At 43.9% G+C, this 238,718-nt stretch overlaps 1 protein-coding gene across 2 annotated transcripts; it reads left to right on the top strand.

Annotated features, from left to right (window-relative positions):
- The first annotated feature begins 2,482 nt into the window (after nucleotides 1-2,482).
- Nucleotides 2,483-116,187, top strand: SUSD3 (sushi domain containing 3). 2 transcript variants are annotated; one of them, XM_066594592.1, is made up of 5 exons: nucleotides 2,483-2,809; nucleotides 80,019-80,207; nucleotides 89,786-89,936; nucleotides 109,713-109,870; nucleotides 115,673-116,187. In XM_066594592.1, the coding sequence occupies exons 1-5, from the start codon at nucleotides 2,725-2,727 to the stop codon at nucleotides 115,894-115,896; spliced, it is 807 nt and encodes a 268-aa protein (XP_066450689.1). In that variant the 5' UTR covers nucleotides 2,483-2,724; the 3' UTR covers nucleotides 115,897-116,187. The 2 variants fall into 2 exon arrangements, with proteins under 2 accessions (XP_066450689.1, XP_066450690.1); XM_066594593.1 differs by having other exon boundaries at nucleotides 2,485-2,809; nucleotides 109,713-109,874.
- The last annotated feature ends 122,531 nt before the right edge of the window (nucleotides 116,188-238,718 follow it).

The following is a 238,718-nucleotide window of genomic DNA, read 5'->3' as shown; positions in this document are numbered from 1 at the left end:
GGAAACAAAAAGATTACCAGTAGTGTTGAGTGAATTGAAACAATCGAACCCTGTGTTCAGGTTGAACATTGATAAACGTTTGGTGCAAACCCAAACCTTGGGCAGTTCATCTCAGTCAAACACACTAGAATTTGTCCTCTTCTCCTTCAGAGATGGAGAAAGATGGAAGAACAAGCATGGTGGCCCAGTGGTTAGCACTGTTGCCTTGCAGCACTGACGTCTTGGATTCAAATCTGACCAAGGACAACATCTGCATTGCATTTACATGTTCTACCTGTGTATATAAGGGGATTAATATGAAGGACATACCCACACAAACACAGGGAGAACAAACAAACTCTATGCGGATGTTGTCCTTGGTCAGATGTGAACCTAGGACTCCAGCGCTGCAAGGCAACAGTGCTAACCAGTAAGCTCGTTCCTTCCCTCCCTCATATTTATTTTCTTCCTTCTCCCTCTCCTCCACCTCCTCCAGGTTTAATTTGCTCTGCTGGATCATGCAATACATAAGTTTTCAATTGGAGTCTTTTGAAAAAATGCTCCTGTGATGGTTTATGCTTTTATTTAGCATCTCTTTGCTATTATTCATGAAGAGGGTTGCAAGTGGGGGACTACTTTCTATGAAGTCCATATGCCCCGTGGTCTCATCATATTGTGACATCTACCCATTTGCAGATACCCTATTTCCACATACAGGGGGTATTAGTGTCCTCTCTGTGGCCCCATAAATTATTAGTGTGCCCTCTTTGTGTCTCCCCTTCCCTGAATGTCCAGCCAGCAGCACGGCACGAGTCTCTCTTATAACTTACAGTGTAGCTGGTCCAGATGTAGTATGCTAGAGTTGGGGTGATGTTTACAGTGGCCTTTATGGTATATGCCCCTCTCCCGCCCAGCTACACTGCAGTGAAAGGTTGTAGGGTTGATCGTAAGAGCTAGTCTCTGCTCCCTGATGTGATGTGTTGTGTAGTGCGATATCCCCAGTTGGAGAGAGTCCAGGGAGACAAGAAAGGTAACAGTGAAGTCCTTTTTATTCAGTATCCAGATGATGAAGGCAAAAGTCCTTTACAATCCAAGCTTCCATATCCCGTCCTGAAAGTAGTGGCTATAAGTGCTGCTGCCTCTCTATTTGATACGTACTACTGATGTAGGTTTTTTTCACCATGGCCTCGGAATATTCTGCCTGCAGTATGCACTTTTTCTCCCCCAGAATTCAAATCTAGAAATGTCTGTTAGGAACTGTGAGGATCTGTCCTATTAACCAGCTATCTTTCTCACTTTGCACTAGACCACTGTCTGCTCTTTTCTTCTGAACTTAAGCATCTAGAACATTACAAGAAATTATATAACTTTTACTCCTTGCATCATCCCAATACTGATTGGCTGATGAGTAGGAATCTGTTTTACTAGACTGTTCTATCATTTGCGAAACTAAATTATTTGCTAGCCACCACTTTCAGGATGAGGCATTTCACAAGATATTAAAAGCTCATTTGAAGTCCCATTTACACAATTTTCCATAACCATCAGTAAAATTATTTGGTGACACTTCTGGGTCACTGCACAGACGCTGCTCTTTTAGTTAATGCAGTCTATACTGACTGCGTCAACAGCATCTGGACTAACAGCTCTGTAGGTTACTGAGATACTTGTGCTACTGACCAGACATTCAGGAGAAGGGGAAGGCCAGTCAGCCCTGAGACAGGGGGTAGGGCCATTTGGCCCTGGGCCCCCCTGTCCTACAGGCCCTGTGGCAGTTGCCTATATTGGTGGCACACCACTGGATAAACCACCAAAATGGAAGCTTAAAGCAAGATATGCTGTGAAAGCAGGATGGTGTAGCCCTATAGACAAATACAATGACATGGCAAGAGAGAAAATATACAAGTTCATAAAGTGCAAACTATTACCCTACAGTATTGATTAGAAGAAGGCAAAAAAAAGCCTATGAGGTAGTTGCTAAAATTCCAGTATCACTGAACCATTGGCTGCTTTGCCCATTCCGTGATGCTGCAATAAGAAGGGTAGACCATGTGGCAGCTACATACATTGATATATTTCCCTATTATCCATCCAGCAGGGCTCAGTTGCAAATTTGCTTATTTATCATGAGGGCATGAAACTCACAGCAGCTCGTCTCTCCTGCCCATCATCATTTAACCTGTAAGAACAGACTGGCTGGTGATAAACTGAATGCTTATTACCATCCAAGCAAAAACTGAGACTGAAACTGACAGCTTAACCTTTTATTGTTCAGGCTGCCTGCTGCCTATGCAGTTTGATAAATGATGCCCTTTCCTCATGTGCAATGAGAGAAGAAGAAAAAGTGTCATCTCCATCTGTAAACTCAACCTCCTTGCTTAGATGAGGAATGTTTGATTTCCACACTCGAGTCCCTGAGGAGATGTGTAATTTACTACAGTGGCCTGCAGTGGGCGCCTGTGAGCATTGTCTTCCTGCAGCACATATAATACAGTGCACACTCAGTGCTGCTTACAGAAGCACAGACTTAAGCAAATATTTCACTCCTCAACTGTTTCTGTCCATTTCAGATTAGAGATTAATGAGATAGCAGGACGTGATCTGGGCCAGCCTGTCCCTGCAGTCATTATGTGTGCAGCAAGATTGATGCCTCATTAAACCTCTTACAGGGATCTCCAGTATTCTCACCTGCTACAGAGGGTTCCTTCCTAGCTGCTCCTGCTATTGAATGAGGACAGAGAAAGCATGCAGTCAGCCACAGCCTCAATATTGGATCTCTCAAGGACTGTCCTGGTCTCAGAGGAGAAGAATAACTTGTATAACAGCACAGGTAAGCATCATGTGTCTGTCTACTCAATGTCACTGATCCATATGCTGTAGTAACTGTACATGTGTATGCAGCAACATATAGTAGAGTACACCCCTAGTATGGAGAATATATAATGTAATAATATGCACTGCTGTTAACAATGAAATGGACATAGGTAACATTGTTTCTATGTTGATCATAAAACCTTGAAATTGTTATGAAAATGTATCAGAATTGTTTCTGAAATGTAGCAGTTTTACAAAAGTGGTTGCTTGGGCTACACAACCTTTCATCCTCACTACTACAACAGGTTAAACTATTAAAGGGAACCCCAGATAAGGAGCACTAAATTACTTTATATGTAGTCACATCCATGTAGTTCTTTCCAGGTATCCACTAAAATCAATGACAGATTTTAATGGGTGACCTGGAATGATAAGTTTTCCCTAAAGTAGGGCTCTGTTATCTGTTTGACTCTACTAAACCTGCAGGTTGGGGATGATCCATAATGGACAACCTCTTTAATTGTAGCCATGACATGTTTTTGGTGATCTGACAATTTATGTTTGGGCTCATTGAACCAAGATTGGGAGAGGAGGATTTAATATTAATCCTGAAAATCGTCATGAAACGCTGTCATTATACACATCTGTCAAGAACAGCTATTTCTTGTCATACATGTCTATTGCATGGACATTATAAATATAACTCTTGATATATGAAAGTTAATGCAAGCAAAACTGCTGCAGGTGCCAGAATTAATGCAAAGAAATTTTGTGGGGTTTTTTTTCTTTTTTTTCAAATTTGCCACAATTCTCCAGGGTGCTGATTTGCAGTTCTGACTTGTTTTTCATACTTGACTCTTATTGCCTGTGAGCTTTCATTAGAGAATTACTGTATATCTGAATGCATTAGTAATGTTTAGGCTTATGAGACACTAGGTGCATGAACCTTTTGTCAGATTATTGATTAGTTTAGTGTTCTTGACCATTTTTATGTCCACAGATGGTGTCATATTGTATCTGTAATGTCTTAATAACAGCATTAAATGCACTGAAGGTGTTAATAATATAATTAGTCCATAAGCTTTTAATGCTGCACCAGTCTCTCTGCTACTCGTACAGAACACATTTACTTGGTGAGGTTAAAGTCTAAAACAGTTCAGGAATTCCCATTCTTCTGAGTAATTAAATCCTCTTTTTCTGTGGAAAATAGCAGTGCAGTCCCAGACGTCGACACTCCAGAAGCCTTGTTAGAGAAGAGTTTGCCTCAGAAATAGGGAAAGTGATCTATTTCCCCCGAGGGTTTGATATGATCTATTTCATGGGCCATTCTGACAGCTCAGCTCCAGTCTTTTAAATAACAATACAATGAGGACAAGTAACAGATATACTCCGCCAGTAATTAAGCCATGCTTTTCAGAGCCGAGGTTAATCCGCTGCTGTATGATTTGTATAGAACAATTTGGACCAGTCATTTAATCTGGATAAAATGTTTGCGACGAGAAGTCTGCTATTGATAAATTGACCTATTGTCTTTCCATGACACATACAGTAATGAACTATGAAAAGGTGGTCCATCTCCAGCTTCAGTAAAAATAGAATAAACTTTTATTAGAGTACAAATGCAGCAAAGTTTAATATGACTTTTAATGCGCTGTGATAACTTTCTGTGCCACAGTTTGTTTATGCTTTCAATTGTTTTACAATGTGTTTTGTTGTGTTAAGATAACAGATGAATAGCATCTTTATACAATGCATTTGGAAAGTCTTCAGACCCTTTCACTTTTTTTTACAATTTGTTATGTTGGTGCCTTGTGCAATTTTTTTTTAAATTTTTCTCATCATTCTGCACTTAGTACCTCATAATGTTAAAGTGAAAACAAAATGTTAGAAATCGAAATATTTCTCAAAATAATTAAAATTAACATTTAGCATTGACATAAGTATTCACACCCTATACTCAGTACTTAGTTGAAGCACCTTTGGCAGCTATTACAGCCTCCACTCTTCTTGGGTATGATGCCACAAGGCTTGCACACTTGGATTTGGGTATTTTCTGCCATTCTTCTCTGCAGATCCTCTCAAACTTTCTCAGGTTGAATGGGGATCGTCTGTGGATAGCCGTTTCAGGTCTATCCAGAGATGTTCGATTGGGCTCCAGTCTGCACTCTTGATGTCCAACAAACTGAATTTACCCCAGGTGACTCCAATCAAAATGTAGAAACATCTCAAAGGGGTTATAGAGAAATGTGAAGCCTCCAGAGCTAATTTTCAAGTGAGCCACCTCTACAAAGAAGCATGCCAACTCTCCTGATTTAGTCCCCGCCCACAAATTACACCCACTATGTACACTCCCTGCCCCCATACCTCCTGTACCACCCCACCCCATCCTGATTCAGCTCCCTGTGCATCAAAAGCACTGCGGAATAAGTTGGCACTATACAAATGATGATTATTATTATCATACCAAAGGATCTACATAGTTTTGTCAATGCATAATGTTACATTTCGCAGTTTCTTTAATTACAAAGATTTCTGTTTCGACTTTGTCATTATGGAGTATTATGTGCAGAATGGTGAGGAAAATCTTGTTTGATTGTTTTTATTTGGATATAACAAAATGTAAAAAAGAGTGAAATGACTGAAGACTTTCTAAATACATTATAGCTTAAGATGAAGTTACTTTCTGCAACACATTATTGTAGACAGGTTAAAATCTGCTTCATCTGTATCATTAAAAAGCTTGGGGTACACAACCCAGATAAAACTGTTTACCTACACGTTTTGAGCTATACTTTGCTCTTAGGACAGGTTCACATCTGTGCTGGAACCACTTCTCAATGGTTCCACCGCAGATCTGACACAAACTACCAGAAGAAATAGAGCTGCATGCTGGACAGCTGAGCTGAAAACCCATTGTAGTCAAGTAGGGTCCATTTGGTGCTGTTCGGTTTCATCATAAGATGGATTGATTTAGCCAGGGGATTCTACTTTCCTGTTCCCCGAACAGAGCAGGAAAACAGAACCTCCAACGCCGATTTGAAATCAGGCTTACTCGTACTGTTGTATGCTATGAATAAGAGCAAAGTATAGCTCGAAACATGTAGGAAAACAGTTTTATCTGGGTTGTGCACCCTAGGATTTTTAATTATACTATAAAAAGGCTTATGAATTTTTAATGAAGCTGGAGATATACAACTTTTTCAAGTTAACTGCGTGGGTTTGGTTTGGGGTTGTTTCTTTCTCCATGCTTTGGGTGGATTTCTAGGGCTAAATGCTTCTACTACAGTCTTATTTTTAGGGAAACAGGAGATGGTGAGCTCATGCTTTGCTTTCTTGGGCTCCTATTTGCTTTAATTTGGTATTGAACTATGCTTATCTAGCTATAGACTGGCCCTGCAAATACAGTGGCATACACAAGTGTGAGAATACATAGGTATAGAATACCCTGAGATGTCTGGGGTCTTTTAACATTTCATGTTTGTTTTTATAAATGGAAGAGGTTGTGTATTGCAAAGTAGGGTTGTCATCCAAATTTGCTAGACCCTGAATGGCATAAAATCTATGTTGTTTTGTAATGTTACACTCATACCAGCATCACTTCTGTTGATTACTACCCAGTGGCATAACTACAGTATAGTGGGTGCAGAGGGTGCAGTTGCAATTGGGTCCTGAAACTTTAGGGGGCAGATAAGATGTCACTTCCTGTGAGGAGACCAATATTATAAATGAACTACTATAGTTGGGGCCCCCTGTTACAGATTTTGCATTGGAGCCAAGCAGCTTCAAGTTGCATCACTGCTTCTACTTTAAAGTTGCATGGTAAAACTTTCTTTCATCATTGAACAGACAGGCTTAAGAGCTAAAAACTGATGAACTCCACCAGCAACTAATCCACTTCTCAGCTTCCTATTGATTCATATCCATGAGTCAGTCTGGTTCTATCCCCATCGGCTCTGGATATGAGTTTCAGTTTTCACTTTAGTTCTGAAATTCTAGTAATGACCCAGTAAGCACAATATGAACTCCAAGTCCCTCCTGGAGTAGAATTGTACAATGGAATTCTGTATGTGATTGTGTAGTTGGAGCATCACCCTCTGAACATTAGCTTTTATTAATGACTGGATATATCCACACAAGACAGTAATGATGTAGCAAAGTGTTGCAATATTAGTGCGCCACAGCAAAACACCACAGTAGACATATGCCGTACCTCTAATATTTGCAATCCTATAAGCAGAATACTGAAGCCCCTGCAATTCACCTGAGAGTGCCCTGAAAAATACTAGAGAAACTACTTTCATGCATAAACTTCACCCACTTTGCTCTCCATTTTGCCGGACAATCCTATGAAAAACCAAATGGTTCAGATGTATGAGACCCCGTGTTATTTTACTGCTATTTTACCACCACCTTGATTTGATCAGTAGAATTTAAGGACATGCTAATACTGTTTATTCCATGCACTTCATAATCTTTCTCTACTTGGGTCCTACTGATTGCTAATATTCCACACCGAAAGTTTTAAAAACAACTTTAATTTACCTTAAAACATTTCTCAGTTGGTTCAGATTTGCCATAAATCCATCATGGAATTTTCAGAGAGAACCCACAGCAGCAATCCAGAACTGGATCTCGGATTTATGCTGCAAATCGCTAGCAGATCCATTGATTTTCTGCATGGATTCTGCAATAATGAGCATGCTGTGGATTTTAAAATCTGCTGTGCACTCAATATTCAATGCAGATGTATTCTGGAGCACGTGAATGGGGTTTAGAATACAATTTTTTGTGTATTGCTGGTGGAAGCTCAGCAGATTCTGTCAGCCCCTAGTTGCCAACAGACTCCTGAACATGCGAATACGACCTTAGAAAACAACATTTAGGAGGAGCAGTGGACTTGCACTTGCATACACAAGCCTTTTTAATGACTTATGTACCATATTTAATAGTTAATCTGACTAAAAGTGTATAAATTGTTGAACCTTGAGTTGTGTAACTATGAAAGATTTGTGTCCAGTTATGTGTTACCCAGCTTATCACCCTGTTCCAGCCTATTGTAACTTTTTGCAACTCATTGCGATTATATGCATTTTCATTACTGCTACTGAGGCAAAAATACTTTTAATTACATTATATGTTCTGTTCTTTTACCTACCTACTGTACTTTTCACATGAGATCATATAAATCATCATGTGAAATGTAAATGTTTTACACGGTGTTGGACTTTACATATAAAAGTGTTTTAGACAATAAGTGACTAATCCCTCATTACAATACTCACATGTTTCTAAAATATTTCCCAACTGCTTACTATGGGCATCTGCTCTATGTTTTTTCAGTACAGGTTTTTATGCATGAGATCTATCTTATTTGTAAGAACACTAATTAGCCTGTTTTTGTCCAGTTCTACTTTTAAATTGTTACTTCCCTAATTATTGCTAATGAGTGAGGTGTGTAGCTAATACAGTATTATCTGGATGATCTTCTGCATTATTCAGGGCTGCCCATTGCTATTACTGCAGACTATGTCATGCTTTTTTGAACTTTATGATTTTGTTTGAGGACATAAGCAGCTGCAGTTATATATCAGCTGATCCTAGGGGCTTCCAGTCACAGCCCACTTAACTATCCAAGATCTATACTCAGTGAGAATCTTAATTTGACTTAGTTCTCCACACCAGTCAACTCTTGCAAAGAAAGTAAGTAGGATGCTCGGTTCTATAGCTAGAGGTATTACCAGTAGAAAGAGAGTGATTGTGATCTCCTCATTTAGAGCTTTGGTAAGACCACATGGTAATACTATGTTCAGTTCTGGTGACCTCATCTATAGAAAAACATTGATAAAATAGAACAAGCCCAAAGATGGGCTACAAAAACGGTGGAAGGTCTCAAGCACAAAACTTGTCAGGAAAGACTTAAAGGGAATCTGTCACCTACATTTAGCCCTATAAGCTAAGCTTATTGGCTGGAAGTAGGTGACCTGTGAAGTCCAAGGATGTAAGTTTCATACCTACCTTCCCTGTCATTTCCCAAGTGTCAGTGCTGGGAGCCACGGTTCAATGCTTTGAGTGCTGCTGCTAAGTAGTTTGCCCATTCTTATTTTTTAGAATGAGCGGACTACTTAGCAATGCTGCTCATTGCATTGAGTGATGGCTTCCAGCGCTTACACTGGGGAAACTACAGGAAAGGTAAGTATAATACTTACATCCCTGGACTCCACGGGTCACCTACTTTCAGCCCATAAATATAGCTTACAGGGCTAAAATAGGTGATATATTTCCTTTAAAGAACTTAAAGGGGTTGTCTCGCGAAAGCAAGTGGGGTTAAGCACTTCTGTATGGCCATATTAATGCACTTTGTAATATACATCGTGCATTAAATATGAGCCATACAGAAGTTATTCACTTACCTTCCCTGCGCTGGTGTCCCCGTCTCCATGGCTCCGTCTAACTTCAGCGTCTAATCGCCCGATTAGACGCGCTTGCGCAGAAGGGTCTTCTGCCTTCGGGTCTGTCCGGCAGCAGCGGCGTTCTGGCTCTGCCCCCTTCTACGCGTCATCGCGTAGCTCCGCCCCGTCACGTGTGCCGATTCCAGCCTCCTGATTGGCTGGAATCGGCACACGTGATGGAGCGGAGCTACGCAATGACGCGTAGAAGGGGCGGAGCCAGAATGCCGCTCGTGCCAGACTGACCCGAAGGCAGAAGACCCTTTTGCGCAAGCGCGTCTAATCGGGTGATTAGACGCTGAAGTTAGACGGAGCCATGGAGACGGGGACGCCAGCGCAGGGAAGGTAAGTGAATAACTTCTGTATGGCTCATATTTAATGCACGATGTATATTACAAAGTGCATTAATATGGCCATATAGAAGTGTATAACCCCACTTGCTTTCGCGGGACAACCCCTTTAATTTGTGTACCCTAAAGAAAAGAAGGAAGAGGGGGAGGCATGATGGAAACTTTTAAACATATTAAATGTATAAATACTTGTAATGTTCAGGAGGATCAAGAGTTTTTATTAGGACGCTAAACACAAAAAAGCACAAATCAGTTGGGATGAAAATCAGAAGCAATGTCAGGAGATATTTTTTACTGAAAGAATAGTAGATGCTTGGAACAAACTTCCAGCAGACGATGTGGGAAAATTAACAAGAAAGGAATTTAGGCTGCCTGAGATAAGCATAGAGCTATTCTAATAAATAAATAAATGGGAATTATATAAGGGGGGAATAGATGGTCTTTTTCTGCCATCAATTTTCTATGTTTCTATGACACAGGATTCAGAATATGACGCAGCAGACAGAGTTACAAAAAGTACAATATTTATTTGTGAACAAAGGAACAAATATGAGCAAGGTTATAAAAACATGAAAACTATTTACTTTTCACAGCATATTTTCCTACTGTTAACTATAGCTAGCTAAATCCTAGGATTATTAGTACTCTATTCACAGTATGAAATAAGAATAATGTAGTAAATAGTATCAATAATGCTGTAAAGAGATCAATCTGGTTAAACAGAAATATACATCACACAGCCCATACTTTAGGGGGTTAATGCTCTACTATTACCAATAAATTGCACTTTAAGTACAACGTTCAAACCCAGCCAATTTGTGACTAGTGTGTTGTTTGTGTTCCTGTGGCCCTATCTCAGTTCATACTGCGAGCTAAAAAAACAGTTCCAGTCCTAAGCAATGATCCTTTTAGTCAGTTGTCTGCATCCCTAATGGTGTGCACACCTACAATCAATTTGAGGCTGATCTCACTTCTAGTACGTTGCATGAGGAGTAGAGATGAGCGAACGTACTCTGTTCGGGTGTTTTTGGACTCGAGCACTGCTTTTTCCGAGCAACTGACTACTCGGACGAAAAGATTCGGGGGGGGGGGGGGGGGCGATGGGCGGCGTGGTGGAGCGGGGATAGCAGTGGGGAACAGGGGGGAGCTCTCTCTACCCCTCACTCCCCTCTGCAACCCCCCGCGCACCCCCGGCGCCCCCCAAATCTTTTCGTCTGAGTAGTCAGTTACTTGGAAAAAGCAGTGCTCGACTCCAAAAACACCCGAACCGAGTACGTTCGCTCATCTCTAATGAGTACTCACTTCAACTGGCCCGAGTTAGTCCAGGGTCAGGAGCATCCATCAACCATGGTTTCCAGAACCCTTATTGCCATCCTAATACCCCTCCAGGTTGGGACATAGTATGGTTTCTCTCTCTTTCAGGTTGCTCGAAGCAGCAGGCAGTCTCCATTCTCTTCAGTCCTCTGCAGATTATTTCACCTTTTCCAGCAGCAGCTTTCCAGCTCTAGCCACCACACTCTGGCCACCATAGCAGCACTTCCAGCCTTCTGCACATCACACTGGGCTCTCTCCTCCCACAGTCGCAGCGGTATCTCTTTTATGATGCAGCTCCAACACCTTTTATAGTGCTGACATCTTCAAAGATCCCAGTGAGCATGCTCAATTTCATAGTGCCAAAATTTTGACTCATGCCATAATTGTCACACAAGTCACAGTCCATCTCCATGGCAATATTTTAACCCTTTTGGGTAGCCCTGTAGCATTCAGCTGTCAACATTGGATTCCCTACCAATATGGCATCTGGGGCCATTATTCCCAATCTCTATATTGGTTTTGTGCAAACTCATAGCCCACGGACCAAACAGCATTTCTTTTCTTTTACCTGTACATGATACGTCTGCTCTGTGAGTCATGAACAGAGGTTATTGCTATATTTCAGACTCTATATTATAACAATAACCTCTGTTCATGACTCAAGCAGCAGGTGGAAGAAAAGAAATGATATTCGGTTGAGTTTGACACATGTGCTCTAACTAATCTCCTGAGAGCCAGTGCAGTTAGCATTACCAAAGCACAGGTCCCTATTGTACAACATGTGCAATAGGAGGAATATATGATTTGAAACCTGACATTTTTTATCTAACTCCTGCAAAACAAAAGCACAATGCAAGCGATAAAATGTTTCAGCATTTCTGGAGTACTACTATGAAAAAGGGATTGGCAAATGTAGTTTTGTAAAATCTATGGTGGCTGAAGGGGCTTAGAGGCTAATCTACCACATAAGAAGAAACAGTACCATAAATGGTCATGACAGATGGGAAGCCCTGTTGTACATTTGGCACTGGGGCCCCCGAAGATTCAAGTTACAGCAAAAAGTTGTGTTGTTGAGAACATCCTGCAAAATAAGGAGGGTGATATCCAGGATTTTAATTTTGGCACAGCCCACCTCAGCCATCACTTATTTCCTATTTCCGTGTTGTCATTTTACTGCAAGTTTCTGCTTTAGTTTTGTGTGGATCGATCGGTGTTGGCACCAGACCAGAGGAAATAGTATGAAATGAGTTAAGCCTGACAATAAACTGAGCGCGTGAAATAGCTGCGGCGCCGGGTGGCCTTATGATGTCTGTTAAATTTTTTACCAGCAGAAGATGCTTTTGTCACTCTTGTGCTTGAGGTTTTAATCTAATATTCATTAAGTGCCTCTGTCTTATCACATCAGGCTATTTATGCCGATATTATGTTATCTCAGAAATGTTCATTGTCGGAGTTAGGTCAGCGAGGGAATGAGCTGGTGAGACATTACATTGGTAATTTTATTATGCTAAAATTGACCTTTTTAGGTGGCGTGCATGAACGGTTTTATTCCAATTTATTGCTTCAGTTATGGCTTCTTCTTGGGATCAAACTCAAGGATGCTATAATAAAATCTGGAAAGTCCTTTGTCAGCATTTAAAGGGTTAGCAGAGTCACTTGCCGTTGAATTGCTGTTAATCGGTCGTGAAATTGTTTTGTGATTTCTGTCTCCTCTTCAACTACCTGTCTGCACGTTGCTGCTCTTCCGACTATTTCCTTTTTAAATGTTCCTCGTATCCCGGTGCTATTATTTCAGAGATGGTGAAGACACCCCATATGGGTCTTAACTATATTATGACTGAATCCAGCTTTTCTAGAATTTATGGTCAGATTTTGTTGTAAATGTTAAACCTACTGCTCCATATTCTTGTAATATTGTAATGAGTAGACGGTGGGGGTCAATAGGCAGCTCTGGAACAACTACCTGATGATAAAACTGAGACAAACTTCCAAGTTTGCAGTGAGGTGTTGGACGAAAATGCACTCTAAGGAAGACTTCATACAACATACAAACAAGCGCTCTCAACTTCAAGTCTGCACTTACTTCTACCAAACAGGACTATTTTGCATTGTTTCTATCCTCCCTTTCTCAAAACCTCAGACAACTATTTAATACTTTTAACTTCCTTTTCCATCCCCTGATGCCCCTTCCCACATCTCAGCTGAGGACTTTGCCAAACATTTCAAACAACATCATAGAAAGCTTCAGCCTACAGTTCCCGCAATCCCTCTACACAGCTGCTCAGTCCACTTTCCTCATAATCTGCTTCTCCACCATTACTAAAGAAGAACTTTCCATCGTACTCTCCAAATCATACCTCACCAATTGTGTACTTGATCTAATCCCATCTCACCTTATCCCCAAACTTACAACTCTGTTTATATCAGCCCTGACCCTACTTTTTCCACCTTTCACTGAACACTGGCATCTTCCCTTCATCCTTTAAACATGCAAGCATCACACCAATACGTTTGAAGCCATTCATTGATCCATCCTCTTTATCTAGCTATCACCCAGTCTCACTGCTCCTATTTGGGTCAAAGCTCCTGGAATGGCAAATCCACCTTGAACAGTCCTCCCATTTTTCGTCTAACTCACTATTCGACCAGATACAATCTGGCTTCCGACCACACCACTCTACTGAAACAAGCTTAAACAGAGTTACCAACAATCTGCTAACTGCAAAAGCATCAAAAAGGACTCTGTGCCCTTCCTTGTAGACCTGTTCTCTGCCTTCAACACATCAACCTGTGCCAATCTCTTCATTGGCTTTCCTTTGCAGAGCAAATTCAGTTCAAAATATCATCAGTGAAATTCGAGGCTGTCTGCAAACTCTCCCTTCCAAACATGTCTGAGCTACTATGCCTTTGAGTACCTCTTAATATCCAAGAGTTACTTACAACTTGAAATATAAGGAAGATCCGCAGCAGACAAGGAGATGATGTAAAAGAATGATCCTTTATTCCAATTCCATAAAAGTAGATGGTACAGGCAGCTAAATGACGTTTCGACCATTGCTGGTCTTTATCAAGCATGCATCTGACCCCTATCCCCCACCTTATATACTAAAAACACATATCAGTCAGCCAATACAATACAATCCACCCTTAATTACCACTCCCCTCTTGCAACAAGTAAATACCCAACAGCTGCTGGTTCCGGTCTCCGCCCCACAGAGTCCTCCACATCAAGTACTTCAGTTTCATCTGGCCAATAGTCGAACTCCGGCATCGAGGGCAGGTGACACGACGTCATCAAGGTGTGCAGCGCCGCATCATTCACAAGCGTCCTTCTAACATCCCGAGCAAGTATCATCACTATGCACAGTGTCATCACTATGCGCGGTGCTGTGTAATCTAAGAGCACCTCACCTATCCGTGACGTCCTCACGTTCTATCCCGGCGCCCCACCTGTCCGCGACGTCATCAAGTTCTATCCCGGCGCCCCGCCTTTCCGCGACGTCATCACGTTCCATCCTGATGTAACATGCTCTTCCAGCAGCAAATGGAAATAAACCACTGGTGGCTATAGCAACATGAACGGGGTCAGGAGGTACACCCCTCCACAGCCAATAAATGTTCTGCGTCCTGTCTCCATGGTAATAAAGAAATCAATGTATACTTGCACTCTGTCTGTGTATATCTACACTAGCATCACACCGTATACTACACTATGGACGCACAAAACTTAATAAACTTATCTCAACCCGAGATTCTATACCCCTATCAATTGTTTTTAACACCTAAATCCCCAGTAAGAATTTCATTCTACATGTATACAGATATCATAGGAGATTCTGAATGTGTTATTGTTGCCATAAACACCAGTGCCAGATATACTTATATCCCATACTTGACAAAAGCATCAAATCCCCCAAAAATGTTAACTTCTCACATAAAAAGGGGCTCTCATAATCTGTATATACTACTGTTCAAACTACAGTCACTAATCACTACCCACAAAAGGCATACAACAAGACCAAATTGAACATTATATATCTTTATTATGCCAAATATCATATCCAGTATTAAATATTAAATTGCTGCCACTGATGCCGAAGAAACAACATTGTATGGCTTACAAAATCTTTAATATATATCTAAAGAACACAACACTAGAAATAGATTGTGCATATGAAGATATGACTCCGTGTTCGGGGACCGGACCATCCAGGCAGCTGAAAAAAGGGGAGAAAACAACAATTAATACTGATATCAGTGCAATAAAAAACGTGTTAAAAAAATATAATGGCTCAAATATGCGGTAAATAACAATATTTCAAGTTCAACCCTTTGGGATGCATAGTATCCAACATATGTATCCACATTAACTCTTTGCGTTTCAACATCATAGATCTGTCACCACCCCTCTTTAATTCAGGGACACTATCCATAACTCTAAATCGGAGCTGATTGACTGAGTGCCGACATTCCATGAAATGTCTAGAAACTGGTAAGTCCTTTTGTTGATTGCGTATAGTACTTTTATGTTGTATAATACGCTTTTTGACTTCCTGTATGGTCTCGCCCACATACCCGATACCACAGGGACAAGTCAGCAAGTAGATCACATAGCTACTGTTACATGTATATCTTTCTTTTATCTTGAAAGTACGACCTGTTAAGGGGTGCCTAAAGGAGTCTCCCTTCACCATGTTATTACAACAAACACATGACAGGCAGGGGAAATTGCCACCACGAATTGGTGCCAACATCCCCTGTCTGCTACCTCCACTCTCATGAGTCATTGTATTCACCAGATTATCCTTTAAGTTTTTGCCCCGTCTGTATGCCAACATAGGCATTGTCTCAAATTCCTTAATACCCTTGCAGCCTCTCTGGACTATGGGCCAATGCTTCTTCACAATTGATGCAATTTTGTGACTCGTCACTATATGTCATCACAACGGGAACCCTTTGGTTCTCTCTCCTTGCTTTGGGTGCAAAAAGTTGTTCTCTATTGACATCTCTGATCTTTCTTTTAACACTATCACGCAAAGGTGTCGGGTAACCTCTTGATCTAAATTTGCAATACATCTGTTCTAATCGGTCCTCAAAATATCCATCATCGGTTATACGTTTCACCCTTAAGACCTGGCTCCAAGGAAGGGACGCCAACATAGGTCTTGGGTGAAAACTCTCATAACGGAGAATGTTATTCCGATCTGTGGGCTTGGTATATAAATCAGTAATCAGCATGCCCTGAGTTTTCAACACACGTACATCAAGGAATTGGATGTCTGTTAGAGAGTGTGTTAGAGGGAATTTTAACTCCGTGTAAACCGTGTTTATGGAACTCTGGAATCGCAGCAAATCCTCAACGGAGCCCTCCCAAATTACAAAGATGTGATCTATAAAGCGCCACCACGCTTTTATAGATGTCCAAAATGGTGAGGTAAGTATGAAATCTTCCTCAAAAGCCCTCATGTAAATATTAGCGTAACTGGGGGCTACGTGTGACCCCATAGCGGTACCCTGTCGCTGCCGGTAGTACACCCCACCAAAGACAAAATAGTTATTGGTGAGGATATACTCCAGCAGCGACAGGGTAAGGGCCACACATCCATCCATGATGTCAGATTGTTCCCGATACCGTTTCACAGCACAAATTCCTTTTTGATGTTCTATGGACGTATACAATGCGACCACATCAAAAGTCGCAAGTACTGTTGTATCAGTTACCTCAATCACTTTGAGCTTTTCAAGAAAGTGGCTGGTGTCTCTGATATAGGACTCTGCGCCAAAAGCGAACTGACGTAGTATTCTATCTAGAAATTAAGAAATATTCGAGAATACTGAGTTGCACCCCGATACTATGGGGCGACCTGGAGGATGCTGAAGATTTTTATGGATTTTAGGGAGGGTGTATATTGTGGGGACCCTTGGATGTTTCACCTCCAAAAAATCCACTAATGACTGGTCAACAATACCATTCACAAGGGCCTCATTCAACATGATCCTCAGTTCTTTCTGGAAGGTTAATGTGGGATTCCTATCAAGCTTCTCATACACTTGTGTATCAGCAAGTTGATTCATTAATTCCTGTGTGTAATACTCTGTATCAAGAATCACTATTGCGCCCCCTTTATCAGCTGACCGTATAGTAATTGTTTTGTCTCCAGATAACGATTTAACCGCTTCCCTCTCTATCTTAGGGATGTTACTATCATGCCTCCTTTTTCTTACAAAACTTCTAGACCTCAATTTTTGTACATCCTCCTCTACTAAGTTGGCATACGTCTCAACAGCATGGTTATTGGCTGGCGGCTGGAAACGACTCTTGCTGCGCAGTCCAACACCACTGAGGGAAAAAACCCTCACGGGTGTTGGACTGCGCAGCAACCGCCGCTCCCTCCTGACCAGCAGAAAAATGCACTTTTAAACACAAATTCCTAAAGAACCTTTTCAAGTCCAAATCTGTCTGGAACCAGTCTACTCGATTCGTTGGGCAAAACATTAAGCCTTTACTCAATACCTTATTCTCAACATCTGACAGTTCTCTTGATGAGATGTTCACCACTAGGTTCTCCTGGGCGTCCTCACACCTTTCTCCCCCATCTGCGGTGGCCGTCCATTGGACCTGGTCCACATGCCGCCTGCCATTCTTACATGACCTCTGGTGCATCCGCCCTGTCTCCTCCTGAGTTTGGATTTTCTTTCCTCTTCCTTCGAGGGGGCCCACCAGTCGCCAAAAAAGGCTCATCCCTCTGGCCATCATCATTCAGGTCCTCAGCTGAGCTTGAACCCATTGATGAAAAGCCAAAGTCTTTTCGTGGACGAAATCTTCTCCTTTGCCTCCGCCTTCTATCTCCCATGTGTTGTGAGGTTGCATTCCTCAGACCATGCCAACTATGCACCTGATTCTGATTGTAGTCTTCTAAATCTCGGAACCACTTCCTTCTCTTTGTGAGTTCCAAGTCCTCTTTGTACTTTTTTAGAAGATCATCTTTTTTCTTATAACGCACGTCCCAATTTTGAGAGGGAACAGATTCCCTAAGTTGCCTTTCTGTCACCATAGCCCTTTCTTTACAGGCTGCCACTTCATCTCGTAAAAATTCGATATTAAGCAACATGATGTCAAGAGCAAATTTATTACAAATTGCCTCAAATTTGTTGCAAAAAGGAACATTTCCTGGTAGCAAAGTGGGTTTAATATGTGTCCTTAACCCTCTGGGTATTCTACCCACTTTGCAATATTCCACCAAAGTCAACAAATGCAGTTCCAGGGAGACTGCTCGTTTTAATTCGCCTTCCCATTTTCTCTGAAGCATATCAATGGTAGGAGAGCCCAAAAAGACGCAATTCGTAGTGGAGGGAGCCAAAATTCTTTCCACGTCCGCCGTCGTATAAAAAAAGGTGGAAATATCTCTCACACTTCGTTCTGGATTCAGATCCATCTCCATTCTTCTATTCAGTGCGCGCTGGGAACAGTCCAAAGAATCAACCGTATGAATAAAGAGATCCCGCAGCACCGCTCTTCAATACCCAAACATGGGGAGGAACTCTCTGCACAGCCGATCAATAAAGGTGGACCAACCTTTGCATACTGTAGACTTGAAATATAAGGAAGATCCGCAGCAGACAAGGAGATGTTGTAAAAGAATGATCCTCTATTCCAATTCCATAAAAGTAGATGGTACAGGCAGCAGTACCATCTACTTTTATGGAATTGGAATAAAGGATCATTCTTTTACATCATCTCCTTGTCTGCTGCGGATCTTCCTTATATTTCAAGTCTACAGTATGCAAAGGTTGGTCCACCTTTATTGATCGGCTGTGCAGAGAGTTCTTCCCCATGTTTGGGTATTGAAGAGCGGTGCTGCGGGATCTCTTTATTCAAGAGTTACTTACAGGTATGAGCCTTGAAGTTTTAGGCAATGTTCACACTGTCATTTGGAGCCTCCGTTGGAAACACCAGAAGATTTTACATAGAAATTAGTGCTGCATTCAGCAAAATGACAGAAGCCAACAGACCTACAAGAGTTTTAATTATTAGGCCAAATAGGCATGTGCCTAGGGCCCAGAAATATGCACGGCCTGGGAAGATGTAAAACCGTATATAAAAAATGTGAACATAGATTAATACAGTTTCACAAAATTATAACAAAAAGCATTAAATCTTTGGAAATTAAGATTGCTAGAAAAAGAGCGGTCACATGATTCGCCACTATTTCAGGTTCATACTTTGCGCCTTCCAACTTATATCACACATGCATCGACTGCTGAGTTGTGATGTGTGCAGGTATGTCTGTGTATAAGTCTATAAAAACAGAAAACAAAAAAAGTAAAGCTGTATCGGATGGTTATTTATTTTACTCATTTATATAGATTCTTTGATGCTTTTCACTCCCTTCTCAGCCCTAAACCGCAGCCCCCTGTGACAAATCTCAGTGCTGTAGAGTTGGCTGCCTACTTCAAAAAAGAAATTGATGACATCCGTCAGAAAAAAAATAACTTCCCAATACCAGACTAGCCCTGACCCTAGTCTTGTCAGTACTGCATCTAGCTCCTGCTCACTGTCTGTACTCAGACCAACGACAGAGGAAGAAGTCTCCAAATTGCTCTTCTCTGCTCGCCCCACCACCTGCGCTAGTGACCCTCTCCCGTCACACCTCCCCCGATCCCTCTCCTCAATGGTCATCTCCCATCTCACCACTATATTCAACCTCTTTCTGACCTCTGGCATCTTTCCCTCTCCTTTCAAGCACGCCATCATATCCCCACTGCTAAAGAAGCCGACTCTTGACGCGAATGATGCTGCCAACTACCGACCCATCTCTAATCTCCCCCTTCATCTCCAAACTACTAAAATGCCTAGTTTACTCCCACCTTGTAAGCTATCTATCAGAGAACACTCTTCTCGACCCCCAACAGTCTGGCTTCCGACCCAACACTTGACAGAAACTGCCCTTACAAGGGTATCCAATGATTTACTGACAGCCAAATCGAGAGGCAATTACTCACTCCTTGACCTGTCCGCAGCATTTGACACTGTTGACCACAAACTCCTCCTCAGTATGCTTCGCTCCACCGGCTTGAAGGACACTGCTCTCTCCTGGTTCTCCTGCTACCTGTCTGACCGCTTTTTCAGCGTCTCCTTTGCTGGCTCTACCTCTCCTCCTCTTCCCCTTGCTGTTGGGGTCCCCCAGGGCTTGGTCCTCAGCCCCCTCCTTTTCTCTATCTACACAGCCCCTATGGGACAAACCATCAAGAGATTTGGCCCCCAATACCACCTCTACGCTGACGGCACCCAGCTATACACCTCTTCCCGTGACATTTCTGCACCTTTCCTCCAAAACATCACCGACTGTCTGTCCGCTGTCTCAAACACTATGTCCTCTCTCTTCCTAAAACTTAACCTCTCTAAAACGGACTTATTGGTATTTCCACCCTCCATTAACCGACCTCATCCTGACATCTCCATCTCGGTGTGTGGTGCCACCATAACTCCCAGACAGCATGCCCGCTGCCTTGGAGTCATATTCGACTCTGATCTATCATTTACCCCCTACATCCAATTTCTTGCCCGAACATGTCAGCTGCACCTCAAGAACATCGCAAGAATCCACTGTTTTCTCACTGTAGACAAGCTAAAAACACTTATTGTTGCCCTCATCCACTCACGGCTCGATTATTGCAACTCGTTGCTGATCGGCCTCCCCTGCACCAGACTCTACCCTCTCCAATCCATCCTGAATGCGGCAGCCAGGCTCATATTTCTGTCTAGCTGGTACTTGGACGCCTCTGCCCTGTGCCAGTCACTGCACTGGCTGCCTGTTAAATGCAGAATTCAATTTAAACTTACTACCTTCATCCACAAATCCTTCCACAGCGCAGTGCCCCCCTATATCGCCTCCCTCATCTCAATCCATCACCCAGCCCTGGCTCTGTGCTCTGCTAACGAAACTAGACTGCGCACCCCTCTAATTCGAACTTCTCATTCCCGCCTCCAAGACTTCTGCAGAGCAGCACCGGTCCTCTGGAACGCACTATCAAAGGCTACCCGGGCAATCCAGGACTCGCAGAACTTCAGGCATGCTCTAAAAACGCACCTCTTCAGGGAGGCATACCGCATACTTAAACAAACCCCTCTGTACTCCGCCTGATACCATGCTCCCTGACCAATTGACTGCAATCTCTGGTAGCCACCAACCGCTCCTGCAGTCATAATGATTCTGCCGTCACATGGCTAAATGTCTGACCATTGTCTATGTGTATAGCATCCCTCACTCTCCACCTCACCATACGGTGCACATCTCCAGCCCCTTTACCTTCTGTATCACCCCAATACTTGTAGTATGTAAGCTCGTTGGAGCAGGACCCTCAACCCTACTGTTTCCATCAACTGATTACTATGTAGTCGTGGTTCTGTAATTTTTGTAGTTTTGTCTTTCTGTATTCCCCCTGTCTATGTAAGCGCTGCGGGATATGTTGGCGCTATACAAATAAAGATTATTATTATTATTATATAGTGTATACATATTCTGCAGTACTGTACAGAATAGGGTTTTGCCCCATTGGGACTCACAGTTCTGTAACAAATAAGTATAGGGTTAAAACATATTTGTACTTTCAGGTGACTTTTCAGAATAAGCTGTCATGTATGTACATGAGGTATAACACCATATCTGGCTATTATATGACTTGTATCCTGAATTTATCACCAGTTTTCACCTCTTCGGGCTCCACTTTTAAATCTCAGTTCTCTCTGAGCTGGTGAGAGAATAATAATAATCTTTATTTATATAGCACCAACATATTCTGCAGCGCTTACAAGACAGGGGAAATAAAAACAAGACTACGGTTACATGAAGTAATCAATTGAGGGAAACAGTAGAGGTGAGGGTCCTACTCCCATGAGCTTACATACTACAAATAATGGGATGATACAGAAGGTAAAGGGATTGGAAATGTGCACAGTATGGTGAGGTGGAGAGTGAGGGTCAGACTGTATAGTGGCGGAATCGGTATGACTGCAGCGGATGGTTGATTGCGGCTAGCAGGGATTGCAGTCGGTAGGACAGGGAGCATGTTATCAGGTGGTGTACAGAGAGGTTTGGTTTAGGGGATACGGTATGCCATCCTGAAGAGGTGCGTTTTTAGAGCACGCCTGAAATTTAGTGTGTCAGTGAATGCCCAGATAGCTTTTAGTAGCGCGTTCCAAAGGACTGGTGCTGCTCTGGAGAAGTCTTGGAGGCGAGAATGAGAAGTTCGAATTAGAGGGGCACTTAGTCTGATTTCGTTAGGGCGCGGTTTGCGATGAGGGAAGCAATGTAGGCTGGCGCTGCGCTATGGAGGGCTTTGTGGATGAGGGTAGTGAGTTTAAATTGTATTCTATATTTGACAGACAGCCAGTGTAGTGACTGACACAGGGCAGAGGCGTCTGAGTAGCAGCTGGACAGGAAGACGAGCCTGGCTGCCACATACAGGATGGATTGGAGAGGGTAGAGTCTGGCGCAGGGGAGGCGGATCAGCAACGAGTTGCAATAATCGAGTTGAGAGTGGATGAGGGCGAAAGTGAGCGTTTTTAGCATGTCCACGGTGAGAAAAGGGCGGATTCTTGCAATCTTCTTGAAGTACAGCTGACATTTTCGGGGCAAGAGATTGGATATAGGGGGTGAAGAAGAGATCAGAGTCGAACATAGCCCCAGGCAGCGGACATGCTGTCTGGGAATTATGGTGCTGCCTTTCTTTCCACCCCCAGTCATCCTGTTGTGTTTAATCCAGCTGAACTGACGAAGATGCTTGACCCCAAAAAGTGTTTTCTCTTGCTGGTTCTTTATGCTGTTAAATAAAAAAGAAGTGCTTTCACTATCTCATCTTAGACCTTAACTTTCAACTAGCTTAGAGTGTTGCACCTTTACCACCTGTATTTTACCACATTCTCTTTCACTTTACTCACGCCCACCTTGGTGGAGCGTTATCTGGTTGGCAGCACCTCCATCATTTGAAACACTTTTTACTCCAGAACTATTTCAGCACTCTCACTGGGTCTTACTCCACCCTTTTTTTTTTAATCTTTGTTACTCACAAATTTCCTGATGGTCTGTCCAATGGGGGCTGTGTAGATGGAAAAAAAGAGAGGGCTGAGGACCGAGCCCTGGGGGACCCCATAGCAAGGGGAAGAGGAGGGGAGGTAGAGCCAGCAAGGCAGACACTGAAGGAGCGGTCACATAGGTAGGAGGAGAAGCAGGAGAGGGCAATGTCCTTTAATCCAATGGAGCGAAGCATACTGAAGAGGAGATTGTGGTCAACAATGTCAAATGCTGTGGAGAGATCGAAGAGGATTAGTAGGGAGTAGTCACCTCTCGATTTGGCTGTCAGAAGATCGTTTGACACTTTAGTCAGGGCGGTTTCTGTCAAGTGTAAGAGACAGAAGTCAGACTGTAGGGGGTCAAGAAAAGAGTTTTCTGAGAAATAGCTTATAAGGCGGCAGTAAACAAGGTGTTCTAGTAGTTTGGAGATGAAGGGGAGGTTGGAAATGGGTCGGTAGTTGGCAGCAATGGTCGAGTCAAGAGTTGGTTTCTTTAGCAGTGGGGATATGAAAGCGTGTTTGAATGAGGAGGGGAAGATGCCAGAGGTCAGAGAAAGATTAAATATAGTGGTGAGGTGGGAGATGACCACTGGGGAGAAGAACCGGAGAAGGTGTGAAGGAAGAGGGTCACTAGCGCAGGTGGTGGGGCGAGCAGAGGAAAGTAATCTGGAGACTTCTTCCTCTGTCATTGGTCTGAGTACAGAGAGTGAGTAGGAGCTAGATGCAGTACTGACGAGACTAGGGTCAGGGATAGTCTGGGATTGGGAGATTATTTCCTGCCGGATGTCATCAATTTTCTTTTTGAAGTAAGCAGCCAGCTCTTCAGCATTGAGATCCATCACTGGGGGCTACAATTTTGGGCTGAGAAGGGAGTGGAAAGTGTCAAAGACTCATTTAGGGTTTTGAGATAGGGAGACGACGAGAGAGGTGAAGTAGACTTGTTTGGCATGGTGGAGGGCTAGGTTGTAGGTTCTGAGCATGGATTTAAAGTGGAGAAATTCTGCAGACTTTTGAGACTTTCTCCACAGCCATTCAGCACACCTAGAGCACCGCCGGGCGAAGCACGTTTGAAGCGTGAACCAGGGTTGCCGCGGTGTGCATCAGATGGCTTGGGTCATGAAGGGCGCCGCTTCATCCAGGGCATGTTGGAGGAGAGGAAATAGGGGACAGAGAGGGACTCGGCAAAGTTTTGGGTGTGAACAGCCTGAAGGTTCCTGTACATACGGTAGGAGGGACCAGGGAGATACTAGGAAGCTTGACAGAGAAAGAGAGGAGGTACAAGAGCAGGAGAGGGGAGTTAGTGCAGTTGGAAGTGGAGCAGAGACGGAGGAAGGCCAGATTAAGAGTATTGCCATCCCTGTAAGTGGGAGAGGCTGTGAGTTGTGAGAGACCAAGGGAGGAGGTGAGCTAGAGAGGCTGAGAGGCAGATGGGGTAGTTTGTGGGGATGTTAAAGTCTCCTAGGATGAGTATTGGTATTTCGCAGGAGAGGAAGTGGGGGAGACAGGTGGCAAAGTGAGGAGCACCTGGGAGGCGGTAGATAACTGCTACTTGCATAGACAGTGGACAGAAAAGTTGTAGGGCATGTACCTCAAAAGACTTCTGTTATGCTGTCTTCTATACACTGTGCACAGAATTTCTTCTCTAACTCTCTATAGCACACACAGACCTAACATCAGCACGGAAGACAGTGTACAGCAATACTAAGCAGTAAGGATGTGATTTCAGTATCTGTCAGACTCAGTAATTCACTTAGTAATACAATTGCACTTCTGCCTATCGAGGAGGAATTAACAGTTTATTTTTTAATGCAGAGTTTGCCCATAGTAGAACTTGAAAATGCGTTTTCTAAATGATGAATTTCTGATCTGATTCTGTCCTGCTCATGCTGTTGTTTAGTATTGAGTGAACCATGAAGCAAGTGGTGATGTTGTGTATTGTGCAGTGGTGACAGATGGACGCAGGTGTGACATATATAAAAACTGAGCTTTACTAAACGAGGGCTAGGTTTGTTAATCCATAGGAGGGTAATGGCACTTTAAACTCTAAACTTAACTGGTTTCACATTACAAGCGATCTCGGACTGACAAGGCACTTGGAATTCTCTCTTATAACTGTACGTCTTCATCATAATACGGCATACGTTGTTTACAAAAGTCTGAAGCTTACTTTATCTTTGCAGCCTCAGTGGACTGTAGATGCCATGGTAAATACTAATCTCAGAGTCCTGCCTCAATGCAGACTAAATGCACTGTAAGTGCAACACATCTCCATTTCGGCATCATTGTTTCACATACACTATAATATGCGCATAGTGCTGCTACTTAGAACTGCATCATCTTCGGTAAATCCCTGCATATACCTTAGGTATACAGCATTACTTCACACTTGTTAAATTAACCACAATTGGCACGTTCCATAAACTTTCCAAAACTCTAACAGATAACAAGCAAAACTCAGTTTGATGCATCCCAGTCCCCATTTCTCTTATTGCAGGTCTGTGAACCATAATAAAGTCTCTAAAGTGTGCACACCTTTAGATTGGGCTGCCATTTACTCCTTGTTGGTGGGAGGTAGCCTTTTCCACATGTGGATCTCCTTGGTGCAGCTTCTTAAGTCCAGCTGCCCTGTCAGTCCTCCATAGTCAATTATCTGGCATGATTTAGTGAATCCTGCATAGAGCAGGGGGTTGGACCCGATGACCCTGGAGGTCCCTTCCAATTCTACCATTAAAAGCTTCTAATATCAAGTGGTGTAAAGCATTGCTTAATATGCATATATTATATAAATAAAGATGAATATTTTGAAATACAGGGAGAACATACAAATTCCATGCAGATGTTGTCAAATGTGCACCTAGGACCACAGTGCTGCAAGCCAACAGCGATAACTACTGAGCCATAGGAAAAATCACCACCTATTGGCCAAGATTATTAGTTTAGGGGTATTGGTGAAGTTTGGCCTCAGTTCGAAGTAATTATAATTTTTTTCCGAACTGAATTTTTCAAAACTTCACACATCTTTTACTGTAGTTGTTTTGTACATGGACAATATTTTGGTAATGTAACCCCCAAAAAGTTATATTTGTAAGTACTACTGCTGTACCTGTAACCCAATAAAGGAACATTCTGGACAAAATTAATACTATACCATATGTTTAGTGCAAGGCCTATAGAAGTGATGCATGGCCCAAATATCCTCTCCTTGGTGATCTTTGAGTCCTGCAGTTCCCCCCTCTGGCCCTGCACTAGACATAACACAGTATTCAGTTGAAAGAAAACTTTAATACGCAAGTATTTCCTTAGCGGTATAAATAGTATACTATAAGATAATGTAACTAATGATTAACTGTACTGAGAAAATGACAATCCAGCAAAGAGAACATGATAAAGTGTCCTAGAAGAAGCCTCGGCTCAGCTGATTGAAGAAAATCATCTAGAAAACGTGTTTATGCAGTTCGAAGAGACGCCATAGTATCCATGATTAGTTAAAAGCCTTAAATAATTTATATTTGTCAGGCCGTGGCAGAAAAAAAAAATCATAAGTCGGCTTGGAGAACACTTCTGTAGGATGGATAATTGTAACATTTATCAGTTCCCAACAGTGCTTTCATTTGCTTAGTCATGTCTTGTTTTGAATGTTGGTGATGTATCTTGTATGACAGGCATTCTTGCTTTAACTCCTACATGAACGGGAAGAATGAGAACAGATCATACTGTGTAGTAAGGATAAAAACAACATTTATGTACAATTCCCTACCCGGCATGACTGTACTAACTTGGGTCCAACAACACTGAAACGCATGCACTGGACAGAGTGGAGAATGATACACTCTAGGTTGGCTCTAAAGATGTGAAGTTTACTAGTCAAGACCATACAGGTATGGAATTGACCTTCAAAAAGCCCACAAATGTCCTACCAAAAATATTTGGACACCCCTATCAGAAGAATGGATTGTGTTTAATTAGCATGTCACACGTCCTAAATCATGCTAGATAAGATGCCGACCGTTGGAGGTGTCAACGATAGTTTGTGACGGGAACTGTATGCTTTTGGTTATACGGGTTACTATGCTCACAGAAGCCGTCCATCATAAAGTATAATGCTTCAGCCCGTCTACAATGGTGCAAGGAGCGTTGTCACTGGACAGTTGAGCCAAGAAAGAATGTTCTATATAGTGATGAATCATGCTACTACATGTTCTAATCAGATGGAGGTACCTTTTGTTGAGTATGCCTGGGGAACACATTTTTGCTGGGTGTGTTGTGCCAATGATATATATACAGCAAAGGTTCTATTATGTTCAGGGAATGTTTTATGTGACATGGTCTCGGTTCATTGGTTGTATGGCAAAAACTATGAACCCAGGGGTGTACTTAATACTGTAATAATATTGCTGGCAATTATGGCGAAATACTCTGAAAATAATCAGCAATACTTCTTATGCGCCTTGTCACAAAGTCACATGTTTTACGTTGATTTGAGTATATGGATGTTCCATGATTGGACTGACCTACTCAGAGTCTCAACTTGAACCCTACTGAATATCTTTGAGATGAACTGGAACGTCGAGTCAGGAAATATGAACAATGTCCGTTTTCTCTGGGAAAACTTGCAAGATATTTACAGAATGAATGGAGGGAAATACCAGCTGAAGTGTATCAGACGTAGAAAGTATGCCAGAGAGAGTGTTATTGTAACCCAAAAAGGCCCATTTTGTAGTAAAAGCCAGTTCAGGAAAGATCCAGCTTTCTGTTCTGATAGCAAAGAAACTATAGACAGGCGGGCAGGAGCTCATAGTGGGTTAACTGCAATTTTATTGTGACTACATTGAGCACAGTTGACTGCAGCCCATATTGCAACCTGCAAGATCATGCTTAGTAGCTATTATACTCTGCTACAGTATATTGCAATCTTAACTAGAACCTGTCTCTACAGACAAAGCTAGTCATACGTGTCTTTGCAAAATGAGCTATAATATGGACAGGTAGTGGATTCTCTAAAACAACTCCATAGATTGGTGCGGTGGGGAGTCTAAGGGAATCCTTGCCAACCTGGGACTTAGATGTTGATAACCCATCCTTAGGATAGGGCATCAATATCAGATTTCTGGGGATCTGAGTTCCAGTATAGCCACAATCAGCTGTCTGGAGGTGCTGCGTTGCTCAAGCACTGTGGCTTCTTCATTGTATAACTGTTATGGTCGCTGCCCACAGACGACATCTTTGGCCCCTTCTGTATGACACATGCTGCACTGCTCTTTCTGTAGCCAGTATCTCTTGAGTAACACCCAGGCATGGCCGATCCACCTTTTAAAGGGCCAGCGCACATACCCAGCTTTCCCATCCACAAATGGTCCTGGTGGTTCCTGGGTTATTTGAAGGTACCCCCCCCCCCCCCCCTTCCCCACACACACACACACCTACTGGAGGGTGCTTAAGTAATAGATTCTGTTAAAAGTGCTTCTTTTTTTGTTTGACTCCTAGTTTTGACCCTTTCCTACATACCCAGCTTTCCCAGATTCTGCCTGTCCTGACCTTAGCATGTTCTTTGACTACAATTTGCCTGATTGCTGCTTGCCATTAACTTCTGCCTGTCTCTCCATTTTGCATGAAATATGCCTGTCCAACCTCAGCTTCTGTATCAACTACATCTCTGCCTATCCCTCCTGGACCTTACTGCAGTGTCTCTGACCTGTCTGAGCTGTCACTGCACTGAGGTTATCACTGGGGTAACAGCCTAGAGACCCCTGCAGCAAAGACCAGATCCCTTAAAAAGGGGTTTAAGGGTGGATACCAGGGGATTCCTAGTTGCAACTCTTGGGAGCAGCCAAAAAGTCAAACCTGCTGTGTGATAATATCAGGCACAGCGCCATACATTTTGTAACGCTGATGCCTGGAATTGCAGCTTATTCTCATGCATTTAAATGAAACTGGGTTGCAGAAAGACCACATGACTCATGTACGTTACTTCACTGGTTAATGAAGAGCCCACAGTGCTCATTTGAGTGCTGCTCCCCTTTTAAACTGCTGATTGCCAATGTGCTGATCCACTGATCTAATAATGATCACCTAAGTCTTGGATAACCCCTTTAACCCCCTCACTGAAGTATGGTCCTTGCTGTAGGATACTTTTTAGGTCGCAGTTCCCAATCTGATCTCTAATTTGTAGCAACTGTGAAATAGGTACAAGCAGGCAAAGACAAGGATGATACAGAGCCAGTAATCAGAGACAAAGGTCAGTATTACCAGAAAGTAGACAAGAGACAAAGCCACTAAATGGATGGATCTATGTTTTTATCGGTGTATGAAACTAAACTTAACTAATAGTTAGGATCAGAAATAGGCAGCCAACTATTACTGCAGGTTGGACGTTCATCTTAAAGCGGTTGTCCCAATCAGGAGGCTGGAATCGGCACAGGTGACGGGGGTGGAGCTACGCGATGACGCGTACAAGGGGGCGGAGCCAGAACGCCGCTGCTGCCGAACCGAGCCGAAGAGAAAAGACCCATCTGCGCAAGCGCGTCTAATCGGGCGATTAGACGCTGAAGTTAGACGGCACCATGGCGACGGGGACGCTAGCAACGGAGCAGGTAAGTGAATAACTTCTGTATGGCTCATATTTAATGCACGATGTATATTACAAAGTGCATTAATATGGCCATACAGAAGTGCATAACCCCACTTGCTTCCGCGGGACAACCCCTTTAAAGGTTATATGTGTGTCCAGAATTTTACAGGTTCCATAGACATAACTCATTGAGGGGTTACCTAAATATACTAGGTACATAGTACACCCATGTGACATGGTCCTTACAAATGTAGCAAATGTTAACTTAATGTTTAATGCATTATGATAACTTCAAAGGATTGTCCAGTTGCCGGACAACATTATCTGTACAGGTGCCATTGTGCTAAAATAATAATAGGAGCCGCACTTTCCTGTCCTGAGCCCCTGCATTCCAGCACTGTGGTCCCAACAATTTCCTGGCATTTCTTATGGATGATGACATCGCCCGTTGTCACCTGACTGTTACAGCCAATAAGAGGCTGCTGTATCATCGTTCTGAACTCCTGGCATCAGCGCTCACATCCTAGGCGCCAAGATGCAAGGAGTTCAGAATGATGACGTTGTAGCCTCTGACTGCCTGCAAGTGACATCATTCTCCACAACAAACATCGGAAGATTGGCGGAGCCGCAGTGCTGGATCACAGGGGCTGAAGATAGGTAAGTATAGCTCCTTTTATTATTTTATCACCGTTAGACCTGTACAGAGAATATTATCTGTAACCAGACAATCCCTTTAACTACAATGTACTATAATATTGTAAATCCAGTTATCACAATGCGATGGTGATGTTAGGGATTGCTACATCTCTCCATTATTGTTACCATGGGAGCACTAAAGATAGTTATTATATAGGAGAATTGGAAACCTATATTGGAAGGATTAAGAATATTGGTAATAGATGTATGTTGGGCAATTAAAGCTATGTTTGTATCAGAGTCATTTAATAGCCCTACATTTTGTTGTGCAGAACGTATTTAGACAAGTCAGCTCTTCGCCATCCTGCGTGTGCCATCTAATTGTCCTGTAACCAGTTGCAACAAAACAGGGAGCAGATGTCACCTCCGTAAGTATGTACGTCTATGGATCGTCAGCTGCTGCAGTCTTGTTGGATTTCATTATTGACACAATCAGCTCGAGCAGACAGAGGAATTGCTCTGGGCAATAAAGTCATTAGTCAAATCCCTTTCCGATTTCACAGAATTTGTGGGTTTCCAAGGAGTAATTGCAAGAATTAGTGGGAATCATTTCAATTCTACCAAACTTGCCAAGCATGGCTTCGAAAACTCTGATGAGATGCAATTATTCCCTGCAGGAAGTGACATTATGTCATCGTGTCACTATAAACTAAAAGCAATTGTATGCTTTACTTTAACAAGAAAGCCGAACATAAGATTAAATTGATATTCTAGGAGATTTCTTACTGGTTACATTGTTACACTGAATTAATTAGTATAATTTTGTCCATATTGCAAGATATACTTACAGAATCTACATATGTAATGGATCTGAGCTCGTAAATGCAGCAGAGCTGAGTCTGTCATCAGGCACAAATTAATAGTCACATTTCTACTATGTTACATTAAGAGTTTTGCGAAGAAGCAGAGGCATGACTTGAAGCTCCTGGGCCCCAATGCAAATCTGTAACAGAACCCCCAAACTATAATGCTTCATTTCTAGTACTGGTCTTCTTATATGCGGAACAAAGATCTTAAGGGCCCCGTAAATTCTGTAAGAGGCAGACGTAGTGTAATCTTTGTTGTACAGGATGGCCATTATTGTGAATGACTGTCCTGTAATACTATATTTTCCCTGCAGCGGTCTCTGCAGGGAAAAAGTCTGCCTTAGGCCTCATGTCCACGGGGAAAATCAAATCTGCTCCGGATTTGTAACGCAGATTTGGGCCGCGGATGCAGTGCGGATGAGCTTAAAATAGTATTTTATTGTATTTTATTGCATGCGGATGACACGCGGATGCGTTTTTTTTCACGCGTGTATGCACGCGGATGGCATTTTTGCATCTGCGCGTGAAAAAAAACGCAAGGCCACTGAAAAAGAAGTTTTTATGATAACAGGGAGAGAAAACGCATCAATTCTGCCATAGATTTCTTTTTCTTTTTCTTACAGCGTTAATCATGCAGCATAAATGACACACTAAATTTTTTCTGGGGGTCGGTACGGTTACAACGATACCATAATTGTTATATTTTTTTTAGGTTTTTACACTTTTTTGCAATAAAACCCCCTTTTTATTGGAAATCATTTTGTTTCTCTATAGCTGCATTCAAAGTCCTGTAACTTTTTTATTTTTCCGTGGACGCGGCCGTATAAGGGCTTGTTTTTTGCGCGGCGAGCCGTAGTTTTCATCAGTGCCACTTTTGGGTACATAGACTATATCGTAATTTTTTATTTTTTTTTTTATGATAACAGGGAGAGAAAACGCATCAATTCTGCCATAGATTTCTTTTTATTTTTCTTACAGCGTTAATCATGCAGCATAAATGACACACTAAATTTTTTCTGCGGGTCGGTACGGTTACAACGATACCATAATTGTTATATTTTTTTTAGGTTTTTACACTTTTTTGCAATAAAACCCCCTTTTTATTGGAAATCATTTTGTTTCTCTATAGCTGCATTCAAAGTCCTGTAACTTTTTTATTTTTCTAAATACGGAGCTCTATGTGAGCTTATTTTTTGCGAAATGAGCTGTAGTTTTTATTGGTACCATTTTGGGGAATGTACGGCTTTTTTGATCACTTTTATAGCATTTTTTGGGAGGCAAAATGCTAAAAATTAGCATTTTGCCTCTGTTTTTTAGCGTGTTTTTTTACGCTTTTTGTCGTACAAAATAAAAAGCGTGTTCAACTTTTTGTACACGTCGTTACGGACGTGTCAATACCCAATATGTGGGGTTTTAATTATTTTTTCCCTTTTTTTATGCTAATATTAGAAAAAGCATAAAAAAAGGTGTTTTTTTACATTTTTCTTTTCTTTTCTTTTACACTATTCTAGTCCCTCTGAGGGACTTGCAGTACTGTGCCTATGATCGCTGTCATAAGGCATGGCAGAGCTACTGCTCCCCCATGCCTTATCGCCTATACAGCGATTATAGGCACAGGCAATACAGGACGCCAGTGTCTGGCGTCCTGTTGCCATGGCGACAGGCCGGGCTCTCGCCGGCCGGAGACACCGAGGGAGCGCGATCTCTCTGTCAACTCTTTCCCTGTCGCGATCTACTTATCGCGGCAGGGAAGGGGTTAACAGCGGGGGGGGGGGGCATGCGGGTGGGGGGGGGGGGCCATGCCCCCCCCGCTGTTGCAGCGGGACGCCGGCCGTGACTGACAGCCGGCTCCCGCTGCAGGATAGCGCGGGATCTTATGTGATCTCGCACTATCCCCAGGACGTACCGGTATGTCCTGTTGCGGTAAGTACCATGCTCCGAGGACGTACCGGTACGTCCTGGAGCGGGTAGGGGTTAAATCCGCAGCGGATCTCATGCACCCGATAAACTAGTATTTACAATCCGCAGCGGATCTCCCACACCCATAGAGGTCTATGGGGGCCATCCGGAGCGTGATCCGCACTAAAATGGAGCATGGCACGTTTTTTTTCATGCTCCAGATTTTTTAAATTCCTTTTTATTGACCATCCGCGGGTATTTATCTACCCGCGGGTGGTCAATGCATCCCTATGGGGTGCGGATCCGCGCGCGGGAGATCCGCTGCGGATTTTAAATGTCATTTTGCCCGTGGACATGAGCCCTTAGGCCGCCTGCACACGAGCGTTCCGGATTCCGCTAGCGGATTTTCACGCGCGTATGGTACCTAAATGTGCTTGCGGATAGGTGCGGATGCGTGAAAAATCACGCGCGGATGTGTTGCGGAAAAAAACGCGCCGAAAAACCAGCAGACACCCCTTATCGTAAACCCAACCCCCAGATAACTGCCCATTCCTTGGAAAACAGCTTTAAAACCAACACCCAGACTCCGTTTTGTCCCTCTTGCTTGTGCGAGCACCGTTAAATTATTCTGGCAACATGCTTTCACCCGGTGAGCAGATGTCTTTGTGGGCATGGTTGATCCATGTAACTTTTTTCAGGCGCTTCTCCAGCGTGACTTTATTTCAGTCACTGCAAAAAAATTCACAAGAGGAATTCATTACTACAGATTTTGCATTCTTACATCCTGCATTGGCAAGAAATACTACCTATCTCCCTCTACAAATTTGCCTGTGAAGCTCTGTGCTGTGTGTTGGGACGCCTCCTACCATGCCTACTTCCTGTAGTCATAGCAACCAGTGACTCCATCTGCAGCTGCACTGCGGATGTACTGCGTGAAAAAACGCACCCATTCACTTGTATTGGAGGCTTCACGCGCAGAATCCGACCCAAATTAGGCCTCATGTCCACGGGGAAAATCAGATCCGCTGCAGATTCTACATGGAGAATCTGCAGCGGGTCCCTCCTGCCCCGCGGACATGAGCGCTGAAAATAGAAATTTAAAAGCATTTACCTTTCCGTAGCGGGCGGCGAAGGTCAGCTGTTCCTCACGGCCGGATCTTCATTTTCGGCCGGCGGATGAATTCCTGACGCCGGCGGCACGTCGCCGGCACGTCGTCGACGTGCCGCGCGCATGCGCCGGGCACATCCGCCGAGCCGAAGCAAGGGAGATGCGGCCGTGAGGAAGAGCAGAGCTTCGCGGTCCGCTGCGGGTGAGTAAATGCTTTTAATTCCTATTTTAGGTCTCCCGCGGATCCGGACGGCTTCCATAGGCTTCAATAGAAGCCCGCGGGAGCCGTCCCCGCGGGAGACCCGCATGAAAATGGAGCATGGTCCAGATTTTTTCATGCTCCATTTTTTTTTAAATGCCTTTTATTGACGATCCGCGGGTATTTATCTACCCGCGGGTGGTCAATGCATCCCTATGGGGTGCGGATCCGCGCGCGGGAGATCCACTGCGGATTTTAAATCACATTTTGCCCGTGGACATGAGCCCTTAGAACAGGTCGCAGATTTTTTCACGCGCGTGAAAAAACGCGATACAAATCCGTCCGTCTGGGGACAACTGCGGATCCTCATAGGAGTATATTGGCTGCGGTCTGGGGCAGATAATGTGCCTAAAATAACGCGCTGGAAATTCCGTTCGTGTGCAGGCACCCTAACCACAGTTTTTGTTGGTAAACTATTTGCCAGGGGTGCGAAGGAAGTGACTTGGGGCGATCAACTCTTCACTATGGGTCTCGCATTCTGAAATGGGCTATGAAAGTCGGCACAACCCCCTAACTCAAAACACTGAGGAACTACAAAAAGAAATTTTCTTGGTGCCTGGAGCTTTAGACCTTATTCTGGTAATTTTGTGCTGCTGATTCCGAAAATACCATGCACTTCGCTCTAGGAGCTCCAGTTTTTGAGCTATTCCTGATGTCTTTATCTATTTTTGTTATATTTCTATTATTTTGCCACCAGCATTTGCTGACTATTAGTACATCATATAGTACATATTGCCAGCACCGCACATCAAACTTGATTTAATGAAAAACTTGTAAAGACATTGAAGAGAAATGGAACGTGTTTCGGCTACAAACGTAAAAAATTCAATGAACCACAAATCCAGGAACGAGCGTTTCGAAGAGTCAATGGCAACTTTGAGGCGCGTGCGCGTTCGTTGTTTTCTATGCTTGTAAAGTATTTCCTTGGGAACTATAAGGCCACTAACTCCGGTGAACTTGAGAAGAGTATGCTCACTTCTGGTTCTAAACACTTGGTTGTAACATGAGCATCAGATTGGAGTACCTGCAGTCATTTTGGATCGAATTCCAGATCGTCTTGGTCATGTAAGTGATGAACAGGGTGAAGGATTTCCCCAGGAAATATGAAATGTGGAAGAACAGTACCGTTGATGATGGGAGATGCATATGATAATGGACTACTGTTGAGATGTTTCTTGACATTTGCGCTGGACGTTTCATCGCAGGAAATCATAGAAATGTAGTTTCATTGGCATCTCAAGGAAGAAACTTTTGTATTATTCTTGTTCTAGGCTTCTTGGGATTTATCTTTGTACCTTCAGCTTTTGATTGACAGTCATTACATGTATAATACAATATATGTACATTTATATGGACATATACGTCATATCTTGATAAGCAGACCTGATGGTGAAAAACGAATTCATTTTTAGAATCTCTGACCCCAAATTACCCCCAAACAGTTCTAACATCACCATATTTATGTTCACCAGTGTAATCAATGTAACATATGGTATATTCAGCTCTTCTACAATCTACCTACCATATATGAATGTGCCCGCCTTTAACCTTTTTTAAATTTCGTTAAGCACACCAACGTCTTACCATACAAAATTGATACATTCATGCAACATCCAATCAGAAAGTATTTTAATACGAGAGCCTATAGGACGGCTGACAGATGGCATACAGTACACCACAGGTATACATTTTTTAACAAGGGAAGCCTGTCATCTCACGCCACAAATCTCAGATTATGTTGAGCCAAGAGAAAAGGAAAAGTTAAGGGAGGACACATCTGTAGATATATATACAGTATGCTGCTGGGCATTGCCAAATGAAGACACCAAGAAGCTAATAGTGTGTAGCAGCTGATGCAGAACTTTTTTAAGAGTGGCAGGTTTTACATGCAGTTCTGTTTATTTTATTAGATGCCCCCATTGCGGTTTTGACGGGTATTTTAGGTGGTAACTGTACCTTGAAATGCAATGCAAGCTGAATGAGTACACCAGCTGTGTGCTATAGTCTATAGTCAGTGTGGAAGGAGACATTTGTTACACATTACTGCAGCTCTATTGAGTTTACATTTTACTTTCTGGCTAGTTCATACAGTAAACAGCAGAATAAAGTCAAACTTCTACTGCCTCATTTATTATGTATTATGTGCTGGCACATTCTCACTGGTGTACAGAGGCCACATGCCAGCCCAGAGGGCTTTACAGTCTAGTATTTCCTATCTCAAACACATTCTAGAGACTATTTCATAGACAACCAAACAGCCAATACAAGAAGCCGGGGAATAATGCCTCTATAGCGCCACCTATTACAAGGTAGCATTCCTGCAAGCCAGTGTCTGATCTTTTAACAAGCCTTGTAACAATGACTAGGAATATAAGCCAAAGCCAGAGTCTTCTCCCTGGATGCACAGCTGAGCAGAATGTACTTTTCTAGCTATAGAAAAAATGTAATTGGGGTTTCCTCCAGGAACAACTTTTGATGACAGCATCCCCATTCCAGGACAGTAAAGTTAATGTTGGACCCTACAGGATAGGGGATAACTTGCTGATCGTTGTGTTGCTCATGCATGTGAACAGGCTCTGGTTGCGCAAAAGTACAGTACTATGTGCCGATATGTGCACAGATCTACTTCATCAAACCTCATGCACTGTTACGTTGCGCTGAGGCATGCGCAATTGCACATATGCTTGTGTGAAACCAGCCTTAGGCCGCCTGCAGACGTCCGGGTCGGCCAGCCGGCGCATGCGCAGGGCGGAGCCGGTGGCCCGGGAGTGACATTTCTGTGCGGATCTCGCAGAGACCCGCACAGAAATAGAGCATGTCGCGATTTGATTTCCGCGTGGGATTTCACGCGGTCAAATCATGGCTGTCTGCCTAGGATTGCGTATTGTAATGCAATCTTATGCAGGCGTGCAATTCTGCGGGAAATCTTGCTGCGGAATTTCTGCCCATGTGCAGGGGACCTTAGGTAGAGGAAAAGTAGTATTTGAGAACTTTGATATAGTCATCCTAATTTGTTGTTTCTGTTTGTGTGGAGATAACTGTTAGATATCCGTGATACTTGTTGCTATGTGTAAATAAAGCTGTACGATATGTAGTTTACTGGTTGATGCTGTATATACAGGGTCATAACTCACAGAAAAGGAAGCCAAATATGCATCCCCTGATACTTTGTAGGAAAGGCTCAATCACCATGTTCCTTGATAGCATGCAGAGTGCCAGACTGCAATAAGAGGCAGCAATTGTTCAGTGCAGACTAAAATATTTATATACAGAAGTAAAAAAAAGTAAAAAACCCTCAAAAAGAAAGGTGCAGAAGTAAAGCACATTTCATCATACCTGAATTGACATACAACAGCCAGAATGGCATGAGAAGATAGAAGAACTCATCACCAACATAGAAGGGGGTTCTTTACTGTAAGAGCAGTGAGACCATGGAATTCTGCCTGAGGATGTGGTGATGGCAAAATCCATAGAGGAGTTTAAGAGGGGACTAGATGCCTTTCTAGAGCATTACGATATTACAGGATACAGACATTAGGTGACCCGTGGGTTGTGGATCCTAAATGTAGATCCAGGGATTACTCTGGCTGCCATTAAGGAGTCAGGAAGGATTTTTTTCCCTCTAAATGAGCTAAATGGCTACTTGGGTTTTTTTTTTTCCTTCCTCTGGACCAACAAGGGGAGGGAGGGTGAAACAGGATGAACTAGATGGACATTGTCTTCATTCAGCCTAACATACTATGTAACTCTTCAAGTTCTTAATGCACAATACAGACAGGGGCGTTCCAGCCATGTGGCAGATTGAGCCCCTGTTTCAGGCGGCACCTCCTAGAGGGAAGGGGAGCAGCACAGAAGACAGAAGAAGAGGAGAGGATCTGAATGCTATGTAACTGATTAATCAGGGCTTATGTCACAAGGGGGTGAAGTTCGGCAGTGTAAATAGATGTGTGTAGGCTATGGACCTGAAGAACCTGTGATGATGTAATGAGGGGTGCAGTAGTGCAGACTAAGGCCTCCGTTATACGTGCGTTGCAGTAAGCGCCGCAATTTTACTTTCGCTTTTGGTCGCAGGGAGCTGTGACCGACAGTGAAGTTTATAATACCTCATCATTGATAACGTGCGATAAATGGGAAAAAAAGAACAGACACCGCACAAAATCATGGTGCTGCGATCGAGCGTCTGTCTGAGTGGTCCCATTGCAAACAATGGGAGCGTTATACTGCAATTAGCGCAGTGCTGTAAACGTCTTGGTAAACGTCTGTGTGAGGGAGGCCTTAGGGCTTCTTCACACTGGCTATCACGATATCACCACAAGAAAATCATGGCAAGGTCTCAAATTAGCTCATGAGATGTTTGAGCGTCGGCGATGCTTCTTCTTGTAAAAACATTGCTGCCGCTTGCGATTCTCTCTAGTGTTTTTTTCACGCAATAGTTCTATACTCTTCTATCATCTGACATCCCATAATAGCAGCCTAGATGTAAGTTGTACTTTTGTTACAACTCCTACCATTAATGTCTTCTAATATCATATAGCGGCAATATGAGCGTGCTGAGACTTGTAGTTCCCCTTTTATTTTTATCTTGTTTGTAATTACATGTGTTAACCCATAATGTTCTAGACATGCTGGTACGCTTTTCTCAGTTAATGTTCACACATGTTAGTGACCAGCCTATTTTTTGGTTTAAGTGATTTAAAACGGCTTTTTGTGGTAGAAAATGCATATTTTTTTTAAATTGGATTTTTGTTCTTTAAATTAAACTTTCTTGAATTTATTTTAACGCTATTTTTTGTTCCTCAAAGGGACTTGAATATGAGATAGCTTGATCGCTGGAATAGTACACTGCATTACTTACGTAGCGCATTCTAATAAGCCTATGACATAAGCCTATTAGACTGATGGACGTGGGGTCTAATAGTTTAAGTTATATGGCAGACATAGAGACGATGGCTGAAAGAAAGAGCTATCTTCCCCTGTCATTTGCTTACATGCTGCACTTGTTATTGATTGTGGCATACAGGGTTTTAAACTGCCAGGATCTGAGGTTTCTCCACTGCTGGTTGTTAGAGCAGGAGCCTGGCTGTCAGTATTTAACCAAGCCATCGCCTTAAAAAGATGTATGTGTAAAATAGAAGCTCATCAGTGAGGTCAGTTAAAAAGGTATATTGACCATCACTAAGGGAGTAAATATGCTATGGATTTTCTGCATTGGAGTATGACAGCAGCAAAGTGCATGGGATTTTGAGAAATCCTTTTCACATGTCGCTAAAAAAATCTGCAGTGTAAAGTTACCTGCAGTGCGGATTTTAAATCCTCAGCGTGACAATTTTGGCTGTGGATCTCACTTTTTTAAATGTTGGCAAAGAAATCCACATCAAATCCCGTGTTGAAATCCATGTTACATGTGGATTTTGGTGCAGATTTTGACGTAGATCTGCACCAGAATCCACCAGGTAGTCTTACAGAGGTTGTTCAGGAGTTTACGATAAACTGAGAATGTCTTAAGTTAAAAAAAAAATAACAGTTATATCTTGTCGCCACCAGAATAATGGGTAGAGACATGCTTTGGCAGTCCTCAGTTGAAGGACTTGACCCCAGCGGCTGATTGGCTGGAGCAGACATGCCCTCCAGAGCTGGACCTCCTGCCTGATCCTCCCAGGACGTACACACATGGTGCTGGAAGTGGGGCCGGCCCTTAAAGGAGATGTCTCGAGGAAGCAGTTAATTTTTTTTTTTGCCCAGTCCCCCCCATTAAACACACATTACTAAGCCCCCCTGTAAATGACATTTCTAGCTGGTTCGTACTTACCGTTCCAGCGTTTCAGCAAGTTATAAAAGTTTCCTCAAGATGGCCGCCGGCTCTTTCCCAGTCGCTCGCTGCAGCCCGACGTGCGCGCTCCCGAGACGCTACCAGCTGTGTCTCCATGGCAACCGGACGCATCGCAGCCGCCGACCAGACGCCCCGCAGCCGCCGACCAGACAGCAGGTAACCGGCGCTAGCCCCCGGCTCCCCAGCGCTAGCTCCCCCGGCGCAGCGACAGCCCCCCCCATCGCAGCGACAGCCCCCCCGGCCTAGCGCTAGCTCCCCCGGCGCAGCGACAGCCCCCCCGGCCTAGCGCTAGCTCCCCCGGCCTAGCGACAGCCCCCCCGGCCTAGCGACAGCCCCCCCGGCCTAGCGCTAGCTCCCCCGGCGCAGCGACAGCCCCCCCGGCCTAGCGACAGCCCCCCCGGCCTAGCGCTAGCTCCCCCGGCGCAGCGACAGCCCCCCCGGCCTAGCGCTAGCTCCCCCGGCGCAGCGACAGCCCCCCCGGCCTAGCGACAGCCCCCCCCATCGCAGCGACAGCCCCCCCGGCCTAGCGCTAGCTCCCCCCCATCGCAGCGACAGCCCCCCCGGCCTAGCGCTAGCTCCCCCGGCGCAGCGACAGCCCCCCCGGCCTAGCGACAGCCCCCCCGGCCTAGCGCTAGCTCCCCCGGCGCAGCGACAGCCCCCCCGGCCTAGCGCTAGCTCCCCCGGCCTAGCGACAGCCCCCCCGGCCTAGCGACAGCCCCCCCGGCCTAGCGCTAGCTCCCCCGGCGCAGCGGCAGCCCCCCCGGCGCAGCGGCAGCCCCCCCGGCGCAGCGGCAGCCCCCCCCCCCCCCCCCGGCGCAGCCCGGCGCAGCCCCCCCCCGGCGCAGCCCGGCGCAGCGGCAGCCCCCCCCGACCCATCACTTACCTGGGAGGCTTCTCGGGGCTGCTGGGCTGGGCTGGGCTGGGCTGGGCTGGTCTTCTCCGCTGGGCAGCTCCAGTTTCTGCACCTTCCTCTAACAGAGGATGGTGCAGAATGGCCGCTTCAGCGCGCTCCCGAGCAGTGACAGCTCGTCTGCGCATGCGCAGAAGAGCTGTAGCGGGGAGCACACTGAAGCGGCTCGTGCTGAATGGAGAAGACCGGACTGCGCAAGCGTGTCTAAAAAAGCAAGCTGCCAGCGAATTTAGACGGAACCATGGAGACGAGGACGCTAGCAACGGAGCAGGTAAGTGGAATAACTTCTGTATGGCTCATATTTAATGCACAATGTACATTACAAAGTGCATTAATATGGCCATACGGAAGTGTATAACCCCACTTGGTTTCGCGAGACCACCCCTTTAAGCTGCGGCCACTACTGCTGCATAACTGACAGAGGTCCCCTTGTGCAGCAGCCGCAGGGAGAGTGACAGTGTTGCCGGTGGCAGTGGCAGCGTCGACAAGCCAGCACAGCAGGACCCTGAATAGCGCCGTTTGGAGGCAGTTCACCTCGGTGCTCATGCGCTGTTAGTCTGTCCGCCGCTGTGCTGTAGTGCTGCAGTGAAGGCCGGCTGACAGCGGTCACTCACCCCAGCGCTGTGTGTTGTCCCGTCAGCACTCCTGGGCTGTCAGTGTGACCGCCGCTGTATGCTGAAGTGCCACCAGTCAGTGTCTTTGCCAATGCAGCCGGCGGCGGCTCACGTCTCTGTCGCTGTGTACTGCTGCAACGTCCGTTCAGCATACTGCTCTGTGGCCAGGTCAATCGCCGCTGTTTGTCAGGTGTCAGGCAGCGCAAAGTCTCAGGCCCCACGCAACCTTGCCATAGGGATGGGAAGAAATCAATAGACTACAATAGACAGACCATCAGCCAATCGGAAGCTAGGGGCGTGACAGGGGGTGTCAACTTCAGCTAAGGCTGGTCAGCCCCTAGCTTTTGGTGGAGTCAAGATACAACAGTACCAAAAAAACCTCAAAAAAAACTAACGCTCACCTTCTCAGTCTCCCTCTGATCCAGCACAGATGCTCCGTCAGTGGCTGTCCACTGGTCTTTGCCTGTAGGCTGCCAGCAATGATGTGCTCTAATGACACATGACGACTGCAGCCAATCACTGGTTTCAGAAGTCACATGTCATTCTTACTGCCATCATCGTGTAGTAGGGAGCAGTTTTGTATTTCATTTCAAGACTATTTCTCTGCTGTTCTCTTGAACTACTGGACAACAACTTTACCGGCCAGCACTAGAGCTTCACAGTCTATGCCCCAGATACTAAACCACATTTTATAGTCAGAATACAGGCTATCGATCGTCTCCTATTGTTCTGGGAGCACACCCTTCGCTCCCTTACTTCCTTGTGCACAAAGCCTTCAGCAAGGACACAGCAGGAGGTGCATCTGTAAGGTGCATTAGAAACTTGAAGAGTTTTTCTAGCTTTTCATGTCATTCTGTCTGTTGTATGTCAGTTCATGTATGAAGTAATCAGCTTTACTTTTGCACCATTTTTTTAAAATCACCCTTAACATACATTTACCTGTGCAAAGGAGTAGCTCGGTTTCCCATCACTAAGTGCAAAGGTTCAGTTGGCAGCCCTAGTGCATTATGTAAATATGGTGGTCAAGGCAGAGTAACTAATTGGCATGACCCATCTTGGCCCCTAGCACCCAGGGCACATGCCCCACCACAGCCTATAGAAGTATAACTTGAAGTTACTGCTTTCTAGTGCAAAATTTGTAACAGATCCCCTGCTTACCATTTAGAACACTTTAGTCTGTCCCAATAAGAGACAGTAAGACAATTATACAAATATCGACAGCACGATAATATAGAGACATCTTATGTGGCTCCAGGAGCTTGGAGTGACTGCTATCTCTGCATTCCCTCCAGCCACCCTCCGCCTGCCTATATGTTATTCCTGAACCAGATCTCATCAATTTCACTCTGCATAAAAAGAATTGAGTATTGTCGTTATTTTCTTCCCTCTAAACCATTCAGCTTCAGCTTTTTCGTCAGATTTTTCAATTGCAAACTGTCAGCGTCGCAAATCAACTGTATTTTTTCTGTATCTTATTTTTATTTCATTTATGCTTCAATTGTCACGTCGAGTGCTTCTGATTAGTTTCCAGAGCACTCTATTTACTTAAAAATGCTGTTCTTTTATATTCAGTGCCGCTGGTATATTCACTGTAATTATTTTCAGAAAAGCATCACATATTTCATCCTGCTTTACATTTCACACTCAGAAGGATTGCTCTGTATCTGCAGAGTTTCGGAAAGCAAAATCTTATTGTTCTTCATGCTTTTTTTCTACCTATTCATAGTATTATGTAGGACGATATGTTCTTTTGGTCAGTGTATCAGCTATTGTTTCAGACGTGTAATGAATCAACTGACAAAAATATGTCACTGCATTCTACCTGAGAGAGTTCCCTGATTGTTACCATAGGAACCACGGCCGGGCTTCATACCCCAAAGTGACTTTACTGTAGTTAGTACTGACAGGGGAACAAGTTCTTGGAAAATCTCATACAACTATTCTAGAGAGCTTTGCAACAGATGAGTCCTGATCCCATTTGGAGGCATACAATCAGTTTAAGGGTTCTCACTGTGAAAGTATTGAATTATATTTTCTGCAGTAGTGTCGTGTGCATATTATTTGGGCCGTGTGCATAGCAAGAAGTATATGTACAAAAGACAGGAATTGTAGGTGACGTTTTACTAACAGGGTCTCAGGCACTGTGCATGCAGCTTTGTCATAATTAACCTTTGTAATGTTTTACTAAGAAAGAAGTATCACACATGCTGCAGACTGAATTGTTGAGCTTGTTTTGGATACCACACTATATAACCTCTTGCATTGGAACAATAAAACAAAAGAGCTTGGAAACATCACTTAAGTATTTCTCATCGTTTTCTTCTATGATGCATCAAATAATAATTAGGTATACCTGATTGATAAAGCTACAATACCCCTTGAGTATCACCTAAATTAAGTGATTACTTCAACATCACTTTTTAGACATTTAGGCTATGGTTACATAGCAAATTTGTTCAAGACATACATCGCGCCACCAAAAATTGGCCGTGCTACATCACATCCTCCTGTAAGTAAATGCAGTCACATTGTGACTCACAAATTGCTTCCACCCCGACAATTCCAAGAAATACATCAGGTTTGGATTTCTTCTGATTATTGTGTTCCGGCAACTTGCTAGTCCCCACATAATTGGGCCATAGTGTGATCTCTGACCATACAATGAGTAGTTCAATAGAATTACTTCACCAGCACAATGTCACATCAATATCGGGCTCCTAGAAGGTAAAAAAAAATCACTGATACAGTATCTGGATTTTTTGAGAACTGCATGTGGATACTCAGCATTTTAGAGCATTGGTACAAATGCGGCCTCAGCATATCTAGGTTCCAAAAATAATGATATATTGATATTTGAGGTGTCTTGAACAATAATGTAATTTGGTCTTTACTAGAGATGAGCGAACGTACTCGTCCGAGCTTGATATTCGTGCGAATATTAGGGTGTTCGGGATGCTCGTTACTCGTAACGAGTACCACGCGGTGTTCCGGTTACTTTCAGTTTCCTCTCTGAGACGTTAGCGCGCTTTTCTGGCCAATTGAAAGACAGGGAAGGCATTACAACTTCCCCCTGTGACGTTCAAGCCCTATACCACCCCCCTGCTGTGAGTGGCTGGGGAGGTCTGATGTCACCCGAGTATAAAAATCGGCCCCTCCCGCGGCTCGGCTCAGATGCCTTGTAAGTTAGCTGAGGGACAGTGGTATCGTGCTGGAGCTGCTGTAGGGAGAGCGTTAGGAGTTAGTGTAGGCTTCAAGAACCCCAACGGTCCTTCTCAGGGCCACATCTAATAGTGTGCAGTACTGTGTTAGCACTGTATTTTTTTTTTTTTTCAAAATTGGATCTGCAGAGCATTGCGCCCTGCAATAGGGACAGAAGTGGTGGTTAGGCAGGGAGAGTGTTAGCAGTGAGTGTAGGCTTCAAGAACCCCAACGGTCCTTTCTAGGGCCACATCTATCCGTGTGCAGTACTGTCCAGGCTGCTGTTAGCAGTGTTGCATATTTTTTTTTTTTCTCAAAACCGGCTGTGCATACCATTGCACCCGGCATTAATACTACAGGGATAGAATTGTGTAGGCAGGGCCAGAAGACATACATTATTCATTGAATAGACGCAGTGTGGCTTGTCCTTTGAAAAACAAGGGAAAAAATTCTATTTCGCCTGCCTCTGACAGTCCTCGGGGCTCTGGGTACGTGTGTGCTGCGTGCAGAACGTTAAAAAAAAATCAGACGCAGCCAGCTACGTTTTACTGCAGGCTTGCGCCAATTTTTTTCCTGCATGGGAAATCCCTGATCTGCTGTAGCGAATAACTTTGCATCACTGCAGTTCTCTGACACATTTGCAGGGCCACAACACAGTTATTAAACTTAGTAGTATTCATTGAATACACGCAGTGTGGCTTGTCCTTTGAAAAACAAGGGAAAAAATTCTATTTTGGCTGCAGGCTTGCGCCAATTTTTTCCTGCATGGGAAATCCCTGATCTGCTGTAGCGAATAACTTTGCATCACTGCAGTTCTCTGACACATTTGCAGGGCCACAACACAGTTATTAAACTTAGTAGTATTCATTGAATACACGCAGTGTGGCTTGTCCTTTGAAAAACAAGGGAAAAAATTCTATTTCGCCTGCCTCTGACAGTCCTCAGGGCTCTGGGTACGTGTGTGCTGCGTGTAGAACGTTAAAAAAAATCAGACGCAGCCAGCTACGTTTTACTGCAGGCTTGCGCCAATTTTTTTCCTGCATGGGAAATCCCTGATCTGCTGTAGCGAATAACATTGCATCACTGCAGTTCTCTGACACATTTGCAGGGCCACAACACAGTTATTAAACGTAGTAGTATTCATTGAATACACGCAGTGTGGCTTGTCCTTTGAAAAACAAGGGAAAAAATTCTATTTTGGCTGCAGGCTTGCGCCAATTTCTTTCCTGGCTTGGAAATCACTGGTAATACAGCATGCTGAGGGGTAGGGGTAGGCCTAGAGGACGTGGACGTGGCCGAGGACGAGTAGGCCCAAGTGAGGGTGTGGGCACAGGCCGAGCTCCTGATCCAGGTGTGTCGCAGCCGACTGCTGCGCGATTAGGAGAGAGGCACGTTTCTGGCGTCCCCACATTCATCGCCCAATTAATGGGTCCACGCGGGAGACCTTTATTAGAAAATGAGCAGTGTGAGCAGGTCCTGTCGTGGATGGCAGAAAGTGCTTCGAGCAAGCTATCATCCACCCACAGTTCTGCGCCGTCCAGTGCTGCAAATCCGAATCCTCTGTCTGCTGCTCCTCCTTCCTCCCAGCCTCCTCACTCCACTACAATGACACATGGTCAGGAGCGGGAAGACTCCCAGGAACTGTTCCCGGGCCCCTGCTCAGATTGGGCAGCAGTGGTTCCTCTCCCACCAGAGGAGTTTATCGTCACTGATGCACAACCATTGGAAAGTTCCCGGGGTTCGGGGGATGAGGCTGGGGACTTCCGGCAACTGTCTCAAGACCTTTCAGTGGGTGAGGGGGACGATGACGATGAGACACAGTTGTCTTGCAGTGAGGTAGTAGGTTTCCCAAAGCGCACCCTCGCGCCATGCCACCCTGCAGAGGCCGAGGTGTTCTAAGGTCTGGCAGTTTTTCACAGAGACGCCTGACGACCGACGAACAGTGGTGTGCAACCTTTGTCGCGCCAAGATCAGCCGGGGAATCACCACCAACAGCCTCACCACCACCAGCATGCGCAGACATATGATGGCCAAGCACCCCACAAGGTGGGACGAAGGCCGTTCACCGCCTCCGGTTTGCACCGCTGCCTCTCCCCCTGTGCCCCAAACTGCCACTGAGATCCAACCCCCCTCTCAGGACACAGGCACTACCGTCTCCTGGCCTGCACCCACACCCTCACCTCCGCTGTCCTCGGCCCCATCCACCAATGTCTCGCACCGCACAGTCCAGCCGTCGCTAGCGCAAGTGTTGGAGCGCAAGCGCAAGTACGCCGCCACGCACCCGCACGCTCAATCGTTAACCGTCCACATAGCCAAATTTATCAGCCTTGAGATGCTGCCGTATAGGGTTGTGGAAACGGAGGCTTTCAAAGCTATGATGGCGGCGGCGGCCCCGCGCTACTCAGTTCCCAGTCGCCACTACTTTTCCCGATGTGCCGTCCCAGCCCTGCACGACCACGTCTCCCGCAACATTGTACGCGCCCTCACCAACGCGGTTACTGCCACGGTCCACTTAACAACGGACACGTGGACAAGCACAGGCGGGCAGGGCCACTACATCTCCCTGACGGCACATTGGGTGAATTTAGTGGAGGCTGGGACAGAGTCAGAGCCTGGGACCGCTCACGTCCTACCCACCCCCAGAATTGCGGGCCCCAGCTCGGTGGTGGTATGTTCGGCGGTGTATGCTTCCTCCACTAAAGCACCCTCCTCCTCCTCCTCCTCCTCAACCTCTGTCTCGCAATCTAGATGTGTCAGCAGCAGCAGGACGTCGCCAGCAGTCGGTATCGCGCGGCGTGGCAGCACAGCGGTGGGCAAGCGTCAGCAGGCCGTGCTGAAACTACTCAGCTTAGGAGATAGGAGGCACACGGCCCACGAACTGCTGCAGGGTCTGACAGAGCAGACCGACCGTTGGCTTGCGCCGCTGAGCCTCCAACCGGGCATGGTCGTGTGTGACAACGGCCGTAACCTGGTGGCGGCTCTGCAGCTCGGCAGCCTCACGCACGTGCCATGCCTGGCCCACGTCTTTAATTTGGTGGTTCAGCGCTTTCTGAAAAGCTACCCACGCTTGTCAGACCTGCTCGTAAAGGTGCGCCGGCTCTGCGCACATTTCCGCAAGTCCCACACGGACGCTGCCACCCTGCGCACCCTGCAACATCGCTTTAATCTGCCAGTGCACCGACTGCTGTGTGACGTGCCCACATGGTGGAGCTCTACGCTCCACATGTTGGCTAGGCTCTATGAGCAGCGTAGAGCTATAGTGGAATACCAACTCCAACATGGGCGGCGCAGTGGGAGTCAGCCTCCTCAATTATTTTCAGAAGAGTGGGCCTGGTTGGCAGACATCTGCCAGGTCCTTCGAAACTTTGAGCAGTCTACCCAGGTGGTGAGCGGCGATGCTGCAATCATTAGCGTCACCATTCCTCTGCTATGCATCTTGAGAAGTTCCCTGCAAACCATAAAGGCAGCCGCTTTGCGCTCGGAAACAGAGCCGGGGGAAGACAGTATGTCGCTGGATAGTCAGAGCACCCTCCTGTCTATATCTCAGCGCGTTCAGGAGGAGGAGGAGGAGCATGAGGAGGATGAGGAGGAGGGGGAAGAGACAGCTTGGCCCACTGCTGACGGTACCCATGCTGCTTGCCTGTCATTATTTCAGCGTGTATGGCCTGAGGAGGAGGAGGAGGATCCTGAAAGTGATCTTCCTAGTGCGGACAGCCATGTGATGCGTACAGGTACCCTGGCACACATGGCTGACTTCATGTTAGGATGCCTTTCTCGTGACCCTCGCGTTACACGCATTCTGGCCACTACGGATTACTGGGTGTACACACTGCTCGACCCACGCTATAAGGAGAACCTTCCCACTCTCATTCCCGAAGAGGAAAGGGGTTCGAGAGTGTTGCTATACCACAGGACCCTGGCGGACAAGCTGATGGTAAAATTCCCATCCGACAGCGCTAGTGGCAGAAGGCGCAGTTCCGAGGGCCAGGTAGCAGGGGAGGTGCGGAGATCGAGCAGCATGTACAGCCCAGGCAGTGCAACAGTCTTTAAGGGCCTGGACAGCTTTATGGCTCCCCAGCAAGACTGTGTCACTGCTCCCCAGTCAAGGCTGAGTCGGCAGGAGCACTGTAAAAGGATGGTGAGGGAGTACGTAGCCGATCGCACGACCATCCTCCGTGACGCCTCTGCCACCTACAACTACTGGGTGTCGAAGCTGGACACGTGGCCTGAACTAGCGCTGTATGCCCTGGAGGTGCTTGCTTGTCCTGCGGCTAGCGTCTTGTCGGAAAGGGTGTTTAGTGCGGCTGGGGGAATCATCACAGATAAGCGTACCCGCCTGTCAACCGACAGTGCCGACAGGCTAACACTCATCAAGATGAACAAAGCCTGGATTTCCCCAGACTTCTCTTCTCCACCAGCGGACAGCAGCGATACGTAAGCAATACGTAGGCTGCACCCGCGGATGGAAGCTACGTTCTCTCTCACCATCCAAAACGGGGACATTTCTGCTTCATCAATCTGTGTCTAATATTCCTCCTCCTGCTCCTCCTCCTGAAACCTCACGTAATCACGCTGAACGGGCAATTTTTCTTAGGGCCACAAGGCTCACTCATCTAATTTTTCTAAACAATTTTTATATGTTTCAATGCTCTTAAAAGCGTTGAAACTTTAACTTGAACCAATTTTTAGCTAAACTGGGCTGCCTCCAGGCCTAGTTACCACTTAAGCCACATTAACCAAAGCGATTAATGGGTTTCACCTGCCATCTTGGTTGGGCATGGCCAATTTTTACTGAGGTACATTAGTACTGTTGGCACACCAATGTTTTGGGGCCCTCACCTACAGTGTAATCATAGCAATTTGTATGTTCTTCGCCTGCACTCATGGTACAGAAGTGTGTGTGGGGTTGGCCTACACTTTAGCTACATAAATGTAACTTGGGCCTTGGCTATACTGCAGCTACTGAAATGGAACTAAGACTGTGCTCCCCCTATAATGCTGCGAGTGATATGTTAGTGGGGCCTGTCGCTAATGCTACGGCTGAAATGTTACTAATTCTGGGCTCTGCCTATACCGCTGCTAATGGTATGTCTCTGGGGTGTGGAAACAGAGGCTTCCCAAAGACATGATGGCGGCGAGGCCATTTCCCACCAACGCTGTTACTGTTAAGGTGCATATAACCACGGACACGTGGAGAGGACACGTAGTGCCTCCAAAACATCCCCCGCCACGGCCCACTTAATCCTGGCCACATTCCGAAAACCAACAAAATAAAACCGTGCTACTAGGTCCGCAGTCACCACCACATTACCACCAACGCGGTTACTGTTAAGGTACATATTACCAGTCTGACTGGGGCATGCAGTGTTGGCCGGAGCCCACCTGCATTAAGCATGACATTACTACCTCAGCTGTGTTGGGCAATGCAATGGGATATTTTTGTGTATCGCCGGTGGGTTCCAGGGAGCCACCCATGCTGTAGGTGCACACGGAGTTTAACCTTCATGTGTCCACTTGTAAAGAACCCCAGTCTGACTGGGGCATGCAGTGTGGGCCGAAGCCCACCTGCATTAAGCACGACATTACTACCTCAGCTGTGTTGGGCAATGCAATGGGATATTTCTATGTACCGCCGGTGGCTTCCTGGCACCCACCCATTCTGTGGGTCCACAGGGAATTATAAATGCATCCGTTTCCACTTGTAAAGAACCCCAGTCTGACTGGGGCATGCAGTGTGGGCCGAAGCCCACCTGCATTAAGCACGACATTACTACCTCAGCTGTGTTGGGCAATGCAATGGGATATTTTTGTGTATCGCCGGTGGGTTCCAGGGAGCCACCCATGCTGTCGGTCGACAGGGACTTCACAATAGGGAGTTGTACCTGCCTGTGTCTATGAATTTAAAAGCCCGGTCTGACTGGGGCATGCAGAGACACCTTGACAGAATGAATAGTGTGTGGCACATAGGTTCCCCATTGCTATGCCCACGTGTGCAGCTCCTGATGGCGGTGGCACAGGATTCTATTTCTCATTGCTTCTGTACAGCATTGTGGGCTATCGCCCCGCCACTTTTAAAGAGGGTCGCTGCCTAGCCGTGCCAACCCTCTGCAGTGTGTGCCTGCGGTTCCTCCTCATGGCAGACGCACTTCTAAATAGACATGAGGGTGGTGTGGCATGAGGGCAGCTGAAGGCTGCGCAGGGACACTTTGGTGTGCGCTGTGGGGGGGGGGAGGGGGGGGGGCGGTTGGGCAGCATGTAACCCAGGAGAAGTGGCAGTGGAGTGTCATGCAGGCAGTGATTGTGCTTTGTTGGAGGTAGTGTGGTGCTTAGCAAAGGTATGCCATGCTAATGAGGGCTTTTCAGAAGTAAAAGTTTTTGGGAGGGGGGGGGGCCCACTCTTGCCGCTATTGTGGCTTAATAGTGGGACCTGTGAACTTGAGATGCAGCCCAACATGTAGCCCCTTGCCTGCCCTATCCGTTGCTGTGTCGTTCCCATCACTTTCTTGAATTGCCCAGATTTTCACACAAGGAAACCTTAGCGAGCATCGGCGAAATACAAAAATGCTCGGGTCGCCCATTGACTTCAATGGGGTTGGTTACTCGAAACGAACCCTCGAGCATCGCGAAAAGTTCGTCCCGAGTAACGAGCACCCGAGCATTTTGGTGCTCGCTCATCTCTAGTCTTTACTCTTGAACACCTGCATAATGAGAATTTGATCCTGAACTACTTTGCAGTTGGCAAATTTGATGTTTTTGTTCTTCAAACACATGTACATACATAAGGTCTTAGAATAATGCCGTGTTGACATATGTTCTGAAGAAAAAGATACACTGACTATGTGGGATATATAAAACAATGTACAATGATACTAGTAGTACCAAGAACAATACCACATTGACACTTTTAATCATCAATAGTGTTGAGCAAACCAAACGCGAAGAACCTTGATTTGGGTGGAAATTTGCTAAATTTCAGTCCGGCATAAATCCAAACTGAGCTTTCAGAAAAGTTCTACTCGAAACATTGTTCTACTGGTTCGGTTTGCTCAACACTAGTCCTGAACACTGGTGTATAACACAATCTAGGAACAGCTGGTTCGGTTCAAACTAATTCAGACCCAAACCAAACTTTTTGCAAAAGTCTGGCAAACAGGCTGAATCGAACATTTCAAAAGTTCACTCATCACTAATCATGAACATCACTTGGCATTTCAGAAAAAGTGATAAATGGACATTGGTAACTCCAGAACATTAAACAGTGCCACCTCTTTGAGGTGACTGCCCAAAATTGCATTGAAATATGCTCTTCCAAAGGGGTGCATACTAGAAGATGGCTGATAGGAATAGTGTATGATGACATTTAAAATCCAGAGGAGCTCTGGATTTGGGTGCACACACAAGAAAACCAGAAGAGGTCAATAAGGGTTAATTTATTTAGGAGAGTTCAGCAGTCAAAATGGTAACACATCTCACTTTCAAAGCTATCTGTCTGATAACATCTATCTATCCAGACAACATGCCTCCTATAGTTCCCACTGTATTAAAATAAGGAGCAGTACTTACCCATCTTCTGCTACCAGGATCCAGCGTTGGCGCCCTGCTGTGGCTTGTTGTGGCAGATAATGTCACGAGAAGTTAGGTGCCACTGTGGCCAATCAGAAGCTTTAGCATCACTGCCCTTCTCCTGTCATCAGCGCTGACATCCTCTGTGCCATTATGCCAGGAGTTCTGAATAGTGACACTGTAACCTCTTAATCGCTACAGTGGTCACCTGACTTCTGGTGACATGATCTGCCACAATAAGCACTGGGAATGCAGCAGGGCTGCAGTGCTGGAGTGGGACAGCAGAGGATGGGTAGATACTCCTCCTTTTCTTATTTTAGCACAGTGGGTGCTATAGGAGGCAAGTTGCCTGGTGACTAGACAAACCCTTTAAAGGGGTTTTGTCATTAGAGAAAAAAAATCAATACTTACCTATTCCTCCCCAGGCAGTCTTCTTACTGCATCTTCTCCTCCCCGATCCTCTCCTCACACCTCCAGTCCTCCCGGTCACCTCACCTCCAGCCGGCCAGATCCTCTTCTTCCTGTTTTGGAGCATCCATTAGCTGCAGTTCACTTCCTGCAGAGCAGTGAATGCTATGAGTGACGTAACATTCACTGCCTAACAGGGATTGCCGAATCCTCAGCAGTCTGCTTTAGCGCACATGTGCGATATCTTGCAGCTAGCATTTCATATACTATATGAAACACTAGAGGCGAGACATCACACAAGCGCAGTCGTGCTAAAGCAGGCTGCCAAGGATTCGGCATTTCCTGCTAGGCAGTGAACGCTACGTCACTAGTGACTGGGTACACTGCCCTGCAGGAAGCAGAGTGCTGGCAATGTATGCATTGTTAGAGGAAGAAGAGGATCTGGCCAGACGGAGGTGACGTTACTCGGGGGAAGGAGGAGTGAGGAGAGGATCGGGAAGGTGAAGATCTGGTAAGAAGGCTGACTGGGGAGGAGTAGGTAAACATATATATTGTGGGGTGATAGCTTGGTAGCGTGCGGGTTTCGTGATATTTAGAGACGGAACACCAGCGGATGCAGTCCAAAGCAGGTGTGACCTGCGTTTATTTTATAACAGCAACATAAAGTCCAACCTTAGCTTCAGGCAAAACAGCAACATAAAAGTCCAAACCTTAGTTTCAGGCAAACAAATAATAGTTCACAATCCCACTATCAGGCCGTCCCGACCTTATCCGGTCGCACTTAGCAGGTGCAGTGCACAGCAGGACTTCTATCTCCAGCCGGTCACACAGGCTGCCAGGGGCCAACAGCCATCTTAGCTCCCTCTGTGTCCGTGCACCTGCTATTTATGTGCACCCTTAGTCTGTCTCAGCCTCAGCACCTGGGCTGATTGAGCTCGCCCACACCCTGAAGTGGAGGAGGTGGAATGGACAGCCCCACTACCAACCTGCCATTCATTCCAAAAATACCAGGCCCGGATATTTTTAAAGAACAGATCTCCAGCAACTGCTTGCCAGAGACCACATTACGCTCCTGGTTTCTTACGTCTCTGAGAGCGAGACATGACCTTCCTCCAGTCCTCTTATGCATAGTACCGGAACCTAGGGGCAACCACTACGCCCCTCAGTACCTCACTATATATATATTTTTTTTTAAATTAAAGAACCCCTTTAACCCTTCAAATTAATTCAGACCCGAACCAAACTTTTTGCAAAAGTCTGGCAAACTGGTTGAATTGAACATTTCAGGTGCTTGTCTTGCTCTACCCAAGCTGTGTGAGTCTCAGCTGATTAAGTTAAGGAAGTAACACTATCCTAACATTTCGCACAGATCTGCAAATGAGGCGCTTTTTTTCTGCCTTTCTATTTGATAATTAGCATATTAGAATCCAATGCTATTTTCAGGATAAGTCATCAGTATCAGGTTGGTTAAGGTCCACTATCTGAAACCTTGACCGATTAACTGTTTGAAGAGGCCATGGCGCTTGGGCTAGTGCTGCGGTCTCTTCACTATATACCAGGCACAGCACTATTCATTTCATCACGGCTGTGCTTGCTATACCAGCTCAATCCCATTCACTTGAAGAGGAAGTTGGAACGACTTCTATTAAGAATATGATTCAGATGGTGAAGAATGAAACATTTCTTTGAAGAGATATATATCAAAGAATGGTAGAGTTGGAAGGGACCTCCAGGGTCAGCGTGTCCAACCCTCTGCTCAATGCAGACAGATATTTGTCCAGCCTCTGTTTGGACACTTCCATTGAAGGAGAACTCACCACCTCCTGTGGCAACCTGTTCCACTCATTGATCACCCTCATTGTCTAATATCTAATCTGTGTCTCCTCCTTTCAGTTTCATCCCATTGCTCCTAGCCTGTCCTTGTGCGAATGAGAATAGGGCTGATTGCTAAGGTGCTGCCAGTCCACCGTATATAGTGGGCGCAGTAATATGACCTGCAGAAAATATTAACTAATAAAGAAGAATCGTGTTAATTCTCTTGTTTCAATATTTCTTTGATTTTCTGAAATTCCCTTGAATGGGTCTACGCTGTACATAGATCACATGACAAATGAACATGACACCACTGGCCAGAGAACAGGCCACAGAGATCATGCGAGCGCCACAACCCCTTCCCAAGCAGCGGACTCCCATCGATCTGCTATTGACGACCTATGCAGAGAATAGGTCACCAATATTTTAGTTCTGGATGGCCCCTTTAAGGTATCCATACAAATTTCTGCACTGTAAAAAGTATGAAGGCGGCATTTAGATACAATTCAACTGTTTCTATTGGTAAATCTTATTTTAGTTACGTTTCCTTCCAGGAAGCTTTGAAATCCTGTTATTTCATCCCTCATAATAAATGTATTATACTGTAATGCCTGATTGCAGCTCGGGGTATAGTCAGAACTCCACAGAATATCATTCAGTGATTAATCTTTCAACAGGTTGCTAGGAGCAACAAATGATATTATTTCTACAATGCTGGTTACCATAGAAACCTGTCAATTTAATGGTAGTCAAATAATTGAAACGCGGTTTTGGGATAGAATAGAACCTGCCACACACACAGAAAATAAAATCATGGAAATTCAGAATATGATGAATCAACAAGCCCAGGAACAGCGGAGACTCGGCGATGGTGACTCACCTGTTGTTCACCGGATAATATTTTTGAATGTGTCTTTTTTCTAGCAGGTTCATGAATTATACATAGACATTCAGCCAGGTTGTGCTGTATACCCCGGTACTCGCCTGACTACAAAGCTCTTGTACAAAATTATAAAGTCAGGTTATCATTTAAGTGGATTACTCCCAGAAAGTGATTTGAATTCTTTCCGCTCAGGCAAACATCTGTTACATGAAGACGTTTGGGGGAGTGCGGGAGGCAGGTGAGGGAACAGATACCGGGTTATAAACAGCTGTTCGTCTGCTTCTTGTAAGGAGACGCAGGAAAAATAAGACACAGCTTTAAAGACCAGTAAGCCTCTTTTACTATATGAAGGGTTTTTTTGCCTTCCTCTGGATCAACATTGATGAAGTGGGGAGGCTGAACTGGATGGACACATGTCTTTTTTTGGGTCTTACATACTATGTTACTATGCTAGGTCCACTGCACACGGACGGAAATTCCGCGGCGGGATTTCCCACAGAATTTCCACCCGTAGAAGCTGCCATAGGATTGCGTTAGAAAATGCAATCCTAGGCAGATGGCCGCGATTTGTCTGTGCGAAATCACGCGCAGAAAGCAAAACGCGGCATGCTCTATTTCGAGCCCCGCACAGAAATGTCACTCCCCGGCCGCTGGCTCCGCTCTGCGCATGCGTCGGTTGGCCGGCAGCCGGCACATCAAAGAGCCGGAGCCGTGGGAGAGGTGAGTGCCGCACTGGTCCCTGCAGGGGCTCGGTTCGGGTCCTGCTGGGAGAATTCTCGCAGCGGGATCCGACCCGGCCGTCTGCAGGTGGCCTTAATCACACGGTTTGGACTTGTTCTGTATTTACATCATTGTAAACATCAGGTAATTTTTAATATTGGGTGCATGTTCAGTTATTGACTGCCTAAAGTCTGGAAACCATGGACATCACCAAATGCTGAGTTCCCTCCATTGAGATGCTATGCCGGGCCTTTACTGCAACCACCTCCAGTTTTTACATGTCTTTTTTAAATGGATAAAATACCAAAAGAAATTTTAAAAAGCAACACATAATGTGCATTACCAGTTTCATAATGACAATGAAAATATTTTGTAATTTATAGGGCATATAAATGTAAAAACTGATGACAGAATTGCCATTTTCCTTTTGTCTGTCTACCCAAACACAGTCTAATGTAGCTCAAAATGGTACCAATAAAACTACAACTCTTACTGCACAAAACAATATGTCAGGTAGCTGCATTGTCAGGAAAATGTAAATATTGTATAAGTCCTAGGCTGAGTGCACACAATGGAAATTCCGCGGCGAGATTGCAGACGGAATTTCCGCCGTTGCACGCTACCATAGGATTGCATTGGTATATGCAATCCTATGCAGACATCCGCGATTTTGATTTTGATAACAAAATCGTGGCATATCCTATTTCAGTGCGAGGCTCACACTGACACGTCATCGCTGATGCACCAGCTCTGCACTGAGCATGCTTGGCTGTGCGCCACCCGGCATATCCGCAGAGCAGACGCTGGACAGGTAAGTCACGGGTCACTGCAGAGGCACAGGGTCGCATCCCGCTGCGAAAATCACTCTGTGTAAATGTAGTAATAAATAATAAAACAACTCAATAAAGTGGTATCACAGTTATCGTGCTGATCATGAGAAGAAAGTTATTATGTTATTTTTACTGAATGGTGAACGCCGTAAAAACAAAGCCCAAAAACAATCCTGGAATTTCTGGGGGGAAGGGGGGGGGGGGGGTCCATCTCCCCACCACCACCACCAAAAAATGTGATAAAAGTTATACAATACATTATATGGACCCCAGCGTGGTGGCGATAAAACATACAACTCGTCCTCCCCCAAAAAAACAAGCCCTCATATGGCTGTTAACAAGTTATGCTCTTGCAATGCAACAATGAAAGATGCTTAGTCCATAAGGCAAAAAAAAGGATCATCACTAAAGGGTTACAAATAGAGATGAGCGAGCACCAAAATGCTCGGGTGCTCGTTACTTGAGTCGAACTTTCAGTGATGCTCAAGAGTTCGTTTCGAGTAACGAACCCCATTGAAGTCAATGGGCGACTCGAGCATTTTTGTATATCGCCGATGCTCGCTAAGGTTTTCATTTGTGAAAACCTGGGAAATTCAAGAAAGTGATGGGAACGACACAGAAACGGATAGGGCAGGCAAAGGGCTGCATGTTGGGCTGCATCTCAAGTTCCCAGGTCCCACTATTAAGCCACAATAGTGGCAAGAGTGAGACACCCTCCCCCCCCCCCCCGCTCTGTCAGCATAAAGATCGTTCTCCTCTGCCACAGCTGTAACAGCTGTGGCAGAGAAGAACGATGTTAGCCCATTGAATTCAATGGGGTCGGCAATACAGCCGGCTCCATTGAAAGCAATGGGCTGCCGGCGATCGCGGGATGAATTGTCGGGAAGGGCTTAAATATATAAGCCCTTCCCTGCAATTCATCCAGAAATGTGTAAAAATAAAAAATATATATATATACTCACCTGGTCCCGGCAGACGGAGTTCAGCGCGGCCGGCGGCAGTCCTCAGATTGGTCCCTGCGCTGAGTCAATGAGAGGCAGCAGTCACTCACCCATTCATAAATTCATTTTAAATCCCCGGCTGCTGAATACTACTCACAGCTGTTCAGAGCAGTTCAGAAGGACTGCCGCCGGCCGCGCTGAATTCCGTCTGCCGTGACCAGGTGAGTATATATATTTTTTTTATTTTTACACATTTCTGGATGAATTGCAGGGAAGGGCTTATATATTTAAAGCCCTTCCCGACAATTCATCCCGCGATCGCCGGCAGCCCATTGCTTTCAATGGAGCCGGCTGTATTGCCGGCTCCATTGAATTCAATGGTCAGTGCTCGTTTAATCGAGACGAGTATCGCGTGGTGCTCGTCTCGAGTAACAAGCATCTCGAGCACCCTAATACTCGAACGAGCATCAAGTTCGGACGAGTATGCTCGCTCATCTTTAGTTACGAAACTTTTGAGCTGCTTTAGTGGAATATTTTAGGTTATTATACTATGAAGTGCCGTCCTATTATGTTTTCAGCATTTCATAGAATCTGAGAACTCTATACATCCATCTACATCTACCCTCAGTCACACCAACAGTAACACCAGTAAACCAGTTATGTCGCCACCATACCAGACCATGCTATAACATTGCTTCCATGTGCTATGTGAATGTGGATGTGGTATGCTTCAGATTATGAGCTCTTACTTTCTTGTTCTTAATGTTCTCTTCCTATCATTCTGGTGTAACGGGGTAACGCTGGAGCGTGAAAGGTCAGGATACAAATGTTGGGAGCTCCGGGTAACATTTGTTTGTTCTGCACTTGAGAGAAACAGGTATTGGGTGTATTTAGTAATGGCCCGTGCTGACAGGTGCCTTGCTGTTAACACTTCAAAAACACGAGAAGCACAAGTATATGCCGATAGATTGTGCTGCATTTGGTAAACAATGCTTTGACCTTCTACTGTCGCTTTAAGAAGTATACCGCTGCAGATTATTATGATGCAACATTTAAAGGGGTTGTCCCGCGAAAGCAAGTGGGGTTATACACTTCTGTATGGCCATATTAATGCACTTTGTAATATACATCGTGCATTAATTATGAGCCATACAGAAGTTATTCACTTACCTGTTCTGTTGCTAGCATCCTCGTCTCCATGGTGCCGTCTAATTTCAGCGTCTAATTGCCCGATTAGACGCGCTTGCGCAGTCCGGTCTTCTCCCTGGTGAATGGGGCCGCTCGTGCCGGAGAGCTGGTCCTCGTAGCTCCGCCCCGTCACGTGTGCCGATTCCAGCCAATCAGGAGGCTGGAATCGGCAATGGACCGCACAGAGCCCACGGTGCACCATGGGAGAAGACCCGCGGTGCATCGTGGGTGAAGATCCCGGCGGCCATCTTGCTAAGGTAAGGAAGAAGTCGCCGCAGCGCGGGGATTCGGGTAAGTACTAAACGTTTTTTTTTTTTAACACATGCATTGGGTTTGTCTCGTGCCTATTGAAAAAAAAAAAACCCGTTTCGGCGCGGGACAACCCCTTTAAGGGCACTCTCAATGAGCGTGTTTTGCTGCACGCTGCTGGTGTATCTGATACGCAATGACATGCATAGCTGCTGCATACTGACAATCCCCATAAACTATCTTGGCATGTACACTTGTGTAATACACACCAAGATACCCAATATCTGTTTCTCTCAAGTGCAGAACATACAAATGTTAATCAGAGCTCCCAACATTTGTAGCCTGACCTCCGTTACACCAGAATGCGCATGTCATGATCTTTTTTGCACTTGCATGTTGTGCACCGTGTGTAAGAGGCAGGACTCAAGATTTAAGATCGGAACTGCTTATTACATGCGGAAAACCTGCGCATGTTAGAATATGCGCATATGAGAAAGCCTTATTAAGTATGAAAACACTCCCGTGGAGCAAAATAATCTAAATAATGTTTCCGTTCACCTAAAGTTTGTTTTTGATAAAACATGCTGCCTCTGTCTCCTTTTGTCACCACCGTACCATCAAACATACCATCCACCCATTAGGGCTTCTTCACACGGGCATTTATGCAAATGCACATTCATCAGCACAACGTATTTGCACTGCGAATGAGCTTGATTTGCACACATGTCTACATAGTTTACTGTACTTTTTTGCACACTGAGGGCATGTGCACATGTGCACAAAACCCCTTCTCCCCCCCCCCCCCTTCTCCCCGGCCAGATTTAAATGGCTATTTAGCCTTATGAGGTCCAGATATGTTATTCTTTCACAGAATTGTACAGAGTACTGCGCATTTACGCACCACCCATAGACACATGTGCTTAAAGGGGTTGTCCTGTGAAATCAAGTGGGGTTCAGCACTTCTGTATGGCCATATTAATGCACTTTGTAATATACATCGTACATTAAATATGAGCCATACAGAAGTTATTCACTTACCCACTCCGTTGCTGGCGTCCCGGTCTCCATGGTTCCGACTAATTTCTGCATCTTCTGGCTTCTTTAGACGCTCTTGCGCTGTCCGGTCTTCTGTTCTGTTAAATGGGGCCGCTCCGGCGTGCTCGCATCGGAGAGCTGGTCTGCGCATCGTCATCGTAGCTCCGCCTCTGTCACGTGGTGCCGATCAGCCATTTAGGTGGCTGTAATCGGCAGTGGAACGCAAGACATCCACGGTGCACCATGGGAGAAGACCCGTGGTGCACCATGGGAGAAAACCGCGGTGCATCCTTGGGAAAGGGCTGGCGGCCATCTTTAAAAGAAGAAAAGAAGAAACTGCCCGAACGGGGATGCAGGTAAGCGATTTAAAAAAAAAATAATAACAAAGTTGTTTTTAACAGGGCACAATGTGGGGGTATGTAGAAAAAATTTTTTTTTGATTTCGCCGCGGGACAACCCCTTTAAATACATGTGAACATGCGCCCATGTGAAGGAGCACTGACATTTACATTCACAAAGGCGTCTCTTAATGGTAGAGATCACAATGATCTCTTGAGAGTGTTCTTGACTTGGCTAAATGTTGTGACGGGCTTGCTCTTTACCAAGGACAGGGTTCTCCAATCATCCCCTTGACTTGTCTTCTGCGCTCTTTTCAGCCTTTTGGTGTAACTGAGCTCCCCGGTGTTCTCCTTCTTTGTAAAAATATACTGCACAAAATTGCCAATTTGGCCATTCCTAAAGTTTCTGCTACTGTATCTCTCTTATAGACTGGTTTTCTAAACACTTCTGGGCCCAACTGAATATGCACAGCGTTCAATGGAAATTGACATAGCTGTAAATACAATTTGTATAAACATCACATTCTGATGTCAAAATTGACATTTGTAGAGGGAGGAGCGGCACCAAATAAATACTACTTATCTCTTCCTGATAGAGATCTTGTTGAAAATTTGCTTCTCCTGTGCCAGTCATTGACTGCTACTGTATCTACTGGTGCATATTTACAAAGAGGTTCTTCAGCAACTGTACTGTGAACTTTACTGTACTGTGTATTTTATATTAGTTATTACATGAAGGACAAGCATTGCCGAGACTTGTATTATAATTAATGATCTACCCACTGTTATAAACGATGAAGAATATGAGAAGTCTTCTAGGAGTTTCATGACCTGTATAAATGTACTCGCCTGCGTCCACATTCTTCTATATGGCTGTGGAACTCCTGTTAACATTCTTAGAATTTCTAGTAGAGAAGACATTATATATTTAAATGAAGATATTTTTTTCCCACTGTATGCATTCAGCTTAGAGACGTAGCATAGAGCGTCCACATAGAGCTGTTATCTCAGAGACATCTGTACTATCACTATTCCTTTTTCGGTTTTTGAGTTTGCATTTGCATTCCTCAAATGACTTTAAGAAAGTTTCATTCTTCTAGAAAACTTTTACCAGGCAACTGTATAAATTGTTAACCCCTTAACGCTATATGATGTAAGTTTACTTCCAAGCAGGATGGTACTTTACGTCCTAGCACAGTAAATGTACGTCATGTGGATGGCGTTGGCTCAGAAGAGAGCCTGTGTCATTCAGCAATGGGAACCGCCTGTGCCAGATAGCCGGGCTGCCGCTGAAACAACGGAGATCGATGAGAAAATAGAACTCTGCTGTAAACCCCTACATACTGCGATCTATGTAGATTGTGGCATGCAAAGGGTTCACAGAGGGAGCACGCTCACTCTGTGGCGTCATCGGACCTCCGTGATGTAATTGCAGAGGGTCAATGGATTGCCATGGCAACAGGACGCCAGTATCTAGCGTTCTGCCTTGCCGTTGCTTATTACCTCTATACTAAGCAATAAGGCAGTGCAGGACAGAAGTCCTGCAATGCATTATCATAGTTGTTATGGTTCAAATTCCCTACAGGGACATTAAATATTAAACAAAAATAGTGTAAAGAGAAAGCGTAAAAAATATTAATAAAAAAAACTTTCATGCACTTTCCTCTATTTGTATAAAAAATCAATTTTAAAAGTCCCACATATTTGGTAACATCGTATCTGTAACAACCAGTACAATACATTAAACACACTCTTTATCCTGTACAGCAAAAACTGTAAAAAAAAATAAATAAAACAATCTAAAAGACGAGGCTGCATCCTCCGGTCTGGAGCTAAATTTAACTAAAAAGGGGTGTTACCTTTAAGGGTAAAAAGTGAAGAAATTGGGAGCGTTGACATATTCTGCAGAGGGACATCGGTACATGCAGCATGAGGAGAATCTAATGCTTCTCTATGTGTATACATATTTTATTCCTCGGTTCCTCTGAAGTAATCATGACTCCATGAAATTTTCTGTGTGAACAACAGGTAAAACACCTGTAGTAAATTAACTTGGGCAAAGCTGGTTATATCAGCTAGTGCTATATAATTTTGATCTACCTAGTACCTCTGTTAGGTTATATTTACAAGGACAATTTTCACACTCAATTTCTGTGTGATGCAAGTCGCACAAAAATTGTATGCGAAAAGAATCCATTATTTTGAATGGGTTAACTTACAGGGGTGATTTTTCTCTCAGACCAAGAGTCTGGGCTAGAAAAATTGGTGCATGTCTTATTTGTTGGTAGTGATGAACGAACGTACTCGTTTAGGGCTATTTCGCAATTGAGCATCGCTTTTTTCGAGTAACTGCCTACTCGGGTGAAAAGATTCGGGGGGCGCGGGGGGGGCGGGCGGCAGCGTAGTGGAGCGGGGGGGTAGCAGTGGGGAACAGGGGGGAGCTCTCTCTCCCCCCAGTACACCCCTCTGCAACCCCCCGCCCACCCCCGGGGCCCCCCGAATCTTTTCGCCCGAGTAGGCAGTTACTCGAAAAAAGCGATGCTCGATTTCGAAATAGCCCTAAACAAGTACGTTTGCTCATCTCTATTTGTTGGCGAATCTATTCCGGAATTGCCTATTTTTTGTCTCTGGGAGGAAAAAAAAAATCACATCGCACTGGCATGTAATTGCGTGCTTCATGTGAGTGTGATGCAATTTTTCTTTTTCACTTTTGAAACAACATGCAATATGTGAGAAATACGCATGAAAATCACATGTGCAACGAACCTTGGCTGCGATGTGGTTTTCTTACAAAATGCATTACACTTGCAAGAAAAATCACAGGTTTAGAATGCGACACCAGTCAGAGATATTGTACTTCGCATATGTAAATATGGCCTTAAAGGATCATAAATATTGTAATTATTATTTCCAAACCGTCATACATTTCTAGTCATAATTGCAAAATTATTCATTTTTTTAATACCTCCAACAGATGCCTCTGATGTATGTGTTTTGTCGTAAAACAGCTTGCCTGCATTAGCCATTATTTATAGTGCTAAAGGACAGATACACATGCTATACATTAACACGGATAACACTGTGTGTATATATATATATATATATATATATATATACATATATATATGTATATATATATATATATATATATATATATGTATGTATATAATCTCGTATATCACAAAGCAAAAGTGGGGAAATGGGGAGATCTGACCCTAACATACAAAGTCTGGGAGGCCCTCCCTAAAAGTGGAGCACTCGCCTTGATGAGGTAGACCCCACACCAGGAGCTGCAGTGATCCAGACTCTCTCTAGATGGGAGCAGGGATGATAGTTCATTGTGTGCTCTAGTAATATCCAACTTTACATATCGTTGTGGTAACTGCAATAGGTCGTATGTAGAGTTGAGCGAATGTACTCTTCCGAGCTTGATGCTCGTTCGAGTATTAGCATATTCGATGGTGCTCGCTACTCGAGCGAGCATCACGCCGTGTTCAACCCCGCCCCGGTTTTGGCCACTCCCCGCCGCTGGTGTGTCAGATTTGACCCCTCCCCGCTGCGACGCTCGGCACGTCACTGGTAGTTTGTGGCTGGCTTGACGGAGGAGAAATAGAGAGAGAGAGAGAACAGGGAAAATAAAGCTCGTCACCCAGCGTCCCACATATAAAAATGCTCGAGTCTCCCATTCAAGTCAATGGGGTTCGTTACTCGAATAGAACCCTCGAATTTTACAAAAAGCTCGACTCGTATAACGAGGACACGAGCATTTTGGTGCTCGCTCATCTCTAGTCGTATGTAAAAAAAATAATCTAAATTTGGTTAATCCTGGTGGCCAATCTAGTGAACCACACCAAATGTAATATGCCGTATGTCAATGGACAATACAACAGATCAATCATTATCATACATTTAGAAAAGCAGCCAAGATGATTGGGGCAAAATGGGAATGTTTTTTGTCTGTCCTGTAAAGTTTGATAGATTTGACATACAAACTTTTGCAGTTACCATGATAATATGCAAAATTAGATTTTACCAGAGCACACAATGAACCAAATGTTATGCCAATGCATAAACAATAGAGATGAGCGAACGTACTCGTCCGAGCTTGATATTCGTGCGAATATTAGGGTGTTCGGGATGCTCGTTACTCGTAACGAGTACCACGCGGTGTTCTGGTTACTTTCAGTTTCCTCTCTGAGACGTTAGCGCGCTTTTCTGGCCAATTGAAAGACAGGGAAGGCATTACAACTTCCCCCTGTGACGTTCAAGCCCTATACCACCCCCCTGCTGTGAGTGGCTGGGGCGATCAGATGTCACCCGAGTATAAAAGTCGGCCCCTCCCGCGGCTCAGCTCAGATGCTGTGTGAGTTAGTGAGGGAAAGTGCTGTTCTATTGGAGTTGCTGTAGGGAGAGTGTTTGTAGTGAGTGTAGGCTTCAAGAACCCCAACGGTCCTTCTTAGGGCCACATCTACGTGTGTGCAGGCTGCTGTTAGCAGTGGAAATTTTTATTTTTTTTTCTCAAAATCGGCAGTGCAGAGCATTGCGCCCGGTATTAGGGACAGAAGTGGTGCTTAGGCAGGGAGAGTGTTAGGAGTGAGTGTAGCCTTCAAGAACCTCAACGGTCTTTTCTAGGGCCAAATTTAACCGCGTGCAGTACTGTGCTGGCTGCTGTTAGCAGTGTTGCATTTATTTTTTTTTCTAAAAATCGTCTGTGCAGAGCATTGCACCCTCCATTGATACTACAGGGACAGAATTGTGTAGGCAGGGCCACAACACAGTTATTGTTCATTGAATATCCGCAGTAAGGCCTTCCCTTTGCAAAAAAGCGAAAAAATTATATTTGCTCTGCCTGTGTCAGTCCTAAGGTCTCCGTGTACGTGTGTGCTGCGTGGAGAACGTACAAAAATCAAACTCAACCAGCTACGGTTTACTGCAGGCTTGCGCCATTGTCTTTCCTGACTGGCAAATACCTGCTCTGCCAGAGTTAATAACTCTGCTACACTAAAGTTGTGTGACACTTTTTCAGGGCCACACCACAGTTATTAAACGTATTGTTCATTGAATATCCGCAGTGGGGCCTTCCCTTTGCAAAAAAGCGAAAAAAGTATATTTGGCCTGCCTGTGTCAGTCCTAAGGTCTCCGTGTACGTGTGTGCTGCGTGAAGAACGTACAAAAATCAAACGCAACCAGCTACGGTTTACTGCAGGCTTGCGCCATTGTCTTTCCTGACTGGCAAATACCTGCTCTGCCAGAGTTAATAACTCTGCTACACTAAAGTTGTGTGACACTTTTTCAGGGCCACACCACAGTTATTAAACGTATTGTTCATTGAATATCCGCAGTGGGGCCTTCCCTTTGCAAAAAAGCGAAAAAATTATATTTGGCCTGCCTGTGTCAGTCCTAAGGTCTCCGTGTACGTGTGTGCTGCGTGGAGAACGTACAAAAATCAAACTCAACCAGCTACGGTTTACTGCAGGCTTGCGCCATTGTCTTTCCTGACTGGCAAATACCTGCTCTGCCAGAGTTAATAACTCTGCTACACTAAAGTTGTGTGACACTTTTTCAGGGCCACACCACAGTTATTAAACGTATTGTTCATTGAATATCCGCAGTGGGGCCTTCCCTTTGCAAAAAAGCGAAAAAAGTATATTTGGCCTGCCTGTGTCAGTCCTAAGGTCTCCGTGTACGTGTGTGCTGCGTGGAGAACGTACAAAAATCAAACGCAACCAGCTACGGTTTACTGCAGGCTTGCGCCATTGTCTTTCCTGACTGGCAAATACCTGCTCTGCCAGAGTTAATAACTCTGCTACACTAAAGTTGTGTGACACTTTTTCAGGGCCACACCACAGTTATTAAACGTATTGTTCATTGAATATCCGCAGTGGGGCCTTCCCTTTGCAAAAAAGCGAAAAAATTATATTTGGCCTGCCTGTGTCAGTCCTAAGGTCTCCGTGTACGTGTGTGCTGCGTGGAGAACGTACAAAAATCAAACGCAACCAGCTACGGTTTACTGCAGGCTTGCGCCATTGTCTTTCCTGACTGGCAAATACCTGCTCTGCCAGAGTTAATAACTCTGCTACACTAAAGTTGTGTGACACTTTTTCAGGGCCACACCACAGTTATTAAACGTATTGTTCATTGAATATCCGCAGTGGGGCCTTCCCTTTGCAAAAAAGCGAAAAAAGTATATTTGGCCTGCCTGTGTCAGTCCTAAGGTCTCCGTGTACGTGTGTGCTGCGTGGAGAACGTACAAAAATCAAACGCAACCAGCTACGGTTTACTGCAGGCTTGCGCCATTGTCTTTCCTGACTGGCAAATACCTGCTCTGCCAGAGTTAATAACTCTGCTACACTAAAGTTGTGTGACACTTTTTCAGGGCCACACCACAGTTATTAAACGTATTGTTCATTGAATATCCGCAGTGGGGCCTTCCCTTTGCAAAAAAGCGAAAAAAGTATATTTGGCCTGCCTGTGTCAGTCCTAAGGTCTCCGTGTACGTGTGTGCTGCGTGGAGAACGTACAAAAATCAAACGCAACCAGCTACGGTTTACTGCAGGCTTGCGCCATTGTCTTTCCTGACTGGCAAATACCTGCTCTGCCAGAGTTAATAACTCTGCTACACTAAAGTTGTGTGACACTTTTTCAGGGCCACACCACAGTTATTAAACGTATTGTTCATTGAATATCCGCAGTGGGGCCTTCCCTTTGCAAAAAAGCGAAAAAATTATATTTGGCCTGCCTGTGTCAGTCCTAAGGTCTCCGTGTACGTGTGTGCTGCGTGGAGAACGTACAAAAATCAAACGCAACCAGCTACGGTTTACTGCAGGCTTGCGCCTTTGTCTTTCCTGACTGGCAAATACCTGCTCTGCCAGAGTTAATAACTCTGCTACACTAAAGTTGTGTGACACTTTTTCAGGGCCACACCACAGTTATTAAACGTATTGTTCATTGAATATCCGCAGTGGGCCCTTCCCTTTGCAAAAAAGCGAAAAAATTATATTTGGCCTGCAGGCTTGCGCCAATTTATTTCCTGCCTGGGAAATCAAATCACTGGTAATACAGCATGCTGAGGGGTAGGGGTAGGCCTAGAGGATGTGGACGCGGCCGAGGACGCGGAGGGCCAAGTGAGGGTGTGGGCACAGGCCGAGCTCCTGATCCAGGTGTGTCGCAGCCGACTGCTGCGCGATTAGGAGAGAGGAACGTTTCTGGCGTCCCCACATTCATCGCCCAATTAATGGGTCCACGCGGGAGACCTTTATTAGAAAATGAGCAGTGTGAGCAGGTCCTGTCCTGGATGGCAGAAAGTGCTTCGAGCAACCTATCGTCCACCCAGAGTTCTGCGCCGTCCAGTGCTGCAAATCCGAATCCTCTGTCTGCTGCTCCTCCTTCCTCCCAGCCTCCTCACTCCACTACAATGACACATGCTCAGGAGCGGGAACACTCCCAGGAACTTTTCTCGGGCCCCTGCTCAGATTGGGCAGCAGTGGTTCCTCTACCACCAGAGGAGTTTATCGTCACTGGTGCCCAACCATTGGAAAGTTCCCGGGGTCCGGGGGATGAGGCTGGGGACTTCCGGCAACTGTCTCAAGACCTTTCAGTGGGTGAGGAGGACGATGACGATGAGACACAGTTGTCTTGCAGTGAGGTAGTAGTAAGGGCAGTAAGTCCGAGGGAGCAGCGCACAGAGGATTCGGAGGAAGAGCAGCAGGACGATGAGGTGACTGACCCCACCTGGTGTGCAACGCCTACACAGGACAGGTCTTCAGAGGGGGAGGCACGGGCAGCAGCAGGGCAGGTTGCAAGAGGCAGTGCGGTGGCCAGGGGTAGAGGCAGGGCCAGACCGAATAATCCACCAAGTGTTTCCCAAAGCGCCCCCTCACGCCATGCCACCCTGCAGAGGCCGAGGTGCTCTAAGGTCTGGCAGTTTTTCACAGAGACGCCTGACGACCGACGAACAGTGGTGTGCAACCTTTGTCGCGCCAAGATCAGCCGGGGAGCCACCACCAACAGCCTGACCACCACCAGCATGCGCAGACATATGATGGCCAAGCACCCCACAAGGTGGGACGAAGGCCGTTCACCGCCTCCGGTTTGCACCGCTGCCTCTCCCCCTGTGCCCCAACCTGCCACTGAGATCCAACCCCCCTCTCAGGACACAGGCACGACCGTCTCATGGCCTGCACCCACACCCTCACCTCCGCTGTCCTCGGCCCAATCCAGCAATGTCTCGCACCGCACCGTCCAGCCGTCGCTAGCGCAAGTCTTTGAGCGGAAGCGCAAGTACGCCGCCACGCACCCGCACGCTCAATCGTTAACCGTCCACATAGCCAAATTTATCAGCCTTGAGATGCTGCCGTTTGGGTTGTGGAAACGGAGTCCTTCAAAGCTATGATGGCGGCGGCGGCGGCCCCGCGCTACTCAGTTCCCAGTCGCCACTACTTTTCCCGATGTGCCGTCCCAGCCCTGCACGACCACGTCTCCCGCAACATTGTACGCGCCCTCACCAATGCGGTTAGTGGCAAGGTCCACTTAACTACGGACACGTGGACAAGCACAGGCGGGCAGGGCCACTACATCTCCCTGACGGCACATTGGGTGAATTTAGTGGAGGCTGGGACAGAGTCAGAGCCTGGGACCGCTCACGTCCTACCCACCCCCAGAATTGCGGGCCCCAGCTCGGTGGTAGTATGTTCGGCGGTGTATGCTTCTTCCACTAAAGCACCCTCCTCCTCCTCCTCCTCAACCTCTGTCTCGCAATCTAGATGTGTCAGCAGCAGCAGGACGTCGCCAGCAGTCGGTGTCGCGCGGCGTGGCAGCACAGCGGTGGGCAAGCGTCAGCAGGCCGTGCTGAAACTACTCAGCTTAGGAGATAGGAGGCACACGGCCCACGAACTGCTGCAGGGTCTGACAGAGCAGACCGACCGTTGGCTTGCGCCGCTGAGCCTCCAACCGGGCATGGTCGTGTGTGACAACGGCCGTAACCTGGTGGCGGCTCTGCAGCTCAGCAGCCTCACGCACGTGCCATGCCTGGCCCACGTCTTTAATTTGGTGGTTCAGCGCTTTCTGAAAAGCTACCCACGCTTGTCAGACCTGCTCGTAAAGGTGCGCCGGCTCTGCGCACATTTCCGCAAGTCCCACACGGACGCTGCCACCCTGCGCACCCTGCAACATCGCTTTAATCTGCCAGTGCACCGACTGCTGTGCGACGTGCCCACACGGTGGAACTCTACGCTCCACATGTTGGCTAGGCTCTATGAGCAGCGTAGAGCTATAGTGGAATACCAACTCCAACATGGGCGGCGCAGTGGGAGTCAGCCTCCTCAATTCTTTTCAGAAGAGTGGGCCTGGTTGGCAGACATCTGCCAGGTCCTTCGAAACTTTGAGCAGTCTACCCAGGTGGTGAGCGGCGATGCTGCAATCATTAGCGTCACCATTCCTCTGCTATGCATCTTAAGAACTTCCCTGCAAACCATAAAGGCAGCCGCTTTGCGCTCGGAAACAGAGCCGGGGGAAGACAGTATGTCGCTGGATAGTCAGAGCACCCTCCTGTCTATATCTCAGCGCGTTCAGGAGGAGGAGGAGGAGCATGAGGAGGATGAGGAGGAGGGGGAAGAGACAGCTTGGCCCACTGCTGACGGTACCCATGCTGCTTGCCTGTCATCATTTCAGCGTGTATGGCCTGAGGAGGAGGAGGAGGAGGAGGAGGAGGATCCTGAAAGTGATCTTCCTAGTGCGGACAGCCATGTGTTGCGTACAGGTACCCTGGCACACATGGCTGACTTCATGTTAGGATGCCTTTCTCGTGACCCTCGCATTCAACGCATTCTGGCCACTACGGATTACTGGGTGTACACACTGCTCGACCCACGCTATAAGGAGAACCTTCCCACTCTCATTCGCGAAGAGGAAAGGGGTTCGAGAGTGTTGCTATACCACAGGACCCTGGCGGACAAGCTGATGGTAAAATTCCCATCCGACAGCGGTAGTGGCAGAAGGCGCAGTTCCGAGGGCCAGGTAGCAGGGGAGGTGCGTAGATCGAGCAGCATGTACAGCCCAGGCAGTGCAACAGTCTTTAAGGGCCTGGCCAGCTTTATGGCTCCACAGCAAGACTGTGTCACCGCTCCCCAGTCAAGGCTGAGTCGGCGGGAGCACTGTGGATGGTGAGGGAGTACGTAGCCGATCGCACGACCATCCTCGGTGACGCCTCTGCCCCCTACAACTGCTGGGTGTCGAAGCTGGACACGTGACCTGAACTAGCGCTGTATGCCCTGGAGGTGCTTGCTTGTCCTGCGGCTAGCGTCTTGTCGGAGAGGGTGTTTAGTGCGGCTGGGGGAATCATCACAGATAAGCGTACCCGCCTGTCAACCGACAGTGCCGACAGGCTAACACTCATCAAGATGAACAAAGCCTGGATTTCCCCAGACTTCTCTTCTCCACCAGCGGACAGCAGCGATACGTAAGCAATACGTAGGCTGCACCCGCGGATGGAAGCTACGTTCTCTCTCACCATCCAAAACGGGGACATTTCTGCTTCATCAATCTGTGTCTAATATTCCTCCTCCTCCTCCTGCTCCTCCTCCTGAAACCTCACGTAATCACGCTGAACGGGCAATTTTTCTTAGGGCCACAAGGCTCACTCATAATTTTTCTAAACAATTTTTATATGTTTCAATGCTCTTAAAAGCGTTGAAACTTTAACTTGAACCAATTTTTCGTTAAACTGGGCTGCCTCCAGGCCTAGTTACCACTTAAGCCACATTAACCAAAGCGATTAATGGGTTTCACCTGCCCTCTTGGTTGGCCATGGCCAATTTTTTTGATGTACATTAGTACTGTTGATTCAGCAATTTTTGTGGGCCCTCGCCTACAGTGTAATCAAATGAATTTTTAGCCCACCTGCATTACAGCTGACGTTACATCCGCTGTGTTGGGCAATGCAATGGGATATTTTTGTGTACCGCCGGTGGGTTCCAGGGAGCCACCCATGCTGTAGGTGCACACGGAGTTTAACCTACATGTGTCCACTTGTAAAGAACCCCAGTCAGACTGGGGCATGCAGTGTGGGCCGAAGCCCACCTGCATTAAGCACAACATTACTACCTCAGCTGTGTTGGGCAATGCAATGGGATATTTCTATGTACCGCCGGTGGCTTCCTGGCACCCACCCATGCTGTGGGTCCACAGGGAATTATAAATGCATCTGTTTCCACTTGTAAAGAACCCCAGTCAGACTGGGGCATGCAGTGTGGGCCGAAGCCCACCTACATTAAGCACAACATTACTACCTCAGCTGTGTTGGGCAATGCAATGGGATATTTCTATGTACCGCTGGTGGCTTCCTGGCACCCACCCATGCTGTGGGTCCACAGGGAATTATAAATGCATCTGTTTCCACTTGTAAAGAACCCCAGTCTGACTGGGGCATGCAGTGTGGGCCGAAGCCCACCTGCATTAAGCACGACATTACTACCTCAGCTGTGTTGGGCACTGCAATGGGATATTTTTGTGTATCGCCGGTGGGTTCCAGGGAGCCACCCATGCTGTCGGTCGACAGGGACTTCACAATAGGAAGTTGTACCTGCCTGTGTCTATGAATTAAAAAGCCCGGTCTGACTGGGGCATGCAGAGACACCTTGACAGAATGAATAGTGTGTGGCACATAGGTTCCCCATTGCTATGCCCACGTGTGCAGCTCCTGATGGCGGTGGCACAGGATTCTATTTCTCATTGCTTCTGTACAGCATTGTGGGCTATCGCCCCGCCCCTTTTAAAGAGGGTCGCTGCCTAGCCATGCCAACCCTCTGCAGTGTGCGCCTGCGGTTCCTCGTCATGGCAGACGCACTTCTAAATAGACATGAGGGTGGTGTGGCATGAGGGCAGCTGAAGGCTGCGCAGGGACACTTTGGTGTGCGCTGTGGGGGGGTGGGGGGGGGGTTGGGCAGCATGTAACCCAGGAGAAGTGGCAGTGGAGTGTCATGCAGGCAGTGATTGTGCTTTGTTGGAGGTAGTGTGGTGCTTAGCAAAGGTATGCCATGCTAATGAGGGCTTTTCAGAAGTAAAAGTTTTTGGGAGGGGGGGGGCCCACTCTTGCCGCTATTGTGGCTTAATAGTGGGACCTGTGAAATGGGGTTGGAGCCCAACACGTAGCCCCCTCGCCTGCCCTATCCGTTGCTGTGTCGTTCCCATCACTTTCTTGAATTGTCCAGATTTTCACACATGAAAACCTTAGCGAGCATCGGCGAAATACAAAAATGCTCGGGTCGCCCATTGACTTCAATGGGGTTCGTTATTCGAAACGAACCCTCGAGCATCGCGAAAAGTTCGTACCGAGTAACGAGCACCCGAGCATTTTGGTGCTCGCTCATCTCTAATAAACAACCAATAGTCAACCAATAGTGTAATAACACCCCAAATTACACTTAAAGCCAAACAGACTGATATGAAATGAGGAACAAAATAGAAGCTGCCGACTTGAGCAGAAGTACTTTCAAACAAGATGTATAAGCGGCGCCTTCTGTGAGGAGTAGTCGGAATAAATGTTTACAGACTGGCACTGATTGGCTGTCTGGGAGACATGCCTCCCAGCTCACCAGTCCATCCACACACCAGCAGAGAAGTGCTCATGTTGCCGTTCAATGCCAAAGTGACACTGAGCATGCTGTGAATGTTTTTTTTACTATATGCCTCTGTATGGAATAGTGTAGTCAACTACACAATTCCATACAGTCGAAATAGATATAGCAATGTATACTAGCTAGAAAGAAGCCAAAAGGGCACTTTTTGACATCTGTTGGGTGAATGAGACTCTATAGATATTTTTGACGTATATGTTTGGAGATTTGCAGTGTGAATAGTCCCTCCCTAAGTCAATAATTCTGTGCTGATTAATTTCATGATTCGATAAAGGATATGATTTTCAGTGAATACTATTATTAGTGTTAGACTACTTTTTATATATTCTTTTCATGTATTGTACAGTAGCTGCATGAATTTCATCTGTACTTTTGTTTTCCTAAGCTAGTCTCATTCCCCTTCATAATAATCATACAGTTTTATTATCAAACTGTTTTGGCCAAGAGTGAGAACCTTGGCTATAGAACAGCATTCCTCAAGTTGCTCAACCAAGAAACTTGTACTTAAAGAAATTGCATCAAGATCGATTTTGCCATCACCACGTTCTCAGGTGGAACTCTCTGCCTGAGGACGTGGTGATGGCAAAATCGATGGAGGAGTTTAAAGGGGTTGTCTCGCGAAATCAAGTGGGGTTATACACTTCTGTATGGCCATATTAATGCACTTTGTAATGTACATCGTGCATTAAATATGAGCCATACAGAAGTTATTCACTTACCTGCTCCGTTGCTAGCGTCCCCGTCGCCATGGTTCCGTCTAAGTTCGGTGTCTTCTTGCTTTTTTAGACGCGCTTGCGCTGTGCGGTCTTCTCCCTTCGGCTCCGCTCGGCAGCATCGGCGTTTTGGCTCTGCCCCCTTGTACACGTCATCGCGTAGCTCCGCCCCCATCACATGCCGATTCCAGCCAATCAGGAGGCTGGAACCGGCACGCGTCATGGGGCGGAGCTACGCGATGACGCGTACAAGGGGGCGGAGCCAAAAAGCCGATGCTGCCGAGCGGAGCCGAAGGGAGAAGACCGCACAGCGCAAGCGCGTCTAAAAAAGCAAGAAGACACCGAACTTAGACGGAACCATGGCGACGGGGACGCTAGCAACGGAGCGGGTAAGTGAATAACTTCTGTATGGCTCATTTTTAATGCACGATGTATATTACAAAGTGCATTAATATGGCCATACAGAAGTGCTTAACCCCACTTGATTTCGCGCGACAACCCCTTTAAGAGGGGACGAGATGCCTTTCTAGAGCGCTGCGATATTACAGGATATAGACATTAAATAACCAGCAGGGTTGTTGATCTGGGTCTTTGGAGTCAGGTAGGGACTTTCAAAACTCTGATCCAGGGATTATACTGACTGCCTTTATGGAGTCGGGAAGGATTGTTTCCCCCCAATGGGCTACGTTGGCTTCTACCTTATTGGGGTTTTTTTGCATTCCTCTGGATCAACAACGGGGAGTGGGGGGTGGATACAGGCTGAACTAGGCGGACATTATTTCCCTTCAGCCTAACATACTATGTATGTTACTAAGTACCCTGGAAACTATTTTCACATACTTCGTTACACTTATAAAAAATTGTAAGAAGAATGAGTAGCTGTGGCCACTCTTACAATCCTAGCTGCAAGCTCCATTCTCTGCAGTGACACAGGTGCTCTGAGCATTGGGATCCAGCTCCCCCATGCAGTGATGCACACTTCACACATGAGAACTGAAGTAGGGGTGCTGACAATCAGGCAGCCTAGAATGTGGGAGCATTGTCTCGTGGGAGGAGAGGGAGTCTTCTGCCCCACTGCAATTGTAGTGGCCAGAGTTATCGGGTCCCCTCCATAAATGTGAAAGTGTTTGTGTCGTGCCTTTGTATTGTCAGTGTCTTCTATGTGTATGCATTTGATGTGTATTGCACCTCTGCAGCACTGAATGGGTTATGTCTGAGAAATGTATCACGTTGTAAGTCATGTGATCATGCTATGTATATGTGTTTTGCAAGGTGTAATGCAAGGGTCTTCTTGCAGAAGGGAGTGTGGAGTGAAGTCAGTCTACAAGTCTGTGTAAGTAAGTGAGTTGGAGTCTTGGGAAGACAGGAATTTTTAATGAGTAGAAGAAACTGTGCCTAATATTAGGAGGACCCCAAGATGGAAGAGACTGAGTGATGGCTGACTTCACCCAAGAAGCCTCGGCATTACTAAGCCATATTGAGAGTGAGAGAGGAGTTGCCACACAACGCTGAGTGCAACTTCGAAATGTGAGTGTGTACTGGTAGAGAGCTGGAGAGAGAGAGAGTAAAGAGAGTCGCCGGGAGCAGAATCCCACAGATAACTAGGACTGTGGCTTCTTCTGCCATCCTGAGAATCCTCCCTGTCACACCACTATTCTGTTTGGCACCTGTGTTATGCTGGCTGATGTTACGTTTATGGACTGTTCAATATTTTACACAAGTAAACAAGCTCTAGTGACCATTTTCGGTTTTGCTCAGAAAATTATCCCTGTGTGAGTGGACTCATTTATTACAATTTCTGGATTCACCGCAGAGGATGGAACGGTGGTGTCACCTGTGACAACAAGAACTGCAAGTTAAATCGCGGGTTGGGTTTTGCCTGTGAAAATCCCCCGGCAGTAACTTGCTTGGGTCCTGTGCTGCCCCCAGGGAAGCATATGGTAGACTCCTGTGACAAAGCCCTACCTACCCAAGGCCCTATCTCCTCGGCTGTGGGCCTGCTCCCCAGATGCTGCACAAAGATTGATGATGAAACAGCAGTAGACCAAGTCATGATGACTGTAGTGACTGGCTGCAGTGAGAGGTGGGTGAGATGTAGCAGAAAATGTGGTGTAGTAGATCAACAGAAGAAACAACTAAGTCTGTAGGACATGGTGGTAACAACTTCAAGAGAATGCTAGCCCAGAGGAGTGCTGGGAAATCCACGTGCACTAGATAGAGCAGCCAATGAGAGGAAAGACCCATGAGCGCCCCCATTATAACCTGGGGACCATTAGAGATTGTATCCTTGTAGGCGCTAGGCTTGTGTGTTGTTGATTCCACCCTGTATGTGTTGTGCAATGTGACAAGCATGATGTGCCCTCCTATAGAGCAAAATTGTATACATCATGTACAGAAGTTAAGAGTCTTTGTTTTGCTGCACCATTTTGTCTCTGCCTGCTTTCTCCAATATTAGTGTAACACCACACTTGCACTACAAAAGCATGGCATGACAGTATGAATACCCCTTGAAGATATGGTATGTGTCGCTGCTGAGCACCTGCCATAAATTGACAACCTAGGTCTTAGATCATGCCAGCCAGACATTTGTTCAAGCTAGTGTGGCAAGCTGGGTTTAATCGCCTCTTGTATCGCCAACCTCTTTATCGGGAATGGGCACCTGACGTGTACAAACACTCCAGAGACAGGAACTTTTTAAAATCTGGTGCCGGCTACTTTTATTCCACATCACAGCAAACATTAAAGATGCAACAGCAAACTTGTACAGCACATAATGTCCAGGGTTCACAGCCCACAGAGTCTCTGTCACTAACCCCACCTGGGGCGTCTAGAGGGCATCCTCCTCTATCAGACAGGTGATGGGGCCAAACTGATCCGCACCTCAGGCTCCCAGTCCTTATGGCTGCTCCTACAGCCTCTCTGGCTCGTAGCCAGCTTTCTCCTTCCTGAGTGTGGCTGGAGCTGATCCTTTTATCTCACCTCCTGCCACACCCACAGGTGTTGTCTCTCTCTGCAGGTATCAGAATGCCTGTCTATCAACCTATGCAGACCATTCTGTACACGGCACTACTACACTAGTTACATGAGAAGGTTCCACTTGAACTGCTTTCCTATAATTTTGACTCTTTTTTTTAGGGGGTCATAAAATAAGTAAAACAAGTCAGTAGGTACTTCTGCATACAGTGAACTCCTCTGCAGCAAGTCACATTTTGAGATGAGTTGGTACTTTTGCATTCAGTGAACTCTGCAGCAAGTCACATTTTGAGATGAGTCGGTACTTCTGCATTCAGTGAACTCCTCTGCAGCAAGTCACATTTTGGGATGCCACCAGAAAGCATGTTCTGTATGGTAATTAACCATATGGCTCAGCTGATTGACTGCCATGTGGCCTTATCTACAGCACTTTATATAAGGTGTGCTTTGTAGCAGGAGTACCCACTGTCTTATCGTCTATGCCCTAAATTAAAAGGAGCTGTACTGGTGGCAGATTATCTTCTAGGAGAACCGTCAAAAGGTTGTGTCACAGTTTATCTTATATCCAGATCAAGTTCTGAGACTCCTACTGGGGTGACACATTGACTTCATGATTGAAGGTATTATATTCAGCTCTCAGTTTATCCCTCTTGACTTATCTAGACTTCATTGATTCTTCCGCTTGACTCAATTAATGAAGCAAAATGTAATCTTATAGGTAATTACCTCTAACATATCTGATACAGAAGAGGATCCTTGAGTTATTTTATGATGTCAAGCACATATTTTCTCTACATTTGAAAGGTCTAGTGTGATGTGATCAGAAACCTGAATTTCATGTATATCTGCATTAAATATTAAAATGTAAATTTTATCACTGCTTGTGCATTATTGAATTACATAATATACCTGTTTTAATTGAGTTTATTTAGCAATGCATCAGAGTTTTCCTGATGTTAGCCCTGATATTAAAGGTGTATTTAATTATTGATGATCTATTGTCAAAATAGGTCATCAGAAGTTGATCAACAGGGGCCTGCCGCTTAGGATCCCCACTGATTATTCAGCCCACTGTCAGTGGAATGGGCCAGGTGTCATCAAAGATGGTGAGGGGAGGAAATGTAATAGCTAGCTTCACTCCCATTGATATTAATGGGAGCACTGCATTCTATAACACTTCCAGCTCCTCATTACGGTCAAGGTCAGACATCTGGTCCTTACGACAATGACAAGCCAGTGTAATGGTAGCGTTCCCATTGATTTCAACGAGAGTGAAGCCAGCTTTAACACTTTCAGCAATGTCGATGTCTAGCCCACTGCACTGAGAGGTGGTCCAAAGAATCAGCTGATCGGCAGGGACACTGAGCGGCAGGCCCCTATTGATCAACTAGTCCCAGAAAACCCCTTTAAGATTAAATTACATCTTGCACTACCTTTAGTTCTTTAATGATTCTTGAAATGCCCATTTTAGTAAATTCTTGTATGTTCCATGAAATATCAATTTTGAAACAATTTCCCTTTGAACTTTGCTTTGTGCAATATCTCTATTATTCCTTCTGAAAATGTATAAATACATCGACATTACATTACAACAACAATTTTCAACAGTGTATATCCAAAACAGCCTGACAATTTAAGCACTTATAGGAAGTGCTTAAATATATGTGAAGCTTGGGAGGAGTACCGCTTCTCCTTGTGGAGAGCATCAAGTAGACACAAGGAGACTTACAGGCTGTGTGATGCTCCTCTGGGAATTTTTGTATGCAAATGCAAGAAGATACAATGCTACCTTCCCTATAAGTTAATGTTCAACCTTCTAACAGGCCTTACAACATGACTAAGGATATAAGACATACCAGAATCGTCTCCATAAGGAGAAGATAACCATGTACCAGGGTTATTACCTAACATCAGTGTTCAGTAGGGTTTGGGCTGGCTGGATTCCTGTGACATGAGTTGGGAGGGGCACTGTTTCTTCCTTTGAAGAGGGCAAGTAGGCAAAAAGAGACATATAGGCCATGCAATGCTCCTCTATGAAATTTAGTATTTCAAAAGGAAGATGGTACAATGACTCTGCAGCGCCATCACCACACTGACAAAGGAAGTGGTAACTCCAAATTGACAAATTTTTATTTATTCGTACATTTCCAGGGGGGACAACAAAGAAACACAGAATTCTAATAAAAGATGCTCCAATATACATATATTTATTAAAGCAGACTTATCAGGAACCTAGACTTTTGTTCCTCCCAACTCCAACAATTCAGTGAACTGCAGCATGCTCAATAGGAATTATAACACTGTTCATTTGGGTGACAACCCCTATGGCCACTGAAATGATTGTGAAGTACAGGGGCATTCCAGCCATTAACATTTCTAGTATCACCATAACGTAAGGAGTCCAAAAAAATCCAACCCCCTCCATCTGACATTCATCAACTATCCCGTACCTAAACGACTATTATCTGATATGTGTGAAATACCTCTTTCCATTTGTCCCAGGGAATAACAATGAAAGTGCATAAAATGAGCAGTCACCATATTTAGCCACGACTAATTGACCCAAGATTCTTCTTTTGAGTCCAATAAATCTGGCATTTTTTTTTAAAACCTTCTGTTTTGCCCATACAAGAAAGCAAAGTAACAATGTGTTATAGATGCAAACATGCAGGTCATAATGTGCAGCGCTCCAAGAAAAAAAGGCCAGGAACATTTCAAATGGCTTTATAGAAACTTTCCGCTTAGTGTAGCATGAAACTACTGTACTTAGAGATGACCTCGTATTCATAGTCTACACGCTCAGACTCCTGTTTATTGATTATCTGAAATCCTAGCAATCATTGTAGCTTTTCTCTTTGCTTGTTTTTAGGTCAGTGTAAAAAGATTGTGCCGCCGGAGTCTGGTTCCTTCCACATTGTGTACGGAAATGGCTCTTCAGTTGGGACAGTAATCATGTTTCAGTGCTCTTCTTCTTATCAGTTGGTTGGAGAAGGTTTAACGACCTGTATCTGGAGAGGAAACAACACCTTGTGGACAGCTGGAGCTCCTTCTTGTAAACGTAAGGGATCATTTTTTATTCTTTTTTTTTTTTTTTTAAATCAGTCATTTTATAGTTTATTTTTCAGTAACAGAACTAAAACTAGTTGTTTCACTGTTGACCTTGAGCTTTATATTAACACTCCAGCATTACAGTTAAGGTTATGCTCGAATGAAACCTAATAATTTTTTTAATTAAGTAATTTTGCAAATAGTCGTAATAAAAAATATCTTACCTATGTATATGACTCCTTTGCAGACCTAGGTACCCCAAGGAGCAATAACACCATAGAGGAGTGCGTTTGTGATCAATGTAGGTTCCTATATTATAGGTTATAAAGCAAAATGTGATTGTTCTCAGTAAGAGGAACCAAGTAATCTTGTAGATATGATACCTTTTAATGGCTAACAAAAATACATGATGTTATAGTGAGCTTTTGAACCTACTCTTCCCCAGGAATAATGGAATAGATCCAAAGAGGCATGCATATATATATATATATATATATATATATATATATATATATATATACACACACACATATGACAAGGCACAGACATGATGTGATTAATTTGCACTTGAAAAAATACCAGAACAGGATGAGTAGAGAAATAAATAAATACTTAAATAGTCCACTGATGAAGTTGGAAAAGTTTTATGGCCTCTGAATTAGTGTTAGGGGTCACCAGGCCAGAGTGTTACCTGTGCTATGGATTTCTCATACTTCCCAGTCACGCATGAATCCGCTTGAAGAATTTAGGCCTCTATTGAAAGTGTCAAAGGTTGTTATAAACTTGTACTTCCAAATTTAAATGGCTTTGTGATTTTTTAAATTGCCTTTTAATATGGTGACTTTCACATGTTCAATGTTGTGTCCGTGACTAGAAAAGTGTTCCGCCACAGGTAATTCTGTCTTTCTCTCTTTAATTGTGTGGCGATGAGATCTCATTCTCGCTTTCAGTTTTAGTCCTGCTTCCCCAACATAAAGGCCCCCAACAGGACATTTACTGCACAGCATCAGGTACACAACATCAGACGTGGAACATGTGACTGTCCCCAGGATCTTATAGTCCTGCTGTGTGTTCACAGTCAGTACATGTGAGCAGGTCTTACAGCTCTTTACATTGCAGGGATAAGTTCTTTTTGTGTGTAAGAGGGCAATGCACTCCTGATTATAAAGTTCCTCAAATTTGGATGTTGCCTGTAACATAGGAGGAGAGGGTCCGGGAATATGGTTTTCAGGGTAGGGTGTGATGGAGTGTCTTTGCGGTTTTCCTTAGTACCTCTAGCAATGAATTGTAGGTCACTACTAGAGGTACACGTCCGTTTTCTTCCTTCGCTGTGTATTGGAGTAGTTGATTTCCGGGTATCCTGGTGGCTCTGGTGATTTGGTCATCAACTGAGGTGGGATGATAGCCCTGGTTTAAAAATGTCCTTTTAAGGGCTTAGTCAGACGGGCGTTTTTTGCCGCGATTTGCGCATGCGCATGCGTCCGGCGATTTTTTAAAACCATTGCTTCGCAATGGTATCGGACACATGAGCGCTTTTTATGCGCTCGTCCGAAAAATTATAGAACAAAAAATTGCAGATCGCACCTATCTGCGATCTGCGATTTCTGTTCGCTTCTGTATATGCGCTCAATGGGGCCGGCGGCAGCAGCGCCGACCCCATTGAGAACATATAGAAGACAAATCATTCTTCTCTGCCACAGCTGTAACAGCTGTGGCAGAGAAGAACGATTTTTGCCCATTGAATTCAATGGAGCGGCAATACAGCCGCTCCATTGAAAGCAATGGGCTGCCGGCGTGCGCAGGGTGAATTGTCGGGAAGGGGTTAAATATATAAACCCTTCCCTGCAATTCATGCTAAAATGTGTTAAAATAAAAAAAAATTGTATACTCACCTTTCCGCTGCAGCCAGAGTCCAGCCGCGGCCGCTGTCAGTTCTCCTGAACTGCTTCTCGGCACTATTCAGCCGGCGGGGCTTTAAAATCCCCGCCTGCTGAATGATCTGCCTCTGATTGGTCACAGCCTGACCAATCAGAGGCCGGTTTCACTCACACACCCATTCATGAATTCATGAATGGGTGAGTGACTGCTGCCTCTCAGCGCTGAGCCAATCAGGGGCAGGTCTGACTCACATCCATTCATGAATTCATGAATGGGTGTGAGTGAGGCATGCCTCTGATTGGCTCAGCGCTGAGCCAATCAGGGGGCAGGTCTGACTCACACCCCCTTCACACCCACTGCAGGACGGCCGCTCGGAGCTGCCGGCAGAAGGTGAGAATGCAATTTTTTTTTATTTTAACACATTTTAGGATGAATTGCAGGTAAGGGCTTATATATTTAAGCCCTTACCGACAATTCATCCCGGGCTCGCCCGCAGCGCATTGCTTTCAATGGAGACGGCTGTATTGCCGTCTCCATTGAATGCAATGCGCTGGACAGCTCCGGCCCGTTTCTAATGAAACGCGGCTAGGAGCAGATTTTCGGGCGATTTGCGGGCGACTTGCGCGCACCGGTCACGCGATTTGCGGATGCGCATCCGTCATGCGATCCGCAAATCGCGGCAAAAAACGCCCGTCTGACTAAGCCCTAAGATGGTATAAATGTTCCTCCCTGTCTATTGGGTTATAAAGCTACATGATGCAGATATAGCAGAGTCATGCATCAGTCCCCTTCAGATTACATAAGCCTTCTTTGCTCCCTCCCCCTTCCTTCTTCTAATCCAGACAATAAAAGTACAGACACTGTATATTTTGGATCATTTTGGCCACAGCAGCCATTTTGTTTGACAACATTAAACAATATAAAAAAATCTTATCAGCATTCTATTAAATAGAAGGGGAGGTCCTTGGAGCTGCAAAATCTGGTGCTTAAATTAATTATACAGTAAACTTTTTTACCCCCAGCAGCACCCACCAGCTTGGAGGCACCAATAACCACAGTAAATGACTAATTTTTGAAAGGCTACCGGCTCTGAGGGACTCCCACAAAAGCACCAGACCCAACTACAATTATATAGGATCAAAGGGGAAGTAGTGAAGATGAGGCCATACACACCTGACTCCCTCCAACCAATTTTGAACCAACTCCAAGGACCCTACCACCTGCCAACCACTGCCATTACAACATATAACCTCACCACAAACCAACCTTTGATTCAATATTCTTTGAAAAATTCCCTATAAACCTTTAAATTAAACCTCTAAAACAAGTATATGGTGAGAGGGTTTTGCAGCAAAATGACAACTCCTTCTGGGGTTTTTTTGACAATAAGTGTATAATGTTAACTTATATCTATCTCAAAATGACACCTAAAAAAACCAAGGGACCGGTGCTGACTTGGTATGCCATCTACAAGCAATAAAAGTTCGACCATTTGTGGTAATCAATTAGACCCCTTTGGATGATCCATTTACATCCGAAATTGGATTCGTATTCAAGGGGTTAATGTCCATAATGAAAAAACCCTCTTTAAATAAACATGCTGTTTATGGAGCATTTTATTAAAGCATAAGGTGGATAAGGGAAAGATGTTTGTTTTACATCGCTGACTCATCGGTACTCTACCCATCTGTCGCTGCTTACTGTAGTACACGATGCAGGAAGGTTAAATGCAGATCAGTAAAAATTTTGAGAGTAAAAAAAAAAGCGTAAAAATGAGAAAAACAGCATATTAATAGCACAACCATTCAATCTACGATTGAGTAAATGCTAAAAGACTGTCTATAAGAAGCAGGTTCACTTTGATGCAGACGATTACTACTTATTATAGAGCGCACACCGCCTGCAATTAAATATTGACTATATAGAGTAATAACATGGTGGCAGGGTTCTAGGTATGGACATAGTGCAGTAGCAGTGGAAAACCCAGTAAATTCTCAATCTGCTGACATCACAGCTCAAGTAGGAACTTTCAAACGTTGATCCAGGGATTATTCTGACTGTCAGTATGGAGGCGGGAAGGAACTTTTCCCCCAAATAGGCTAAATTGGATTCTGCCTCATTGGGGGCTTTTGCCTTCCTCTTGATCAACTTTTGGCCCCAATCTCTGTATGTGCTCTTTGGCTAGCACATAGTGTTAAAAGGGTTTTCCATGCAAAATACTATTGATGATTTATTATCATAGGCCATCAATAGTTGATCGGCTGGGGTCCACTGCTTGGGACCTCGGGCAATCCCTGCTGTAAGTGCTGGGATACATAGGAATGAGGGGAAGCTGTTGCTCTGACCCCTGTCAAGTGGCCAGCACTTGTAACTGCAGTCTGGGGTCACATTAAAATCAATGGCAGCTTTGCCTGCAGTTACAAGCACCAGCCATTAGACACAGCTCCAATTGCTGTGTATCTCAGCGCTGACATTGGGTGGTAGGCCCCAGCCAATAAACTGTTGATGACCTATCCAAGAAAATATTCCAGATACTATCCATTACTCCACCTCCACCAACCTGAACTGTTGACACCTTGCAGGAAGCGTTCATTGATTCAGGTTGCTTGTGCCAAATTCTGACCCTCCCATCAGCATGGTGCAACAAAAATCTGTATTCACCTGACCAGGAGGTACTTTTTCACTGCTCAATCATTTGATTATTGCACTTTTTCCCACTGGAGTTTTGCTATTCTATTTCGCTTAGGCCGCCTGTCCATGGGCGTAGCGATATCCCACCATAGAGTTCCACTGCAGGAGCCGCCGCCGGGGAGCACTTTGGCACCGTGATTTTCCGCTCAATTTTCCGTGATGAATCTATCTATAATGATAGGCTTATCGCGGATGATCGCGGCAAATCGCAGCATGCTGCGATTTTTAACGCGAGCGGAAAATCGCAAGCACTTTTCTGCTCGTAGACATTTGTGCTGCGCTTTCCATAGTTATCCTATGGAAATCGTTCACTGCGTTACCCGCGTGCAGATTATCCCCACAGGAAACGCAGCGAGAAATCACCCGTGGATAGGAGGCCTAAGACAGCATTTGTACTCAAACTTGTCATCTGCTGATATAGTCGATCTCTGCTAAGAAATGACAAGTTGTGTGTATTCGGACATGTTAGTTGGAACACTAGATTGTTAGAGTGATTCTTGACATCCTCCTCTGACCCCTTTTGTTAATAAGTTGTTTATGTTCACAGGGATCCCCTATAACTGATTGTTTCAACAATGTTGCATGAGAAAATCCCATGAAGTTGACAGTGTATGAAATCCTGACCCCCAACTACTCTAGCACTAATGACCAGGCCACATTCAAAGTTACTCAGATCACTCAATGTTCCCATTCTAATGTGGATTCACAGTGAAACTGATTAGCAGATAATTTACTTAATTAGTTGCTGCACTCTAGGGACATGGGTCTAATTTCCATACAGGGAAACTCCAATCATAAAAGGGCTGATGTCTCTAATGAAGTGATAAAGTGACCAGAGTGTGTATGTACTGTATATATATATATATATATATATATATATATATATATATATATATTAGTGACATCTAGGGAATTTGTCACTTCTCAGGATCGCCATCTTTCCTCTACCTAGATGGGTGTTTGCACCTCAGTAACCAGGTCCATGCTAGATTTGGTGGTAAAACTTAGGAAGTCCATTTTTATTGCAGCATAAACAAAAACAAGGGTAACAATCTTTCCACGGTTGTTATAGTCACAGTATACAAATGCTTTAAATGACATAAATCGTAGCTGTCTGGCTACTAACTGACATAGGATTCTCTCCTATCTAACACAGTGGCTTAGCGCCACTACACGTCATAGCACTATCCAGCAGCATACCCAACCGGGTGTCAGTCTAGGGGGTCCTTCATTGTCAAACTCGTTGCTGTACCACAGCCTGGTCTACCATGGACCTCAAGCTTTCAGCCTCCTTCCAGCTTCTCTACAAAGGGAGTAGCTTCAGCAGCAGCTCTGCTCTGGCTTTCATCAGCCAAACTCAATATGTCTGGAGGTTTTAACTCCTTCAAACACTCCCATACAGCTTTCCCTGCACATTAGCACCTCCCCATGCCTGTTCTTAAGCCCCCTGCAGGCTATTCTGTGTACTGCCTTGCCACATATTCCCCCCTGCATCTGATAAAGGCAGTAGGGCCTATCACAGGACCTAATCCTGGGGTCAAAGCTTCATGCTCGGGGATCTCTACATGTTATGTTCTCTCTACAATGCTCTTCATGTTATATGAAACTGAGCACCCCCTCATTGTCTTTCAGCGTCTCTACAACCTCCATGCCATTTTCTTAAGCTTGCAAATCCGCTGACACAGCAGCAGGTTTTTCAGTGCCCGCCATCTCTTTTGGCAACTCTTCAGTTGCTCCTGCACATCATGCAGTTTCTGAATATCTTCTTCTCTACCATTGTTTACAGGAGTGATTTGTTGCTTCAAGACTTTAGTTTTCACAAGCTATTTGCCTGAAGCTCCCAGGCTACCTTCTAAGCATAATTTGGCATACTTTGTTGTTTGTAACTCATTTTTATGATCCTTCAAAAGGGTCTTCATTTCTTCTACTGACTGTTGAAACACACTCTTTGACTTTTCTTGTACCAGAGTTCTCTTTTCAGCATCCTTCTTGGTGCTCACCACGTCTTGCATTTCCACGCGTAAACGCTTGTTAAGCAGTTCTACTTCAGCCCTCCTTTCAAGGGCCTCTTTCAGGGTGTGTGGTAAGATGAGCACTTTGGTTTCTTTTTCACGAGCCTCTGCATCAGCATGGTCATGTTCGCTCGCATCTTTTGCAGAAATGGTGTTCTCCTCACCAAGCAACTCAAACTTCTTCTGTTTCTTCTCTAGGTTGGACACAATCTGACATTGGTTATCAAGTTCCCCACTAATATCTTGTATTTTCCACTGACATCTATTTTTAGTCTTCTCTAGTTTATCATAAGCAGCTGCTTTTTCTTCATACGGCTGATTTGTAGCTTCAAATTATTTTTGAATTTTTCTCTTCTGCTCTTCAACAGAGTTCAAGGACGCAGTATTCTTCTCCATTTTTTCTTTCATATCTAACACCTGAGCCTGAAATGTTGAAATCTGCTTTGATAACATTTTCTTGCTTTCTCTATCTTCCTTTAGTTGCCCACAGAATACATTCCTCTCATCTTTCATTTGTTTCAGCCCAGTATTCAGATCAAGCTTGACTAATTTCTTCTTGCATCAATTTCTGAGAATTTTGAATCTGAGCTTCTAATTCCACCTGCAGTCTGTTCACCTTCTCAGACAGCTCTGCCTGTAATTAGTCACATTCAGTGATTTTTATTTGTAGCTCTTGGAGTTGAGTCTCTACCCTTTTTCTCTTGTGTTTAGAGTCACTCTTGTCTTGCAGAAGAACCTTTACCTCATTGGTCAACTCATTACTCTCCCTTTCCAGAGCCTGTTTAGTTTGCCCTAGGTGTTTGGATAGTTCCACCATAGCTTGTGCATGTTTCTGTCAGATCTCCTACACTTGGGTTTCATGCACTTTAGCTTTCTCCTCTTAGATTTTCTTCAACTGGGTCACCTCTAACTCCATTTGCATTCTGAGATCTTCCATCTTCTTATGGGCTTTTGAAAGCTATCCCTCATATTTCTTTTTTTCACTTCTAAATTCTTCCAAGTCTTGCATACAAAGAGCGGTTTGCTGTTCCAGTAACAACCTGTGATCAGCTTCAGCTTTAGCTAATTTTCTGGGATGCTCATTCTCTTTTAATATGACCTCAGTTTCTGACTTCAACCGTACAAAGTCATTGATGGTAGCTTCCTTTTTTAACTGCCTTGCATATCTTTTATTTGCTGCATGACATGTTTCTACTGCAATCATTTTGTCTTTCAAAAGACTATCCATGTTAGCATGCATCTATATAGGTTTCTCCTGAACTCTGTGCAACTGCTCACCTTTCCTTCTATTTTGGACCTTATGGTCTTCACTGACTACATCTTCTGTCTTTGCATTTTTATTTCTATGCTCTACCACTAGAGGCACACTTGAGCTAATTTCCACCTGGGCTGTGGCTGAATTCCTCTACTAGCCTGTTCACACTCTGCATTCACCTGTGCAGATTGTGGCAAATTTTCACAAACTTTAGACATTTCATACAACTTATGACATGAGACTTCTGTGTCTGTTAGGAAAAAATTTCTGCAACCCATTTTTATCAAAACTCTTTTCAGACATGTCTTCATTAAACGCTAATGCACATTGTGCAGCATCCACTGCACCATCCTGCAAAGCAAACCTATTAAGCACATCACATGCCCTTGTATACAAGGCATACAAGCACCTTTATGTGCATATTGGAAAGTCATCTGCCAGCGTGAGTAAAAGAAATGAAAAAGTAGGGTGGAGCAAGACCCAGTGAGGGTGGTGGAATATTTATGGAGTACAAAGAGCTTTCAATGATTGAGTATTTTGAATGGTGAAGGTGCTGCCAACCAGATGCCGCTCCACCAGTGTGGGCGTGAGTGTAGCGAAAAGGATGTGAAAAGAACTGGTATGGAGGCGCAACCCTATAAGCTACTAGAAGATGTAGATCAAAGTCCAATGTGTGATGGTGAAAGCACCTTTAAAGCACTTTTTTTCTCCCCTGCCCTCCTGCACACAGGACCTCCGACACATCCAATACATCTTTGGCGTTGTGTCACCCCCAGGCATCCTGTTGTCCTGTCCAGCTGAACTGACGATGGGGTTCTTCCCCGAAACGCGTATTCTATTGCTGGTTTTTAATTTGTGAAAAAATAATAAAAAAGAAGTGCTCTCACCATCACACATCTGCAAACGTGACACCTGTAATGACAGCAACTTGCCGCCGTATCGCATCTTTGAAGGTATCAATTGTTCGCAGCTTTTTGTTGTATAAATGGCCCTTCAGAAAAACCCACAAAAATAAATCAGATAGCGTCAGGTCCAGTGATCCTTAAATTCACAGATTTTTAAAATTAATCATTCATCGAAATAACTTTCAATTTTCCCCATGTTTGCTTTAGATGTGTAACATGTTGCGCCATCTCGTGGAAAGTAACCTTCCGTTAATGTATCATCTGTTAAGTCATTTTTTACCCATTAGTGACTACAGGATTTGGACAGTACACGTTTTTCACCATACTTATTACCAAATGGCCTTTGACATTGTTTAAATGAACCCATTCGCCAGTAGTCATGGACAATAAGCACACACTGTGGAGCTGAGTACATCTTTATGGCACGCTGAGTTGTTATGTATTGGAAAACTCCTTTAAATATACGTATTCTTGCTAATAGTCCCAGTAATTGAGATTTTGCAATCTCCTAAAACTATACATATTTCATTGTTATGGTACTTAAATGCAGTGTAACACTCCCCGAGCCTTGTACATACATAATTTATACGGTATTTATCACTAGCGTCTTGGCTTGCTGTTTCCAATCAATATCTGTCACCAGGTAGGCTCAAGCATTAGTGATAAAAATAATATCACTCTAAAGAACGGCCTTAAAGGACGCCATGTAGTTTAATAGTTTGAATGACATCCAGAATTTAACATAATTGTTCATGCAGAGACTGGAACGGGGGGATTGAACTATGACTTAATGATTAAATGGCTCTTCCATTCGGTGTACTCATTCATAATTTATCTCACTTTACAGCCTTATCAAAATACGAGACCTTTGGATTTAAAGTGGCCGTTATTGCCTCCATTGTGAGCTGCGCCATCATTCTGTTGATGTCAATGGCTTTTTTGGTCTGCTGCCTTGTAAACTGTGTGAAGAAAAGTGAGAGGCGGCGATCAGCAGAAAGGTGAGATGGACTGCAAAAAGTGTTGGAATTTTTTATTTTCATTGTTTTTATATATTTTTTCCAGTGCCACAGTAATAAGACCTATGAAAGTGTCCTAACTAGAGATGAGCGAGCACGCTCGCTTAAGGCAGATACTCGAGCGAGCATGGGTCTTTTCGTGTAACTGATTACTCATCCGAGCAAATGTGGGGGGGGGGGGGCGGCGGGGGTGAGTGGGGGTGAGCCGGGGGGAGAGAGATCTCTCACTCTCCCCCCCGCCGCCCCCACCGCATTTGCTTGGATGAGTAATCAGTTACTCGAGAAGACCGATGCTCGCTCGAGTATCTGCCTTAAACGAGCGTGCTTGCTCATCTCTAGTCCTGACAATGATGGCCCATTGACCCACTACACTTTCCATCACTGGCTTTCCTCTTCTTTTCTCGATTAGCAGGGATCATAGTAGGGTGTCAAACTAATTTTCACCAAGGGCCATATTAGTCTTATGGTTGCCTTCAAAGGGCCAATTGTATGAACAGCTTCACAAAATTTGCGAGCACAATACACAGAGAATAAAACCCATTGCTTTAAATGGGCTCATACACATTTAACCTTTCGCCCATAATGGCACCAGTAATAATAGTGACCCCCCACGGTGGCCCCAGTAATAATAGTGACCCACCCCACCCCCCTCCACAGTGGCCCCAGTAATAATACTGACCCGCATAGTAGTCCCAGGGATGCTGCCCGGCCAGTGGCCAATAGCAACACCACACTTTCCCCACTGGCCTCTGGCTCACCCAGCCTGCAGTTCCAGTCTACTGAGTCTGTGACTGCTGAGCTCTCATCTCGGGCAGACACTGAGGGTGGTGGTGGGGGTGAGGTCAGCGGTCACAGACTCTGCACTGTGCCATTGGACCGAAGCTGCAGGCGGGGTGAGTATAAATCCTGTTGATGCATGGTCAGCGGGCCACATAATCATAGCCTTTTAAATGTGGGCGGCGTACACATATAGCGGAAATGGTATGGAGATCTGTACCAAAATTGGCGTCAAAAACTGCGGTAAATTTTTATTCAGATCCGCAGCAAACTTCACCCCTTTAATGGAATGGTTTAAATCTGCTGCAGATCCACATCAAAATCTGTACATTGTTGGGGATTTCGTTGTCGATTTTCCCCTAGATGTGAACCTACTCTTACACAGTTTGCATAACTCATATAGAAGTGAATTAGAGTTTTAGAAACAGCGTAGCACAGCAAACTACACTGTTTCTGTAACCTCTGAATTGCTGAATTAACATAGTTCATTGTGTCACGGTGTTTCCATAAATCCCATTGACTTCTATCGGAGTTATGGAAAGAACATAAAACAGCCAGTTGAGCTGTTACCATACCGGAGTATGAGCACTAGTGGCCATGGTGGTGATATAGGATGTGGTTGGAGGAACCCCATTCTGGCAATAAGTATGGTTTTCAGAGGTGTGACCTGCATCTGTTATCGATCCAGGGTGTATATGCTAAATAATTCTGAGATGGGAATATTCATTTACTTTGGTAGATTGGACAAAACAGGCAATGTTTGTAATTAGTATTATTTAGAAAATGTTTCCGGCATCTAGATGTTGCTGTTACCTATTGGTTATTGAGTCGGTCTTGGTGTTCTTTAGGGCAGGTTCACACAATAGAATTTTCATGCAGCTTGTGATGCGTATTCTGCATATAAATCTGTGTGAAATGCTCTTCCCATTGATTTCGATAGGAAATCCACATTGGGGCTTTTACCCACTAGTGTTTTTTTTTACTGCAAATGTCAATAGGACTTTCTAATATTAAAATTGCATTGCACAAAAATCGCAAGTTTGCATTTCTGCGATTTTTGTGCGATGTGATTTTAACATCAGAAAGACCCATTGACATTTGCAGTAAAAAAACGCAGTGATATCGCAGCATTAAAAAAACACTAGTGGGTAAAAGCCCTTGCTGTTCGAACGGTGTGGATTTCCACGCGGAATAAAAAAGTCACAGGTCACTTATTGAAGTGGGTTAGATACAGATCCACAGCCTATCTATCTGCTATCATATGCTTTTGCCCACGTACCTGCGCATTCTACTGTACTTCTTTGCACTGCCAGGCCCGTTCACATCGGCGCGAGATACATCCACGCCATTATTGAACCAGCTGAGCAGCCTAGTTAGTCCCCGGTGTTATCAATTAACACCACAAAATTGCACAAAGCCTTGGGTGCGCAAATGTAAATAAAAATAGAGCATTGTCGCATATTTTTTTCGCCCAATGGAAGTATGCATTGCAAAAACGCTGAATGTGAGGAAACCCATTCAAATCAATTGGTTGTAAGGTCAGCGTTTTTTGCAAGCGATTTTGCGCGTGTGAAAATGCACGCAAAAATGCCTGTGTGATGGAACTCTTAAAGGGGTTATCTTTCTTAGCTAACATAGCTGCTATGGGAAAATTGCTCTGAACAAGGTAGCTGGGTGGGCTGAAACAGCCAAGCACGACTGGGTTACATTGTTTGTATAAATGCAGATACTGTAGTAACTTGGAAGTAATGGAAACAGCGTGGCTCGTTGTGCTATGCTGTATGTGTAACTCCCATTGACTTCTGTAAGAGTTATGGGAACAGTGTGGCTCGTTGTGCTATGCTGTCTGTGTAACTCCCATTGACTTCTGTAAGAGTTATGGGAACAGTGTGGCTCGTTGTGCTATGCTGTCTGTGTAACTCCCATTGACTTCTATGAGAGTTATGGAAACAGTGTGGCTCGTTGTGCTACGCTGCCTGTGTAACTCCCATTGACTTCTGTAAGAGTTATGGGAACAGTGTGGCACGTTGTGCTATGCTGTCTGTGTAACTCCCATTGACTTCTGTAAGAGTTATGGGAACAGTGTGGCTCGTTGTGCTACGCTGCCTGTGTAACTCCCATTGACGTCTGTAAGAGTTATGGGAACAGTGTGGCTCATTGTGCTATGCTGTCTGTGTAACTCCCATTGACTTCTGTAAGAGTTATGGGAACAGTGTGGCTCGTTGTGCTATGCTGTATGTGTAACTCCCATTGACTTCTGTAAGAGTTATGGGAACAGTGTGGCTCGTTGTGCTATGCTGTCTGTGTAACTCCCATTGACTTCTGTAAGAGTTATGGGAACAGTGTGGCTCGTTGTGCTATGCTGTCTGTGTAACTCCCATTGACTTCTATGAGAGTTATGGAAACAGTGTGGCTCGTTGTGCTACGCTGCCTGTGTAACTCCCATTGACTTCTGTAAGAGTTATGGGAACAGTGTGGCACGTTGTGCTATGCTGTCTGTGTAACTCCCATTGACTTCTGTAAGAGTTATGGGAACAGTGTGGCTCGTTGTGCTACGCTGCCTGTGTAACTCCCATTGACGTCTGTAAGAGTTATGGGAACAGTGTGGCTCATTGTGCTATGCTGTCTGTGTAACTCCCATTGACTTCTGTAAGAGTTATGGGAACAGTGTGGCTCGTTGTGCTATGCTGTATGTGTAACTCCCATTGACTTCTGTAAGAGTTATGGGAACAGTGTGGCTCGTTGTGCTACGCTGCCTGTGTAACTCCCATTGACTTCTGTAAGAGTTATGGGAACAGTGTGGCTCGTTGTGCTACGCTGTCTGTGTAACTCCCATTGACTTCTATGAGAGTTATGGGAACAGTGTGGCTCGTTGTGCTACGCTGTCTGTGTAACTCCCATTGACTTCTGTAAGAGTTATGGGAACAGTGTGGCTCGTTGTGCTATGCTGCCTGTGTAACTCCCATTGACTTCTGTAAGAGTTATGGGAACAGTGTGGCTCGTTGTGCTATGCTGTCTGTGTGACTCCCATTGACTTCTGTAAGAGTCATGGGAACAGTGTGGCTCGTTGTGCTACGCTGCCTGTGTAACTCCCATTGACTTCTGTAAGAGTTATGGGAACAGTGTGGCTCGTTGTGCTACGCTGTCTGTGTAACTCCCATTGACTTCTATGAGAGTTATGGGAACAGTGTGGCTCGTTGTGCTACGCTGTCTGTGTAACTCCCATTGACTTCTGTAAGAGTTATGGAAACAGCGTGGCTCGTTGTGCTATGCTGCCTGTGTAACTCCCATTGACTTCTATGAGAGTTATGGGAACAGTGTGGCTCGTTGTGCTATGCTGTATGTGTAACTCCCATTGACTTCTATGAGACCTATGGGAACAGTGTGACTTGTTGTGCTTTGCGGCATGTGTTAGCCAGTTTCACACGAGTGATAAAATCGCGTGATTTTCACACAATGGGAGAGTTAGTAAAAAAGCAGATTTATGAAACCAATGATTTTCAGTGGTTTGCTTCACATTAGCAATGTTTTTATTAATGCGATGTTGCCAGAGAAAAAATCATAGCATGCTCTATCTTTCTGCGATGTGTGTTTGTTTTTTGTTTATCACCCATGTTTCCCTATGGAGCCTCCTTTTTATCGCATCGCAACACACAAAGTCCTATTGACTTTCGCAGGTGGCAGCGATGTGAGATTATTCTTAAGAAAAAGCATCGTCTAAGCTCAAAAGTCACAGGAACAAAAATGCAATCACTCGTGTGAAACTAGCCTAATTCCCATTGACTTCTATGAGAGTTATGGGAACAGTGTGGCTCGTTGCGCTATGGTGCCTGTGGAACTCCCAGTGACTTCTATGAGAGTTATGGGAACAGTGTGGCGAAGCTTGCTTGGCTCTTTCCGTAATCCTGATCATCCCAACCCATCTCATACAGCCAGGCTGGGGATAGTGAGGGCCACATCTAGAGATAGGACTTATAGGGTGCAATACCATAAAAGGCAATACAATAAAAACGCATTGCAATTTGTGCTTTGCAATTTTTGTGCGATGCGTCTTTAACATTAGAAAGTCCTATTGACATTCGCGTTAAAAAACATAGCATAAAAAAAAAAGGGAGGGGATGGGAGCCCTAAGGCTGCTGTGGAAAGATACTCCGCTCCGGTGCTTTCACAGTTCCTTGCAGAACTTTGTTTGTCTAGGATTCTGTCTGCCACCGGACCCTTTAGGAGGGAGCGTCACTCGCCGATGTAAAAAAAAGTGAGTCTAAGGCCGGCTTCACACAGACGTAAGTGAATTTACGCGCACATCTGTGCTATGAGCGTTGCGTTGTTGTTTGTCTGTGCAGATTTAATGTATCTTTGTGTGTTCATGCCCTGTGTATTTGCACATGCGAAAGAAAATGCAAGCATACTCCCTCTGATTTTAATGGCCAGTTGAATTCAATATGGGCTAATTGGTGCATAATACACACCAAAATAGGACATGCTGTTTTTTTTGCACAACCGTAATGTGCACAGATAGGCACGCGACCTGCTTCACCCAAGTGTAAGCGTATTTGTGCACACCTTAGCATAGCATTTTCGTGTAACGAACAATGCTTTTTCTGCGTGCACATCGGCGTACATCGATGGACCGTTTGCGGCCGCAAGGCATGGTCATGTAATAATAAGAAGAATCTTTATTTATATAGCGCCAATATATTCCGCAGCGCTTACAAAGCAGGGATGAAACAAACAAAAGCACGGTTACATCTAGTAATTAGTTGATGGAAACAATAAAGGTGAGGGTCCTGCTCCAACGAGCTTACATACTACAAGTAATGGGGTGATACAGAAGGTAAAGGGGCTGGAGAAGTGCACGGTATGGCGGGGTGGAGAGTGAGGGATACTATACACAGATATGGTCAGACATTAATCCGTGTGATGGCTGAATCGATGTGACTGTAGGTTGATTGCGGCTAGCAGGAGTTGCAGTCAGTAGGACAGGGAGCATGTTATCAGGCGGAGTACAGAGGGGGTTGGTTTAGGGGATGTGGTATGCCTCCCTGAAGAGGTGCATTTTTAGGGTACGCCTGAAATTCTGAGTCAGAGATTACCCGCATAGTTTGGGTAACATGTTCCAGAGGACTGGTGCTGCTCTGGAGAGGTCTTGGGGGCGGGAATGAGAGGTTTGAGTCAAAAGGACTCACAAATCTCCCACAATTTTCCCAGCTGCTTGAAAGCGGCCTTAAAATCAAATTGAGGTTTTTTTTTATTCGGTATATTCGCAAAACTGCTGCAATTTGCCAAGATTAATTTAAAAATAACTATAAAACTGTGATTTAACTTGGCCAACCGTACTTTCAAAATCACCACCGTGCCTGGAAGTGAGGTGCGTAGTGATTGGCTGGAGTTTACATGTGGTTACTTATGCACAGTGAGAGCAGCAATCTGATTGGTTGATAAGAACAACTACTCCACATCTGCACTTCACTAGTTTTGATGAATCTCCCCCATTATGCTTTATTTCAGACTCATTTCTGAGATTTCTGGCCATCTGTTTGTATCATTAAGCAAAATGTTTTTGTTGCTTGATGTAATACCGCTCTCCTATATCTATCCACACAACAGCTCTGCGTTACATCCCAGGAGAGCAGAAACAATCAGGGGTAATAAAGCAAGAACGAATCTATAAAGAGAAATTGATGTCTTTAATAAAATGTAGCAGGGGGCACATCCAGAATAAATATTATTATGGAGTTTTCCCTTCTCTGTTGGATATAAATACAGTTATAGGGAATGTGCGGTAATATTTATGTGAGCCCTCCATCACGTAATAATGAAATGTAACTGATTATTTGAAGCTTATACACTTCATATAGGAAGCGTCGGCATACGATTATTTTTGTGCTGACTCAGTAGTTTGCATTATCTCCCTGGTTACCACTAGAATTGGTTCTCTTACTATAAAACCTGACACCATGAATTAACTATTGCTACTCGGGAGCTTCACACAGTACTGTAAATGCTTATGTAGTCTCCATTTCCTGGATGTCAGCAGATTTGCCTGTATGTTGTATATTGGTGTCTCTCAGAGCCAAGCACCCCTTACGCAAATAAATTATACCAAAATACCCCTAGGGCAATGATCATGCGTTTGCTCTACATACAAAGCACACCTTGAAATCATTGCAAATACTCCCTAGTAGTGGTAGTGGCTTTCAAGGCTTGATACCGCCGGGTGGTGGGTGGCAGTTGGTGGCTTCAGAGGACGAGGCGGATTACCGTTCATGTATAATTTTTAGGGGCTGTCGATAAAAAGAGGTGGGACTGATATTAGGTTCATCATTTAAATCTAGTGTCTATACGCAGGGGGTCTGGGATCGGTATATAGGAGTCTGTTTCTACTATGGGGTCTGTGTGCTGGAGGCTTTTACATGGTTCTATCAGGGCATTATGGTGGTTTTGCACCAGAAAACTGTTGTAGAAAAGTCACAAAATTTGACGCAAAGGCTGATTTGCACAAAAATGTTGTTCTTTTCTGCCTTCTGCACTGGCTTTGCCAATTTCGTGAAAAGTGGACAAGGCTTCTCGGGAGGGTGTGTGACAGACATGTATAATTTATGCCTGAAAACAATGAAATATATGCTAGAAATGTATACCAGGTCTGACACCAAGTTTGACCTGTGTTGGTGCCGGAGGTGCAAGGATGCGCCTAATACATGAAGAGGTGCACGCCTCTTCATCTATCAGATGCATTGTGTACAGGAGGACATTATACTAAGTCTGGCAGTGGACATGTGGGTGTATAAAAAAAAACAGCTATATCTTTAAGTTTGTATTCGTTTTGGAATCTGCTGAAAGGTGTCATATGTAATATTTGTGATTCAGATGTCATTAGTTGGGGGTGCATCCTATATAAAAGGGCAGGGCAGAAGTAAAAGATTTTCTCAGCGTGCTGCATGCACCATTTACTGTTCTTCACTTCTCCGCGGAAGCCAAGACATATTGGGGCAGATTTACTATTCAGCAGCTTTCTGCACATCTATTATGTGCTTTTTGACACTTTTGGGGACTTTTTCTGGCTTGTCTGAAAATAGGGCCTGGCCTAAACCGTGCCAAGAATTGTTCCAAATTTCAGAAAATATTTTGACATAAACTAAGCCAACTAATAGGTGTTCAAAACTTAGACTATAACACTCTTAAAATTCAACAGATTTATCATTCAGCGGAGTTACTGTGATAATCTGGTACATATGAAGACTGTCTAGTCTAAGTTTACACAGTATTAGTAAATAAGCCCCAATGTTGCATTCATAAAATAACAGATGTCAATAGTGCCACCGCCCAACAAAGTTTATTAACTTATAATGGGGTCCATTGGAGGACCTACATGGTGTCTTTTGGTAAGAGGAGCACTGCAAACTGGGATATTCTTCATGTCAAATCCAATGAAACTGATTGCTTCCTTGGGGGTACTCAGTAGGAACTCTCAGCACTAGTGGGTATATGGCTTAAAGGAGCACAAACTTTTATTGCTTTTACTACTGTTGACGACCACTAGGAGTCTCTCTTCCAGCTTCTCTTCAATCCACTGTCAGTTATTAGGTACAGAACCTCTGTAGTAACAAGGACACCGGGAGCTTTCCTTAGCAATGAGGGAGGAGCTATCTTCACAGGGGCACTCCTCTGCACTCAGAGACTGCAGGCTGACAAATCTGCAGATAGTGTGATAACATTCTCCACATTCGTTGCCTCTTTTGTGTGTGTGTTTGTGTACATTGGGTTTAATTACTTACCATTTGGCCAGAATACCTGAATTGTCCTGGGAGAGCAGAATACTGGGCATTCACATGCTTCCCCTTTGCAGATTAGACCATAGACTGTGCAATGCCGCCTAAGAAGTAAGGGCAAAGAGGTACAGGACAGTGAACTACTGGAAGAATACTAAGCTTACTACATGCCTCCTGTATGAAATTAGATTGCAAGCAGCAGGGCAACAAAAAATGAGGAAGAAGACCTGAAAATCAAAACCTACAGACATGAAACAGGGTACAAATGCAGCATCCGAGGAGCAGACCCTCAGCCAAGGAGACAGCAGGATAGAGAGAAAACCTTGTCACGCGGGCTCTACCGTCTCCTCTGTAAGTGAAACTCGGGACCCGACCTCATTACTAACAGGGGGAGATCACAAATGGGGTAACAGTGGTTACATGAAGTCCTGTTTGTAACTCGTGACGCCAATGTTACATCCTCTGCAGTGAATGTTTGTAGATGGAATAAAGTAGTCCACGCACACAGAGTGTCTTTTCTGGATTAAACTGTTCAGTTCTGTCTGTTTACTTGAACGTTGTTAACAAATCACAATAAGGCAGTTCTTACAGTGGTGAAGCAGCGAGGATTCATGGGGTATTTGTACATCCGCAGGCGTAGTTATCTGCAGGAACTCACACTCCCGGGAACTCTCTCACTCCTGTCAATCAGTGAGTTTCTCGCTCTCTAGTGGTCTCTCTATCCCTCTGGACACACACATTTTTTTTCCTGGGTCCGGGCTCATGCACTCCTTGTGGCTAGTGGCTATGTGTAGTATCCTTGGAAAGGATAGGCCCAAGCAGGAACAGCAGAGCACCTTTCGGACTCCTCCATGTCTCACTAACTCTTACTCTGTCTTAGGCCTCATGTCCACGGCAAAAATGTAACTTTACAAACCTCGCGGGTCTCCCACATGCGTAATCCGCGCCCATAGAGAATCATTGGGCACCCGCAGGTAGTTAAATACCTGCAGATGTCATTTTCCCTGGCGTGGGGAACGAATGCGTGGGAAACAACCACAGCATACTCCATTTTTGTGTGGTTTTCTTCATGGACGGCTCCTGCAGCTTACATTGAAGCCAATGGAAGCCATCCGGATCCGCAGTACAGATGCAGCTGTCACTGCGTCTGTACCGCAGGAAAGCAGGAGTTTTAATTATAATGGCATGCTGCCGGCGTCCCGAGCACATCCGCTGTGCAGAAGAAAGAAGATCCGACTGCCATAGAAGAGAGCCCCGCAGCATGCGGACAGGTGAGTATAAATTATTTTCTGGCCTCATGTCTGTGGGCCAGGTGGAATTCACTGCAGGATTCTGCACAAGGAAACTGTGCTGGCCTGTGGACATGAGGTCTTAGGGCGAATGCCCACGGACGGATTTCCGCCGCATGCGATGCGGCGGAAATCCGCGGCGTTGCAGCAGAGGTATTAGGTTTCATTGAACGTAATAGCTCAATTTTCACACTGCGGAAACACAGGGATGCTGTAAAAAGGTTGGAATACATTGTTCTGGAGACATATACCATGTATCCTCTGAGCTACACATACTACTGGATAAGAACACGAGTTACTAACATTTGTACGTAAAATACAAACAGTAAATATGTGCCCCTTATGACAATTTTTCTAACTTCTATTCATCCATTATAACTGTTTCTGGAAAGTCTGAGTGACAAATAATATGCCTACTATTACAGGTTGTCATGCAGCTTTCTATGACTTGAATGGAAAATTGGCCTAGGTATGCAGGGATATAGGAGTTGAGGATTTATGGCTGCACAAGACTCTCCTAGATCTGTTGTATAATGGATATCACCGACTCCCGAAGGACTTCTCTGACTTTTAATGGGGTCTGTCAGGTTCCATCATGGTGTCCATTATTTTGACAGGAAGAATAGCTGTGCCTACACTGCTGTTCTTCCTATCAAATATGATGGAATTTGTAATGGAGGCTCCAATGCAAATCTGAACAGTCTTAGAGGAATCTGTGAAAGCCGTGTGATGACCCCCGGGGGGGCTATAATGGTGGTCATGCTCATGAACACATATTTCCAACTATTTGCTCACATTTTCTTTGTTTCAGTATTTGGAAATGATATCCATTTATTATCCATAATAAAATAATACTGACGTCTACCTGGGGCCTATTCTAAAGCTCATAAGTAATGAATAGGCTACAGAACTGACTAAATGGGTTAAAAAATTTGCTACACCTCTTGCTTTATGGGATGTATAAAGAGAACAACTTCTGTTCATAAACCCTATTAGGGCATACAAATGTCATACAGCGGAATCCACCACTGGGGACCTCTCTCTATGACCCAGAACAGAGAGCCGCTCAATAAGGCCCAATGTCCATGTGCAAATTTGAATTGTGGAATCTGCAGTTCAAGCAGAAGATATGGGTGTCCGCAGCTGAATTAACCCTTTCCAATCCACTGTCTGACCTCTAAAGACATTATGATTTAAGGCTGTACAGCTCCGATGTTGGAAGACATCCGTCAGGGTTCTCTTTCTGTATATTGCCAGCCTCTCTGCTGTCAGAGCCTATCCAACGTGTCACCTCATGCAGTGCTGGCTCTGCCAGCATATAGCGCTGTTGTATAATGGGAGAAAAAGTAATCCCCTTAGGAAAACCAGGCTACAAACTGGATTGGAAAGGGTTAAAGCATGTGGATTTGTTTTGCGGACCTTTTGGTCCAGAAAACAAGTCACAGCATGCTTCATTTTGCTGTGGTTCACACACGGACGGCTTCCGTTGAAGTCAAAGGAAGCTGTCTGATCTGCGATCCGTCTGCAATTGAATTGGGAAAATCAGCTGATTGTCAGGGTGTCAAGAGCAGGACCTGGGGCAATCAGCTGCTCGCTCCAAGCTCTGCATTCTAGGAGGGGTTGTGCATCTAGGCATGACTTCTTTAACAGAAGTGTAAAGTTGGAGTTGCGTAGTCCAGGCCCTAATACCACATGGAGTGTTTCCTTTAGGCCTTATTCACGGAACCGTATTTACGCAGGTATTTAGCCGCATAATAAAAACCGCCCAAAAATCACTACCATCCGAAGCATTGGATTCCAATGTATTCAAGTAGATGAACGATTTTTGCGCACGTATAACAAAAAATCACCCCGGGAAAAATAACATATACACGACCATTTTCAGTCGCCGATCTAATACGCCACAAGAAAATATAGGTCTTGCCTATCTTTTGCTGAGATATGCAGGAAGCTGCCATAGACTTCAATGGAAACTGGAAAAAATTGGGGGGAGGTAGTTATCGGGTATATAATGCTGGGAAAAGAACACAGTTCATCCGAATTAAGCATTATTGGTTATTCCGAGCATTTTGCAGCGATTGATGGTTTTCATCGCTTATGCGTATTTTACTGATACGCAGCAGTGGCTCATGTGAATGCCTGAAAATATGCGGATCTGTACAGGAAAACATTTAAATGTGTGAAGAAAGCCTTAGGTTAATTCCACACGGGTGAATGCGATTTTGCCGCAAGCAAATTGTTGCAAAATCGCATCTTTATTTACTGTAATTTGTGAGTGTCAGCAATGCATTTTTTGAAGAATAATCTCACATCGCATCACTGCCTCCCGCGATAAAATCTCACGTTTTTTTATTGCAAAAGTCAATGTAAGGTTAAAATCGCATTGCAACATGCGTTTGTAGCGTTGCGATGCGATGAAAAGAAGCCTCCATAGGAATACATGGGAGATAAAAAAAATCACACATCGCAGAAAGATAGAGCAAGCCACGATTTTTTATCCTCTCAACATCGCATAAGTGAAAACATCGCAGATGGGAAGGAAACCATTGTAAATTATTGCTGTCATATTCTGCTTTTTTACTATCGCAGCAGACGAAAATTGCGCAATTTTCTCGCCCGTGTGAAACCTCACTTATAAGTGTGAAGGTGTTAGGGCACTATTACATGATGCAGGTAGCGATTCTATGGCCGCACCTGGAGTCGCTATTGATTGAAGTTGCCAGTGGAGCTGCAGAGCGGCAATTAGCGGCAAACTGCCAGCGCTGCCCCCTGCCGCTTACACACATGTGATAGTGCCTTTAGACACAACTTCTCATTCCCAGAACAAATCGGGTATATACGTTCTAATATCCCCCAGGCCTATTAATTTCCTTCTGACACCTGAAAAAAGAGATGTGGATTAGACTCCACTTTAATCGGCCTGGGGAACATTATGTTTTTGCTAAGCTAATTGAAATTGTGTTAAAGTTAATTAAGTGGAAAGTAAAACTAAAAATAAATGAAGAGGAGGAAATCAGAAGAGAAAAAAACGACACTGGGAATTACCATCAAAATATACTCTTCTTACGTTTGATTTAGATCATTTTACTTATCGTTTGTGCTATAAAAAAGCCCTTTACATGGGAAGTGGAGATGGTTTCTTCAAATGATATAGCCTGTAATTCAGATATTCCCTTGTTTTATGAGGAAAACGCCGTGCATAGAAGAACAGTTCTGCGCAGTCAGTGACTGAAGATCCACGGAAAATCATAGCGGCGAGTGACAACTGGGGAATAGAAGAAAGATGCCAATACTAAAGACACCGCAAGGCTGCAATCACACAAGGCAGATTTTCTGCAGCTGTACATATGTGCGCATTGCGCACCCACATAACATACAGAGCATGTTGCAGTTTTTTATCGTGCAAGCAAAAAAGAATCGTGAGAATGAACTCGTTGGAATCAATTGGTTCTATTCACTGCATATTCTGTGAGCAAAAATTGGCCGCACATATATGCCTGTACATTAGGCTGGATTCACACGAACGTATATCGGCTCGACGTAAAAAAGTCGTCCTCATCTGCAGGGGGGGGGAGGATGGAAGAGCCAGGAGCAGGAACTGAGCTCCCGCCCCCTCTCTGCCTCCTCTCCACCCCCTCTCCGCCCCTCTGCACTATTTGCAATGAAAGGAGGCGGGACGGGGGCAGGGCTAAGTTATGCAAATTAGCCCGACCCCCATCCCGCCTCTGCTCATTGCAAATAGTGCAGAGGGGTGGAGAGGAGGCAGAGAGGGGGCGGGAGCTCAGTTCCTGCTCCTGGCTCTTCCATCTCCCCCCCTGCAGATGAGGACGACGTATATCGGCTCGGCGTGAAAACCGAGCCGATATACGTTCATGTGAATGCACCCTTAGACTGATCCCTTTTATGTGACATATAATGAACTAATTGTGCCTACACTTCTATGGACCCTTGGTGCGCAAATATGCAGAGAAATAAAGCAGGTCCTATTTTTGTGCATACAAGAAAGGGAAAAGTGAACAAATCCATTGGTATCAAAGGCCTCTATTTTCTGCATTTCGTGCATGCAAATATAGCCGTCTGAAGCCGCACTTACTTTCAATTGTGCATCTCACACTCACATGAAATTTACGCGCAAAAAAAGGCAGCATGCACCATCTTGGTGCGTACTACGCTCATATACGCACTAAGGTACTGCACACACCCCTTTTTTCTCTTATACTGAGATTGACAATTTTCTAAATGTACTAAATCATATGCTGCTGCATAGGATGATTGAGTGCTAAGTGGTAGTATGCATAGAGTTCTACAGTGGTTATTTCGTAGCTAATATCTCCATTGTTCTAGGCCGGTGAATTGGATATTTACTGTGCTCTATTGTTTTTATGGGTTTATACTTGTCCCTAAAGATCTAGAGTGAGTTAGATGTTATATCTAATATTCCTGGTGATTTAGGATTGTGAAGGGGTTAATGGGACAATTGACAACACAATATAATATAATCAGAATACTGTAGGTTGTAAATTCCCTGCAGATGACTGTAGCTATATAGTTCTACTGCAGAGCTCTAACTCAACTGCTTCCCTGCTAAAACATGTATACAGCTCCCACTGATCTTAATACCAGCTGTATAGATTTGTATCTCAGGAGCTCCCTCTTGTGGCAGCTGCTGGCCAAATTAATTTTATCACTTAACTCTATGGCTGTCTTGCTGCAGCAAATCTGCGCCAAGCACCATACCTAACACTGCCAGCAACTGTGCAGATGTCATCCTTGAGGTCTTTCCAATGCCAGAGCTCCCTTTAATGGCTGATGTATGACACTACATGCCAGAGCTCACTCTATAGTCCAATGTATTACACTACATTTCAAAGCCTCTAGTGGCCGATAAACAATACTACCTCCGATTTTGAAGACTTTTCTGACATGACATAGGACTGCCTATATAAACCTCATTCTTAGCATAATAATAATTTTTTTTATATGGCGCCAACATAGTCTGCAGCAGTTTACAAATCAGAGAGCACCATCAGGAGTCAAAGTATTAGGTGTCCCCTGACTTCTGCACTCCTTCATTTGGACCTGGGATTGTCTATTTGTATACTTGACCTTGGCTTTGGGCTTCACTTCTGATCTACGGCCTGAGTCACTGACCTGCGCCTGTTTACTGTCTTTGAACTCTAATTTGTCACCATGATCTTCGCTCCATTTGACTACTCTCTTGGATTGTGATTTGGTATGGATTCTTCAAGCCATCACCTGTCTATCTCCAACTAGCCACATTAAGTGGGCAGTTACAGGGTCATGACATGTAGATCCCTGGCTGCCAAGTCCATACTACCTTGTTGTGGTCCCTGATGAAGACTGTTATGCTCCACGCCCCAACATAGCTAATGCCAGGATTATTCTGGGTGCGATGAGTGCACCCATTATGCCTATAGAGACATCCATGTATCTACTGAATACTTCGAACTTTGTAATTGATTCCATTCATTTCAATGGGCGCCGTTTACTGCTTACACAATGGTTCCTACACCAATATAGAGTTACCAAAGTAGCAATTATAGCTAATAGACATAACCTATCTGTAGCATAGAGGTTGTTTGTTTTAAACAATTCCACTTTGCTTGAATGGGGCTCTAAAATCCTGCTGCAGGCAGCCCTTGTGGCCACCTGTAATATGTGGTCTTTAGCCTCATGAAACAATTGTACGCGTCCGCCAAAACCAAAGACATGGCTAGGGCGGTGTTACATGTAAGCTTCATGCACGTAAATCTAAAAAAAACCCGCCTTAAGTATTGGCGTAGCTATAGGGGTTGCAGTGATCACAATTGTGACCTGGCCACTAAGCCTGGGGGGCCCAAAGGCCCCCTTACCACACTGTCTGTACCTTAAAAATCAGTAGTTTTCATCTCTTCCATTTTGGCACATAACAGCTTGTGCAGTCTGCATCTTCTACTCTTGTCATCACAACTTCAGTTCCCCTAGTGCCCTGCGACACCGGAGATGAGGAAACGGAGAAGAGGATTTAGACTGCATAAGCTGCCATACATCAACACTGTGCAAAGAACAAAAGATTAGAGACATTAAGGTAGATAAAGTACACAGGGACCTCAATCACTCTTAGGAGGAGGAGGGAACTGGATGCCAACAGGGACTGCTGTCACTCATCTGAAGGGGAAAATGGGACACACAGAGGGACCAGTGATCACTATTACTCTTTGGAGGGTGGGAGGCAATTCAAACCTTTGCACCAAGCCATGTGCCTTAAGCTATATTCCTGACCTTCAGGGCATTTTCATACAATGCAAAAATGATGTGGATTTTCCAAAAATCCATGCAAATCCATAGTATTTTACAGTATAAGCAATGTGGATGAGAACACAAGAACTCTCATCCACACACTGGAGGAAATCCGCTGTTTAAATTGACCTGCAGTGCAGATCAAAGGCCACAACATGTCAATTTATGCACCTATTTCAACTCTTCAAATGAGGGGTTGAAATCCCTACTAAAATCCACATAGAAATACAGATTTTTGACATGAATTGGGATGCAGATCTGCGCCAAAATCGGAGGAAATTCTGCTATGTGTGGACAAGGGTGATTTCACATAGTGTTGAGCGATTAGTGAAATATTTGGGTCAGGAATGCCCGACCCGATTTTTAAAAAAATTATTGTGAAGCAGAGCAGCCGATTCCAACTCACATTGAAATCAATGGGGATAAAAATCAGCTTCACTAATTTGTGTGTGTCTTCTATAAACGTGGTTAGCACTGTTGCCTTTTAGTGCTGGGGGCCTAGGTTGAAATCCCATCAAGGATAGCATTTGCATGAAACTTCTTTCCAATGCCCTTGGTCAGATTTAAACCTACAACTCCAGCACTGCAAAGCAGCAGTGCTAACGACTGAGCACAAATACACCTGTGTGAAGCTGCCCTAACTCTGTGCAACTCTTAACACCTGGACGACTGTGCCGCATCTCTGAATTTTTTCTCATCCTACCCTCAGCAAAAATAGCAGCGTTTTTCAAAACAGCCTGTGCGTGAAACCTCCCTGTTATTCCGTTTCCACAATTAAAGATGCTCTTACATTAGAAACAAGCATATTGATTTAATTTTAATGTCATAAATATGCTACTGTCATCTACCCCCGTGGGTGTGGGCCAGGGCGCTGCAATCCTATAGTCGCCTTGGCAAGTTGCCGACTGCATCACTGTCAGTAAACAAAACTCTCCACATCTTGCATCGCGCTCAGCCGTAATAGCTATGAACCGTGTGAATAACAACAAGAACTCGCAGAAGGTGGCAGATTAAACTAATTACATGGTAAAAATAAACTCAGAGTCAAGGTCTTTGTCACCGAAATGCCACTGCCGAGTAATTAGCACATGCCGGAGATCCCAGAGAAATTTATGTTTGGAAACAAATATTGTTAATAAATTGCTTGTCGGAGTGAAGGAATAAGGCGTTTGGAGAAGCAAAAAGTCCTGCGGGAATGCAGAATTAGATTAGTAACAGCTGAGTTGTTTTCCATTTCTTTGACCTACGGCACAGGAAGTAGTCCCCGCTAGGACTTGGTAAACAGGTTAGCAAATATTTACATACCTTATGCCATACATTCAGTAGAACTTTGTAAGATTATGGACATATTGAGGAATACAATGAGCCTTAAGAGTATGTTCACACAAGGTGGAAAATTCTGTAGCAAATTCCAGAACATTTCCGCATCCAATACTGCATTATGTGGTGCCTATATAATTAGAGCTGCTTTTTAGTGACTCTCCACAATAGAAGGGGGTCTCTATTAGGGGACCCTTCATATGATATCTACCAATGCCAGGAAAGGGGTCTGGTGTATCCAGCAATGAATAGAGCAGTGGTTGCACATACTGCTACATCCATTTCAATGGATAGCTGAGTGCTTGAACTTGGTTATTTCCACTGGCCTCATTGATATGAAGAGAGTTGCACACACATGAGTGACTTCAGCTCCATTCATTCCCTTATCACTAGACCCCTGTTCTAGGGATCGGTGGTGGTGCCAGCAATCAAATCTGCACTGAGCAGCAGGTTTACTTGAATATGACAATCTACAGCGATCTGGTTTTGTCGGATCACTCCTTTAAACTTAAAGGAGTTTTGTAATAAAAAAAAAAATCTATACTTACCTATTCCTCCCCCGTCAGTCTACTTACCAGATCTTCAACTCACCTATCTTCTCCTGTCTCCTGCAGTCGCCCCAGTCACCTCACCTCCAGCTGGCTGATTCTTCTGCTTCCTGTGAGGTTACGTACATAGCCGGCAGTCTCCTTCCTGCCCGGCAATGTACGTTACGTCACAGTTCACAGTCTAGCACGGGAGTGCCGATCTACTTCAGAGACTGCTCATGCGTGCTGTCTCTGCAATAGATCAGCATTCCTTCCTAGCCATCACAGGGACACGACCTTCACTGACCTGCCCAGAAGAAGAAAGTGAAGAATGCCGGCTTGTTATAAATCTGGAGGTGAACTGACTCGGGGCACTGCAGAAGTGCAGGGAGGAGAAGATGCTGTAAAGAGACTGCCCGTGGAGGAATAAGTGAGTATAGAATTTTTTTTTTATGACAAAACCCCTTTAAACAGGCCAAATGTTCTTTTATAAAAAGTGTCCGAATTTTATTTATAAAAAGGGGCCAAATGTTTTTTTTAACAAAAGTCGTAAAATTTAGGCCACTAAAAAAAATTGAAAAGTAATAATCCCATTTGGGAACATTGGCATGTAAAAGCTTTTAAAGAGGTTTGTCCCAGAGTATTAAAAATTAGGCTCACAGTAGGAAATCTGATCAAATAAAATAATCAATACCTGTTAAATCCTCCACCACTCCAGCGCCAATGCTCCACTTGTTGTTTACGTTGCTCCAGTAATGATGTGCTCGTATTCCTACTGGCCTCAATGGTGATGCTAGCATATACAGAGGGTGAGCAAAAAAAAAGGAAACACCATACGAAATGCATGTCTTAAGTTACATGATATTATAAATCATATTTCAATAAGACATGTAGAGACCAATTTTAAGTGGAGGTAATATGACACAGATGCTGCCGGGCAGAAGTCAACATCTGCCCGAGCAACAATGCACCCTTGGTCAGGGGTTTGAGCCACTTAGCTGCTGTTACCAGCTGCTCCCAAAACCACCCAGAGCAGGGCAAGAGGTGAAGTAAACACAAATTTGTTTGAAAAGCTCTCAGCCAAGCAGGGGGCAAAAGGGTAACTCAGTGCTAATGATTAAAATCCCATGCATTTCATATGATGTTTCCATATTTTTGTCCACCTCCTGTATACAGCACTACACCATCAGTGATTGGCAACAGCAGTCACATGGATGTCTACGGCATATGAGCAGTGTTGGCCAATCAGAAAGCTGCATGCACTGTTTCATTACCAGTGACAGGAGCGGCTCCAGGAATAGGTGGATTGGTGGCGGAACTAGAAAAAGGATGCCTTCAAGAAAAATTACTCTCCCTCCTCTGATCCTTGTACAAATATTGTTCTAGAAAGTTTTCTCCATCAGACTGAACCAGTAATCCGTCTGTCATTTTATAGAGAAAATACAGAGTATTCTCGCTTATACTTCAACTCGTGAATGTGCAGCTTGCTGTTTTTCTATAAGATGCATAGCAGGAAAAGCAGCTTCCCAAACAATGAATCTCCGAGGCTGAAAGCAGAAAAGGTTGTGCGTGATGAAAATGGACTCATGTTAATAATTTCAGCTGTGAATTGAAGACAAACAGAATGTAACATTCAGCGAAATGTACTAAATTGTGACATGAGACTGAAATCTCCGCTGTTAGACGCGGCTCTGAAAGATGGTACATTGACAATATGCTTATTGCGATGATTTGTCTCCTGCATTCATCTAATCTTTGTCATCTCGTATGGTGCAGAGACAAGGTCATGTGGCATCAATTAGAATGTGAGGAACTGGAGAACATGCAGGCTGCGTACTTTGCAATGAAAGGAAGAAATAACAATAACAACAAGCCAGGGAGCCGGCCGAGAATTGACGACTGGATAAATATGGCTTATGAAAACCACGGATTTTGTAGGTAAGTCTTTAATCTTCAAAATGTGAATGTTTCCTAAATTCATCACTACTGAAATCAAACAGTGCTTATGCCACATGCTAAGGCCAGTTTCATAAGCAGCCAATTAACACATCAGTAGATTTTTTGGAATCCACACAAACACGGAGAGAACATAGACTATATGCTGATGTTGCCCTTGGTCAGATTTGAATCCAGTGCTGGAAGGAAATAGTGCTAACCACTGAGCCATCATCCTGCTCATTTGTAGTCTGCTGGAGCGATAGAAAAGCTACATTTGGAAATAAATGTTTTACTGTCTAGAAACTGTACTCATTACTCAAGCCACACTTTCTACTCCATGTAACTTATCTACATGATGGCTGTGTAAGGGGAATACAAGTTATTATTACATGTTAAATGTTGAGTTGTTTCTTTTGTGGTCTTGTCTCCTTAAGAGGAGAGCGGGAATGGAGGAATAGAGCTGTTAGGGATTTCCATTTTCCTGATCCTTTTGGAGAGCAGAAATACGGCATTCCCTGGTCAAACAGTGCGGAACAGACTCCCATTGCCTATAATGGTGTCCATTCAATTACCGGATAGCAGCATTTTACAGGGCGAAATACCACGGCTTGCAGGAGAAAGGAAGGGGGCATATAAGGAAAATGCAAGTTGTTATTGTTCCATATTGAATGCAGTTTTTTGTGGTACTGTCTCCTTAAGAGAAGGCAGGAATGGAGGAACAGAACTGAGCTGAAGGAACAGGAAGTGTAGTGTCTGTAGAGTGAAGGAACAGGAAGTGTAGTGTCTGTAGAGTGAAGGAACAGGAAGTGTAGTGTCTGTAGAGTGAAGGAACAGGAAGTGTAGTGTCTGTAGAGTGAAGGAACAGGAAGTGTAGTGTCTGTAGAGTGAAGGAACAGGAAGTGTAGTGTCTGTAGAGTGAAGGAACAGGAAGTGTAGTGTCTGTAGAGTGAAGGAACATGAAATTTAGTGTCTGTAGAGTGAAGGAACATGAGGTGCAGTGTCTGTAGCATGAGGGAACCGGAGGTGCAGTACCTGTAGAGTGAAGGAACAGGAAGTGTAGTGTCTGTAGAGTGAAGGAACAGGAAGTGTAGTGCCTGTAGAGTGAAGGAACATGAGGTGCAGTGTTTGTAGAGTGAAGGAACATGAGGTGCAGTGCCTGTAGAGTGAAGGAACATGAGGTGCAGTGTCTATAGAGTGAAGGAACATGAGGTGCAGTGTCTGTAGAGTGAAGGAACAGGAAGTTTAGTGTCTGCAGAGAGGGCAGCTAAGCTATGGAGAGAGGAAGAAGGAAGTCTTTCCTGGTTTGGGCTAAAAGGCTTTAGCAATTGTTCTATGAGCTATTTTCTTTTGGTGAACAGGGAAAGGAGTGCTGAATAGTGAAGTCAGTGGCAAGTAGTTCCTCCATTCCCTCCCCTCCAACAACACTGAATCTATACTTGAGAGAAATTGATCACCGGTCGGCTAAGCACAGAGCTTTTGTAGGTATCCTGTGCGGATGCCCCTAAACACTGTTTGGTGAACTCAGTATTATTTATTGTTGCTTTCAGTTAACGTGCCAGGACTTTGAGTGAAAACCCATTACACGGCTCTTTGGACTTTGTTATTCTGACATATTCTGGGTTACTGGATCAGAAGTTACTACATTACTGATTATTGTTAATAAACCCGTTGTTTAACCAGCTCTAACGACTCCCAATGGTGCTGCCTGCGGCTTCTCTTTAACTGTTACCATCCTTAAATGAGAATCCAGCTCCCTCAGTTGGCATTTCCCTTATATCTAATGAACAAAGTTGGTGACTGGCAGTTTTTCTCTCCCTTATTAAAGTGATTTATTCATTATTCTCAATGTCCAAGCCTCTACAATGTAGCAGTAACGCAAACTGTTTTGAAGTATACCCCTAGTATGGTATACTATTGCAGTATATTACGTTAGTTTCATTGATTCAATTGTTCATGCTACACTTTAAGAACAGGATTAGTTAGTGTTATAGAATCACTATAAAGGAGTTATCTCACTACAGTAAATATTGCTAGGATATGACATAAGAACCCTTTGAGCTCCAGGGTTCACACAATTTATAGAATGAAGAATCAGTTACTCATCAGCATTTCAGAAGTGACTCTCTGCAAGGAAATACACAGAATGCATCCGAGATTCAGCAAGACAGTCCTGGATTTTGGGTGTTGTCCCGCCACCCCAGGAGGCAAGAGATACATATTGCAGGGGCTGTTATGATTGGAGTAAAATAAAAAACAGCCTATACTCACCTCTTTTGCTCCCCCCACTGCTACTGTCCGGTCCGCACTGCTCTTGACTCCCCACTAATTTCTGGTTAGCACAACTTAGTACTATCTAGCCAATCACTGGTCTTGGATATATTAACACTGAGGACGGGGATTAGCCACTGTGATCATGTGATCACACTACCTGGAAGTGAGCAGGGGTCCGGAGTGGCATGGCAGAGGCAGCGTAAGACTTTAATAGGGATTGTTTTTCTATTGCACTGAATAAAAGGGGGCATTATTACTATTACTTTGAGAGGGACATCAAGGAGATATTACTACTGAGTGTGCATGCAGAGGCACTGTTATTGTGAGGGGTGTGGCTTAGCATGAATGGGTGTGGCCTAACAAAACTTGCCAACAGATTTGTCTTTCTTTTCATTGTTTCAAAGTTGGGAGGTATGCAGAAGAGGCAACAGCCCCCAAAGGATGGACCCCACTGATAAAATAGTGATGTTAGGAAGCCTCTGGAGAAACTGCTTAATATGATTTTAACAGCTTGACAACATTATAAGTTTTGTGGAATATTCTGTGCTGCTGAGTTGCAGTGTCTTAGGTTGGACATACACATTAAATGTCAATCATCTGAATCTGCTGATTTCAGCAGGTATGGCCAATCTAATATGTATGGTAGCTTCTGGACTCTTCCCACAATAAATGTTGGGAGAGATAAGGATCTGGCAGCCACTTTCTCTCTTTCTGTACTCTTTACACAAGCATGCTTGGCCAAACCAAGCATGCGCTTGTATGGTGTTATTGGGGAAGACAGCTGTCAGCTGAACGAGCCTTCAACCTCATGCACACGGATGGATTTTTGCTGCAAAATCCGGGGCTGGCATCCACCTCTGGGTTCCACAGCAATAACCATCCATAGCATGCTATGGAAAAATGATTCTTCATGTACATGAGCGGAAACCAATTGCAGTTTTCACTCGCAGATGAAAACTCGTAGCATGCTACATTTTCCTGCTGTTCCCACAAGGACGGCTTCTGTTGATGTAAATTGAAGCCGTCCAACCCCCCGTCCAAAAATCCAAAAAAAATTTGTACTGCGCATGTCCGACGGCAAGCCATGCGGAACATCCACAGTACAGAGAAGCCAGAAGAAGACAGGTCTGCGCAGACGTCGACGAAGAAGACGACCGGTATTCAGGGTCACCCGACGCGGTGACGGCCGTATTCTGTGCGAGATTCCACTGCCGGAATCCGGACGTGCTGTGTGAGCCCAGCCTAAAGCTGACAGCTAGCTCATGTGTGTTAGTAGCCTTACCCTATTATGATACACAAATAATGAGATATACACTGTGTTATATTATCTATCATGAAGTAATAATGAAATTAAAGAAGCTCTAGCTCTCAGTTATTTTTTGTGAACGAGGTGCCGTTGTATTGCCATTGATTTATTGAGCATGGAAGGTCAGGAACAGAGCATTTTGTAGGATGCAGAAGGGGTCATACAGAATCTGTCCATACCAAATGCTTTGGCTCTATTTCAAATGGTACACTGGGGCCCATTTCTTTTAGCAAGGAAGTTCACAGCAATAACCTGCTGGAAAGTCTGCCCTTGTCTTGTTTTTTGTAACTGAAATATTTTTTTTTTTTGTAACTGGAGTCATTCTTTGCAAAAAGTGTAAGTCCAGCCAAGAAAGTGGTACAATATAGTAACAAAATGTTTCACTTGCACATTATGTGACATTTTACACATACCAGATATATTTAAATGGAATCTGGCAGTTGGAACATGTTGTCCAAACTGCAAGCATCATGTTATAGAGCAGCAGGAGCCGAGCAGATTGATAAATAGATTTATGGGGAAATACTGTAGTCAGTAGAACTTCTATTTTATTCATTCAAACCTCTGCACTTTCGTAGCTGAACAGTCCAATGGGCAGTCCTATCAGTGACTGACAGCTACTCCTGTATGTACAGGCATACACAGCTGTCAATCACTGGTAGGACCACCCATTGGACTGTTCAGCTCAGAATGTGCAGAGATATACAGCAGATGTACGAGTTGACAAATTCCCTTTAGGGCTCAGTCAGACGAGCGTGTATTTGTGCGCATCTGTGCTGCGCAAAAAAATGCGCTGTGCAAATGTGCAAAATGCGTGCACGAATGGGCAAAATGAGCGTGACTATTGCTTTCAATGAGGCCGGCGCTACAGCCACCGGCCCCATTGAAAGCAATGGGATACAGGCAACCCCTGCAGTGATTTTCAGGAAAGGGCTTGAAATATAAGCGCGTCCCAAAAAAATTATTTCTAGCTGGTGTAAAAAATAAAATATATATATATATATATATATATATATACACACACACACACATCACATTTTCACGGCTCTTGAGGAAGGGATTTTTAAATCTCGCCTGCTGAAAGAGCTTCAGAACAGTGCCGGGCACCAAGCGACAAGACGCGCTGGAGGCCCGACAGCGGCGGACAGGTAGGGATTATTTTCAGGGAAGTATTTATATTTTAAGCCCTTCCCCGAAAATCACTGCATCCCATTGCTTTCAATGGGGCGGCTGCAGCGCTGGCCCCACTGAAAGCAATGGGAGAAGTTCGCAATCCTCTGCCACAGCTGTGACAGCTATAGTAGGGGATTCCTTCATCCCCGCGGGGAGTTTCCTTGTCACTGAACACTGTGACAGTGCTGTCACAGTGTTCAGTGATGAGGGGAGTAATCGCAGAGATATTTTATGTGCAGCACGGACCTTCCCGGTGTACGGATGTCCGATCTTTTGCAGGTGTGAGTATTTTGCGCCTGTGAAAGACGGACATCTGAACACTACATAGGGAACCAATGGTTCTATCATATGCGTTTTGTTTTTCGGCACATAGGCGCATGCAAAAAACGCTTGTCTTACTTCGCCCTAAGAGTGTATATCCACTTACGTGTGGCTTTACGATTGCATTGTATTATTTATCCTGTATGATAGTTCAGAGCTGCATTCATAATTCTGCAGGCTTTGCAACAGAATTTTGTATATATTCCCCACTCTGGCAATTTCATTTTGCAAAGTGTAGACTTTAGTCTGGACAATACTCTAATGTTGGAAAAACTACTGTAACTGCATTATTAGTGCTCAGCTAAGCCATACTTGCCAATTTGGAGACAACAAAAAAAGGGATAATTCTAGTGCATCTACAGATGGTGGGAGGAGTCAGACCATTTTGTGTGCAGAGCGCAGCATCCCGCCATCCTGTGAGTAGGGAATATGGATTTTTGATGCTGCTTGACAAACTGAAGCAGGGTCTTGACGGTGGGAGAGAGAGATGGATACGGGGATGGGGCATGCAGCAGGCTTCTTGGATTGGTAGGCCAGCTCCCAAAATCCAAAAATGACTGCCAAATCTGAAGCCATTAGGACCACTGACTAAACTGTTGCAGATGAACCTGATAATAAGCTTGCTGACTGTTTCCAGTGACAACCAGCAGAATTAGAAAGTTATTCAACTTTATATGTAGATTACATTTCTTAAATATGTGAATACAGAACTTTTTTTCTCTTGCAGATGCCAAGATGTTTGGAGCAATGATCACAGGGCACATAACCCTAGAGAAGGGCATTGTGGGTATTGTCACAGTAAAGACCACTACTCAGGCAGATCGCTTGTTACCAGACCCAGTGTTGCAATACAAACTATTAGCGGAATGCACGTTGTTGAAATTTATGGACATGAAAAAGATACTCAGAGAAGACTTGAACCTCATGTCCCTGAGTAACAACATGGATTAAGATGACCAATGTCCTAGGACTACTATTTGTATAACTATGTGCCTTAGAAATGAATGGACTACTGACATCAAAACATTAGCGCAAAATTCCTGGAGCACTTGCCTAATTTCACATGATCCAAGAGGAATTGAACCCTCACTTCGGAGACGTAAGAAGATCCCAACCCTAGGATACTATCCTCAACTGCCATACCAGGTGCATTAAATAGTGAACTACTACTGTACATATATGTAATGATATATGAATTATTGTAAGATACAACCTTTTCAATACAGGAATGTATTTTCTACATTTATAAAGTGTCATCAGATTTGTTTAAAGGAGGATCATCTGCATTTTATGGGACAGTATCAATGCCATGCATTACTCTGATAGGATTTGTTGTTATTTAGTAATGACCATGGGAGGACTACCAACTGATGTTCTCACTCATAGCTCTTAGCCAAAGTATTCTGCACGCTCATCTTTTTCGTGTCGACACAAGCCCACATAAAACCTTTTGATGAGACAATTTTTGTGATTAAGCATCTTCCTCACTATATATATATATATATATATATATATATAGATAGATATATATATAGAATATGGGTCGAGAACAAATACAATACAGACATATTTTGTGATGACCATTCTAACCTGAAGAGTCACAGTCATTGTTACAAGACTTGTATGTAAAGTCTAACATTGACTTGCAGGAATGCTGCGTTCCAATAGGCGGTGCTGCAGAGGTATTGTTCCATCTTTCCATCAGCATATGGATGATCTTACGAGTCTCCACACACGCACATTAGCTGCTCTCCTTAATGACAAACAATATCCTTCCCGAGGGTGCATTCAGGAGTGTGTGCCATACATAGGTGTGCACAAACACGCATGAATGCAGGTCTGTGCAGCATTGCTTTCAATGGGGCAGTGGCTGCTGCCAGCGGCCCCATTGAATACAATAGGATGCCAGCAACCCCTGCAGTGATTTTTAGGGAAGGGCTTGAAATATAAGCTCTTCCCTGAAAATCACCTGTGGTTTGTGTAAATAAAAAAAAAAAAACTACATATATATATATATATATATATATATATATATATATACATATATACATATATATACATACACATACATATACATACTCACCTCTCCACTGCTGCTGTGTAAATATTCACCGCGGAGAGTCCCCTTGTCACTGAACACAGTGTTCAGTGACAAGGGGACTCCCCGCAGGAAGTAAAGAATCCCCTGCCACATAGCTGTCACAGCTGTGGCAGAGGATTTCTTCATCTCTGCAGGGAGTAAAGAATCCCCTGCCACAGCTGTCACAGCTGTGAGAGAGGATCGCAATGTTCTCCCATTGCTTTCAATCGAACCGGCACTTCTGCAGTCCCATTGAAAGCAATGGGCTTCCGGCAAGCCTGCAAGGATTTTCAGGGAAGGGCTTTAAATGTAAGCCCTGAAAATCATTCCTAGAATGTGTTAAAAATATACTCACCTCCTCTCAGCTGCTGGGGCTCAGGTGAGAAATAGGAGAACATCGCTATTCTCTGTCACAGCTATGACAGGGCATTCTTTACTCCCCGCAGGGAGTCCCCTTGTCACTGAACACTGTGACAGTGCTGTATGAATGTTCAGAGATAAGGGAACTCCTCTCTTGGGATTATTGACTTAGTTCCCATTGGTTCCCTTTGGTGCACGCATGTCCTATGTTTTGCAGGTACGTGCGTTTGCACGCCTGTAAAACACGGACATGTGAACACACCATAGGGAACCAATGGTTCTAATAGATGCGTGGTTTTGTGCACACAATTGTACGCACATGAACACGCTCGTGTGAAGCCACCCTGAACTTGAATATTGGCATCGTAAACCTGTAGAAAATTAGTGATTGGGCACAAAGACTCTCAATTGCAAGCAAAAATTTGAAAAAATGAAGAGTAAGAAACAACAGTCATAACTAATGCAGATAAAAGAAGCCTTTATATATAAAAGTCATACAAAGCCGTTGGAAGCTGTAAATCACTTTGTATGTAAAGGATATTAGCTTTTTAGAGCCTTGTATAGTAATAATAAAATGGAGCCACCCTCAATTCAAAGGAGCGTAGAAAGAGAGCAGCTTAGTACATGTAATATAGTGAGAAAGGAGTACAGTACATGCAATATAGGGAGAGAGCAGTACACGTATTACAGGTAGAGAGTGCAATAAGTACATGTAGTAGAGGTAGAAGGAACCACAGTATATGTATTACAGGTAGGGAGCAGTACATGCAGTACAGGTAGAGAGCAGTATGGTACATGTAAAATAGAGTGAGGGTGGTACAGTACATGTCACATAGGTAGAGAGTAGTATGGTGCATGTAATATAGATAGAAGGTGGTAAAGTACATGTAGTACAGGTAGAGGCCAGTACAATACATCTAGGACAAGTAGAGAGCAGTACAGTACACACAGTATGCAGTGTCACGGACCGATGGCTACACAAGTACCGAGATACAATGCAGCAGATGGAGTAGACAGAACCTAAACTGCTTATGGAAAACATACGGTATATATATATATATATATATATATGTATATATATATATATATATATATATAGGATTGAATCCGAGGGCTTTCTCACACATGCGTATTTTACAGCATATTACATGAATGGGTTTTGCTAGGAATACACTGTACCAATCTTTACATTACTTTCAATTGTGCCTCTTGCACATGAAAAAAAAAAACATTGCATGCACTATCTTGGCACATATTGTGTGTATATACACGCCAAGATAGTGTATGAGGATTGTCGGCACACAGCAAGTACACAGTGCATTGCGTACTGCTGTGTGCTCCCATGCGGGAGATACGCACGCGTTGCGATGCCAAAAACTTCTTGCGTAAGAGAGCCTTAAAAGAGCAAGCAACTGGATTTTCACTATTTTCTAAGCCCTGTATACTACTACCATAACATAGCAATACCTTCTAAGCAATGTCACTCATACTTTATGAATATTAGCAGAATCTAACAGGTGTACAGGTTACAGAGTACCACACATAGCATCTCTTTTGGCTTGAGGCTCATACACCCCTAGGGTCATTTTTATATTTCCCCCTGTGATGTGTCTCAGTCCTGAAATGATGAGCTTTTCCCTCTCACCAGTAAACTCGTGACTCTCAGTAGCTCAAGCAAAAAAAAATAAAAATCTAATCTCCCCAACAGTGAATAATGTGTCAGGCCTGCTGGCTATTTATCAGCTCTCCTTGTTTGGTGTGCACATCTATCTTCTCTCAGAGGCCGGCCTCACTTACAGTTTCTTGCACTGGATGTCTCCATTTCTCTTGACCAAAGTGAGTCCACCACTTGATTTAGAGTTGGGAGCACTACTCCCTGCTTACTTCGTCCATTTCTTGCTGTTGGCGCTACCACTACCACCACCACCACCACCAACTCAGGGACCACTGTGTTCCTGGTCCTTTCCAATCCCAGGCAGCACAAACACTAGCTTCTCAGTCCTTGGTCTTGCATCAGCTCAGCTCACTGCACAACATTCAATTATTCTTTTTATAGCAGAGCATCAACCAATTAGCAAACATTCAGTGAGCTTCCTCAGTTTGGCTCAATTTCTGGCGCACCTTTCCCATTATGCCTCTGTTAGGATTACACTTTAGTGTTGGTGCTTACATGTACTAAAGGTAACAGTACATGTAATATAGATAAAGAGCAGTGCAATACATGTATTAGTGGTAGAGAGTAGTGTAGTACACATAGTACAGGTAGCTAGACGTACGGTACATGTACTATAGGTAAAGAGCAGTACAGTTTATTTAGGAGCGGTAGAGCGCATTATGAGTCATGTAGCACTCCAAAGTGTTGCAGGGAGGTTCTCCTAAATTGCCAATCGGTGTCAGTCCTTCAGTAATACAAAGTCCACTTATTTATTCTACTTGCCCCCACACAGATTGACGGTTCAGCATGGACAATTACAGGTATTTTACCAGTGAAAAGTGCCCACAAGTTGTCTGGATCTTCGAGTCAGTCACTTACACCACATATCGGCACTACCTGTGGTATTGTACACCAAATGTTATTTCACTTTAGTACTATATGTTCCAGCAAAGACCATTGTAAGTTGGAAACCCTGTGATCTGATGGCCCATTATTTACAAATGACACTGGGCAAAAGTCCCCTGTTTATGGAAAGCGTTTGAATTTTAAGGACAACCAGGATACTAATGCAGCCTTCTTCACCTTAGAGCAGGTCAGTTGTGCCAAGAAGGATGCCATGGATCCCTGCCAGGCACTGTAGCAGCTTCCTGCTTCTATTGAGTCTACGGAGAGAAGAACAACGTGTCAGGACGGGCCAAAAGAACTTACTGAGGGGATGAAAGTTGCTTTAGTTTAAGGAGTTCTGGACACAAATTGCTATGCGTTGGGTGCTGTTTAATGGGTACTGAATGCATTGATTTTAAAAGCCCTATCTGGGTAACTGGTTGCCTTTTAATCAAATGTAATTGTCATATTATTACTTTTATACAGTCCTCCTGCTGTACTTCCAGGCATCACAGTTAAATCTAATGCACTTTTAGTGCTCGTTGACAGGTAACATTTGTCATTTTATACATCAGCCTTTTTTCTTCAATCAGATTTGCATTTCCTCCAATTACATTATGTGACAATGTTCTACTGAGGAGTACAATAAATCCTCGAGTGATTACACTCCCCTAAAGTTTACAATGTAGTGGATACAAAGAATAAACTGTTGGCAACAACACATATATAACTGTATTGCTTCATGATCACCTAACCCCACTAAAAGGTGTATTGTACAACTCAATAGAGTCCCCTAAAAAAAAACGTTTTTCTGACCGGGTCCTATTAAAAATAAATGTTTAAAAAATTGCCCATACAGAAAATTCCTCCTGGCACCTCCCACATCACCAGACATTCAAGGAACGTGAGATCTTGATGAGGCTGCTTTCACACCTGCACTGGGGATTCCGCTTTTCTGCTCTGTTCGGGGAACAGGAAAGGGAAATCCCCGCAGTTGAACGTCTCTGTCTCTGGATGCAACCGGATAGTTCTGGACAGATCACATTGACTATTATGGGGACTGTCCATTTTCCGCCTTGCTGCTCGGCTCTTGGACAGAAGAAATAGCTCTGCATGCAGCGCTTTTCTTCCAGTATTAGGGCCTGACGCCAGGAGCTTTGGGGACAGGAAGGGCCTCAGCCTGACTCCAGGAGCTTTGGGGGTGGAGAGGGCCAGGGCCTGACGCCAAAAGCTTTGCATGCGGGAAGGACCAGGGCCTGACGCTAGGAGCTTTGGGGGCGGAAAGGACCAGGGTCTGACGCCAAGAGCCTTTGGAGCGGGAAAGGCATGGGCCTGACGCCAGGAGTTTTGTGAGCAGAAAGGGGCTGGGCCTGATGCTGGGAGCTTTGAGAGCTGGAAGGGCTTTGGCCTGATGCAAGGATCTTTGGGGGTGTCAAGGGCCTGCGCCTGATGCCAGAAGCTTTGGGGGCTGGAAAAGACCAGGGCCCAATGACAGGAGATTTTGGGGCGGGAATGACCAGGGCCTGATGCAATGAGCTTTTGGGGTGGGAAGGGCCAGGGGCTTTGGGGGCAGTAAGGGCCAGGGCCTGATGCCAGGAACTTTGGGTGTCAGGAAGGGCCTTGGCCTGACACCAGGAGCTTTGGGGGCAGTAAGAGCCTGGGCCTGATGCCAGGAGCTTTGGGGAGGGAATAGCCTCGGCCTGAGGCCAGGATCATTCATAATTGCAACAGCCTCGGCCTGACGCCAGGAGCTTTGGGGTCCGGATGGGTCAGGGCCTGACACCAGGAGCTTTGGGGGGGGGGCCTTGGTCTGATGACAGGAGCTTTGGGGGAGAGAAGGACCTCTGCCTGACACCAGGAGCTTTGGGAGGGGAAGGGGCCTCGGCCTGATGCCGGGAGCTTTAGAGGCGGGAAGGGCCAGGACCTGATGCCAGAATCTTTGGGTGTGGGAAGGGCCAGGGCCTGACACCAGGAGCTTTGGGTGTGGGAAGAGCCAGGGCTTGACACGGCAGCTTAGGAGCAGAGTTTGTAATGTGTCTTAGATCGTAAGTTCTTAGGAGCAGGCTATATATATGTCTATTTACATATTTACAGTAGCAGCTCTCCTAAGCCTATAAATATATATATATATAGCAATAAGCAGCAGGACACATTGGATCCAGGGTGATATCCGGATATCCGATTGCCACAATCTGGGGTCAGGAAGGAATTTTTTGCCCCCCTTGAGGTAGAACTCCCCGGAGGGGTTTTTCGCCTTGCTCAGGATCCTTGGTGCAGCGGCTCTCATCTCAAGACATTGATTGACTGTTTAGGAGGACCTCAGCAAGCTCTGTGGTCTCCACTGGGCGGGACCTGAGAGTTACTGTGGTCCTTGTGTAATTTACTAAAAGGGCCAGTAATATTTAATTACAATGTTGCTTATTTCTATTCTAATAAAGAATTCTATAATTCTACATGGTGGTGTTTGTCTTTTGTCTGCATTTCTCCCTACACGGCAGCTATGATGAGAGTGATCACTGCCACATAATATTCCAGAAGTATATAATAAAGTGAATCACCTCCCAAAGACACGACGGCAGCTGCTGTGGGACAGGAGCTGTAGGGGGCTCTATATGAAGAGCTGAAACATATAGCTCCAGCTATAATGGCGTCATAATGCCTTCTCCTGTCTCCAATTACAAGTGTTTGGGGGTTTCCATCTATGATAGGGGCGCTAACATTGTCCGTGTCCTCCTGCTACACAACAGACTAACTGAAAAAGACTGAAGACTGTTACAAAAAGGGCAACTGAGTAAAGAAAATGCAACAGGGTGTCTCATATCAAAATAGGAAACAGACTAAAGAGGTGTTGTTCACAGGGTGCAACAAGTAGCCATGGTGGCTCCTGATCCATACAAACCCCACACACGGAAGACATACATGTATGTTCTCTTTGGTGAAGGAGTTAAGTGCCTCACAGTCGTTCCGTGAAGGAAGTTTCCAGAATTAGAACATGGCTCTCCAAAAATAGTGCCACCCCCTGTCTACAGCTTATTTGTGGTATTGCAGCTCAACACCACTTACTCCAATGAATTGGAGCTGCAATACCAGACACAACCTGTAGACAGAATGGTACCACTGCAAGAAGAAACCTTTTTTTTTACCCTGTACAACCCCTTTAAAGTCAGTGGTGGTCATATACAACTGTATACAGCACGTCGCTGCCATAGCAAACTGAACGACAGCCAAATTCATAGACTCTCAGCCTCAAGAATGGAGTGAAATTATAAAAGTGATCATAAAGTATTGTTGTGTATTGTGGTACGCAGATGTCCTCACAACTTATTATGGGATACATGATAATAGGACACCAGACAGAACAGGGAACGAGGCATACGGTCATCGCAACGAGCTAAAATACGCTTTACACTAATCCCAAGTCTTACATGTATCTCTGAACCAGATCTGCAATGGAACCTCCGGCTGCAAAAATGACAGCAAATCATGTATTTCTGAGCAGCTAATTCTAAAATGACAACAAGCATGATAGCAGTTCCTGTTGTCACTTTTGCAAGTATGTATGCTGCAGTGGGCTAGAAAAATGGCAATTTATGTCAACATGCCAATGGCCTTGCCAGAGATAGCCAAGTGCTTGTACTCGGCTATCACAAGCAGTTCTGTAGAGCATTCATGTACATGCATGGTCACTGATCCATACACTAGGAACTGCCATTCTCATGATCAATAGGGTTCCTAGCAGTCAGACCACAGCCAATCAGATCTTTATTCTCAACCCTAGAATAGGTGCATTTCCTTTGAAGGAGCAACAGAGGCTGGGCATTCCTCTCTTCTTCTATGGGCCACACACCCTTGGACATATCCTAGTAATATGCTGTCGCTTGCCTTGCTTTTTTTAAGCGTTTTTTTTTAACTCTGTAAGTATAATCTGCCAACTGTTAGATTTGGTGTGGGGAGGAGTCTAGGATAGTCCTTGACCAGTCATATAATTGAAAAACACACAACAGCAAATGCTAATTCAGATTGCCCCCCCCCCCCCCAATTAATGGGGTTATGTTAGTGAGAACAAAGTTTCATATAAAAAAATAAAATAAATCTTGTGATTTGTATAGCGCCAATTTATTCAGCACTTTCAGGTAATTTATTTATTACCCCCCACAAAGCTGGGTACTCATTTTATCAACCTCGAAAGGATGGAAGGCTGAGTCGACTTTGAGCCGGCTACCTGAACCTGAACCTTGCGGCGATTGAACTCGCAACTTTCAGGTCGTGAATGAGAGCTTAGGACTGCATTTCTATGAACGATTTAATTTCAAAATGTTCTCAGAAGGAAGACAAAAGGAAAAAAAACACATGCAAATCTTTCCAGTTTCCCTGAAAATAAGACCCACCCTGAAAACAAGCCCTACCCTGATTTTTCAGGATTTTTGTGGAGTCTTAAAATACAAGCCCTACCCCAAAAATATGCCCTAAATGCATTACATTGAAAAAAGGTATACATTACCTAGCAGGCTCGATCCAGGTCCCTCCCGTTGCTCTCTGGGGCTCCGATACAATTCTCGCAGTCCTTGGCCGCCCACAGAAGATCACTTCCTGGCTATGGGATTCATAAATCTTGCCTCTAGGAAGTGGTGGCTCTGATTGGTGATCGAGCACCCCACTTTATGATTTATGAATCCCGTAACCAAGAAGTGATCTGTGGGCAGCTGAGGACTGCAAGAAGTGTGTTGGAGCTCCGGAGAGCAGCGGGGTGGGGGACCTGGACCAAGTCTGCTACGTAAGTATAATAATACATCCCCTGAAAATAAGACCCAGCGCCTCTTTTGGGACAATTAATATAAGACAGGGTCTTATTTTTGGGTAAACACGGTATAAGTTCAGTTGATCATTGTCAAGGCTGTGCCCTTTGGTTATTACTTGAATTGCTCTCTTTCTCTTAAATTGCTCTCTCTCTCTCTTGTGCAGCCTGCTTAGACAGGCACATTCATTGCTGACGCATTCAATGAGAAACGTTCAGTCTTTCATATTGGCTAATATAAAAGACTGAACGATCGCTGTTTAAATGGAACGAGAAGTGAACGAGCCAACGATGATTTTTATGCCAGTATAAAATGAACGAGCGAGAAGTGAATGATTCTCGTCCATCGTTTGGTCGTTGGCCCGCATTTAGACTGAACGATTATAGTTCCCTTTCACTTGTTTAAACCATTTTTGAACGATATTGTTCTGTCTAAAGGCACCCTAAAGCCGGGGTTAACACACGCATGGGGTTCCACATACAAGAATAAAAATGTCTCCACTCCACCCCCCTCCGGCTCCCATCGCTCCACAGGTCTTCCAGCAAGGTGTCGCTCTATTGGATGTATGACTGTATACTGAGGTGTATCAGGTTGGTAGCACAATATTCCAAATACTGTTTTTGATACTAATTGTTCCTGTGATGAGGAATTAAACCTTGTTTACTGAATGCAGCTGTAACATCAGCTTTATATTTGCAAAAACAATGAGAAACAAAACAAACATTTCCTGTAATCACTACTAAAGCTGAGTTATATTTGCAAATAAACCTCTGAGTTGCATTCTATGGAAGGAAACTAATTAGCTTCATAAAAGCTTATTCGCTGATTAGAACTACTATTGGAGACACGGCTGACTATATGCAACCACAGAGATAAAGGGCTGAACAATGCACAAACGCGATATTGGTGCTGGGAGTGTCCAGTATACCCGCTATTTTCAAGTCTAGTTGTATGCAAGTAAACAATATATGATATTGTTGTGTTTAAGGGTAGTCTGTAGCCAGTGCTACAAGCTTGTAACATTAATACAGTACCAGAACCAAGCTCAGTACATAGATACAATACTGGAACCAAGCTCATAACATAAATACAGTAGCAGAAGTGAACGATTGTATTGCGGGTGTAGAGACAGAGTCAGGTGGAGGATGATTCATGTAGATCCGTAAGGCACTGGTGCATGGAGAAAAATATTATCTGTCCAGGAAGCCCTAAGGGGGCATTAGCTCGAGCCTACATCTTCCTGGTGATACCTTTAAAAGCTGGTGGCTGGCACCCTCTGCGATCACATAGGTCACATGTATCTAAGGCCGGCCATGCCTATAGTGAATAAAACCTCTATACTAGCAGGGGCTTTAAAGGGATTGTCCAATTGTAAACTATTAATGGCTTGTCTTAAGCATAGGTCATCAATAGTAGATCAGCAGGGGCCTGACCACTGGGACCCCTACCTATCAGCTGTTCTCTGGGCTGATGCGCTTGTGCAACTCCATTCCCACTGCAGTGGCCAGACTTGGCAGGCCAAGTTTCCACTGGATGTAATACCAAGCCTAGCCACTACAATGGGAACAGAGTTGTGTGCTTCCTGCACACATCAGCTCAATGCACAAGTGCAATGGCCCAGAGAACAACTGATCGGTAGTGATCCCTAGTCACAGACCTGCCTGCTCGTCTCTAAAGATTCGGCTGCTGGCGCGGGTGAGAGGTGAGTTGCGGCGGTGAGCCAGGGGGAAGCGGGGGGGGGGGGGGGGGAAGAGGGGGAGAGCTTATATGTAAAGCCCTTCCCTGAAAAAGAATGCAGGGAGCCGGCAGAGCATTGTTTTCAATGGAGCCGCCGTTAGCAGCCACGGCTCCATTGAAAACAATGCATGCATTCCCCGTGGTGCATGCATGCCCTATCTTTGCAGGCATGCACCTGCAAAGTACGGACATGTGCACACACCATAGGGAATGCATTGTTGTAAATACACACGCACGCACAAAAACACGCTCGTGTGAACCCACCCTTTTGTCCCTGTAGGGGACTTGTACAATCACACCTATGATCGTTGTGATAAGGCATTGCAGTACTTCTATCCTGCAATGCCTTATCACTTGTTATAGTGATCAAGAGTCCAATGACGTCACAGAGGGAGCTCGTTTCCTCTGTGAACCCTTTATATGCCGCGATCTACATTGATCTACATTAGGCCTCAGTTAGCCGGGCGATTTTATGTGCACATGTTAATTGCGCTTGCGATACGCATCTATATAGAACCAATGCTTTTCAGGGGCAGCGGTCACATGTCCGATTTTTACATGCAAATAAAATTCGCACCTACAAAAGATAGAATATATGGGTGGCAATGGACGTTATCACGTGTTTTTTTTTTTTTAATGCGCGCAGTGCGATCTTTTTTATGCACGAATAAATGCATGTAAAAACACCCGTCTGACTGAGCCCTTAAAGGGGTTTTATGGGCAAATACTATCCTCAGGAAAGGTCATCAATGGTTGATCGCCAGGCATCCAGAACAGCAGATCCCCGTTGATCAGCTGATCGTTCAGCCTGCTGTCAGTGCTGGACGTCGTCATTAGGGTCAGAGAAGAAGTGACTTCACTCCCATTAAAATCAATAGGAGCAAAGCCACCTATTACGCTTCTGGCTTCGCATTGGGAATGGAGCACAGAGTTTCACAGACAGCTTCATTCCCATTGATTTCAGTGAGATTTCAGGAGATTGCCTGATGTCTTAATTACTCTAAGGCTGGGTTTACATGGGGTGGATTTGCCACAGATTTTCTGCTAATTTTCTGAGCAGATCTGCAGCGCAGAAACTGTAGCATTTACAGTATCAGCCAAGGTAATGTGACTTTTAGAAATGTGGTTCCCACGTAACAGAAAATTTCCATATGGAATGTTGGCGGAAATGTTCAGGCAGTGCAGATTTATTATCCGCAGCATATCAATTCTGGCATTGTGTCCAAAGTGTATTTAGGCCCATAGGACTCAATAGAAGGCACAAAATACGCCTATGAATCCGCATTTTGGTGCTTGTGTGCGAAAATTCTGTGCAAGAAAATACCTTTTTAATTCGTACTGGAATACGCAGAACATTAGCTCAACCTTGGTGCGGATTTCGCTTCAGAAGACGTGGCCATTAACATTATAATGATAGGATAAAGGGCCTCAATTTATTATATTCAGCTATAAGTTATCTAAAACCCCAGATAATGTATATATCATTTTCATGTTGCTAGGTTTGTACACTAGTATATGTAACTACATACATTCCGTGTATCAATTGTTGGTACATTAATATCATTTGATAAATATATTACAGTATGAGAATGTTACAGCTATATAACATACCTTTTCTATATTGATAAGAACATATTTTTCCACATGTTAAACAGAAAACACAATACATTTTTTGAGAGATGGTGGCTATTGTCTTCAATGGGTGGATTGTATATTAAAAAAGACTATTAAAATGGGACAATTTAGATCATGTTGACATCTTGTAACAATGAAAGCAATTAAAATGTCTTGATTATAATTATTGCATGCATTTTTCTACTGGTCTAATTTAGTCTTGCATGCATTTCTATTTTGTGGTCTAATTTAGTCTCTTTTCCTATAGAGAACGTTTTGGAAAAACACCAGATCCAGAGCATGATGTAATTTGGACAAAGAAAAGCGGCAAAAAATTGAGAAAAACACCACATTATTGAAGAGAACCTGTCACTCTCACACAGAGCCAAATACTAAGTTCTGGTGCTGTTAGGGGCATGACAAGGAGCCGGGTGATGTAATTTTTTTTAACTCACCTGCTCCCACGGTCCAGCACTGTCACCTGGTGAAGTCCGTGTGGTGCCCGAAAATGTAATTATTTCAGAGTCCCGTATGCGCACTCTTCCATAAAAGTCTATGGAAGAGCTTGTGCACTGGACTCTGAATAGTCAGATTTTCATACCGCGCGCCAACCTAAGAGGGGGACACCTCTGGATTGCAGAAGCTGGTGAGTATAAAAAAAATGCATCACTCGGCTCCCTGTCATGTCCGTAAGGGTGCATTCAGACAAGCATTTTTATGTGCGTACATACGTGCACACACAATCACATGTCTATTAGAACCATTGGTTCTCTATGCTGTGTTCACATGTCCGTGTTTTACAGGCGTTCAAACACGTGCACCTATAAAAGATAGGACATGGGTGCACTGCATAGGTCCGTGGTGTGTGTCAATATTCCCTGCGGGGAGTCCCTTTGTCACTAAACGCTGTGATAGCACTGTCACAGTGTTCAGTGACAAGGGTACTCCCCGCGGGGAGTAAAGAATCCCCTGTCACAGCTGTCATATCTGTGACAGCTGTGGCAGAGGATCTTGAAGCTTTCCAATCGATTTCAATGGGGCCGCAGCTGCGGGTGGCCCCATTGAAAGCAATAGGATACCAGCACCCCCGCAATGATTTTCGGGGAAGGACTTTAAATATAAGTCCTTCCCTGAAAATCAATCCTAGTCGTAGTAAAAAATAATAAAAAATACATACTTACCTCTCTGCTGCTGTCATTCAAGAAATGGCTGAGTGCTGCCTGTGATTGGCTGAGCGCTCAGCCAATCAGACGCGGCCCTTTCAGCAGGAGGGGATTTTAAATCCCCGCCAGCTGAAAGAACTTCATTACAGTGATGGGACCCAAGCAGCTAGACACGCCTGGGCTCCGGCAGCGGTGGAGAGGTGAATATGTATATTTTTTTTATTTTTTACACCAGATAGGAATGATTTTCAGGGAAGGGCTTATATTTAAAGCACTTCCCTGAAAATCACTGCAGGGGTTGCCAGCAGACCATTGCTTTCTATGGGGCCACCGTCAGCAGCCATGGCCCCATTGAAAGCAATGCTGCACGGACCTACATTCACGCGTGTTTGTGCACGTACGTGAGTGCGCTGGTTTTGTGCACACCAGCACACACTTGTGTGAATGCACCCTAACAGCACCATAACCTAGCTTACAGTGCTGTGGGGATATGGAAGGTGCCCTTTAAACTAACTAAAAAAATAACTGTCTCTGCTGTCCATAGTGACCAAATCGAGCAGCTTGTATTTACCAAGAGCATTCTTTTAAAAAAAAGCAATAGACAGTTTTTCTTTAAGAAATTTTCATAAATCTGCTCCAAAGTGTGAAACGAGTGTAAGAGTGGTTCACAAACAGTTTTTGTTGTCATTTTCTCATGCAGTTTTTTTCCAAAGCCAGACGTAGATTCAAAAAGGTATGGCAAATATAAAGGAAGGACTTATACATTTGCAAGGAAAATTATTCAACCCCCATTTAAATTTATATTTGGCAAAGTTACAAACTTTCAGCTTTTTGTTTCTATTTTATCTCAAGCACACCTGATACAACTAATGAAGCCCTTGATTAGTTGCATCAGGTGTGCCTGAGACAACACCCGATTTGCAAATGTGTGGTCTTGTGAGGGATTCTATTTAGGTGGTTGAATAATTCTGAGACTACAGTAGGCATTTTTAGTCACTTTTTTTTGTTGAATTTGGAGAAACTGCTTGTTATATTAGCGCTTGTTCACATCAGCAGGAAGCAGGAAAATAGCACCCCCTGGCTGAATGGCTTTGTCTTATGACACAACCAAATAGTACCAAAAAGACCCCTACTGACTATAAGGGGGTCTTTTTGTTTTCTAGCCAGCAATTAGGCATTTTGTTTAAATTTAAGTACGAAATAGCAGAAATCAGCAATGGAGGTTCTGAATGGAACTTCTGACACTGATATGACGAAACCCTTAGTTGTATTGAGCTATTTAAATTGCTCTTTTTCGTGTTTTGTCAGCTGAAGATTTGTAAATTAGGCAAATAAATGCCTAATGGCTTTGGCTGAAAAAACTGCTATGAACACCTCTACAAAAACCTCTGTGTGGAACCATCCTAAGGCTGCCTGCCCATGGGCGTTGCGATATCCCACGGCAGATCTCCGCCCGGGAGCAGGAGCCGGCAGACGAATCTCCGTGGTGAGCCTATCTGACAGATAGGCTCACCACAGAGAATCACAGCAAAGCGCAGCATGCTGCGATTTGCCGGCCACAAGTGGAGAATCCCTATGATTCTTCACTTGTGGACAGGGGGACTGCGCTCTCCATAGCAACGCTATGGAAAGCGTTCACTGCGTTCCCCGCATTCCCCGCGGTTGAATTATCGCCGCTGGGAAAGCAATGAAAATTCGCCCATGGACAGGAGCCCTAAGGCCACTCTCAGAGATTAGTCTGATTGCCAGAATGAAGTCAGGAAGGAATTTTTTTCCTTAAATGAGGAAAATTGGCTCCTACCTCATTGTTTTGTTTTTTTGCCTTCTTCTGGATCAACATTGTAGGGTAATAGGCTGAACTAGATGGACATATGTCTTTTTGCAGTTGAACATACTATGTTACTATGTAATGTTTCCCCCAAAAAAATTTCTGTGACATATGACATGAATTTTCTGAGAGCACAAGTCTATGTTGAACAAATGTATCCACATTGGCAGGAAGTGCATAGAATGTCTTCTACAAATGATCAGGAAAATCGGGGTTTCTGTGGATGATGCAAATTCTGCTCTTCTGATAGAGTGCAGACAATCAAGTCCAAAAAGTGAGAATATTTTTCTTTTAACCACTTCATGACTGCCTAATATGTACATTTATGTCAGGCATGCAACAGACTTAGAAACTGGGTCCGCTCCATACCTGGTGGACACATGCAGTGAATATATAATTGTAGATACCAGATCTACATAGGTGTTTTGGAGACCATATAGGTTTTTAGGGTACCATTACATCCACTGATCACAGGTGGTGTCCTCTCTGACTGTAGTCATTTAGTTCCCCTTTTCTTCCGTATCTGGCCGAGACCACCATGAGAGCTTCTCCCAGCCACATGTTGTCTCTACAGAATTTGATACACAAATATCTTTGTCTCCTTACTTTTCAATTACTCTCCCTACATTATCTACAATGTTATACAATTCTTCCTTCTATAGTACCCAATATAGTAGTAATGCCACCTGTGGTATTCCACATAGTAGTACTGTTCCCATTTTTGTGTCCTTATAGGCCCCACACAATAAGTGCTGCTTAAAGTGACCCTCACACAGTAAAAGTGCCCCTATTTAGCAATTATGCTTTCTTTATGTCCCCACTCAATAATGCCCCCTTTTACCTCCACTCAGAAATGCTGCCCCTTTTGTCCCCATTCATTAATAATGCCCCCTTTTAGATTAAATAATACCCCCAAATGCACTCTTTTGGAAATAATGCCCCCTTTCAGAAATAATGCCCCCATTTTCCAGCTTTTACTAAATAATGGCCCCATCTGCCCTCTTTTAGATATATTTCCCTTATTTTCCTACTTTAAAAAATACTGCCTCCACTGATTTTTCGGGGAGGCTTGCATCTAGCTGCATTACATTAAAAAAAAATCATTGTGAAGGCGGGATTTATGAATTCGCCAATCAATGCCACGGCTCAGCCAATTTATAAATCCAGCCTCCACAACATGATGGCTGTGATTGGTTCTTCAATCACTGCTCAGCCAATCAATCACAGCCATCGTATCGGTTCATCGAAGACAGCATTGATTGACTGAGCAGCGCTCAAAAACCAATCAGAGCCATCGCTTCCTAGGAAGAGATCTTCTGTGGGCAGCCAAGGACTGCTAGAAGTGCGTCTGAGCTCCTGAGAGCAGCGGGAGGGACCTGGATCGAGCCTTTTAGGTAAGTATAATAAGACATCCCCTGAAAATAAGACCTAGCATCTCTTTCGAAGCAAACATTTATATAAGGCAGGGTCTTATTTGGGGAGGAAACACAGTAGGTGCACTGTCCCCAGCTGTCTTCCACATAGTGCAGTCATGTGACAATTACATGATTGCTGTGGACATGAAGCTGGGAATTGACTATAGCGATCATGAGTCTCTCCAGTGACCAGGAGACAGCGCATCAACTACAGCTTCCGTGGAGGGACACAGGAGGTGAGTATGGATGTTTTTTTTTTTTTCTAAACACACTTAAAGTTAAAATCAGGGGGGCCCAGGCCGCACTGTGAGCAGTCTTTGGTTGTCAGCACTTGAAGTGGGCCGCCTTCTCAGCGGAGCTCGACATCTGTCCAGGTTTGCCGGGTGCTAATGCCAGGCTTGGATGGAAACCTTTATGAATGTTACAGGAGGAAAGAAGGGAGAGGGGACATATGATGGAAACTTTAAAATATGTTAAAGGTACGAATAAGGTTCAGGAGGGAAGTGTTTTTTTAGGAAGCTAAACGCTAGAACAAGGGGGGCACAATCTGATATCAGTCTTTTTGTACCACCAATCTTCTATGTTTCTAATTGGGGAAGGTTTCTAACATAGCAAGTTCCCTGTCTGTCTGTACTGCTACAGTTTTTTGTAAGGGGCTCAGCTGCAATACTGTACATAACCTGTAGACAAAAGTGTCGAACTGCTGAAAAACAGTGGACCCTTTTATCATGCAAAATATTGCCCACCAAACCCAGTCTGTATCTATTCTCTTATGTCTGTTTTATACACTCAAACCCCTAGAAGGAGTTGTCATAAACGAATTAAAATTTCTCTGTGTGATTGTAATGTTGATATAAGAGCCAAAGAATAATTTATTGTGGAAAACTCTAGGAAGGCTCTAGTACCCTGTTGTACCGTGTCTAGCTTGGATACAAGATGTGATACGGGCAGGCATGGAGGCTCTAGTATCCTGTTGTAGCGCCTCCAGCTTGGATGCAAGATGTGATACGGGCAGGCATGGAGGCTCTAGTATCCTGTTGTAGCGCCTCCAGCTTGAATGTAAGGTGTGATACGGGCAGGCATAAAGGCTCTAGTACTATTGATGAGCGAGCATACTCGCTAAGTGCAATTGCTCGAGCGAGCATTGCCCTTAGCGAGTACCTGCCCACTCGAGCGAAAAGGTTCGGCTGCCGGCGGCGGGCAGGGAGCTGCGGGGGAGAGTGGGGAGGAACGGAGGGGAGATCTCTCTCTCCCTCTCTTTCCCTCCCTCTCCCCCTGCTCACTGCCACTACTCACCGCTCCCCCGCGCCAGCACCTGAATCTTTTCTCTCAAGCGGGCAGGTACTCGCTAAGGGCAATTGCTCGAGCGAGCATTGCCCTTAGCGAGTATGCTCGCTCATCACTATCTAGTACCCTTTTGTTCCACCTCTAGCTTGGATACAAGATGTGATACAGGAGGGCATGGAGCCTTTAGTACCCTGTTGTACCGTCTCTAGCTTGGATACAAGACATGATACGTGTGGACATGGAGGCTCTAGTATCCTGTTGTACTGCCTCTAGCTTGGATACAAGATGTGATACAGGCTGGCAAGAAGGCTCTAGTACCTTATTGTACCGCCTCTAGCTTGGATACAAGACATGATACGTGTGGACATGGACGCTCTAGTACCCTTTTGTATTGCCTCTGGCTTGGATATAAGATGTGATACAGGTGGGCATGGAGGCTCTAGTACCCTGTTGGGCTGCCTCTAGCTTGGATACAAGATGTGATACGAGCAGGCATAGAGATATACTGGTTCTGTATGGTATCCTGTGGTATATCGGGCCACGTTTGCTGTAACTGAGGCTTTAGATTGTGAAAACTCAAAGGCTTTCAAAGTTGGCGTCCCAGATGGTCGTGCACATGTTTGATTGGCGATAAATCTGGAGATTTGGCAGGCCACGGAAGTGTGGTAATATTGTGGGCACATTCCTGTGACACCCTTATGTTTACGGCCGAGCATTTTCCTGCTAGAAAAATGCCTCTTGGAAGCCACCACAAGAGGAACACATGTGGCTGCAGGATGGCCTGAACATATCACTGAGCTGTCATTGTCCCTCGTACCACTACTAGGGGTGACCAAATATTATATGTAATGGCCCCCCAGACCATCATACCAAAAGTGGTGGCAGTGTGCCGCTCCACAGCAAAGGTAGTTTTGGGGGCAATCACCCATAAGCTTCCAGACAAACATGGATGTCATTGGTGCCCAAACTAAAGCTGGATTTGTCTCTTAAGACAACCTGGTTCCACTCTGCAGCAGTTTAATTTCATTGTTCATGACATTACTGCAAACGCAGGCGACACTGGGTGGTTGTCAAAGGCCATACATGTAATGGGCACTGTGAGACCAAATGTCCTTCAGCCAAGTGGCTGAAAATGGTTCAGACAGACACAGGAACCTGTAACGATTGCGCCACCTCTCTCTGGATGGTGGACAATGAAACAGTTGGAGCTGCTCATGCTTGTCAGACAATCAGAGAATCTTCTCTACTGGTGGTGAGGGTGTCCTGAACCCAGTCGCCTTGTGTGCCCTCACACATCCACTGGACCAACACCTCTTTACAATTTGGTTAGAACGGCCCAGTTGGCGGGCAATTTGTTGATACAACCATCCAGCTTCTCGCATTCCAATAATTCCCCTTTCTCAAACTTTGTTAAGTGGCTGGACTCTCTTCTATTACATCGTAAAGGCATCTAGGAGTCAACAAGTGGAAACAGAGGTCACTACACACAAGTAGCCTCTGAGAGCCCTTTTATAGGCCAAGGGTGGAACCACTTTTAAAAACTCAAGTGGCAAGATTTTTCATTTAACGACGCTACAACTCTAATCATTTGCATATCTGCCTGAGATGTAACTGCATGCCGAGTCTTGCAGCAAGACGACAAATCTTTCTAGGTGCTTAATTTTTTTTGACAAAGAGTGTATTTCTCCGTTGTAAATTCTCCCATTAATACAGAACCTGAATTAATTTGCATTGATTGTAAGTGTTCTGCTTCATCTAGTTCAATCTTTTTTAGATCTCCTAAACACAGTAATTATCTCAGGAACTTCAGGAAGTTCAATTTGTTTCTAATTATGGGAAAAGTCATATTCGGTAAGATCAGAACAGACTGATGATCCAAATTCTGTGAGCGTCCAGCCCTTCATCATTAGCAGGGAATATATATGACTGACTCACATTCTCCTGCTTGCATCTCCATCGTTTCTGGAAAATTATCAAAATTTTCTGAACACAAACAGATTACTGCTAATCCTACTGTATCCCCTGGGTACAAGCCAACTCCAGTAGGAACTGCTTTTATTAAAAATGCACTGGCACCAGGTTAAACGAGAATTTAAGAAACAATCAATCTAACCAAATACTCTTGAAAATACCCACAATCTGCTGTTTCATCAATATTCTTACCATCTTAATTTTAAAGCGACCCTCCAGTTTTTTGACAAAAGTTTGTCCTGCGACCAGAGGGGACAGTCATATTATCTGCTATTATTGTTTTTTGCTGATGCCCATTTTATTCAATGGTTCCAGGTCCCATTTTCAGCTGTTCAAGATGGCCAAAACAAACTTCAGACGACTTATTCCCCACAGAACATTGTTAGGCCATATTTACACGGCTGATATTCTCATGTGAGTTTTGTGCATTGTTTGCAATGGGTCTATTTACATGGCCAATTTTTCTCTTATAGCGAAGCTGCCAGACAGAAAAATGGCAGCATGTCCTATTTTTGTGCAAGTCTCACACAAGAATAGTACATGCAAATGTGCGTTGTCCAGCGAATCGCACAGAACACTAACATGGTGTCCATGTTCATGCACAATACAAATTGTGCCCGAGCATCTCAGGCTTGACTCGCTATCAGGCGTGTAAATATGGCGTTAGTGTTAGACTACCAATGGACTATACCTGCTGTCTGATAGGCCATCGCTGCACACTTGATCATTGTTGGCCAATCACAGGGCAGTGCACAATGGGCATAAGGTAGATAGAAAACTGCAGTGGCCATCTTGGATGACTAAAAACAGGGCCTCAAACCAAATGAGCTTCGGACTCTTTCACATCTGTGGCAAAAGTTCCATTTGGAGCCTCCATAGTGGATTTATGTACAAATCCAGGATGAAATGGCGTTGCATGCAGCGTTATTTTGTGCAGTAAGATGCCTGAGTGCATAATGCAAGCCCGAATGACACCATTAAAGTCAGTGTGGTCCTCTTGATGCCATTCGATTCCAACATAAGATGGATCTATTTCGGAATTCCATTTCCTACTCCCATAATGGAACAGGGTAATTGATTTCTGCCCAAAGGGTCATATGAACCGGCTTTTAAAGAGTAAATGTGAAATAACACTATTTCTGGCCATTATATGGCTTGCATCCTGCATTTGTCACCATTTTCCCACTCTGCAGTAAGTATATCTGCTTCTCAGTTCTCTAAGGACTTGTGGGAGGAGCCGAACTGTTGTGCTGTGTTCTGTAAACTATGCCCAGAACTACAAATTCTTATCTCTGTCTGTAACGCTCACAGAGACATAACATCATCATGTAGAACAGTGTACAGCAACAGACAGCAGACAACTCACCGTTAGCTCCTGCAGGACATTTGTGTGTGAAGGTTTCTACAGCCTTCTCCTTCCTCTCCCCTCTGCTCTCATGGACTTCAATGAACATAATAACTCATCCCCCGTATCTGATTTCTGCCTAATTTCTGCCATCTCCAGTAACACACATGACACTAGGAAGTAGACAGTAGAAGGTAAGGAAAAGAGAGCCTTAGTGACCAGCATTTTAGACTGATTTACTAGCACAAAACATAATTTAAGGTAAATAAAGTAAATAGCAGTGCTGGAGTAATCACCTGATTTAGGTGATACGCAAAGGGTATTGTAGCTTTATCAATTAGGCATGCCAAATATGATAGTGCTCCGGAGAAGAATACAGCATGAGGCTGGATTCACATGGCCATAGCGTTTTCACATGCGCCGGCGCCGTAAAAACGCATGAATGGGTGCACAAATCTAACGTTTGTGCACCCATTCAGTTAGCCCAAGCTCAGCGCATATACCCCGAAGCTGCAATGCCTTACCTCCCCGTCGCTGGCTCTCTGCCTCTCTCCTCCCCTCCGGTTGTTTGCAATGGGAAGGGGCGGAGCTAAGCTACTGCCCCTTGTCCGCAGCCAACAATGGGAGGGGGTGGGTGGCGCTTAGTTCTGCCTCTGCTCCTCCACTTGCAAACAGCTGGAGGGGAGGAGAAAGAAAGAGAGAAGGGGGAGGGAGTTTAGCAGTCACGCTTCTAAACTCCCTCTCACCTCTCTTCTCCGGCCGCTGTCATTGGCTCCCATGGGAGTATATGCAGTGGCCGATGTATTCCGGCCAGGAAGATAGTTCCATAACTATCTTTTTTTGCCCAGCGTAAAAGCATTTGGCGCTATATTTGCCAGCCAGGCGCTTTTCTGCCACGGTAATACGCCTGTGTGATCTGGTGCATTGGAAGACAATGCATCCAACGGTAGCATATATCGGCCAGCCGTGAAAACGCGGCCAATATACTCTCGTGTGAATAAGCCCTGAAACAGACAAGTGGCGTTTCAATATTCATTTCCTACTCTAAGTATATATAGAAAAATATGATCATGGGCAAACACCAGCCGTATGACAGAACGGTTGGATTTTCACGACTCAGCAGTAATCATCAAATTATAAAAGGACTCGATCAAACGAGCGGATATTCCAGCGTTTTTCTGCACGAAAAAAAAACACACTGCGTGTACGGCAAAAAATTTGCACCTACAAAAGCTAGAACATATGGGTGGCAATGGACGTGGTCGGATTTTTTTCTGCACGCAGTGTATGGAAAAGTGCGCGAATATCTGCTCCTCTGACCGAGCCCTAAAAGTTACCACTGACGTGTCAGTTACGTTATCTCCCATTTACATGTGAACATATAAAATGACTAAAGCTAGCTGTTACATTATCTCAGGCTTGCTGTAAACATATACAATTGCGAAATTCTGAAATTGTCAATTATCTTATCTAAGGCTTCAACCGAGAACGCACATTCTGCTGGAGCCTCACCCAGCCTCACCCACTGCTGACTTCTGTTTTTGACTGTTTTTAAGGCTGGTTTAGATGCAACGATAATCGCTCGAAAGATGTTGCTCAAGCGACTTTTGAGCAATCATTGTTGTGTCATTTACAGCGCAAGATGATCGCTCAAAATGAGCGATCACCTTGTGCTGCCAGCGGAGGATGCAGAAGACAAGAGGGATGTCCCCGCTTGTCTTCTGCATCTAGCTGTTCCCCTGCTCCGAGCGCCCAGCTGTTATACAGCCCGGCACTCGGAGCGGAGGATGCAGAAGACAAACGGGGACTGCAGAAGACAAGCGGGAACTGCAATAGACAAGCGGGGTGTCCCTGCTTGTCTTCTGCATACAGCTGTTCTCCGCTCCAAGCGCTCGGCTGTTAAGCAGCCGAGCACTCGAAGCAGAGGATGCAGAAGACAAGCGTGGTGTCCCCGCTTGTCTTCTGTATCCAGATGTTTTCTGCACGGAGCGCCCGGCTGTTATACAGCCGAGTGCTCTGTGCCAGGTATAAAGAACAAAGCTGGACCTCTCTGTTCTTCATACTCAACCCGGTATCAGGGAGCGGGATACAGCTGAAACAATGGTATTAGCTGTATCCCGCTGTGAATCCCTGATAAGACTCATCGTTGTCTTTCAGCACGCTGAAAGACAATGATGAGTGACGGCATAACGAAAACTGCACGATGTCAGAGCAGTAACACACAATTATTATTTTTGAGCGAATTTTGAGCAATAATCATTGTGTCTAAATGGGCCTTTAGTCACAGTAATGAACCATGAAATAAAATAATGTGTGGACATTATTACAGGTTTCTCTTACAGCTGTTCTGCTTGTTATGTTACTGGCTATCATATAAGCACGTTATTTGAAAAGGTAGTACCTCTTTAAATGCACATAATAACTAAGTATTTTTTATTCAACTGCCAAAGTTGAGTTGCAGCACTAGACAAGCATGGTGCTGTTCCTAGGAAAGTAGTTTTTTTGTAATCTCCTAAAATTCCTTTAAGCAAATTGCTAATTGACTGTGTAATATAAAAATATCATATTTTCATTATTAGAGCTCAGTCAGATGGGCAAATTTTCACACATATTTAGGCGCGTTTCCAAAACAGATCTATTAGAACCAATGTTTTCCAATGAAAGTGATCACATGTCTGTTTTTTTTAGACGCGGAAAAAATTTGCACCTGCAAAAGATAGGACATGTGAGTGCAAATGCACCCGGTCTCGCGATTTTTTTTTACACGCCCTGTGCGATTTTTTTTTCCAGCGCCTATAAAGCGTGAAAAATTAGCTTGTCTGACTGATCCCTTAGTGGTTAAGTGATCAATTCAATAATATGATTACGACTATATGGTGTTCCTCATATGAGGTACAGTAAAATGATTCCAAAAATGCAGCAGCTTTGGGATCGCTGGCGCAGTAAATTACAGAAGATTCTGAACTATCAGATTTCACACATAATTACTTCCAAACACATACAGTACATTGGAAGTAGGAGGCTGATCCTGGCTGCACAGCTGGCTATAAAGGCAATTGCTGACAATACCGCTATCCATTTAATTGTTGCTAAGGGGGAATGTCTGCGCCCCTGAATGTAATGCCTATGCTGTCAGTATGCTTAGCTCCATCCGAAAGGATAAAGGTATGATGCAGAAATAATATTCAGTTTATCTTCACACATCTCAGACTGTGCAGGAAGAAGTCTGTGTCTGCACTCGACTATACGTGAAATAAAGCATATTTAAAACCATTGTAATGATCATCCTAGGAATTGTCTTATGCATTTCGAATGAGAGTGGTAATGACTACAAGCCACTCAGGCTCAAATCATATGAGTTAAACTAATAGGATGTTTATTAGTCATAATTGGACGTGTACAGGATAGCACCGACAAAGCCAAGTATTTGCCAAGGCATGATGCCCCTTATCGTCAGCTGTAACCCACCCTGCTGCTCAGGGCACATGCCCTGCCATCCGAAATTTACATCTTACACCCCAGGACCTATTACAGCTCTGTCGTTGCCAAATGAACAGGTATTCCATACCAATTAGGGCTTATTCATACGGGTGATTTTCAGGTCTATGTGCTGTCTGTGTTTGCAACTCACTGCACACAGACAGCCCACTGACTCCTCATGGTCAAGGAGGCTGCGCAGAAATTCATATTTTTATATGGACGATGGTCTGTGTAAAAAAATAAATAAAAAATTGCAGCTTATCTTATTCTGGTCCGATTCCTCAAACATCAGGCACCCCTTGAAGTCAATGAGTGCGCAAAAAAAAAACGGAAAGTATATGGATGACATCTGTGTGCACTCAATTTTTCACAGATCATTGCTAAGGAAAGCCAGAAAAAAATGCCTTTCTCCTGTGTTTTGTTTTTCATGCGAGAAAATAAATGTATGAATATGCAAATGGAAAGATGGAGCAATGCCTCTACAGACCCACCTATTACAAGTCAACATCAAACCTTTTATCACGACTTGTATCATGACTGGGAATGTAAACCAGATGCAGAAGCTTCTCCAGAAGGAGAATGTCACCATCCACAGACAGACTGTTTCAGGGTTTTTGTCCCTCAGTCTTCTACAGAAAGAAAAGAACCATATATAGAATGGCAGTATTAAGGTATTTGCCCCTCAGGACATTAACCCCGGAAAAACTGTCTGTACCTGGTTATTTATTCCTTATGGAGAAGATTTTAGCTTATATCCCCAGTCATGTTATAACTTGTGTTAAAATGTCTAACGTTGGCTTGTAGGAGTGTTACCTTCTAATAAGTGGCGCTGTACAGGCATTGTACCATCTGCAAGAAATGTATGACACATGGAAGTTAAAATGAACATACAAAGCATACGGATGCAATGTGGACATATACACAGATTTAAATCTGTCTGAACAAACAGACAATTAGAATGGTAGAGTTGGAAGGGACCTCCAGGGTCATCGGGTCCAAACCCCTGCTCAATGCAGGATTCACTAAATCATCTCAGACAGATATTTGTGCAGCCTTTGTTTGAAGACTTCCATTGAAGGAGAACTCACCACCTCCTGTGGTAACCTGTTCCACTCATTGATCACCCTTCCTGTCTAATATCTAATCTGTGTCTCCTCCCTTTCAGTTTCATCCCATTGCTTCTAGTCTTTCCTTGTACAAATGAGAATAGAGCTGATCCCTCTGCACTGTGACAGCCCTTCACATATTTGTAGACAGCTATTAAGTCTCCTCTCAGCCTTCTTTTTTGCAAGCCAAACATTCCCAGATCCTTTAATCGTTCCTCATAGGATATGATTTGCAGACCGCTCACCATCTTGGTAACTCTTCTCTTAACTTGTTGATGTCTTTTTTAAATTGGGGTGCCCAGAACTGGACACAGTATTCCAGATGAGGTCGGACTAAGAAAGAGTAGAGGGGGAGAATTACCTCACATGATCTGGACTCTATGCTTCTCCTAATACATCCCAGCATTGTGCCTTTTTGTTGCTGCATCACACTGTTGACTCATGTTCAGTCTATAATCTATTAGTATATCGAAGTCTTTTTCACATGTACTGCTGCTTAGCCTAATTCCACCCATTCTGTATGTGTTTTTTTTTTCGTTTTTTTTTTGCCCATATGCAGTACTTTGCATTTCTCCTTGTTAAATACCATTCTGTTAGTCGCTGCCCACTGTTCAACCTTGTCCAGATCTTTTTGAATCCTCTCTCTCTTCTCCAGTGATAGTCATCCCTCCTAGCTTTGTGTCATCTAAATAGATAGATAGACAGATGGATATGATATCCACAGATAGCAATATGAGGAACAAAATGCAATAATACCCTAAAGATGCCTAAGACCTGTTTCTAAATGCAAATAGTATTATTAAGGGCTTATTCACATAAGTGATTTTTATATTCTTGTGCTGTCCATCTTTGCAACTGACTTCATATGGACAGCACACTCATCCATTTCAGACAAGGAGGCTATGCAGACATCTGTTTTTTAACATGGACCAATGGTCTTTCTGAAAAAAAAAATGCATGGTGTCCTATTCTGGTTCAATTTCTCAGACTTCAGTCACCAATTCATGTCAATAATAGGAATAATATCTGTGTTTTTCTTGGATCATTGCTAACAAATGCTAGTAAAAAGTTGATTGGGCTTGCTTCCATTTTTCGTCAGCGAGAAAAAAAAATTCAGATGACACATGGATTGTACACGGAAGTAAAAATTGGATGACACATAGATGCAATAGGTCACAGATCAAAATTGGACACTCTCAACTGATTAAGCACTAGGGCAGTGCCAATGCCATGATACACTCTATCGTTCAGCCTGTGCATTTCACATTGGTTTCTCTGTATTTGAGATGCCGAGAAAGAAAAAACATTAAGAAAAAGACATTTTAAAATCTAAATCACAATGAGCATCTAAATTTATATGCAGGATTTACTGAATTTGCTGCCAAACGATAAGAGGCTGACATTAATTTTCTAACTATTAATAGCCCTCACTATTGTTTTATGCAATTTTTGATGTGACGTGTATCGCACAAAGTCCCAATTTTCATGTAAATAACTTTTTCAATGTAGATAAATGCTCTTATTAATGTGAGGTAATGACAGAATAGATCTTCACTGTAGACGCCAACAGACCTTTATAGAGACAGATGGGGACATAACAATTTATTATCCTTATGGTAAAGCTTTAATAAACACTACAGAGTACAGAGTGAAGGCAAATAGAAACTTATAATGAGTTTCCAGTCTGCTGGCCATAATGCTAATCTCAGTCCCAAGTACTTAGTTCTAGGAAACCTCGCTGAACATACATTATACCAGTACACTGCCTTCCAAGGCTTTAAACCATATCAGGTTTTATATACTGTAGTAAAGCTGGAGGAGGAGTAGGCAGGCTCATAAAGCACCACTGAGAGGGGCGTACAACTTATCCATTTGAAAACAAATCTCTGTGACAAACAATTGGGCGCGTTGTTTTGATTGAATGATAGTACTGCAGGTGCAGTGACTACTTTTCTTTAATAAAAATCTCACAGAATTGTCAGGAATACATGCCCCTAGTGGCAAAAAGATGCTAAATACAAACACAATAACTACGGCTTCACAGAAAGATATGCTGTGTCATAAATTAATATACAACGTTTATTGATTATCATAAAAAAGTCTAATTGCACTCTAAACCGTCCCAAACACTAGTCTATAGATGGAAATGCGGAGAAGCCACCCTAAAAAGCGTGACCCCACATAGGACCCTCACCCTACTTTTCCCTTAATTAACAAACAGGGAAAGGAAAAAAAGAGGGAGAAATCCAATGTCCAGAGTCAGGAAAAACGAGATCTGATCCAAATAATGGATATTGGACAAAAGCAAAGGCACACATCTTTCTGCTTTCCTTTAATGCATTGGTGAGAAAATCATGCAGATCGCACAGGAATGGATTTTCACTTCATGTCAGACCACATTGTAACTAATCAGCGCTTCCCAGTAGACCTATGGAAATTAGACCCACAACCCTAGAGTGTAGCAAACAAATCAAGTGGGCGAACTTATCATGATTAAGTTTCAGTGTAAATCCACATTAGAATGGAAAATCAAGCAATCTGAGTGACTTCAAGTCCTAGTCATCGGTGGTAGACCAGCTGGGACTATAATTTTAAACATTACCAAACTTGTAGAGTTTTCTCATGCATTGTTCTTAAGCGTATACTGAGAATGACGTGATTGAGGAAAAACATCCATTGAAAGGGATCCTGTGGACATGAAGAAATCATTGACAAAACGGGTCAGAGGAGGATGTCAAGAATCATTCTGATGAATAGGCGGTACAGTCAAGCAAATTGCTGATAAATACAACTGTTACTCCAGCTCAGGGCTGGCCTTAGGTTACATGACATCCTGTGCAGAATTATTTTTTGGTGCCCTCCTAATGAGAAAAACAACTGATTAAACAACTCCAATTCCAAAAAATGATGATGCTGTGTACAATGTAAATAATTGTAAAGAAAAACAATGCAATGATTAGGAAATCTGCTATAACCATATTTTATTAACAGTACATAAAACACATATAAAAAGTTGAAAGCGAGACATTTTTCCATTTCATTAAAAAAATTTACTCATTTAGATATTTATAGAAGCAAAACATCTCAAAAAAGTTGGGACAGGATTAACAAAAGGCTGAAAAAGTAAGTGGTTCTAGTGAAAAATAGCTGGAGGGTCAATTTTCTACTAAGTCACGTGACTGTGTATAAAAGAAATATATTAGAGAGGCAGAGTCTCTCAGAAGCAAATATGGGCAGTGGTTCATCAATCTGTGAGAAACTGCATCTAAAAGTTGTAGAACAATTTCAGAAAATTGTTTCTAAACATAAAATTATATATATCAAAATCTTCACACTACCTAATCCCCACAGTGTTTTGGTAGTGTTAGACTACCAATGAACTAACCCTGTTCTCTGAATGGCCAGCACTGCTCATGTGATCATTACTGGCCAATCAGAAACATTTCACAGTGTGCATTAGGTAGTTAAAAAATTGTGGCAACCAACTTGGATGGCAAAAATGAGACCTGGAACAGGCAGATTGGAGGGACAATGGCAGCGAAAAATAACAGGGCAGGTAATATACCCCCTTTTTTCCCTGGGCAGAATTGTGTCCCAAAACCAGTGGATCACTTTAAATACGCATGTCTAATCAATGTGCTCAATAAAAGACATGACTTAGGCCTCCTGCAGACGGGCAGAAATTCCACCCGTGGAAGCTGCCATAGGGTTGCGTTAACAAACGCAATCCTAGGCAGACTGCCGTGATTTGGCCGCGCGAAATCTTGTGCGGCAAACAAATCGCGGCATGCTCTATTTCTGTGCGGAGCTCTGCGAGCCCCGCACAGAAATCTCGCTCCCCGGCCGCCAGCTCCGGTCTGCGCATGCGCCGGCTGCCCGGCAAGCGGCACATCAAACAGCCGGGGCCGCGGGAGCAGGTGAGAGACGCACTGCTCTCTGCAGACGCTCGGGTCGGGTCCCGCTGCGAGAATTCTCGCAGCCGGATCCGACCCGGACGTCTGCAGGCGGCCTTAGGTAGCAATCACATCACATTATATTAGTAATTAGTGCAGAAATCCTGGTAATTTCAAAGGGTGCACTTACTTTTTCTTGCAACTGTATAAGATACAATTCTGGTATACAGCCAGAGGAAGGGCTGCAGGAATCAGCAAATACCAGTGTAGATAAGTGAATATTACAGATATGTAAGTATGTGGATAGAGTGGTCACTCTGCTTGATCTACAGGAGTGGGGGTAGATGGAAGTAGGAAGTACAGTACTGTGTAAACGTTTTAGTAAAAGTAAGACTTTTTTTAAAAAATAGAAGACGCCTGACTTCAAATTTATTCTGCAGCAGGACAACCTGTGCAGAGTGTAAAGAAGAACAAGGATTCCTGGAAATGAGAATGTGGCCGCCATAGAGCCTTGATCTCAACATCATCAAATCTGTTTGGGATTACGCGAAGAGACCGAAGGATTTGTAATGCGCCGGCCCGAGCGAGAGGACCGCCACGACGGGGAAGACCATGGGGAAACCAAGATGGATGTCACAGGTGGCTCTGCGATCTCTCCCACCAGAGGCATCAGCTTGGCCTAGCTCAGCCGGCTGCAGTACATAAACGGGGCAGTGAAAAATGTGAATGTCACGTGACGCCAGCACCCCTGCAAGGCTGCTATTTACACAGTCCACAGTCCAATAATGAATTTTGCAGAAAACCAACCAGAGGTACTCGGGTGTACTTCTTACTCACAACTTGGCAGCTTTGAACCTTCATCAAGTAGTTACTGATGGGAAAACAACAATTTTCTGTACAGATTCTTTCTTCACTTCCACACCTTCCCCGTTACATTCTTACTAGGAGACACTCTTCTCAGCATCTTTAGTCCCAGTTATCTGATAGACCATCCGTGGGGTATGCACTCCCAACTTATTAGCAGCATTCACTTAAGTTTAAAGGAGTTGTCCGCCGGCGAAACTGATTTTTTTTTCCCCCAATGAATGCCCTGTAGTGGAGAAGCATCACACATTACAGCTTTAACCATGAAAAACGATATTTTGCTCACCTTTTTATTCCTTTTCTTACCTTATAAAGTTTGCCTGAAGGATTTTTCAAAGATGGCGCCGCTGGGTAGTTCCCATGATGCACTGCTGCCTCTCTCTCCTCAGTGCGCGCTCCCGATGACACCGGCCACATGACTGGAGGACCGGCATCATGCACGCTTCATTGCTTTGAATGGAGCCAGCAGCCGGCTGGCCCCATTCAAAGTAATGAGAGAGCAGGGAGAGCAGTGCGATCCTACAGCTCTGACAGCTGTTAGCAGGAGTTTCCTTCATCTCCCCGGCATGTCCCCTCATCACTGGACACTGCAGTGTCACAGCCTCCAGTGATGAGGGAACATGCTGGGGAAGATGAAATAATCTACTGCTACACCTGTCAGAGCTGTAGGAGCAGATCCTGATCTCTAGCAGCACTTTCAATAGCTGACGATCGTCGGCTATTGAAAGTGAAAGTAGCACCAAGCATGCCCTACACACACATACACATGCCCCCCCCCCCTTCCCCCCCCGGACTCCTGACAGCCCGGCCACCACCAGCAGCACACACACACACACCCCTCTGCCTCCTCCCACCCCCCCCCTGCGAGAGCCCGGCCGTCCACTTACCTTACAGATGCCAGCAGCCGCGCGCCCCCTGGGAGAGGTTCCCAGCAGCTGAAGTTCTACTGCACATGCGCAGTAGAGAGCAGAAGTGAGAAGCGCGTCCCCGACGTCCCGTCAAGACCTGGAGCCGGCCCGACAAGAAAAGAAGATTTCTTGTCGTAACCAGGGACGACCGAGGAGCAACACAGGGGGGGGCACCCCTACAGGTAAGTCAATAACTTCTGTTTGCCTCATTTACCATGCACAATGTATATTACAAAGTGCATTGTATTGGGCAAACAGAAGTAATGAGATGTAATGTTTATGGCCGGACAACCCCTTTAAGTTTCTTGCCCTTATTCTCAGTTTTCTTAGATAACTTTCCTTTCCTTTTTCTGGCAGGAGGACCGTTACTGCACACGCAGCTTAGTGCAGGCACGTCCACCTCCTCTGACCACATTTTCTCAACCTTTTTTCCTACAACTCCGCCTACCAACTACTCACATCTCTCAACCATGTCACTCATGCAGTTAAAGGGATACACACACAGAACTCACTCACAGCAGCCATCCACATTACAGCTTCGGGCCATTACAGATTTGAGCAAGCCAACAGCCACAGAAGATCTGTGGTTAGTTCTCCAAGATGTTTGGAACAACCTCCCTGCCGAGTTCAAAAACTGTATACAAGTGTACCTCAAAGAATTGATGCCATTTTGAAGGCAAAGGCTGATTATTACACCAAACATTGATTTGATTTATATTTCTTTTTTGTTCATTCATTTTGCATTTTGTTAACTAATATAAATAAACTATAAACACTTCTTTTCTTGAAAACATTCTTACTTTGCAGCGTTTTTTCCAAACCTGCCTAAAACTTGTGTAGTACTGTATGTATTCTAATAATACTATAACATAACACTAGGGATTTCTGTAGAAGTGGGAGAGGATGCAATTAAATGAACAATCTGTCAACTATCATGCTGACCTTCATAGACCATGGTGCTCCACTATGAAAACCATGCCTTGGGCACCAAGAGCATTTGTCTTGCTGCTGCATATATCATTACTGCTGGGAAAACGGAAAACAATATCCAAGCCTGATGGCTGCAATTGCTGCTCCATTAGCCCCTATCCTACTGTCAGGTTACATCTACATCAATTCTGCTACCTTTACCTCTGCTATGAAATGACCACAGAACACAATTGTTACTATTAGAAAAAATATGCAATAGAGGAAGCCGCTGTCTTCTCTCTGCTGTGATCCTCATCTACACATCACAGATATTATAGGGTCACCGTTCCCTCACCCCAGTCAAACTTTCCCTGATCACATAATATAAGACGTTTGACATTATGAACCTTTGTGAGTCATCATCTCTTTCATGAAGTTCTCCAAGTCCAAATCTAAGGTCATGGTTTGAAATAAAAGCACATTTTAATGGTGTATTTATTTCACCACTCACAGGTCACATATGTATCATTGCCAGGCTTATATCAACTGTACATGTTCCCCTCCGAGTTTGTTAATGAGCCTAGATACAGTCTGTTCTCTCCTGACTCTACCAAACTATTTCTTGAACTCGGTGCTATCAAAGTAAGGTAACAGTGTGAGGTGGAGCCCAGGGCTCGAAATATTGAATGAACACTCGGTTGTATTAAATGTCAGTTTACTTAGTTGCATTGGGGTTCTTAGCGCTGAACAAAATCCGAAATGATAAAATATTCACAATTTCAAAGCTTTTGAAATTTGTCAGCATGGGGCTTGGACATTTAACAGATCAGTCAAGAGACTGAAGGTCAGCAAACGCACTGAGCCTCTGTAAAACGATCTATTCATCCAATATGTTTGTAATTGTCTCAGTAGAGGGTTTCTAGATAGAATGTCACCTATCTTTGTTTGTGTCCCCATGGCCACTATGCCTGCATCACCAATTCTATTACTATAATGACACATCATAAATAAAACGCACTGGAGGTATCTGAAATGTACAGACTGGGAGGATGCCGCTGAGAATGAATTACAGAAGAATGTGTGTTATGTGGAATGGGATTCTGTTTGTGTCATTGCTGAATTGAAATGTTACTTTTGACACATCAATTACTATTATATTGGCATTCACACGGTAAAGCGGAAAATAAGATAGTTATGATTTCCTCAGTTATGTCTCCAACAAACACTTAAGGGGGAACGCTTGTTTTACCTATATTTTTTGCAAATTAAAACCAGATAGTGAAACATGCAATGTTATGGCACAATGCCAATGCCCACCTACTCACCTGCTGCTGGGGTCACAGATCGGAGATGCTGTCAGCCCCATCCTGCATGCTGCACACTCCTTTGGTGTCTGCTTGTAGGGCTTGCATGTGCTTCTTTCCCCTCTTTTAAAGAGGCAGCACGTGTTCCCTAAACTGGTCTCCTTCCATTCACCCTTGACTATATTATATATATGGCGGCCACTCCACCATCAGGACTAGCAGTCTTGCTCTTTTTTCCTTTATTTATCATTTATCTTTTATTTTTGCTACACTAGGGTATGGAGTGGGGTATTGTCCTTAACCTCTCAAACAAGAAAAGGAGGGGATTGATCGTCCATCGCTAAAAATTAGCAGTGGAAAGGCAGCAAGTTGGGGCAGTTTAGTTTCCACAGAAGGCTAAGAGGAGACTAGTAGCATGTGGAAGTAGTAGCTGCAACCTTCTTAGCTAGGGGTCATCTAGCCACTAGTCATCTATTGATAGCATGTAGGAACATCATATCTGGCTCAGTTGCCACTCCTTGAGAGCTATCTTATAGCATTGAAACTCCATCTACTTCAACTCTTTTTGGGCTAACTTTAGCTCTGTGTGTTAGCAGCTAAACGGGGGATTATATTAGTGCCGAAGCATTCATATCAGATATTGGCACTGTTATAACTCCTCTGCAAAAAGTGGACTAGTGTATCTTAGCAAATGAATAGGGGATTTCACTAATGCCGAAGCAAATATATCAGACGCTGGCACCTGTGTACCACTTCTCTAAAAGGTGGAGTATTGTTCCCTAACTCTAGGCTCATTATAACTGGAGTCTAGTGTAGCAATAAGTTTGCGATTAGTTGACCTGGTGTTATTAATTACCACTAAATATCTAAAAGGACCCATCTGGGTTCTTCCTTTTAATGTCTCTGTAACCTGAACACCCGGTTCCTGAAGAGCTATTAGGTCCAACTGAAATGCATTGAACCAAATGAACCAAGCAAATCGTACTGAACATACGAATAGCGGTGTGAAAACTATATTAGATAGTACCCATCCCTTTGGGGTGAGCCCATCCAATCAAATATCAAAAGTCTATATAATCAGGTTATTTGTGCTTTTTTGTATTCTTACAGTACACAAGCCTATTTATAAAGGCTACAACGCTCTGTACAGGCACCTTGATCTATTGGGGGACCCTGTACAATAGGGCTAGTGCCTAAGTATCCAGTGATAAGTGTGAGCATGCAATAAGGGAGTCCACATATAAATCACTGGGATACCCTTAGTACCACACGGTTGGATACAGTCACTATATGTGTTTGTCCTGTCCTAATAGTCCCTTGCCCTTGGACTTTTTAATAATTTATTAATAAAGAATTTATAATTTTAGGGGTTTTATCTGTGAATTGACTATATTAGGCATCCTCCCCCTATGGAGGATTCCTAAGCAATTACTTCTCAGCCAACTTGTGATAAAGCCCCAGTTTGTGTTTCTGGTTTTAACGTTTCCTGATTATCCCGACTTTTGTGCTCCCAAACTTGACTAAGTTCCAGGACTTTGTTATTTGCCTGCTGGCTCCACTGAGCTTAGCCTGGATAGCATTACTGAAGTGGTGCTGACCATTGCTAGTTATATGGACAAGACACTGTGACGCCATCAGGTACCAGGCCTCGGCCCAGGGCAGCATCAGTAGTGGCTAGGGGACCCCGCAGTGAAGACGAAATCCCACTTGGAGGGTATAGGGTGAAAACTCGGGTTTCCCGATGTCAAATCAGTGTGTGGCAAGGCATATCCATGTCCACCTGTCTGACAAAACATACTTCACCACTCCACATACTGTAGGAATCAAATAGATTGTGGAACCTTCTGAAATCACTTCCTCTTCTCCAGAAACAAAAATTGCCTCAGAACTTCATCCTTAAAATCAAACTATGAAAGAAACCGGAACAATGTAAATATTGGAATCCCATGGATATGAAATCTAGCGATCCCCAAACACGGCACTGAAACACTATCCAAGAAAAGCTCACAATAGTGTAGTAAATTTAACCCCTTAAGGACTGAGGTGTTTTGGTCTAAAACGACCAGCCACTTTTTGGGAATTTTACGCATGTGGTCGTTTAATGGCCCTCTTTTATTTCCTTCAGCTACCAAAATTATTTTTGCTGCTTTTCTTTCCCGTGACCTATAGTGCTATTATTATATAGCTTTTTTCATTGAAATTTCTTTCCGTTTTTCAGTTTTATTAGGGGTAAAAAGATTTTTTTTAATTTATAGTTGTTTGTATGCTAAAATAAAGTACAGGAACGGGTTTCTCATTTTGTTTCGGACGCTTTAATATATAATATATATAGTTTGGGATTACAGGGAGCATATGGTGACGATTTTGGTTGACGTCGGCGGTGGGTCATTTTCTTTTTTATATATATATACCAGAAGATATACCGGTGCACTGCGACTTTATGAACAGCAGTCCTGGAATATATACAAAGTGAGCCACAACAATGAGCCCTGCACCGCACTGTTATGGAAGCTGTCCAAAATAAAAAGCCGTTGCCCATAGCAACCAATGACAGCACAGCTTTTATTTTACCTCAGAAGTATAAGAAACGAATGCTGATCTGTGATTAGTTGCTGTTAGCAATAAAAATTACAGGGGAAGTCAGTAAGTTTTCGATTTTTAATTACACCAGTATTCGTCGCCTGGTGCTGAAGAACGCTCATGCAAAATGTCTCTCAAATCGGAGCAGAACTGTTGATGTGTATACGACACAAACAAATAAACAAACAGATTGTGCATTTTATATATATATATGTATATATCCCGGGGACCCGATACAGAACGCGGGCAATACAAAACGGGACATTTTAAGTAAGAAAAGCTGATATCCGAAGTACGTGGAAGCACACCGATGCTGATTTATGCTATATGAATGTATTAGCCATATATTATACTGCTGAGGTAAAATAAAACCTGTGCTGTGATTGGTTGCTGTAGACAACAGCTTTTCATCCTCAGTGCTGAGATCATATGAAAGCTACTTATATCTAAAACACAAAATCTGTTTGTTGGTGTCGTATACAAATCCCCAGTGCTGGTCCGATTTGAGTAAAATTTGGCATTTTTTGTTGCCAATAGCAACCAATCATAGCTGAGCTTTCATTTGTTTTTCTGCTGAGGTAAAATGAAAGCTGCACCGTGATTGGTTGCTATATATCATACTACTGAGGTAAAATAAAAGGTGTGCTGTGATTGGTTGCTATAGGCAACAGTTTTCAATCTTCAGTTGCTCCATGTATTCCTGTCTGGGGACAGATCATTTCCTGAAACACAAATTGTCAGCGCTCAGTCTGACTCTTCTAGTGGCAATTACTTGTTGGAAATGACCAGGAATACTAAATTGAGTACATAGAATCCATTGGTGAAAGCAAATTTGGGGGTTGCTGCATTATAATTCAAGGAAAGGCAAAACTATGCAAATAAGGTTGCCGAGACAACAACATTTCTGATTTTTTTTAGTCTATAACCTCCTCCGGGTCAATCGGTCGTATCGTTTGTGAGCGATGCTCCAACAAACAAACAGACATTGACAAATATGTGGAAGATTTTTATTTTACTCTGTAATTTTTTTAAACTTATTTTTGTAATATTTTTTATTTACATCTATGTCTCTAATGACATAATATAAGGCTCTGGGGGTCATTCACATTGTTTTTTATTTCACACTTTTCCACTGTACTTGGCCTTCCATAGGAGCAGTATCCATTGGAGCCCCACTTACAGGGGAACACATTCCCCTGTAGTGACAGTAGTCACTTACAGATCTCATCAGGGTCTGCTAGAACCCTGCAGCTCTCACGTGGCAGTGGGCACCCAGCAGTCACGTTATCGCATGATGGAATAACAAAGAGGCCCTCATTAAAGGAGATGTCTCGAGGAAGCAGTTAATTTTTTTTTTTGCCCAGTCCCCCCCATTAAACACACATTACTAAGCCCCCCTGTAAATGACATTTCTAGCTGGTTCGTACTTACCGTTCCAGCGTTTCAGCAAGTTATAAAAGTTTCCTCAAGATGGCCGCCGGCTCTTTCCCAGTCGCTCGCTGCAGCCCGACGTGCGCGCTCCCGAGACGCCGCCAGCTGTGTCTCCATGGCAACCGGACGCATCGCAGCCGCCGACCAGACGCCCCGCAGCCGCCGACCAGACAGCAGGTAACCGGCGCTAGCCCCCGGCTCCCCAGCGCTAGCTCCCCCGGCGCAGCGACAGCCCCCCCCCATCGCAGCGACAGCCCCCCCGGCCTAGCGCTAGCTCCCCCGGCCTAGCGACAGCCCCCCCGGCCTAGCGACAGCCCCCCCGGCCTAGCGCTAGCTCCCCCGGCGCAGCGACAGCCCCCCCGGCGCAGCGACAGCCCCCCCGGCCTAGCGACAGCCCCCCCCATCGCAGCGACAGCCCCCCCGGCCTAGCGCTAGCCCCCCCGGCGCAGCGGCAGCCCCCCCCCCCCCCCCGGCGCAGCCCGGCGCAGCGGCAGCCCCCCCCGACCCATCACTTACCTGGGAGGCTTCTCGGGGCTGCTGGGCTGGGCTGGGCTGGTCTTCTCCGCTGGGCAGCTCCAGTTTCTGCACCTTCCTCTAACAGAGGATGGTGCAGAATGGCCGCTTCAGCGCGCTCCCGAGCAGTGACAGCTCGTCTGCGCATGCGCAGAAGAGCTGTAGCGGGGAGCACACTGAAGCGGCTCGTGCTGAATGGAGAAGACCGGACTGCGCAAGCGCGTCTAAAAAAGCAAGCTGCCGGCGAATTTAGACGGAACCATGGAGACGAGGACGCTAGCAACGGAGCAGGTAAGTGGAATAACTTCTGTATGGCTCATATTTAATGCACGATGTATATTACAAAGTGCATTAATATGGCCATACGGAAGTGTATAACCCCACTTGGTTTCGCGAGACCACCCCTTTAAGCGCTATGCAGTCTGCATGGGAGAAAGCAGAAGAAGTCAAAAACCTCTACTTCCTTCTCCTTTGCATCCTCTGCTATGATTAGCAGCCAAGGACCCAACCTGATCCTGGTACATTGCAGGAGCAGTTGCTTTAATTCTGTGCCATATTTTTACCATTGGCTTGAATTAACCCCTTAAGGACTGAGGTGTTTTGGTCTAAAACGACCAGCCACTTTTTCGGAATTTTACCCATGTGGTCGTTTAACGGCCCTCTTTTTATTTCCTTCAGCTTCCAAAATTATTTTTGCTGTTTTTTTTTCCCGTGACCTATAGTGCTATTATTATATAGCTTTTTTCATTGAAATTTCTTTCCGTTTTTCAGTTTTATTATGGGTAAAAAGATTTTTTTTTTAATTTATAGTTGTTTGTATGCTGAAATAAAGTACAGGAACGGGTTCCTCATTTTGTTTCGGACACTTTAATATTTAATACATATAGTTTTGGATTGCAGGCCGCTTAAGGTGACGATTGTGGTTGACGTCGGCGGTGGGTCATTTTCTTTTTTATATATATATATACTGTATATACCAGAAGGTATACCGGTGCGTTGCACTGCGACTTTATGAACAGCAGTCCTGGAATATATACAAAGTGAGTCACAACAATGAGCCCCACACCGCACTGTTTTGGAAGCTGTCCAAAATAAAAAGCTGCTGCCCATAGCAACCAATCACAGCACAGCTTTTATTTTACCTCAGAAGTATAAGAAACAAATGCTGATCTGTGATTGGTTGCTGTTGGCAATATTAATTACAGGGGAAGTCTGCGAGTTTTCGATTTTTAATTCCGCCAGTATTCGTCGCCTAGTGCTGAAGAACGCTCACGCAAAATGTCTCTCAAATCGGACCAGAACTGTTGATGTGTATACGACACAAACAAATAAAGAAACAGATTGTGCATTTTATATATATATACATATATATATGTATATATCCCGGGGACCCGATACAGAACGCGGGCAATATAAAACGGGACATTTTAAGTAAGAAAAGATGATATCAGAAGGTACACATAAATACGTGGAAGCACACCGATGCTGATTAATGATATATGAATGTATTAGCCATATATTATACTGCTGAGGTAAAATAAAAGCTGTGCTGTGAATGGTTGCTGTAGGCAACAGCTTTTCATCCTCAGTGCTGAGATCATATGAAAGCTACTTATATCTAAAACACAAAATCTGTTTGTTGGTGTCGTATACAAATCCCCAGTTCTGATCTGATTTGAGTAAAATTTGGCATTTTTTGTTGCCAATAGCAACCAATCATAGCTGAGCTTTCATTTGTTTTTCTGCTGAGGTAAAATGAAAGCTGCATCGTGATTGGTTGCTATATATCATACTACTGAGGTAAAATAAAAGCTGTGCTGTGATTGGTTGCTATGGGCAACAGTTTTCAACCTTCAGTTGCTCCATGTACTCCTGTTTGGGGACAGATCATTTCCTGAAACACAAATTGTCAGCGCTCAGTCTGACTCTTCTAGTGGCAATTACTTGTTGGAAATACCCAGGAATACTAAATCGAGTACATAGAATCCATTGGTGAAAGCAAAGTTGGGGGTTGCTGCATTATAATTCAAGAAAAGGCAAAACTATGCAAATAAGGTTGCCGAGACAACAACATTTCAGATTTTTTTTAGTCTATAACCTCCTCCGGGTCAATCGGTCGTATCGTTTGTGAGCGATGCTCCAAGAAACAAACAAACAGACATTGACAAATATGTGGAAGATTTTTATTTTATTCTGTAATTTTTTTAAACTTATTTTTGTAATATTTTTTATTTACAACTATGTCTCTCATGACGTCATATAAGGCTCTGGGGGTCATTCACATTGTTTTTTATTTCACACTTTTCCACTGTACTTGGCCTTCCATAGGAGCAGTATCCATTGGAGCCCCACTTACAGGGGAACACATTCCCCTGTAGTGACAGTAGTCACTTACAGATCTCATCAGGGTCTGCTAGAACCCTGCAGCTCTCACGTGGCAGTGGGCACCCAGCAGTCACGTTATCGCATGATGGAATAACGAAAGAGGCACTCATTAAGAGCTATGCAGTCTGCATGGGAGAAAGCAGAAGAAGTCAAAAACCTCTACTTCCTTCTCCTTTGCATCCTCTGCTATGATTAACAGCCAAGGACCCAACCAGATCCTGGTACATTGCAGGATCAGTTGCTTTAATTCTGTGCCATACTTGTACCATTGGCCTGAATTAACCCCTTAAGGACTGAGGTGTTTTCGTCTAAAACGACCAGCTACTTTTTGGGAATTTTACCCATGTGGTCGTTTAACAGCCCTCTTTTATTTCCTTCAGCTACCAAAATTATTTTTGCTGCTTTTTTCCCCCATGACATATAGTGCTATTATTATATAGCTTTTTTCATTGAAATTTCTTTCCGTTTTTCAGTTTTATTAGGGGTAAAAAGATTTTTTTAAAGTTATACTTGTTTGTATGCTAAAATAAAGTACAGGAACAGGTTCCTCATTTTGTTTCGGACACTTTAATATTTAATATATATAGTTTTGGATTACAGGGAGCATATGGTGACGATTTTGGTTGACGTCGGCGGTGGGTCATTTTCTTTTTTATATATATATACCAGAAGGTATACCGGTGCGTTGCACTGCGACTTTATGAACAGCAGTCCTGGAATATATACAAAGTGAGCCACAACAATGAGCCCTGCACCGCACTGTTATGGAAGCTGTCCAAAATAAAAAGCCGTTGCCCATAGCAACCAATGACAGCACAGCTTTTATTTTACCTCAGAAGTATAAGAAACGAATGCTGATCTGTGATTAGTTGCTGTTAGCAATAAAAATTACAGGGGAAGTCAGTAAGTTTTCGATTTTTAATTACACCAGTATTCGTCGCCTGGTGCTGAAGAACGCTCACGCAAAATGTCTCTCAAATCGGAGCAGAACTGTTGATGTGTATACGACACAAACAAATAAACAAACAGATTGTGCATTTTATATATATATATGTATATATCCCGGGGACCCGATACAGAACGCGGGCAATACAAAACGGGACATTTTAAGTAAGAAAAGATGATATCCGAAGTACGTGGAAGCACACCGATGCTGATTTATGCTATATGAATGTATTAGCCATATATTATACTGCTGAGGTAAAATAAAAGCTGTGCTGTGATTGGTTGCTGTAGGCAACAGCTTTTCATCCTCAGTGCTGAGATCATATGAAAGTTACTTATATCTTAAACACAAAATCTGTTTGTTGGTGTTGTATACAAATCCCCAGTTCTGGTCCGATTTGAGTAAAATTTGGCATTTTTTGTTGCCAATAGCAACCAATCATAGCTGAGCTTTCATTTGTTTTTCTGCTGAGGTAAAATGAAAGCTGCACCGTGATTGGTTGCTATATATCATACTACTGAGGTAAAATAAAAGGTGTGCTGTGATTGGTTGCTATAGGCAACAGTTTTCAATCTTCAGTTGCTCCATGTATTCCTGTCTGGGGACAGATCATTTCCTGAAACACAAATTGTCAGCGCTCAGTCTGACTCTTCTAGTGGCAATTACTTGTTGGAAATGACCAGGAATACTAAATCGAGTACATAGAATCCATTGGTGAAAGCAAATTTGGGGGTTGCTGCATTATAATTCAAGGAAAGGCAAAACTATGCAAATAAGGTTGCCGAGACAACAACATTTCAGATTTTTTTTAGTCTATAACCTCCTCCGGGTCAATCGGTCGTATCGTTTGTGCGCAATGCTCCAAGAAACAGACAGACATTGACAAATATGTGGAAGATTTTTATTTTATTCTGTAATTTTTTTTAACTTATTTTTGTAATATTTTTTATTTACATCTATGTCTCTAATGACATAATATAAGGCTCTGGGGGTCATTCACATTGTTTTTTATTTCACACTTTTCCACTGTACTTGGGCATCCATAGGAGCAGTATCCATTGGAGCCCCACTTACAGGGGAACACATTCCCCTGTAGTGACAGTAGTCACTTACAGATCTGATCAGGGTCTGCTAGAGCCCTGCAGCTCTCACGTGGCAGTGGGCACCCAGCAGTCACGTTATCGCATTATGTAATAGCGAAAGAGGCACTCATTAAGCGCTATGCAGTCTGCAAGGGAGAAAGCAGAAGAAGTCAAAAACCTCTTCTTCCTTCTCCTTTGGGTCCTCTGCTATGATTAGCAGCCAAGGACCCAACCTGATCCTGGTACATTGCAGGAGCAGTTGCTTTAATTCTGTGCCATATTTTTACCATTGGCTTGAATTAACCCCTTAAGGACTGAGGTGTTTTGGTCTAAAACAACCAGCCACTTTTTGGGAATTTTACCCATGTGGTCGTTTAACCCCTTGAGTGGCACGCCCGGAAAATTTCCGGGACGAGCTCCACTGCTCATAGCAACATAGCCCGGAAGATTTCCGGGCTATGTATCACTATGGGAGCTGCAGAGCACAATGCCACAAGCTGTAACATTGTGCTCTGCCTGCACAGACCCACAGAGAACAAAGCAAGGGCTTTGAAAAACCAGCAGAAGATATTGCCGATATGTCGGCAATCTCCTGCTTTGTTTACAGGTTGCCATAGAGACCATCGGCTTGTCAGAAGCAAGCCGATGGTCTCTGTGGCAAGGAGAGCTTGGTGTTTGGCTGTCAGAGGACTGCTAGGTACTAGCTCTTACAGCAGAGATCAGAGAAAACCTCCGATCTCTGCTGTGTTAACCCTTTACATGCTGCAGTCTATGTGACTGCAGCATGTAAAGGGCTGTCACTGCAGCATGTAAAGGGCTGTCACCATCGGACCCCCGGAATGTGATCAGGGGTCCTGATGGGTCCCTGTGGAAGTCCCCTAAAGGGACAAAAAAAAATTTAAAAAAAAAAAAAGTTACAAAATTATAAAAAAAATAATAAAAACACTTGTCTCCCTTTACTTTGCAAAAAAAATTAAAAATACAATCACACATGTGGTATCCATGCGTCGTAATGACCCAGAGAAGGAAGTTAATACATTATTTAACCCCTTAATGACATGGCCCCTTTTTTTCTTTTTTCCCCATTTCTTTTTTTCCTCCCCCCTGTTTAAAAAATCACAACTTGTTCCGCAAAAAACAAGCACTTATATGGCCATGTCAATGGAAAAATGAAAAAGTTATGGCTCTTGAGATGCAACTGCAAAATTAGTTGAAATTCAATGATTAGACCATTTTAAAAAAACCTGCCCTGGTGGGCACGACAGGGTGGTAGGAAACCCGCCACTCAAGGGGTTAACGGCCCTCTTTTATTTCCTTCAGCTTCCAAAATTATTTTTGCTGCTTTTCTTTCCCGTGACCTATAGTGCTATTATTATATAGCTTTTTTCATTGAAATTTCTTTCAGTTTTTCAGTTTTATTAGGGGTAAAAAGATTTTTTTTTAAATTTATAGTTGTTTGTATGCTAAAACAAAGTACAGGAACGGGTTTCTCATTTTGTTTCGGATGCTTTAATATATAATATATATAGTTTTGGATTGCAGGCCGCTTATGGTGATGATTTTGGTTGACGTCGGCGGTGGGTCATTTTCTTTTATATATATATATATATATATATATATATATACCAGAAGGTATACCGGTGCGTTGCACTGCGACTTTATGACCAGCAGTCCTGGAATATATACAAAGTGAGCCTCAACAATGAGCCCCGCAACGCACTGTTATGGAAGCTGTTCAAAATAAAAAGCTGCTGCCCATAGCAACCAATCACAGCACAGCTTTTATTTTACCTCAGAAGTATAAGAAACAAATGCTGAGCTGTGATTGGTTGCTGTTGGCAATATTAATTACAGGGGAAGTCTGCGAGTTTTCGATTTTTAATTCCGCCAGTATTCGTCGCCTAGTGCTGAAGAACGCTCACGCAAAATGTCTCTCAAATCGGACCAGAACTGTTGATGTGTATATGACACAAACAAATAAACAAACAGATTGTGCATTTTATATATATATATATACATATATATATATGTATATATCCCGGGTACCCGATACAGAACGTGGGCAATATAAAACGGGACATTTTAAGTAAGAAAAGATGATATCAGAAGGTACACATAAATACGTGGAAGCACACCGATGCTGATTAATATGTGACTGTATTAGCCATATATTATACTGCTGAGATAAAATAAAAGCTGTGCTGTGATTGGTTGCTGTAGGCAACAGCTTTTCATCCTCAGTGCTGAGATCATATGAAAGCTACTTATATCTAAAACACAAAATCTGCTTGTTGGTGTCGTATACAAATCCCCAGTTCTGATCTGATTTGAGTAAAATTTGGCATTTTTCGTTGCCAATAGCAACCAATCATAGCTCAGCTTTCATTTGTTTGTCTGCTGAGGTAAAATGAAAGCTGCACCGTGATTGGTTGCTATATATCATACTACTGAGGTAAAACAAAAGCTGTGCTGTGATTGGTTGCTATGGGCAACAGTTTTCAATCTTCAGTTGCTCCATGTATTCCTGTCTGGGGACAGATCATTTCCTGAAACACAAATTGTCAGCGCTCAGTCTGACTCTTCTAGTGGCAATTACTTGTTGGAAATGACCACGAATACTAAATCGAGTACATAGAATCCATTGGTGAAAGCAAAGTTGGGGGGTGCTGCATTATAAGTCAAGGAAAGGCAAAACTATGCAAATAAGGTTGCCGAGACAACAACATTTCTGATTTTTTTTTTAGTCTATAACCTCCTCCGGGTCAAGATTATACTGTTTGCAAAATTTCATGTTAATCGGTCGTATCGTTTGTGCACAATGCTCCAAGAAACAAACAGACAGACATTGACAAATATGTGGAAGATTTTTATTTTATTCTGTAATTTTTTTTTTTACTTATTTTTGTAATATTTTTTATTTACATCTATGTCTCTAATGACATAATATAAGGCTCTGGGGGTCATTCACATTGTTTTTTATTTCACACTTTTCCACTGTACTTGGCCTTCCATAGGAGCAGTATCCATTGGAGCCCCACTTACAGGGGAACACATTCCCCTGTAGTGACAGTAGTCACTTACAGATCTCATCAGGGTCTGCTAGAACCCTGCAGCTCTCACGTGGCAGTGGGCACCCAGCAGTCACGTTATCGCATGATGGAATAACGAAAGAGGCACTCATTAAGCGCTATGCAGTCTGCAAGGGAGAAGGCAGAAAAAGGCAAAAACCTCTTCTTCCTTCTCCTTTGGGTCCCCTGCTATGATTAACAGCCAAGGACCCAACCTGACCCTGGTACATTGCAGAAGCAGTTGCTTTAATTCTGTGCCATATTTTTACCATTGGCCTGAATTAACCCCTTAATGACATGGCCTGTTTTGGGCTTTAGGACACAACGATTTTTGGCGGATTTTAATCTCTATTTTTCAAAAGCCATAACTTTTTTATTTTTCCGTCGACATCGCCATATAAGGGCTTGTTTTTTGCGTGGCGAACTGTAGTTTTTATCGGTGCCATTTTGGGTACATAAACTATATTGTAAAACTTTTATCATTTTTGTTTATGATCGCAGGGAGAGAAAACGCATCAATTCTGTCATAGATTTTGGGGGGTTTCTTTTAAAAGCGTTTATTATGCAGAATAAATGACACAATATATTTATTCTGCAGGTCGGTACGATTACAACAATACTAAAAGTCTTATTTTTTTAGGTTTTCCCACTTTTCTGCAATAAAAACCCTTCTTTGGAAATCTTTTTTTTTCTTTTCTAAAATCGCTGCATTCAAAGTCCTATAACAGTTTTATTCTTCCATAGGTGGAGCTCTGTGAGCGCTTATTTTTGCGAGACAAGCTGTAGTTTTATTGGTTCCATTTTAGGGTACATACGGCTTTTTTGATCACTTTGGGAGGCAAAATGCTAAAAATAAGCATTTTGCCTCAGTTTTTCAGCATTTTTTTACGCTTTTTGCCGTGCAGGATAAAAAGTGTGTTCAATTTATTGTACATGTCGTTGCGGACACTGGGATACCAAATATGCAGGGTTTTTTATGCTAATATGAGAAAAAGCCCCAAAAGAGGGTCAATTTTTTGTACATTTTTATTATCTTTTTTTTACAACATTTGTGTCCCTGTGGGAGACTTGCATCATACCACTGATGATTGCTATGATAAGGCATTGCAGAACTTCTCTCCTGCAATGCCTTATCGCTTACTACAGCGATCACAGGCAATGGTAATACAGGAAGCCTGTAGGTGTCCTGTATTACTAGCCAGGCTCTCTGCGATTACATTACTGGAGCCCGATAACGTCACATAGGGAGCGCACTCCCTCTGTGAACCCTTCCCATGCCGCGATCTACATAGATTGCAGAAGGAAAGGGGTTAACAGCGGGCGGTGCATCTCCGATGCACCCCCACTGTTGCAGCAGGAGGCCAGCTATCACTGACAGTCGGCTCCCACTGCCAGATAGCACAAGATCTCTTCTGATCTCGCGCTATCCCTATGACATAAGGGTACGTCCAGTTGCGGGAAGTACCCCGTAGCTATGACTTACCTTTACGTCATATAGATTAAAGGGGTTAAAGCCCAGGACCAAGTGCCATAAATTTACAACACTTTGTTCTCCTCGAGTTAAAATCAGTAAAGGATTCTTAAATGATCATACTCACAAAAGGTGTAAATAGCATCAGAATTAAAACATGTCCACTGCAATTGTCAGCACATCAAACAGCCGGACCCTGGGTGTCATAAAACGGCTTCGTTGATGGGATTCTAACACATTGTTCTATTTTCTATTATGGTTTAATTTCAAGGATGCCATTCTAAGGCATTTTCTGTGAGTGCAGAAGAGGAGGTGATTCTGGAAGGTTCCACAGCCATTTGATTTCTATGTGGAGCGGTGAAGTATATTGTATGCAGACGTATCTGGAAATTAACTGTACTCAAATTTCCTACTCCACCTGCTTCTGGGGAGTCTGTATGCCCGTTTTCTAGTCTTTTATTTTTTTAGATAGTGAAACATATTCCATTTTTTCTAATATGGATTTTATTTTCAAATTGAATTTTTTTTTATTCTGTCGTTTGTACATGAATGATTGGGGCAACCATCATACCTGAGCTGCATGTTTAACAGCATTTACAGATATGCTTTCCAGGAGAGCTCATGGGCAGGAGCTAACCCATTGACTTCTATGGGAGAGTGCTCTGGCTGGGCATGCTCTGTGACCTGTGCAGAGATCATTGTGCAGGGAGGGGAGGAGGGGAGCTATGACTATCACCTATTGTGAAGAAGGGATCCTGTGTTTACAGGATTTACCTTTCATGGTAATCCTGCCTGTGATCATAATGAAATGGCTACTAAAAACTTTCTCTAAGTGGCTGCCCATTATTAGACTTACGCCACTCTCACACATGCACGGTATAACACTCCCATTGATTTCAATGGGGCCTCGCAGACATACCTGCTCTATTTTTGCTCACCTCATCAACAATTATAATGATGGGGTGCTAAAAACCCGCTGTTAAACGTATGAATAAAAACAAATGTAAAATCACAGCAAAATGCTGCGATTGAAAACGCAACGTTTTTCCGACTGCATGTGTGAGAGTAGCCTTAGTAGTTGATAGGCAAAATTCAGGATTTAAGGATTTAAAAAAATATATAAACATAAATTGTGCCACTAAAAATCTACAGATCACCAACATTTAAAAGAATATGTTTAACTTAAAAACTTGATTTATGCAATAGTTTATTTTCTAATGACACATTTACTTTAAAGGGGCTGTCTGCTTTGGAGAACCCCGTTTTGTTGAAGTGGTCATTTGCTCATAAGCTTATCACAGGATGATCACCGGCTGAAAGTACTAGCATTGAAGGAGAACCTAGTAGCAAGTGTTCAATTTACCTGTAGCACCACCACAGGAGAAATGAGGCATTACACACTTCTCAATGAAATCAATAGACTTTTCCTGTAAAGTACAGACATGCCATGTCCTCCAGAGCAAGATATGTTTTTGTAGCCGCTCTACATTTTGGCTAATAGAGGAGCAACTTGAATGGAGGACTTATTTCTATTAAAGGGTTTTTTTATGGGTTTTCAAAAACTGGTTAAGAACAGGAAATGGGCTAACAAAAAATAAACAGTGCTCACCTATTGAATGCACCTCCCCCAGTCCAGTGCAGCTGCCTAGTTTGTACTATTCCAGTCCTGGAAACTCTTGTAGCAGTCACATGACTGCTGAAGTCAATCCAAGAGAAAATATATCTCACCAGCAGCACTTCAAGGAATTCCCTTAGGGATGGGACACTACATGCGATGCAGCAGCCACAGGGATGTGGACCCTGTCCCAGAAATACAGCAACAATCTCAATGCTGCCACCTTGAGTTTGCTGATGACTGCTGAAGTCAGTGATTGGCTGCAGTGGTCATGTGAATAACAAATGGTATATGACCACTGCACAAGCTTAAAGGATGCGAGCAGCAGTTACTGGAATGGCTCTGTTGGTCAAGAGACCATTTAATGGATGTAGACTGCTTAGATTTTTTATATTTTAGCTTATTTCTTACACTTAGCCACTTTTTGAAACCTACAGGAGAAAACCTTTAACCCTTTCAAATCCACTGTCTGATGTCTTCCAACATTCTGATTGAAGCCTGTACAGCTCCGATGTCGGAGGACGTGCGGCAGGGTATTCTTACTGTATATTACTGGCCGCTCTGTTGTTGGGGGCCTCCCTGGCATGTCACATACTGCAGTACTGCCTCTAGGCAGCAGATGGCGCCATTGTAAAATGGCAGAAAGAGAAAGTCCCCTAGGAAACCCTGAATACAAAATTGGATTGCAAAGGCTTAAGGGCTTATCCACATTGGATAAGCTCTGTTATGCAATTCCGTTTTGTTCCCCATAGATTTCAATGCGTTTTCATTAAAAACAGAAATATTTCCATTTATTTCCATTGAATTCCGTGTCATTTCTGTTTTTCAAACAAAACTAATACCACAGCTCAAACGGAACAAAAAAAAATGGAAATGCATAGCTGAGATTAACGTAAGTATGGATGAACCCTAACTCAGTATCCTCTAACACTGTATTTGAAAACTAGTTTTCTAAAGCAGACAATACTGAATTTAAGGTCCAGAATGATTTCTTCTTGATACTTGATAGTTAAAAAAAAAAAAAATTAATTACATTAAATTATTTATCACATTAGTTGTTTGTGTCGCAGGAAAGATCCAAGCTCTAAAATACCTTCTGCACTTACAATATTACTATGGATACTTAGCCCATTGAGAGAAGACCTAGAGACAGGTGGGACAGGGGTTTGTATTATGTATATCTGCTGTATTTCATTACCTGTGTGACAGCTGGATTGAATGTGGATGAACATAACATGCAATTAGAACAGGATTTTACAATCAGAATGCAGAAATGACAAGCGACGTAAATTCAGAGGAGATAACTGTCTCTTGTTTTGCATCCCTTTACAAATTAATCATTTGCATTTCAATAACATCACTCTTCGTTAATCACAGATCACCCTGTGGAAAACGCACGCATTATATCTGATTGAATCAAAACAGTCTGCGCTTCCAATTATAATGTGACTGGTAGGAATGACACATTATCAAACCCATTTCAAAAGAACTATAGCGAGAAGAATTTAATTGTTTCTTAGATTGTCTAAAAATGTAATTATTCGCCAAAGTATTTTATAGCTCTGCTTCCATGCTTGAAAAGAAATGCTGAAATGAATGTCAACCCCTAACAACCTAAATCAAAAAGAAGACTGCCCCCTACACGGTATTACCAGCTGTCTTCACTATTTGGGAGGATGTTTTACTCTGCAGCTTCGACCAGACTGTAAAAGTTGCTAACAACGTTGGAAGGGTTTGTTCATATGTTGTGGAAATGCTGCAGATATTTCAGAGCAGAATTGGCTGCAGAAAATCACCTGCATTTTACAGCATCAGCAGTGCAAATAAGATTTTCAGACCTGCTCTTTTTTGTCCATACCAAAGGTCCCTTTAGAAGTCTATGGGAGCTGCACAATTCTGTAAAAAAAAAAAAAACCACACCTGAACCTCCATAGACTAAATAACACATTAAATCATGGTGGGGGGAAGGTTGGGGCATATGAACAAGCCCTGCATGTACCAAGTACAGTATAATACGTGCGCTTATCAACCTTCTTCATAGCGCAAATATGTATGTAAGTTGTGCACACTTGCGCGTACCCCCTATGCATGTACTTACACAGGTGACTGCAATATCGGTCAAAGTTTCTAGGGCTGATATCGCACTCTTAAACCTGCAATTTTTTTCTGTAATGTGATGCATTTTGCAAGAAAAATGCATCACTGCACATGTGATTTTTACACGTGTGGAAATTGCATGTTGTGTCAACAGTAATAATAGAAAACAATGCATCAAATTCACATGGAAATTGCATTACATGCAAGTGTGTTGTGATTTTATTACGGCTCCCCTAGGAAATAATGGGGAATTCTGGAGTGGAATCAGCGCAAAATAGGAAATGATTTGATTTTTCTTTCTCACACTATCAATGCTAGCGAAAAATCGCTTATGTAAATTAACCAGTTGAAGATAATGAGTTCTTGTCATGTGCGATTTCTGTGCATCCCACAACAGACAGAAATTGTATGTGAAACTCACCCGTGTAAATATACCCTTATTGTAACAATGCTACACTAATGATAGCACCTTCTTGCTATAAAAAAAAAAGCAACACACTTCCCTTTAGGCCTCATGTCCACGGGGAAAATAAGAATAAGAATCCGCAGTGCTTTTCCCGCACGTGGATCCGCGCCCCATAGGAATGCATTGACCACCCGCGGGTAGATAAATACCCGCGGATGGTAATTAAAAAATTTCTGAAGCATGAAAAAAGATGGACACACTCCATTTTGGTGCGGATCACGCGTGCGGGAGCTCATAGAGCACATAGCTCAATTGCTCTCCCGCATGAAAAATAAAAGACAATTACAGTGCATCCGCACTGCATCCGCTGCGGAAATCCGCGTTACATATCCGCAGCGGATCTGATTTTCCCCGTGGACATGAGGCCTTAGGGTAAGGCCTCATGTCCACGGGGAAAATAAGATCCGCTGCAGATTCTCCATGTAGAATCTGCAGCGGGTCCCTCCTGCCCCGCGGACATGAGCGCCGAAAATAAGAATTTAAAAGCATTTACCTATCCGGCGCGGGCGGGGAAGGTCAGCTGTTCCTCACGGCCGGATCTTCATTTTCGGCCGGCGGATGAATTCCTGACGCCGGCGGCACGTCGCCGGCACGTCGTCGACGTGCCGCGCGCATGCGCCGGGCACATCCGCCGAGCCGAAGCAAGGGAGATGCGGCCGTGAGGAAGAGAAGAGCTTCGCGGTCCGCTCCGGGTGAGTAAATGCTTTAAATTCCTATTTTAGGTCTCCCGCGGATCCGGACGGCTTCCATAGGCTTCAATAGAAGCCCGCGGGAGCCGTCCCCGCGGGAGACCCGCATGAAAATGGAGCATGGTCCAGATTTTTTCATGCTCCATTTTTTTTTAAATCACTTTTATTGACGATCCGCGGGTATTTATGTACCCGCGGGTGGTCAATGCATCCCTATGGGGTGCGGATCCGCATGCAGGAAATCCGCTGCGGATCCTAAATCCTATTTTCCCCGTGGACATGAGCCCTTAATCTACACAGAACCTATTTTCCACTGTGGAAAAACACAACGAATCCATGGCAAAAGCTGTACATGTTACACACGGATTTTGCTGTGGATTTGTGAAACATCTTACACCACTCATGTGAAGGGGTGAAACCCGCAGTGAAAATTCACAGTATGAATGTATCAGATTCAAAATCTGCATCGCATGTACATTTATGCTACAGGTTTGTTTTTTTTAATAGAAAATTGACAACATCTAGCAGGAAATAACTTCCCAGCCCCTGATTAGCTTTGATCCAAAAACAGAAGAAATCTCCAGCCTGCTCTCTTCGTCTTGCCCTACTATCTGAATTGGTGACCCCATTCCCTCTCACCTCCTTAAGTGTCTCTCCCTGGCTGTCATCGGTCACCTCACAAATATATTCTACCTGTCCCTTTCCTCTGGTATCTTTCCCTCCACTTTTAGACATGCTGTTATATCCCCATTACTAATAAAAAAAGTCTCTTGACTCGACTTGTGCTGCCAACTATTGACCCCTCTCTAATCTCCCCTTCATCTTTGAACTCCTGGAACGCCTGGTCTACTTTCATCTAATAAGCCATCTCTCAGATAACTCTCTCATTGATCCCTTACAGTCTGGTTTTTGTTCTCTACATTCTACAGAAACCATTCTTACTGAAGTGCCAAATGATCTTCTCACGGCCAAATCAAATGGCGACCACTCTGTAGTGATCTTCCTGGATCTTTTTGCGGCGTTCAATATTGTAGATCACCAAATTCTCCTAAATATGCTCCATTCTATTGGTCTTAAGGCTACTGAGTGTTTATGGTTTTCCTCCTGTCTTTCTGACCGCTCATTCAATGTATCATTTGCTGGCTCTACTTCTTCTTCTCTTCGCCTAGCTGCTGGGTTCCTCAGGATTCGATCCTAGGTCCTCTCTTATTTTGCATCTACATGGCCCCTATTGGCTCCAAGGATGTGGCCTGTGCTTACGCTTTTCCCAATGGAGAGGATGATGCAAGTCTCTACAGGAGCGGTGAGTGAGCACGGAGGGTCCCGCTTACAAAGCGCCATAAGGCCTCTCTTCTCCATATAGGGAGCCTAGCACTATGAATAAAGCATTATAGTTACAGGTTTTGCATTGGGGCACAGGAGCTTCAAGTTATGCCTCTGTGTTAAGGGGTTAAGAGAAGTTGAAGGCCCCAAGATAAACATTTGCACCCGGGCCCATGAGCCTTTAGCTGCGCCCGGTGTGACCCCCTATCTCCTCTCAAGCAAAGATGGCAAGTACTGAAGACCCCCTTAACAATGTTCCATCTTCTAACCAGCCTGCTACTGAAACCTTCATTAAAGAGATGGTTATGGCACTGAGAGGGTCGATCCAAAAGGATTTAACATGCTTATCTGCTATCTTTAATTCAAGCTGGGTGAATTGACACAATAGACACTCACTATTCCTTGGTGGAGGAGGTTGACTTCATTAAAAACAAAATGGCTGATCTAGAAGACTAGAGTAGACAAAATACTGTAAAGCTTTGGGAAATTTACAAAAAAATTACTCCAGCAGAGAGGAAAGATTACATGCTTCGATTCCTGAAAATACTTCTCCCCTCCTGTTCCCAACAGAAGCTCACTATAGGTAGAGCACACAGACTGCCGAAACCAAAGTTTCTCTGTGATATTATTGCTAGAATACATTTTTTCCGTGTAAAAGAAGCTTTAATGTTTGCTGCTCATAAAGCTATCACTCTGCGAGCCCCTACACAGGTATTCACCTCTTTGCTGACCGTTTGCCTGCAACAATCCAAGCAAGAAAATCCTTTGTTAGCATAACTTCCATTTTACGACAAGCCAAGATCTTTTAAAAATGGGGTTTTCCTACAAAACTTCTAATCCAAAAAGACAGCTATACACACGTCATAGGAAAAATTTGAAGAGGGCACTAAATTGCTGTCCTCATAGAGCTTACAAGTACAAATACGGACCAGCAACATGATGCTTCCATATTTAAGCCCTCCAAAATCACGCAAGACTGGACCCACAAGACTTCTTCCTGTTGAGGTTATCTTTAGCATCTGCTGCTATTAAGGAGGATGTCTACACGTTAGACAAACTTTTTTCCCCACCATTAAGGAAGTTTTGATTTTTGCCAGGACTTTATTGTCTATGTTTCACACCTTATTCCAGGTTTTCATCCTCTAGAGATCGACTTCCTTCGGTTGCCCGACTGGGTACGAAAACTACGGAAGGCTTTGTACTTTTTGTTTAAACTTATGTTTCTTAGGTTACTTAAATCTAGATGAAGGCAATTCACCAGGTTCCACTACTTTACATCATATCTGATAAAATTCCATATCTCTCAATTTTTTTTCTTTGAATACGAAAGGGCTTAACTCTCCTTTTAAGAGATCTCTAGTTTGGAAAGATGCTTTAAACAACAAGGCTGACATAATATGCCTTTAACAAACCCATTTTGCACCATTTCCACGCCCAAAGCTCTCTCACAAAAAATTTCCAATAGTGTATGGCCTGTGCAGACAAAAAACATGCAGGGGTCCTGATAGCATTTCTTGAAAGTATTTACTTTTCTCTCTCTGTAAAATTGATAGATCCTAGGTGTAGATTTATTATACTTTCGAGTTCTTTAAATAACTCACCCATAACCTTGGTAAAATATACATTCTCCAAACTTCTCTCAAATTAGATTCTTAAACAAAACTATTTAAAAAAATTGTAAGGCCCAGGAGGGTAGGCTTATTAACTGTAGGGATTTCAATATCATCCCAGAAGCCAAGCTTGACTCAACTGCTCGAAATACCAAAACTTTTCCCACCCTAGCCCCAGATCTTAATAGAGAAGTGCTGTATGACACGTTCAGATGTGTAACCCCTTAACATACAGTTAAGATAGTAAAATGTACAGAGAGCAGCACAACCAGAATGCAAACTAAATACCAGAACAGGTGCACGATCCCAGATCGATCCTGGACTCAAGGATCCATAAATATAAAACTCTGTAGATTTTCAATGGATAGATCAGCACACAAGGGATTCTTCACATAATATCCACCTTTATTCCTCAGCAGAACACTGAGCTGCAACGTTTCAACCCGCCTAAGCTTAATCTTGCTTATATGGTTAGAACCTACTGCACCTACACTCAATCAATGAGTAGCTAAAGTTAACGAAATTCAAAGGTTTAAGGCTAACAGATCTCTTTATAAATTTAAATCCATATGGTCGCCCTGGAATTTACTCTCTTAGCCTCTCAAACTAGTAGTAGAAAAAAGTGAGGAACATAACTATAATAATTATGTCAGTGGTGAGGTAACTAGACATGAGCGAACGTACTCGTCCGAGCTTGATACTCGTTCGAGTATTAGGGTGTTCGAGATGCTCGTTACTCGAGACGAGTACCACGCGATGTTCGAGTTACTTTCACTTTCATCTCTGAGACGTTAGCGGGCTTTTCTGGCCAATAGAAAGACAGGGAAGGCCTTACAACTTCCCCCTGCGACGTTCAAGCCCTATACCACCCCCCTGCAGTGAGTGGCTGGCGAGATCAGGTGTCACCCAAGTATATAAATCGGCCCCTCCCGCGGCTCGCCACAGATGCATTCTGACAGAGATCAGGGACAGTGCTGCTGGTGCCGAAGCTGCTATAGGGAGAGCGTTAGGAGTTATTTTAGGCTTCAAGAACCCCAACGGTCCTTCTTAGGGCCACATCTAACCGTGTGCAGTAGTGTGGAGGCTGCTTTTTGCAGTGTTGCACTTTTTTTTTTTTTGTATATCGGCCGTGCAGAGCATTGCGTCCTGCAGTAATTTTACATTGTCCAGGGCCAGTAGTGGTGAGGCAGGGACGGAAGACATATTTAGTGTATATAGGCAGTGGGCCTTTCCAAAAACATTTGGGGAAAAAAATCTATTTGGGCTGCCTGTGACCGTCCTCTGTGTACTGGGTCTCTGCTGGGGGTAGTTGTCCTAATTCATACGCAGCCAGCTAAGTGTTACAGCAGGCTTGCACAAAATTCTTTCCTGCCTCTGTGTTGCCTCTTACATCACCGCTGTATTCCTGTCCACAAGTGTACTGGGTCTCTGCTGGGGGTAGTTGTCCTAATTCATACGCAGCCAGCTAAGTGTTACAGAAGGCTTGCGCAAAATTCTTTCCTGGCTCTGTGTTGCCTCTTACATCACCGCTGTATTCCTGTCCACAAGTGTACTGGGTCTCTGCTGGGGGTAGTTGTCCTAATTCATACGCAGCCAGCTAAGTGTTACAGCAGGCTTGCGCAAAATTCTTTCCTACCTCTGCTGTGCGTTCCGTAAGCGAAGTCAGCCTCCAACCACAGGCCAATAAGCGGCACATTTAATTACAGCGTTCTGTTTCTGCACTACTGGTAATACAGCATGCTGAGGAGTAGGGGTAGGCCTAGAGGACGTGGACGCGGGCGAGGACGCGGAGGCCCAAGTCAGGGTGTGGGCACAGGCCGAGCCAGTGCGGTGGCCAGGGGTAGAGGCAGGGCCAGACCGAATAATCCACCAACTGTTTCCCAAAGCGCCCCCTCGCGCCATGCCACCCTGCAGAGGTCAAGGTGCTCTAAGGTGTGGCAGTTTTTCACAGAGACGCCTGACGACCGACGAACAGTGGTGTGCAACCTTTGTCGCGCCAAGATCAGCTGGGGAGCCACCACCACCAGCATGCGCAGGCATATGATGGTCAAGCACCCCACAAGGTGGGACGAAGGCCGTTCACCGCCTCCGGTTTGCACCACTGCCTCTCCCCCCTGTGCCCCAACCTGCCACTGAGATCCAACCCCCCTCTAAGGACACAGGCACGAGTGCCTACCGGCCTGCACCCACACCCTCACCTCCGCTGTCCTCGGCCCCATCCAGCAATGTCTCTCAGCGCAGCGTCCAGACGTCGCTAGCGCAACTATTTGAGCGCAAGTGCAAGTACGCAGCCACGCACCCGCACGCTCGAGCGTTAAACGTGCACATAGCCAAATTGATCAGCCTGGAGATGCTGCTGTATAGGCTTGTGGAAACGGAGGCTTTCAAAAGCATGGTGGCGGCGGCGGCGGCCTCGCGCTACTCGGTTCCCAGTTGCCACTACTTTTCCCGATGTGCCGTCCCAGCCCTGCACGACCACGTCTCCCGCAACATTGTACGCGCCCTCACCAACGCGGTTACTGCCAAGGTCCACTTAACAACGGACACGTGAACAAGCACAGGCGGGCAGGCCACTATATCTCCCTGATGGCACATTGGGTGAATTTAGTGGAGGCTGGGACAGAGTCAGAGCCTGGGACCGCTCACGTCCTACCCACCCCCAGAATTGCGGGCCCCAGCTCGGTGCTGGTATCTGCGGTGGTATATGCTTCCTCCACTAAACCACCCTCCTCCTCCTCCTCCTCCTTCTCCAACGCAACCTCTGTCTCGCAATCAAGATGTGTCAGCAGCAGCAGAATGTCGCCAGCAGTCGGTGTCGCGCGGCGTGGCAGTACAGCGGTGGGCAAGCGTCAGCAGGCCGTGCTGAAACTACTCAGCTTAGGAGAGAAGAGGCACACGGCCCACGAACTGCTGCAGGGTCTGACAGAGCAGACTGACCGCTAGCTTGCGCCGCTGAGCCTCCAACCGGGCATGGTCGTGTGTGACAACGGCCGTAACCTGGTGGCGGCTCTGCAGCTCGGCAGCCTCACGCACGTGCCATGCCTGGCCCATGTCTTTAATTTGGTGGTTCAGCGCTTTCTGAAAAGCTACCCACACATGTCATACCTGCTCGGAAAGGTGCGCCGGGTCAGCGCACATTTCCGCAAGTCCAAGACGGACGCTGCCACCCTGCGGACCCTGCAACATCGGATTAATCTGCCTGTGCACCGACTGCTGTGCGACATGCCCACACGGTGGAACTCTACGCTCCACATGTTGGCCAGACTCTATGAGCAGCGTAGAGCTATAGTGGAATACCAACTCCAACATGGGCGGCGTAGTGGAAGTCAGCCTCCTCAATTCTTTACAGAAGAGTGGGCCTGGTTGGCAGCCATCTGCCAGGTCCTTGGAAACTTTGAGGAGTCTACCCAGATGGTGAGCGGGGATGCTGCAATCATTAGCATCACCATTCCTCTGCTATGCCTCTTGAGAAGTTCCCTGCAAAGCATAAAGGCAGATGCTTTGCGCTTGGAAACGGAGGCGGGGGAAGACAGTATGTCGCTGGATAGTCAGAGCACCCTCATGTCTATATCTCAGCGCGTTGAGGAGGAGGGGGAGGAGCATGAGGAGGAGGGGGAAGAGACAGCTTGGCCCACTGCTGAGGGTACCCATGCTGCTTGCCTGTCATTCTTTCAGCGTGTATGGCCGGAGGAGGAGGAGGATCCTGAAAGTGATCTTCCTAGTGAGGACAGCCATGTGTTGCGTACAGGTACCCTGGCACACATGGCTGACTTCATGTTAGGATGCCTTTCTCGAGACCCTCGCGTTACACGCATTCTGGCCACTACGGATTACTGGGTGTACACACTGCTCGACCCATGGTATAAGGAGAACCTTTCCACTCTCATACCCGAAGAGGAAAGGGGTTCGAGAGTGATGCTATACCACAGGACCCTGGCAGACAAACTGATGGTAACATTCCCATCCGACAGCGCTAGTGGCAGAAGGTGCAGTTCCGAGGGCCAGGTAGCAGGGGAGGCGCAAAGATCAGGCAGCATGTACAGCGCAGGCAGGGGAACATTCTCCAAGGCCTTTTCCAGCTTTATGGCTCCCCAGCAAGACTGTGTCACCGCTCCCCAGTCAAGGCTGAGTTGGCGGGAGCACTGTAAAAGGATGGTGAGGGAGTACGTAGCCGATCGCACGACCGTCCTCGGTGACGCCTCTGCCCCCTACAACTACTGGGTGTCGAAGCTGGACACATGGCCTGAACTCGCGCTGTATGCCCTGGAGGTGCTTGCTTGTCCTGCGGCTAGCGTCTTGTCAGAGAGGGTGTTTAGTGTGGCTGGGGAAATCATCATGGATAAGCGTACCCGCCTGTCAACCAACAGTGTCAACAGGCTTACACTCATCAAGATGAACAAAGCCTGGATTTCCTAAGACTTCTCTTCTCCACCAGCGGACAGCAGCGATACCTAAGCAATACGTAGGCTGCACCCGCGGATGGAAGCATCGTTCTCTATTACCATCAAAAACGGGGACCTTTTTGCTTCATCAATCTGTGTATTCTATTCATCCTCCTCCTCCTGCCTGTGACTATTTATAAAAAAACGCAGTCTGACTGGGGCATGCAGACACCTTGACAGAATGAATAGTGTGTGGCACATAGGTTCCCCATTGCTATGCCCACGTGTGCAGCTCCTGATGGCGGTGGTACATGATTATATTTCTCATTGCTTCTGTACAGCATTGTGGGCTATCGCCCCGCCCCTTTTAAAGAGGGTAGCTGCCTAGCCGTGCCAACCCTCTGCAGTGTGTGCCTGCGGTTCCTCCTCATGGCAGACGCACTTATAAATAGACATGAGGGTGGTGTGGCATGAGGGCAGCTGAAGACTGCGCAGGGACACTTTGGTGTGCGCTGTGGACACTGGGTCGTGCGGGGGGGTTGGGCAGCATGTAACCCAGGAGAAGTGGCAGCGGATTGTCATGCAGGCAGTGATTGTGCTTTGTTGGAGGTAGTGTGGTGCTTAGCTAAGGTATGCATTGCTAATGAGGGCTTTTCAGAAGTAAAACTTGCTGGGAGGGGGGGGGGCCCACTCTTGCCGCTATTGTGGCTTAATAGTGGGACCTGGGAACTTGAGATGCAGCCCAACATGTAGCCCCTCGCCTGCCCTATCCGTTGCTGTGTCGTTCCCATCAGTTTCTTGAATTGCCCAGATTTTCACAAATGAAAACCTTAGCGAGCATCGGCGATATACAAACATGCTCGGGTCGCCCATTGACTTCAATGGGGTTCGTTACTCGAAACGAACCCTCGAGCATCGCGATAATTTGGTCCCGAGTAACGAGCACCCGAGCATTTTGGTGCTCGCTCATCTCTAGAGGTAACGGTTCTCAAATTCAATGCTCCTATTCTATATTATATCTATTAAGCTGGTAACACAACTTCACCTTTTTTTTCCTTTCCCCCACCCAGTAAACGTCCCTACACCCACCTCTCAACCCACCCTTTTGTCATCCCAATCTCTCCCTTCCCACCCTCTCCCATTACACCTTCTTCTTCCCTTAACTTTCCCCATTTTCACTCTTAAAAAAGTTGAAAGTTTTCTATGGTTTGCTTCATTGCAATGGAATTGTCACATATTACATGTATAAAGAATGTGTATTGAGACTACTATTGTATTACATAACTTAATTGACTGCAATAAAAAAAAACAAGACGCACCCACAGATTGCAGAATTTCTTTTTTATTCCATTTCACTGCACTAAGAATTTTTTTTAAGTTTTTCAGTACATTATATAATGCCATTGAAAAATACACCTCATCCCACACAAAAAAAAGATCGTAGACATCTATGTCAGTGGTTATATAAAAGAGTTATGATTTTTTAAAAGGGAGGAGGAAAAAACAAAAATGGGAAAAAGATGGTCTGTGTCCTTGAGGGACTAAATTCTTCCTTTAAAGAATACACATATTATTCCCTTTGTCATAGAACTTTTTCCCCTATAGATCTTTTCTTGGTTAATAGATGGACCCTTCACTTGATACTATCTTCAGAGATTGGCATTACCACGTCGTCTGACCCTTCTCCTATCCTCCTCACTCTATCGCTGAACAACTTTTCAGGAACATCTAAAACCTCGCAAAACAATATATTTTTATGAAAATTCCCCAGGCTAAGAAGCTCATATCAGAAGCTCTGAAGAAATACTTCTCAATAAATGTGAATCAAGAGGCAGACACATTTTCTATCTGGAATGCTCATAAAGCGCTTATCTAAGAAATCTTAATAAAAATCATTTCCCTACATAGAAAACAAAAAAAACAAAAATACAAATCAATGATCTCCTCTCTCACATTACAAATTAAGAACAACTGCTACACTCTCCCGCCTAAGATTCTCTCCGTAACAACCTTTTTAAACTTAATTATAAGTTGAAATTGGTTCTCCTAGAGGACTACAACAAAAGGTAGATTAGACTTACCGGTAATCGATTTTTTAGAAAGTCTACACAACAGCACACCAGAAATTGCCTCTGCCCGATAGAACAAGAACACAAAGAGAGGTTTAAAGCTCCCCCCTTTTCCATCCTCCTCAGTGGCTTTTAACAGACAGACAAGGGTAGGAGCCTAACTGAAATAACTACTTATAATGTTATGCTTAGAAAAAAACTACATTTTGGGGGCTCATTGTCCACTTGCATGCATGGATTCCACTGCTGACTCCCGCAGCAGAATCCAGCTGTGCCTGCGGACATTGGGGGAAAAAAATGTCTTACCTCTCCAGCTCCAGCGTAGATCTCCTCTGCGCCAGCTGGATCTCCTTTCTTCAGCACGGCGGATGCATCCAGACTTGCTGGCGACATACCGGACACATGCGCAGTGCATTTCTTCTTTGCCATAGAAATTTTTGAAGTGCCCTGGCAATTAGATGGATTGGAGGCAAAGCATAAGCTAGCCCCTGGCCCCAGTTCTGCACTAGTGCGTCTACTGCCACTGGGTGGTCCCTTGGATTGACGGGAAAAGGACCTCTCAACTTTTTTTTCTGGAAGCGAAGAGGTCTATCTGTGGGATCCCTTATTTGCTTGTCAGGGCCTAAAAAGACGTCCTGGGAACGGGAGCATTCCTCTGGGTCTAGGCTTTGGCAGCTGAGATAATCCACCTTTGTATTTACAGCTCCATTTAAGCGGAGCTCTAATTTAAGTTACCCTTTCCACTGAGATGGAAAGGGCATGGTGTTTCACCCAGTGAAAAATTGTTTACGCAATGCCCTTTAGGGAGAGGTGCGTTGTTCCTCCCTGATGTCGGATGTAGGCTACTGCCGTGACATTATCTAAAAGTATCTTCAGATGTTGATTTTTGGATATATATTGCGATCTCCAAAGTGAGTCTCAGAAATAGAAATAGAGCTCTCTGAAATTCGTGGATTGGCTGTTGACCTTCTGGGACCAGGTACCTTTAAGATATAGTTCCCCTATCTGGGCTCCCCAGCCCCGGGCACTGGCATCTGTCCCAATCTCTTTTATTATTTGCTCGTATAAAGTACCCAACGGGCTACTTACAACAGCAGAGGTAGCAGCCGATTCAGGGACATCCGACACTGGAGTGCTCATGTCTGTTAGTACTGCAGTTGCAAGGAACAATATCTTGTACTGAAACTAGGATCTACATATATCCTCTTCTGGTCTTCTCTTGGATTTCTTTTGTTTTTTTAATTTGCCGACATAGCAATGCCCCCTCTCTAGGCCCTTCGTCAACATCAGTGGTGTATTGGAGCACATCAGAGCGCCACGTCTGCTCCTACAGCAAAACCCACAAGTCCCATAGACCAGTAGCGTATAGCCCCATAGACCACTGGAGGAGGAAGAGAAGACACCACGCAGCCCTCACGTATAACTGCGTTGGCCATGGTGAGAAGGAATCCGGCCTGGGATAATTGCCTCTACAATGACCCGGGAGACAATCCCCAAGAAGGGAGAACAGTGCAAATGTTCACATGTGATATTTCACTCTTCCTATAATAAACCCTCAAACCCTTAGTAGCCATCAACTTCAAGGGTTATATAACTTAAAAGATGACACATCAACCAACTATTACTTTGATTAATAACTTCTTTCAGAGAATAAACCTTTCATCACTATCTAAGGCACAACTCAACAGCCTTAATGCTCCTATTCTCCCATCAGAAGTAGCTGATGTAATTGTAAATATTAACCCAATAAATCCCTGATGGCTTCGCCAATGAATGCAAACTTTTTTCATTCATATTATCCCCACATTTAACTTATACTTTTAATAAAGCAGTTTCCTGTGGACGTCTCCCAGAAGAAATGCTATAAGCCTTTATTGCCACAATTCCCAAACCAGGAAAAGCTTCAGATACATCTGCCGATTTCAGGCCAATTTCCTTATTAAATTTGACACCAAGATATATTCAAAAGTCCTAGAATTCTTTCAGTTCTTCCTAACGTAGTTCATAATTAACCATGTAGACTTTAAGAAAGGGAGACAGACCCTGGATGGTACCAGGAGGGTGATCAATCTAAGTGTAAGGGCTAAACTCTGTGGAATGTATTCTCTGCTCCTTGCTTTAGATATGGAGAAGGCACTTGACAGACTACATTGGAATTTTCCTTTTGTAACACTACATAAATTCAGCATACAAGGCAATATGTTCAGAGCAATACAAGCTCTATACAGTACTTTTTCGGTTAGGGACCGAGAGGATTGGGCACTCTTCAAACCTTTTCAGATTACTAACAGGAACTTGTCAAGGGTTCCCTTTGTTATTATTTACCTTAGAAATTGAGCCTCTTGCTGAACTAATAAGAACAGAAGATGGTGTGAGGGGCATCCTGGCAGGTTTAAGACATCATAAAATTGGCCATTTTGCAGATGATCTTCTTTCAGCATTATCAAACCATCATTAACAGCTGTGTATGATATCCTACTAGAAGCTGCAGAAGCTTTTACTGTCACCCTTATTCACTCTTGGTCTGATTACTGCAAGATCAGTCTTCCACTCACTAAACTCTCCCCTCTCTAATTCATCCTGAATGCAGCAGCCAGGCTCATCTTTTTGTGAAGTCGCTACACTGATGCCTCCACCTTGTGCCGGTCACTGTACTGATTGCTTGTTCAATATAGAATACAATTTAAACTCAACACTCTCATTCATAAAGCCCTTCACAATGACGCATCACCCTATATCTCCTCCCTCATCTCGATCCACTGCCCTTTCCATGCTCTCCACTCTGCTAAGGACCTTAGACTAAATTCCTCTCTAATTCAAACCTGCCACTTCTGTATTCAAGATTTTTTGCAAGCCACACCAGTTCTATAGAACGCGCTATCCTAGACAATCAGGTTAATTCCCAATGCCCACAGCTTTAAGCATGCCCTACACATCTTTTTTGTCAGGCCTACCATATTTCCTAATCTAAACTCTTCTGCGTCTACCTTGCCTCTACACTCTTCCTTGGCAACCTGTGACCCTCCTTCCCATTGCATCCTCCACACACCCCATCCATCGCACATCATATCTGTTTATTCATTAACACGGCTGGTGATCCACTCACACAGCTTTATGTGTGTATAGTATCCTATGTGTATACTTCCTTATGGCTTGCAAGCTCTTGCTAGCAGGGCCCTCACCCCAATGATCCAAGATGTGTATTCATTTATTACTGAGTATTATGACATATTTTTTCTATGTTTTCCCCAATTTGTAAAGTGCAGCGAAGTCTGTTGGCATTATATAAATAAAGATTATTATTATTACTTCAAATAGCCAATAGAAGCCAGGAAGGAGAGTAGGAGATAGAACACACTACTGTTCTCTACGTTACAGTCTATGGGAGTTAACTGATAATAGCTACCACAATGGCCCAGTACCATATAAAAGAGTTGTCTCATAGACGTTGGTGGCATTTGTGGATCAGTGGAGTCCAACCCGTGTAGTCCCAGCCAATCTCTAGAACAAAATGCAACACATGATTTTCTATTGGCCCCATTCTTCTATTTTATCTAGTAATATGATGGGCCATCATACTCAATAATTGACCATATGGTTGTCCTGAAAAATCAAGATGGAGCTAAAATAAATGTGGTGTTCTTTCATTGTGTGCTGCGGTGTCTTCCTGTAAATCGTCTGTGTTTCTGACCTCTTCTAATTGGACCCAAGAACTGGCGAATTTACAACAGACATAGTTTATAGTTCTGGATCTATAATTGTCACCAATCTTCAGGGTTTTCAAGAAATAATTCGCTCCCCTTGACCTCTCGTCTCAAATTCAATAACGTGCCTGTTCTGTGGCAACTTGAAAGTAAGAATCTAGAAGAATCAATTCAGATGTAAAAGGGTTTTTCCAGGGAAATACTATTGGTGATCTATCTTCAGCTGATAGACTAGGTTCCTCTGCTTGGGTCTCCGGACGATCATTGGACGTCCATTGTCAGCACCAGGACACACAGGGGTATGGAGCGTAAGTGGCTGCTCTGACCCCTGTGTAGTGGCTAGATAGGTCATCGATAGAATTTTACTAGAAAACCCCTTTCAATTTTATTTCCAAAAAATAATGGTTATGTTTTGATACAATTAATACGCTATATTGATGGACATCTCCTCTTAAAGTTGTAGAGCAATGACTGCAGATCTACTTTAACATTAAAGGACTTGTTCTACAAAGTTACCTTATCACCTATCAACAGGATAGGTGCTAAGAATTTGGACGGTGAGGGTCCGACCGCTGCAATTCTCCACCAATCACAAATTTGTAATTGTCCCCTATTTATTTCTATCGGACTCCTTGAAATAGCTAAGTATAAATGTTTGACTATCTCCCACTGAAAATGAATGGAATGATATTGCACACATGAGACCACTGCTCCATTCATTTGGGGACACTCAGAAACACCCTTCTTGTGATTGGTGAGGATCCCAGTATTTGGACAGCCACCATTTATCCCATCACTTATCTGTAAATAGCTGATAAGCTTGTTTCGTGGGACAACCCACTACATCATGTCTCAGCTTGTAGTACTTAAATTGCTTGTAGCATTGAGGGTGCACCAGAAATACCCCCTCTGCACCAGATTTACCTGCTAATTCTTTACTTATGAATATCCAGTTAAGGCCGCCTGCACACGGGCAGCTTTGAATCGCGGAATCCGGAGCGGGCGTCCGCTTCTGGATTCTGCAGCAAATACTGCCCATACCATGCTATTTAAAATCAGTTTTTCCTTTACATGATTGGAAATCAATTGCGATTTTTCTCTGGTGGAAAAATAGCAGCATGTTCTATTTTTGCGCGGATTCTGCGCGGAACACTTCCATTGAAGTCAATGGAAACCAACCGAACCGCAATGACAGAGGTCTGAAAAAAGCAGAGGTTTAAAAAAAAGCTGTACTGCGCATGTCCAACGGCTCGCTGTGCAGACCATCCTCAATATAGAGAAGATTTCAGAGTGGCACGTACGTGCAAATGTCGGCTGGGCACAGGCGGATTCTGCTGCAGGATTCTGCATGCAGAATCGACCCACTTGTGTGCAGCCGGCCTGAAGATAATGCTGAGAAGAGTTTCCTCTCAATATGGCATACCGTGAATAATTACTCTTAGTAAGTACATAAAGAACATAATAAGACATAAATATCTATATTAATTATATGAGGCTTGTGAAAAGGTCTAATGAGCGAGAACGTATTACTGTGACATCACACTAATAAAAGAAGAATTATAAGACTGGGGATTAATAACCAAATGTGATAATAGTTGGGACTTTGGACAGCAAATTGAGCATTGTTTTACAAAGTCTTACAAAATATATATAATACTATGAATGAACTCGAAAAGCCGAGAACAGGAAATGAATACTTCTAAGGAAATAGAACAATGTAATTTATGAATTCATTAAGACGATCTAGTGGTGTGTGAACTGAATTAAATGCATTTAATTAACATATTACCATGTTATTAAACTACAGATACAGTTCAGTATCATCCTTCTCCAAATCCTTCATATTTTACACTAACCCTTAACCTCCATATTGCGTACTATTACATCTAGTCATGTCTGCTATCTTATCTTTGTCACATGACCAACATTAATCAAAGAAGCGTGATCCACCTCCAAACACCAAACCTCAGAGTGGTGGAACTTTATGAAGCCATCATTATCTTGTATGATATGTTTTTTAGTGTTAGTTTAACTTCGTCATTGGCTCCAGCAGCAGATTTATGGGATGTCACAGGCTGACTGCAGCGCGTCAACAATACATCAGCAGGGAGACCCAGAGACCCGCCAGTGGGGGATGAATGAGGTGTGGGGAGCGGTATGATGACTATGAGCTCTTTATTATACTCATTGTCAAAAAAATCAACCAGTTGTCGTTTTGCTGCAAAACTCGGCATGCAGTTACATCTCAGGCAGATATGTAAATGATTTGCATTGTGGTATGATTGGATGAATGGTCTTGTCACCTGAGGCCCTAAAAGTGGTTCCACCCTTGGTCTATAAAAGGCTCTCAGAGGGCTCCTTGTGTGTAGTGACCTCTTCTTCCGCTTGTGTAGAGCTTGTTGACCACTAGACATCTTTACAATGCAATAGAAGAGATTTCACCTCGTTACCAGAGTCTGGGAGGGGGAACATTATTGGAATGGGAGAAGCTGGATGGGCATATCAACGAATTTCACACTACCTGGGATGGTCTGACCAGACTGATTGAGGGTTTTGGGACCAGTGGATGCGTTAGGGCACACAAGACAATTGGACTCAGGATTCCCCCAACAGACCACCAGCAGAGAGGATCGTCTGATTGTCCGACAAGTACGAGCAGCTCCAACTAATTCATTGTCCATCATCCAAAGACAGGTGCCGCCATCGTTTCAGGCTCCTCTGTCTGTCAGAACCATTTCCAGATCTAGGGGTGAGTGCCTCAATCCTGCATTCGCTGTGGAGCGGCACACTGCCCCCATTACTGGTGGGATGTTTTGGGGGCCATCACATTTGACAGTCGGTCACCCCTAGTAGTGGTACGGGTGACAATGCCAGCTCAGCTATATGCTTAGGACATCCTGCAGCCACATGTGTTTCTCTCATGGTATAGCTTTCAAAAAAGCATTTTCCATAATGCTCGGCTGCACATAGAAGGGGACACAGGAATGTCTCCACAATATTGACACACTTCCAAGGCTGCCCAATCGCCAGATTTATTGCCAATAAAACATGTATGGAACAATCTGGAATGCTAACTTCAACAGCCTATAAGTTTGCACATTCTAGAGGTTCAGGGACAGCAAATTTGACACGATATGCTATAGGATAGCATGCAGAACCTGTATGCCTCCATGCCCACCTGTATTACATCTTACATCCAAGCTACAGGCAGTACAACAGGGTACTAGAGCCTCCATGCCTGCCCATATAACATCGTGTATCCAATCTATAGGCAGCCCAACAGGGTACTAGAGCCCCTATGCCCTTCTGTATCAAACCTTGTATCCAAGCTAAAGGTGGTATAAAGGGTACTACAGCCTCCATGACCTCCTGTATCACATCTTGTATCCAAGCTAGAGGTTGTCCAACAGGGTACTAGAGCCTTCATGCCCACCCATATCACATCTTGCATCCAAGCTAGAGGTGCCCCAACAGGGTACTAGACCCTCCATGACCTCCTGTATCACATCTTGTATCCAAACTATAGGTGGCCCAACTGCGTACTAGAACCTCTATGCCCTCCTGTATCACAGCTTGTATTCAAGCTAAAGGTTGTATAACAGGGTACTAGAGCCTCCATTCCCACCTGTATCACTTCTTACATCCAAGCTACAGGCAGTACAATAGGGTTTAAGAGCCTCCATTTCCACCTGTATCACTTCTTATATCCAAGCTAAAGGTAGTAAAACAGGGTACTAGAGTCTCCATGCCCACCTGTATCACATCTTGCAGCCAAGCTAGAGGAGGTACAACCGGGTACTGGAGCGTCTATGCCCGCCTGTATCACATCTTGCAGCAAAGCTAAATGATACACCAGGGTACTAGAGCCTTCATGCCCGCCCGTATCACACCTGACATCCAAGCTGGAGGCGGTACAACAGGGTACTAGAGCCTTCCTAGAGTTTTCCACAATAAATGATTCTTTGGCTCTTTTATCAACATTACAATCAAACAGAGAAAATTTAATTCGTTTATGACAACTCCTTCTAGGGGATGGATTTTTTTACAATGAGTCTATAAATATTGCAAAAGTAAACCCTGTATACTGTGTTGGGTAATACTTTTTGGTACCCTGCTGTATAGGCAGGGTATCAAAAAAATTAAATATGGGATGATAAAATTTAACACGTGGATTTTGACATGGATTTGAAAATAGCTTAATTCGGCTGGCAATTTCACATCAAAATCCACATTTAGGCCTCTTGCAAATGAGTGATGCATTTTCACGCAGGTCACATCATGTAGTATCCCAAAGTTGGTGTCCCACAGCATTGTTACAGCCACTTAACCCCACATGAGTTGGCAGAATTCACCCTAATCTACTCTCATACCTGTCAATCACCCCTAGCTAGTGCAGAGATTGGATAGTTAGCTTTTCCCTGGCTGAGGATTGGATAGGATTTAGAGTATAAAAAGTAGAGAGTGGTTGGGGTTAGCCAGTCTAGTCCTGGAGATAGTTTAGTTAAGACAGCCCAGATATGGAGACCGAGGAGGAACAAGGAGAAGATCAGTAACAGCCAGTGTGGTGGGAAGGAAACATCAAGTGTGCGTACTACAAAGTTCAATTATTCTCGGGAGTTAGCAAAGCAGAGAGAGAGAGGATAAGTAAAAATAACAGAAATAATTGTACCTGAATCATTAAACAAGTAGTGCAATTGTGGGTAATTTGGAAAAAAATGGCTAATAAATGGATTGACATAACAGATTGCATTAGATATATGCAGATCCCAGTTACAGTTTGAGAAAAAAAAACATAATAGCATCTCTTTACTTTCTAAAAGCAGATAAAATATTCGAAAATCTATCAGAGGAGTTTAAAAGGGGACTTGATGTCTTTCTGGAGAAGAAGGATATTACAGGATATAAATATTAGGTTAAGTGTCAATCCTGGTATACAGGCAGGTAGGAACTATTAGGGGTTGATCCAGGGAACAGTCTGATTGCCATTAGGGAGTCGGGAAGGAATTTTTCCCCCAAAAGGGCTAATTGACTTCTGGCCTTGGGGTTTTTCGCCTTCCTCTAGATCAACACAGTAGGATAGACAGGCTGGACTAGATGGACATTGTCTTCATTCAGCCTTACATACTATGTTACTATGTTACTATGTTATCAAAGTGCTGTGTACAGGTGAAAAAAAAGTTAATTTAAACTCCATAAAAATGAATGTGCTTCCTGTGATTTTCCTGTATTTTGGGTAAAAGAAATAAAAAAGATACAAATATATAAATGATGTAACAGCACATACTTTATATACAGTATACACACACACACATACATATATATATATATACGTGTATATTATATAATTGAGTTTCTTAGGACTCATTTTGATCAAATTATGAGAGGTCTACCAGTAACAAGATGACCTCCTTAGACAGGATTCTAAAGGCTCTATCACACACGTATTTTACCACATATTATGTGCGTAGGTTGTGCGCTTACTATGCGGTAACAATCTTTTCGTGACTTTCAATTGTGATTGTCACAGAGCGCACAAAATGCTCACAAAAAGCATTGTCAGCATGCAGAAAATATGCAATTCATTGCGTATTTGCTGCGTACTCCGGCACGCCTAATACACATGTGGAAAATGCGTGTGAGAGCCCTAAACACTCAGACTTCCCTGTCTTTGGTCCCATGATCTCCAAATACACTAGAGCATGTAGGGTACAGACTAATTAACCAAATTAAGGACCACGCGCAGTAAATATACGGTGCTTGGTCCTGAGCTTTAATCCCCAGCGACAGCAAAAATATGGCACCTCAATGAGCCCTATGTACTAAGACTTGAAAGTGGAAGCGTTTCTTCCACAATGCAACTTAGTGATCAAGTGAATGCCAGGAGCCCCCTGGCACAGCAGACTTGCAGGGTTCTAGCAAACCCAGATCAGCTCTTGTAGTGGCCCAGCGTTAATGGGGTCCCCTCCAGAATGTTCTTTGTCCGTCTTATGTCACTGTCTTGTCAGTGTCTTGTTTGTGGAGTGTATTTGGTATATGTGTATTGGATGGTTGCAGGACTGAAAGGGTTAATATCTGGTATGTCCTGTCCTGTCTGAAAAATATATCATTTTGTATGTACCATTTGTGATCATGTGATGGTGGTAGATATATGTGGTTGTATAATGCAATGCAAGGGAGTTGAGAGTTCTTGCTGTTGGGAGTTGAGAGAAGGAGTCAGTCTTAGGACTAGTTAGTGACAAACACTGCAGAGAGGAGAAGGAGCATGGAAGAGTCCGAGAGGTGGTCCGTTATTCCTGCCTGGGCCTAGCCTTAGCCTTCATCTCTAAAAGAAGCAAGTGTCCCCGAGCTATGAGAAACGTGCGGAGAGCGAGAGAAACATTAGTAACTGGAAGGAGAGAAAGAGAGTTACCGGGGGAGTTAATGTCTACAGATAACTGGGACTGTAATAATACAAATACCCTGTGAATCCTCCCTGCATCACCACTGTAAGAACTGTTGGACTGCTGTAACTGATATTTGTTAAGTAAACGAGTGACCCCTTAAGGACCATGCTTTTATGTACCTAAAGGACCATACACTTTTTAGGGATTTTTCCCATGTGGTGCCCTATTTTTTTTCTTTCAGCTACTAAAATTATTTTTGCTGTGTTTTTTTTCCCTGTGACACATAGGGCTATTTTTATATCTTTTTTCACTGACCATTTTTTCAGTTTTTTGGGGGGGTTAAAAGCTATTATCATTTTCTTATCATTTATAGTTTTTTTTTTAATAAGAGTATACTTACTCTAAAATAAAGTATGGCAATGAGTTTCTTATTTTGTTTCAGATGCTTTGATATATAATATGCAAAGTTTTGGATTACAGGGCGCATACGATGACAGTTTTGGTTGGCATCGGCTTTAGGTCATTTTCTTTTTCATGTATATATTTTTATTTTATTCTCTAATTTTGTTTCACTTATTTTTGTAAGCATTTTTTTTAACATCTATGTGCCCCATGATGTCATAAGACCTCTGGGAGTCATTCACATTGTCTTTTTATTTCACACCTATTTACAGTACTTGGGGCATCCATAGGAGCAGCCTCCATAGGAGCCCCAGTTACAGGGATAAACATTCCCCAGTAGTGACAATACTCACTGACAGAGTGCAGCGTTCGAGGAGCAGGCCTTTAGCCGTGAAGACAGCAGGGTAGAGATGTTAACCCCCGTCACGGAGCTCTACCATCTCCTCCCTAACGGTAGCTCGGGACCCGACCTTGTTACTGCTGGGGGAGATCACAAAAACAGAAACCATGGTTACCTGTAGGCCAACTTGTCACTCGTGACATCAACATTTTGTCCTCTGCAGTGGATCTTTGGAAATGTAAATTCCAGGAAATAAAGTAGTCCATGCAAAAAGTATACTTTTCTGAACAGGACCTGGAAACATATCAACTTCCCCATACACAACAGAAGCAAAACGCGCTTAAGAGTCCAGGCCCTGAGGCAGCAAAGCAGCCCCAAACCATGATGCCCTCTCCACCATGTGCCACAGCTGGGATGAGGTTCTGGTGTCGGTGTGCGGGGTTCTTTCTCCTCCAGACATAGCATTGTGTATTTGTGCTACAAAGTTCCAGTTTTGTCTTCTCTTTCCATAGAACATTTTCCCAGAACCATGGTGGAGCATCCAGGTGTCTCTGGAAAACTACATGGATCACAATGTTTTTTTGGATAACAGTGGCTTCCCTAGTGGTGTCCTTCCATGAAGATCTTTTGTGTTCACTTGGTCTTCTATGAGTGGACACATGGACAGAGTTTATTTAGCATTTTCTAGAATCTTCTGTAGGTCTTTTGCTGTTATCCTTGGCTTCTTTGGCACCACTTTTAGAATTACCCATTGTGCTCTTGGAGAGATCTTAACAGGACACCCACCCCTAACATTATGTTCACACTGCAGGTATTTGCAGTGGATTTGGCATTGAATCTGCATCAAATCTGCAACAAATCCAAAATGCTCCATTGCTGTCATTGAAGTTGCATATTTTTTTCTCTGCCCACTAATATGAATTTTCTTCATTTGTAAATAATTTCTCTAATCATGGATTCATGTACACTGAGATACGTAGCAATTTTTATAACTTTTTCCAACCTTATGTGTCTCTATATCATGTATTGTGAGGTCTTCTGAAAGTTGTTTGCATTAACCAGTCTTTCTTGAAAAGGTTTTGTGTGCCTTTAATTAATGGGCAGAGCACCTGTTGAACTCACACTTCCATCTTATTTCCTTAATTGAAACTCTTTGTGCCAATTAGCTCTTGCAGAAGTCACAGAGGCTCACTTAAGGCTTATTTACATGCTAAAAAAAACTTTCAAACCATTGAAAGTTTTAGCGATCTTTTTGCGTAAAGGTTTAATGGACACTAATGACCATTAACACTTTATCATCCTCATTTGCATTTAAAAGGGCCTCCAGGAGCTGTTTGCAAAGCCCAGCCAGTGACTAGTCACACACCCAGCTGTGCACACAGCATTGTTCTCATTAAGGCTGCAAGCAGAATACAATGTAATCTCTGGCTTCCCGTGGAGAACACAGCATGCAGTCTGTTAAGAGATACTTTATCTTTCTGCAGCTGAATAATTGATTTTAAGTTCACCTTAAAATCATTGTTGAGGCAAAAAGTGCACGATGGCAGCGTTTACACGTAACGAATTATCGTTCATTTTCGGTTGTTTGAACGAATTTTGAGCGATAATTGTTGCGTGTAAATGGGCCTTCATTCTTTCTGACTGCACTGTGAATATAAGGTTCTGTCACTAGAAAAAAATAGTCAATACTTACCTATTCCTCCCCAGGCAGCCTACTTACCGCATCTTCTTCCCGCCGATCTTTTCCTGGTTCTTGCAGTCCCCCTTGTTCTCCCAGCAGCAGTAACTTGGTTGCATCCTGAGCTACCCCTAGGGAAGTAGAGGATAGAGCCCCATGACAAGGCCTTTCTCTACCCCACTGTATCCTCAGCTATGGGCCCGCTCCTCAGACGCTGTCAGTTCACCCTGTGCCAGTCACTGTACTGATGCCTCCACTCTGTGCCAGTCACTGTACTGGTGCCTCCACCCTGTGCCAGTCACTGTACTGGTGCCTCCACCCTGTGCCAGTCATTGTACTGGTTACCAGTAGAAAGCAATATAAATTCCTCACTCTCATCCATAAAGCTCTCCACAGTGCTGCACCACCCTATATCTTCTCTTTATCCACCATTCTACCCTGCTCTGTGACCTGCTAATGATCTTACTCCAAGGATCGCTTTACACGTGGCAACTGTCATTCTAATAGTCGCTCAAAATAGTCGCTTGAGAGAGTTGTTGGTGTACAAATAAGTATTGGTTTTGCGCTTTTACACTGAAAAAATGTTCTTCATTTCTTCATTTTTGCGGGTGCTGAAGCACGTCTCTCTGCAAAATTATTGGCTTGTTGTTGGAAGACGAATGATTACTGGTTTATACCCGATGATAATTAACCAATTGGGGACTATTTTTAGATTAGTTGAAACGAAGTGACTAGTGAACAAATTCTATCTCATCATCCTGCTGGTGGCCATGTTCGCACGAGGCAATCATCGCTTACATTCGCTCTTTCAGGAAATTATTGGAAAGGCAGTTGTCCTGTGTAAAGACACCTTAAACTCATCAGACGGAGAGCAGAGAGATTGGAAGAAACACAAACTAAGGATTTGTTTTAAGTAGGAGAATTCTATTTTATCTTTTTCAATTTTTTAAAATTAAATATAGGGGAGGGGGAGTACAAAAGGGAAAGAGGGTCTGGGGTACAAAAGGAAAGAGAGGGAGGGATATCAATGGTAAAAGGGGGAAAGGGTAACAAAAAGGAAGAAGGGTAAAGGGAAGTTATGAACAAGAATGAAAATATCCGCTGTTTTCATTTGCTGGAAAACACTGTTTTTTCTTTTGGGTAAATCAGGCCGGTTTATGGTGTAGACTGGATCCTAGAAGAATAATAAAACATAAGAACACCTGAGTGGACGCAAGTAACAAAGCCATTTGTTATATCATCACGATAACATTATAATAAGCTAAATAAAATTAGTTTTTATCCAACTGAAAACAGCAAACTACAAGTTCAAGTTTGCTCAAGTATGTTAAAATCCCTCCCCCTTCCCTCCCCCTCCCCACCCCTCACCAGCTGTCTACAAGGGGAGGGGGCGGGAAAGAGGGGGCGCTAGTGTGCTAATCTCCCACCCCCACCCCTTGCTGGCAGCTGGCAAGGGGCTGAAAGAGGGAAGGAAGGGGGAAGGGAGTTTAGCAGAGCCTCTGCTAAACTCTCTTACACCTCCCTTTTTTTGGCAGCTCCCATAGGAGTCTATAGGACTGACCGTCTTATGCTGACTGGAAGATAGTTCCAGAACTATCTTTTCTCTCCAGCATAAAAACGGCCGGCCGGAATGCTCACCGTATGCGCTATCTTCTCAGGCCAGATGACTTTACGCACTGGAAATCGGCAATCTGAATTGATGCAGTGGAATCCAATGCATCAGATGGTCACGTATATTGTCCAACCGTGAAAACGCGGCCGATATATGCTCTTGCGAATAAGCCCTGAGATGGAGAAAAGAGAAAGGGAGAGATGTGAGCGATGACAATATCTGTGCAGATACAAAATATGGTAAAGATATAAAAGCAACAGAAACAAATGATTACCTTTTTCTAGATGGAGCGCTTATCATTTAGCCACTAGTCCTTCAGGACCATCTTTAGAGAAGGTCTTCTTCTTGGGTCCGGATGCAGACGTTTCTTTAAAAAGTTTATGGCTCCTAATATAAAATTACATTTACAAAATAAATCAGTGTATATATTCTTGTTCTAGACACTACAGAGACAAGTTCTGAGGGCAATGCTTTATGTCCCATGTGTGATGGTAACAGCCCGCCGTCATACACTGAGTGTTACCTTTAGATAGTTCTGTTGGAAATGCTATTTGTCTTTCTTTTAGTTGGTTGAGTAGGTTGCTTCCGTTGTCCAGCTCTAAGGAATATGGGAATGCGCCAGTCAGCATAGCGTAGATGGTGACTCCACTGAAATAGAGAATACAAATCAAAGAGGTAAGTTAGAAATTATCCACATTGTTGTACTTGTACAATTGTGCTAAATGGAAGCTTTTAATAGAATCCATCATCAGGTTTCTGCGCCGGAGAACGGCACTGCCTTCTCCCTGCCTTCTCCCCGTCTATTCTGCCAGGTCTCTCCCTGTTTGCACCTAGAAAGAGACATGTCCGTCTAGGCGAACTGGGCAGGGAGAAGCCAGCGGGGCCTGAGGAGTCCTTATAAAACAAGCTAAGTCTACTTACATTGACCAGACGTCAACTTTGGCATCATACGGTTTCCCCATGAGTAATTCTGGGGCTGCATAGGCTCTTGTCCCGCACTGCGTTCTTAAAGGCTGGGGGCATAATCCATAATAGCTGATGGTATTACTAAACCCAAAATCTGTAAAATTATAAATAAATATTCCTAAGAAGTGATTCATAATTCTATATAGATTCACATCCTACACAAATCTAGAAGGAATTGTATCTCATTTATCTACATTACTGCTCTTTCTATGCTTAGGAGTCTTCACTGAAGCATTCATGTAAGGCGCTGTGCGGGGCATGAGCAGGAAAGGTACTTACCCACAAGTTTGATGTTATCCTCTTCGTCCAGCAGGATGTTTTCCAATTTGATATCTCTATGAATAACACAGGAAATCATCAATCAGTTCAGTAATAATACATTACAAGCAAAGTACAAGGTAATGGAAATCATCTTTAGGGCGGCTACACATGAGTGTATGCAAAAACACTCACTGCAGAGCATGAAGAAGGTGTGTCTGCGCAGAGTGCTGAACTTTTTGGGCATGCAGAGCCATTTCACGCACGACACACCCTTTCTGTGGATTAAAAGGTTAATTAGCCTAATGAGGTCCAGATGTGTTCTTTTCCTTTTACGTAGTGTTTAAGGCTTTTCCTTGCGTATTTGCGCACCTCATGTAGTCTTCTATGGGACCTTTGTTGCGCAAAATGCAGGAAAATAGAGCAGGTCCTGTTTTTTAACAGGCGTGCAAAACGCACTCCTGGAAACATATCTATTGATAACAATGGGTTCTATTCTCAGTTTTTTTGCGTGTGAAAATATGGTTATGTGAAGAAGCCCTTACTTTATTATATGTATGGCGTTTTTGAGCCGCCATGAAGTAACTGCATTGCATTATGTATCCAGCCCTGGTCATGAATTCCAGCCTGTTTTACAACCCAGAGCCGCCGTCACAGTTCTGCTGGTTTTTGTTGGAAACCATCAAGAAGCTTGCTGGCGGACTCCTCCATAACAGCTTAGCTGAGCTCCTGTATAATGCAGTGAGGCGGTTAGGCTTTATACACCAGATTATTGCAATAACGCCACTTTTCAAAATGTCAATCACTGGAGGAAGCTTTGTAAGAACATTGACTTCAGAAAAGCAACACTAGAATCGTGGAATTCAGAATCAGAGCAGAATAAGTAATGCAATGTATATAGAATGTAAATATATGTAATATACAGTGCATAAAGATGTTTTACCTGTGCACAATCCCCTTTTTATGTAGATGTTCTACGGCGGTGATAATTTGCCTGATGTAAGTTTTGGCTTCACGTTCTTCAATCTTCTTTTTTTCAGAAAGCTTATCGAGTAGGTCACCGCCCTCGCAGAGCTCCATCACCAGATAGTACACACGGCCGGTCTCATAGGCTTCGTATAATGGCACAATGTTAGGGTGCTGAATCATTTTTTGGAGTTTTATCTCTCGCTGCAAGTTCTTTATTGCAGTGGGTGTCTTCAGGGTTTTAGCCTTGTTGATAATTTTTATTGCGACCTACATTACAGACAGTATACATGATGTGCAGTTAGCAAGCGGAAATGAACCCAAACGTTATATATTCACTATACTAAGATATAGCAGAGGTGAATTCATCATATAGCAATTCTGTTCTTCACCTTGATCACTCAGGTAACTGAGAGGGTTTATATGCCGTCCTATGAACCTCAGAGATACCATCTAGCAATATGATGGCACATGCTGGCACACTGGCACATGATCATCCTGCTGGTGGCCATGTTTACACGAGGCAATCATCGCTTACATTCGCTCTTTCAAGAAATTATTTGAAAGACAGTTGTCCTGTGTAAAGACACCCTAAACTCATCAGATGGAGAGCAGAAGGATTGGAAGAAACACAAACTAAGGATTTATTTTAAGTAGGAGAATTTTATTTTATCATTTTAAACTTTTTTAAATTACATATAGGGGAGGGGAAGTACAAAAGGGAAAAGGGGTCTGGGGTGCAAAAGTAAAGAGAGGGAGGGATATCAATGGTAAAAGGGAGAAAGGGGAGCAAAAAGGAAGAAGGATAAAGGGAGGTTATGAACTAGAATAAAAACATCCGCTGTTTTCATTTTCAGGAAGACTCTGAAGTTTTTCTTTTGGGTACATCAGACCGGTTTATGGTGTAGACTGGATCCTAGAAGAATAATGAAACATGAGAACACCTGAGTGGATGCAAGTAACAAAGCCACCTGTTATATCATCACGATAACATTATAATAAGCCACCCTTCTAAAAGAGATACCTGTGTGAATGTACTCTTCGAGTGAGAAAATTGTGCGAGTTTTGTGCTTTGCGAGATGCACAAAACGTGCACGAAAATACAAGGCGTTATTTGTGATGGATGTATTTACATGGGCGATTTTTTTTCTTGCAGCGATGCTGTAAGACGGAACAATCACAGCATGTTGTATTCTCATGCAGATGTGTGTCTACCGCTCAGCATACAAACAACGGGGGTCTGTGTGGTGTGCGATGCGACTCGTGTCCGAAAATATTGGGTGGAACACACTTTTGGTCATGGTCGCGTATATCGGCCGGCCATAAAAAGGCGGTTGATATATGCTCTTGCGAATAAGCCCTGAGATGGGGAAAAGAGAAAGGGAGAGATGTGAGCGATGACAATATCTGTGCAGATACAAAATATGGTAAAGAATCTATAAAAGCAACAGAGACAAATGATTACCTTTATCTAGATGGAGCGCTTATCATTTAGCCCCTTGTCCTTCAGGACCATCTTTAGAGAAGGTCTTCTTCTCGGGTCCAGCTGCAGAAGTTTCTTTATGAAGTTTACGGCTCCTAATTTAAAATTACATTTACAAAATAAATCTGAGTATATATTCTTGTTCTAGACACTAGAAAGACAAGTTCTGAGGGCAATGCTTTATGTCCCATGTGTGATGGTAACAGCCCGCCGTCATACACTGAATGTTAACTTTATAAAGTTCAGTTGGAAATGCTATTTTTTGATCTTTCATTTGGGTGAGCATGTTCTTCCCGTTATTGATCTCTTATGGAAATGAGAATTCGCCAATTAACATCACGTAGACGGTGGCACCACTGAAATAGAGAATACAAATTAAAGAGGTAAGTTAGAAATTGTCCATATTGTTGTACTTGTACAATTGGGCTAAATTGAAGCTTTTAAGAGAATCCTTTATCAGGTTTCTGCTGCAGGAGGACAGCACTGGCTTCTCCCCGCCCGGTACGTCTACTTTGCCAGGTCTCTCCCTGTTTGTGTATAGAAAGAGACATGTCCGTCTAGGCGAACTGGGCAGGGAGAAGCCTGCGAGGCCTCAGGAGTCCTTATAAAACCAGCTAAGTCTACTTACATTGACCAGACATCAACTTTGGCATCATACGCTTTCCCCATGAGTAATTCTGAGGCTGCATAGGTTCTTGTCCCGCGCTGTGTTCTTAGAGGCTGGGGGCATAATCCATAGTAGCTGATGGTATCACTAAACCCAAAATCTGTAAAATTATAAATAAATATTCCTAAGAAGTGATTCATAATTCTATATAGATTCACATCCTACACAAATCTAGAAGGAATTGTATCTCATTTATCTACATTACTGCTCTTTCTATGCTTAGGAGTCATCACTGAAGCATTCATGTAAGGCTCTGTGCGGGGCATCAGCAGGAAAGTTACTTACCCACAAGTTTGATGTTGTCCTCTTCGTCCAGCAGGATGTTTTCCAATTTGATATCTCTATGAATAACACAGGAAATCATCAATCAGTTCAGTAATAATACATTACAAGCAAAGTACAAGGTAATGGAAATCATCTTCAGGGCGGCTACACATGAGTGTATGCAAAAACACTCACTGCAGAGCATGAAGAAGGTGTGTCTGCGCAGAGTGCTGAACTTTTTGGGAATGCAGAGCCATTTCACGCACGACACACCCTTTCTGTGGATTAAAAGGTTAATTAGCCTAATGAGGTCCAGATGTGTTCTTTTCCTTTTACGTAGTGTTTAAGGCTTTCCCTTACGTATTTGCGCACCTCATGTAGTCTTCTATGGGACCTTTGTTGCGCAAAATGCAGGAAAATAGAGCAGGTCCTGTTTTATAACGGGCGTGCAAAACGCACTCCTGGAAACATACCTATTGATAACAATGGGTTCTATTCTCTGTTTTTTTGCGTGTGAAAATATGGTTATGTGAAGAAGCCCTTACTTTATTATATGTATGGCGTTTTCGAGCCGCCATGAAGTAACTGCATTGCATTATGTATCCAGCCCTGGTCATGAATTCCAGCCTGTTTTACAACCCAGAGCCGCCGTCACAGGTATGCTGGTTTTTGTTGGAAACCATCAAGAAGCTTGCTGGCGGACTCCTCCATAACAGCTTAGCTGAGCTCTTGTATAATGCAGTGAGGCGGTTAGGCTTCATACACCAGATTATTGCAATAACGACACTTTTCAAAATGTCAATCACTGGAGGAAGCTTTGTAAGAACATTGACTTCAGAAATGCAACACTAAAATTGTGGAATTCAGGATCAGAGCAGAATAAGTAATGCAATGTATATAGAATGTGAATGTATGTAATATACAGTGCATACAGATGTTTTACCTGTGCACAATCCCCTTTTTATGGAGATGTTCTACGGCGGTGATAATTTGCCTGATGTAAGTTTTGGCTTCACGTTCTTCAATCTTCTTTTTTTCAGAAAGCTTATCGGGTAGGTCACCGCCCTCGCAGAGCTCCATCACCAGATAGTACGCACGGCCGGTCTCATAGGCTTCGTATAATGGCACAATGTTAGGTGCTGCTGAATCATTTTCTGGAGTTTTATCTCCCTCTGCAGGTTCTTTATTGCAGTGGGTGTCTTCAGGGTTTTAGCCTTGTTGATAATTTTTATTGCGACCTACATTACAGACAGGATACATGATGTGCAGTTAGCAAGCGGAAATGAACCCAAATGTTATATATTAACTATACTAAGATATAGCAGAGGTGAATTCATCATTATAGCCATTCTGTTCTTCACCTTGATCACTCAGGTAACTGAGAGGGTTTACATGCCGTCTTATGAACCTCAGAGATACCATCTAGCAATATGATGGCACATGCTGGCACACTGGCACATGATCATCCTGCTGGTGGCCATGTTTACACGAGGCAATCATCGCTTACATTCGCTCTTTCAAGAAATTATTTGAAAGACAGTTGTCCTGTGTAAGATACCCTAAACTCATCAGACGGCGAACAGAAGGATTGGAAGAAACACAAACTAAGGATTTATTTTAAGTAGGAGAATTGTATTTTATCATTTTAAACTTTTTTAAATTACATATAGGGGAGGGGGAGTACAAAAGGAAAAAGGGGTCTGGGGTACAAAAGGAAAGATAGGGAGGGATATCAATGGTAAAAGGGGGAAAGGGTAACAAAAAGTAAGAAGGATAAAGGGAAGTAATGAACTAGAATAAAAACATCCGCTGTTTTCATTTTCAGAAAGATTTTAAAGTTTTTCTTTTGGGTACATCAGACCAGTTTATGGTGTAGACTGGATCCTAGAAGAATAATGAAACATAAGAACACCTGAGTGGATGCAAGTAACAAAGCCATCTGTTATATCATCACAATAACATTATAATAAGCCACCCTTCTAAAAGAGATACCAGTGTGAATGTACTCTTCGAGTGAGAATATTGCGCGAGTTTTGTACTTTGCGAGATGCACAAAATGTGCGCGAAAATACAACGCGTTATTTGTGATGGATGTATTTAGATGGGCGATTTTTTTTCTTGCAGCGATGCAGTAAGACGGAACAATCACAGCATGTTGTATTCTCATGCAGATGTGTGTCTCCTGCTCAGCACACAGACAACGGGGGTCTGTGTGGTGTGCGATGCGACTCGTGTCCGAAAATATTGGGTGGAACACACTTTCGGTCATGGTCGCGTGTATCGGCCGGCCATAAAAAGGCGGTTGATATATGCTCTTGCGAATAAGCCCTGAGATGGGGAAAAGAGAAAGGGAGAGATGTGAGCGATGACAATATCTGTACGGCTGCAAAATATGGTAAAGATATAAAAGCAACAGAAACAAATGATTACCTTTTTCTAGATGGAGCGCTTATCATTTAGCCCCTTGTCCTTCAGGACCATCTTTAGAGAAGGTCTTCTTCTCGGGTCCGGCTGCAGAAGTTTCTTTATGAAGTTTACGGCTCCTAATTTAAATTTACATTTACAAAATAAATCTGAGTATTGTGAGGGATTAGCGTTTAGGATCGGTAGCAACCTGGGCATAAGCAGTCAGAGACAGTGACACTTGCGATAAAGTCTTTAGTCCAGGCGTTGCCTGGGTTTATTTCCAAGCAAACAAAATGAAATACAGGCCTTAACATCAGGCAAACACAAAGTAAATCCTGCTCGTCTGAGCACTTACTATACAGGTAGCGTCCCTGTCTACACAGTGGTAACAAAATGGCTCCTGCACATGGCCAGCCAGGCCTCTCAGACCTGCAGAGGTCTCAGCTCTCTCAGCCCACACGCTGGGCTAGCCGGGCTCCCTGCTCCACAGAGCCCTCTCTCTGGCTCTCAGCCAGATGCTCTCTTCCTAGGCCCTGTAGGCCCAGGCTTTATATGGCCTGGTACCAGCCCCACCTGGTACGTGGGAGTGACCATCCCACCCTTCACTTTGGTCACTCCAGAAAAGCCGGCCCGGATTATGCGGCTTGGAGCCACTTACTTGCTACAACGTGTCAGTAACTTAATGCTACTGACACCATACTGCCGGCATCCTCCACCGAGCCCAGGCTGCTCGGTGGCACGTACCTGGCCAAGTGCTCCCCAAAGCCTCATAGGAGAGCATCCTAGGCGAAATATATATGCCCTCAGGCACTTTGCCGGTCACCTTCTCACAGTATATATTCTTGTTCTAGACACTAGAAAGACAAGTTCTGAGGGCAATGCTTTATGTCCCATGTTTGATTGTAACAGCCCCCCGTCATACACTGAATGTTACCTTTATAAAGTTCAGTTGGAAATGCTATGTTTTGATCTTTCATTTGTGTGAGTATGTTCTTCCCGTTATTAATCTCTGATGGAAATGGGAATCCGCCAGTTAACATCACGTAGACGGTGGCGCCACTGAAATAGAGAATACAAATTAAAGAGGTAAGTTAGAAATTCTCTATATTGTTGTACTTGTACAATTGGGCTAAATTGAAGCTTTTAAGAGAATCCGTCATCAGGTTTCTGCTGCAGGAGGACAGCACTGGCTTCTCCCCACCCGGATCGTCTACTCTGCCTGGTCTCTCCCTGTTTGTGTATAGAAAGAGACATGTCCGTCTAGGCCAACTGGGCAGGGAGAAGCCTGCGAGGCCTCAGGAGTCCTTATAAAACCAGCTAAGTCTACTTACATTGACCAGACATCAACTTTGGCATCATACGGTTTCCCCATGAGTAATTCTGAGGCTGCATAGGTTCTTGTCCCGCGCTGTGTTCTTAAAGGCTGGGGGCATAATCCATAGTAGCTGATGGTATTACTAAACCCAAAATCTGTAGAATTATAAATAAATATTCCTAAGAAGTGATTCATAATTCTATATAGATTCACATCCTACACAAATCTAGAAGGAATTGTATCTCATTTATCTACATTACTGCTCTTTCTATGCTTAGGAGTCATCACTGAAGCATTCATGTAGGGCGCTGTGCGGGGCATCAGCAGGAAAGGTACTTACCCACAAGTTTGATGTTGTCCTCTTCGTCCAGCAAGATGTTTTCCAATTTGATATCTCTATGAATAACAAAGGAAATCATCAATCAGTTCAATAATAATACATTACAAGCTAAGTGCAAAGTGATAGAAATCATCTTTAGGGCGGCTACACATGAGTGTATGCAAAAACACTCACTGCAGAGCATGAAGAAGGTGTGTCTGCGCAGAGTGCTGAACTTTTTGGGCATGCAGAGCCATTTCACGCACGACACACCCTTACTGTGGATTAAAAGGTTAATTAGCCTAATGAGGTCCAGATGTGTTCTTTTCCTTTTACGTAGTGTTTAAGGCTTTCCCTTACGTATTTGCGCACCTCATGTAGTCTTCTATGGGACCTTTGTTGCGCAAAATGCAGGAAAATAGAGCAGGTCCTGTTTTTTAACGGGCGTGCAAAACGCACTCCTGGAAACATACCTATTGATAACAATGGGTTCTATTCTCTGTTTTTTTGCGTGTGAAAATATGGTTATGTGAAGAAGCCCTTACTTTATTATATGTATGGCGTTTTCGAGCCGCCATGAAGTAACTGCATTGCATTATGTATCCAGCCATGGTCATGAATTCCAGCCTGTTTTACAACCCAGAGCCGCCGTCACAGGTATGCTGGTTTTTGTTGGAAACCATCAAGAAGCTTGCTGGCGGACTCCTCCATAACAGCTTAGCTGAGCTCCTGTATAACGCAGTGAGGCGGTTATGCTTCATACACCAGATTATTGCAATAACGACACTTTTCAAAATGTCAATCACTGGAGGAAGCTTTGTAAGAACATTGACTTCAGAAATGCAATACTAGAATCGTAGAATTCAGGATGAGAGCAGAATAAGTAATGCAATGTATATAGAATGTGAATGTATGTAATATACAGTGCATAAAGATGTTTTACCTGTGCACAATCCCCTTTTTATGTAGATGTTCTACGGCGGTGATAATTTGCCTGATGTAAGTTTTGGCTTCACGTTCTTCAATCTTCTTTTTTTCAGAAAGCTTATCGAGTAGGTCACCGCCCTCGCAGAGCTCCATCACCAGATAGTACGCACGTCCGGTCTCATAGGCTTCGTATAATGGCACAATGTTAGGGTGCTGAATCATTTTTTGGAGTTTTATCTCTTGCTGCAAGTTCTTTATTGCAGTGGGTGTCTTCAGGGTTTTGGCCTTGTTGATAATTTTTATTGCGACCTACATTACAGACAGGATACATGATGTGCAGTTAGCAAGCGGAAATGAACCCAAATGTTATATATTAACTATACTAAGATATAGCGGAGGGGAATTCATCATTATAGCCATTCTGTTCTTTACCTGGATCACTCAGGTAACTGAGAGGGTTTACATGCCGTCCTATGAACCTCAGAGATACCATCTAGCAATATGATGGCACATGTTGGCACACTGGCACATGATCATCCTGCTGGTGGCCATGTTTACACGAGGCAATCATCGCTTACATTCGCTCTTTCAAGAAATTATTTGAAAGACAGTTGTCCTGTGTAAAGACACCCTAAACTTATCAGACGGCGAACAGAAGGATTGGAAGAAACACAAACTAAGGATTTATTTTAAGTAGGAGAATTTTATTTTATCATTTTAAACTTTTTTAAATTACATATAGGGGAGGGGGAGTACAAAAGGAAAAAGGGGTCTGGGGTGCAAAAGGAAAGAGAGAGAGGGATATCAATGGTAAAAGGGGGAAAGGGTAACAAAAAGGAAGAAGGATAAAGGGAAGTTATGAACTAGAATAAAAACATCCGCTGTTTTCATTTTCAGGAAGACTCTGAAGTTTTTCTTTTGGGTACATCAGACCGGTTTATGGTGTAGACTGGATCCTAGAAGAATAATGAAACATGAGAACACCTGAGTGGATGCAAGTAACAAAGCCATCTGTTATATCATCACGATAACATTATAATAAGCCACCCTTCTAAAAGAGATACCTGTGTGAATGTACTCTTCGAGTGAGAAAATTGCGCGAGTTTTGTGCTTTGCGAGATGCACAAAACGTGCACGAAAATACAACGCGTTATTTGTGATGGATGTATTTACATGGGCGATTTTTTTTCTTGCAGCGATGCAGTAAGACGGAACTATCACAGCATGTTGTATTCTCATGCAGATGTGTGTCTCCTGCTCAGCACACAGACAACGGGGGTCTGTGTGGTGTGCGATGCGACTCGTGTCCGAAAATATTGGGTGGAACACACTTTCGGTCATGGTCGCGTATATCGGCCGGCCATAAAAAGGCGGTCGATATATGCTCTTGCAAATAAGCCCTGAGATGGTGAAAAGAGAAAGGGAGAGATGTGAGCGATGACAATATCTGTACGGCTGCAAAATATGGTAAAGATATAAAAGCAACAGAAACAAATGATTATTACCTTTTTCTAGATGGAGCGCTTATCATTTAGCCACTTGTCCTTCAGGACCATCTTTAGAGAAGGTCTTCTCCTCTGGTCCGGCTGCAGAAGTTTCTTTATGAAGTTTACGGCTCCTAATTTAAAATTACATTTACAAAATAAATCTGAGTATATATTCTTGTTCTAGAAACTAGAAAGACAAGTTCTGGGGGCAATGCTTTATGTCCCATGTGTGATGGTAACAGCCCCCCGTCATACACTGAATGTTACCTTTATAAAGTTCAGTTGGAAATGCTATTTTTTGATCTTTCATTTGGGTGAGCATGTTCTTCCTGTTATTAATCTCTGATGGAAATGGGAATTCGCCAATTAACATCACGTAGACGGTGGCGCCACTGAAATAGAGAATACAAATTACAGAGGTACGTTAGAAATTGTCCATATTGTTGTACTTGTACAATTGGGCTAAATTGAAGCTTTTAAGAGAATCCGTCATCAGGTTTCTGCTGCAGGAGGACAGCACTGGCTTCTCCCCGCCCGGATCGTCTACTCTGCCAGGTCTCTCCCTGTTTGTGTATGGAAAGAGACATGTCCGTCTAGGCAAACTGGGCAGGGAGAAGCCTGCGAGGCCTCAGGAATCCTTATAAAACCAGCTAAGTCTACTTACATTGACCAGACACCAACTTTGGCATCATACGGTTTCCCCATGAGTAATTCTGAGGCTGCATAGGTTCTTGTCCCGCGCTGTGTTCTTAGAGGCTGGGGGCAAAATCTATAGTAGCTGATGGTATTACTAAGGCCAAAATCTGTAGAATTATAAATAAATATTCATAAGAAGTGATTCATAATTCTATATAGATTCACATCCTACACAAATCTAGAAGGAATTGTATCTCATTTATCTACATTACTGCTCTTTCTATGCTTAGGAGTCTTCACTGAAGCATTCATGTAAGGCGCTGTGCGGGGCATCAGCAGGAAAGTTACTTACCCACAAGTTTGATGTTGTCCTCTTCGTCTAGCAAGATGTTTTCCAATTTGATATCTCTATGAATAACAAAGGAAATCATCAATCAGTTCAGTAATAATACATTACAAGCTAAGTGCAAAGTAATAGAAATCATCTTTAGGGCGGCTACACATGTGTGTATGCAAAAACACTCACTGCAGAGCATGAAGAAGGTGTGTCTGCGCAGAGTGCTGAACTTTTTGGGCATGCAGAGCCATTTCACGCACGACACACCCTTTCTGTGGATTAAAAGGTTAATTAGCCTAATGAGGTCCAGATGTGTTCTTTTCCTTTTACGTAGTGTTTAAGGCTTTCACTTACGTATTTGCGCACCTCATGTAGTCTTCTATGGGACCTTTGTTGCGCAAAATGCAGGAAAATAGAGCAGGTCCTGTTTTTTAACGGGCGTGCAATACGCACTCCTGGAAACATACCTATTGATAACAATGGGTTCTATTCTCAGTTTTTTTGCGTGTGAAAATATGGTTATGTGAAGAAGCCCTTACTTTATTATATGTATGGCGTTTTCGAGCCGCCATGAAGTAACTGCATTGCATTATGTATCCAGCCCTGGTCATGAATTCCAGCCAGTTTTACAACCCAGAGCCGCCGTCACAGTTCTGCTGGTTTTTGTTGGAAACCATCAAGAAGCTTGCTGGCGGACTCCTCCATAACAGCTTAGCAGAGCTCCTGTATAATGCAGTGAGGCGGTTAGGCTTCATACACCAGATTATTGCAATAACGCCACTTTTTAAAATGTCAATCACTGGAGGAAGCTTTGTAAGAACATTGACTTCAGAAATGCAATACTAGATTCGTAGAATTCAGGATCAGAGCAGAATAAGTAATGCAATGTATATAGAATGTGAATGTATGTAATATACAGTGCATAAAGATGTTTTACCTGTGCACAATCCCCTTTTTATGTAGATGTTCTACGGCGGTGATAATTTGCCTGATGTAAGTTTTGGCTTCATGTTCTTCAATCTTCCTTTTTTCAGAAAGCTTATCGGGTAGGTCACCGCCCTCGCAGAGCTCCATCACAAGATAGTACGCACGGCCGGTCTCATAGGCTTCGTATAATGGCACAATGTTAGGGTGCTGAATCATTTTCTGGAGTTTTATCTCCCTCTGCAGGTTCTTTATTGCAGTGGGTGTCTTCAGGGTTTTGGCCTTGTTGATAATTTTTACTGCGACCTACATTACAGACAGGATACATGATGTGCAGTTAGCAAGCGGAAATGAACCCAAATGTTATATATTAACTATACTAAGATATAGCGGAGGGGAATTCATCATTATAGCCATTCTGTTCTTTACCTGGATCACTCAGGTAACTGAGAGGGTTTACATGCCGTCCTATGAACCTCAGAGATACCATCTAGCAATATGATGGCACATGTTGGCACACTGGCACATGATCATCCTGCTGGTGGCCATGTTTACACGAGGCAATCATCGCTTACATTCGCTCTTTCAAGAAATTATTTGAAAGACAGTTGTCCTGTGTAAAGACACCCTAAACTCATCAGATGGAGAGCAGAAGGATTGGAAGAAACACAAACTAAGGATTTATTTTAAGTAGGAGAATTTTATTTTATCATTTTAAACTTTTTTAAATTACATATAGGGGAGGGGGAGTACAAAAGGAAAAAGGGGTCTGGGGTGCAAAAGGAAAGAGAGAGAGGGATATCAATGGTAAAAGGGGGAAAGGGTAACAAAAAGGAAGAAGGATAAAGGGAAGTTATGAACTAGAATAAAAACATCCGCTGTTTTCATTTTCAGGAAGACTCTGAAGTTTTTCTTTTGGGTACATCAGACCGGTTTATGGGGTAGACTGGATCCTAGAAGAATAATGAAACATGAGAACACCTGAGTGGATGCAAGTAACAAAGCCATCTGTTATATCATCACGATAACATTATAATAAGCCACCCTTCTAAAAGAGATACCTGTGTGAATGTACTCTTCGAGTGAGAAAATTGCGCGAGTTTTGTGCTTTGCGAGATGCACAAAACGTGCACGAAAATACAACGCGTTATTTGTGATGGATGTATTTACATGGGCGATTTTTTTTCTTGCAGCGATGCAGTAAGACGGAACAATCACAGCATGTTGTATTCTCATGCAGATGTGTGTCTCCTGCTCAGCACACAGACAACGGGGGTCTGTGTGGTGTGCGATGCGACTCGTGTCCGAAAATATTGGGTGGAACACACTTTCGGTCATGGTCGCGTATATCGGCCGGCCATAAAAAGGCGGTCGATATATGCTCTTGCAAATAAGCCCTGAGATGGTGAAAAGAGAAAGGGAGAGATGTGAGCGATGACAATATCTGTACGGCTGCAAAATATGGTAAAGATATAAAAGCAACAGAAACAAATGATTATTACCTTTTTCTAGATGGAGCGCTTATCATTTAGCCACTTGTCCTTCAGGACCATCTTTAGAGAAGGTCTTCTCCTCTGGTCCGGCTGCAGAAGTTTCTTTATGAAGTTTACGGCTCCTAATTTAAAATTACATTTACAAAATAAATCTGAGTATATATTCTTGTTCTAGAAACTAGAAAGACAAGTTCTGGGGGCAATGCTTTATGTCCCATGTGTGATGGTAACAGCCCCCCGTCATACACTGAATGTTACCTTTATAAAGTTCAGTTGGAAATGCTATTTTTTGATCTTTCATTTGGGTGAGCATGTTCTTCCTGTTATTAATCTCTGATGGAAATGGGAATTCGCCAATTAACATCACGTAGACGGTGGCGCCACTGAAATAGAGAATACAAATTACAGAGGTACGTTAGAAATTGTCCATATTGTTGTACTTGTACAATTGGGCTAAATTGAAGCTTTTAAGAGAATCCGTCATCAGGTTTCTGCTGCAGGAGGACAGCACTGGCTTCTCCCCGCCCGGATCGTCTACTCTGCCAGGTCTCTCCCTGTTTGTGTATGGAAAGAGACATGTCCGTCTAGGCAAACTGGGCAGGGAGAAGCCTGCGAGGCCTCAGGAATCCTTATAAAACCAGCTAAGTCTACTTACATTGACCAGACACCAACTTTGGCATCATACGGTTTCCCCATGAGTAATTCTGAGGCTGCATAGGTTCTTGTCCCGCGCTGTGTTCTTAGAGGCTGGGGGCAAAATCTATAGTAGCTGATGGTATTACTAAGGCCAAAATCTGTAGAATTATAAATAAATATTCATAAGTGATTCATAATTCTATATAGATTCACATCCTACACAAATCTAGAAGGAATTGTATCTCATTTATCTACATTACTGCTCTTTCTATGCTTAGGAGTCTTCACTGAAGCATTCATGTAAGGCGCTGTGCGGGGCATCAGCAGGAAAGTTACTTACCCACAAGTTTGATGTTGTCCTCTTCGTCTAGCAAGATGTTTTCCAATTTGATATCTCTATGAATAACAAAGGAAATCATCAATCAGTTCAGTAATAATACATTACAAGCTAAGTGCAAAGTAATAGAAATCATCTTTAGGGCGGCTACACATGTGTGTATGCAAAAACACTCACTGCAGAGCATGAAGAAGGTGTGTCTGCGCAGAGTGCTGAACTTTTTGGGCATGCAGAGCCATTTCACGCACGACACACCCTTTCTGTGGATTAAAAGGTTAATTAGCCTAATGAGGTCCAGATGTGTTCTTTTCCTTTTACGTAGTGTTTAAGGCTTTCACTTACGTATTTGCGCACCTCATGTAGTCTTCTATGGGACCTTTGTTGCGCAAAATGCAGGAAAATAGAGCAGGTCCTGTTTTTTAACGGGCGTGCAATACGCACTCCTGGAAACATACCTATTGATAACAATGGGTTCTATTCTCAGTTTTTTTGCGTGTGAAAATATGGTTATGTGAAGAAGCCCTTACTTTATTATATGTATGGCGTTTTCGAGCCGCCATGAAGTAACTGCATTGCATTATGTATCCAGCCCTGGTCATGAATTCCAGCCAGTTTTACAACCCAGAGCCGCCGTCACAGTTCTGCTGGTTTTTGTTGGAAACCATCAAGAAGCTTGCTGGCGGACTCCTCCATAACAGCTTAGCAGAGCTCCTGTATAATGCAGTGAGGCGGTTAGGCTTCATACACCAGATTATTGCAATAACGCCACTTTTTAAAATGTCAATCACTGGAGGAAGCTTTGTAAGAACATTGACTTCAGAAATGCAATACTAGATTCGTAGAATTCAGGATCAGAGCAGAATAAGTAATGCAATGTATATAGAATGTGAATGTATGTAATATACAGTGCATAAAGATGTTTTACCTGTGCACAATCCCCTTTTTATGTAGATGTTCTACGGCGGTGATAATTTGCCTGATGTAAGTTTTGGCTTCATGTTCTTCAATCTTCCTTTTTTCAGAAAGCTTATCGGGTAGGTCACCGCCCTCGCAGAGCTCCATCACAAGATAGTACGCACGGCCGGTCTCATAGGCTTCGTATAATGGCACAATGTTAGGGTGCTGAATCATTTTCTGGAGTTTTATCTCCCTCTGCAGGTTCTTTATTGCAGTGGGTGTCTTCAGGGTTTTGGCCTTGTTGATAATTTTTACTGCGACCTACATTACAGACAGGATACATGATGTGCAGTTAGCAAGCGGAAATGAACCCAAATGTTATATATTCACTATACTAGGATATAACGGAGGGGAATTCATCATTATAGCCATTCTGTTCTTCACCTTGATCACTCAGGTAACTGAGAAGGTTTACATGAGTCCTATGAACCTCAGAGATACCATCTAGCAATATAATGGCACATGCTGGCACACTGGCACATGATCATCCTGCTGGTGGCCATGTTTACACGAGGCAATCATCGCTTACATTCGCTCTTTCAAGAAATTATTTGAAAGACAGTTGTCCTGTGTAAAGACACCCTAAACTTATCAGACGGCGAACAGAAGGATTGGAAGAAACACAAACTAAGGATTTATTTTAAGTAGGAGAATTTTATTTTATCATTTTAAACTTTTTTAAATTACATATAGGGGAGGGGGAGTACAAAAGGAAAAAGGGGTCTGGGGTGCAAAAGGAAAGAGAGAGAGGGATATCAATGGTAAAAGGGGGAAAGGGTAACAAAAAGGAAGAAGGATAAAGGGAAGTTATGAACTAGAATAAAAACATCCGCTGTTTTCATTTTCAGGAAGACTCTGAAGTTTTTCTTTTGGGTACATCAGACCGGTTTATGGGGTAGACTGGATCCTAGAAGAATAATGAAACATGAGAACACCTGAGTGGATGCAAGTAACAAAGCCATCTGTTATATCATCACGATAACATTATAATAAGCCACCCTTCTAAAAGAGATACCTGTGTGAATGTACTCTTCGAGTGAGAAAATTGCGCGAGTTTTGTACTTTGCGAGATGCACAAAACGTGCACGAAAATACAACGCGTTATTTGTGATGGATGTATTTACATGGGCGATTTTTTTCTTGCAGCGATGCAGTAAGACGGAACTATCACAGCATGTTGTATTCTCATGCAGATGTGTGTCTCCCGCTCAGCACACAAACAACGGGGGTCTGTGTGGTGTGCGATGCGACTCGTGTCCGAAAATATTGGGTGAAACACACTTTCGGTCATGGTCGCGTATATCGGCCGGCCATAAAAAGGCGGTCAATATATGCTCTTGCGAATAAGCCCTGAGATGGGGAAAAGAGAAAGGGAGAGATGTGAGCGATGACAATATCTGTACGGCTGCAAAATATGGTAAAGATATAAAAGCAACAGAAACAAATGATTATTACCTTTTTCTAGATGGAGCGCTTATCATTTAGCCACTTGTCCTTCAGGACCATCTTTAGAGAAGGTCTTCTTCTCGGGTCCGGCTGCAGAGGTTTCTTTATGAAGTTTACGGCTCCTAATTTAAAATTACATTTACAAAATAAATCTGAGTATATATTCTTGTTCTAGAAACTAGAAAGACAAGTTCTGAGGGCAATGCTTTATGTCCCATGTGTGATGGTAACAGCCCCCAATCATACACTGAATGTAAATGCTATTTTTTGATCTTTCATTTGGGTGAGCATGTTCTTCCCGTTATTAATCTCTGATGGAAATGGGAATTCGCCAGTTAACATCACGTAGACGGTGGCGCCACTGAAATAGAGAATACAAATTAAAGAGGTAATTTAGAAATTGTCCATATTGTTGTACTTGTACAATTGGGCTAAATTGAAGCTTTTAAGAGAATCCATCATCAGGTTTCTGCTGCAGGAGGACAGCACTGGCTTCTCCCCGCCCGGATCGTCTACTCTGCCAGGTCTCTCCCAGTTTGTGTATAGAAAGAGACATGTCCGTCTAGGCGAACTGGGCAGGGAGAAGCCTGCGAGGCCTCAGGAGTCCTTATAAAACCAGCTAAGTCTACTTACATTGACCAGACATCAACTTTTGCATCATATGGTTTCCCCATCAGTAATTCTGGTGCTGCATAGGCTCTTGTCCCGCGCTGTGTTCTTAAAGGCTGGGGGCATAATCCATAGTAGCTGATGGTATTACTAAACCCAAAATCTGTAAAATTATAAATAAATATTCCTAAGAAGTGATTCATAATTCTATATAGATTCACATCCTACACAAATCTAGAAGGAATTGTATCTAATTTATCTACAATTCTGCTCTTTCTATGCTGAGGAGTCATCACTGAAGCATTCATGTAAGGCGCTGTGCGGGGCATCAGCAGGAAAGGTACTTACCCACAAGTTTGATGTTGTCCTCTTCGTCCAGCAAGATGTTTTCCAATTTGATATCTCTATGAATAACAAAGGAAATCATCAATCAGTTCAGTAATAATACATTACAAGCTAAGTGCAAAGTAATAGAAATCATCTTTAGGGCGGCTACACATGAGTGTATGCAAAAACACTCACTGCAGAGCATGAAGAAGGTGTGTCTGCCCAGAGTGCTGAACTTTTTGGGCATGGAGAGCCATCTCACGCACGACACACCCTTTCTGTGGATTAAAAGGTTAATTAGCCTAATGAGGTCCAGATGTGTTCTTTTCCTTTTACGTAGTGTTTAAGGCTTTCCCTTACGTATTTGCGCACCTCATGTAGTCTTCTATGGGACCTTTGTTGCGCAAAATGCAGGAAAATAGAGCAGGTCCTGTTTTTTAACGGGCGTGCAAAACGCACTCCTGGGAGCATACCTATTGATAACAATGGGTTCTATTCTCTGTTTTTTTGCGTGTGAAAATATGGTTATGTGAAGAAGCCCTTACTTTATTATATGTATGGCATTTTCGAGCCGCCATGAAGTGACTGCATTGCATTATGTATCCAGCCCTGGTCATGAATTCCAGCCTGTTTTACAACCCAGAGCCGCCGTCACAGTTATGCTGGTTTTTGTTGGAAACCATCAAGAAGCTTGCTGGCGGACTCCTCCATAACAGCTTAGCTGAGCTCCTGTATAATGTAGTGAGGCGGTTAGGCTTCATACACCAGATTATTGCAATAACGCCACTTTCCAAAATGTCAATCACTGGAGGAAGATTTGTAAGAACGTTGACTTTAGAAATGCAATACTAGAATCGTAGAATTCAGGATGAGAGCAGAATAAGTAATGCAATGTATATAGAATGTGAATGTATGTAATATACAGTGCATAAAGATGTTTTACCTGTGCACAATCCCCTTTTTATGTAGATGTTCTACGGCGGTGATAATTTGCCTGATGTAAGTTTTGGCTTCACGTTCTTCAATCTTCTTTTTTTCAGAAAGCTTATCGAGTAGGTCACCGCCCTTGCAGAGCTCCATCACAAGATAGTACGCACGGCCGGTCTCATAGGCTTCGTATAATGGCACAATGTTAGGGTGCTGAATCATTTTCTGGAGTTTTATCTCTCGCTGCAAGTTCTTTATTGCAGTGGGTGTCTTCAGTGTTTTGGCCTTGTTGATAATCTTTATTGCGACCTACATTACAGACAGGATACATGATGTGCAGTTAGCAAGCGGAAATTAACTCAAATGTTATATATTCACTATACTAGGATATAGCAGAGGTGAATTCATCATTATAGCCATTCTGTTCTTCACCTTGATCACTCAGGTAACTGAGAGGGTTTACATGCCGTCCTATGAACCTCAGAGATACCATCTAGCAATATGATGGCACATGCTGGCACACTGGCACATGATCATCCTGCTGGTGGCCATGTTTACACGAGGCAATCATCGCTTACATTCGCTCTTTCAAGAAATTATTTGAAAGACAGTTGTCCTGTGTAAGATACCCTAAACTTATCAGACGGCGAACAGAAGGATTGGAAGAAACACAAACTAAGGATTTATTTTAAGTAGGAGAATTCTATTTTATCATTTTAAATTTTTTTAAATTACATATAGGGGAGGGGGAGTACAAAAGGGAAAAGGGGTCTGGGGTACAAAAGGAAAGATAGGGAGGGATATCAATGGTAAAAGGGGGAAAGGGTAACAAAAAGTAAGAAGGATAAAGGGAAGTTATGAACTAGAATAAAAACATCCGCTGTTTTCATTTTCAGGAAGACTCTGAAGTTTTTCTTTTGGGTACATCAGACCGGTTTATGGGGTAGACTGGATCCTAGAAGAATAATGAAACATGAGAACACCTGAGTGGATGCAAGTAACAAAGCCATCTGTTATATCATCACGATAACATTATAATAAGCCACCCTTCTAAAAGAGATACCAGTGTGAATGTACTCTTCGAGTGAGAAAATTGTGCGAGTTTTGTGCTTTGCGAGATGCACAAAACGTGCACGAAAATACAACGCGTTATTTGTGATGGATGTATTTACATGGGCGATTTTTTTCTTGCAGCGATGCAGTAAGACGGAACTATCACAGCATGTTGTATTCTCATGCAGATGTGTGTCTCCTGCTCAGCACACAGACAACGGGGGTCTGTGTGGTGTGCGATGCGACTCGTGTCCGAAAATATTGAGTGGAACACACTTTTGGTCATGGTCACATGTATCGGCCGGCCATAAAAAGGCGGTTGATATATGCTCTTGCAAATAAGCCCTGAGATGGTGAAAAGAGAAAGGGAGAGATGTGAGCGATGACAATATCTGTGCAGATACAAAATATGGTAAAGAATCTATAAAAGCAACAGAAACAAATGATTACCTTTATCTAGATGGAGCGCTTATCATTTAGCCAATTGTCCTTCAGGACCATCTTTAGAGAAGGTATTCTTGTTGGGTCCGGCTGCAGAAGTTTCTTTAAAAAGTTTACGGCTCCTAATTTAAAATTACATTTACAAAATAAATCTGAGTATATATTCTTGTTCTAGACACTACAGAGACAAGTTCTGGGGGCAATGCTTTATGTCCCATGTGTGATGGTAACAGCCCCCCGTCATACACTGAATGTTACCTTTATAAAGTTCAGTTGGAAATGCTATTTTTTGATCTTTCATTTGGGTGAGCATATTCTTCCCGCTATTAATCTCTTATGGAAATGGGAATCCGCCAGTTAACATCACGTAGACGGTGGCGCCACTGAAATAGAGAATACAAATTAAAGAGGTACGTTAGAAATTGTCCACATTGTTGTACTTGTACAATTGGGCTAAATTGAATCTTTTAAGAGAATCCATCATCAGTTTTCTGCTGCCGGAGGATAGCACTGGCTTCTCCCCCCCGGATCGTCTACTCTGCCTGGTCTCTCCCTGTTTGCACCTAGAAAGAGACATGTCCGTCTAGGCAAACTGGGCAGGGAGAAGCCAGCGGGGCCTCAGGAGTCCTTATAAAACCAGCTAAGTCTACTTACATTGACCAGACGTCAACTTTGGCATCATACGGTTTCCCCATGAGTAATTCTGGGGCTGCATAGGCTCTTGTCCCGCACTGTGTTCTTAAAGGCTGGGGGCATAATCCATAGTAGCTGATGGTATTACTAAACCCAAAATCTGTAAAATTATAAATAAATATTTCTAAGAAGTGACTCATATTTCTATATAGATTCATATCCTACACAAATCTAGTAGGAATTGTATCTCATTTATCTACAATTCTGCTCTTTCTATGCTGAGGAGTCATAACTGAAGCATTCATGTAAGGCGCTGTGCGGGGCATCAGCAGAAAAGTTACTTACCCACAAGTTTGATGTTGTCCTCTTCGTCTAGCAGGATGTCTTCCAATTTGATATCTCTGAATAACAAAATAAATCATCAATCAGTTCAGTAATAATAAATTACAAGCAAAGTACAAGGTAATGGAAATCATCTTTAGGGCGGCTACACATGAGTGTATGCAAAACCGCTCGCTGCAGAGCATGAAGAAGGTGTGTCTGCGCAGAGTGCTGAACTTTTTGGGCATGCAGAGCCATTTCACGCACGACACACCTTTCTGTGGATTAAAAGGTTAATTAGCCTAATGAGGTCCAGATGTGTTCTTTTCCTTTTACGTAGTGTTTAAGGCTTTCCCTTACGTATTTGCGCACCTTGTGTAGACTTCCATGGGACATTTGTTGCGCAAAATGCAGGAAAATAGAGCAGGTCCTGTTTTTAACAAGCGTGCAAAACCCACTCCTGGGAGCATACCTATTGATAACAATAGGTTCTATTCTATGCTTTTTTCTGTGAAGAAGCCCTTACTTTATTATATGTATGGCATTTTCGAGCCGCCATGAAGTAACTGCATTGCATTATGTATCCAGCCCTGGTCATGAATTCCAGCCAGTTTTACAACCCAGAGCCGCCATCACAGTTCTGCTGGTTTTTGTTGGAAATCATCAAGAAGCTTGCTGGCGGACTCCTCCATAACAGCTTAGCTGAGCTCCTGTATAATGTAGTGAGGCGGTTAGGCTTCATACACCAGATTATTGCAATAACGCCTCTTTCCAAAATGTCAATCACTGGAGGAAGCTTTGTAAGAACATTGACTTCAGAAATGCAACACTAAAATCGTGGAATTCAGGATAAGAGCAGAATAAGTAATGCAATGTATATAGAATGTGAATGTATGTAATATACAGTGCATAAAGATGTTTTACCTGTGCACAATCCCCTTTTTATGCAGATGTTCTACGGCGGTGATAATTTGCCTGATGTAAGTTTTGGCTTCACGTTCTTCAATCTCCTTTTTTTCAGAAAGTTTATCCAGTAGGTCACCGCCCTCGCAGAGCTCCATCACCAGATAGTACGCATGGCCGGTCTCATAGGCTTCGTATAATGGCACAATGTTAGGGTGCTGAATCATTTTTTGGAGTTTTATCTCTCGCTGCAGGTTCTTTATTGCAGTGGGTGTCTTCAGGGTTTTGGCCTTGTTGATGATTTTTACTGCGACCTACATTACAGACAGGATACATGATGTGCAGTTAGCAAGCGGAAATGAACCCAAATGTTATATATTCACTATACTAGGATATAACGGAGAGGAATTCATCATTATAGCCATTCTGTTCTTTACCTTGATTACTCAGGTAACTGAGAGGGTTTACATGAGTCCTATGAAACTCAGAGATACCATCTAGCAATATGATGGCACATGTTGGCACACTGGCACATGATCATCCTGCTGGTGGCCATGTTTACACGAGGCAATCATCGCTTACATTCGCTCTTTCAAGAAATTATTTGAAAGACAGTTGTTCTGTGTAAAGACACCCTAAACTCGTCAGATGGAGAGCAGAAGGATTGGAAGAAACACAAACTAAGGATTTATTTTAAGTAGGAGAATTTTATTTTACCTTTTTTAATTTTTTTAACTTACATATAGGGGAGGGGAAGTACAAAAGGAAAAAGGGGTCTGGGGTACAAAAGGAAAGATAGGGAGGGATATCAATGGTAAAAGGGGGAAAGGGTAACAAAAAGGAAGAAGGGTAAAGGGAAGTAATGAACTAGAATAAAAACATCCGCTGTTTTCATTTTCAGGAAGACTCTGAAGTTTTTCTTTTGGGTACATCAGACCAGTTTATGGTGTAGACTGGATCCTAGAAGAATAATGAAACATGAGAACACCTGAGTGGATGCAAGTAACAAAGCCATCTGTTATATCATCACGATAACATTATAATAAGCCACCCTTCTAAAAGAGATACCTGTGTGAATGTACTCTTCGAGTGAGAAAATTGTGCGAGTTTTGTGCTTTGCGAGATGCACAAAACGTGCACGAAAATACAAGGCGTTATTTGTGATGGATGTATTTACATGGGCGATTTTGTTTCTTGCAGCGATGCTGTAAGACGGAACAATCACAGCATGTTGTATTCTCATGCAGATGTGTGTCTCCCGCTCAGCACACAGACAACGGGGGTCTGTGTGATGTGCGATGCGACCCGTGTCCGAAAATATTGGGTGGAACAAACTTTTGGTCATGGTCACGTATATCGGCCGGCCATAAAAAGGCGGTCGATATATGCTCTTGCAAATAAGCCCTGAGATGGTGAAAAGAGAAAGGGAGAGATGTGAGCGATGACAATATCTGTGCAGATACAAAATATGGTAAAGATATAAAAGCAACAGAAACAAATGATTACCTTTATCTAGATGGAGCGCTTATCATTTAGGCACTTGTCCTTCAGGACCATCTTCAGAGAAGGTCTTCTTCTCGGGTCCGGCTGCAGAAGTTTCTTTAAAAAGTTTTTGGCTCCTAATATAAAATTACATTTACAAAATAAATTAGTGTATATATTCTTGTTCTAGACACTACAGAGACAAGTTCTGAGGGCAATGCTTTATGTCCCATGTTTGATTGTAACAGCCCCCCATCATACACTGAATGTAAATGCTATTTTTTAATCTTTCATTTGGGTGAGCATGTTCTTCCCGTTATTGATCTCTGATGGAAATGGGAATTCGCCAATTAACATCACGTAGACGGTGGCGCCACTGAAATAGAGAATACAAATTAAAGAGGTAAGTTAGAAATTGTCCATATTGTTGTACTTGTACAATTGGGCTAAATTGAAGCTTTTAAGAGAATCCGTCATCAGGTTTCTGCTGCAGGAGGACAGCACTGGCTTCTCCCCGCCCGGATCGTCTACTCTGCCTGGTATCTCCCTGTTTGTGTATAGAAAGAGACATGTCCGTCTAGGCGAACTGGGCAGGGAGAAGCCAGCGGGGCCTCAGGAGTCCTTATAAAACCAGCTAAGTCTACTTACATTGACCAGACATCAACTTTGGCATCATACGGTTTCCCCATGAGTAATTCTGGGGCTGCATAGGCTCTTGTCCCGCGCTGTGTTCTTAAAGGCTGGGGGCATAATCCATAATAGCTGATGGTATTACTAAACCCAAAATCTGTAAAATTATAAATAAATATTCCTAAGAAGTGATTCATAATTCTATATAGATTCACATCCTACACAAATCTAGAAGGAATTGTATCTCATTTATCTACAATTCTGCTCTTTCTATGCCTAGCAGTCTTCACTGAAGCATTCATGTAAGGCGCTGTGCGGGGCATGAGCAGGAAAGGTACTTACCCACAAGTTTGATGTTATCCTCTTCGTCCAGCAGGATGTTTTCCAATTTGATATCTCTATGAATAACAAAGGAAATCGTAAATCAGTTCAGTAATAATACATTACAAGCTAAGTGCAAAGTAATAGAAATCATCTTTAGGGCGGCTACACATGAGTGTATGCAAAAACACTCACTGCAGAGCATGAAGAAGGTGTGTCTGCCCAGAGTGCTGAACTTTTTGGGCATGGAGAGCCATCTCACGCACGACACACTCTTTCTGTGGATTAAAAGGTTAATTAGCCTAATGAGGTCCAGATGTGTTCTTTTCCTTTTACGTAGTGTTTAAGGCTTTCCCTTACGTATTTGCGAACCTCATGTAGTCTTCTATGGGACCTTTGTTGCACAAAATGCAGGAAAATAGAGCAGGTCCTGCTTTTTAATGAGCGTGCAAAATGCACTCCTGGGAGCATACCTATTGATAACAATGGGTTCTATTCTATGCTTTTTTCTGTGAAGAAGCCCTTACTTTATTATATGTATGGCATTTTCGAGCCGCCATGAAGTAACTGCATTGCATTATGTATCCAGCCCTGGTCCTGAATCCCAGCCTGCTTTACAACCCAGAGCCGCCGTCACAGTTCTGCTGGTTTTTGTTGGAAACCATCAAGAAGCTTGCTGGCGGACTCCTCCATAACAGCTTAGCTGAGCTCTTGTATAATGCAGTGAGGCGGTTAGGCTTCATACACCAGATTATTGCAATAACGCCTCTTTCTAAAATGTCAATCACTGGAGGAAGCTTTGTAAGAACATTGACTTTAGAAATGCAATACTAGAATCGTGGAATTCAGGATAAGAGCACAATAAGTAATGCAATGTATATAGAATGTAAATATATGTAATACAGTGTATGAAGATGTTTTACCTGTGCACGATCCCTTTTTTATGTAGATGTCCTACAGCGGTGATAATTTGCCTGATGTATCTTTTGGCTTCATGTTCTTCAATCTTCTTTTTTCCATAAGTTTGTCTAATAGGTCACCGCCCTCGCAGAGCTCCATGATGAGATAATACGCACAGCCGGTCTCATAGGCTTCATATAACGGCACGATGTTCTGGTGGTTGATCATTTTTTGTAGTTTTAACTCTCGCTGTAAGTTCTTTATGGCAGTCGTTGTATTTAGTGTTTTGGCCTTGTTGATAATTTTTATTGTGACCTACATTACAGACAGGATACATGATGTGCAGTTAGCAAACGGAAATAAACCCAAACGTTGAATATTCACTATACTAAGATATAGCAGAGGTGAATTCATCATTATAGCAATTCTGTTCTTCACCTTGATCACTCAGGTAACTTAGAGGGTTTACATGCCATCCTATGAACCTCATAGATACCATCTAGCAATATGATGGCACATGTTGGCACACTGGCACATGATTGACAGCTCTTCTGCATTTAAACAATTCAGCTCTGCTATACCTGTGTGGGTATTGGTCTGTGTCGTTGGTTGTAATGTAATGTAGGTGATGAATGATGCTACAATATTCTCCTTATAATAGATACAAATAAAAACGGTACCTTGCGGCCGGTTGGAAAGTGCAGACCTTCAGCAACTCTCCCGAAAGAACCTTTGTTTATTGTTCTTCCAACATAATATTCGCCCACACATAGTCTATGGGGGTAGTGTGCCAGACCAGGCTGCCCACTTCTTGTGCCATCCTTGACAGGCATGTTTCTGCTAAAGAGGAAAAGATTTTTTCCATGTTTGTCCCAAAAAACATTGGGTTTTAATCAGGGACAATGCCTGTCCTGGTTTATAGGCCTATAAATATGTCCATATAACCATATCATTCAGTGCCTACTTAACTATAACATACACCGTCCACACTGTGCTGCCAACCAAGCAACGGCTAGAATGTTAACCGCTGTCTGGACTGTGAAATCATCACTAGACATCAATGGTCCTGAAACTGCTACATGTGATACCAGAACCAAGCCGGCCTCTGTTGGTTTGATTGTGGTTTCTGTTGTGAAAATCTCTAAACCAGAGAGAAAATAAGAAAAAAAAGTTCATTTTACCCCATAACTTTCCCAGGGAGCAAAATGTCAACATCTGTTGAAGAAAGTGCTGTATAAGGTATAACTGTCATGGTAGTGATGTCATACAAATCCTGGCATACTGCGTATACAGCACTGATACATGTACTGCTTAGGCTGCCTTCACCATCATGGGCTTCATTTATAGTGACTGTAAGTCACCATTGTTTTATAATGGCGGACTTTCAGGTTTCTGGCAGTTTCCATTGTTTGATGGCATAATATTGCTGTGTGGGGCGCTATTCATTGCCGTCAAATATTTAAAAACACTGACAGAACCCCCAATACCCTGAAATTTGTGTAGTTTTCTTTGTACAATATCTGAGTTTGGCTCTAAAACCCCATTCACATGTATTATACTGTAATTTGTTCCACCATATTAGTGCAGAATCCATGAGACGTCCACCATGGCTGTCTTGTAACTTAACCCCTTAGTCACAGATGCATTTTATGTCCCAAGGACGAACCAATTTATCAGGTTTTTTTCGTTGAGACATCCCTAGTGTCATAGCTTTAACATTTTTCAAAGGGCTCGTTTTTTTTGCGGGACAAGCTGTATTTTTTATTACGTCATATTGGGGTAGATTTAATATGTTGGGGGGTGAGTTTGAGGGAAAAAAAATCACTATTATTTCTTTAACCCCTTAAGGACCAGGCTGTTTTGTACCTTAAGGACCAGATACTTTTTAGGGATTTTACCCATGTGGCAGTTTTACTGCCCTATTTTGTTTTGTTTAGCTATCAAAATTATTTTTGCTGTGTTTTTTTTTCTGCGACATTTAGGGCGATTTTTAAAATATCTTTTTCACTGACTTTTTTAGTTTTATTGAGGGTAAAATGATTAAAAAATGGTTTTTTTAAACATAGTTATTTTTTAAAAATTTAGTATATTTATGCTAAAATAAAATATGGGAATGGGTTCCTCTATTTGTTTCGGACATTTTGATATATAGTATGTATGATTTTGGTTTACAGGGCGCATACAGCGACGGTTTTGGTTGGCGTCAGCTTCGTGTTGTTCTCTTTCTTATGTATATATTGTTGTTTTATTCTGGAATTTTGTTTTACTGATGTATGCAATTATGCCTTTTACTATCGATGTCCCCCAATGACGTCATGCAAGACCTCTGGGGGACATTCACATGTTTTTTATATTTTTTTATTTCATATCCATAGGAGCCCCAGTTATAGGGGAAAACAACCCCTGCAGTGACATTAGTCACTGGCAGGGCTGTCCACGGTCTAGTATGACTTTCCAGCTTTGCTGTAGCAGGGAACCCCCGCGGTCACATGACCTCCGGGCTCCCGGAGTGTAAGTTACACCATTGTGTAACGGCATTCAGCAAAGTCCCATTTGTTCTATTTTTAGGATTTTTTTTCTGTTCTATGGTTTTCCCCGTGCAGTATAAGGGCTTATTCCCATGAGCATATATCGGCCTGCGTTTTCGCGGATGGCCGATATACGCTTCCATCTAAGCAGTCCCCCTTTCCCTCCCCGGCTCTCTGCCTCTCTCCTCCACTCCTGCGTTTGCAATTGTAGGGGGAGAACGGGGGTGGAGCTAAGCTCCACCCTGTCCCGCTCAATCGCATAGCTGTCCAGGGTCTAGAATGAATTTCCAGCTTTGCTGTAGCAGGGAACCCCTGCGGTCACATCACCTCCGGGCTCCCGGAGTGAAAGTTACACTTTTACTTTCACTTTTGAGTACACAGTGCTTATTGAGCTAAGCTCCACCCTGTCCCGCTCAATCGCATTGCTGGCTATGGACAAAGGGCGGGGAGGAGGACTGAGGTTAGCTCCACCCCCGTTTCACCCACTCCCATTGCAAACCACTCGGAGGGGAGGAGAGAAGCAGAGAGCCGGTGAGTGGGAGGGAAGCGTATATCGGCTGGCCGTGAAACCGCTGACCGATATTCAATCGTGGGAATAAGCCCTAAACAATACGTTAAATTAATTCTGCGGGCCAGTACGATTACATCCATACCAAACTTATATATTTTTTTTTTTATATCTTGCAACTTTTTCACACTTGTTAAAAAAAGTATATTGTTGCATTCAAAGCCCCCCAACATTTATTTTATTTTGGTCAACTGTGCAGTTTGAGGTTTTTCATTTTTTCGAGATGAATTCTAATTTTTATCTCTACCATTTGGTGACCCATATGACTTTTTGATCTATTTAAATTATTGTGAGCTGAGATTTACAAAATTAGCTTTTTTTGCCATGTTTTTTGTGTGAGTAAAATAATGAGCTAACTTTTTAAATCTGGCATCACCAGATTCGTAAGGATTATTTTTTAACATAGTGACAGCTATGGTAGCTCTTCTCTGAACTTGTTCCTGTTTGTCTATGTCTTTTTAAATTCTGAGTGCGTTTTAATTCTGAGAACTGGACACAATATTCCAGATGAGGTCTGACTAAGGAAGAGTAGAGAGGGATAATTATCTCACGTGACCTAGGCTCTATGCTTCTCTTAATACATCCCAGAATTGTGTTTGCCTTTTTTTGCTGCTGCATCACGCTGTTGACTCATGTTCAGTCTATAGTCTATTAGTATGTCCAAGTCTTTTTCACATGTGCTGCTGCTTAGTCTAATTCCTCCCATTCTGTATGTGCTTTTATTCATTTTTCTTGCTCAGATGTAGGACCTTGCATTTCTCCCCATTAAATACCAATTTGTTAGTCGTCGCCCACTGTGCAAGCTTTTCTAGATCTTTTTGAATCTTTTCTCTCTCTTCCCTAGTGTTAGCTATCCCTCCTAGCTTTGTGTTGTTGACAAATTTGATCAGTTTCCCATCAATTCCCTCTTCCAGATCAATTATAAAAATGTTAAACAACACTGGGCCCAGGACAGAGCTTTGTTGTACCCACTTGACACATTCATCCAATTGGATGTGCAGCTATTTATGACCACTATCTGAGTACGATCACTCAGCCAGTGGTGAATCCACCTAACATTTGCCTTGTCAATCCCATATTTGGTCATTTTTTCAATAAGGATGGTATGAGATACTTTGTCAAATGCTTAACTAAAGTCAAGATATACTATATCCACTGCATTTCCCTGATCAAACCAGTTAGTGATTCTGTCATAGAAGGAAATTGAATTATTCTGGCATGACTTTTTTCTTACAAACCCATGCTGGCTCTGGTTAATTACTCCATTCTCATCCAAGTACTTGCACATATGCTGTTTAATAATTTGTTCAAACATCTTTCCCAGTACAGAAGTCAGGCTCACAGCCTATAGTTTCCTGGGTCCACCTTCTTCCCTTTTTTGAAGATAGAAACAACATTTGCCCTTTTTCAATCTTCTGGAACTTCTCCTGTTCTCCAGGAATTTTCAAAGATTTCAGCGAGTCGTTCAGCAATTACCTCTCCTTCTTCCTTCAGTATCCTAAGATGTAATTTATCTGGACTTGGATATTTGAATTCATTAAAGTTAGCTAAGTGCTCCCTCATCATATCTCTGCTTGTAGATAGCCTGAATTCATTAATTTCTCCCATAACACAGGGAAGATGAGTTATTGTAACATCTACTTTTTGGGAGAAAACATATACAAAATAAAAATGTAAAATTATAACATCTTTGACTTTTCTTTTGCTTTTGACATACTCCAAAATCCTTTTTTATTGCTTTTGGCCTCTCTTGCAATGCTCAATTCATTATAAGTTTTAGCTTTTCTGACACTTGCCCTACAGTTTCTACAGACTGCATTATATTCTTCTCTCGATATTTCCCCCTCTTTCCATTTGATAAACATATTTTTCTCCCTTTTTAGCATGTGTGTAAGTTCTGTGTTCATCTATCCTGGTCTCTTTAAATACTTCCCATTCTTCCTTCTTTTAGGGTTTCTTAACTATTTTGCTTTGAGAATCTCATTTTGCTATATTTCCCAACCTTCTTGGACATTTCTGTCCTTAGGAACATCCAGCCATTGGATCCTTCCTGCGCTTTTTCTGAGCCCATTAAAATCTGCCTTTCTGAAATCCAACCTTAAGGTCTGAATCTTCTCAGTTCTTCCTCTCCTCGTTATCCGGTAATAATATATTAGGAACAGCGCTCAGGGTGTATTTTAAATATATATTCACAGAACATGTATAGAAATAGGAGGGGACTCACCTGGTGTCCGTGGTACGGCCCAAAATAGATGAGCCGACCACTGCACCTTCAGAAGCGTCCCTCCAAATTCCAATTAGCTCGTTTCCTTTAAACTAATACCGTATATACCGGCGTATAAGACGACTTTTGAACCCCGAAAAATCTGCTCTGCAGTCGGGGGTCGTCTTATGCGCCGGTAATACAAAAAAAAAAAAAGTGTAAAAAAAAAAAATTTTATTACTCACCTCCCACGGCGTTCTGTCGCGCTCCGGCAGGATGTTGCTCGCTCCAGCAGGCTGTCGCTCGCTCCTCGTCCCCGCCGCAGCATAGCTTTCTGAATGCGGGGCTTGAAATCCCCGCTTCCAGAAAGCTAATACACACGCCGGCAGCCATGACAGCATTGAATGGCTGTGATTGGCTAAAGCACACGTGGCTTCAGCCAATCACACTATTCAATGACATCATTGAATGGCTGTGATTGGCTGAAGGCGCACGTGTTAGCAATCACACCCATTCAATGATGTCATTGAATAGTGTGATTGGCTGAAGCCACGTGTGCTTTAGCCAATCACAGCCATTCAATGATGTCATGGCTGCCGGCGTGTGTATTAGCTTTCTGGAAGCGGGGATTTCAAGCCCCACATTCAGAAAGCTATGCTGCGGCGGGGACGAGGAGCGAGCGACAGCCTGCCGGAGCGAGCGACATCCTGCCGGAGCGCGACAGAACGCCGTGGGAGGTGAGTAATAAAATTTTTTTTTTTTTCTCCACTGAATACCGGCGTATAAGGTGACAGTTGGGGGGTCGTCTTATACGCCCCGTCGCCTTATACGCCGGTATATACGGTAAATGGGGATGCAGCAGGATATCTTCACTGGATACCAAAATGTAGTAAAGAAATGTTAATGAAGAAAAACGTTATCCTGCGCTCTTTTTAAAAACACCACAATATCCGCTTCAAATGAAGTAAGTCTCTGAACTTCAGTTGAAGGGGATATTACCGTGTTCCTAAAAAGAGCGCAGGATAATGTTTTTTCATTACCATCCCCTTGTTATTCAAAATTCAAGGATAGCATAATCACTGCCTCTCAAAGTCCCAACCACCCGTACTTCCTCAACCATTTCCTCCCTACCAGGTGTTTGAGGCTGATGGCCTGGTTCGTGTGTGGTGGAGACCCTTTGAAGCCATGGACTCGTCGTCAAGAAGTGGTTGCATACTGGTGTGGGGAGTTTTCTCATGGCATGGGTTGGGTCCACTCATCCATGTAAACATGTCATTGAACAGTGCCCGCTACGTTTCACTGTTTGGTGACCATTTACAGTCTTTTATGGATTTCATGTAGCCCCATGATGATAGGACATTTCAGTAGGATAATGCACCATGCCATCAGGCCCAAGTTGTCCAGAATTAGTTTGAGGAGCACTTATGAAAGTTCCTATGAATGGTAAGACCTGCACGTTTGCCCATTATGAGCCCAAAGGAGCATTAATGTGGAGGATAAATCAATTTACACCTGAGACCATGCACATACAAATATCATGGTACTGTGGGTGACTATCCACTTTGCCGGAATATAGGGGGTCTTATATGATATTAGTTCCTATCTAGAGATGAGCGAGCACCAAAATGCTCGGGTGCTCATTACTCGAGACGAATTTTTCGCGATGCTCGAGGGTTCGTTTCGAGTAACGAACCCCATTGAAGTCAATGGGCGACTCGAGCATTTTTGTATATCGCCGATGCTCGCTAAGGTTTTCATTTGTGAAAATCGGGGCAATTCAAGAAAGTGATGGGAACGACACAGAAACAGATAGGGCAGTCGAGGGGCTACATGTTGGGCTGCATCTCAAGTTCCCAGGTCCCACTATTAAGCCACAATAGCAGCAAGAGTGGGCCCCCCCCCCAACAACTTTAACATCTGAAAAGCCCTCATTAGCAATGCATACCTTAGCTAAGCACCACACTACCTCCAACAAAGCACAATCACTGCCTGCATGACACTCCGCTGCCACTTCTCCTGGGTTACATGCTGCCAAATCCCCCCCCCCCCACGACCCAGTGTCCACAGCGCACACCAAACTGTCCCTGCCCAGCCTTCAGCTGCCCTCATGTCACGCCACCCTCATGTCTATTTATAAGTGCGTCTGCCACAGGAAAAGCAGGCACACACTGCAGAGGGTTGGCACGGCTAGGCAGCGACCCTCTTTAAAAGGGGCAGGGCAATAGTCCACAATGCTGTACAGAAGCAATGAGAAATCCAATCCTGTGCCACCTCCATCTGGAGCTGCACACGTGGGCATAGCAATGGGGAACCTATGTGCCACACACTATTCATTCTGTCAAGGTGTCTGCATGCCCCAGTCAGACCGTGGTTTTTTATATATAGTCACAGGCAGGTACAACTCCGCAATGGGAATTCCGTGTGCACCCACAGTATGGGTGGCTCCCTGGAACCCGCCGGCGGTACATAAATATATCCCATTGCATTGCCCAACACAGCTGAGGTAGTAATGTCATGTTTAATGCAGGTGGGCTTCGGCCCACACTGCATGCCCCAGTCAGACTGGGGTTCTTTAGAAGCGGAAACAGATGCATTTACAACTCCCTGTGGACCCACAGCATGGGTGGCTCCCTGGAACCCACCGGCGGTACATAAATATATCCCATTGCATTGCCCAACACAGCTGAGGTAGTAATGTCATGTTTAATGCAGGTGGGCTTCGGCCCACACTGCATGCCCCAGTCAGACTGGGGTTCTTTAGAAGCGGAAACAGATGCATTTACAACTCCCTGTGGACCCACAGCATGCGTGGGTGCCAGGAAGCCACCGGCGGTACATAAATATATCCCATTGCATTGCCCAACACAGCTGAGGTAGTAATGTCATGTTTAATGCAGGTGGACTTCGACCCACACTGCATGCCCCAGTCAGACTGGGGTTCTTTAGAAGTGGAAACAGATGCATTTACAACTCCCTGTGGACCCACAGCATGGGTGGGTGCCAGGAAGCCACCGGCGGTACATAAATATATCCCATTGCATTGCCCAACACAGCTGAGGTAACGTCAGCTGTAATGCAGGTGGGCTAAAAATTAATTTGATTACACTGTAGGCGAGGGCCCCCAAAAATTGGTGTATCAACAGTACTAATGTACATCAGAAAAATTGCCCATGCCCAACCAAGAGGGCAGGTGAAACCCATTAATCGCTTTGGTTAATGTGGCTTAATTGGTAACTAGGCCAGGAGGCAGCCCAGTTAAAATAAAAATTGGTTGAGGTGAAAGTTTCAACGCTTTAATGAGCATTGAAACGTATAAAAATTGTTTAGAAAAATTATATGACTGAGCCTTGTGGGCCTAAGAAAAATTGCCCGTTCGGCGTGATTATGTGAGGTTTCAGGAGGAGGAGCAGGAGGAGGAGGAATATTATACACAGATTGATGAAGCGAAAAGGTCCCCGTTTTTGATGGGGATACAGAACGATGCTTCCATCCGCAGGTGCAGCCTACGTATTGCTTAGGTATCGCTGCTGTCCACTGGTGGAGAAGAGAAGTCTGGGGAAATCCAGGCTTTGTTCATCTTGATGAGTGTTAGCCTGTCGGCACTGTCGGTTGACAGGCGGCTAAGCTTATCTGTGATGATTCCCCCAGCCGCACTAAACACCCTCTTTGACAAGACGCTAGCCGCAGGATAAGCAAGCACCTCCAGGGCATACAGCGCGAGTTCAGGCCACGTGTCCAGCTTCTACACCCAGTAGTTGTAGGGGGCAGAGGCGTCACGGAGGACGGTCGTGCGATCGGCTACGTACTCCCTCACCATCCTTTTACAGTGCTCCCGCCGACTCAGCCGTGACTGGGGAGCGGTGACACAGTCTTGCTGGGGAGCCATAAAGCAGTCAAGGGCCTTAAAGAGTGTTGCCCTGCCTGTGCTGTACATGCTGCCTGATCTCCGCGCCTCCCCTGCTACCTGGCCCTCGGAACTGCGCCTTCGGCCACTAGTGCTGTCGTATGGGAATTTTACCATCCGTTTGTCCGCCAGGGTCCTGTGGTATAGCAACACTCTCGAACCCCTTTCCTCTTCGGGTATGAGAGTGGAAAGGTTCTCCTTATACCGTGGGTCGAGCAGTGTGTACACCCAGTAATCCGTAGTGGCCAGAATGCGTGTAACGCGAGGGTCACGAGAAAGGCATCCTAACATGAAGTCAGCCATGTGTGCCAGGGTACCTGTACGCAACACATGACTGTCCTCACTAGGAAGATCACTTTCAGGATCCTCCTCCTCCTCCTCCTCAGGCCATACACGCTGAAAGGATGACAGGCCAGCAGCATGTGTACCCTCACCAGTGGGCCAAGCTGTCTCTTCCCCCTCCTCCTCATCTTCCTCCTCCTCCTCCTCCTCCTCACCGCGCTGAGATATAGACAGGAGGGTGCTCTGACTATCCAGCGACATACTGTCTTCCCCCGCCTCTGTTTCCGAGCGCAAAGCGTCTGCCTTTATGCTTTGCAGGGAACTTCTCAAGAGGCATAGCAGAGGAATGGTGACGCTAATGATTGCAGCATCGCCGCTCACCACCTGGGTAGACTCCTCAAACTTTCCAAGGACCTGGCAGATGTCTGCCAACCAGGCCCACTCTTCTGAAAATAATTGGGGAGGCTGACTCCCACTGCGCCGCCCATGTTGGAGTTGGTATTCCACTATAGCTCTACGCTGCTCATAGAGCCTGGCCAACATGTGGAGCGTAGAGTTCCACCGTGTGGGCACGTCGCACAGCAGTCGGTGCACTGGTAGATTAAACCGATGTTGCAGGGTGGCAGCGTCCGTGTGGGACGGCGCACCTTTCCGAGCAGGTCTGACAAGCGTGGGTAGCTTTTCAGAAAGCGCTGAACCACCAAATTAAAGACGTGGGCCAGGCATGGCACGTGCATGAGGCTGCCAAGCTGCAGAGCCGCCACCAGGTTACGGCCGTTGTCACACACGACCATGCCCGGTTGGAGGCTCAGCGGCGCAAGCCAGCGGTCGGTCTGCTCTGTCAGACCCTGCAGCAGTTCGTGGGCCTTGTGCCTCTTATCTCCTAAGCTGAGTAGTTTCAGCACGGCCTGCTGACGCTTGCCCACCGCTGTGCTGCCACGACGCGCGACACCGACTGCTGGCGTCGTGCTGCTGCTGCTGACACATCTTGATTGCGAGACAGAGGTTGCGTTGGAGGAGGAGGAGGAGGGTGCTTTAGTGGAGGAAGCATACACCGCCGCAGATACCACCACCGAGCTGGGGCCTGCAATTCTGGGGGTGGGAAGGACGTGAGCGGTCCCAGGCTCTGACTCTGTCCCAGCCTCCACTAAATTCACCCAATGTGCCGTCAGGGAGATATAGTGGCCCTGCCCGCCTGTGCTTGTCCACGTGTCCGTTGTTAAGTGTACCTTGGCAGTAACCGCGTTGGTGAGGGCACGTACAATGTTGCGCGAGACGTGGTCGTGCAGGGCTGGGACGGCACATCAGGAAAAATAGTGGCGACTGGGAACTGAGTATCGCGGGGCCGCCGCCGCCATCATACTTTTGAAGGACTCCGTTTCCACAACCCTATACGGCAGCATCTCCAGGCTGATAAATTTGGCTACGTGCACGTTTAACGCTTGAGCGTGCGGGTGCGTGGCGGCGTACTTGTGCTTGCGCTCAAACACTTGCGCTAGCGACGGCTGGACGTTGCGCTGAGAGACATTGGTGGATGGGGCCGAGGACAGCGGAGGTGAGGGTGTGGGTGCAGGCCAGGAGACGGTAGTGCCTGTGTCCTCAGAGCGGGGTTGGATCTCAGTGGCAGGTTGGGGCACAGGGGGAGAGGCAGCGGTGCAAACCGGAGGCGGTGAACGGCCTTCGTCCCACCTTGTGGGGTGCTTGGCCATCATATGCCTGCGCATGCTGGTGGTGGTGAGGCTGGTGGTGGTGGCTCCCTGGCTGATCTTGGCGCGACAAAGGTTGCACACCACTGTTCGTCGGTCGTCTGCACTCTCAGTGAAAAACTGCCAGACCTTTGAGCACCTCGGCCTCTGCAGGGTGGCATGGCGCGAGGGGGCGCTTTGGGAAACAGTTGGTGGATTATTCGGTCTGGCCCTGCCTCTACCCCTGGCTACCGCACTGCCTCTTGCAACCTGCCCTGCTGCTCCCCTTGCCTCCCCCTCTGAAGACCTGTCCTCAGTAGGCGTAGCAAACCAGGTGGGGTCAGTCACCTCATTGTCCTGCTGCTCTTCCTCAGAATCCTCGGTGCGCTCCTCCCTTGGACTTAATGCCCTTACTACTACCTCACTGACAGACAACTGTGTCTCATCGTCATCGGCCTCCTCACCCACTGAAAGGTCTTGAGACAGTTGCCGGAAGTCCCCAGCCTCATCCCCCGGACCCCGGGAACTTTCCAATGGTTGGGCATCAGTCACGATAAACTCCTCTGGTGGGAGAGGAACCACTGCTGCCCAATCTGAGCAGGGGCCCGAGAACAGTTCCTGGGAGTCTGCCTGCTCCTCAGAATGTCTCATTTTCATGGAGTGAGGAGGCTGGGAGGAAGGAGGAGCAGCATCCTTTGGATTCTCAGTTGCAGCAGTGGACGATAGGTTGCTGGAAGCACTTTCTGCCATCCACGACAGGACCTGCTCACACTGCTCATTTTCTAATAAAGGTCTACCGCGTGGACCTATTAAATGTGCTATGAATGTGGGGACGCCAGAAACGTGCCTCTCTCCTAATCCCGCAGCAGTCGGCTGCGATACACCTGGATCAGGAGCTCGGCCTGTGCCCACACCCGGACTAGGGCCTCCGCGTCCTCGGCCGCGCCCACGTCCTCTAGGCCTACCCCTACCCCTCAGCATGCTGTATTACCAGGAATGCAGAAACACAACGCTGTAATTAAATGTGCCGCTTATTGGCCTGTGGTTGGAGGCTGACTTCCCTTATGGAACGCCAGGAAATAATTTGGCGCAAGCCTGCTGTAACACTTAGCTGGCTGCGTATGATTTTGGAGAACTACTACCCCCAGCAGACACGGACCCAGAACACTGAGCACAGTGACAGGCAGGGCAAATAGATTTTTTGCCAATATTTTTTGGAAAAGGACCACTGCGTATATTCAATCAATATAATATATGTCTTCTGTCCCTGCCTACACAATTCTGTCCCTGGATTGTGTCACGGAACTGCAGTGTTGCACTGTTATTAACTGCAACAGAGCGGTGATTTCAGAGCCAGGAAATAATTTGTCGCAAGCCTGCTGTAACACTTAGCTGGCTGCGTATTTATTTGGAGAACTACTACCCCCAGCAGACACGGACCCAGAACACTGAGCACAGTGACAGGCAGGCCAAATAGATTTTTTTCCAATATTTTTTGGAAAAGGACCACTGCGTATATTCAATGTATAATATATGTCTTCTGGCCCTGCCTACACAATTCTGTCCCTGCAGTGTGTCACGGAACTGCAGTGTTGCACTGTTTTTAACTGCAACAGAGCGGTGATTTCAAAGCCAGGAAATAATTTGGCGCAAGCCTGCTGTAACACTTAGCTGGCTGCGTATTTATTTGGAGAACTACTACCCCCAGCAGACACGGACCCAGAACACTGAGCACAGTGACAGGCAGGCCAAATAGATTTTTTTCCAATATTTTTTTGAAAAGGACCACTGCGTATATTCAATCAATAATATATGTCTTCTGGCCCTGCCTACAAACTTCTGTCCCTGGAGTATTACTGCAGGGCGCAATGCTCTGCACGGCCGATATACCAAAAAAAAAAAATGTGCAACACTGCTAAAAGCAGCCTCCACACTACTGCACACGGTTAGATGTGGCCCTAAGAAGGACCGTTGGGGTTCTTGAAGCCTACAATAACTCCTAACGCTCTCCCTGCCTCCACACTTCTGTCCCTGGAGTATTACTGCAGGGCGCAATGCTCTGCACGGCCGATATACCAAAAAAAAAAAAAGTGCAACACAGCTAAAAGCAGCCTCCACAGTACTGCACACGGTTAGATGTGGCCCTAAGAAGGACCGTTGGGGTTCTTGAAGCCTACACTAACTCCTAACACTCTCCCTATAGCAGCTCCAACACGATACCACTGTCCCTCAGCTAAGTCACAACGCATCTGAGGCGAGCCGCGGGAGGGGCCGATTTTTATACTTGGGTGACACCTGATCTTCCCAGCCACTCACTGCAGGGGGGTGGTATAGGGCTTGAACGTCGCAGGGGGAAGTTGTAATGCCTTCCCTGTCTTTCAATTGGCCAGAAAAGCGCGCTAACGTCTCAGAGATGAAAGTGAAAGTAACTCGAACATCGCGTGGTGCTCGTTACGAGTAACGAGCATCTCGAACACACTAATACTCGAACGAGTATCAAGCTCGTACGAGTACGTTCGCTCATCTCTATTCCTATCCCATTACTTTTGGCATATCAGTAAGATGCCAATAGTATACATTTAAACACAAGTAAGAAAATGGATACTCCAGGCTAAAATTTGAGATATTTATTAAAGGCAATTCATTAAAGATTAAAAACAATGAAAATGGCTAGTAGATTCCAGGTTCGTGAGTGCACATGCATGGACCTTGAGTCTCCATTGTTTTAATCCCTCTTTAATAAAAATCTTGGATATTCCAGACGCAGAGTAAAGGCTAAAGTCAGAGTTGCTGCTTCCTCTTGCTTCAGCAAGGAGTGTATGAACAAGGGCTGATGATGTAATGAGGTGATCACAGGTGAGAGGGACACTTATTCACATCCACAACAGTTAGAGGGACCACCAACCAGTATTACCGACAGTCATAAAATATACCAGAGATTATTAGTGTATTCATTATTTTACTTCTTGAATAGACGCTCTCAGATATATACATACGTAAATGGGAGTTTACACCATTATGTTGTGCAGCACAAAACCGAAAAAGAAGAACATATACCTCTACCATACAAAAATATTGCTTGCTGCTGTGTGATTTTATTTTACATTTTATTGGCAATGTATCATCCACATGTAAAGTCCCCAAATGCTTGCTTGTTAGGAAGTCAAATAGAAGAACATTGCAGATTGCTTGATGAATGTTGGCAACACTGATTTCTCTTGGTACTCTGTTGACAAGAAGAAGAAACACATTTTAAATCAATATACAAACTGCATAAAGAAAACAATAAATAAAAAGTGTTGATAAGCGCTTTGGTAACATTACAGGAGCGGTCCCATAAAAATAACGTACCCCCTATCCACAGGACTGAAGTCAAGTATTGAATTCGTGGGGTACTACTGACACCCACAATGGTCACGAGGATGGAAAGTGTGGTGGCAAGTGGCCCCATTTGAATGAGGAGGTAATCCTGCTAGCACAGTACCACTCCATGGGTTTCTATTGGATGATCGGTAGGACTTTAATTATCCAAATATAATATGGGAAGACGAAACCTGTGAATCTCACAAGGGTAATAAGTTCTTGAGAACAATTAAAGATGACTACCTTATCTAACTTGTACAGGAGCCAACTAGAGCAAGGGCCATCATGGACTTATTATTAACTAACAAACCAGAAAGAATCATGCGGGTGCAGGTTGAGGGACACTTGGGAAATAGTGACCACAATATAATTAATTTCCAGCTGTCATTCAATAAGAAGCCCTATCAGGGAGTGACAAAAAAACTAAAATTTAGTAAAGCAAAATTTGATCAGCTCAGAACTTCTATTGGCAACATTAATTGTGACGTGTCCTCAAAAATAATATAACAGTCGACAAATGGGAGTTTTAAAACATCTTAATTACCTCATGTAAGCAGTTCATACCCTTTAAAAATAAAAAAAACTACAAGTAGAAGGAAACCAATGTGGTGCAACAAGACTATAAGGGGGGCAACAAGCTCGTCGTTATCCATCAGATAACAGTGATCACGTGACCGGGGACTGCATACCGTGCCCCCCTCCCCCGCCCCCGTGAAATTCCCAGGCTCTCGGCTACATTTGATAGCCAAGAGCAATAAGATTTTAAATTACCCCAGCAATTTGCGGCTTTTGCACGTGTCTGACATTTTGGCGACGGCGCATTGCAGAAGCCAGGGTAAGGTCTGCAGATAAATCGGGGGGCCTTAATTTCATCTCCCCTCATGGATATGATCTGTAAGGGGAGATGAAGCAAACTTTTTAAACTTTTTTTTTTTTAATGGATAATGGTTTCCAATGGCTAACGGCGATCATGTGACCAGGGACCGCATACCACGGCCCCCGGTGACATCTCCCTGCTCTCGGCTACTCATGCTAGCTGGGAACACGGAGATTTTAAATCTCCCAGGCTGCCCGGCCTTCTGCGCACGCACCTGACATTTTACGTCTGGTGCACATGCACAGCAGACAGCGTCAGGTCTTGGAAGGACCAGAACTGAAACTTTAACTTTATTTCACTTTTTGTTTACTTTTATGTGATCGCTGTTATCCATTGGATAACGATGATCACGTGACCAGCGGTCGGATATCACGGCACTGCATGAAAAAACTGCAGGCTGTCGGCTACCTCCGACAGCTGATAGCTGGGAGCTGTCACACACAGAGACCCAGGAGCTTTAATCCCCAGGGCGAGCATGTTTTTATGGCCCTGGGGATTAAAGGCCACAAACCCAGGACATAAAAACACATATTGGTGGTCACTAAGGGGTTATTGCCATTGCAAATTTGCAGCAGATAGGATGCAGATTTTCCAGCCTTTGTGTCTGTATGCTAATAGATAGAGACTGCGGGTATTTGGAGGGAAATGAAATGAGGGGGAAATTATGAATACATAAAACAATGTAAGAACTTCAAATAGATATATAGGAACAGACTGGGCAATACTGATGCTCTGTGCATAATGCAGGGCCAGAATGGGGATTCATGATACCGACTCAATAACAAAACAAAGATAGAAACTCTGTGTCATGTGTTGCCTCCTCATGCCCTGCAATTGGCATATTACAGTGTGGCAGGTCTTTTAGATCATATATAGTGGAGACTGAATGTTAGCTTTTTACCTGTTCAAAAAGTCAATAGCTGCAGCTAAGCTGCTTCCTGATGAGTAGGAGAAAATCTGGCAGATGTACTGAGAAAAAAACAATGGTAACTGAAAAAAAAAGTCCTTTTTCATCCATATCATTGGGGGACACAGAGACCTTGAGTATAGCTGTTGCCACTAGGAGGCGACACTAAGCAAAGAAAAAGTTAGCCCGTCCTACCAGCTATACCCCTCCTGCAGTCACTGAACTAAATCAGTTTTAGCTTAGTGTCTGAGGGGGCAGACCTCCTGCTCTGCATGTCTTCAGTTTTTTTAATTTATTTTCCTTCTTCCTTTCTAGCTGGACATCAGGGATTGGTCAGCATACCTGATGGTCCCCAAGTGGGTAGGGGGCGAACAGTGCTGCACCACACACACTGTTATCCCCTCCTCCAAGAAGACAATGTAGACGAGAGCGCCCATGGAGTCGTCTAAATGTTCCTGACTGCTCCCCCCAATTCCAGCGACCTCTCAATGTGACGTCGCTAAAGCGGTGACCCTGCTGGTGCCTGGAGGAGCTGAAAGGGAAGAGGATAAAGATAGGTGAGTAGACGGGATTAGGTGAATATTGCACTATTATTCATCTACTCCTCTTCCCCTTCCCACCTCCCCCCTTAGGTCCACCCACCACTGCGCCGACGACTGTAGTTGCTGGCACGCTCCATCCTCCTCCGATCAGTGCAGCGCCGACATACCTTTTGCGGGCAGTGGGCAATATCTGGGGTCCCATTAGCATGCAGTGAGGGGAATTACCCCTCATCCCTGCGCTATCCTTCACCATCCCCTCTCAGTCCGGCCGGGTTACCCTCCAGCGAGCCTATGGCCTCTAGACCCCTAAAGGATGTAACCAGGGACCTCCAGGGGCGCACGGGTAGAGGTGGGAATCCTCTCTCCTCATGCGACTACTTGAAGATGGAGCTGCCTCTGGCTCTATGCTGGTATAGGCCATAACCAGAGGCAGGACTTACTGTTAGGAAATGGGCACAACACGTGTAGAAAACGGCACACGGGATTTGAAATCTCTTTAAATCTGGCACTTGCCAGTTTTATTTCATGGCACAGCAAAGTAAATACAGCATATCATAAAGTCCATTGGCATCCCACCTGGGTGTGGCAAGCAGCAGGAGGATGTGGACTAAGCCTGCTAGGTAATATATTCCTTTTATCTTCTTTTTTTAATGTAATGCAGCTATGGCTTATTTTCAGGGTAAGGCTTATATTTCAAGCCTCCCTCAAAATGCAGAAAAACCAGGATAGGGCTTATTTTCGGGATAGGTCTTATTTTCAGGTAAATGAAAGTGTGTATATATATCGTAAATGAAGAAATTACAAGTGGTAATTGTCCATGTTGTAGGCGAATTGTAGTCAATTTAGCCTCCAAGCATTCCCATTCTTCTGGGAGTCGTTCCAACCAGATGGACTATAGCACATCCGCTAGTAGCATCCTGAACTTCCTTCTGTGGCACAGTTCGCCCTCCAGGGATCTCCTGCTCCTAGTGTCCCCAGGCAGTTTCCACGAAAATTCTGCCTTTGAATTACCATCTTAGTGCTTTTGTTTTTCAGTCATCAGGCATCCATAAATCGTTCTCTGCTGTATGCCACTCGCACCAATGAGGGGCAGAGCTTAATCCAGTGTCATTGTTAAGAATAGCCTAGTCTAAACCAGACGACCTGTCAGTCGTCTTCTTTCTTCTGTATTACGGATGGTCCGGACGACTCACCATTGAACATACGAATACAGATCTTCCCACGCCGTCGCTAGGCGATGACGTGGAATCCGTGATCTGTCCGCAATGTAAATTGAGATAATGGAAGCCGTCTGTACAGACATCGCACTAAAATAGAGCACGCTGCAATTTTTCCTCCATGAGTGAAAAATCTCAACTGATTTCCGCTTGTGTACAGGATAAAGCACTTCTCCATAGCATGCTGTGGAGGGTAGGAGGGTATTTGCTGTGGAATGCGGAGGCGAACGCCAGCTCCGGATTCCACAATGCAAATGCGATCGTGTGTAGCCGGCCATAGGGTTCAGGTTTTTTCTTTACTTACTAAGACCTTGTTAACAGTGACTTTATTATATGTATGGTTCTGTCCCACTGTTTGAAAAACATATTCTCTGTGAATAGCTACACTGATATTAAGACATTACAATCCAAATTCTCTGCCACCCGCACACTCCCTAGCTCTTGTTTTGCGTGGGAAAACATGCTGTGGATCCCTTGGAATTACCCAACAGAAACACATAAAAATGACTGTCATGGGAATGAAACGTGAGTGTTTCACACCGGGAAGATCATTTGTAGTAATCCTGTAAATATATGTATATTGATATACATATATTTAAGACTAAGACTCATTCTATTTCAAACTTCTCTAATGATAGATATCTCTTTAAGGCTGCCTGTCCACGGATGAGGCACAATATCGCTAGTGATATTCTGCCACCGGGGAGCAGGGAAGGAGAACTGCCTGGTCTCCACGGTGAGCCTATCTGATAGATAGGCTGACCGTAGAAAATCGCAGCATGCCGCAATTTGAACCCCGCAAGCGGAGAATGGCTACCATTGTCCGCTCATGGACGTAGGGCTGCGCTTTCCATAGTTAAGTCTATGGAAAGCAATTACAGTGTTACCCGCAGCCGGATTATCACAGCGGATAACACAGTGACATATCGCCCGTGGACAGGAGGCCTAATGTAGTGACATACAGAGACATCCTATAACTGCATACAATAGCATATATTTGTGATAGTTCCCAGCAAGAGAAACCACATAATCCTGTAGATATGATAACTTTTAATGGCTAACAAAAATGCATGATGTTATAGCGAGCTTATGAACCTTTTGGGTTCTTCTTCAGGCTAAAATGGAATAGATCCGAAGAGGCATGCATATTTATACACACTTATGACACACATACTTATGACAAGGCACAGACATGGATGTGATTGGTTTGCACTTAAAAGGAATACTGCAACAGCAAACAAACTTTTTTGACTAGGCACTAATAATGGAGTGAAAGTTTTATGGTCCCTGAATTACTGTTGGGGGGGACATCAGGCTAGGAATGCTGCAACAGGTACAGAAACATTTTTAACTAGACACTGATAAGGGAGTGAAAGTTTATGGTCCCTGAATTACTGTTGGTGGGGGTTTTCACCAGGCCAGCAGTCTTATTTGTGCTATAGATGTCTCATACCTCCCATTCACCCATAAATCCTCGTGAATAATTTAACCCAGTATTCAGCATGTGAAAAGTTGTTCTAAATTTATATTCCCAAATTCTTCTATGGCTTTGTGACTCAAAACAACCCTTCAATATCAAAACTCTCACATCTGCTACGTCATGTTCATGGTTAGAAAAGTGCTCGGCCACAGGTAATTCTCTCTTTCTGTGATTAATTGTGTGGTGATGAGATCTCATCCTCGCTTTCAGTTCTTGTCCTGTTTCTCCAACATAAAGCCCCCCAACAGGACATTTACTGTGCAGGATCAGGTACACAACAGTGGGCGTGGAACATGTGAATGTCCCCGGGATCTTATAGTCCTGCTGTGTGTTGGGGATTTGTATCCTGTCCGCAGTCAGTACATGTGAGCAGGTCTTGCAGCTCCTTACATTACAGGGATAAGTTCCTTTTTGTGTGTCAGAGGGCAATGCACTCCTGATTATAAAGTTCCTCAAATTTGGATGTTGCCTGTAACACAGAAGCAGAGGGTCCGGGAATATGGTTTTCAGATGGTCATCCTTGTGTAGGGTATGGTGGAGTTTCTTTGCAGTTTTCCATAGTACCTCTAGTTGCGGATTGTAGGTCACTACTAGAGGTACACAATTGTTTCTTTCCCTCTCCTTGTATTGGAGTAGTTGATTCCTGGGTGTCCTGGTGGCTCTGGTGATTTGGTCATCAATTGAGGTGGGATGGTAGCCCTGATTTAAAAATATCCTTTTAAGATGGTATAAATGTTCCTCTCTGTCTGTTGAGTTGGAGCAGATCTGGTTGTATCTGATGGCCTGGCTGTAGACAATGGACTTTTAGAGGTGTTTAGGATGGGAACTGTCCCATCTCAGGTATGTGGGCCGATCAATTGGTTTTCGGTATAGGGATGTCTGTATTGAGTTGTTTGAAATCTTTATGGTGGTGTCCAAATTGATTTCAATAAACTAGTAGCTTAATATCAGGTTTATGGTGGGGTGGAATGCATTGAATTTCTCATGGAAGTTTATTAATTCTTGTTTGGTGTTGGTCCAAATGATTATGATAACATCAATGTAGCTGAAGTAGGCCAATGGTTTGCTGGGGCAGGAGACCAGACAGTCATTCTCCAGTTTTGCCATAAAAAGGTTGGCATATTGCGGTGCCATTTTACTGTCCATGGTAGTTCCGGTGAGTTGCAGGAAATATCTCTTTGCCAAAGGAGAAATAATTGTGTGTGAGGATGAATCTTGTGAGTTGTAACACAGATTCAGAGGCAACCCCATGGCCTCAAGGTGTGCCTTGCAGGCAGCCAGTCCATCTTCGTGCGGGATGTTGGAATACAAGGATTCCACATCAATAGTGGCCAGGATGGCGTCATTGGGGAGGGGACCTACGGTTGACAGTTTGTTCAGTAGGTCCGTGGTGTCTTGCAA

The sequence above is a fragment of the Eleutherodactylus coqui genome, chromosome 3 (genome assembly GCF_035609145.1).
Source record: "Eleutherodactylus coqui strain aEleCoq1 chromosome 3, aEleCoq1.hap1, whole genome shotgun sequence".
Taxonomy (NCBI): domain Eukaryota; kingdom Metazoa; phylum Chordata; class Amphibia; order Anura; family Eleutherodactylidae; genus Eleutherodactylus; species Eleutherodactylus coqui.
This window is presented reverse-complemented; position numbering and strand designations above follow the sequence as displayed.

Coding starts and splice junctions, on each gene's coding strand:
- SUSD3 (XM_066594592.1), top strand. CDS start 2,725: ATGCAGTCAGCCACAGCCTCAATATTGGATCTCTCAAGGACTGTCCTG. Junction 80,208..89,785: donor TGGAGCTCCTTCTTGTAAAC/GTAAGGGATCAT, acceptor CTCACTTTACAG/CCTTATCAAAATACGAGACC. Junction 109,871..115,672: donor TTATGAAAACCACGGATTTT/GTAGGTAAGTCT, acceptor TTTCTCTTGCAG/ATGCCAAGATGTTTGGAGCA.